This window comes from Fundulus heteroclitus, chromosome 5 (assembly GCF_011125445.2).
Source record: "Fundulus heteroclitus isolate FHET01 chromosome 5, MU-UCD_Fhet_4.1, whole genome shotgun sequence".
Classification (NCBI taxonomy): domain Eukaryota; kingdom Metazoa; phylum Chordata; class Actinopteri; order Cyprinodontiformes; family Fundulidae; genus Fundulus; species Fundulus heteroclitus.
The window spans coordinates 32,453,869-32,697,661 of record NC_046365.1 but is presented as its reverse complement, the minus strand read 5'-3'; the positions used below and the strand labels follow the sequence as shown (position 1 = coordinate 32,697,661).

Sequence of the window (243,793 nt, the reverse complement as noted above, 5' to 3'; positions counted from 1 at the left end):
AATTTCTCTGTTTCTGCTTGTTTGTTTTAAGGGAACGAAATACACGTCTGAAATGAGGAAACTGCATCTTACAGGAAAGCATTGCAGAAATGTATTGGATTTTTAAGGTTAAAGAAATGAATAGAACTGAATTTGATATTTTGTATCCAAATTTATGATGTATTTCCGAACTGAAAAATGCAAAAGAAACGTCTGGTGAAGCAGTGACACTCTGAGATTTGTAGCTGAGGTTGCCATTTTCCCAATATGATACCTGATCATTCAAAAAGATGTTTCCTGACAAAACAGCGAGCCACCTGAAATCTTTAAGCTTTGTGTAAAAATATCTGCACAGCTCCCTTTCAGTGAGTATTCTTTCATTCTGAAATGCCAGCAAACCCTTTCTTGCAGAGTAAATGCCTACTTAGTGTTTTTTAATCGAAAAGAAACAAGACAAAAGAAACAAAAAAACAACAACGATTAACGTCAAAATGTTCTATAAACCTCAAGTTTATAATTGGTTAAGTTTTGGTCGAAAAATGAAAGATATTACCTCAGACTGATGCACCAGGAAAATCTACTCATAAAAACAGGAGTAGATTTAACCAGGCTCAGATTCGGAACCTCTCAAATGTTAACACAACATCTTTACCAGATAAGCTATGCATCTGATCACTTTATTACGCACAAATAATATGAAAGTTACAGACAATTTATGTGTACCAATTATGGGTCTGTCGTCAATTTTAAAACAATATCAGACAAACACGAGATAAACTGCACATCTGCCTTATTCTGTCAACAGGGTGTCATCTCTGTTATGAGCAGCTCAGTTTCAGAGTTGCTGCCGCAGTGTGACAGTGTACAAAATGTTGAGAGACAAAAGGTTCATGCTGAAAAACTCATGTTCAGCTTTTAAGAAGGCAAACGAAACCTCATAACTAGGGAGTTCCAGAACTGTGTTGGGAGGGTGTGGTGGCCAAGGGGTAAGGCGTTGGTCTTGTAAACCAAAGATCATGGGTTCAATTCCCATCCATACCTGTTTGTGTAGCAATTATAGGTGTAAACCCAGAATTCAGCTGGGAGTTAGTTTCTCTGTTAACTAACTCCCTCTAAAAAGCTTTCTGTTCTAGCTCACCATCTTTCAAGCATTGAGAATACCTGTTCCAAAAGTTCTAATCTACGTTTTTCCAATAAGCGGCCATACTTTAGTTGAAATTTTCCCTTTCTAAGAAGAACGTGCTTTTAAAATTATATATCGGCATTGAAAAGCACTTGAAATAGCATTTTTTTTTATAAACATTCAATGCATGTAAGTTTCGTTCCTTTTTTTCCCATAAAATATATTTGCCTGTTAGATTAAATATTCTATGGCATAAAATGGGCTGGTGTTGTAGTCTAATTGCTCATTAAAATCCCTCTGCACCTGCATAAACCTTATTTTTGCCAAAGCTTTTGTGCAAAGCATGTCTAAAGCACACCTTTCTACATACCTGTAAGAAACCTTATTAAACCTGTTTTATATGCTTCACTCTTTTAATGCTCTTTAAAGCAGTTTTTGCCTAGAAAAAGGTATTCACTTAGAGTTATTAGTGTCTTTATCTTCCGCCATCACATGTGAACCTCAGAGCTCATCACTCACCCTGCTCTCTAAGTCTTTTTCCTGACTTAATAAATGTCATTTTCTTATTGCTGACAGTTTTTTTTATTTTTTATTTTGTATAGACAAGAGACATTTTGACTCTTCCTCTTGTCATTAAAACAACATTAAAAACAACTGCAGTCCATTAGGAAGAGGCAGTTTCTCTTTTGGTGCCACAGCAGCCAGAAATATGAGCCGTGAAAGGGTCTTTTGCAGCTTCCTGCTGTCTCCTGTGACCCGTAACTCTGCTGGTTTTTGGACTTCTGGAAATTTGCCCGTTTTATTCTGGCTTTGTTTTTGAAGGCTTCTGACCTGCCTCTAACCCGTATCCTGTCTTTTGATAACCATACCTTTGGCTTTCTACTCCTACCTTTGTCAGGTTTGCACTGCAGCAACCTGAATTCTCAGAATCTGGTAAGAGGATGTGGAAAAATAAAGAAACGTAGATGTTTTTCTAACGACAGAGCTGAATCTCTTAGCATAGATGAATACTGTATAAAAAATATTTAGGCTGTGAGCCTTCCTGAAACCTTAAACATCATAACATTTGTATCTGATCATGCCATTATTGGATATACTTTAAATAAGAAACAGTCTAGACAGGCTATTTCAGCTTTTGCTTAGCACGATAACCCACTATCTCACTGTCAATCAATCCTCACACATTACTCACCCACTAAAGCAGCATCACTCCTATTAAAGTGAGAACCTGGTTTTGAGACTTGAAAAACACACACAGATAAGGAGCACTAAAACCCTTAAAGCTATGGCCAGAAGAAAGGCAATTTGATTTCCATCCATCTGTCTGTTGTGGTGACAGCAGGCAAACCATTTTAGCTTGAACATCTATCTCTCCGGTCTGCATCTCCTCCTATTCCTCCTGGGGATGGATTTTCAATCTTTATTTAACCTTTAGCTGTCATAGACTGCCAATAAGAAACAATACTGGTTGGCTAATACATTATTTAAGTCCATATGAAAATGGATGACACCATAAACATGGGAGAGTAAAAGGTTTTTGTTTGAAGTATCCACCAAATTAAATTGCACTGACACTGACAAAGAAGCATGAAGAGCATTTAGAGGATAGATTATATAACAGAAAATCAAGTGTCCAAATTATAATGGTTGCTTCAAATGGAAAGTGCAAACAGATTAGATCTAAAATATCTTTGCAGACAACATTTTATGTTTCCTTGTGTGTCTACGGGGTATATACTGCAGATCTGGTGAGGCTGTGTTAAAATGCCCTCCAAAGTGATTCATAACTCTGGATTTTTTTCACATTTTGTCACATCACAACCACAAAACTTTATCTTGTTTATCTGGAATTTTTTTGTGACACGGGAACAAAAACGATTGCACTGTTTAAAGTGGAAGGAAGGAACAGTATAGTGTGCATTTGTATTCAGTTCCAGTGAGTCAGGACATTTTCAGCCGCTATAGCGAAAGTATTTTGCACCATATCTCCTCCAGCTTTGCACGTCTGAATGAACGTCTACAATTTTGCACATTTTTTATTTTATTTTTTTGCAAAGTAGCTCAGGCTCAGTCACAAAAGCAGACAAACTGGCAATAGTTGAATCAGTTTTCAGCTGTTCATTCTGTGTTTGTTGGTTAAATTTCCTCAGCTTCCCAGATCTCCTTCTTCCCCTTCAACATTAAATTCTCCTGATCAACAGGGTTCTTTTGTGCAAATTCCTTAATTTCCTTGGTTTACTTCTTTCGCATTAAAGTCTTTAATATCCAATATGTCTTGTCTGGGCCTTGGTCCAACTCCACTGCAGAATATGACAGACTAATACTGATCCTGTCAACGAATTCTCCTTAGAAGTGATTCTCTGCAGCTCCTCCAGAGTTAACTTGGACTAATGCTCTCCTTGTCCAGCCAGTTTAGGTGGACGGCCATGTCTTGGTAGGTTTGCAGTTGTTTCACCTTCTTTCCATTTTCAGATTATGGATTAAAGAGTGCTCTGTGAGATGTTTAGAGTTCGGGGTGTTTCTCTGTAAAGTAACTATGCTTCAAATGTCACAACTTTGACCCTGATCTGTCTGCTGTTTTCCTTCATGAAACTGTTTTGTAATCTTCTCTAAAAGCCTCTGGCGAACAGAACAGTTGGATTTACGCTGAGTTTAAATCAGAAATGAAGAATTTTGTCATTTTGGGGACTAATGAAGGCAACTGGTTCCATTGGATTTAATTTAGAGGTACCACACTAAAGTGGACAACATACAAAAGGTTTTATATGTATTATTAAAAGAATAAAAAAAATCGTATCTATTTCGTTCACATTTCAGAATTGTGCATACGTTCTGTTGGTCTATCACATAAAGTCCTAGTGAAATTTATTGATATTTGTTATTTTAATGAAACAAAAATGATTAAAAAACATAGAGGGGTTTAAACAATCTTACAAACAATTGTTATGCATTGGAATTCATATGAAGAGAGTGATACAAAAAGCAAGCATATTTCCTTTACATGTGACATAACCAGAATGCTAATCTCAAATCACAGGCCAATTTTGTCAGAGCAACAAATCTGCCAAGTCTAAAGCCACAGGTGTCCTTTTTGCCACGTCTCTTTCGCTTTCTGTGGAAGTAAAGCGAAATAACGACGGGTACGGCAGCCCTCGCTGCACTAAAAAAAGATCTGAAACTGTAATTTGGCTTCATATAACACACTCATGAGATTTATGAGCTTTCATATGAATTCCATATCTGTGTTTTTTCAGTGCCAAGTCAAGTGTTATCTCTGTTCCACAGCAGAAAACATAAAAGCATGATCTGGGATCCAAGTGGTTCCTGATGATCAAATACTGAGCTGCTGTGCAGGAAGAAACGCATGATGATTTCATCTGTTGGCCTAAAGCTACAAAAGGTGGAAATTGTTTGAATGCTTTGTTTAAAAAAAGGTGGGGGGGAGTTCAAATTTGTTCAGCTGCATAATTGAAACAATCATATGTTCCCCCTTTTTAAAAAGAACAACAACTGACTGAAATCTCCTTGGTTGATTGTGTTTTCATGTCACATCTCCTCCCGTTTAAGGATGATTTAGTCCTGAAGACGTTCCAAAGAGCAGAGAAAAGGCTGATTAGAGAATTGGTGATAGATCGGTTAATCTTTTTTTTTTTTTTTTAAATGTAGATGTGTAAACTAGCTGCGGCTTGTTCTTTTCACTGTGTAAGTTAATATAAGACTTAATGTATGAGTCTACAAACCCATTTAATGCTAATTATTCAGAAATAGTGAAATGTTGGATTATAACGATGATCAGATTGTACGGCTGTGTCTTCTGTCACGTTTAACTGATTCGGCCTCACAGTAATTCCAAAGCAGGCATGTCAGTTTGTCAAATCTCTGCCACCTCGCCTGCTCTATCTTCCGTGCTCACCACAGTACAGAGACCGCCCTTATCAAGGTTTTTAATGACATCCATATAAATACAGACTGTGGAAGAACCACCGTGCTGGTACTATTGGACCTCAGTGCAGCATTTGATACTGTTGATCACTCCATTCTGTTAGAGCGCCTGGAGAACTGGGTCGGCCTCTCTGCTACAGCTCTCCACTGGTTTAAATCTTACTTAAAGGACAGGGACTTTTTTGTATCAGTAGGTAACTTTACATCGAAGATTACAAAAATCACATGTGGGGTTCCCCAAGGGTCCATCCTGGGTCCCCTCCTCTTCAATATCTACATGCTCCCTCTAGCCCAGATCATAAAAAATAACAACATCAGCTACCATAACTATGCAGACGACACACAGCTCTACATCACCATGTCACCAGGTGACTATGAACCAATTCAAGCACTGAGTAAATGCCTAGAAGAAATCAATGCATGGATGTGTCAAAATTTTCTTCAGTTGAACAAAAACAAAACAGAAGTAATAATATTTGGACCAATAGAGGAGAGATCAAAAGTTAGCACACAGCTTCAGTCGCTTCAGCTAAAAACCACTGATCAGGCCCGAAATCTGGGAGTAGTGATGGACTCAGACCTGAACCTCCAAAAGCATCTAAAGACAATTACAAGGTCAGCTTTCTACCACCTGAAGAACATTTCTAGGATTAAAGGACTGATGTCTCAGCAGGATCTGGAAAAACTAATCCATGCGTTTATTTTTAGTAGAATTGATTACTGCAACGGTGTTTTTACAGGTCTGCCTAAAAAGTGGATCAGACAGCTGCAGCTGATCCAGAACGCTGCTGCCCGCGTTCTCACTAAGACTAAGAAAGTAGAGCACATAACCCCAGTTCTAAAGTCCTTACACTGGCTCCCTGTATCTCAGAGAATAGACTTTAAAATACTTCTGTTAGTCTATAAATCTCTAAATGGCTTAGCACCTAAATACATCACAGACTTGTTATCAGCGTATAAACCCTCCAGACCACTCAGGTCTTCTGGCTCCAGCCTACTCTGCATACCTAGAACCAGAACTAAACAAGGAGAAGCAGCATTTAGTTCCTATGCTCCACTTATCTGGAACAAACTTCCAGAAAACTGTAAAAGTGCAGAAAGCCTGAGTTCCTTTAAATCAAGATTAAAAACACATTTGTTTAGAATTGCCTTTGAATGTTCAAGTTAAAATGTTTTACTGTTTTCAAATGTTCTTTTTTGTTTCTACACTATCCCTACTTGCTTTTATTCTGTTTTATTTTCCAATATTTTAATCATGTAAAGCACTTTGCATTGTCTCTGTACTGAATTGTGCTATATAAATAAATTTGCCTTGCCTTGCCTTGCCTATCTCCCTATTCGTCCTCGGCTCCTCTCTCGGGGACAGCTGGTTTATTAAAGAAACTAAAGACTCACACTGCCAAATAACTCGGAAGTCATTACAGAAAATGGAGGAGGATAAATCACTCATAAAAAACGTTTAAGAGAGGTCTCCATCTTCCCAGGAGTGGACCCTGGGGTAAGATGGTGAATACTTTGGCAGCTTTCTCCAAATTTATAAAAAAAAAAAAATACATCTGAGACTCTAAAAGCTTTGGCTATGTTGAATATAAAGCTTAATTTCAGTCAAATTAGTTTTTTTTATTTAGTTTTTTTTTTTTTAAAAAGCTGAAAAAGTGTATCTACTTTGAAAGGGTTGGCAGCAAAAAGACTGTCCGCTGAAATTAACGAAGGAAATGATAGTTCAAAACTGCATTTGAAAATAAGGGTTATGTAACAATGTTTGGGTTGTAACAATTTAACAATATGTGGGCCGTCACAATCAGCGTGAAGATGTCTAACCTTCTACTGCACTGCACTGCTTTTAGCAAAATTCACACAAATCAACTAAATTCCCCATTGGCTAATTGTTGCATGTGGGGGTGGAGGTGTAATGATGTGGGCTCCTTTTGCAGACCACAGTTAATCCAGGTAGTCACGCGTTTACCAATGTAGAGGCAAATGTAAAGCCGTCTGTCATATGTCTGAGTGTCCATAAAGTGAGATGAGAGTCAGCTCATCAAACAGGGAAGGCTTTGTGTGACCAGGCCTGAGTCTGTGCCTCAAAGAAAGGATATTTTGTTTATAAATGCATGGATGGATGGATGGATGGATGGATATTCCAAGAGCAAACCAAAATGTAAACTTTGAAAAGGCGAATTGAAAAATTAATTTTACATACCATATTTCTAACTAGACTAAACACAATCATACATTTTTAAAGCCCTTTGCTCATCCCATTACCCGGTTAAAATTTCCCTAGCAAGGGACAGCGATATATGTCTTGCTGACATTCAATTATGGGTGCATAAATATTTTAGATGTTTTTAGGGAATGTGTAGGCTCAGAAACTACAGAGGCATCTGGAGACAAATAATTAAAAAAAAGAATATGTTCTAAAGGTGCCAGACATTTATACAATACAAACATTTTACATACACATAAAAATACATTTTAGGCATTTTGAAAACATTCCTTTTCAGATTGGTGCTGCTTTTTCTCTTTTTTTTTGCCACTCTCTGTAGCTTCAGAACATTAGAAAAGAATTTTATATATCAACCAAAGATAACCTGAGTGATGATTTCCTTTACGAGGGAAAAGGCTACCCAAACATAATCCCTCTAAAACTAACACAACAAAAAGAACCTCAATCTGGCAGCCAGTCAGACACGGTGGTGGTAGTGTGATGGTCTGGGCTGCATTGCTGCTGTAGAACCTGGAGGATTTGCCGTATCTGAGGGAGACATGAGTTCAGCCCTCTAACAGACAATCCTGAAGGAGAACCATCAGTTCATAACCTCAAGCTCAGGAGCACTTGGGTTCTGCAGCCGGATGGTGAGCACATAAGCAAGTCCATTTGGGAACGGCTAAATAACCAAAGTGAAAATATGGACTGAAACTTCAGATACTGTGACGTTAAATAGTGGTGGAAATAAAACAATTCTGTAAAAAAAGGCAGCACAAAATTATTCCACAGATTGCCAATTATTGGAACAAACTTAATGGCAGTTTCCACCGCCAAGGGTTATTAGGTTTAAGGGACAATGTCTTTGAACTCTATTTTGGATTCTCTACTGTTATATTTATCTTTTTGTATGTATGAATTAGTCCAAAAATAAGTCTAATCTGTGGTAAAGATAATAAGACAAGATGAGATTCCGGTGCATCATTTTCGATATTGGTTAATAGCTTAAAAATCTGTGTGTTTTATGCAGGGAAAAAGTTTAAATATTAACTCAGTAGTGTTTCGTATTTGCATTTTAATGACCTAATTATCTTTTCAAGTTCCTTCATTAAACCGTGTTGGTATTTGGCTCTACAAATTCAGTTGCTTTTGCGATGAAGGCCTTCGTGTCTGTTTTAAAGCAATGCCTGTTTAGAATTCAAACAAATGAGACCAGGAATGTTCATCCAGCCTTCTCATGTTGCCCTCCGCTTGGCAGAGGAACGATATTCCCGAGGAATCTACAAGGCAAGTTTGCGACAATAAATCTTAACAGTAAAAAGGAAGAAGGGAGGCCATGAATTTTAAGTGGGTACAACAGACAGAATGAATAAATGTCCCGTGTTGCTTCTTTTTTTCTTTTCTTTACAGCACCTTCAGCAGCACTTTTAGATTCCTGATTAAAAAAAAGGTTCAATATGTCCCTGCTTCATTCCTTCATACCAATCATCTAACGCTTGCCCCAAACCTTCATAAAGTCAGTATGGACATTACAGAACATCCTGAAAGCTTCATTCGGATTTATTTGGAATGACCTTCACTGTAAGGTGAAAAGCTCTCTAAATTCTGCTGAGTCAGCTGCCCTGATCCACACTGGGGACTGCACTCCCACTGTTGTTGTCACTCTGTGAACCTTTGCAACATTAAGGCCCCGAATCATCAGCAACACGGACAGTTGAGGGGTGAGCCAGAGACGCACAGAAGCCTCGGTCATTTGAACTTCAGTACCCCCTTTGTGACAGTGAGTGGATACAAACTCATTTCTAAAGTGAACGCTAAAAAAGAAGCTGAGACGAGGCTGTGGGAGGAGAGGGAATAAACCATATACTGTTTCTGGGAGAAGACTACAGAGAAGGGTTCACTTTGGAGTGGTTGGGTTTAGGCATCGGAACCAGGATCCAGCGTTTTTCGAAAAAGAAAGGGCAAATATTCCGTCTGTAGATGTGTAAAGCTGGTCGAGAAAAGGTTTGCAGAGGTAAACATAACAAAAGCTCTGGAAAACGTTGACTTGCCACACTTTTCAGATTTTTTTAATTTGTAAAATACTGTAATTCAAACAATGAAAACCCATGTGTCGTTTTCCTTCCACACGACAAGTATGTGTCAGTCCCAAGTATTGAAGTTATCATTATTTACAGCTCCAATACTATCATAAGCCAGACACACAATGTAAAAAGAAAAAAAGAAGAAAAAAGGGAAAGAGGCACAAACACCTTTGAAAGGCACTGTAGGAATCTCCCTTTAAGGTTAAATCTACCTGACCTTTACATGCTCATATTCTTCTTTTCATCCGCAACAAACTGCAGACATTTTAAATCAATATTAGAGTGTTTTTCAATTCAGTTCACTCTGAGCTTTGAATAAAAGATGAAAGTCCAAAAGAAGGTGTGTGCTGGTGAGTGGCTGGAGCAAACCCACCGTGGGCTGGAGCCCAACAGCAGTCAGGTGTGTCTCTGAACAGGGAGGGGTTCCATATTTGAAAAACTGACGCTTCAGCAGCAGCAGGAATTATTTGAAACTGATGGACACACAGCGGGTCTCTCACCGCTCAGACAGCCTTGTTATCCTACACTATGCAGGTGGAGCCTCTATCACTCGGATGTGGAAGTATCTCCCCCGCTGTTTTTTTTTTCTCTCTCTCTCTCTCTCTCTCTCTCCAATCCGGTCTCTCTCCTTCTCATCTGTCTGTGGGAGAATCTTTCCTGTTTCTTGTTGCTGTCCTCCACACAAGCACACACCTGTCCCTCTCGGTCCCCGCGGAAGCTTTTCTACAGTCACCCTCTGACCTGCTGCGGAGAGCGGATGTCTCAGAGCAGCTGTTCCAGCTAAAGGCTCGGCCGACTTCTTCAGGAGAAAAACTACTGCCGGTCATTCACTCACTTCTTACTTCACTTTACTTGTGTTTTAGGTTTGCAGATACGACTTTATCTGTATTAAATATCCATTTAAAAACTAGCGAATTAGCTTTGGTCTCATGCGTTCTCCAGTTGGTCCTTTTCAGTGGCGCTCCTTGCACGATTGTTGTCGTGGGCGAGCCCCTCGTGGAATTTCTTTCTTTCTTTTTGTTGTTACCGAAGCAAAGCAGATATTGCCGCAATTATAATATTATTCAATTGGATTTTCTTTGTCTCCATGTCACCAGTCCACAACAATCTTAAGACAAACATGTTTCCGAACTACCATGTTCGGTTAAAATGTAAAAAGTTCTAATGGCTAATTTTGAAGCCTCCATAATTCTTTTTGATGCCCTAAACAAGTGCTTCTCAATAAATTTGAACGTCATCTGAAAAGTTTCAAAATGCAGTTCCAGAACAGGCAACTCAGTTTGTCTGGAAATGAAAACATAAAGCCCCTGAAATGGATGTCAATGTGCTGTAAAGTGAATGCGCTATACTTGCATACTTGTCCTTTTGCATGATTCGCTGCATTCCTGCAGTAAGACAGGCGGCACTATGGGGCAGTGGTTAGAACTGTAACCTTGCAGTAGGTTCAGATCATGACCTGAGCTCTTTCTGTGTGACGTGTGCACGTTCTCCCCGTTATACGTGGGTTCTCCCCAGGTTCTCCGTCTTCCTCCCACCGTCCTAAAACATTGGGCTTAAAAGCTGTTAGAGATGATTCGTCTCTAGTGTCTGTCTATCTCCGAGTTGCCCAGTGAAGAACTTAAGATCTGTCAGCGGTACTGTATATCCTGCCCTTCGTCCAGTGACTGCCGGAGACAGAGATCGGCACCCCTGCAAAGATATACACAATTGATGGATGGATGAAAGTTGTGAGGCGTGGATCCAACCAGTTTTGCTGAGGTGTTAAGGACGCCCAGGGTTCTGTAACGGCAGCCTTCAGTTTGTCTGCTGGATCTGGAGTCCCTCATCTTCCTCTGGATGATATTCCATAGATTCTCTCTGAGGTGTGAGGCAGGCCAGTTTGCTGGTCAGTCAAGTACACGGATGTCAGGGTTACTGGACCATGTTACTGTACCTGTGGCAGTGTGTTGGGACGCCTTTGCCTGCCTTAATATACTACATTCTGTCCCGGGGTCCCCCGCTCCCTGTCTGTTTAAACTTTGCTGCTCCTTACACTAGTGGCTGTCCTCGCTCTCCCTGTACCGGGCAGTCCAGGGATTTGGTTTTGGTTCGCTGTGGTTGTATCTTGGCTTGTTTGGGCGTGCTTGTGTTATATCATGCGACACTTGATATTCACTCTTCCATTAGCACCATCAACTAAAGCTGATTTGGATAAAATGTAACTTGTTTTTTTAAATTAGTGTGTCTCCTTTTTTCTTTTTGTCATGACCCCAGGAGCCGGGTTGTGGCAGTAGGCCGGTGCCAAGATCTACTGGAAAGGTAAATCTGCATCTCCATAAAGCTTCTCAGGAGCGGGAAACATGAAGAGCTCTAAGATTTCCTGTTGTTCTGACTTTGAGATTGACAAAACAAAGCAGATGGCAAGGCTCTTAAAATCGTCACTGAAACTTGGATTCTGTACCTTTCCTCTTGGTCTTCCAGAATCTGGAGAAAGATGAGCAACATTTCCTTTCGTCTGAAAGGCAGGCTTTAGACCACTGAGCAGGACTCTGGTCCTTTCACTCCTTAGCCCATATAAGATGCTTCTGACATCCTGCACAGTACATTTATCTGAGCAAAATTTACTCAAATCGAAAAAAATATTTTTGAGTGCGACCAATTCGTCTGTTTCTGAGTAAATTTTCTTTGATTTGAGTAAATTTTACTCTGACAAATTGACTGTGTGGATACATCTGTGTGTGGCCACTCCACAGTCTCCATCTTGAATGAGCTTTGCTTCACAATTCTCTAAAGCATGGCCTCCAACTCAAGCCCACCTTCAACTTTTAGGTGCGTCCCTTTTCTAACACACCTGAATCAAATGAGTGGCTCATTAGCAGACATGTAGAACCTGATGACCTGCTGAGGGAGTAATTGGGTTGTTTGGAAAAGGGAATGCAGGATGGTGGCTCTCAAGCACTGGCGTTAGACAGAATTACCTTTTTTACCACATGTTTTCCTTCCACTCAACCTTCTGTTGAAATTCTTGGATGCTGCCAGTTTAGCAATGACTCTTTGTGAAGGATTTTTTTTTTTTTTTTGTGCTTCTCTGCAGGATAACTGTCAACTAAGCATCGTGTTGGCTATGACATGCTACTTCTTTATTGAAACCCCCCTTTTGATAAATTGGTGACCTGCAATGGTCAAATTTTCCAAGGGACGGAAACCTTCTACCACAATACACTTTGCAATGAATGTTCAAACATATTGAGATGCTCCTGTTATATGGAGGATGTACATTCCTCTGAAACCCCATGTCTATATCCTGTGCCCTAATATGCGGTCCTATATTTAGCCAGATAAATGTATATTTTTATATATATATTTTTATGTCTGTTAAGAGGGATCTGTGTAGAAGGCAGTGCAGGATTAAACAAGCTGAGACCTGACAGCTGTCTGCTCTGACCAAGACTGTTGGGGAAGTTGTTTGTCTGCCAACTGCAGCAGGGAAGGCATACATCTCCTGTAGGCAACGTTAACCCGTACGAACGATCAGATCTATAGTGTATAACTCACTGTTGCAGCAACAGATCTAAAAATAGCCCGAACGTAGCCGAAGGCTTGTTGCTCGCTTCTTCTGTTTTTTTTTTTTTTTTCTTCCTTTCCTAAAAACCAGCCAGGTCCGAGCGTCGCGACTCGGCCCCCAGCAGGGTAGGAGGCGGAAGCCAAGAAGTGTTTGGATTGCGGCGGCCAGCTGGTGATGCCGGGAGACGGCAAGGTCGTCTGGGTTACGGGTCGGATGCGGCGGAGACGCAGCGGTTCGCGGCGCTGCCTCCGCACTTTGTTTGTTGTCAGGCGGGTCCATCTGGCGGGCAAGGGAAGGATCGCTCATGTTGGAGACGTCATGTTCTCCCCTCTTTCTCTCCCCCACCCCCCTGGTTGTAACGCTCACCTTCATCTGTTATGTACGGTGGCCCTGAGGTGCAAAGCGCTACAACTTTAAGGAAAGCACCCCAACATTAATGAAAGCGCTACAACAATAAGGAAAGCACTCCAACATTAACAAAAATATTACAACATTAACAAAAGCACTTCAACATTAACGAAAGCACTCCAACAATAACGAAAGCGCTGCAACATTTAGGAAAGCGCTGCAACATTAACAAACCGGAAGAGGTACGTCCCAGTGGGAGACCTAAGAAATCGCTGATTGGACTACAGCTCGTTTTTACTTTTGAACCGAAAGTTATTCTGACTTTACTGTGTTTTTTAAAACCCTGAATGTTCTTGGTGATCCAAACCGTAAGATGCAGTCTAAAACGCCACTTAGTCTGTTTATAAGTTTCGCTTTTATTAATTATGCTTTTTTTTTTACTACGTGCGCTGTGTTTCTGTACCTCAACGCTCTGGTCCGCTCCTCTCCCCTCCCTCCCCTCGGACCCAGGGGCTTTTATCAGCGGCAGCCTTATCACTACGTTTAATGTCTCTCTCCACTCCTACCAAAATGTCCTAATTAAAATCAATAGGAGAGTCCGTAGCTGTGTTTCATGCTATTTTCTTTTTAACGACACAGAACCAGTGGCGCTTCGGTGGGCGTGCTGCCTTGGCTTGAATTCAGGTGCGCAAAATTACGTTACATATAATTTAGGTGTGCACTTTTAAGGGTCATTTCAACAAGCTTGTAACATCAGGAGCTTCAGTTCAGACCCAATATTCATTCTCTTCCCTCTAAAGGAGCCCTATACAGTTTTTATTTATGCTTTTCCCCCACTGTTATCCCTCGCACGAAGCGCACCAGGGTAAAATAGAGCAGCTGCGGATCATGCGTAAAGACGCAGCGTGAACGACGCAGCCCTGTATGCTTTAAGGGTTAGAGCTGAGGGGAAAATGTTGGACCTTTTAGGCTTGATCAAACTCCGCCTCATTCACAAATGAGACCAACATGGATAGATTAATGATAAGCTGTAGTTTCATTATCAACTACGATAACATACAATCTGCTTCTGGGGAGGGGGGGGGGCGTCTTTACGCATGATCCGCAGCTGCTCTATTTTACCCTGCTGCGCTGCGTGCGAGGGGTAACAGTGGGGGGAAAAGCATAAATAAAGACTGTATAGGGCTCATTTAGAGGGAAAAGAATGAATATTCGGTCTGAACTGAAGCTCCGATGTTACAAGCTTGTTGAAATGACCCTTAAAAGTGCACACCTAAATTATATGTAACGTAATTTTGCGCACCTGAATTCAAGCCAAGGCAGCACGCCCACCGAAGCGCCACTGGTTCTGTGTCGTTAAAAAGAAAATAGCATGAAACACAGCTACGGACTCTCCTATTGATTTTAATTAGGACATTTTGGTAGGAGTGGAGAGACATTAAACGTAGTGATAAGGCTGCCGCTGATAAAAGCCCCTGGGTCCGAGGGGAGGGAGGGGAGAGGAGCGGACCAGAGCGTTAAGGTACAGAAACACAGCACACGTAGTTAAAAAAAAGCATAATTAATAAAAGCGAAACTTATAAACAGACTAAGTGGCGTTTTAGACTGCATCTTACGGTTTGGATCACCGAGAACATTCATGGTTTTAAAAAACACAGTAAAGTCAGAATAACTTTCGGTTCAAAAGTAAAAACGAGCTGTAGTCCAATCAGCGATTTCTTAGGTCTCCCACTGGGACGTACCTCTTCCGGTTTGTTAATGTTGCAGCGCTTTCCTAAATGTTGCAGCGCTTTCCTAAATGTTGTAGCGCTTTCGTTATTGTTGGAGTTCTTTCGTTAATGTTGAAGTGATTTTGTTAATGTTGTAATATTTTTGTTAATGTTGGAGTGCTTTCCTTAAAGTTGGAGTGCTTTCCTTATTGTTGTAGCGCTTTCATTAATGTTGGAGTGCTTTCCTTAAAGTTGTAGCGCTTTGCACCTCAGGGCCACCGTAGTTATGCTACATCCCCCCCCCCCGGGTCATCTCATGACACACTTTCCCACCTTGTTCAGTCCGGATGAGAGGAAATGTTTGCAGGAACGCTGCAACGCAAGCAGGTTGCTGCGAGATGAACAAACTTTCCCCCTCTCTCTTTCTTTCCCCCGTTATGTTTCGCTGTGTTTTAAATGATGTTGTTACATAATCATTTTTTTCTTGCGCTCTTCCTTTTAGTACCTACTCCGCGTAAATGTGTGTTGCTTATGAGCGACACTGCCCACCCACGGAGCTCATCAGCTCTCACCGGAGTGCGTGGAACTCAAGCCCCCGGCCCGGCCGCCGAAGAATAGCCGTCGTTAAATATTCATCCTCAGTTCCCGGTGGCACATTTCTCCCTGCAGACCGACCCCTGCTGCTTTGAGCTCATGCCAGACGAGCAGAAAAGGCGTGGAGCGGCGTGGGCAATTAGGATTAGGAAAATGTAAAAAAAAGGGGATTTTTTTTTTTGTCTTCCCTCTTCTTTTTTTTTACCTCTAGGCTTAGAGGATGGGGAAACGTGACTACGGAGCACCGGTGACGTGAAAGTCTTCCTGAGGTAGGTGTTGGGTGGGAGCATGGATCTCTGCGTGTGGAGCACATTTACGCGCTGGCTAAAGTTGGTCTGCGCGCTGCAACCTTCTTTCCTGCAAGATCAATGTTTACAATCGTCGGGAAAGACCTGAACGCGGCCATTTTTTGTTGTTGTAAATATCTTCTTAAACGGTATATTCACGTGAATTCCACACCAGATGCCTTCAAGCACCAAAGTGATCTATAAATACAAAGAAATCATCTCCAAAAAGTTAGTTAATATAGACAGACCCTGTGTGTAAGAGTAAACAAAATGCTGAATAAAAGTGCAAAAAGCCATAAAAACAACAAATCCACTGAAATATGTTACTATTTAAGCAGCAATACTGTTTCCTATCAGTGACAGCTTACATCTGCCGGTTTAGTCCTAATTGATGGTCTGTTGATGGTTTCTCATTAAATAGGTGAGACACAAGAAGCATCCCATCATGGGTATAAGCAAGGATGTGTTTTTGATACCATATCTTTGCAAAGCATACTGATGGCATTGGTTGCAGATGTAAATCTAAACTTTTGAACCTTCCAGAGTGCACCGTTTGGGCCATAATCTGGAAGTAGAAAGAACATTGCCTTACCATAAACCAGCCACGACCAGGTGCTCCTCACAGATATTTGATGGAGTCAAAAAATAATCCGAGGAGCTGTCCAAACACTCACAGAGCGCTTTAGAAAGAAGTGGCATTAGCAGGCAGGCTAAAGTTTTTCCATGAAAAAATAAATAAGTCACTCAAACACAGCGGCCTCTCGGCCCACTTGCCACACAAGATTCCAACGGCAAAGAAAAAGACCTTAAGGGTTGTTTATACATGGCCGCAGACCATTTTAACAATCTAATGAAATACTGTCAGAATTCAGTCTAGTCAGATGAGATCAGTCTTACTCATGGATTGCCATTGCAGCCTTCATGTTTTAAGGCAAAACAGCATTGCACAGTTCCCTGAAAATGAGGCTTTTTTTCCTTCAGCAAATGGTCCTGGCTGACTCCGCCTAGTTAAAGTAAGGATAAATGAAGAGATGCACTAGTTGATTCTGAGTAAGAATTAGAAAATTAAATCTAAAGTAGATTTTTTTTGGCACAGTGATGACAAACAAGAAAACTCAATTTTGGAGAATAATTCATTGAAGATTAAATAACTGAAGGTTAAAGTACATAGAAGAGTTGAATCCAATTTGTGGAAGAATGGGTCGTATACACGCCGGATTAAAGCATGTAACTAGTTTCTCCATATACCAAATGTCTTGTCATTACCAACCAAAATCTGTTTTCCAGTATTATATAAACTTCATTGAGTGTATTTCATACCTTCTGCCATTTCACTTTATTACACTTCAGTTATGTACTCATTTCTTTTGATTTATTTGTTCCTATCTGTGGATTACTTGCAGGGTTATTGTGACCTGTTGTCAATATTGTTGTGATAGTGAATAAAGACCCAAGTGTAGGACATGATGGAGATAAGACTTAATGAAAAAATGAAAAAAAAAGCATACAAATAGTTCACACACAAGGAATCAGGCAAGGCACATGAGAACTGAAATACATCGGGCACACAGAGTAATAGGGTAGGAGATGAGTCCATGGAAGATAGCAGGAACGAACAGAGTAGAATAACGGAGGAACCGGCAAATGAGAAGAGGAGACCAGAAAGCTTACATACAGAGGGAATGAGGAGAGAAGGCATGGAGAGCAGGTGTAAGTTATCAGTTGAGTAATGGACAGCAGCTGAAAGCAATGAGGGCTGAGGAAGAAGGAGAGTAATTAACAGGGGCAGAACAGGGAGGAAACACAGAATGAAATCTAATGATTGCAGAATGAACTAACAGAAACCACAAAAGTAAAAATCTACCAACGCTAAAGGATAATAAACTAAATAATGCATAATCCTTAAAGAACCAATCCAAAACAAACACTTGTACATTATGACAAACATATTGTTAACAGCCTAATTAGAAATGTATTTACTGAGAATATGTTAGCATGTACAACTTCTTTCCCCAATGTGCCTATATTACCTAAATATTGTTGTAGTTTACCTACGACCATGGTCCTCATGCCGTGGTGTAAGTGCCATTTTGCCTCAAAAAAGATTTGGCACACTTACTTGCAGGAAAAATGTCTGAAATAAAGGAAAGGTAAAGCCAATAAACACATTGATTCTTGCTTGATCTAAATAAATCTGTTAACCTCACAAGTTGGAACATGGATCTGGGAATGACACCAAATGCAACCTAAATGTGCTCCAGTTCCAAGATTTAAAACCAGTGGGATTTGTTAGTTGATATGCTGAGTGACCGTGCTAGATACCTTTGGCAAGACACATGCTTTGTGCATTTTGATTGTCAAACACCAACTAACATCTCCACAAAAAATATTGTTCATTACTATGTGTTAAAAATTTAATGAGATAAAATTATTATTATAAACACAACTGAACAGTTTTTTTTTTTTTTTTGGGGGGGGGGGGGGGGGGGGGGGCTATCTTCAACTTTAACGTACAAGGCAGCCAAATTGGATTTTTAGGTCTGGGTTGGTAACAAACATCTGACTTTCTCACTTGTACTTCTGACTTCAATGGACATTTCTGTTGATTATTCAAACTTGAAACTTTGACTAAAAACTGAACACATACTTCAATTGTGTCCTGCAACCAGTGACAGCGAATAAGATATTTTGTTTTGTTTGTTTTAATGACGTAACCCAAGAGACTGACAAAGTCCCAGTCTTTTTGTAAGCGCCATCATATTGGCACTTGTTAGAAAAAGTTTGAGAACCTCCAACCTGATCTAATCAACTCCAAATAGTGCTGCAGGTGTTGAACTGCTCCACTAGATAGCAGCAGATTGCTGTGTGTGTGTGTGTGTGTGTGTGTGTGTGTGTGTGTGTGTGTGTGTGTGTGTGTGTGTGTGTGTGTGTGTGTGTGTGTGTGTGTGTGTGTGTGTGTGTGTGTGTGTGTGTTTTAACTGACAGAGATGATCTCTTGCTTCCCCTCAGGACCTAAATGCTTTTGATGAGCCTCATCACGTGCACCTCTGTTGTAATTCTGCTTTGTTCTCCCAGGCATGTATCCTGGTGTCTCTATGCTGTTTCCTCTTTACAAATTCTATCAAAAGATGGAGGACCACCTGCCAGCACCAATTGCTTTGGCAAGGGTGGGGGAGACTGGCTGCCTACAGTTGATAGGGGGTTTTCATTCTCCTAAAAGCCACAGGAGCCGCTAGACACAAACTGTGGGAAAAGGGATAAACATTTTTTGCATAACATTAACCCTTTTAAGGTGTGTTTGTGAAGCCTTGTGCACACATGCATAAACAAAGACTACATGTGCTCTTTGCCGGTTGGTAATAATTAGAAAGACTTTACGTTCTGAAATATCCGGATCTGGCAACCCAACACCTGTACCCTGTAGCAGGACAGATCCGGCAATCTGACCCCTTCCCTCGGGAAGAGGGATAATTTGCTTGATGGCACTAATAATCACAGCGCTGTTACCGATCCTTCACTTGCTGGAGCTCAGTGTGTTTGTGTCACTGATACCTTAGAGGTGTGACGTCATATCTTTAAGAAGTGTGTAACTCCTGCCTCTGCCCCAGTTCCTACTTTAACACATTTGAAACTAGGTTAGGAGTGGCTACATAGCTATTTCAATTTAAATGTATGTATTCAAATCCATCCTAAAACCCCTAAAGATAAGTATGTTTGATACAATAGGGGAAAAAACAGCAGACCGGACAATAGATGCAATGCAGCTTTTCACACACAACTTCTGTCAAGCTAATCAATTAAATCAATTAAATCTGAGGTTGTTAATTACTCAGTATTTGTACTTTTGACAGCAGCCTTTCTGCCAATCAGGCTTATCTTCTGCATCCCCAGAAGATAAGCCAACCATGCTTATCTTCTGTCGCTCTCCGGACGTTTTGTATTATTTATGCCCCGCCCCCTCAGCCACTCAGAGATCTCAAGTTTCACCTGTAGAGCCAGATGACAAATTAAGGCTCCTTCCATGACCTGGGACAAGGAACTGTCCACACACACATAAGTACACACAGAGAAACGCGGCTCGTCAGCTCATCTCTTGCTTGCACACATACACACACACACTTGAGAAAACACACTCTGTACTATGTACAGGATGCCATGTCGAGTAAGGGAATGTGTTGTACTTTTCAGTAAAGGACATGATACACTCAGGAGAGGAAGCACGTTTCTACCTGAAGTTCTTATTATTTTTTTATTCTTTTCTGATCAATAAAGAAGACGCTTGTGATCGGGACGCACCATACTTGAAGATCTCAGACTCTGACCACACCAAAGGCAGGTCGTCTTTAGTTCTGATTGTCACTGAAGGGGAGGAGACAAAAAGGGGGGGGGGGGAGCTGTACTGCTTAATGAAACTGTCAACTCTGTTACAAGAACTTAGCATTGGCTACGCGTCTGTAGGAAAAAGACTGATCTGCTGGAAGGGTAAAACCTTTTTTATGTGTTCTATTGTTGTTTAGTAAAATAAGAGATTAGTAGACCATTAGTAGACTGTATTGTTTTTTGTTTTTTATTTAGTCTACAGCTTTTAACTGTGCACTCTGCAATAAGCAGGCATTTGTTTAAGATCTTAGTTGTGAGGAATTAAAATGCTGTAGCTTCTGAAGAAGGTTTGGACACAGTATTGTGCAATCTTTTCTTTTTACTTGATTTCATCAGAGTCTTTGTAATATTTTGAAGTGGCTTTGATTAGTAGTTCTTCAGGCTTTCTAAAGGTTTACAATAATTGTTCTTTAAACAATTTATTGTATGTTCTGTGTTTAAAAACAAGGAAAGTGGATAAAAGAAGGAGACATGAAAAAAGGGAATTTCTGTCACAGATGAATAGTACCTGAAAATCATCTCTTTAAGAAACAATAAAAAAATCCTGTGTAATTTAGTTTATTGAGCAGATATTGAGAAAATTATGTTGCCTACCCGCTACACAATGTGAAATTGATGAAAAGTTATCGACTGTTTTCCTAAATGAAAAGTGGGGCTTAACTAGTGGGCTAACCAAGCCTTACTTTAAGTCTGTTTGTTTTGTTTTAAAAAAAAAAATTGTGATGAGAACGGTTGGCTAAACATTTTAATACAGTATTCTTGGCTTTCTGAACTGGCAAAATCTTAGACTAAAACAACAAAGAAGGACAAGAAAGGCTCATATAATCTTTCAGCTGATCATTTTCTAAATACCGCGTTTTCAGCTAAACAAAATTTCTGGAATTACCTTGATGATTTTAAATACAATCTTATTGCTGGTAAACTTTGTGATCTTTGCTATTTTTATTACAACCAACTTAATAATAGGGAATCAAGCAAGTCATTGAAAGAGTTCTGTTGCTGGACAGAAAATCCAAATTCATTCAAAAATGAAACTATTCAGATGTTCGGAAGTGGTGTCAACCCTTGAGGGGGCACTTGAGTACCACTCAAGTGCCCCCTCAACACTTGAGGACCATTCTGAAAAAAAATCAAGAGTGTTATAAGAGAAATTTTAAGAAGAGAAGGACAAATTTTGACCTTTGAACAATTCCATACTTTTCAGAGACACCTGCATAGCAATTTTACTTGTTAAGGTGAGGTGCTATCAGAATAATTTTATAATAAATATAATACAGGATTTTATAGCTAAAATATGGGGTTCTTGAATGACTTCAGGATGAAGCACTTTAGTGATTATGTAAAAATCTGATTTAAAAGACTTGAGATATGAGCATTGTTTTTAATATCTGTACAGGAGCCTTCATGGGGGCCAGATTTGAGCAGTGTGGAGCTGCGAAGAACAGGTGGATTTCTTCTCAAACTAATGGTGAACCCTCACATAGTCCCAGTGGAAAATCATACAGTCACATCTAAAGCAAGTAATATTTTAAAGGTTAGTTAAAACATTTTGTGCATTACTGACAATTTTTTTTGTAGCTTTACAAACATAATACAAAATGTTGTCTTTTTGTGTGTTTTTTTGTTTAAAGGTCAACATAATTGATTCTTGTACTGGGGGCATGGTGTAACTGATCAAAATGCCTGGCAAGAAAGATACTAAAAAGGACACCAAGAAAGGTGGGAAAGCCGAACCGGAGAAAAAAAAGGAGGATGAGAAGAAAGCAAAAGATGACAAAAAGGGTGGAAAGGATGAGAAAAAGGGAGGAAAGGATGACAAAAAGGGTGGAAAGGATGATAAGAAAGGGGTTAAGAAGGGAAAAGAGGAGCCATCCAAAGGAAAAGATAATGGGAAAAAAGGAAAAGACAAAGGGAAAGGTAAAAAAGTGGAGTCAGAAGAGGAAGAGGAGGAGCTACTGAGTGATGAAGAAGAGGATGATGAGTTCAGTGACGAAGATGATGAGGAAGATTCAGAGGATGACAAAAAGAGAAAAGGGAGAGGCGGCAAGGCAGGTAAAGACAAGAAAGGTGGGAAATCTAGACGTGGTGACGACTCTGAAGACGAAGATGAAGACTACGATGATGAAGAAGAGGAGGATGATGAAGATGAAGCAGCTCACAGCAAATCTAAAAAGAAATCTAAAGATGATCGCCACCATAAAGGAGGAAAATCTGACGTGGATGCAAAAAAGAAAAAAGGCAAAAAGGAGGAACCACCGCCTCCAGTTAAAGAAATTCCAAAGAAAGGTCTGAAGAACATGTCACAAATGTTCATGAAGTTTTCCGGCATCAAAAGGCGCAAGAACAGTGTAAAGAAACTGAAAAGCACATCACGTTTATTCCTTGGTCTGGGAAGGAGGAAGAGCCGGCTTGCTAAGAAAAAACGGCGCAAGTCTATGATGAAAAACACCTCTCGGTTTATGATGAAATTTAAAAGCAGCCAAAAGAAAAAAAAGGAGAAAGAGGCAAAAGAGAAGGCAGCAGCCAATGGTGGGAAAAAACCAACATACATGTTACTTCGTCTCGGTGGAAATTCAAACAAGAAAAAAGGGGGCTTCTTTAGAGGTCTATTTAAAAAGCAAGATGGCACCAGTGACGACTTCAAGAACAGTAGTGTGCTATTAGGTAAGGTTGCTGCGGCGACTAATTGGCTTACCAAACGATTTCTGTCAAAAAAGATGCAAGAAAACTCAAGGCATCACGGTTTAGGGGATCGTAGAGGAAATGCACGGCATTCCAGCTCCAGACGGTTTCTGCACGGTTACCACAACAATGGTTATGAGTTTGAGGAGGAAGATTACGGTTACGACCACCAACATGTAGTTGACCAGAACAGTTACATGTATGAAGATGGCTATGGTGATTATGGAGTTGAGTCAGTGCCAGGATATGGAAGACAGGGTCAGTATGGTTACTTTGAGGATGAGATGGGAGGTGCAGACTATCAAGATCTAGGCTACTATGAGGAAGATGAACTATATGATCCAAATGGCGAATATTATGATAATGGACTTTATAATTACAATGACCCTTATTCCTCCTCTCAAGGGTATTATGACACCCAGGATGCGAATTATCATGGGTACCAGCAACAACAAGCAGTGTATGGTGATGAAGCCCTGGACTACTATTCTCAAATGAATATGGGTCATATATATGGAGGGGAGATGGGAGGATTTCTCGATCCTCAGACTCATGTCTATTATGATGAAAATGGTCAGGGAGCTTACTATGCAAATGGCCAACTGGATTACTCTGACACTGGGCAAGCAGTTTATTATGGGGATCCTTATACAACAACTATGGGAATGCAGGGAGGATTTCAACCAGACTATCAGCTTGGATATAACGAGAATGGTATGCAATACCAAGACTTGAGCTCCCAGCACCCTACATACCCATTGGGAGGCCAACAGGTCTTTGGGTTTGAAGGGTCAGATATAGATAATGTAGATAGCCTGATGAATCCACCTGGGGATGGCTTTGGTGGAATTCAGCAGGGAGACGTTACATTTAGAGTTCCTAGACCTCAAGTGCGCCTGTTTGGAAAAGAGCGACTAGATGTTCCTTTGCCTCCTCCACCTACTTTGCCTCCCGATCCAGAGTTTGAAGACATGTCAGATATCCAGTATGAAGACCAGTTTCCTCTTGCACCTTATCAATTTGGAGAGATGATGTCATTTCAGCAGCAAATCCCAGTACCAGAGCAACACATGCCTATGTTTCCTGTTCAACAGCAACAAATTATGTCAACACAACAGGTAATGTCCCCACAGCAGCAGCAGATGATGTTTCAACAAGAGAGTAGCATGTTGCCTCAAATGATGCCTACACAGATGTCACCACAACAGCAGATGATGTTTCAACAAGAGAGTAGCATGTTGCCTCAAATGATGCCTACACAGATGTCACCACAACAGCAGTTGATGCCCCAGCAAATTATGTCACCACAGCAGCAGATGATGCCAGAGCAGTTGTTCCAACAGCAACCAATGTCTCCACGACCAATTTCGCCACAGGTAATAGTAGTTCTAGTCTTGTCATTGCTTTTGTCCAAGAGGGAGTGACAGAATATATCTAACAGAACAGTACTTAAAGATGTTAAGGTGTTGTGACAATGAGCAGTTCCAGGGTGTTAAAATTATATATTTTGTGATAAGTTGAGCTCAGCTTGTTGCACAATATATGTTGCAGCACTCTTGCTGAACTTTCTCTGAATAAAGACTGAGAGTGTACTGAAGAGAAATTCAAATGTAGCATTTAGAAAGAGGTTGGGGTAAAAAGTAGTGGCCCTCAAATATTGAAATTGCCCATATTTGTTCCTTAACTCTTGAATGGCTGCATTGCCCTAATGGAAGAAATAAAGTATATCCTTTATCATTTCTGGGACTTTTAAGATGAAAATTATCTAGCCTTTATCAGGTTCTATATTACTTAGATCTAAGTTCAGATGTACAGAATTAAACACCACATATTCTACCATAGTATCAATTACAAAATAAACATGTATCCCAAATGTTAGTTGTTTGTGACACATTAAAATAGACAAAATCTATTGAATCTATAGAAACTATTGTATATGTTGTTACATTGTTTTAGTATAAGTATATGTTGTTGAATACAATATGCATTGTATATAATACATAACAATTAGTAATGCTATGGCAACGTTGAATGTGCATCTTTATTCCCCACTACAGATGATGACAGACCCAATGATGATACCACAGCCCCAGGGTTACAACCTCCCTACAATCCCAACACCAACAGCCATGATCATTAAACAAGCAAGCATGTCTCCTCTTCCTGCACGGCGCATGCAACCATCTCCAACTCCATCTCGCCACTCTGTCATCATGCCATCTCCACAAATGCAACGACATCCTGCTGCCATGGGTTTGCCATCACCCACCCCTGTGGTTGCACAAAGACAGATCCCCTCCCCACAACCTTCTATGAGGGGTGGGTTCATTAATGCTCAAAGACCTCAATCTGTTTTGTCTAGGCAGATTTCCCCTCCTGCTTCTCCTATGGTGTCTCCAGTTCTCCATCGGAGAGTGCAGCCTCGAAGGTCACCTTCTCCTCTGGCTCGAGCACCTTCACGCCCCCATTCTCCCCATGCCTCCATAATTCGTCGTAGTCCTCCACCTTTGGAGATAGGACCAATGAGGCAGCATTCTCCCCCAACGTCACCCCGTGTTTCCATGAGGATGCGAACTCCCCAGCCATCACCCACTCCTGCTCGTAGTCCATTCGGAGGGAGAAAGATGCAGGAAGCATCTTCACCTCCCCTCTCCCCTGGTCTTGCAACCGGTCCTCGCTCTCCTCAGCTAAGTCGAAGGCCTTCACCATCTCCTTCTCACCGAAGTTTATCTCCTGCTGGGGCTCAACCAGCCCCATCCTCTCCTACGCTTTCTCGTCGCTCAACTCGGCTGCTCAGGGACCCCACACCATTAGCCAGGCCTAGGGCATTAGGAAATGTTCCTTTAGGTACTGTCAGGCCCTCCCCCATGGGTCTTAGAGGGCGTCCAGTGCCCCCACCCACGCAGAATGTGCGTCCATTTCGTGCCTCTTCTGTAAGAAGTAATAGATCTTCTGTTCTTACCATAGACTCCTCTCTTCACTCTTCTCCTTTCCATTCACCTCTTATGGGCCACCGCGTTCCCCTGGCGAGGAGAGAATCTGGCCGTCCCCGTTTTCGTCCCATTGCTCGAGGGCGTCCCCTTAGGGCCCAGCAGTCATTAAGAAGCATGCCTCCTCCCTCCCCGCAGCCCTCCCTTAAGCACATGTCACGCAGTCCATCCCCACGCTTCTCTCCTCGACTGAATCGGCACTCCTATGTGTCAGGTCCCTATGCTGATCCTTACACTGAGTCGTCTCAACAATTTGTTGCCCCCTCTACTCCCAGGTTATCTCGTGCTTTGCAAAACCAGTCAGTGAGAGAAGCATCCTACATTTCTCCACTTCAGAGACCTCAGTCTCCATATGCCTCATCTGTACCGTCATCTCCATTGCTCTCTGGAGCCATGAGAAATAGTCAGGCAATCAGAGGTGTGGCTTCTTATCAAACGCCACAGTTACAATCCCAGTATGGACCAACTGTTGTTATGCCATATGATTACATCTCTGAGCCTGGCCCAGCACCATTGCTTCAAGATGCACTGCAAAACCAAACTGGTTTAACACTACACCCTTACGCTGATCTGTCACAACAATTTGGTGGCCCTTCTTCTCCCATGTTATCCCGTTCTTTGCGTAGCAAAGGTATTCGACCAGATGCTTATACAGCCCTTAGACCAGAGGCAATCCAAATGGAAGGCATGGGTCAGATGGCTCCAGAATTAGTAGAACCTCATGATCCTACACTGCAGAGACCAATGTCACCTTATGAGCAGCCTTTGCTACCTCCTTCACAAATGCTGTCTGGAGCTCTGCAAAATCAAGCAGTGAGGGAAGCATCCTATATTTCTCCGCTTCAGAGACCTCAGTCTCCATATGCCACATCTGTACCGTCATCTCCTTTGCTTTCTGGAGCCATGAGACACAGTCAGGCAATGAAAGGTGTGGCTTCTTATCAAACCACACAGTTTCAATCCATGTATGGACCAACTCCTGGTACACAATACGATTACATTTCTGAGCCTGGCCAAGCACCATTGCTTCAAGATGCACTGCAAAACCAAACTGGTTTGCGTAATATGTCTGCTTTAAAATCTCCTATGATGCAACGTCGGAATCCTTATGCCCCAGCTGGGCCTCAGCTCCACAGTGCTCTTCAGCAGAACCCAAATCTCCGCCAGGCATCCTTTCAGACACCTATGCAACTCAGAAGGTCCTCAGTTGTACCTCAGTCACCCTCTTCTCCAATGTTGGGTAGAGCTCTTCAGAACCCACAGGTGATGCAGGCATCATACCGGCTTCCAGAGAGAACCTTGATGAGTCCTTATCCAAATCCTCGATCTTCACCATTGCTTGGTCATGCACTGCAAAACCAACAAGTCCGGAGTGCCTCATACCTAATGCCTGATGGATCAGTTATCAGAGTAAGTAGTATGTTCAAATAACTTTCTTATTGTGTTTTGTCTATTCAAAGGTAAATGTTATAACTATAACTCTCATTCTGTTTTTTGACTCGCCATTGTTATTTCAAACAGGATCCTCGTTTACTTCAGATGCCAATGTCACCTAACCTTTCTGGAGCTCTCCAAAACCAGCATCTCAGGACAGCTTCATATACTCTTCGCGATGGCACCATTGTAGATCCTAGACAAAAAGTAACCAATGACTCATAGTTTCTCACTTTGCATTGAATTTACCAATAATTTATGCACACATCTCCTTTCAATAACATAGAACCTTGTTGTAGATAATTAATATAATTTTTTTTTCTGTTCAGCCTCCTATTTCCCCAAACCTTAGTAGGGCCTTGAACAACTCAGCCATACGTGAAGCTTCATATTCCCTTCCTGATGGTACCATTGTGATAGATTCCAAAACGGAAAAGACACCCAACCTTACAGCAGCACTTCAGAACCCTTACCTGAAGAGTGCTTCATACACCCTCCCAGATGGCACTATCATCATTGATCCACGGAAACCTACCTCACCAAACCTGTCTAATGCTCTTCAACAATCGGCATTGCGGAATGCCTCATTCACACTACCACAAGGAGTTCGGGACCCAAATATTCCAGTGTCACCAAATCTGGCAAAGGTAAACTATAGATTCAGATTTCTTATGTATTTTCCTTTTGTTTCTCCATGTTTTCAAACCACGTGTTATTTTAGCTAGTACTTAAAGTTTCTAAACATCAATGTTTATGTTGTTTTTCTAGTATCGCTTTGTAATATAATCTGCTGCTTCATTTTTGTTATTTCAGACACTTTAACATATGCCATTTATTCTCATAGGCCCTAGGTAACCAAGCCTTGAGAGCTGCTTCGTACACCCTTCCAGATGGAACTATTATTGTGGACCCGAGGAAGCCAAAGAGTCCAAATCTAACAGCAGCCTTGCAGAATCCATATCTAAAAGGCATATCTTATGCTCTGCCTGATGGAACCATCATCATTGACCCAAGAAAACCAGCTGGCCCTAATCTATCCAAAGTATGTGTCTTCTCTTCTTAAGCTTTCATACAAGCTGTTCCGATGTTTGACTAAAGTTAATCATATTGTAGAAGCTTCAGTCTGTGGAATTATACAATAATGAGTTACATGTAGTGCCTTGCAAATTATTATCCGGGGAAATATTCCTAAAAGAAAGCCCACAGAAGTCCCTGCTACAGTTTTCCACAAGAGTTTGTGGAAAGATGGAGCTAAAAACAGGCCAATAATCCTGCTAGACCGCCTGTTAAATCTATATATGAAATTATTTGAATGTTTTAATAAATTCAGTTTTGAAATCAGCAAATGTAGTAGAAGCAACCCCAAAGACTGGGCCTTTTCATTTTAGGTAAAAGTGGTTTTGCAAAGTATTGACTAGAGGGGGCTGAATACAAATGCTTACCAGAGAATTTCCTAAACTCTGAAAATTATTCATGCATTTCCTTTTACTTCACGTTTATGCAGTACTTTTTTTGGTTTATTGTGTAAAATCCTAATAGAATATTAAGCAGTTTGTGGCTTTAACATGAAGAAATGTCAGTTTGTTTGCAAGGCACTATAGGTTAGGGATTTAATATTGAATTAAGTAGTTTTCTTTTATCCATCACCTTTAGGCTCTTCTGAACCAGAACGTTCGCACTGCAACGTACCAGCTCCCTGATGGTTCTTTAGTTTTGCCTGGCCAGAAACCGTCCTCTCCAAACCTGGCTGCTGCTCTTAGGCAGAATCGGGGACTCCGTTCTACTGATCTGTACCATCTCTCTGACACCTCCGTCTTGTCAGGTGTACCCAAACCTACCAGCCCCAATGTTGCCTCTGCACTGCAGAATGATGAACTGCGTGGTGTCACTTACAGGTGTGGAACTACACTTTTAATAGAAAACTAGAAATTATTAAAATAACAAAACTTTTCACAGTGTTACAAAGATACATTTTCACTAGCTAAGAATCTATTGAGGAATTTGGGTCTTTACCCAGGAGATTATCCCCTAAGGCTTGTTGTTGATCTGCCTATTTGTGATAAATATAATTTGCTTCATAACATCTGCCCTTAACAAGATTTTGTTGAACAGACACAAAAAAGGCTATGTTACATGTAAACAATATGAAAAGGTAGTTTAAAGTGAAAACTATATAAAGGCTTCTTTAGATGTCTAAATGTGGGTCAAGGGATTGTTGAGGTTGGTCAAATTGGTAAATGAACCCATACTTTCAACATCTTTGTTTAAATTAAATTTGAAAGCAAACAGGGCTATAAATTTCACATTTTTAATACAAATGTTTCCTGTCAAAACAAAGAAAAGGAGTGGTCTACCTTTAATACCCATACAAAAGGTGCCCATAGACATCAAAGCTTTGGAGAGATAGCAACATTTTAATTATTCAGTCATATGCAAGAAGCAAAAACCTTTTATACGTAGTATTTAGAGGGTAAGTAAATTAATAAAATGCAAGTTTGGTTCCTGGACTCCTTATTCTCATTTTTAACCAGTGTAATACAGGTCTTTGCAACATTATCTTTTAAAAAAAGAACTATTCTTTGTTTCCCAGGCTTCCAGATGGCTCTCTTCTCACACGTCGGTTCCACAATCCAAAACTGTCCGATGCCATCCAAAACCAGCAGCTTCGTTATGCTTCGTACACTGTGCCAACAGAACTTCAGGGGGAGGACCATCGCTATGCCGTGATACCTCCGTACGGGCCGCGATCGGGCCACTGGGCCAGGAACGTCAGAGGTGGAGATGAAGGTGGGGACGATGTTTGGGCAGCCGAGAGGGTTTTGCCGCATGGGACGCTTCAGAATTTGTCAAAATGGTCCATGTACAAAGAAGATGGGGTAATGGATGGATATTCGCCAAGCCCTCGGGTTGCGGACAAACAGCCTCAGAACCTAGAGTGGACTCCTGGCAGAGCTAGAGTACCAGGCCAAAGCTGGTATGACAAGGTATTGTCTTTTTCCTGTCATCAATGTTCAAAATAAATGCTTCTGACTTTTTGCTGAATTTTGGTATTTTTAGTCATGTATGCATAGTTCAAGTAGTACCTAAAATATTCACAAGCTGAAAAGTCATAAACTTTTACTCCAGATTTACCATCTAGATTATCCACATTGCATTGCACTGTTTTTATGTCAGCTCTGCAACCAGCATTGATTAAATGTCTCAAGCTTAAAAAGAGCTATATCATTTTATTGCTCTAATTGTGTATTAATTGTGTGCAGATCTATTCCATAATAAGCATGCCCACAACAGGCCACAGAGTTGTACGCTGGGCAGAGGGAATGGAAGACATGACTCAGCTCCCGTAAGCACAATTCAAACCCAATATAAATGTTGCGCATTTACTCCTGTTACACTCTTTTAACCATTATGTAATTTGAAAAAGCCATAGCCTTTAAGTTTCATCAAGCATTAATTTACTGTGTGTGACCCACTTCAGTAGGAGCTTATTTGTCGCAGCACGTAAGTAAATTTGTGTGGAACTAATATTGTGTCAAGTGCTAAGAAAAGCAGAATTTATGCCAATGCAACAGCAGTTTAGAAAAGAAGAAAGCCCTTTATTGTCTTTAGATAATAATGGAGGGATTTCAAAGGGAATGCTGGACTGGTTATGTTGTGTGACATGTGCTCACTGGATTTGTTTGAATTTCTCCTGTTTAATTTCAGTGAGCTGAATGAGAATGCAGTTCTAATGAACCTGAAGAAACGCTTTGACCACGAACTTGTATATGTACGCTCAATGTCTAACATGACAGTAAACTAACACAATAAAATATCACAAACATCGAGATATGTTTTTTTAATTACTCTCTGTTTCCTTCCCTCAGACTTACATAGGGAGCATCCTTGTGTCTGTGAACCCTTACAAGTTGCTCAACATCTACGGCACAGACATGGTGCACCAGTATGAAGGCCACGGTCTGAGTGACAACCCCCCGTAAGACCGAGAGTGTCTGTGTGTTTCGATCCTTCCTGAACTTTCTAATCTCCTTCCTTTTAAACAGTGTCACTTTTTATTCACTTCCTTAGTCATTAGTGATCTAAATTCAACCACTTTGTGTACAGAGGGTCAGATTAAGTGAGCATTAGAGCACAGTATCTTGCAAAAGTATTTATATCACTAAAATATTCACAATGTTTTTGCATGAATCCTCACTGAATCAATACTTCACACGACATAGAACAACCTTTCAGTATAATTACAAGTCGTTTGTGTTATGTCTTTAGGAGCTTTGCACGCTAAGAGACAGAAACGGTGATATTAATGTCTTGCCGCATACTTTCATTTGGATTTTGCTCTGATCATTTTAGGATTGCACTCCTGCTGGAAAATTAAGCCCCATTCTGGATTGTTTTGCAGCCTCTACCTGCTTTTCTTCCAGCAATGCTCCATATTTTGGTTCACACAACTCCCAATCAACTTTGACCAGCTCCTTGCTGCCCCTGTTAAAGAACAGCATCTCCACAGCATAATGCCGCCACCTCCGTGTTTGACTGTGGGGATGGTGTAATTCAGGACAATGTAGAGTTTTGTCTCTGCCTCTGTCACACTAAACGTCGTCCATGTGGGCCAAAAAGCTTAGTTTTTGTCTTAGCTGATCCGATCACCTTCTATGTTTGCTGTTCCCTATTTGTCTTGCGTCAGAGGTGAAATTTGACTTTTTTTCAGAAAACACCTAATGGGTATCATTTGTGCTGATACCCCCACTTGAGTTCCTCTCTGCAGCTTCTCCAGGGTTACCATTGACCTCTTGTCTGTTTCTTTGGTTAATGGTCTGTTTGTTCTTCCTTTTAGTTTAGCCCTTGGTAGGTTTGCTTTCCATTTTCAGATGGTGGAAACTGAAATGTCCAAAGCTTGGCATATTGCTTTATGACCTAACCCTATTTGAAGTATAAAATACTAATAAAATACAACAATGTTTGTGATTGTGACAAACTAAGAAAAGGTAGCTGGCTTATAAACACTTTTGCAAGACTACCTTCACAGTATCATGTTACTGTATCCCATGTTCTTTGTGAACTTGTGGGTTTGGCCACAGTTGTACTCTTGCTCTGAGTATGTCCACACGTCTGGTAAGCTGTGCTCAGAGATGCAGTATTGTGGTAAGCAGGGGTGTAAATGCCAGCGCTCTAATGTGTTAGTGACAGGCTACTGTTACACTGTAGCTGGTTGGTTGCCAAGGCAGCGTTTCAGTCGTTTATTTTGCTGCCATGTCTTCACAAAACAGACACACACAAGACACAGAAGTACAGTAATGGCCATTCATTAAAAATGTTTTGTTGTGTTGCAGTCATCTCTTTGCCATTGCTAATCTCTCATATACAACCATGATGGATGCCAAAAAGGACCAGTGTATTGTGATCAGGTAGGAAACGCTGTCTACTGTTTCTGCTGATAATTTTGTCTCTCCTAAATACTCATTTCAGTGAGCAAAATGTAAGATAAAAAAAAAGCATTGCCATTTTAAAACCGCACCATGCCTTACAATGGGAAAAAAAAATTATAATTTCCCCTTGCACACACACATTTTGTTTTGTAGGGCTGTATTAAGGCATTGTGGAATTTCTTTCAGTTTTATTTATTTTTTGTTGCTTTTTTCTCAGTGGAGAAAGTGGGTCAGGGAAGACTGAGGCCACTAAGCTGATCTTGCGTTACCTGACAGCCATACATCACAAACGCAACGTCACACAACAGGTATTTACTGATTATTCTGTGCAGCTTCATACTAATTTAGCTTTATATTTTTACATTTTAATTGATTTGTTTTTGTTGCCCACATGCATCGTATCTTTCAGATAGAGGTGAGGTGTTTTTTTATGTATTACAACCAACATTTATTTATCACATGGCCATAGTCATGTGTTTGTTTGTGATGTTTTATTAGATCCTTGAGGCTACACCCCTGCTGGAGTCTTTTGGGAATGCCAAAACTGTCCGCAATGACAATTCTTCACGCTTTGGCAAATACACACAAATCTACATGGATGAGTGAGTAAGAATATTTGCTCTTGCTTTCGTTGAACAAGTCGAGAGAAGCAACCGTTTCTGTTTTTGTTGGTGTTTAAGAGCCATTCAGTTACTGATATCTGCAAAGTATTGGTGAATAGTAGTGAGCTTTGTAAGATCATTATGTTTCAAGGATGTATAGATCTTTATATCAGCAGCACAGCATGGATAAGACAGTGAAACTTTTGTATGAGGTAGCACAAGGCTAAATGAAAGGAAAAGGCTCAAGCATTAATCCCTGTGGCACACCACTGATCAGGGGTACTTTGGAAAAGTCAGTCTCACCATTTGCTGTATAAAAGTTTTTGTTTTTTAGTGGAGGTGAACCACTGAAGAGAAACACCGGCTCATTTTTCTAAGCCAATTGTGAGAAGGACATGATCAATAGCATTAAAAGCTGTCTGCAAATCCCACATTTTTATCTAAAGAATAATATGAAGGATAATATTGTTGGTAAGCTTGGAAGGCACTGCCTCAGTGTTGTGTTTTTAAATAAAATCTGATTTAATTGAATCAAATATTTCCTTTTTGTCTGTTGCACTCAAATCCTGATTACAGATATGGATCTAGACATAGATCTGTAGTTGACTAGCAAATTTAAGCTAACAATCTATTTTTAAAAGCCATCACCAACATTTATACCCTAATGCTGATTCAACAAACCTCTTCCCATTGTGTCTGCCATGTGCTAATGTCTTTTCTCAAGTAGCAGTATTTTATTTAGGACTTTGGTGTTTGCCCTACATAGAGCCACAAGAACCTATTTAATGGCATCTAATTTTGTGTAAGTTTACCCCCGAAAGGACACGTAACCTACTGAAACAGATACACAGGGGGCTACCTGGAAAATATGCAAACGTGTCCCAGAAGCACAGTTACACCAGGACCAGATCTTTTGTTAAAGCTGTGACGGAGCAGATCCGGGCACATTACACATGTATGACCTGTTACCTAACTCAGTGAGTATGTGTGTGTGCGCGTGTTTGTGTATGTGTCGTTCACTAGGGGTGTAATCAGCGGTGCCATAACGTCTCAGTACCTGTTGGAGAAGTCCCGCATTGTCTTTCAGGTGAAACAAAAACAGGAGCACACACCTATATACACACACGCCTGTACCACACTGCACAGGTGGAGTTGTCTTACAATTAAGTCATAGTGAGAAAGAGGACACTGTAGAGCTAACCTTGCCTGCAAGATGAAGTCCAACAGTATTTGTGCATTCACAAACGTATGAGAATCCATCTTGTACCGCTCCCTGCTTCAACCGTTTGTGTCCGACCCAAAAACGGTTCGGGCCAATCATGTTGCGGTATTGTGGTTTAAGGCGGGACTCACCGGTGCAATGAAAGCAAGAGCAGCCGAGCCCACAGCTGAACCAACATAAACATGGTAGCGCAGGAGGATGCATGCATAGCTGCTGCTATCACATCTTTACTAGCTTAGCTTTGTGTGTTTTCTCGTCATGTTTGCTGCTTACCTTCTGATTTGATACCGCGATTGGCTAAAACCAACCCTTGGTAGGCGAGCACTAGGTGTCGCTTCACCCAATCATCTCTGAGAGTTTTCCTGAATGTCCCGTCGTTCCCCAAACAGATTGAAATGGCGCAGTTCCAGGTTGATAATGTGCAGAACGTAGAGTGCTACACATTATCAATCTGGCTGGCAGATGCTCTCCTGCAGAGCAGGAGCGCATAGGTATAGTCCTCAAGATCTACTATCCTGCTTTACCAACAAATGGCTCATTACCAGCTGTCAGCAGGGTTGAATGACATGCCGACGAAATGTGTGAATGGTTGAATTCAGCTCATTCGTGGGTTTCGTTTCTATCCACAGGCCAAATCAGAGAGAAACTACCATATCTTCTATGAGATGCTGGCAGGTCTTCCCCCTCATGAGAAGCGCTCACTCTACCTGCAGGAGCCTGAGACGTACTACTATCTGAATCAGGTGCACTCACACAGCACATTCATTTATTTTAGTAATTCAATTCAACAACAAACTCAAGTATAGTTCCCTTGACTTTCTCAGTAGCCAGGGTTTTTTAATTCTTTTTAAGTTCATATCCTCAAGATTAAAAGTAGCAAATGCTTGCAAGGTGTCACTCTGTGTGTAATAAATCTATAATACGTGAGTTTCATATTTGAGGTTTAATTACTGGAATAAAAGAGCATTTTATGTGTATCCAATTTATTGAAATGCAGCTGATCACAATGACTTCAAATACTTTTTCTGAAGTCAAAACCATGCTTAGCTTGCACCCTTGAATGCCCTCTGTTTAAGATTTAAATATCTACTTTGCTAATTTGTGCTGCGGATGCTTCAGAGAAGGTTTCTCCTCAAAATAACTTTCGTAAAAAGGTTTATTCCCATTGTTTGCGCTCCATGGACTTTAAAGTTCCAAATTACTCTTTGCAAAAGTTTCCAGATGATAACAGCTACTTTCAAAATGAGCTTTAAAGTCTCACATGTTATTTATCAAATGTCAGTTTTGATTTAAGGGGTATAATTATGCTTTGTGGTGTCTCGTTGTTTGTCTTAAAAATGTCGTCGTTATCACTTAACCCTGAATTGAATTGGCAACAGTCATTGTTTCGTTATGCCCATTAAGGCCTGGTTGAGAGCATGCCAAACAAAAGAGATGAATTATGCCAATTTATAACAGATTGATGCTATTCTTGAAACCCTAGTATGTGTGAGATGTTTTGTCACCAGAGCTTCTCTTTTCACAATGTTGCTACAGCCACTTTCAGAGCAGCTAGCTTTAAACCTTTCATTTCACTTTCTCTTCCTCTTTTTACCTCTTTTAGAGCACAGCTGAAGGCAGAGGCCAAATGCTAGTTGGATGAACAGAGAGACTCAATAGTTGCTCTATAATATAAAATGTCACTGAATGTGATAATTACATCCCAAGACGGTCATGGACAATCAACTCTTGTGTTATTGTGGAGTTTTGAACAGCTCGTAATAAACCTGTACAATGAGCTGTATTCAGATCCCATCGCAATCGCAAAATGCAAAATTGCAACTGCAAAGGACTGTAGTTGACGGTACTTTAAGTGCATGCATTAGTATGCTGCGTCCCAATGATAATTTCACCATTAGATAGGTTCATAGATAAAAAGATTACACAGAATTTAGTGACCAAGACCATAGAGCTCACAGAGAGGGGTGTAATTTGCTTTATATGTATGTGCACTCTTAAGGATGTAGCATCACAAGAGTTTATCATAATTCTAATTTTACGACCTACAATGGAGGTCCCAACACCAACCCAAGAAACCCCTGCCTTACACAGACAGTTGCAAAAGTATAGATGCATTATATAAATATTTCCTTCGTGAGGCCACTGCAATGCTTCAGGCCAGAATGAATGGTTGTCAAACTTCATTGGTTTTTATATTGAGTGTTACTTCTGCAATTGTAGCCAAGGTAAAAAAGAAAACACACCCTCCGTCACTTCACCAGCCAATTATTTTAGGCAAGGCAAGGCAAGGCAAATTTACTTGTATAGCACAATTTAGTACAAAGACAATGCAAAGTGCTTTACATGAATAAAATATAAGAAAATAAAACAGAATACAAGCAAGTAGGAATAAAATGTAGAAACAAAAATAGAACATTAAAAACAGTTGGACTAAAAAAGGTTGAACTAGTGATGTTTCGGTAGACCTGTTTAAGTAGAACAGTCAAAGGCAATCCTAAACAAATGTGTTTTTAATCTTGATTTAAAGGAACTCCTTTCCGCACTTTTACAGTTTTCTGGAAGTTTGTTCCAGATAAGTGGAGCATAGAAACTAAATGCTGCTTTAGAGAAGCTGCTGTTGCTGCCTATGCAGAGCACTCAGGTTGTCTAGTTCTGTTCTAGTTCTGCACAACGAGAACCAGAACCAAACATGGAGAAGCAGCATTCAGCTTCAGTGCTCCATAAATCTGGAACAAACTCTCAGAAAACTGCAATTGAGCTAAAACACTGAGTTCCTTCAAATCAAGACTGAAAACCCACCTATTTAGAGTCGCTTTCTGCCCATTATAAAAGGAACATTGATCAACATGTACTGATGTTTTCACTTGATACAATTTAATGTTTGTTTCGATGTGTTTATGATCTTTTTATGTATTCATGATGTAAAGCACTTTGAACTGGCTTGCTGCTGAAACTGCAAACTGAAGGCTGCAAATTAGCCCATGGCTACAAGCCTTATGTACTTGGACATCAGCCACCTGTTTGGTTGCAATGTTTAATTGTACTGTCCCTGTCAAATAAATAAATAAATAAAAAACGTGCTATACACATATACATGACTTGGCTTGAATTGACATACCAATCTGGGAAGGGTCATAAAGCAATTGTCAAACAATTTAAAGTCTATAATTTTAAAATGACAAGTGGAAAACATTTAGGACCATCTTCTGCAAAACAAAAAGAACTCAAAAAACTGCATGTTAGATTTCATGACAGTTCAGTTAGAATGAAAGAGAAGAAGTACCAGAACGTGGAAGCATGGATTTAGATTTGCAGAATTGCATCGTAATAAACTACTACTAACTAAGATTTGTGAAAAATTGTTGTTTGGACAGATGAGATTGAAGTAGAGATGTTTAATGGAAACCACAACAGTACGAAAACAAACACGAATGGTGAAGCACGCTGAGGCAGAGATCATCATTTGGGATTGTTTTACAGCCACAGGACACGGGCCCCTTGTAGTTACTAAGTGGACTATAAACTACTCTCCTCTTCAAATTATTGTTGTTATTCAAATCACAGGTTATTTTAATTTATCTGGCTTTTCTATGTTGTCTTCATCTTTAGTTAATAAATAACGTGACTCTTTTTGTGTCTTTTTGTCCACTTCAGGTTACGTTTAAAAATTTTTTATAATATTATTTATTTAACAGTAATGTTGCATAGTGACAACTTGACATGGGTCTTTGTTATTCACTAGAGCAAAATTAGATTTTAAATCCCTGGAAGTTTGCAAAAAAAAAAAAGAAACTAAGAGCTGCTGAACAGTTGTTCTCAAATCAAAGCTAAATTAGATGAGGTTAATTAAAGTGTTAATCATGGTGTTGAGATAACGATTTGTGTCTCTGTGTGTGTGTGTTTATGCGTGGGCGTTTGAGCAGGGAGGAAATTGTACCATAGAGGGTAAGGATGATGGGGAGGACTTCAGGCGTTTGCTGAGTGCCATGGACATCCTGTGTTTTACCCCAGAGGAGCAGAGCGGCATCTACAGACTTCTGTCCTCTGTGCTTCATCTGGGGAATGTCTACTTTCAGCCACATCAGGTCTGTTTCTACACCGCACTGGTTGTCACTGAGATTTATGTGTTAGACTGAAGGAAAGAACATTAAGTAGTACATAATTGTGAAGGAAAACGATACATGTTTTTCACAGTTTCCTTTATAAAGATTAAAAGTCTTCTGCATTTGTGTTCAGCCCCCCTGATTTAATAGTTTGTAGAACCCCCTTTAGCTGCAATTCCTGTGGGTATGTCGCTATGAGCTTTCTATGTCTACAGGCAGAGTTGTTTTCAGTATTCTTTTTTATAGTAGCTGAGTCTCAATCATGTTGTATGGGAAGCATCTATGAAAACAAATGTTGAAAGCTTGTGATTAACGGTCAATGACATTTAAGTTTAGACTTTGACTGCCTATTTTAGTACATAAATAAACTTTATTCTAACCCTTTCCATTGTAGGTTTGGCTTCATGTTTAGGGTTGTTGTGACCCTTGACCCCAGCACGATGCTGCTACCATGGGCGTGGTGTGTTCGGGGCGTCAGTTTTCAGCATGGAGAATTTCAGTTTTAGTTCCATCTTCCTCTTCAGCACGCTCTTTTCCACATATGCTGTGGCCCTTTCATGTGTTGCAACAAGCTGCAAAGGAGACATTTGTGGGACTTTCTTTCAACATTTAGCAATCCTGCCACTCTTTCGTAAAAGTCCAACTTGTATAGGTGGAATTTCTTGCATGACTAGCACCCTGGACATGGTCCTTCTTCTGCCAATCTGACTACCATCAAAATGCTAGAAATCATCAAACTCCTAAACCAGAATAAAAGGCAATACAATCCTGTACAATGCCCATAAAATACTCCTCCTATTCTCAACACTAACTCCTCATTCAGTGCACATTCATAAAAGCAATAGAAAACTTGTTCAAAATGCAACTGACAGATAAGTCAATTTATTTATTTTTATTGGTGCTTTTTTGCCTCCCTGCCCCTCTATATTTTTATTGCCACCCTGAGCAACTGCCCATAAGGCACATATCAAAATGCCCCTCCAACAGATTCTGCTGAGCTGTGAATCTTTGCAGCATCTCTGTTGGTGTATCACATGACCTCCCAGAAAAATGTGTTGATTTCTATCATTTGTGACACAACGCGAACAAGTTTCAAGTGTTTGAAAGCCATTACAAGGAGATGTAATATATATGTACGCTATCAAGGTTCATTTAGTTTCAAAGACACAGCCAGTGATGAATATATGCCTGCATGTGTGTGTGCGCGTCTCTGCAGGCTGAGGGTCAGGAGGCCGCGTCGGTGGTGAGCACACAGGAGATCAGGGTGGTCGCTGAGCTGCTGCAGGTCTCACCGGAGGCTCTGCAGAAAGCTGTCACTTATAAAATGACTGTAAGCACACTTTCACCCTCACTCACAAAACATCAGTTGATATATTGCTTCCAAATTATTATTATCGCTATTCGAGCACTCTTCTCTGTCCCTCAGGATACAGTGAGGGAAAAGATCTACACTCCGTTGACAGTGGATAGCGCCTTAGATGCCAGGTGAGTGTCTGAAGTAAAGTCTCGGTAAAGGATCTGATTTATTACACCTTTTCCCTTTTGGACGAACTTGTGGTTCCACAATGCTTTACAGTCTCTTTTACAGTTCTAATTCTTTGTTTAAACCCTTGTATAAAAAAAAAAAAACTAGACTTTATATAGAGGGGAAGTGAAGAGTCTTTGATATTCTCCTCCAATCTTTGGTTGAGGCGTGTGAGGACAAAGGACGTCAGGGCTGGGGGGAGATTTTTCAGATGTCTACTGTTACCATAGGAACCAGGTTTTCTGTTTCCATAGAAACCTTATTGTGTGTTTCCTACAGAGATGCTGTTGCCAAGATCCTGTACTCGCTGCTGTTTAGTTGGCTGACAGAGCGCATCAATGGACGGGTCTACCCTCGCAACGAAGCCCTCTCCATCTCCATCCTTGACATATATGGTTTTGAGGTCTCGCTTTAAAGCAATCTCCTCTGCAGATGTTGCTGTGGTGACGATTTAGAGCTTGTCCTTAATTAACCTGCCCAGACGTCTCCCAATCTCTTCTCTCTTTGCCCCCTTCAGGAGCTACAGGTGAACAGTTTTGAGCAGCTGTGCATCAACTACGCGAATGAAACTTTGCAGTTCTACTTCAACAGAGTCGTCTTCCAGGAGGAGCAGGTCAGGGAAGTCACAAGTGAAGAATGGCATACATGGAAAAGACACTTCTAGGACCAGAATAGATATGTTTACAGCACTGAGAGAAATTCATCACACACTTTTCATATTTCCATGTGCAAAGAAAGACTTAGCTTTGATATGTAAGTCTTAAGTAGCAGTTCTTCAAGTTTTCTAATGGTCAGTAGGGGTTTTTCTATGGCATTTGCCTGCTTTTTCAGCTCTGTATCTGATACGTTCCTCATGGATTGTTTTTGTTTCCATCGGGTTAACTCTACCAAATCTTTCAGGTTTGAACAACTATTTTACCTTAACATCCTGATTAGTTTCTCTACCGTTAGTAACAATAGCAAAGACAACAGTTGGTTGACAGAAAATCCCATTTTAACACAAGCAAGGTGATCTGACATTGCTTTCAGATGAAAGCTTGTTAACCAATGTCAGGTCTTTGATGGATTCTTTTCTAATTACAAAAGATGCATTTAAGATGTTGTTTAACTGGTGTGGGTCATTTTGTTTGGCTTAAAATATTCTTCTTTTGCTTTCCTCATGTCCCTCTTTTCCCCTATTTTAAGGAGAAACTTTGATGGTGGAAGATTTAGTTCTGTGACCCAAATGTATGCATGCATAAAATAGGGTTGTTAAGCCCAGTTTTTTTTTTGTATAAATGAATAACGTCTCCAAGAAGCTAGAGTTTTTAATCCAGAGATAAAGACTTGAATCTCAAGCTTCTATTGGAGTCACACTTAAGTCAATAAAACAAATATCTTAGACTTAACATTGAATGGAAGTGCGAGAAAATCAGGACTGGACAGTCAAAGACTAGACACTTGTCTCGGGGCAGAGGACTTCTGCCCCTTAGAGACTTGACTATTACTCGCTACTCATAGGCTTGACATGAGATTGAACTAGCCCCTCAAAGACTTGGGTTTTTGAACCATGTTCCATCTGACACATTTATTGATCTCTGATGGTTGTTGTTTGCAGGGGAAAGACAGGCAGGTGAATTATGATAAGGATCCTGCAACAAAAATCTCTAGGAGCATATAGCCACTAGGAAAACTGTATTATCACTGCGAAATAGGACAATCTGGCACTGCCAAGGAGTTCCTCTGGTCCTTTACGGCACACCGGGAACAGCCCTGGCCCTGAGGGAAATGAGCAGCATTATATTTGTAATCTTCATATAAAAAGGTTGCAGTTAAAATGTATAATATTTTTGACAGACCTTCAGAAAGCATAGAGAGCAAACGATTAAGACCACTTTAACATATTACAAGAACGTTTAGCCAATAGACAAGAAGACATAATTTATGAGAACAATAGTTATCATAACACATTTACACACTTTATGTACATTAGCAGTTTCACTTTAATAAAAGAAGAACCTACCCTTGTCTAGACAAAACGTGTAGGCAGATCTCTGCAGCATCATGTCAGCTTTATATACCAAACACACACTCATCCCTTCCTTCCAAAAGTTGACTTTTCTAACATGGAAATGTACGTCTCTCTACATTTGATGCATGGTATGTTGCAGCTTGTATTTTTATCCATATGTGTGTGGCATTTGTGTATCGCTTTGAAAACTCACCTTCCTGACTCCCACCTGATATGAGCCTTCCTTGACTGGACAGAGTTTGTGAAGCATGATAACACAAATATCTCTGTTTGCTGGTGGAGGATCGTTCAGGCAGAGCAGAGCTTTTTACCTTTGGTCACATATGACATGTGTGTGACGAGGCAATCTGAATTCTGAAGTAAACAAGAATCAAAAAAATCCAAAACCACAGACTGAGCCTCGGAGTCCTGTGAATCTTAGGTTGGCTGTGAATCTAGGAGCTCTTGATTGAGACTGATTGGCGCTTTCAAAAACAGAACGTTGTGCCGCAAGAGATGTTGATCGAGACTACTGTTAAAGCTAGTTAATGTTAATGTTTCTCCTGTTTAGTTGTGCTAAGGCTTGTAACTAACAAGAGGTATATTCATTTCCATAACTGAAATTACAAAAAATGTCAGAGAATGAGGAAACAGACAGCATAGAATGCGATGGCAAGTTCCTAATGAGTTATAATGTTATAGTTTGAAAGCAGAACTTGGGATTCAAAGCCAAACATAAATAGTCTATCTAAAGCAAAAGCAGCGATCCTCAAGGTTGAACTTCAGATCATCCTGATCTGGCGATTTCACTTAAATTTCACTCAGAAGGTTAAGATTTATACGGCGATTCATGCAGTAAGGAGAAGGGTGTTAGAAGAACGGTTGTATCAGAGCATACGCTGGGAGACCCAACAAAACAGCACCCTACTGAGGGATTTCAAAACTCCCTGAGGTGAGGTTTGTCTGCCTGTAATTTCAGAGTCAATTACTGTTTCTGACAGAAATTGTAATTCAAAGCACTAGAATTCTTCAAACATTCAGTTTAGATGTTAAACTTTAAGCTCCAGTTCTGACCACAGTTGTTGCTCTGATGCCCATGGGAGTCAGCCCTCCCGTTTCCCCTGATTACTGTGTCACCATCATCATACCGTACGGTATAAACTAGGGCTGGACAATATAGAAAAAAAGCATATCGATAAAATAGAAATTAAATTGATCTGTATTGATAATTATCAACAAATTCAAAGCATACATTATAAGTAGAGCCCTGGCCATTTTAAGGTGTTGCTTAGCGATCTCTTTTTAGATACAGAACACACAAATACTGAATTCAAACTCAACCCTTTATTCGACCAACTTTTTACCAAAACTGCAAGTTTTTATAAAAGAAAAAAGAATGTGCGCTCTGTGAGGGGGGCAGAGCTTCCTAGGTCTGCGTTTGGATTGGTTGGGAGGATGTAATGACTAATATTAACCTACACGGCTAGAATGCAAAAGGAAGGAAAAGTGTTATTCTATTTTTTTTTTACTTTTTATTTACCCTTTTTATTCTATCATCGATATAAGTCTATCGAATGATATGTATTGTTATTGAATTATCCTCTAGCCCTAGTATAAACTGCTACACTCTATTAGTATAAGCTACTATACTAATCAGACTCCTGCTGCAGTCAAACACCTTTATATTGCTCAAACAGAAAAAAAGTCTTAGCTGAACCAATGTGTCACGGGAAAAGATTGAGGAGGATAGTTTTGAGTGGGTTGTTAAACATTTAATTCAATTCTTACATAGGATATTGATCTATCTGATAAGCATTATGCTGACAAACAACAGGTCTTTGGTCCCAGGGGTCTGGCTGTTGACTTCCTATCTATCCTAGCATTAGAATAAACTGCACATAGTCCTCTTCCCTGAGATTCGAATTGTTCCTTTCCCTAAATCTAAGATTCTATTTGTTTCCTAATCTTGAGCCATCAGATGTTTTCATTAGAGAAAAAGTTTTTTTTTTGTGTACGTGGTGAAGTCTGGCCACTTCAGCTGTTTACTTCACAGAGCTAGCCCTCATTTCCGGCATATATTATCTTGGTAGCAAAAGTGCTCGCTACATCTTTTAGTCGTGTTGCCAATAAGTAGCCGCAGGTCCGTTCATCCGGTAACACGCGCAGCAATGGAACTCAAAACAATGGAAAATCTGACTGTAATTTGTTTGTGTTTCATACTTTAAAGGTTTTTATGCTAGCCTTTAAGGCATCGGCATTCTTTTTGCTGTAGAGATCAGAAAAGCATCTGATGGTTTATCGGGTTTATTAACCTCGTGAACCTTGTTGTTTTGTACTGAACTGTATTCTGTAGGAGGAATACATGCGGGAGCAGATCCAGTGGCAGCAACAACCCTTCAGCAACAACCAGGCATGTCTTGACCTTATTGCTGCTAAGCCTTATGGGATCCTGCGCATATTGGACGACCAGTGCGGTTTCCCCCAGGTACAAAAGCCTTTCTAGCGTTAGCACGTTTATGCAAGCAAACCGAATAAACACTTGAAGCGTGGAAGGAAAGCACTTCATAAATCACCAGCTTGTTAAAAGACTTTCGGGAAATTGAATGCGTTCCCTTTCACCGAGCCTGGTGCCTGTAGAGAGCTGATGACCCTGGAATGAAGCGAGATGTGATAACACTAAGCCATTGAGATCAATGCCCGATTGTAATAGTTCATGCCTAATTTCTCAGAAGAAATAAAAGTTTTACCTCTTGGATATTTCATGAGTCGGGGAATTGTATCATGACCCTCTCAGATCAATATAAAACTATTAAACATGCTGACTTAATTATCTACCTGCTGCTATCATCACTCCGAGGGCTCCTAATATAAGGAGCTGACTGAGCTCATATTGAGATAAATGTATTACTGCGTCTCCAGAGCTCAGTGTGAATTAAGAGCGGCATTACATCGGGGACAGACTGAATCAATTTGCCAAATATGTGTGTCTGCCGTAGACGCTCGGTTTCCTTGGCGCATCAGCCATTAACCATCCGCAATTATCGCTAGGCAACGGACCACACCTTCCTCCAGAAGTGCCACTATCACCATGGAAACAACCCACTGTACGTCAGACCCAAGATGCCACAGCCCGAGTTCACGCTGAAACACTATGCGGGGAAGGTCACCTACGAGGTGCATTTGTTGTTTATATCTTTCTCTTTCATGGTTTTACTTTCATCTCTGAGCTCCAGCGATTTGCTTTTGCAGGTCCACAAATTCCTGGATAAAAACTTTGACCTGGTCCGACAGGATGTTTTAGACCTCTTCATTCAAAGCAGGAACAGGGTAAGAAAATACCAATCCCATCTTTGCCTTATGACTGTCCTACCCAGACTCTGTTGTTAATAACACACGCATCTCTTCTCTACATTGTTTTACGAAGAAAAGGACATTCAGATTTCAACTGAAAGACATACTGGGTAGCACTTTGAGTGTCTTAGTCGAAGAATTACAAGAAAAGTTTCATAAAAGGGGTTTTATTTGTAAAGAAGTGAGTGAAAATATAGTTTTATCTCTTTAACATTTTTTCCCATTTTGACATGTCAAAATGGCAAACATCAATGTAAGTTTATCTGATAGACTAACAAAAAGTTACACGTTGTTTGTGAGTGGAAAGACAACTAAATGGGTTTTCAAAGACGTTTCCTAATAAAAAGCTTCACAAGTGTCACATTCACGTGTGCTTAGTCTTCACCACAATGATAGCCCCATAATAAATTCAGCCAATGGCTTGAGAGATTGGGGGAGCAAATGTTGTGTGTAATTTAATCTCAGTATAAATCCAGATGTTCAATGAAGACTTCAGAGATCTGTTAAACAACATTTGTGAAGAAACGGTCTCAAAGATCAAGGAACAGAGCAAACAGGTCACTGATAAAGTTATGCTGCAGTTAAAGGTATAAAGTTACATAAAAAAAACAATTTTTAACAATTTATCAATTATTCATAAAAGGAAAGAGTAAGGAAAACCTGCAAACCAACCAGGACATGGCTACTGAAACTAAAAGGCTAAGTGAAGAGAGCGATAATCAAGCTGCCAACAGGGCAATGGTAACTCAGGAGGAGCTGCAGAGATCCACAGCTCAGGTGGGAAAATATGTCGTCATGAAAACTATCAGTCATGCACTCCTCAAATCTGACTCTATGGAAGAGTGAAGGAAGCCATTATTGGAGGAAAGATTCAAATTTCAATTATAATTTTATCTTGAACTCTAAAAGGGGTCACTGCAAATGTGGAAAAAGGTGCTTTGGTCACACATCCATTGTCTTTACCCGCGTGTTCTTGCAGAAAGTTGGTGCCTATCTCCAGCTGCATGCAGACAGACCTCAGACCAGAATTCGAACCCAGAACCTTCTTGCTGCAAGGCAACAGTGCTACCAACTTTGTTACCATGAAATCCATCGTCAGTTAAGATGACTGCCAATTTAAGTTTAACAAATAAAATAAACAACATCACCACGGAGACTCCACCCTTGTCGTTAAACATGGGGGTGGCAGTATCATGCTGTGGGAATGCTTTTCTTCAGCAGGGACAAGAATGCCAGGCAGAGTTAATGAGGAAATGTGCTAAGCCAAGCCCAGGGGAATCCTGAATCCTTAGAGACCGCAGAATACCTGAGACTGGAGCATTCAACTCCCAGCAGTGCTTCAAACCTAAACAGTTTTCAAATTTTATTTATTAAAGATTTCGAAATTTTCCTTCCTGCATATCACAATTTACCCCCCCCCCCCCAAAAAAAAAAAAAGATGGGGGGGGGGGGGTCACTCATAAAAAAAGACAAAAAAACAACATTGAAGTTGGTGACAAAACATGAAAAATGTCAGAGTGGGACAATTTTTAAGGTGTGATTGGGGTGTTTTATTCAGCCAAGTTTAGAATGTAAACTGTGATATGTAACTACAGTCTGCAGACCATGATTATAATACATTCTATGCAAAAAAAAAAAAAAAAAAATCTCAGCTCCTTATTCAGATGGTAAGCTGTTAATGTTAAATGTATAGGTATCTTTCACCAGCATCATTTACCTGTTGCCTGAGAAGATCCTCTGGTCAAGCTGTGTGTTTTGGTCGAACTGTTCAACCTCCGTGTTTGTCCTCCTGTGTATGTTCAGATGGTATCGAGCCTATTCTTGAAGCATTCGGAGTCTTTGTCACAGCAGCGCTCAAATCTGCGCCGCAACAGCACAGCTCGGCGTCATCAGGCCAACACGGTCAGCGCAAAGTTCCAGAGCAGCCTGCAAGAGCTACTGGACAAGATGGAGAGGTGCGCGGAGACTTCTCGGCTTTTGTCCTTAGACGTCCATACACTGAAGTCTAACCTGGACCTCTTCTCACATTTTCTGTATGCTTTGCACCTGAAAGGACACATTAATGAGACAGAACTCTTGTCACTGGTAAAATAAAACCCATAAGTCATGCTGTCACTGAACATGTTCAGAAATACAGGAAGTAGAAGAAGAGTGATAAACTGAGCATTTCTTCCATTGTACTGGTCTCTAAAATCTCTTATAAAATGCCCTTCTTGCTTAAATTCCTAAATTTTGAGGGATTTGTTTTATTTTGGTAACACGAGTGACCAATTCCAACAGTTTGATCAAGCATGAGCCATAAATCTTGACGTCTCAGATAAGTAATGCAGATCTTAGGATCTCCTTCAGTCTAATGCTGGTTTTATGTTGCTCTATGAACTAAACTAAAGCACATCCCGTTGCTTTCTGCTGACAAACTTGATTCTCTTTAAATCCCCTTTAAAAAAGTAGATTTCCCTTGCAGAAAAGGTAAAAAATAATGCTTAAATCAAGTTAATCATCTTTGCATCAATTATCATCCATCTGTGACAGGTGTAACCCTTATTTTGTGCGATGCATCAAGCCGAACCAACATAAGGTATATTTGCAAGTTGGATGATCAGCGCCGGTTTGCAGTGTTTTTATTTATTTATTTATGTTTGCTTATTTTTGCACTTATATTAATGTGTAACACACGTTTATTTTGTGTGTGCAGAAGCCAGGAATGTTTGACATGGACCTGGTCAACACCCAGCTGCTTTACTCTGGTATTATGGAGACCATCCGTATAAGGAAGGAGGGTTATCCAGCGAGACTGCCCTTTCACAGCTTCCTATCAAGGTTTGTTGATGAAAAATCTATAAATTTGGTGAAATCAGTTGTGTTTATATATGAAAAGTGTTGAATTGGACTCTGGGGCTCTGCACATTGCCATTCAAACACTAAAAGTTAGTTCTCTGCAGAACCTTTTTTACATTTTGTCACATTAAAACCACCATCTTAGTGATATTTTTTTTTATGTGCCCAACTAGCATGAGATAGCTCACTGAAATATTTCAGTAAAATACATCAAGGTTTTGTGCTATGACGCACAAAAACGTTGAATAGTTCCAGTACACTTTTATTAGGCACTGCACCTCGGTGACAATTCATTCAAGCATCTTTTTAGGTAGTTTGAATAGATTAGCGACAATTTATACTGCATGGTGTAACTTAACAGCTGAACAGACAACAGTAAATTGAATTTTAAGGCGTTAATTTGCATTAAGCCGTCCAAACACTGCTGTGCTGTGTAAAAGTTTGACCCACAGACTTCTTCTGTTTTTTTGTTACACTTAAATGTTTCAGATAATCAAACAACTGTTATTACCAGACAAAGATGACACGATTACATAAAAAAAACTACTTTCTTATGATGATTTTATTTATTAAGGAGAAGAAAACAGACTGGTCCAAGGTGAAAAAGTAATTACACCCCTCATTTAATTCTGAATAATCTGTAATTAACTAAATTTTTTGAAAGCTGTGTTCAATCTGATCAATCAAGAAATAACGCGTACATGTCTAACAGCATGAAGTAAGCTGAAAGGTCTAAAAAGAAAAGCAACACATCATGGCCCAATCTAAAGAAATTCAAGAACAGATGAGAAACATATGTTTTTGAAGACCAATGTTTGCCATTTCTAAGGTTTTGAGATTCCTGCTATTATCCACAAAAGGAGACCCCGTGGTGGGTTTGTTTTTAAATAAAACAAACCAGAACATCATCCCTGAAAGCTTTAAATCACTTAAAATCAGAGTTATAACAAATCGAGAAAAAAAATTAAAAAATAAATCATCCTAATATCCAAGACTTTAGGCAAATATTCTGTGGATTGATGAAACTAAAGTTGAATGTTTTGGAAGGTGTGCATTTTGTTACATCTGCTGTAACAGTAATACAGCATTTTTAGAAAAGGAACATGATACAGCATGATCCGAAGCACACCAGTAAGTCCACCCTTGAAAGGCTACAGAATAATTAAGACTCTGTGACCGAATCTGAGAGGCTGAGGTTTGACCTTTAACAGGGACACCCTCTTATGGCAAAATAGTTTTTAAAGGGATTGAACTTTACATATAACACTTTTTTGTTAATACAGTTACACTCAGTTATTTTACACTAGAACGTTAGTCACCAAGAAGCACACACAGGTGATATGCAGACCGGTAAGCAAATTGGGTTTAACTGGCTTGCCCAAGGTCACATCGAAATGTAGCAGTAGGAAGCTAGAAATAACACCTTTCTAATTGCAAGAAAACATCTCAACCCATTAAGCCACAGCCTCCTCAAAATCAAAGAAGAGTAGACCATAATTCCTCTACAAATCAGCAAACATGATTTGGATAGCCCTTTTTCCAATGGAAAATATAATCATCATACTGTGTTTTTATTCCCATATGCTATCTCTTTAAATTACTTTTAAGATCTCAAACTGATGAATCTGGAAATAATAAGCAAAAACGGAATAAACCCGATAGAAGACAGAGAGATCACTGTGACAAACTGACACCAGTTTTAATTCTCATGGCGCTATTTCAGTTAAAACATAGTGCCGTCTTTGTCAGCCTCCCTTTTCACTTTCCCTGCCTGAAAGATTACGTTCCCGTTGCCCTCGCCGCTCTGTCAAAATCATTGTAATTATTGGCTTTCTCTGGAGATAATACATTTCACGCAAACTGATCTCTTCGCGTTGAAAGAGCCATCTGGCATTTGTCAGCCCCCTCGGTAGGAGAGCGGATGAAAACAATTGATCTCCCAGCACCTCTCATCGTTTGCTGGCAAAGCGACCTGACTTACAGCACCACTCACAGGAGATGGCACTGACTTAGAAAGTAGTCGAACCGAGCAAACTCCGAGCAGCCAAACGCTGAATACACAGAACACCAATTACCCTCAAACAAGAGCTTTCAGATTAGCAGCCAACCGAAGATTTGCACAATTCAGAGGCGCAGGCTGCAGCTTTTGGGTGTCCTGCTTCTTGTCTACTTGAGAGTTTGGATCTTCTCATCAAACCTGTCTTATATGTGACCCCAGGTATAAAGCTCTGCTCTGTCTGAAGGATCCTCTGCCAGCCGACGGAGAAAATTGTGTTATCATGCTTCACAAACTCTGTCCAGTCAAGGAAGGCTCATATCAGGTGGGGGTCAGCAAGGTGAGCTTTGACAGTAACACACACACACATACATACATATGCATAAAATACAAGATGAAATATGTCATGCATCACATGTAGATAGCCATAAATGTACACGTGCATGTGTGCCTGTTAGATTTTCCTGAAAGAGGAGCTGTACCAGCTGCTGGAAGGGAAGCGGGACCGTGTGCTGGACATAGCTGCCATGACGCTGCAGAGATACGCCCGGACCTGTTTTGCCCGGCAGAATTTTCTCAAATTCAGGCGAGGTATAACCCGCTTTGAAGCCCGCTGCAGAGGCTACCTGGCCAGGTAATTTGATCGTGTACAGTCCCTTGTAAAAGTCTTTATAGCCCTGAAACTTATTAAGATTTTATTTCACAGACCAACACACAGAAGTAAATGGAGAAAAAAAAAAGATTTGTTAGTGTTATTAGTGTTTTACTAATAGAATTCTAAAAAAGTGGCGAATGTGTAAGTATGTTTTTAGGGGTAATGCTCTTTGAGCTTTGAAAACGTTATTTTGTCATAGCTCAAGCAATCAAATTTCAAGTCTTGCCACAGAGTCTCAGTTGAACTTAGGTTTGGACTTTGACTAGGCCATTTTAACACATAAACTTTGACTTAACCGGTCTATTCTTGCACTGACAGTATGTTTAAGGTGATCGTCCTTCTGGAAGGTGACCACCCTCCTCATTCTCGAATCCTATGCAGCTTCTAACAGATTTGTGCTGTCAACTCTCACCTTCTTCACCGTCTCTGCTGGATAAAAGCATCCTCACAGCATGATTCTGCCACCACCATGTTTCACAGAGTGTATTCATTGTGATGTGCAGAGTTAGTTTTCCTCCACACTGCGTTGTACATGTCGGCAGCTGCTGTTTTCCTGGGTCTTCATGACGTTGATTTTTACTAATGTCTGGATGAATATATATATATATATATATATATATATATATATATATATATATATATATACTGACATTTTTTTCCTAATATTACAATCATAAAATCGTATTTTTATGAGAACTCTTATAAAAAAGTGCAGCCTTTCCCCTGTCTTGTATAGTTATACTTTGGCATCAGTTCCACAGAGAAGGAAATAGTAAATCATTTCAGCACATCGGCATAATATCATCTCGTGACGTCCACTCGTTCTATAACAGCAGCCCAATAAAATACATTGATGCTTGTATTTGTAACATGGCAGAATGAAACAAAGCTATTTGAAAAATACCTCATAAAAATAAAAGTTTCAAACAAACCTATGATTTCTTCATGTTTAGCTACCACTTTATCATTGCTTCTGCAGATTTTCTGAAGATAACAAATCCTGCCTTTTTTACACTAGAGAAATCATAACAATACCCTCCTAAAACAGTCCAAAAAAAATCCTGAAAACAAACATGACCGCCGCACTGTAGCGGCTGACTGGGTTTAATGGTATCGGCCGAGCTGAGTCTGGAGTTTCACCCAACAGCTCAGAGATGTAGGCTTTAGAGTTTGGTTTCACTGACCTGAACACTAAGAACCTTATCACCGAAAACCTCATTCATTGCCCTTGATGCGCGGAGATAAGACCGGGGAGTTCAGGTCGTGCTCATCCATCAAAGGTGATAGATTTCCCAGTTGGTGCCACTCTCGCAGAAACACGTGTGTGCCGTAAATTAGCATTTTAGTCCGGTGTGGAAGACGGCAGTGAAAAGGCAATAAAGTGAAGGTTAAACACTTTGATTCTTTGATATTTCAGAAATAGCTATTCGCTGTCAGATGAATTAGAACAAATGACACCTTATGAAAAACGTGCACTGAAACTATAACAGTACCATCAACATTCTGCACCTATCTAAGTATAGTGACTCACATTAATGTGACACGGTGCAGAATTTTTAAACCACAACAGTCTCTCTCAAAGGGAAAGTTTGTAGATTTATGATACCAATTTATCTAAATCACTTTTTTTTCATTTTATGTATTTTCATAAATCATCAATCAATGATGGCAACACTTTTCACCCAACAGAAAGAAGTTTGCTCTAAGGAGGAAATATCTCATCAGACTGCGTTCTGCCGTGCTGCTAATTGTCAACCGCCAGCGCTATATGAGGGTATGCACACAGATTCTGGGCCTTTCTGGTGCAGAGGAAGCCATTTAAAATGAGCAAGTGTGTAAAAGGTGATGCTTTTTTTTGTCTTTTTGTCAGACAGTGGTGGAGCCTGCGAGGAAGGCAGAGGAGGTGAGTAAAGATGCAAAATAATGGTGTTCAAGAGAGGAGTGCCACTATTTGCACTAAAGATGGGGCTGCATTGGTTAACTGCTTCTGTGTGTGTGTGTGTGTGTGTGTGTGTGTGTGTGTGTGTGTGTGTGTGTGTGTGTGTGTGTGTGTGTGTGTGTGTGTGTGTGTGTGTGTGTGTGCAGGATCGGATCAATCGCGAAGTGGTGAATGTGACAACATTGCCTATCCCTGCAGAGCTAGCTGGCTTGCTGCAGGTTGCTTCAGGTGTGCACACAAACAATAGAGACATTGTGTCTGAGAAATAACACCGTAAACATTGCTGAGCCAACCTGCAAACACAGAGGTTTGTTTATGGCACTGACTGATTGTATAAACATTGGTGTGTGTGTCTGTGCATGCGCCCTTGTGTGTGTGTGTTTGTCTGACAGGCGGTGAAGAGCTCCATTCTGACTGCTTGGCGTTGGTTCAGGCTCCAAAGGTTCAGGTTGACCCTCAGCTGACCCTGCCCCTCGACATCAATAACTACCTCATGACGCACTACGTCCGGACCATGTTCAGGGTGATAACACAAGCACATGTCGTTATGTCAGCGGTGCTTTGCACTATCTGAACAACAGCACAAACGGTTCTAGAGCGGTTTTCTGAGGCAGACAATTCAGTTTTTAAAAAAAAACATTTACTTGAACTGAGTGCAGCTCCTTCAGGAAACATTGTATCCCCCTCAGTTTGACAAGGAACGGTTACAAACTATTGAAACTTTATCGCTGCTCTGTGGTGCGTGCAGAAAAAATACTTTTAACCATTCTGTTTAATTTGTCTTCCAGAACTGATATGTATGAAGTATGAAAATACAAAATAGAGTACAGAAAAAAAAAATATTTTTACACTTTGTTCTCTAAAAGTTGAATCCATCTATCCATGCACCTTACTATCCATCCGTCCAACTAGTGGGGGGTGGTCATCAACTTGCACTCTGTTCATAAGATCCTTTACTGTAAGGCGCACGTGCTCATTGTTGTCACACGGTAATGTTCACCTGTAGCCTTTTAATCACAATCATCAAAACAAGCCAAAAAGTAACTTACAAAAATAATCTTTTTTGAAATGGAAATTATGTAACAAAACGCAGCGGGAGCGCTCGTGAATATGTTGCTCTTTTTTCCACAGAAATGAGTGGAAAGGTATTCCTCTGTGTTTAATGAGTTGTAAAGTGGGCTGTTAGTAAAATAAACCTCGTCTCTCTGTGTCCGTCTCTCGTCGGCGCTGTCCACACACCAGCGGTGCTGAAAATGCACCGTCACCTGTCATTGTTATTGCTATTGCTATTTATTGAGAATGATGATCATGATGATAAAAGCTACTGACATGTTAATACTGACCACGACAAAAGTAAATAATCTACACTGGCGCAAGAACACAGTTTGGTGCCAGAACAAACTCGCGGTGTGAGACGGCCTTCTTACGCGGGGGATGTGAGCACAGAAAACGGTTCAGCGGCGCCTGCAGCTGGACGGCTGTTACAGATCACGCATAGCCTAGGTGATTCTGCTTTGATGCCTCTGGGCATGATCGTGTGTGTGGCTAATCCAGCACCAGTTCACCCATCCTTCCATCCAATGAATTATACAAACTTTGAGCTATGATATTTTGGTCCCTGGGAAACTGGAACATATGCTACCTCCCGACATCTCTGGGTCATATTCTGTTTGTTTAGAGTAAACCAAAACATCCCATCTTTTCCCCAAACCTTTACCTCCTGCTAGCTACCTTTGGTTTTTAACTCTGGATGTCAGGCAGGTGCATAGATGGATGTTTCCGACAACAACCAGAAAATATCAGCAGATTTTATTGCAGGACAGACCGCATCAGTGTTAAAACAGAAAACCAGCTAGCGTGACATGGTTAAACCATGGAGATGAGGCCTCTGTTTAACCCTTAACAGCTCTGTGTGTTTGTTTCCGTTGCAGGAGCCGCTGTTTGGGATGCTCACTGCTCCGCTGGAGAACTCCCTGATTCGTCTGGACCAGGAGCTGAAGCAGGGATCTCTGAACGTTTTTATTCTGGTCTGTCTTTTATTTGCATGTTGCTGGTAAAACTCTAGGGTCGACACTCTGCTGGTAATTAGATTTAAATGCAGTCAAGCCTGAGACGCGGCTAAAATGACTAAAATACATTAATAACTCAGATGAGATGTTCCTGTCAGGATAGGAAATGTAAATTAACATATTGTTCAGAATGTTCAGCAAATGGAATTGAAAACTTAAGCATTGTGTGCTGATTTCATGTGAATGACCTAACCAATAACATCAATAACATATGTTGGCCAATCACAAAAACCTAGAAAAAAATAAGATTTTATGTGAGTTACACCATTTTCTCTAAATATTCCTCTGTGGTGTTGGCAGATACTCCGGTTCATGGGGGATCCGATCTTGAACGGAGCTCAAGAGAACATGTTTGGGAACTATATCATCCAAAGGGGACTGGCCAACCCCAGCCTTAGAGATGAGATCCTGGCTCAGATAGCCAACCAGGTTTTAAACTGCTGGGTTTTTTTATAACAATGTTCTATTTTATCTTCTTTTTCTAAGAGTTTCATGATTGCTTTCTAGGTGTGGAGGAATCCTAACATACTGAACTCCGAGCGGGGCTGGCTTCTTCTCTCCTCCTGTCTGTCTGCCTTCCTGCCCTCTCAAAGGCTGGCCAAATACCTGCTTAAGTAAGAAAATCAACTTTAGTATTCATATCCCTTGAACTTTATCACAATTTGTTACAGTCAAACCATGATTTCCGGTATTGTATGTAATTGGCATAAAGTAGTGAATAATTATACAGAGAAAAGAAAAGGAAGTGTGGTTTTCAAACTTATTTAATTTTCTTTCTGATCACTGAGACCCCTCAAAAAAAATCAGTGCAACCAACTAATTCCGGAAGTCAACAAAGTTGTAAATAGAGTCCTCCTATGTGGAATTTAATCTCAGTACAGCTGCATCTGGATTGTGAAGGCCTCAGATGTTTGTTAGAGAACCTAAGTGAACAAACAGCATCATGAAGACCAGGGAACACAGCAGACAGGTCAGAAAGAAAGCTGTAGAGAGGTTTCAATCCCAATCTTTGAACATATCAGTGAGTCTTTGTGTTAAAACGTGAAACAGTATGGGGCAAGACGTGATATCCACCTAAACTGACAGGCCAGGCGAGCAGAGCATTTATCAGAGAAGCAGCCAAGAGTTCCCCTTGGATGAGCAGCAGAAATTTTCGGCTCAGGTGGGAGAATATAGTAACAGGAAAACTAATAGTAATGCAATTCACATGTTTTTTGTGTCCTGATTAAATCCATTATAAGTCCTTTACACTTTACAGTACAAGGCATTTAGCAGAAGTTCACCTTCCGACAGGACAACGACCCTAAACATGGAGGCAGAGCTACGATTGAATGCTTTAGAAACATTCGGATGTGTTTGCATGGCCTAGTCAAAGTCTGGACCCAAGTTTAATTTGAAATTCAAGCCCTTTCAGTGTGCCAGGGCTTGAGCTATGTTGCAGAGAAGAATGGTTAAAAATGTCCGTTTCTAGATGTGCAAAGCTGGTAGAGACATACCCAAAAAACTCAAAAGTTTAATTGCAGCGACAGCTGGGGGTAAATATAAATGCATGCCACACTTTTAACATTTTTATTAAAAAAATGATAATCACAATTGTGCGCTCCTTTGTGTTATTTTATCCACAACGATCACACTGAAGTCTTAGTTGTGATGTAATATATATTGATATGATGAAGAACAACGGTCATAAATACCTCTGTAAAGTGCTGTCCATCTGATCTAAAGTTATTCTGCTGCACACGGAAGATGTTTGCAACAGTTCATTTTCAAGTTTTTACTTTTGTAGATTTGTGTCGGACTACGGCCCAGAAGGCTACGACTGTGTGTGTCAGAACCGTCTGCTTCAGGCTCTGCAGCGCCTCAGCATCGGGCCTGAGTACGCCCGGACGTACCCACCCTGTCTGCTGGAGTGGACCGCCAATCGCAAGAAAGCCAACACTGTTCTGCACGTACACTGCATAGATGGTGAGAAAAGTCACTCAAACTTACACAGCCAAGGGGTTGACAACTGGAAGTAATTTTTTTTAACATGTTTTTGAGTCCTTCATGCTGACCCAACCTTACCTCTGAACTACATCACTAACCTACTTTATATTTTTACCTGAGCCCAGTCTATGATGGTCATTCAGGCATCTTTCTCTCTCATTTCCTCCTCTTCTCCACCTAATCTGTCCTCTAATCTTTTGGCAAGTCCCCTGAGAAATAAACACCTGATTCCACCCCCGCCCCCCTCCCCCCGGTTTGCTTTCTCTGTTTGTGCCTATTTCAAGTTCTGTGATGGTTTTGAGAATGATGCCGGTGTAACCAGCTTCTGTTTTTAGGTAGTTGCCTGAAAAAAAGCTTTCCGATTTATTTGAATGAATAGACCTAAAGCTGTTGCTATTCCCCTCCAGGGACTTCTTTCCTATGCCCGCTGCATTCCTGGACAACAGGAGAGGAGATGGCCAAAAGCATCTTACAACACAGGTAATGTAAACACAGGCGAAAAGGGGGAAAAATGGTAAAAAGTCTGGGTGGAAATGCCGCATGTAATGTGTGTGTGTGTGTGTGTGTGTGTGTGACTGTGTAGAGGCGTGCAGGACGGCCGCCGGGGCTGGTCGGTAGTGCTGAAGGAGCCGGCTCAGTGGGTCGAACTCGAGGGCTCAGACTACGTTCTGGACTTGATGTCAGACCTGGAGCTTCCCGCTGACTTCCCCAAGCACAGCAGCTACTTCATCATCTCTGCTCTGGAGCCGGCCAGAGTTCGGCCCAACGCCAGCATGTGAGACAACAAAGACAGGTTTCAAAGAGAGGTTTTATGATGTCCGCCAGCTGTTCAGATGATAGCTTTGTTATGCTGGTGGGGAAAAACTGTGGGATAAAAGCTATTTTTAGGAGAGCTGCTCCTCTACCTCTACTTGTGTTCTTGGTCAAGTCCTGTAAATATTGGAATAGTTTGTTACTAAAACTAATAGGCTTCCATATATAGCATCTTAGAGTCTCTTAAACAATATATGAAAGAACATCAAAATAATGAACACCGATAATCTATTTTGTTCCTGCATATGTTTATGTTTGATTCTTTCTATACATCTTTTCCAAGTCCCTGTCATATTGATTCTTCATTTTTATTACTTTTGTAGTTCAAACAACACTTTGTACTACCAACAAGCAAATGTTGGTAGTTGTTAGAGGGGAAAGTAGCCGCTTAGTGCTGCTATTCCAAGGTGTTTTATTAATTAATCGTTAGCAGGCTGGATCACGTCTATAAAAGTAGGAGTTATGGTAGTTTACTCTTCTGGAGTGTAAAGATGTGTGTTAACACAATACCAAATGGAAAGTCTTGAGAAATATCCTTAACACAGCAATTGTTGGTGCCAATCAATCTGTACGTTATTTTGAGGCCAGTTCCAAACAGTTTGAAGTCCATCATTCTTTTCAGTTGGAAAATGATAGACTTCTCACGCTCTTATTTAAGATACCTTAAACTCGCCCTCTTCAAACTTAGGTCATCCACGGCTGGCGTGTTACAAAGGTTAAACGTTATGGCCTCACAACAACATAGAGTTCAAACAGGTCGTCAGGATAAAGACGTTTTTCTCTTGACGATCCCTAAGACAAGGAAACAAATTCTGTGGATTGACAAAAGCAAAATGAAGCATTTTAGGTGTAACGCTAAGATCAGACTGACAGGCAAACACGGTGGCAGTAGTGTGATGGTCTGTGGCAGCGTGACGGGGCACATGGAAAGTCCACCTCTGATTGGCTCAAAAGCCATAAAGGCTTTAAGGGGTCTAGTCATAGATGCAAATTAAATCTGTTTGAGGTACTGTAAAAATGACCTTAAACAGGATTCCTGTCTGAAACCTCCACCGTGTGCAAAATGTTAGCCAAATTCTCTCCATATTGGAGTAAAAGACTCCAATATGCCATTTATTAGGTTAGGCAATTTCTTGTTCACATTGTGTCAAGCTATTTTAATAGCTGATTCTTAAATGAAACCCAATCCAATCATAGTTTGAAAGCTGCATTTTATACTTGTTTAGGTTATGTAAGAGTTATAATACAATCTGCTGGATGTAAATCTCGTACATGCGGCCAAAGAGTAAAAAATTAAGAAATCTTTAAGTAGGAATTGGTGGGAGCCACATTCTGGTCACACAAGTGTTCAGGAGCTCCTAAAGAGACGACAGGTGAGGTAACCTTACTCAAAGAGTGTCACTAACTTCTTCGATGATGAATCAGCTTCTCGGCTTATAGAGGCCTGAACCTCGGCGGTCAAAGATTGATAAAAAACTGCTATCAATAATCTGGCAAGGTGCCTGTGGCTGGTGGGGGTTTATAGGCCGTGGGCCAGAATCTGTACGGTGACTTTTCGTATGAACTGTCAGGGGGCAACTTTCTTGCACCGGGATAAGTTGCTACACATAGCAGTGATCTCAAAACACCAATGTTCCCACGTTTTCACTTGCACATTAAGAAGTTATAGCCGATAAAAAATCTAAACTGTGGCGCTCCGGTCCAAGAGGTCACGTGATTCGATTTTTGCTGCTCAGCCAATCCGATCGCTGTATTGTCAGCTGAGCGAGTTCAACGGGTTCATCATGGCTGCGCCCGTAAGATGGTTGTTTCTGTTGTGTCTGTTTCCAGACGAAGAAAGCCCAATAATAGCATTTTGTGGCGCCACCTGGCAGAGATCTTGATGGCAAGAAAAAAATAAATAGCCCAGACCATCCATCCATTCATCCATCCATCCATCCATTCATCCATCCATCCATCCATTCATTTTCTAACACGCTTATCCCTGCGTTCGCGAGGTGCCGGTCCCTATCTCCAGCTGTCAATGGGCGAGAGGCGTTGTATAAACTGGACAGGTCACCAGTCCATCGCAGGGCAGAAATAGTCCAGACTTTTGCCCAATTTACTGTGATATCACCAAGACCTGCTGCGCTAGGATAGCACAGGTGTCGTTGTGCCAAACGACTTATCCCCGCCAGAATTTGTATTCCCTGCGCCAAGAGCGCATTCAGCTGGAAGAATGAATCTAGTCAACTCCGCCTCATTTCCAACCTATTAGGCGTGGAAATGAGGATGTTTTACTTTTCTTAACGAAATATAGCAATGGTGTCGTTACATTATCGTTCATCCATCCATCCAGTATAATACGTTATGAGAAAGAAAACGGTCATTTCCAGATGTGTCACGAAAATATTAGCTTTATGTTATTAGATTGTCGAATGTCTGTCTGCTGAAACCAAAATCCACCTTCCTAAGTCCATCACAGCTGTCTGCTGGTTCTCTTTTTTTCTTTTTTGGTAGCTAAACCCGCATGAATAGATTATATAAAGCGGATTTCACGTGTGATCAAATGAACACTGAATAAAGGCACAGCCAAAATTATCAGATTTAATAAGATTTTAATTCAACCAAGAACCTTATCGAGATATTAACCGTATTAAGAAAACGAGATATGTCTCTTTTAAAAATAGAACAACGTATTAGGAGTTTAAAAAAAATAAATTTCATTTTACTAGAATGTGATGTTTAAAATATTTAGACTTCACAAAGCTGGAGGTTAAAACTTTTATTGATTTCAAAAATACAATACAAAATTCTACAAATTCCGAAGGGGATAACTCGTTTGGCACAACGAGTTTATACAACGCGTCTCACCCATTGACAGCTGGAGCTCGGCACCAGCACCTCGCAAACCCAGCGGGGATAAGCCTGTTAGAAAATGGATGGATGGATGGATGGATGGATGGACAGATGGTCTGGGCTATTTATTTTTTTCTTGCCATCAAGATCTCTGCCAGCTGGCGCCAGAAAATGCTATTATTGGGCTTTCTTCATCTGGAAACAAATGCATACAAACATCTTACGAGCGCAGCCATGATGAACTGATGAACGCGCACAGCTGACAATACAGCGATCTGATTGGCTGAGCAGCAAAAATCGAATCACGTGACCTCTTGGACCGGAGCGCCACAGTTTAGATTTTTTATCGGCTATAACTTATTAATGTGCAAGCGAAAACGTGGGAACATTGGTGTTTTGAGATCACTGCTATGTGTAGCAACTTATCCTGGTGGAAGAAAGTTGCCCCCTGACAGTTCATACGAAACTTCTTAAGGAAGCGTCCTACAGATTCTGGCCCACGGCCTATTAACCAGAGCAGAACACAGGTGAGAGGCAGCAGAGCAATACGCAGGCACAGATTGGCTGAATAAACTGATCTGACATGTGAGCTGCCGTGGAAGCAAACAATCGGACGGAAACCGTACACTAACGTTACTTTAGATCAGTAGAAGAGCTTAACGAGGGTGACTTTTATCAAGTGTCAACCAAAAAGAACCAACAGACTGATAGAATCTTCATTTTAAGTGTGTATTTGCCTAAAAACCGTCCACCTGCAGGTATGCTGCATCAACTTCTTCTACCACTGCTTGATTTATGATCTTATAAAGACGTTCCCTGTTATACTGTTTGACAGAAGCCTGTTGGGTGGCGGATTTGACATGAGCGATGACGTCATTCCTTCAGCCATATCCGGCTCAGATCGCCTCAGCCAAGGTGAGTTATGGAGGCAAACACACAAGCTCCTCCGCCTGACTATGACGGGAGCGATAAACACAGACCTCCTCTTCGCTCCCCGCAGATTTAGAGCCTCAGAGAGGGATGGATCGTTATCTCGACAGCCTGTTTGACCCTGTACTGTCTGACGGAGCTGGAGTAGGTTACATAACTCAATCATTCTGACACTATTTACCACATGAGAGGAGACCTCACCATCAACTACTTACTGTCACTAACTGTAAAGCTCTTAAGAGCTCCACAACTCAGAGAAGACTTGAAAAAGAAAAGGCTACTTAATGACACAATCAAAACTGTGTGTAATTTTTCAATAGATAGCTTAATTTTTCCAGCAACATCAGATAAAAACAATTATCCAGACCAATCGTTCAGCTGGAAATTGATAAGTTATCCCTCCCAGGGAGCAGATAGGTCACCTACAATTCCCTTTTTCTAATGAGAACGCATCGAGTGGAGAAATGTATGTTAGCCAGGGCTAGGACTGCCTGTATTAGTGCAAAAGAACATATTGTAAAAGTGGGCTTGACTATATACGTATGACTTGAATCATCACTAATATCCTTATAAGATTAGCCACCTTGCGGTTTGACTATTTCTAAATCTTTTAAAGTATTCTTTATCAATATGATTTGGAATTTTCTTGAAGTTGTACCAAAGTTTTCCTTCAGATGTCGGCTTCTTTTTTTCTTTTTTTTACTCTGACTCCTTCATTTGACTCCTTTCAATGAATGTTTCTGTTGGTTTGTTTGTTTTTTTTTTTTGCTTCAGCTCTGACTTTTATGGCACAAATACAAAACCGAACACAAAAAAAAGCGGTTCAGTCAACAAACAACTTAGCAGGCATGTTTAAATTTGAACTGTAGGCATTTAGTTAATGTAATGTAGGAGAAATAACAAAGATACCACAGTTCAGCGGATATAAATGAATATTTTAAGCATATTGGCAAAAGTCTGCCCACATATTTGTTTTTCCATGTAAAACACAACAACAGCAAATATGGGAGAATTGGTCATATGGGCCGAAAATAGATGGCGAGCAACAGCTTAAAGAAAGAGGGCTAAAACAAAGATTAACGTTTTAGGAATATATTTCCGCTGTAGTAAACACTATGCTGGACGAGCATATTTAGACAAACTCTGTTTTGGATCCTGAAGCATTTACAATTTTCAACCAGTCAGACATTCGTTCTGATCGAGGAATGCAGCATTGCAAGGATACATTTTATCAAGTTTTAACTATTTAAATAAAAATTTAATAAACTATAATTACCAAAATAAACTGAAAAAAACTGACATTTTCCATGGTGGACTATGTGTTATATGAACTTCAGTTTTAGCGTGGCCAGTTTGTTTTTGTAAAATACTCATAATAAAGTCGGTTTAAGTGTTCTTATGTTGCTCTTGTAGTAATCAATGCAGGCGGACACCAGTGGTGTCAAAAGTACACACATTTGTTACTTAAGTAGAAGTATAGATACTGCAGTTTAAAAACACTCTGGTAAAAGTAGAAGTATGTACTTGACCTCTTTACTCAAGTAAAAGTGAAGAAGTATGTGCTCCAAAAACTACTTAAAGTATAAAAGTATAAAGTAACCTTTAAAAAATGCCACTAAACGAATTGAAAGCTTAATTTAAACACTGATTAGTTCTACATGTGGCCCAAGACACAACATAATCATTAACCCATTAGTCAAAGACAAAGTCACTCAAGGAGCATGTTCTCTCTCAAACTTTATTGGAATTCAATTCCAAACAGAGGTTCAAGCCTGCAGAAGTGCCAGAACATAAATGTGTGAGTGATCTGCATTGGATGGCGCACATTACATGAAATAAATATTTATAAATTTTAAACTGAAGCCAAGAGTAACGAGTAACGTTTGTTTTAAAAATGGAAGGAATAGAAAGTACAGATACTTGTGTGAAAATGTAATGAGTAGAAGTAAGAAGTAGGAAGAAAAATAAGTAATGGAGTAAAGTATAGATAGCTAAAAAGTGTACTTAAGTACAGTAACGAAGTACAAATACTTCGTTACTTGACACCTCTGGCGGACACAGAGTTATGCTTTATAAATGGTTAGCAGAACCAGATTTAACAGATGAGTAACGGCTGATGGTGAAGGCAGGCAGAGACGAGAAGGAGACCAGAAGATGCAGGTAGAGTGAATGGCAGAACCAAACTGACCAGGAGATGCAGGCAGTTACCGGCTAAACCAGTTGATGAAGGCAGGGACAGACCAGAACAGGCGATGTGGACCGAGGAAAAACCAGAACGGGCAGAACGGGCAGAGCGAGCGGCTGTAACTCACGGGGAAACAGGCAGGCTTGTGCAGCACGCAGACACGAGCAACTTTTATTGGAAGAGTCCAGCTGGCTGAGCACACAGGAACTGGTTTCAAAAAAGATACTTGAAGCTACTTGACTGGTGACTGAGGAGACTGAGCTGATTGGCTAGTGGGTGATTCAAGAAAAGTCCAAAGCTGAATAAATATAAACCTAAATCAAGACAACGCTGACCTCCTCTTCCCCTGCTGTGTTTAATGCTGGAGAGAGGACGGGCGTGACGCGATGCATTTCACTCGCATCTGCTCGCCTCGTTGGGATTATTTAGGCCTGCAATGTGCTTCTTGAATCCATTGCAGAAATAAAGCAAATAGTATGTGCAAAACGTTGCTAGAAACTGGATTTAATGCACAGCTTCTTCAATGTCCTCTTCTGTGTAATTTGCTGTCATATAGCATAGAAAAATGGGGACTGTACTGACACTTTTGCAAAGTCTGGTGTAACTTTAATCGGTAGGAAACATGTCTTGTTTAGTAGTTGCACATTTGCATTAAAAGGTGTGGATGTTTTTTTTTTTTTTTAAACTAGTGTTTTGGTTGTTACAGTAAGACATTCAGGAAAAAAAATATCAAGATACAAAAATGTAAAATAAAACCCAAGCAAATCATGCCTTTGGACAGTGATGATCTCCATCACAAACATTAAAGCTCCCCTGCTCAGCGTTGCAAAAAAACAGTTTTTCGTTATCTGATGGCTGGGACAAAAGTTTTCTGTGAAAGCCGAGCGCACCGGACCGCTCTCGGCCCGGCTGAGACGGGGATGCGGTGGATGTTAGCCCCGCTATCGGATGTGGCTGACAGGAATTAGCATGTATCAGATGTGTTCTACAGGCCTCTCCGGCCCGTCGGCCTATTACGTTACTCAGTTACTGTAACTGTCACAGCCCTCGAGTGGCCACGATGATTTCCCACCCCGGACAACGTGGAGATCTGTTTACGAGCAACTGACTCTTTGGCAAATGAAGAGCTTACTATTTAATGAGACACGGCCTACAAAGGAGCACTTACTCCACTTAGGATTTATGGGTCAGTTACTGGTTCCTGGAAGGCACAAGCCATTGGAAAATACTATGATGCATAAAAAATATTAGTTTAGTCGATAAATAAATATACAGATGGTGACAAATGTGTTGGCAACCTTCGTAAAGATGTTTAAAAAGCTTTCAAATAGATTAATATAATCTCACCCTAAGATTTTACAACTTTAAAACCCTTAATTTAACAATATTAAGTGGGCAAAAAAAAAATCCATGTTACTGAATACAGACTTCCTATGTAATATGGCATTAGATATCAGGATTACACTAAAAGTACGAGTAATAATAATTGAAGAAAAAGATTTTTAGTGTCATTAGGTTGGGCTTTTTTAACACAATTTCCCCCACAAATGTAAATATTCAGTAGAAAAAAATATATCCATCCTTTTTTTTAAAACGTTTTTTATCTTTTTGCTTAATTTTAAAACCTAAAGAAATAAATTAAATGGTGCTTCTTAATAAATGATAACACATTTCTCACAGTATTTAGAAAAAAATAAAAGTACCGTAATCTTTTTTTAACCTTTCCCTCTCTAAATGGGTCTTATTAAGTTGAAGCGAGGGCAAAAAGGCCTCTTTGGATTTTAACGGTTTCAGACCCATGCCTCTATACAATTGCCCAGATTTAGTGACCTCCCGTGCCATTCATCCTTCCTGCTTCTGTCCTACTTTCCTAATTTCTTCCTTGTGTCCTTGCTTCCCACTTCACTCCCTTATGTCCCTCTTTTCTTCCTTTCTTTCTTGTACCCTATCTTTTTTCCTTGTGGCCTCCATCTTTCCTTCCTTGTATCCAACCCTCCATTTGTACGTTCTATAATACTTTCTTTCTTTCCTTCTCTACTACCTCTTTCCTTCGTTGCTTTATTTCCTTCCTTCTTCCTTTACTTCTGTGTCATTCACTCCTTTCTCCTTTGTGTTTCCCTTCCTACCTTGCACACTAGCACCCTTCCTTTATTTTTTTATTACAAACTTCCTTTCTTTTCTGTGTCTGTTTTTCCTCTCTTTCCTTCTGTTTTACCTTTCTTCTGCCCCACCACCTTTCCTTTTTAGTGTCCTTCCTTCTTTTCTTCCATCCTTCCAGTTTCTGATTTTGCAGGTTATATTTAATGTTGAAGTATCTCACAAACATGGTTGGTAAACTTTACTATTTTATATTCTAAGAATAGAAATTAAGTCAGATATTTTATTTTTTAAAGCTGAGCCTGGAAAGAAAATTCTGGAGATCTTCCATGATCAAATGTGGGAATCCTGGAAATTACAGTTTTTAACAAAATCAGCAATGGCGCCCCCCAAGGGTGTGTTCTGTCCCCGCTCCTCTTCTCCGATAAAGCTGACTTTGATTCTAAAAGATAAACGTGGGTCCTCAACCAGCCTATGGCCAGTGGCTAATGCGAATGAAAGATGTGGACTTAAACATTTTTGCTGGATATTCTTTCATGTTTATTGCAATGATGATCAAAAGCACGTCTTTTTTGGCAGTGCATAGTATCCTTGCGTATGATCAGAGCCCCACAAACACAAATATACACATAACTCTAAAAAATAAAATATGTTGCCATGAAAGTGAGACAGTAAAAACATGACAAATTATGAAAACAGTGCATCTTTTTGCTTCGTTTTGCACATTTAAAGCTTTTTCTCTTTTCTCAGGAAGTAGAATCAGCTGCTGGACTGTCGGGCAGGATGAAGGGGGCCGGGGGAGTTGGTGGGAAGTGGCAACAGCAGGGGCAGTCCTCCGGCCACCCACCTCCGGGAGGTCTGTAATGAACAGACATCCATGCTAAATATTCCCATGTTCCCACTTTGCCAGCTTGATTATTATTTTTTTCTGAGCTCAATGAGCAAACATCAAATCTGACAGAAGTTGGCTGCTTGTGTGCGCTCATGTCCGCAGCTGTGAGAGTCCTTCCTGTGGGAGGCGTGATGTCGCCTCCTGTCGCCGCTGTGGCACCTGTAACACCTGGTTTGTATCAGACGTGACGAGGAAAGCGTCAAAACACAAACACACGAAACAGCCAAGCATGAATTTCCGTGCCTCCATCCTGTTTACTTGCTGTGCTTCTCCTCCAGGAGACCAGCAGGCTGTTTTGGCCCAGCAGCAGCAGGCGATCGTGAACCAGCAGGCCGTCATCATGGTAACTCCCCCGTTTGGATCCTCGTCTGTTTATCTGTGCCACTGCCGCTTCTGCCATTTGATTTCATGCGTCATTTTCTTGTTTCCCAGGCGCAGCAGATGACCATGCAAGCCATGGCCATGGTCGGCAGCCCTCTGTCGAGCCCCCCGACCTCCCCCATCACGAGCCCTCCCATGAGTCCCGTGCCCCATCACCACCCTAGCTCGCACGCTTTCACCAGCCCGTACGCTGTCATACCTCCAAGTCCATATGCGAACATCCCGCCGAGCCCCTACGCTAACTTCACTCCGACTCCCTACGCAGCAGCAGCGTTCCCGCCCACCCCTCATCCTCCTTCTGCTCAGCAGGATCAGAGTCTATCACAGGCAAGCACTCAGCCCCCTGCTGATCCCCCGACTGAGCCTCAGGCCCAGCGGCAGCTTCGGCCTACCCGCCGTGACCCTCAGCTGAGCTCCTCCAAAGCCGAGCACGCACCACCAGCATTTAAACCTGCTGCACAGGTCAGAGGCTCTGACACATGGGAGGCGTCGGTTTCTGCTGACATATTGCGGTGTTTATGCGCTGAAAATGAGATGCAGCTTTTTGTTGTTCGAATGGATCCTTTATCTGAGGCTGCAGGGAGGAAAATCCATGTTCCTATCTGAAGAAAGGGCTTTTGTTCATTGCAGAAACTCTGCTCTGATTGGGTATTTTTCTGGGGTTTTTTACAGCGCCTAGCGAAACTATTTACACCCTTTGAACTTTTCTTTTTTTTGTCACGTTTACAAACTTTGCACATTACTCTGTGAAATGAGTCAAGCTCAGTCAGATTTGATGAGGAGCATCTGTTTAGATAACGTATCAAGTCTTGCCACAGATTCTTGATTGGATGCAAGTCTGGACTTTGACTAGGCCAACCTGAGATACGGATATGCTTTGATATAAGCCTATCGGTTGTAGCCCTGGCTGAGTGTTTAGGATTGCCGTCCTTATGGAAGGTGAGCTTGAGTCTCCGATCTTTCGCAGCCTCTAAGAGGTTTTCTTTAGGGACTCTCCTGTATTTAGCTCCAACCATCTTCTCATCAACTGTGACCAGCTTTTCTTTTACTGGAAAAGAAAACCCTCCTCGCAGCATGATGCTATCATCATATTTTATCGTGAGGATGATGCTTGTAGCAGACTATATACTAGATTTCCTCTTGATATTTGTCCTTTAAAGCCTAATTTTGGGGCGCACGAGTAATAGTTCTGTTTCATTGAAAGATACAGTACTTTCACCTGAGTGGTGGATCTCTGCAGCTCCACCAGAGTAAGCTGGATCTCATGGCTGCTTCTCTGAATTAAGAGCGTGCTTGGTTGGCCTGTCAGTTTCATACCTGATCTCCTTAATGTTCTCAACCAAATCTCAATCTCCCTCAGCTTCATAGAACAACTGCATCTATTGTGACATGAAATTACACACAGATGGCCTCTTTTTACTGACCAGATTACTTCTGAAGGCAGTCGGTCGATATGCATTTATTTAGAGGTACACTGCAAAAATGGAACTAAAAAAATGTGAAATTTTCTTGAAATTAGTGTATTTGTCCTTGATTTGAGCAGGTAAATAAGATTGTCTGCCAATGGAATGAGTATTTTGACTCCTAAAATAAGATAATTAGGTATTCTGCCCTCTAAATAAGACGATGAAGATGAGTTGTTCTTATTTTAAGTGCAAAAATCTCATTCCATTGGCAAATCATCTTTTTTACGTGCTCAAATCAAGGACAAATACACTCATTTCAAGAAAATTTGACTTATTTTTAGTTCCATTTTTGCAGTGTATCGGGACTGATCACAAACGGACACCACACACTTTTGATTTTTTTGTTGCACGTACTTTTTGACATTCAAATCTGCTACTTTTGGTTTAATATCACATAAAATTCCAATAAAATGGGAAAAATCCAAGGGGTATGAGTACTTTTGCAAGGCGCTGTAAGTTGTTCTCATGTGCTTGTTAATCTTTTGCCCACTCCTCCAACTCAATACTCCCATCACTTGAGTAGACCCCCTCAGTGGTTTCTCTGGGTTTTTCAGACTCAGTCAGGCGTGGACAGCGTTTCTAGGAGAAAAGCTCCGGGCATCCCCATCAACAAGGAACCGGCCAGGAAATTTGGTATGAGCAGATCTTTTCAGCTAAAATTCACGTTGAAGCGATCCAAGCACAACAGAGAATCATCTGTGTTTCTTTGGCTGGTTTTTTGTCTGTTTCAGCCCCAGTGGTGACGTCTCCTCCACCCCCTGCCGGAGAAGTTGTGAAGTATTCGTCTAAGGCTACAGATCACATCGTCCCCAGCCAAGACATTCAAGGTGACTCCTTCAAACAGTCATTTTTTACAGATTGATGCTGGTAGATGATTCGTTATGTATTCTCCGCAGCTCTTGCATTTCTTAACACTTGAGTCGGTATTTGGACTTGAAAATGGGACTAAATTGCATTTCAATGACTGTTACTTTAAAGAAATCATCCGAAGATATAACTCCCCGTCGCCACCTGTAGACCCACTACCAGCTGACAAAAGGTTGGTTTTTACACACACACTCACACACTTAGTGAAGGAAAAGGCAGAGATTTTATAAGCCCAGAGTTTTCTGTTTGTGAAGATGGTTTTATTTGCAGTCCATCCCAGACAATAAGACATTTACTAATGGACAGCATGTGCATTTATTTGCACATTCTGCAACACTTACCAGCAACAATTCCTGTAAAACAAACCTAACTGAAGCATTTCTTTTTATTTATACTTCCTTTTTGAAGTTGATAATGGGGTACGAGTATGAGATGACACATCTCCAAGAAAATAGCAACTCACCTAACATTTTTATATCTACAGCCAGAGCAGAAATAACAGTCTAAAAAAAAAACTCTCTAGAAAACAAGGCTGGACAAGGTCCCAAGTTTATCTTGACACTAAACACAGTTTTCAGGATAATAAAGGAGAAAATGCTCCAGAACTTCATCCAGAGTTTTGCACTAAACTGCAAAAAAAATCGTTTACAGAGCTGTTATAGAAACAATTTCGTGTCTCAGCATAACTGTGTGGTATAGGAGCTGCACAGTACAGGCGAGGAAGGACTTAGCGGGGGTGGTGAGAACAGCACAGGGGATTGTGGGATGGCGTCTACGGGATTTGGATTCAGTTTATGCAGCTCGAGTCCAGAGAAGGGCCAGACGCGTCTCCACTGATGCCACCCACCCGGGCCATGCGCTGTTTGACCCGCTGCCATCAGGTGCATCCAATCCAGAACTAATAAACTCAGAAACAGCTACTTTCCAAGAGCTATGAAGACTATCGAACCCTGCTGAGAAGTTTGGTTACAATCGCACTAAGGTTATTGCCTGTTGGCACACTCTTATTCTCAGGAATGTCGGATTGCACATGTCTGTAAAGAAAGCCTTAAGATCACTGCACAAAAATTGCTTCATGACTTGAAATTCATTGAAGGATGGATTAAGTGATGTAACGTCTTGTCGGTTCATATCGTTCGCAAAGGGACTGATGTCAGACTTCTTGGACTCTGTTACAAACTTGCATGCTTTAATGTAAAAAACAAAAAAAGCACTCCTGTACATATTACGTCTGTGTGTCATGTTATCTGTGTGCAACCTAAGCCGGTGTCTGTCTCAAAGGAAATGTCACCATGTGTTACCGTGGTAAAAGATTCTCGATTCTAGTTTGGGACCCCCAACCATTTGGTTATCACGGAGGTTTGCTTGCAATGCTTTACCGTTAAAAGAATAAACGTGGGGAGTTTGTTAAACACTAGAGGGGGTTTGCTTTGATTAGATCAGACCTTGTCGGTAAGTTTGGTGTGAAAAAGGAGGAGCAGCTCTTGCTAAGTATGGTGGGGGATCTGTCATGCTGTGGGACACTTCTCTCCAGTGGTCCTGGGGACAATCTTAGACTTTATTGCCGCCCAGTCTGCAGAACTATATGGCATAAAAAAAAGCTGTGGGGTGAGAAGAGAAGTGCATCGGAGAGCACCTAGAACTCTGAACAACTTGGATGAAATTGTGCAAAATGGACAAAGAAACCTATGGCCAGCGGCGGTACAACTAATAGTGTGACATGATTTCACAAAATATTCATTTATTAGTTTGGGATTTTTCTTCACCGAATTAATTGGATTTCTGTAAAATGTCCATGCTGCTAGAACAATTCTTCTCACTAAAAGATTAATTCACTTAAAGGACTTTAATGCATCTTTACCGGAGCTGCTGGTGAATGCGGAGTCGCTGTGTTATATAGTTATTTTTTGGTAGACAAATCCTTGAGGTATTAAAATTGTGATCTTCCATTTTGTTAAGGAGACCAGATGGGAAGTTCAACAAGAAGCAAACGCCTCGTGATGAGGCTTTACAGATCCTCAAACCCCAGATGGATAATCCTCCTGCTCCACAGGTAAACACAAACCTGCCTGAAACAAGCAGTGACAGATTTCTACAAGCTGCTCACCATGCCACATTAACATCCACATGGTGGAAATACGGATTTTCCGTGCAGCCCAGACGTCCCGTTGGCCCGTCACCGTCTGCGTCTGCGGTGAAAGAGTCAGGCTTGAAACTCACCAAAAGCACAAAGACGAGGTCCCCGGGTCGCCCTCTGCCTAAACCTCCTCCAGGTAACCACAGCTGCTAAAACCTAGACTCATTTTACACGTTATAGAGAAGGTTGGGTCAGTTTGTACGCTTTTATTCATTTCTCTTTCTCACAAAAATAAATAGTTTTAAGCTTCAACATGACAGCAACACTTCACTTACTTAGTTTAGATGCATTTTGTAGCCTTGAATTGATTTAAAGATGACAAGAGTCAGTTTTAGAGGGTAATTTGTGAGTTTCACTCTAATGTCTCTCATTTCTCGCTCCATATTGTATTAAAGCAAATCCAAAAAAATTTCTGCTCACACCTGTTATTAAACCAAACCTGGTATAGTACCTGGGTATGTGCTTACCTTAAAAACTGATATTTTTCAGTCATTTATTAAAATTTCTGCTCACAGATTCGGAGATAAAGTAAACTGGTAAGAGTTTAAAAGTTTTATTTTTTCCAAAATCTAACATCAAAGGTCAAAAGCCAGACATTGATCTATTCTGGCTGTCAATGTGACTTTAGCCTGTAGTTCTGAAAGTGTAGAGCTGATCCTATTGGTGGTACTTGGGCTCCTTCTAGTGGCACTCAGAAGAATATTTTGAAATCTTCTCCATACAGGCCACATAATCTTCATAAGCAGGGCTGTGATGGTAATGTGGAAAGAATGACGGATTCAAGCTGATTATGATTTCAGATCCCAATGAAAACTGCTTGAAAGGCAAGAGCAGTGGAGATTTTTTTCAGCAACCCCTGTGGAAATTAAAATGGACAAAGTCATGATAATTATTATGAATAAATATATCTTTGATTTTATGTAATTTAGGATGCACCTATGTTTATTGCTCAGAGGAAATGGGACTAGGGACATGGCATGAACATCAAAGACAAATCTTTCAAATTGAACATATGCGTCCCCGTCCCTCCGTCCTTAATGCTACATGAAATATGCAGTAGTGTTTCCCAAAAAGCAAGCTTTTCTGCCTTTCCTTTTTTTAATGACTCCTGTATTTTATTGCAACACTTGTTTCCCAGAGACATGAAAGAAGGCTGACCAGCAGCATGAATCTGTGCCATTTTAATCAAGTGCAGAAGGGAGCAGAGGACATGAAAAGCTATAATAAGGCACCGTGAGAGTAAAGACCTCCCCAGCTTCCCTGGTTAAGTCACCAAGTAATATTAGTTTGTGGTCTTGTATTGAAATTTCTGTCATAAGGGCTGTGATATCTGAAAAGATTACTTTTTTAGCTGGTACCTGTTGAGGCTGTTTTGAAACATTTTGCATAAATTAAAAGTCGTAGACTTGTGTTTTGCTCACTTGGAAACATCTTGTGTATATACGATTCCATTTCATTGAAAATATTTGAGGTCTTACTAAAGCGAAGCTGCTGTACTCCAAGCTGTGCATTGTAAAAACAAATTTCTATGCCAGATATAAGCAGGGCCTCGGCTCATCGGGTATGTTTCTGCCTGGAGACGAATGGTGGTCAGGCGTTTTTTTTTCTCACTTCTTTCAATTTCTCTCTCTCTCAGTGATTTATTGTTATACTCGTTCTTTTGAAGGCTACAGTTATTTGTATGCTTGTTTTCTACCTGGTGCCTTGACCTTTTCCTGGACATTTTAGCTCTTGGAAATCCCCCCTCGCTGATATTTTCTGTACCTACATGCATATTCATGTTCATTTTGACATTTAGTGTTAATCTGGGTGAGTTAATTGGTTATAAACGGCCCCTTTCAGATAAGATCAGGAACGGAGAAAAACAGGAGGGAGCAGCTGCGAACAGCATCTGAATGAAGGCGTTTGAGTTTTAGTTCATCCTAAAGAGGTCAAAGAAATATTAAAAACAGCCACTGACTTTGTCGCCGTGTTGGTGTTTTACGTGCCGGTCATTATACGTGTTTGTTGCAGTATCCCGAGAGCTCCCCGTGGAGAAAGAGACCATCCAGACGCAGCTTCATCATCAGAGCACCAACGAGGAGCATTACACCTACACCAACGTGCCCTGGAGGCTGTATCTCAGAAAGGAGGTTAGCGCTCAGGCCGATATAAAGTGTGCACAATAGTACACAGTCATGGTAAAAAGAAAAGGTCCCAGAAGCTGTACCGAAACACACAACACATTCCACACCGTATTGTAGCCAAAAAGGAGGAAACAAACTAGATTCACCTCCTGATACAGTAGATTGTAGACCCTCCTTAGCAAAATTAACTTAAAGTGTTTTTTTGTACGACTTGATCAGTTTCTTACGTTGCTGTGGATGAATTTAAAATGTAAAAATGAACATAAAACACTCTGGTGTTCCACACAGATGCTCCAGAAGTGGTCTTTAATGAGAAGAGACTTTCTCGTATCTATTCTTCCAAGCAAGCCATACCTGTGCAGTTTTTTTCTTTCTTTTTGGATTAAACCTTCATGGACTGTAACATTTAAGTTGCCAGCCGAGACAAAACCCTTGAGATTTCTGAAATTTCTCTGAGCATTTCACGCTCTGACCTTATCCATCTCTGCCACGGGGACGACTGGCAACTTTCCTGTATGGTTTTCACTTGTGAATAATCTTTCCCTCTGGAGAATGATGGACTTCAGACTGCTTGGAAACGGTCTAATAACTTTCCAGACTGATGTGTGGCAACAAGGGCTTCTCTAAGGTCTACGCTGATGCCTTATCATCTTCTCATTGTGTTAACACACACCTGTAAGCCATAGAGCAGTAAACCGCAGAAACCTTTAAATATTATGCAAACAGTATTGGTGTACTTAGTTTTCCCAGCACCGCTGTTCTATCTTGTGTACAAATTGAAATAATTTTAATATGGCTGCATTTCCTGCAGCGTAAAAGCCTACAATTTAGAAAGGGTGTACTTTCTTGTTACCATGACTTTAAATCCCCTGCTCTGTATCTCTGCAAATTCAAATGTTGTACAGTGAAAACAGCTCTCAGATAGATAACTGTTTTGTCTCTCAGGTGTTTTATCCCAAAGACAGCTTCAACAACCCTGTGTTGCTCGATCTGATTTTCAAACAGGTACATCTTTATCTTCCTTTATTCGTTTCACGGTGTCTCTTTTCAGCCCGCACGCGCTCTCCTGATAAGTGAAAAAGAACAGGGAGATTCGAGGGAAATATTCCTCCTCTCTCCTTTATTCTTTTCCTCCAGATAGTGAATGACACCCTGTCAGAGGCGTGTGTTCGCATCACCCGGGATGAAAGGCAGAAAATGAAAGCCCTTTTCGGTAGTCCTGTCTCTTATTCCTGTGCTTATTTTTTTTACGACTCGCGTCGCTCTAATGAGCACAACTCCGTGACGTTGATGAGTCTGCGTGTCTGTTCCTGTGAATGACAGCCAAACACGGCGTTGAGCAGAACATGGATCCGGTGCAGGAGCACGTGAAGAAAACGATCGTGACAGCAGCCAGGGAGACCTGGGAAATTTACTTCTCCCGGCTCTTTCCTGCCTCGGTGAGTTAGACGGGACGTTGTTGGAGGATATTATTGCCATAGAACAGAGAATAAATGTGATGTGTGATGTTTCAATCGAATAAGCTGTTGTTTGCGGATGCGTGCGCCTGTCTGACTGCAGGGTAGTGTAGGGACAGGTGTGCAGGTGTTGTCGGTGTCCCACAGCGGTATCAAATTACTGAAGACCGTGAAAAGCAGCGCAGCAGCTCCAGACTACTTCAGAGTCCTGCGACCATACACGTACGTGAATGCTTGTTTTATATTTATTATTTGCATTTCTTTAAACCTGTTCAGTAATCCATTAAATACTTACAACACTGAGCAAAAGTTTTAAACCACCCCTCATTTCTTTCTACTTTTTTCTCAACAAGCTGTTAAAACATTGTTTGGATGGTTAAACTTCCAAACATGTCTTGATTCATAATTCTGAAGGCTTCTACAAGTTTTTCTTTACATCTTTGCTGCTTTTGCTTGTCCTTAACAATTCAAACTCATTTGAGTTATGTAGTACAAGAAAGTGTCATGCCTAAAAATATTGCAAGCAGAAGTACATTCAAATCTTTAACAAATAGTGGAAAAAGTCCTGCAAAGAACTCATGATAATAAAAACAATAATACTACTAATAATTATACCACTACTACTACTACTACTACTAACAATAATGATAACAATAATAATAACAACTTTATGTATAAAGTGCTTCCCTACCGTTTTCCTTTTAGCTTTAGGAACTTTTAGAAGATCGGTGCCCTAAGATCGGAGAGCAGGGAGGAACGTGTAGATGCAGATGGTGGGAGAGCTAGAAAGGCGGCAGACTATTTAGAACCTTGTAAGTGAGCAGCAGGACCCTAAAGTTTGCTCAAACCGGACAAGGCCACCAGTCAAGGAGTAATTTGCTCATATTTCCCAGTTTTGGTTAAAATGTGAGCAGCCGCGTTTTGAACCTGCAGGCCTCTGGAGCTTTTCCTTGGTAACCCAGACTGTCAAGAACGAGAGACTGATTCAGGACCCAGTATTCAGTCAGACAAGAGGGTGACAATAAGAAGGCTTTAATAAAGCTCAAACTGTTCAGTCAGGGAATATGCAGGCTCAGTGGTCAAATAACAGTTCCAAGTCGGTACACAGGCGGACAGGAAAAAACAGGCAGGGACAACACAAACTCAAAAAATCCAAAAACTAGCTGAGACTGGTATGTGGATAAGCAGGCAAAAATCAGGCAGGAAAAACAGGATCAGGCTGGCACAGAGGTCAAAAACGCAAATTGGGTCAGGTCAACAGGCAAACAAACAGAACGGGGAATGCTGGACTAGACTCACTAAAAAGCTCAAAAGACATTGATCTGGCCGAGTGCAGGAGACAGAGGCAGGTATAAGTAGGGGAGTGAGCAGGTGAATTGAGTAAAAACTAATTACAGGAAAACAGGTGGAACTAATCAGAGGCAGGGAAGTGACTGACAGAACCGAACTGATAGGTTGGTGACTGCTGACAGGGGAGTGACAAACTGATTGGGTGAAAACAGGGAGGTGAACAGAACTGAACTAAAAGCCTGCAGAACCCTGACTGATAATATAAAATAAAGAACAAAAGCAAACCACAGCAAAACTCAAACTATTCCATAAACCAAAACTAAAACAGAACCTAAACCTAAGACAGAATCGGTAAAATAGAAAGAAGTACAAAATAAACCAATAACAAAACCCCAAATCATGACACAGACAGGAGAGCATTCTAGTAATCAATGTGCAAAGACACAAATACATGGATAATAACCTCTGCATTTGCAAAAGATAAAACCTGTGTGTGTTTGCCACTGTTCCTGAGGGGATAAAAGGCAGTCTGTGATCTCTTTAACGTGAGAGTCAAAGGAGAGCACCGGGTCCAAACACACATTGAAGTTCTTTACCTTATCCGTGCATTATATGACATATTTGTCAGTTCTCAAGGTAAACTTTTGGGACAAGAAATGAAATGGTTGAGGTCCAGTGAACATCAAATCTGTTTTATCGGCATTAAGAAGCAGGAAATTATTAGCCAACCAGCCCCTAATTGCAGAAAAGCAGGTTTAAATCTTTGACAAGTCAGCAGAGTTATTAACGATTAAAGGCACGTAAAGCTGTGAGTCATCAGCATAACAATGAAAGGTTACATTAGAAGAAAGTGAAAAAAGGCCAAGAGGCAGCAGATAAAGAGAAAATAGCAATGAGCCAAACACAGACCCTTGAGGGACCCCAGGCCTCACAGCACAGGTCTCAGATAAATAATTTCTAAAACTAAGGTTCTGGGATATTCCACACAGATCACTTCAGATCTCAGCTATAAGAGTACATTTCAGACAAATCATTGTCTGCATTTACCAACAGATAATTAACCACTTTAACAAGCTGTCTGTGCAGCGGTTTGATCTAAAAGCAGACTGAAATTAATTGAACAGATTGTTGACAGACGGTCGGTAAGCTGCTTATAGACTACTTGGACAAAAACAATAGTTGTGAGATGGGTCTCCAGTTTGTTGCTGAGTCAACACCCAATCCAGGCAGCATGCCATCCAACTTTTAAGATCATAAGTGTTTTTTTAAAGATCATTATGTTAGAGCTAAAATACAATTTTCACTCAGCCCAACTTTGTTATCTTTGGGATTTTTATCTTATATATTCATGTGAAAAATAGGTAAACCTGTATCTGGGTGACAGACTACTTGTTAGAATGTCCTTAAGGCCGCCTTAACACCAGAGTAGAACTGCCCTACCGTCTTAATAATCTTTGGAAAGCTTAAATTAAGTGTGAGAGGGCAGTACTTGGCTTATATGTTGTCCTTGTTTCTTTCTTAGTTATCCTATTACAGTGCCACTGCCAAGGGTATGCAACATTTTCCCTAAATATAGTTTGAGGTTTCTGCTCCATTACCATCAGTCTTAGCCTGACTCTGGAGGAGGAAATACAATATTTTCTTCAGCTTATTAATAACATGATGAGATTCTGTCTGTGCAGAGCGCTTTGTACAGCCAAGCGGGTTTCTTTTCACGCTGCACCAGGTTAATTTTACCCTTGCTCAGTGTGTTGTGCACATATATCGAAAGGTGCAGCCAGAAGCAGGAATGTACATAAAATCCTGAATCTGTGTTTTTTACTGATCACCCAGAAGCGTGAAAATGTGTTCTTTGTAACTTTATATTATAAAGTTACGGCTAACAGTATTCTTCCTACTCTTTAAATATGAAATTATGGATTCTCTATTTGGCATTATCAGATGCATTTCATGTTCAAACTATCAACTGAAAAACTCCCAGCTTGCTTTTCCCTTCATGTTCTCCTTACTTCTTTCTGCATCCAGCCTGTATACTGAATTTGAAGGGCTCTGCAGCCAGAGAACATGAACTCTTTTGTTTTTCATTGGCATGGAGTGTGGATTGTTGGTTATTTGTACTTGTGGAGATCATTTTTTGCAACCAGAGGCAGAAAACCACCAGGACCCAGATATGCTGTTATTATAATAATGAACCACCATCATCTCAAGACAAGAGCTTTTAGCATACTAAAATGTGCTCCATCAGGCATTGCTTGATGCACCCCGCATGACCATCAAGCTTAAAATGTTTTACGCTCCGGTTTATGGCAGAATTATCCCCCATAATTAAAAATTGCACATGAGTAATTCTGTTTGTTATTACTGGATCTTGTTCAGTGCTGGCTTTAAAAATTCAAGCTCTTGACAGCAGTTAATGGAGTAGTTTGTTTCATGTGGTAAAATGAGTCCTTACTACAGCTCCATGAGACAGTATAAGGTCAAATATTACAAGAAAGTCTGGTCATTACACATGAGAATCAGAGTCAACTTTATTTGGCAGGCTTGTGGGTAAAACAAGGAATCTGACTTCAGATTCCAGCGCTTGCATCTTGTAAAAAAAAAACAGACAGACAAGTAATAGCAACCAGAACTTCAATCTGTAACAGAAACAAATATCGCTCAGGGAAATAGTTAAGATCAGGGGCAGTGTTTACAGGAGAATATAGTTTTTTCTCCATATATACGTATCTGTATGTGTATAAATGCTTTTAGTTTGTTAGGTTTTTTTCTGTGCAGGTTAGCTGGTTACCAGGCTGTAAGTTGTTCCTGCTTACTGGTCCTGGACCTGTATAGGTCATACATGGATTAATGGTCAGTCCTGATGGCCTGAACCCCACAGAGATGAACGAGCACAAGACAGACTGAGTGATGGCAGTATAGAAGGCGATCAGCAGCTCCTGGCGGAGGCTGTGCTTCTTGAGTTGCTGCAGGAAGTACTGTCTCTGCTGGGCCTTCTTACGGGTGGTGTCAAAGTGTGAGGACCATTTCAGGTCCCGAGACACGATGGTTCCTAGGGACCGGAAGTGATGTACAGTAAACACAGCGCTGTTATAGAGAAAGGATACACAGCACAAGACTGGCCCAGCAGGAACACACACCACACTTTGATCTTTATTTTAATGAAAGCTTGAAACCAAGGCACAGGGTTACAAAGAGTGCAGATTTAAAGGCCAGTACACTCTGCTCGTTATCTATGTGACGATGCTCTTTGTATTTCATGTGTGCAACCTCCTGATTGTCCTGCTTTCTGTCTCAGATACGCGGACATCCTGTTCGTGACCATCCCATCTGAGAACATGCTGGAGTTCAATCTGACCAACGAGAAACTGATCCTGTTCTCCGCCAAGGCATTACAAGTCAAACATCTCATCGACACCTTCATCAACGAGATCAAAAAGGCAAAGAAAAAAAAGTCACAGTATACAGATATACATGCACGCAGATACACAGATACTCCTATGCTTAAAAAACGACTTTGCTAAAAAGCAGCCTATATGTTGATAAACTGTAATTCAGACCAATCCATGTCTGAATGAAACACGGGGGTTTGGGTATGGGTTAGACTGAGGGTATTGGGTTTGGTTTTCAACCCTAAAAACCGGCTAAACTTCTGCTTTGGGTGCTTAATTGCCTGATCAAAAATTAGACTTTACAGACCTTTTTCTAGCAACTGGAGAGATTGTGTGTCTTGAGAAGCTAGTCAAACATTATCTAGTTTGAAATTAAACATTTCAAACAAGGGTTAAAAAAAGTTTTAATTTTTTCTAATTATGAACAGGGAAAAAAAATCTCTGACCATCCGATTACCGATCAGAGCTGCTCATGAAAATCAGCTAATCAACGACCAAATAAATGATATTCGGTAACACTTTATTTGAAGAGGTGTACACAAGACTGACATTACACTGTCATAAACATGACATAACACCTGTTATGAACATAAATGACTCATTATGAATGTTTAGGACTGTTGTCATTCGGTAAATTATGACACTATTAAAGCAAAGTTGACATTGTTTAACATGACTTTGTTATGACAAGCCCTTAATTTAACAAAACCCCAAGTCAAGCCCTTAACTTAACCAAATCCCAAATCAAGCCCTTAATTTAACCTATTCCCAAATCAAGCCCTAAACTTAACCCTGTCTCTGTTAATGTCAAGTTGTCATAACAAAGACATTTTAAACAATGTCAACTTTGCTTTAATAGTGTCATAATTTAACGAATGACAATTAATGACAACAGTCCTAAACATTCATAAAGAGTCATTTGTGCTCATAACAGGTGTTATGTCATGTTTATGACAGTGTAATGTCAGTCTTATGTACACCCCTTTAAATAAAGTGTAACCTGATATTCTGGTATAATCTGTGTTCCCGTTTTGTTTTTTCTGTTAGGACTCAGACTACGTCATTGCAGAGCGTAACTTTGTGACAGACGACCGCTCGATGCTCAGTTTCCATAAAGGTGACATCATCAGGTTGCAGGTCATGGATGGGCTGGAGAGAGGTGAGACTTTATGAGAGTGACTTGGCTGAAATGTGGGACGTGAGAACCTTTACAGACACAGTCTCTCGCAGGTTACAGCTACGGCTGCGTGGTGAGGAAGAAGGTTGTGTTTTTGGAAGAGCTCAAACGGGACACCGAAGACTTTGGTATGGGAAAAACTGCAATTACACAACACCTGCAGCACTTTTCAAATACAATATTTAAGCTGAAGGTCATTGTTAAATGGAGGATGGCAGAGCAATTGGAAACATATTGATTCATATGGAGTCCTTTCTTGAGAACATAACAGATTATTTTGGACCAGCAATGTCACCCTAAACTGGTGCCGTGTCAGGCAGATAGCAGAGAAAAAGTGCCAATCATGTCTTAAGCAAACTCCTCCGGCACACAAGAAAATCCCACTTAGATACTGTAGAGACCCCCTTCTCTGCGATTGGCTGAGGAACCAGGAAGTAAACACGGGCTAAACACTGAACCGAAGTAGTTCCGGACCATACCTCTAGGTTTGAAAGGATAAAAACGTAACTAAGACTTATTATTATTATTATTATTATTATTATTATTATTATTATTATTATATCATATTTGTTTTTTGTGAGTTAATATCAATCTAAATAGTAGTGTTTGATGGGCGGTTGATTTTGCATCATATTGATCGCATCAATCGGAAATTATAACAGGCTTTGTTATATTGGCAAATATCATATCTTATATAAAAACATTATTATTATTATTATTATTATTATTATTATTATTATTATTATTGATCACCTGTTTACTTTAGTCTCATGCCTTGTGAATTTCAAAATAAAGGTGCATCTTAAAATGTACAATATAAATCAATATTTTCATTTTGCATAGATGTATTTGGATCGTTAATCATTTAATTTATGTATGGATGTGGATTGATGTATAAATTAAATTAAATAAAATACATCCCTACTAGGATTGTTTATTATCCTCGAAACCTTTCTACATTTTTAAATGTTACAATCCCAGACATTAATATGTTTTATTAGATTTTATGTGATAGAGTGACAGAAAGCTGTTTATAATTGTGAAGTGTAAGGAAAAAGAAATCTGGTTTGGTAAAAATCTGAAAATGGTACACATTTGCTCTAAGACATTTCTTCTCCTTCTTTTTTTTTTTTTAGAACTAAACTAAACAAGGTGAGGCAGGATTTAGTCGCTCCTCAGCCCTGGAGCAAACTCCCTGAAATCTCGACATGTGCACAAACTGTTGCTTTCATTTAAATCAGGACTGAAAAGTTTATTTTTTAGTGCGGTTTTTGATCAAGGAATCTAGTGAACTATTTGAAACACTCATTTATTTTATATCAAGAAAATGAGGTGTCAAGCACAGCTGAGGACAGTGTTCTCCATCATGACAGCAGTATCTACATAATCCTGTGCCGGGTTATCAGCACAGCCCCAGAGGGAAGACAATTAGCAGACAATGATCTGACATGCTGTTAGCAGATAGCAGTGGGACAGACGATTTTCTTCTTTTTGGCACTCTGTATATCCGGCTGTATTTGTGCATCAGGTTGGAAGTTTGGTGCAGTGTTTGGCCGCTCCGGGGCATTCCCGACAGAGTGTGTCCACCCCGTTGCTCCTCCTGATTTCCTCTCGCTGCCACTGGATCGGAAGGCCGAGCCTCGAGGTGGAGCGGACCAGTTTGCGGTGTCGTCGGCCGTTGCTGTTGCTGTGGCGTCCACCATGGCCGCGCACGAGATAGATCAAACGATCGAGGTTCCCAGGCTCAAAACACAACCTTGGCTACTGTTTATTGCTATGTTTGCCAAACTCACTGTTAATCGCTGTCTCTTAGAGGGTTTCGCTTGACGGCTTCTCTGATGGAGAGCCCGATGAGAGGTTACTGCAGGACAGTAAATACGACATGCTGGAGTTTGCCAAGAAGTTCTTCAGACAGGCAACGAGCAGAGAGCGGTGAGACTGAGACACAAACACCCAGGAAGCCAGATGCTCGGGTCCTCTCAAGTTAACATCCTGCAACAGGGATTCATTTATCACAAACATAGAAGATCTGCACAATTTTTAGATAGCATTAACTCAGTGTGGTAATTCTTTTTATTGGCTGGGCCCCTTTTCAGAGCTATTCAGCCACACTCGTGTCTTGTAATCTTTTGAAGGTTCTTTGATCAGTCATTTTCATGGCTTTGTTTGTGTATCAATGTCTTTCTTTGTGCATTTCTTGTTTTGTTTTTTGTTTCAAATTAGAGCTGTGGTCACTTTTCTGTTACGTGTACACACAAAAGCGGTCCAGTTTTATGAGCATTTTCTGCCCAAGGTCAGAAATTAAGTAAAAAATAAGTAAAAAAAAAAAACTTTAGATCTTCAGAAAGCTTGGACAACTTATGATTAAGACCACTTCAAAATATTACAAGACAGTTTGGCTCTTTGAGAGCAAAATGTATTAAAGAGGAATAACAGATGTCAGTCAAGACTGAGAAGATCAAGTGTGAAAAGTTTTCTGTAACGGCTGCCGTTTCTGTAGAAATGCTAGAACCAAAGATGCAGACTTTTCAGTGTGAGTGCAGATATATTTGCTCAATACTCTGTGTGCCACTGCAAGTTTGTTTTAAATTGACTTCAAACAGTTAATTCATAATTCCAATAATTCCATTTTTAAAATCTAAAGGAATGAATCCCCATGTGTCTAAATCTGTCTTCAGAGATTCCCTGAAGAGTAAAAGCAAGACGAGAGATTCCAGGGAGCCCAGTGAAATGATAAAATTCTCCAAGGTACCTTCTCATTGCCGTAATTTACTGATAACACCCATGGTGGGCTGTACAAGCAACCTTTTTTTAAATGACTTTTCATTGCAGACCCCTCTGACTGAGTCTCTGATAGAGTTCACAGATGTAGCTATGAACCGAGTAGCAGCTGATCTCTTCCTGTGTAAGTTGTCGACTTCTCTCTTGTCTAAATACATCGACCCGTTACACGATTTAGGTTCAGTAGAGTCAAAATAAGAGGGTCTCGCCTTTGAAAGCTTCTTGAATGTTTGATATGTCATAGTTTTCTATCTATTTGACCGTCCATCCTTTAATTATTTCATAATTTCATTCCTTCTTTCATCACCGGTGAGCTATTGTTTATTCCTGTTTCCTATTTTTGCTCGTGTGTGTGTGTCCTGCTGTAATATCTGCAGGCATCATGCGCTTCATGGGTGATTCTCCATCGAGAGGGTCAACAGAACAAGAAGTAGTCAGCACATTCCTCAAGGTAAATTCATTCCTTATCGATATCCTGATCCATCTGACGTTACAAGGTGAAAGAAACCACCTGTCAGTTTATTAAGGTTCTGAGTATATATATCTTTATTTAAGCTGATATCACATAAAGTACGAACACCTGAGCGTAGTTTGCAGCACTGATTACTGCTTAGATTTTAGTGTCTGTTAAAACAAATCAAAAGCTGCAGTCACAGAAAATCATGGATGCAAAATCTTATATTAGTGTCTTATATTAACTTACCTGTCCAGAAGAAAGGCGGCATCCTCCACTTGGCTTCTGAGCCCCTAAGTCGACACCAAAGCTCAAAAGCTTGACCGATGTTCACCCTTGTTTACTGTAGCTTCTTTTTTGGTCCGCTTGAATCTGAGAAGCGTAACGCCGAGAAGAAGCCGTTTCTCAGCGCTAACACAGAGCTGCTACGATCTGGCAACGCCTGAGCTCCGTCTCATGTGACTTCAACCTACTGTTCCTATTGGTGCAGAATCCTTTCATGTTGACCTTGGTCTCATAAATAGAAGTAAATACTTATGTATTTTGGATCCATTTAAATGTTTAAAACAATTATTTATAGTCTAAATATTTATTTTTAAATAAAATGTATACTTTTTTACTGCACCAATCTAGACGTTGTGTGGATGCATTTATTTTTTTTATTAATCGTTTTGATTAAAAAGCTGAAGCTATGATCTTACATTTAAAAAACTTTTATATATTGCCATGTTTTGTAAATGACCTGAAAGTTTTTCAGTGGTTAGAATAAATGTCAGTTCACTGATTGTTTGGTTGATGAAAAATTCTTATTTACATTAGATTTTTATTAAAAAAACTGAATGAAAATATTTTCTTGATTCTTGAACATTCTGCTGATATAATTTTTTTTTCAAAGTTAACACTAAATTTAAATTCAAAAATTAAGGTGAAATTATTTTTCTAGAGTTTTTTTAATCTTACTCGTGTGCTTTCCTAGTTTATAGGTATTTGAAATTATGAATTGTTATGCTTTGCTGGCTTCTGTGAAGCACTTAGTAATCATATATCTTGAAGGGTGTTATATAAATAAAGTTTTACTTGCTTGCTTACTGTTTGATTTAACAAATTATACTTGTTTTCAGGTCAGTCAAACAGGTTTTGTCTAACCAAAACTTAAAACAATAATTCCTGGCCGTAATGCTAACAGGAATGAAAAACAGGATACCATTTTAAATTCTGGGTTTGTTTACTGCACATTCTCGGCTGTAATTTTTGAAAATTCAAACCTAAACGTCGAATAGCTTTTTCATTTTTATGGGGACTGGACAGCTAGTAGCGTAATACCCTTTAAAGTGACAGGAGCAAAAAGAGCAGCTGCAGACTCACTGATCATTACAGCTTCATAGTTATTTATCTAGAGTGCACTGAGAAAATTAGCTCTGCTGTGTGTGGTCATTAAAACCCTTCAGTCTTCTAACAGGACTTCTAATTTCATGTCAGCGCTTCTCTTGGGCCTTGCTTAAAAAAAGTAGACTACATGCAAACAGTAACGTGGGTGTAGGTTAGTTCGTGGGTTAGTTAGGAGGAGGTGAAACTGGTTCCCTGTGGCGCCGATTAAAGGCCAAAGCACACCGGATACGTTGGCACCGTTGGTAGATTGGTTGATCCACCTTCTTGAATCCACACCATTTCCGCATCAGAGATGTAGGCCCGGGGACGACGACTTCAAAGCGGTTATGTTCCTTCAGACAGATCTCCGCAACAGTTTGATCAATCTAGTTTGTATTTTACTGGTGTGTTTCCTGCCTTTTTGTTTCTGTTTAGATTTTTGCAAAGTGAACTGAATATTAAATAACACCGTTGTTCCATCAGTAAAATAAGAACTCTGGTATTATTGAAAACAATACATATGACATACCCGAACTTAAAAAGATCCCTGCACAGACCACCACAATCCTGGCTGGTTTTTACTATTCTGGGGCGGTCCTTAATGTGAAAGAGACAGGAGTGTTAAGATAAAAAAAAAAAAAAAAAAAAGGTAATCACTTCCCTTGGCATTATTTTATGTTTTCTTTCCTTCTGTAAGTTAAAAAACCCATTAAACTCTTCATCTATTTTTGTTACTAAAAATAAAAAAAATGCGTGAGATTTTTGTGTGGCTCTTGCTAAACTGATAACTCAAAAAGAATCAATTAATAAACTTAAATTTGTTTTGCGTTCTGCTTTTGATTTGCTTTCTCGTGCTCTGTTATATCTATAGCGTCAAGACAGGCTGTACGTAACCAAGTGAGCTTTCATTAAAAGGATTGTTCCACTCATTTTGGTAGTTCCACTTATGCTCCACAGTATTTAATCAGAATCAGAATCAGAATCAAGTTTAATCGCCAAGTAGGTTTGCACTTACAAGGAATTTGACTTGATGTTGATGGTGCAGACAAAAAAATAAGAATACAGTAAATAAAAAGTAAAAATTATATATATACAGAAGCTATATACAATATATAATAAATATATATAAGTCCACAAACTAATTGATTCACATTATGCAAAAGTTCAGCAACAGAGTTGAGCATATTTATCAACTAAAACTGTTTTTCTTTACTCAACAAGCAATTTCTGCATCAATGATTTTTTATATGTCACCATTTAACAAATTAATGACTTGAAATAGCTGCCCATTGTTTGGAGAAAACTGTCACGAGTAGTTAAAGCCAGTCAACTTCACAGAATACGGTTTCAACACTTTCAACAACCTTAAATATGTGTAAGCTACAGTATATACATTTATGTTGTATTAGACAGCCAGTGTTGATGTTATTATTTAACAGGAGTAAACTCCAGAGCTCCAGCTAAAGTCTTGTGGTCTTCTGTGATATCATGTACTCCCTTCAGCTCATTGGAGAATTCACCTTGATGAGGGATGAAGCTTACTGCCAGCTCCTCAAACAGCTTACCGCCAACACCAGCTCCAAACCGTAAGTCGGCTGGCCGCACACAAAGCCTCAGTGCGCGGCTCTTTGGTCTTTACCTCTGTGATCCCTCGTTTTCTCTGCAGTGATAGTTGCCAACGAGGCTGGAGGCTGCTGTACATCCTGACCGCTTTCCATCGCTGCTCTGAAGTCCTCAAGCCTTTCCTGCTAAAACACCTGCAGCAGGCTTCTCGCAGCGCAGGAGCACAGTATCAAGGTAAAACGCGTGCGCACTAAGACCAAGTGGGAATATGCTGTAAATGTTGCAATCACTGTGAAGTATGTCCTTTTTTAGGCATAGCTAAAGCATGTGAGCAGAATCTGAAGAAGACGTTTCTGTACGGCGGTCGGATTGTTCCACCCAACGGCATGGAGCTGAAAGCTATGATGGTTGGTGAAATCCTCTTTAGAAATGAGACGAACACAGAGTAAAATCCTTTGTGGAATTTTCAGTATGTGTCCAATGGAATAACACTTTTCTTTTGTGTAGTTTTTTTCTTTAATTAACCCTAGTTATGTGTTGTGAAATTAAGAAATAAAAAGCCAAACACAGCAAAGTTTCTAAAAGTGTACCTTAATCACACTACTTACTTGTAATAAATAACTTTCTTGAGCATTTGGATCATTTATCCTCTAAATGAGCTAGTTATGTCACATCTTTGACATCAGATTTTTAATCAAAATGTTTTAGTTATTTTAACAAGATGGTACAATGCACTCTCACCGGGTTTGCTTGTTGGAAAAAAAACAGCCCACAGTACTAAAGATTACCCACCATACCTAACGTGGGCAAAACGTGCTTTTTCCACTTTTTCTTCCTTTGATTTACACGAGACCTTCCTTGAGAGTTTGTTGCAGAACGCCCATTTTCACTAACCTGACTCATGCCAGACGTATGTTGCTCTGCCTAGCTCCACTCACATACATCTGGGACATCGCCCATAGAAAGTGATTTCTCCAACCAATTTTATGGTCTGGCCAATCAGGACGCAGGGCTGGAGTTTCATAGATGTGACGTAGTGGAGAAGCGACCGTGACGTGAGACTGTTTTGATAGCAATGGCGGCTCGTCGAGGAAGCAAGCGTTAACATTGATGCTGCTATTTCTTCCATGTTGTCCAATCTACCTAATATTGTTTCATTAAAAGAACATCAGAGAACGGCTCTGAAGGCTTTCGTTGGAGGGAACCATGTTTTCGCCCTTCTCCCGACCGGATTTGGCAAGTTTTGTTTTTCCGGGGCGCGTCCGTGTCTGCAGCGGACGCGCCCCGGAGCGGTTAGCGGTTAGCGCAAACCATGTTAAGAGGCCTTTAGTCCTCAACGCGGTCGGCCCGGGAACGACTCCGACCCGCGGCGCATTGCCGCCTGTCTTCCTCCCTCTTCCTGTCAGCTCACTGTCAATAAAACACGTGCCAATAGAGCCGCAAACACATAAAAAAAAAAAAACGTTTTTTTTTTCCTGAGTCGCTCTCATCAGCGTCACTGGTTAGCTTCGGTGTGAGTGGTTGAAATAGCTTATCCAATCATATGCAAGGATTTTTGATAAGGCCCAGCCTTCAGTAAAGGCAATTCCTATGGCGGTGTCCCAGATGGATGTGAGTGGAGCTAGGCGGAGCGACATGCGTCTGGCTTGAGTCAGGTTACATTTTCACTCCCATCCGACCAAAGTGCATGGTTCCATTTAAGACCCAGTCGTGTTTAGCAAACTCTTCATAGTTCTAAGTGTAAAGGTAGGACATAAATGGCTTTTTTTGTCTTGAATTCCAAACTCTAACAATAACTTTGAAAACTAAATAGGGAGGCCAAGTTACTGTATATCGTCTTTTGTTATTTGCTCAAAGAGAGCGAGTAATAGCCCAGGCGTGTCCAAACTTTTCAGTACATGGGCCAAAATTGTCATGTTAAAGGAATTTGAGGGCCAAAAAATAAACTCAATTTTTTTAAACCAAAAAAATGTTGCACATTTTTTACCTGCTGTACCAAATATGAAATTTTTAAATAAATCAATTAGTCAGATGTTTTGTAGGAAATGAATGTGTAAATCATTGTAGATCCAAAATAAAAATAAAATGGTTTTGCTAATTTCTCGTATTAAAAGAAGGTCATCCAGTGTGCAAATTATTTTGAATAATTTAATTAGAATCTTTAACTATAATAATCTGAACTCTTTTTAGTCAAGCAATATAAGAACAGTATTTGGGTCAGTTGTTCTTTGAAAACACTTGCTTTAATTAGCCAGTTTTAATAACTGGATACAAAGCAGATTTTAATGCACCAAAATTTGAGTAATTAAATGTCATTGGATAGATGTTACTATGAAATTAAAGAGAATGTCAAAAGTGTGTTTGTTAAATAGATTAGTTATTTGTGTTGTACTTAACATTTTCAGTTGTAGGATATTAACTTTTCTGTAATAATTTTGCCCTAATTAATAACTAAAACCTTCCTTCTGCATCAGCCAGTTATGCTGGTGGACCAGATCTTTCTTGAAATGCACTTGGGTGGGGGTGGGGGGGGGGTATGGAATGGAATGACCATGACCTGGATGACTGAGAATCTTCACCAGCTATTTACCAATTATGACGTGTGAATGTTTGGCTGGGTTTCTGCAGGCTGGACGAAGCTCGAAACGTCAGCTGTTTCTCTTCCCTGGAGGCATCGAACGGCACGTGAAAATCAAAACTTGCACTGTAAGTGGTTCAGCAGTTGACGGGACGGTCAGTGGGATGCATTTGTGTGCGGAGGCTGTGATTGGCTGATGCATCTGCGTTGGCTCTGTTGTGTTTTTCAGGTTGCCCTGGAGGTGATAGAGGAGTTGTGCTATGAGATGGGGTTACACACCCTTGAGGCCATGGAAGAATATGCCATATTTTTAGTCACAAACAGAGGTGTGTACAGTCTTGTTTTCTTTCCAGCAAAGCATAATGAAGCCCCAAATTATTCACATCCCCGGGCGGATGCAGATTTAAAAGCACTTTTATTCAACCCAGAAGTTTCAGGCAGGAAATGAGAAAGGCATCTCACAACATATAATTAAACAATGAGAAATGAGTGAAAATATATAATTAAACCATTTTTATTTTCATTTTATTTTCATATCATTTAAATGGCATATTGAAAATTATTCATACGGTTTTTAGTAATCAATTGAAGCATTGTTACTGGCAAAGCGCTGATAAAGCGCTGTACAAGTGCCAGCTATTCACCATATATTGCTATCAGCTTTTTGTATGTCTCCACTGGTATTTTGTTGTACTTTTGGGGATGAGCTCCAGGATTTTGAGGTTGGAAGGCTTTCTTACCAAGACCCTTATTTTTGACTACATCCAAAGATTCAAACCAGATTCTGGCCGGGTGTTGTGGGAGTTTTGGGTGGAATATTAAACAATAGTGACTGAGTTCCCATCTTTACTAAATGACGAGACGGTGGTATGACGTTCCAGCACTTTATTGAGAAACAGAGCAGCGATTCACATAGTTGGAAAGTAATCGCACCCCACGGTTCCGCTGCAGTCTCTGTCTGCCCTGTCTCTGTCTGTGTCGCTTTTCGGGCTTCCCCTAATACTACACCGTGGCCTTCCCATGAGACAAAACAAAGACAGTCTATCGTAAACAATCAGTATCCCTCAGCAGCTGCAGCATTTGGCCTTGCACTCAGAAAACAGTGGATCTTATACACAGACATCAGGTCTCCAGGCCTCCTCTGTCCGAGTGGTGTGAGGCCATAGTGACTTCAGAATAATAATTCTTATAACATTCCTCTCTTTTTTTTTTTTTTTTTTTTTTGATGATGGCGTCGTCAGCATCAAGTCAAAACAAGATGACCCATCACTTGAAAATGTGAACAAAGCACAGAGGAACCATTTCTGTAAACTCGTAAAGTGGGACCCAAAGGGTTCCCGTGTTGGAACCGGGTAGTGCTGGAACTTTTAATACAGATCAACATGAATGCTTCATAGAGCTTTAACACACAAGATCAAAGGTTTAGCTTTTGTCTACAATTTAGGATTCATCTAATTAGGTAAGGCCTGTTTTAGGTACCTATGCGCACATTATTTTAAAATTACATTAGACTATGGTAAGCTAAACCCTGTTCAGTAACCAAGGTCGAATCCGTCTACTCTGACCCACCCTGAATACCCTCCTACTCCTTTCTCCACTCACCCCTACGATGGACAATAATCCAGCACTCCAAACTTACAACACCAGGAGCAAAGGCAGGAGAGGTTCAGTGCGGGCAGGGGAAACGCCAGAAAAAGCTACCCCTAGGGGGCAGTAAAAACTGGCAAGCCCCCCTCCCAGGGAGATCTGCTCTCGGCCAATCTGAGCCTGAAAACCCTGTATTGAATCTATGTGTTATCATTACCAGCTAATATTAAAGGATCTTTAGAGCCAATCCGATCCTGGTTCTTCCTATATCAAATCAAAAGGTGCATAAACCATAGATCCTTGTGTGTCTGAAGCAAACAGTTTCCATTTTTTACCCCATAAAACCATATTGATCAACATGATGTAACATTAAAGTGTAGATCTCATAACACAAAAAAAATCAAACATGTGAGTCAGTGGAACAGAGCAGTTAAACAAACAGCAACACAATATGAGAAGAGTTCTAAACGTCAAGAACGCAAAGTTAAGGAAGCCTTCAGGCCATTCAGGCACAAGGCAGAAAATAATCTAATCGCGCTTAGGGTCTCTTCAGGCAACTCCTCCCGTTGAAGAATAAGGAATCAGAGTTCTGTGGCTTCTTCATCCCCAGTCCTCTTCTTGGTTCCTCCTCGCAGGCTGGACGATTGAGCTGGATGGTAATAAGTGTTCAGTTCTGGATGGGCACTGAGCATTTTATTTTGCATTTCTCTCTAATAAAACACTTTGTGAAGATGGTCTGCAGACACGAGTCCTTGTTCCCACTAGAGAACAGAAACAAGGTGTAATTAGTGTTCTTATCAAAACCCCTTTCATGTGTCATTTATTAAAACATCCTCCAAGCACTTTCACATTCAAGATATTTCTGTGCACAATTATTTAGCTCTCAGAATTCTGCAATTTAATTATTAATTAAAATAGTAATCTTTAAGTTCAAATGTATATGCAGTAAATTCATAATAATTCTTAACAGAATGCTTTTAATGTGTGTCTTAACTGTTGTTGTCTGACAGTTGAAGTTCTCTGCAACATAATTTCATCAACATATTCGTTTCATGACATTTCCCATTTATTTTGAAAACCCAACTGAGAAAAAAAGCCTTTCCATGTGAAAGCCTTTTCCCTCTTTCTCTCTCTTTTTTTTTTTTTTTTTTAAAGAAAGCGAGGTGCTGTTCTGCACCGAAAAGACAAAATATTTACACCATGCTGTTACTGTTCAAGGACGCCATGGTTCTACAAACAAAGCAATGAGAGAGAACAGGAGCTTTTGAAAACGCTCTAACATTGTAGAACAACTAAAGCTACTTAAGCAAATCAGAATTAGTTCCCAAATTAATCCTACAATAAAGTAAACCATACATGTGATTATTTATTTTCTTAAAACTGAGGATTAAGGACTTTTATTAAGAAGTTCTTGGATGAACGCGTCTCTGCGTTCCTATTTGTCTAGGCCTCTGCAATCTGATCTATGATCTATGTATTCTGAGTGCCTGGTCAGGAAGGGTTAAGGTTCTCTGAAGCTTTCTGTTTTCAGCAACCCTGAAAACCCAGAACCCTTTACAGTCAGTGTAAGGTGTCAGATGACATGTGGGACCACCTTGTCGTCCCTCTGGTTCCACCAGCTGTGTCAAGTCCACAGCAGCTCGTCCTGGGTGCCATGCCCCAGGGGTCTCCACACCCCCCTGTGTGGAACGTCTCTCATTGTAAGGATCTCACCTTATATCCCGTTCAAAACAGGAGTTCCAATGTGGGGTGTCTTTGCTGCTTTAATGTTCCTCAGAGAAAACCTTCATTCATTGATATCACCTTCAAGCTGTTACCCTTTTATCATCACAGCCCCCAACCATCCTGACCAGATCCAAAATGTCCCCATAATCTAATCTAATTAAATTAATCTTACTTATTTTCTGTATGTAGGACGATAACCATTAAATTATCCTGATCTAAAAGCCCTCAGGTTAACGGGTTAACTGGTTAAAAAGACTTTTGAGTTATTTGTGTTCTAGTTGAAAGATATTAAATCTCCATAAATATTGTAACCATTGTACACTGATGCTTTAATCCTAAATTTACCCATGTTAGTTAGTAGGATGTGTCATTATTTAATTCTATTGCAACATTACCCATTTTAGCCAGTAACCTTTTCTTTGCGTTTTAGTGAAGCCTCAGAGTAGCAGAAATCAGCTTACTCTAAGATGATCATTAAATGAAATGCTATTTAAAAGTTCAGATTACTCTACTTATATAGTGAAAACTAATTAATTCATTTATTTATTTAACTGTTGATATAATACCCACTTAATTTATTAAGTTGCTGTATGATTCCATCAAGGTGCTTCTTTAAAAATGTTCACCTTTACATAATCTTAATGTGTTTCGTAATGTGTGGTTTGTTTTAATTGTGTACAACAAAATCTGAAGTGAAATGCATGAAGTCGTGTCTGCAGAACTCATCTGTGTTTTTGTCGAAGGTTGTCCGATGCCTCAGTCATAGTCCTTCAATGGCCTTTTCCAGTCCAATGTCTAAATTCAGCAGCCCAACATTCTCCTTCTCATCAACAGTCCGTCCTCCAGTCCTCACGCCTGCAAACAGAATGAATTCTGCCAGCATTTTTTGCCAAAGAAAACGCTCCATAGGTTGAAAAGAAATTACAGCAAAACAGTCACAAACATTTTAACTACAGTGTTCCCTCTAACATGACAAACATAAAAGAAACAAAAGGATAAAAAATAAATCAAACTTTGTCTCTGACAAAATAAAACTCAAAACTGGATCAGGCTGAAGTCAATGACATCACCTTTAGTCCTTGTCCCAAGGATCAGCCCCCATGGCACTGCGGCACTGTTTCTGCATTCTCTCGCATCTGAGAATGTCTAAAATGAGACTAAATCTCTATGTTAGCACAATCCCATCATATTGACCAGGTTTCTTTGCAAAGAAAAGAAGCAGAAAGATAGAGCTGTTAATAGCAGAAAGCAACAAACATCTTTAAGACACCACCTTTCCTGCTGGAAGATCTGGCATAACTTGGTTAAAACTAAGTATAATTTAGTGTCCAAATCTGAGTATAACTCCTTTAATCTGAAAGCAATAACTCAGAGAAAAACAAGAGTGTTAATAGCATGCAGTTAAAACCCTGGTCCCCTTAGTGTCCCTTTAACGTGATGTTTTTTCCCCCCTTTTTTCTCTGATCCTGGGAAGGTTTCTATTCTTCCCCTTTCCTTTGAAACTTTGTTCAAAACACCTCCAAAAGGAAGGAAAAAAACCCGAAAGAAATTAACCAAACAAAACTAAAACAAAATTGTTTTCCCAAGGAGCACAATTATGTCTTTTCCAATATGACATAGGTTTTTGACTTATTACAAACCTTTTTGATATCCTTCTGGTCCTTTGACCACGTGTATTTGCTGTTAGTGATACTTTTATTCATATATACCTTTTCAATCTTAATTGGTCAAGGGTGAAACTTTAAAGCAATGACTGTTCCCTTTTAGTTTTTGAGCTTCTAGTGTTTCTCTATAAATGATAAGAGTTTTCCCCATAATTCAGCACATTGAGAAGGCTACCCAAAACAAACCAAGATTAGAATTAAAATTTAACCCTTCAGAAGCTGGCTTTATTTTATTTTTCCCCCTCTGACATAGTTTTCGTGCCCCAGGCCACAACACACAGACCCAGCCTCGCCATAAACATTCAGATGTTTACATCATGGTCAGATTTGTTTATCATATCTATTGTCCTTCTCAGGTTATACTGTCCCTCTGAGGTTCGCCTCAGCGCAGCATAACTAATAAAATCAGATGATTTTTTTTACTGATGACGCGTGTAACGTGGCCTTCTAATATTTTGACGCTTTTCAAAATTTCTCATTAGTTGCATTCAAATTCCAAGTAAAAAATAAATAAAATAAATGAATAGAAAACCCTTAGAAAAGCGATTCATATTTAGTTCCATACAGGTTTGTTCAAAGCACAGTTTTCCCTCATCTATTTAAATCAAAAATCTTGTATATCTAAACTTCTTTCAACTGGACTGGTTTGTGATGAATCATTATTATTATAAGCAATGAGATCTCAGTAATTTTAAATTACTTTAGGGCTAAAAAACAAGTAATAGGATCTCATCCTAAATTTGTAAAACAGTAAACTTAACAAGCTTATGTAAAGCTTATTTCCAATTTCTAACAAAGCTGAAATATTTCCGTTCAAGCCATGTTAATCTCTCCGTGTATCAATTTAATTTGGTCCTGATATTTAATGTTAAAAAACAAACTTTGTTATTTAAATCTCTCTTTTACTGTACCTCTATTGTTAACATAGTCCATGCTTAAAATGTCATTTGAATTACGGAGCTGCAGTTCTCCCAAAACAAATGAACATTCTGAAACCATGAACATTACTTTTACCCCGAATTAATTCACACAGACGAACGTTTAGTTACATAGATACATACATACGTACAGTTACATACAAACAATGACATTCAGACAGACAAACACGTGCAGGCCTGCTTTTTCACCATCTTAAATAGTTTTTCATAATTTTTAAACGTCAACGCCGAAAGATGTTTTCAACGCGTTAAGTTCCCGCTTAGTTTAAAAGGTGGAGAGCGTGCGCTGGTTACGACCCCCCGATGCTTCGTCCACACGCGGTTTTACGCTTCAGTCCCGCAAGGATACAACTCTGTGTCTCGCAGACACTTGGACGCTTACCCATTTTTGAAAGTTATACGTCGCTATTAGCAGTTTAGACCAATTTTATCCACAACGGAAGTGCCTAATCGGTCCCCACGTAAACGCTTCCCCGGTGCAACGCCTTTTTAGTTTCGTTTCCGTTTCCTTGTTTTTATCGCTTTTCTTTTTTCTCTTAATTTTATTTTTATTATTTAGTAGCAGTACTGCAATAAAATAAAATAATAGTAATAATAATAATCCCTATGTGAGAAATCTGCATGTTTAATCAAATCATTTCAAATCATTTATGCATGTCATGCTTCTGGATGGGCCCCTACGTTTTTCAGCATGAAATCGAACGTCTCACCCTGGGGCTAGGCTTGACCCTGAAAAACCTCTGCCTTTCCCCCATTACACTGACTCTTCTGCATCCAGACTTTTTTTTGTTTGTTTTTATTTATTTTATCCTTTTTTTGTGTTTTTTATTATTTTTTACTCGTCCTTAGCACGATCGACCAACTAAATGAAAGGCCTCACATCCGATGGTCGCCTTTTTGGTATAATGGTCGGGGTCCCCACTTATCAAAGCTGCAAACGTCTTTGCAACAGTCAAGGACTTAAGCATCCCTGCCGCTTTCATCCACAACAGAAGTGGACAGCCTCTTGCACAAACCCAAGACAAGAGGACTTTAATGGACCAGCTGCAAACTGCTCAGCCGGTCACCTGTTTTCCAGGTGAAAATCATTCTGCCCCTCCTTCCCCCTTGTGGGAAAGTCCGTATTTCAGCTGAAAACGTATTCTAATTAAATTTTGAATTTTAGTTTAATGTTTAAACCTTAGTCACCGTTCGGTATTGCGAACCCTGTTTTATTTGCCTTAAGGATTAAATATAATTCATTATTTCTACCGGCTTTTACTTTTACTACCTTTTAGGTTTACAGTTTTAAATTTTAAAATTTCTTGAGGTATACTTTAAAATGGGGTTTAAAATTTAAAAGCTTGCAAGCATTTTTTACCAATTGCATTTGTTTTTAAAAGAGCTGGAAAATAATCCCCTTACCGTCTCATGAAAGAAAGGTTCGGATCTTCGCGCCGACGCCCAGAGACGCTCCGAGACCAGGAGCTCCTCCACATCCCTTGAAAATCCATTCGGGGTACCAGAGGCCGGATAACCTCTCCGGGCCGGCCAAAGCAGCTCCTGTCCTCGGACTCCCTCGCTCGTCGGTCGGAGATCTTGTTCGTTTACGCCAAATTGTTGTGGGAGTTTTGGGTGGAATATTAAACAATAGTGACTGAGTTCCCATCTTTACTAAATGACGAGACGGTGGTATGACGTTCCAGCACTTTATTGAGAAACAGAGCAGCGATTCACATAGTTGGAAAGTAATCGCACCCCACGGTTCCGCTGCAGTCTCTGTCTGCCCTGTCTCTGTCTGTGTCGCTTTTCGGGCTTCCCCTAATACTACACCGTGGCCTTCCCATGAGACAAAACAAAGACAGTCTATCGTAAACAATCAGTATCCCTCAGCAGCTGCAGCATTTGGCCTTGCACTCAGAAAACAGTGGATCTTATACACAGACATCAGGTCTCCAGGCCTCCTCTGTCCGAGTGGTGTGAGGCCATAGTGACTTCAGAATAATAATTCTTATAACACCGGGCCACTTCAAAATATTATTATTTCTTCCTGTCTGAGGAAGCAGTTTTATAAAGTTGAAGGATTACTTTAAATGTAAGTCTTCTTTGTGTATAAATAAGTTTGTGTTTAACTGTTATTTGAGTAAAGAGAACAATTTCTAATCCTTATTATTGATGCCGTGGATCACTTAAAAATGTACATCGTGTTTCAGAATCAGAATCAGAAATACTTTAATGATCCCAGAGGGAAATTGCAGTTCCAGTACAACCATCCATCACAAACATTTCGGGGAAACGATTTGACTGAGGCCTTGCTGCCAAGGACCCCGTCTGATGTGGTTTCCATAGGGCGCTGCCTTTAACTCTGTGGAAAGATAGGAGCCACATTTAGGGAGGGAGAGGAAAAAAAAGGCATATTTCACACTTCATCCTTTTCCAGGATACAGTTTGAGATATAAAAAAATGACATATGACGAGACAACATTTATGCAGGTTCCAGATGTTTTATGTAACTTCTTTGGAAATAATAAAAAATATTTACATAAACAGCTAGGCCTACTTTAAAGGTTTATGCTCATACTGTATCACAGCCATGTTTTATAGTCCTCTGAGTAATCTGTTTTCCCCCTTTCAGGATACGAATGATTAAAATCTTACCTGCAGTGGATTATTCATTTTATAAAAGCACTAATTTGTTAGCTTGCATTGTGAAAGCCAATGGTTAGCCAGAGAAGGGCCAAGACCAAAACGGTCTTACATCGTCTTAAATAATCCCAAACTCAATTATTTCAAAGCAATTTATGCACGTTTCTCTCCCCAGAACCGCTTAACATGTTCCACTGTCAGCACATTTCCCCGGGAAGATCATTAGTAGCGTCCCACCTCATGCCTCTGGTCTAAGTCAGTCTAGCTACTAAAGATAAATAATTTGTTAAATCATAATACTCATTCACTATGTGCAATATTGCAATTGCAAAGGACTGCTTGGTGCAATATTTGGCTTGCTTTAATGCTTCAGCAGCCATGTATTTAAACTCTACTTGCTAATAATACAATTAGACTGTAGGACAGACCTTTATGTCTGTCCTACAATCTAATTGCTGTCTTTTATGTCCAAACATTGTCTAAAATGTGACCAAGAGGGAGCCTGAGATCCGTGGAAAGTGACGGGATCCTCCTGAGTTGTGACGATGAAAAAGAAAGACAGGAGGGAGCAAGATGTTGGTACCTGCAATGGATATTGTTTACGCAATATTTAGCTTTTTAATATTTTCCCAGTATTGTCAGCTATCTGTGCTTTTATGTCCAATGCAAATATGCTAAAGGTTGAGACATACGTGCTAAAGAAATGTCAGGCTTTTTTTTAAGACAGCACAAGTCCGCTTTAGTCTTGGTGCTTCTTACCGCGTAATTCTACATCCGCCCCTCCTGTAAGTGTCCGTTCCGTTCCAGACCGCCTCAGCGAGTACGTTAAAACAAAACCTGCTCCCTCCACGGCTACTCTGTCTACCTCCGCCCCAAAAGTTCCTTGTAGCCCGAGTAGAGCAGGTGCTATCGCTGTCATTACGAGCAGGGTGCAAATCTATTTGGAGAGTATCACCCCGTTTCGAATTAAATGTTGAAATAACAAATCTGCCTCCTTATTTGGTGCAAAAAGTAATAATAATAATAAATATTTTGTATAGCACTTTCCTAAAAACTCAAAGAGACTAGAATCAAGAATCAAGTAAAATTACAAAGAGGACAGTTAAGTACATCCAACAGTCTAAAAGAAGAAGAAAGCAACACTTACATACACAGAACTGGACAGCTTAACAGGACGGTAATCACACATTAAAAGCTATTCTAAAAAGGTGAGTTTTCAGATAAGATTTGAAAACTTCCAGAGGGTGTGAGCAGCTATGGAGGAGGCTCTATAACCCCAGGACCGGTGCTCGGTTCTGAGTGGTGGAGACAGGGGAGCATCAGAGGAGCGAAGGCTGTGGGAAGGAGTGTGATGGTGGAGCAGGTTGGAGAGGTAGTATGGGGCTCGCTTATGGAGGGCTTTGTGGGCGAGAAGAAGGACTTTGAAATGGATGCGTTGAGGGACAGGGAGCCAGTGGAGGTTCTGGAGAACTGGGGTGATGTGATCGTGGGAGCGAGTGTGGGTGAGCAGATGAGCAGAAGTATGTGCTGGGGTTTAGAGAGTATTTTGGATGATGAACCATAAAGAAAACCGTTCAAGTAATCAAGTCCAGAGGAAATGAAGGCATGGATGAGAGTCTCAGCTGCCGAGAAGGGGAGTGATGGGTGGAGACGAGCGATATCTTTTAGATGAAAAAGGGCAGTTCTTGTGATGTGGTTGATGTGGCGTTCAAAGGAGAGATTGGAGGCGAAGGTGACTCCAAGGTTGCGGATGTGATTGGAAGGGGACTAAGTGGTATTGTCAATGGTGAGACTGAAGTTGGTGGCGGTTTTGGTGAGGGATTTGTGGCATCAAATATTTAAATAATATTTTTATTTTTATTGTGAATATTTAAAAAAAAAACGTATTTAGTTTGCATGTTCTCCCTGTGCGTGCGTGGGTTCTCTCCGGGTACTCCGGCTTCCTCCCAAAAACATGACGGTTAATTGGCCTCTCTAAATTCTCCTTAGGTGTGAGTGTGTGCGTGAATGGTTGTTTGTCCTGTGCTGCCTTGCAATAGACTGGTGACCTGTCCAGGGTGTACCCCGCCTCAGCACCCCTCAGGACCCCATGAGGGATAACCGTGCATAGGGGATGGATGGATGGATGGATGGATGGATGGATGGATGGATGGATGGATGGATGGATGGATGGATGGATGGGTACTTAATTTGTGGTTAACGATCTCTATTTACACTAATTGACTAAAAAAATATGAGGTTGTTGATATTTCCTTTCCTGTTTGCTACGATTGAAATTGTGGAGCTTGACCCGGCCGGAGCCTGATGAACCGAAACGGAACCGAAGATTGGAAAATTGGAGTTGTTCCATAATTTGATATGAATGATAGAGAGGGTTCCGTCAACAGTGACATTCGGACTAGTCACAGAAAACGCGGAACCGTTCTCACCAATTAACATAACACACTTGCTCCGTCGGTCGGACATAAACAGAACAGACTGAGCACAGAGGATGTGGAATCATGGGGATTAGACTCAAAGAGAGTTATCCTCTGTATATAAACTTAGTGAAAGTTATACGTCTGGATATCGAATGTTATCAGGACATGGTAAAGGCAAACATTTTTGTATAAGGTGAAACCTCTATATAATTTGGTAATGTAAATTATTTAAAGATATACATAAAACAAAATTACTTTTCCGTCACTTTAACAGCTGTTTCACACTCACCAAATATCGATTTGTCTGCATTGTTTTTTTTTTCCTCCTCTGTTTTGTCCCAGCTTCTAGTCTTTTATTTCCAAAACAAACCATAAGCTTGTTGAATTGCTGCATATCTCTTTGTGACAACAGATGGATGATGCTGTTGTGTTTGGGACATTTAAGTGTACGCCTGTTGGCGGCTTTACTGGTTATTAGGCTGGAACTAAAGCAAGAAAACAACCCTAAAGTAAATATGCATAAATATATTCTGTGTGACTGGGTTTGCTCAGGGCAGAATGTGCGTCCTCTGAATAAGAATGAGTATATCCTGGATGTCGCCACGGAGGCCGAGTCAGTCGACTCCGGCTACAGTCTCTGGTTCCGGCGCGTTGTCTGGACCCAGCCGCTCAGGTTTGAGAATGAGCTCTGTGTCGCCATGCAGTATAACCAGGTACGACAGAGGAATGTTCTATCATAGCGCACACTTGTCATTTATTTGTTTGCGTGTATAACTCGGGTCCTGTGAATCATTTTTCAGATCCTTCCGGACTACCGTAAAGGTCTGCTCAATGTACTCTCACACGGCAAAGTGAGCGACCAACAGTTCCACCAAATCTCCAAGCTGGCTGCTTTGCAGCATAGAGCCAAGGACATCATCTACACTCCCAGCATGTGAGAAATAACATGATAGTTATTGAAGCTTATTTCCAAACACCCCAAAAGCGTTTACTTTTATTTAACTTTTCAAGCAAAACGGGAATCAAGCAACAAGAAAAAGCTCTAAGGGAATAGAAGCAGTGTCATGCAAAAGTACTCTTACTTGTTAAAATCTTTCACATTTTGTTAACTATAACCACAAACCTGAATGTATTTTATCAGGATTACATGTGACAGCCCAACATAATTCAGTGGATAATTGTAAAACCTTAAATATTTACTTCTCCGGTGATAAAATGTAATGTTAGAGTTTCTCCTTGTGTTTGCGAACAATATTAAAGTGAAAGATTCAGACTTTACTGCACTTGGTGGAGTTTGGTAACCTAAGCAGGCTCGGGTACTGTGTTTAAATAGGATGTCTGGTTTTTTTACGCCGTCTGCGTTCTCACTGCCTGACACAGAGCAAAGCGCAGAGCAGCGCAGCTTGTGTCAAGTCATTTTGGAGAAATGTCATAAATCACGCAGCGAAGCAGACCTCTGTTCCTCTGACGATGTTTTTCTCTTCCACTGTCCTAAAGACACGAGCTGTCGGAGTACATCGCCGCACCTCTCTTCCGAAAGCAGCCTCCCCAGCAGTGGGTTAACATGGCGACGCAGCACATGCAGCAAGTACAGCCTCTGAATCCGCACCAGGCCAGGGCCCAGTTTCTCGGTATGATCCCTGCTCAAAGGAAGGAGAATGTTAAAAAATAACAATAATAGATAATGTTTTCACATAGTCGGAGATTGATATTTATAGGAATTGAAAACTGAGTTCAATTTCATTAACCACAGGCAGGTCTGACTACTACCTGCAGAATCAAGAAATAACTAAAATAGAAGCTTTCTGGCAGCTTGAAGTTGGTTGTGGGACCCCAAGTAAACCATAAAAAGATTTTCTGGACTTTTCACAAATGGACAAAACTTGGAACAGTTGTTAACCCTCCTAGGTGTTGCCGCCTACCAAACCGACCCCAGGAGCACACCAACAACTTATCCTGCAGGTTACAGCATGAGAAGCACTGCAGCCTTCACATGCATCAGAAAATGTCCAAAGGCCAAAAATATCACTTCCCAAAATAAGACAAAGTCCCTCTTCACATTTAGCAAAAATCCTTGTTTTGTTCCCCAAAACTTTTGGGAAAATATTCTGTGGATAGAAGGAAAAAAACTAGTTTAGGTGCATCTTGTTGGATCGGATGCAAAACCAACAGCATGTAAAAAAAAAAGTCAAACAGGCTGGTGGTTGTGTGATGATCTACGGATGCTTCAGGACTGGATCACCTGGCGTAATTGATGGAGCCATGAATTATGCTCTGTAGCAGAAATGTCCAGTCCTCGGTTGGTGACCTTAAGCTCAAGCACCCTTCACTTATGCAGCAGGACAATGGCCATACTTAGCCCTCAGCTGCTGCTTAATTAAAACGATTCTCTTCAGATGAAGAATGTTGTTGTGTATCCTAAGCTGTTTAGTTAAGGGTTTTGAACCGTTTCTGCTTTTTGAAAAAAAAATCTTTATTGCATACATTAATTTGAGGTTTATCCTAATGACGTAAGAGATTCTCAAACTCATCTCCACTTTTTCTCCTTTGTGTTTTTGTTCTGTGTGCTGCTAAGCCACGAAATCTTTATCAACTGTAATTATAAAATATGCAAGATAGTAATATTTTTGTTTCCTTTTGTTACATTCTGTCTGCCTGCACACAGGCCTGGTCAGTGCGTTCCCCATGTTCGGCTCCTCGTTCTTCTACATCCACAGCAGCAGCTCCACCACCTTCTATGCTCCCTGCATTCTTGCCGTCAACCCACGGGGTCTCCACTTCCTGCACAAAAATACACACGTAAGAGCCACACACGCTTTAAAGCGACAGACGTGTGGAACGACATGCGTGCGGCTATCAGTGAGCGATTGTCTCGTGGCATCGTTAGCAGAAGCCTGGGAGAAAAAGCTCTACCTCTCTTGTTCGCCGTAAAGTCTGACCTCTCTGCTGCAGGAGCTGATGGCAGTGGTCCCCCTTGTGGAGGTGCAGTCCAGTCGCACCCAGAGGCCCAGTGCTGGAGCCAGTTACCCGTATGTGGACATAACTCTGGGGGACACGGACACGCAGCGCATCATCCAGCTGCAGCTGGAGCAGGTACGGTTGCAGGCAGCTGATCGGGGGGAATTGTGGGGTTTCACGTTTAGTGCTATAAGGCCGGCTGTTTTTTTTTTTTTTTCTCCACAGGGCCTGGAGCTGTGTCGAATTATTGCCATGCAAGTAGAAAACATGATGTCTGTGAGAGAAAAGAGGCTCACTCTGCCACCCAGCGAAATCACCATGCTTTGATGGACGTGTGCACACGTTTCACGTAAAATGTGTGACTTCTGCTGCTATCACCAAGTGAATATATGTCAATACATATGTATATATATATATATGTATATAACTGTGAATGTACATATGACATCATCTGCCTACTCCGATTTCTTTAGTATTTTTTATTCTTATTTTTTCTCATTTTCTTTTTGATCCACTGTATATATGAAGATACTTTGTATATAACTGATGCACCTTTTCCTACTTTTGGCACCTTCTTCTGACTATTGATTGACTGTTGAGTCGATGGGACAAGTGAATTTCTCCAACGTGAGATCAATAAAGCCTATCTTATCTTATCTTATGTAATGCCCAGGTGTTTCTGCAACATGCGAGGGAAACTGGCTTCGCTTGCCTTCGGGTGTTTCCTGTGTACTTCTCACGCAGTGAGATGGAAAATAAGATTATCAGTAGGTCCGTTTGGCTTTTGGTGGATCATTTCTATGGATTTACTGAAAATGTTGACAGATAAATTTGGATCTTCTGTCTTATTCTTTGTGAGAAGTGATGGAGTCACTCAACTGTGTTTGTTTTTTTTTATGGATGTCTGCACATAAGTATAATATCTTTGTCGTAATGTCTTTACGATGACAAAGTTTTATACCTGATCAGTTTCATGTGTTTAATATTTTTATATTTGTATGGTCGACAGGTAATTTCGATGTGTAAATAAGAATTGGTATATTTTGTAAAACAAATATTTTGTCAGAAAAATAAATAAAACCATTTAAAGAGAACTGAAAGGACCCACTGACGTATTCAATGAAATTAAAAATGATCTTTCTGTAATCTTAATTCAGAATTTTGACAACATGGTCAACATTGTGCCACTTTTCTAGTATAATTCAGAATATAAATCTCAGATTCTCAGTTAAAAGACAACATGCAATCTCATTTTTGGTATTACTTAAAATTACATTGTTAATGCCCTTCTTTAAATTTACTATTTGTGTGTTTCTTTTTTTTCCCCCATACAATAATAATATCTTATAAAAACGTTCTACATGTTACACACATGAAAGTGATGCATTTTCTCACAGATGGCATTGAGTAAGAGGAGATATTAAAATCCTCAACTGTTTTGCCCAGCTATTTGCTTCGCATATCTTCTTGTTAACATTGAAATCATAAACTCATGGAGAACATTCAGGAATGTCCAGGGAGTTGTTGAACCTCGGATCAATAAGTGAATAGTGTCCGAATGCAGTCTGGTAAGTCTGGAATTTGATTTAAGTATGTTATAGGTATGTCTGTTAATGGGAACGGGAACACCGGCCGGGCGAATGGATCAGATGTACGGTATTGATCCTGGCAGCGCAGTCTGTGAGTGTCTCTGGATCTGAGGCATCTCCCCCAACTAACAGCCGTGATAAAGACGAAGCTGGAGACAACAGACTGGTAAAAAACAAAATCTCCAACATCTTGATGCACAATTTAAAGGATCTGATCTTCCTCAAGAAGTACAGTTGAAACCAGAAGTTTACATTGACTAAACTGGTCCAACCACGGTTCCTCAGGGACAAGCTGGACCATCACCTGTCGCAGTGGATACTAGATTAGTGAAGACACGGTGTCGAACAATAAACCAGGGTTAGAGTCACAACACTGATGCTTTTTACAGGAGGGGTTAGAGCAGATTCTACCTGCTGTGGAGGCTGAGATCTTTAGGAGTAAAAGGGGCGCTCCTGAAGACCTTTGAGTGTGATCTAGTGTGGTCTGCTGGAGCAGCAGCTTATCTGTAGCTGAGAGGAAGCAGCTGGATAAGCTCATTAAGAGGACCAGCTCTGTCCTGGGATGCCCCATGGACCCAAGGCAGGTGGCAGGAGACAAAAAGACTGTAAGAAAAATCCCATCACTGATGGACACCGTCTCCCACCCCATGCATGGAGCTGTTGCAGAGCCGGAGAGCTCTTTCAGTGGCAGACTGCTGCAGCCCAGTCCCCGCAGGTCGTTCCTCCCAGCTGCTGTTAAACTTTATAATCTCTGCTGCTCACCACAGACTCAATAAACGTTTACAACGTGCTAATGGTTGCACGGGTTTTGATCTGATCATGAATCGTTTACAGTCTCTCAGATGCTAATGTAGCCTACGATTGCTCACTCCTTAGCTACTCAGAGATGCATGCTCTCTCATATTGTTCTGTAAATGGGCTGGAGTTTTTCTACTGTTAAACTTGAATACTTAATCTTTTTTCACCCGAGTATGCAAAATGTACTCTGGCATTTATTTTTACTTTTTTCTGATAAACTCATTATCTGTTGCTTTGGAACTAACTTTAGCTTGTTTTCTCACTACTATAAACTGTGCACTACTCTGTCTGTGTCTTTGCCACCGTCACGCCCAATTTTCCCCATTGTGGGACAATAAAGGAACTTCTAGGCTTAAATTATTTAAAAAAAAAAAACACATGAGCTTTTTTTTCTCACTGTCAGACATGAAATCTGAAACAACCTTTTCCTATTTTAGGTCTGTTAGAATTACCTAAATTATTTCTATTTGATAAATGCCAGAATAATGAGAGAAGGATAATGTTTGACAATAATTTATTAGTTTCTACATGTCCAGAAGTTGACATGCGCTAAGATGATAAGTAATGATGTCATGTCTTTGGAAGCTTCTGATTGTTTTATTGACAACCTCTGAGTTAATTTGAGACACAACAAGAAATCAGGATGTGTATTGTAGACTTGTCTGGTACATCCTTGGGTGTAATTTCGAAAAGCCTGAAGGTGCGACGTTCATCTGTTCAAACCATTATACGCAACAATAAACACCATGAGACTGTCCAGCCATCATACCACTCAGGAGAGAGATGGGTTTTGTGTCCCAGAAAGGAACGGGTTTTGGTCCGAAATTCGCACACCAGCCCAAGAACAAAAGCAAAACTCGTTGTGAAGATGCTGGCTGAAGCTGCTAAGACTGTGTGATTGTGAAATGAGCACTGTACCAACTAAAAGGCTACACTGCCAGGAAGAAGCCATTACTCCAAAAGAAAGACATAAAAGCCAGATTGCAATTTGTAAATGCACACAGGGACAAGGAAACTAATTTTTGGAGATATTTCCTGTGGTCTGACAAAACTAAAATTGATCTCTTTGGCCATAATGACCATTGTTATATTTGGAGGAAGAAGGGGAAAGATTTCAAGCCTTAGAACACCATCCCAACTGTGAAATACAGGGGCGGCAGCATCATTGTTGTGGGGACGTTTTGCTGCAGGAGGGACTGGTGCACTTCACAAAATAGATGGCATCGTAAAAAATGAACATTAGCCTACGTGGAAATTCTGAAGCAACATTTCAAGACATCTGCAATAAAGTTAAAACTTGGCCGCAAATGAGTGTGAAGGCCCTGAAGCATACACCTAAACTGGTTTCAAAGTGAAAACAAATCAATGTTTTAGAGTGGCTACCACAAAGCCCCGATCTAAGTCTTATTGAAAATGTATCGGCAGAGTTGAAAAGGTGTATGCGAGCAAGTGGGTCAACAAACTTGGTTCAATTACACCAGTTCTGTCAGGAGGTATGGCAAAAGTTCCTGCCAACTTTTGTGGAAGGATATCCTTCCACAACTTTTGTGGAAGGATATCCACAATGTTTGACCCAAGTCATACAGTTTAAAGCCAAAGGTAACAAATATTAACAAAACCTGACCTTCAAGAAAGTAGTAAAACAATGTCTAAAGATAATTGCTCTCATTATTCTGGCATTTAGAAAATAGGAATAATTTTTGTAATCCTAACAGACCTAAAACAGGTTTATTCAGATTTCATGTCTGACAGTGAAAAAACAGCGTATGTGTATTTTTATATGGTATATGTTAACTTCTGCTTTCAGCTGTATAGTCTGCTCATTCCTTTCATGTACACAGACTCAATGTTAGATTTCCAGACCTGTCGCTTGTTAATCATGACCCCCCGGGTATCTGTAGACCTCCACCACCACAATGGATGGATAGACAGATCCACGTTTTAGACAACAATAAATAAAGTCTAGATTCAGCCATCCATCCATCCTATGATTTCATTGGTTCATTTACACATTTTTTTTTCTCTATTATGGTTCTGCTGGTATTTTGATGATTTCTCGTAGTGCTGATCCTGAAGTCTTTGAGCTTAAAAGGACTCCTTCTTATTATCATAATATTTTGCTCATTTCCCAAATTCCCTCTCAGAGTGAAGTTGGGACTCAGACTGGGACATTCCAAAACATTACTTTAAATCCAGTCAGAGCACATATATTGGTAAATTGTAAAAAAGATTACTTCAAGGCCAGAGGTATGAATCATTTTGGGATAGTTCCACATTTCAATACGGATCAGCGTTCACTCCAGAAATATTCCTGCCATAAATGCATTGTGAACTTTTGCATTTATGCTAAAAATAATGGAATAGGACAAACACCTTTGGGAATTTAAATATTTCAAGTATTCTGACATGAAAATGTGTTTAGCCCTGAAGATGTTTTGATATCTATGTGTGTATGTTTTGTTTTTCACCATTTGTAACTTCTAAACGCCTGATTATAAACTATTTTTTTCGGAAGCGTTCGGATAATTGATAGACAAAAACAAACAAACAAAAAAAAAAAGAGACAGTGGCTCGTACTTTCTATTGAACATTATTGATTACTGACAAGTTAGAAAGTAAGCGGGACAAAATTAGCAGCATTGAATTTGGACCCCGGAGTGTCCCTCCTACAAACCGACAAATCGCCACTGAGCATGCGCAAACCCTCGGTAGGTTACACGAGTTTATTTTCAGGCTTGTGCTTGGAGACGGACTAAGGAGGTGTAACTAGCTTTGCGCTCATTTAACAACGCAGTTCCTGGCTTTTCGGGTTTAAATGGTCGCCGGAGAGGGCTCTGGAGTGTCCAGCTTGGGGATTTTGGCGGTGACATGCCGCTGCGCGGTTGGTCCGTTTTTCCAGGCGGCGACGGACTGACCAAGCCAGGCTAGCCGAGCTAACCAGCTATCAGCTAACACCGTTAGCCTCTTCTCTGCCCTAACGGAGCGCAGAGTGGCGTTGACGCAGCATTTGATCTCGTTTCCCGAACTACGGGAGACATCGGCTGCAAAACCTTTAGAAAAGTAACGCTTAGATTAAAAAAAAAGAGACTAAGCGATGAGTCCCAGCTAATGTTAGCTACTTTGGTGCGCTTGCTGTTGCTATGTGAGAGTTAGTGGAATCTTTTATTCGTTTCGTTCGGGTCTAGTTTGCCCGTAGCAGCCCAAACGGTGCTAAATCTGCGCTGAAATGCAGCATTGAGGCACCATCTTCTGTGTTATTAGGAACCCTTTTTTTTGTTTCTTTTTTTTTTTTTTTTTTTTTTTGTGCAACGCGGCGGTCATATTTTTTTTTTTTTTTTTTTTTTTTTTTTGGTCGACATGGCAGCTAGCGGATACTCCGACCTGAGGGAGAAGCTAAAGTCCATGACGCCGCACCGGGACGACTACGGGAACAAATACCGGGCGAGTAACGGCCGCGAGAAGGCTCGCAAGCGGAAGTACCGAGAGTCGGACGACGACGAGTACGAGCACAGCGACGACAGCGCTGACCTCCGGGAGCAGGAGGCCCGCCGGGTGAGGAGCAGCGTCGCGCAGCTCAGCATCTTCGCCCCGGAGGAGTGCGCCCGCATCGAGGAGAAGATCGACGAGGTGGTGGCCCAAGCGGAGGCCGGACTGTACCGGGAGCACACGGTGGACAGAGCGCCCCTCCGCAACAAGTACTTCTTCGGGGAGGGCTACACGTACGGAGCCCAGCTGGAGAGGCGCGGGCCGGGCCAGGAGCGGCTCTACCGCAAAGGAGAGGTGGACGAGATCCCGGGCTGGGTCCACGAGCTGGTGATCAAGCGGCTGGTGGCCAACGGCGTGATCCCCGAGGGCTTCGTCAACAGCGCGGTCATCAACGACTACCAGCCGGGGGGCTGCATCGTGTCCCACGTGGACCCCCTGCACATCTTCGCGCGGCCCATCGTGTCCGTGTCGTTCTTCAGCGACAGCGCGCTCTGCTTCGGCTGCCGCTTCCAGTTCAAGCCGATCCGGGTGTCTGAGCCGGTGTTTGTGCTGCCTGTGAGGAGAGGCAGCGTCACGGTGCTCAGGTGGGTCAAATATTATTATTATTATTATATATATATATATATATAAAAAAAAATCCGTTTATATCTGTAACCCAATTCACCAGGCAACATATTTATTTCTGTAAATTCTGATAATTTTCTGCTTGCAGCCAAATAAAGACACATTAAATTTCAGGAAAAAAAACAGAGTAGTGCACCAGACAAATTAACAATTTTAATAATTATTATTTGGATAAAATAAGGGCAAACTTATCTATTCAGTTTTATTTATATGACACCAATTAACAACACGTGTCATCTCAAGTCACTTTACAAAATCAAATTCAATCAAGTATTTAATAGCTGTCTAAAGGTTATTTTTAAAAGGTAGATAGATATTTTTATTTTATTTTATTTATTTTCAAGCTGTATGCAAACGAAATTTCGTTCTGTACGCACTTTGTGCATACAAAATGACAATAAAGATATCTATCTCAAAGGTAGTTTTATTCTGACAGGCCAGCCTGATTGGGACACCAAGTTATTGAATATTACTGAGGGCCTCAGACAATTATTTATTTCCCTTTTAAGCCTTTCAGGGTTTTTTTTTTGGTCTCCTTACAGCCACAGGCTTGAATGTATTTCATTGTGGTTTTCTAGGTTAGTGACCAGCGAAAAGCATTGCATATTTCTGAAGTGGAATAAAATTGATACGCGGTCTAACATCTGGTCACAAAAACCTGGCAAAGTGGGAGCTGCATATTTGTGTAGCCCCCTTTTACGCTTTGCACCGCTAAATAATACGCTGTACAAACCATTTTAATCAAAAGAAACCTATAAGACTCTGCTGTTTATTGTCAGTGTAGATATACAGCCGTTCTGTGATTACCTGACTCCGCCAGATAGATTTGCTCCGCATATCCATCTGGAAACCTTCCGTTGAAGTAATTTTGGGAAGGGGCGAAAATACTGGTCAGCTGATTGGCCTATGTTGGTGATAGACGGGCCAAATAAACCAATCAGATTCGTCGTCGCTCGTAACAGAGCGACGACGAAAACACAACCACAAGCCAAGCTACTCTTGCTGCTGCAGGTAAAGGCTCGTTAGCTCAGCAAAGAAATACTCTGTAATTCTGATAAAACTTGCTCGATAGCCACGCTAACGCTAGTTTCATCGGCTGAAGCCGCCATGTTGTTTAGACTGAACTGACGCGCTTCCCGTTGCGTCACACCTCAACCCGCCTCAAAGCCAACGCTGATTGGACGTTCGTTTGGTGAACGGCTCCAAATTTTCTTCAACGGAGAGTATCCAGACTGATCTGCGAGTGAAACCTTGAAACCTCGCGAGATCAGGATGGTCTCACGAGGCTAGTTCTGTGATGGCCTCAGAAATGTCGGGGAACGGTTCTGACCGTAAACGAGGAGCAATGTAAACACCCGGCAGGTTAGGTAGGCGATCGTGGAGAAGTTTGAAGCAATAACCTAAGCTTGAAACGTCTCAAAGCGCAATGATCAGTCCACTCCTGGAAAAAGGAAATATTTCCAGCATTGTGCGGTTAGTCTGTTTTTTTTTCTGTAGCATTGTCCTTCCAGCAGGACAGCTAAACTAAACATACAGCCTGAGCCAAAAAAAAAAAAACATGGTTTAAATCAGAGCATATTTACATCTTAGAGTGGCCCAGTCAAAGTAAAGAGCGAAAGCCAATCGAGAATCCATGGCAGTACTCAACACATTCACGTTATCTCTGACCTGACTGAGCTTGCGCCGTGCACCAAAGGAGAAAAGCCGCTGCTTTTCAGTCTTTATGCACAATCCTGGGCAGAGACGAGCCCCGAAAGACCTAAAGCTGCAACGGCAGTGAAATATGGCTGGATCAGGTAGTGAGCCTGGAGGGAGGAATATAAACGCACGGCAAACTTTTCAGGCTTCGATTAATGAAATCTTTTGTAAGCCGCGTTTTGCTTTCCGTCCTCTTCACAACCACAAGCACGTCTCGGTAAATTGGAATAACCCTTTTCTGGGAGGCTTGTGGGTTAGATTAGAAGAACCTTTTTGAATGTAACAATTTTCATCCTTTTTCTTTTGAGCCCGCATGTCTGTATCGAACATGTTTTTCATTGGCCCGACACAATATCTAGAAGGATTACCCGGCATCTAGACGTTTTTTCTTTAGCTGCAAGTGGGAAAATCCTCAAGAGTTGGAGAAAATAGAATTAAGGGCTGGAAAACACCAGTCTGTGTATAATTAAAGTATATCACGTTTTTCACTGAGTGAATTGAGTTACTGAAATAAATAAATAAACCGTAATTTAATTTTAGATGCACCTGTACGCCCTGCTTTGTGTTGGTCTGTGACTTTATACCCCACTAAGATACGCTGTGCAAATGTTTCTGGTCGTAATACGACACACCGTGGGAAAAGCCTAGCGGGTGTGAATACTTTTCACTCGATCAGAGCTGAAGTTGTGACCGTAACGATCTTTCTCTTTCGTTTGCAGCGGCTATGCTGCCGACGACATCACCCATTGCATCAGGCCTCAGGACATCAAGGAGCGGCGCGCGGTGATCATCCTCAGAAAGTGAGTCTGCGGGCGCGCCGCTTTAAAACGCAACCTTTGTACAGGTGAAACGGTGCTGCAGCTCAACGTTCTCCTATTTGTTTACTCCACCCCCGCATGTCATCAGAACTAAACCCGACGCCCCTCGAGTGGACTCTGAGAGCCCTTTAAGTCCGTCTCCTGCCCTGAGACCTGCTCCTCTAAAAGCCAAGCGCTCTCATCGAAAAGCAGATCCGGATGCTGCTCACAGGTATTTCCAGACAGTCACTATAAACAGTCGCAGGGATGAAAACAGCTCCTGGTCTGTTGGCCCCCCCCTTTTTTTTTTTTATTCTTACCCTCGTATGTAGCTTTCTATCACTTTTAAGTCCTGTACTTAATGATTATGTAATAGTTTTATTTCTTAGGTTTAGGAATCCTAAAGTCTTGTGTATGATTCAAATTAAATGCAAGTTAATTTTAAAGGTTTGTGTTTTTTCCTTCAGTTTTCAGTTGGGCTGGTTGATTCTTATGAAATCTTAGAGGTTTTGTCCACAGATCAAACAAAGATCACTAAGTGATCTGCTGGGATATGCACTATACCGCTAAAAGTATTTGCTCACCCGTTCAAATAATCCAAATCAGGCGTTTCAGTCCTTTCTATAGAAACAAGTGTGAAAGTCAAGGCGGGTTTGTTTGTTAAGCACATTTCAGCAACGAGACGATTCAAAGTGCTGAACATGAACAGAACATAAAATAAAACACATTGCAGTGGAATAGTGGCAGCAGGTCAGGATAGGTTGGACTACAAACTTAATCTAATGAAGTGTCAGTGAACTACAACAGTTTAAATTGAACATTAACATTTAAAGATGATGCTAAACAAACAGGTTTTAACCTTGATTTTAACTCAGGCTTTCAGCACTTTCAGTTTTCTGGGAGTTTGTTCCAGATAAGTGGAGCATGGGAACTAAATGCTGCTTCTCCATGTTTGGTTCTGGTTCTGCAGAGAAGGCTGGAGCCAGAAGACCTGAGTGGTCTGGATGGTTGATGCACTGATAACAAGTCTGTAACGTATTTAGGTGCTAAGCCATTCAGGGATTTATAGACTAACAGAAGTATTTTAAAGTCTATTTTCTGAGATACAGAGATTCAGTGTAAGGACTTTAGAACTGGGGTTATGTGCTCTACTTTCTTAGTCTTAGTGAGGACGCGGGCAGCAGCGTTCTGGATCAGCTGCAGCTGTCTGATCCACTTTTTAGGCAGACCTGTGAAAACACCGTTACAGTAATCAATTCTACTATAAATAAACGCATGGATTAGTTTTTCCAGATCCTGCTGAGACATCAGTCCTTTAATCCTGGAAATGTTCCTCAGGTGATAGAAAGCTGACCTTGTGTTTAGACGGAGGTTCAGGTCTGAGTCCATCACTACTCCTAGATTTCGGGCCTAATCAGTGGTTTCTAGCTGAAGCTGTGTGTTATTTTTTGATCTCTCCTCTAATGGTCCAAAATTTTTACTTCAGTTTTGTTTTTATTCAACTGAAGAAAATTTTGTGAAGTGTGTGAACGAATGGGTCACGTTCAGGAGCTCAATGAACCCCAGCGTGGTACGTCGATGGGATGCCAGTCCGTTTCTAAAGTCTCCTACATCCTAAATATTCCACAGTCACCCATCAGTAGTATTTAGGCCTGTCGTGATAATCAGCAAATCAATTAATCACGCGATAAGTTTTAATCACGTTTCATTAAAATAAGCGTGATAATTTGCGTATGCATGCTTGCTTATTTCCCCTTGTGTTTCAAAGGGTTCAGTATGTTGCATCGCTGTCTGCTCATCCCTCTCTTGTCGTTTCCTCGGTGTAGGTGGGGTTAAATCTTGTCAGAGTTTCCCACAGAAAATGTGAGAATCCTGGCGGTAGTTGTCTGGTGGGTTGCCAAAGGTGCGCAAGGAGCGTTGCGCGATATAACCGGGTACCGTAGTTTGTGTCGCGCTAATAACAGCTAGCGCATTAAGTTAGTTGATCGGGAGGTTTTCTTCCAGATGGGAACTGACCGTTTTATGTTGCTCTCAAACATGGAGGATTTTAAAATGATCAAGATGCTCAGCCTGGCGGCCAGTTAGGCTTTAATACGGCGGGGAAAACCCAGCTTGTGTCAGGCAGCCAGATGCTCAAAGTTAGCATTAGAGCCTGGTGAGTTTGAAAAGAAAAGAAATGGGTGTCAAAGCCGAACACGGCTGCTGCTGCAGCGTGGGAGTTTTTTATTTTTATTTAAACCAAATGACGCCACTCGCTTAATTTGTCTGAGCCGGTAGGTCGAGAGGTTATACTTGCGTTATTATTTCGTTATCATATTATTTGATAAAGATCTCCAGATGACAATAATATGATATATTGTCCAGCAAAATTTGTTATCAAGACGTGGTTGTGAGCCGTGTGAGCTGACGGAGCGAGGGCAGCGGATACTAAGGCGCACGGGCCGTCAACGTTCTGCAGAGTCAGAGAACAAGTCTTCAGATTAGCTCAAGAACGGCGTAGAGAGCTTCATGGACTAGGTCTCCATGGCCCAGCAGCTGCATCCAATCCTCCAGTTGCCAGGAGAACGGGGCTGGTCTGACCATATCATACCAAGGGAAAGGTTGGTGGAGGGGTTCTGGTATGGGGGGACTTTTCAGGAGCTGGGCTTGGTTCCTAAGTTCCAGTCAAAGGAACTCGGAACACTTGAGCAAAGATTTTAGACCACTCTATGCTCCCCACTTTATGGGAACAGTTTAGCGTTGGCCCGTTCCTCTTCCAACATGACTGTGCACCAGAGCACAAAGCAAGGTTTATAAAGATGTGGATGAGAGTTTGGTGTGGAAGATCTTGGCTGACCTGTACAGAGTCCTGAACTTAACCCGATAGAACACCTTTGGGATGAATTAGAGCACAGACTGAGAGCCAGGCCTTCACGTCCAACATCAGCGTCTGACCTCACAAATGCACTTCTGGAAGAACGGTCAGAAATGTCCATGAACACCCTCCAGAACCTTGTGGGCAGCTTTTCCAGAAGACTTGAAGCTGTTAGATCCACAAAGGGTGGACCGACGTCATGGGTTCAGAACCGGATGCCACTGAAGTTCATATGCGAGTCAAGGCAGGTGTTTTCTGTTGAGGTGCCTTCTGTTGAAGAGCTGAACGTGATTATTTCTCAGGGAGACTCTGGTTATACTGAAGGAGGCCTGGAATGGATTCCAGATGTTACCTGGGTGGGTAAAACCTTGGTGGATGGTTGCTGTGTGGGGTTTGAGGGATAGCCTTGGGCAAAGTAAGGTAGTAGGGAATGTGATGACCCCGCTTGTTTAATCATAAATTAACCGATGATCCGCATTTTCGGTTCAGTTTCATGAGGCACAACACTGATTGATCTCCTGTAGAACCAAGCATCACTTGAGTAGAACCTGCTTAAAATGAACTAAACTCATAATTCTAAAAAAAAAAAAAAAAAAAAAAAAAAACGGCATCAAAGCCATTAGAAAAGCTAAAAGAATGGCCATGTACACTGCAAAAAGGGAACTAAAAGTAAGTGAAATTTTCTAGAAATCATTGTATTTTTTCTTTGATTTGAACAGGTAAATAAGACTATTTGCCAATGGAATAAGATTTTTCAACTTAAAATAGGAACAATTCATCTCCATCTTATTTCAAGTGCAGGATATCTAATTATCTTATTTTAGAGATGAATTGGTCCTCAAATCAAGGAAAAATTTGCTAATTTCAAGAAATTTTTACTTACTTTTAGTTCCCTTTTTGCAGTGTATCGCCAAGAAGTCAAAGTAGGCGACACCCTGTCGATATGGGGAGTTATTTCCAAGATCTCATTTTTACAGCACATCTCTGCAGGTAGAACTGTAGCGTTTACATAATCCTCATCCGTCATCTTTGCTGTAGTTCAGATCTGAGGAGAATGACTTAAAGTGTCGTCCTGAAGCCTATTTTAACGGATGAAAATGTTTTTTTTTTTTTTTTTTTTACTACCAGGCCGAGGGTTCTGGAGATGGACAAAGAGGAGAACAGACATCCGTTGGTGTCCCGCCATCGTCGCCACAGCGTCAGCTCAGAGAACTACCGGAGGCGGGACGAAGACCCCGACAAACACCAGGAGGGCTCGGGACGCAAAGTCAAAATGAGACGTCACTGAGCGCCTCTTTGGCCCGCACGTTCACATGCTAAAATATCCCCGCTCCTTTATCTATGTCAGTATTGTAACTTTATTTGATCAATCATTATTTTAATTGTCCACTTTGTTCTGGCGAGAGAGGAAAGAAAGAAAGAAAGAAGAAGAAAAAAAACGCCGTTAGATTTCAGTTTTAATTTGAGTCTAGGAATGCTTGAGTGTACATTTGTTTTCTGGCAGACAAAAACTGGCTTTTCTGCTGCTTATAATAAACCTCAACTTACTCACTACAGTAAGAAACAGTTCAGTTAGTTTAAATTAAACATTACTTTGTTTATGTGTGAATATAGGATTGGAATAGGCATGCGTTTTTTTCTACCTTGAGAACTGAAAGGAAGATGTAAGTATGGACTTGTACAAAAGCAAAGCCAAGCTGTAATCTAACTTCCTAATGTACAGTACGTTAATGTACAGTCTTTATTTGGGGGGGGGGGGGGGCTTTATGGAGACAGATAATTTGTTTTTGTGTGTCCTCTACATCTACATTTCAAATCCATTGCCTTCGGGCCATGTCAGATCTTCACTTTTTGTTCACGTTGAGCTCCACGTGGCAGTTTGAGTTACAGCGACCGGCACAAGTTGCACCCTGGCGTTCTGTTTTCATTTGAGCCGTTTTCATGGCGGCGTTGGAGGAGCTAAGATGCTTTGTGGAGCACTGACACGCTTCACTCTCCTGTCTCAGTATAAGGTTGCTGTATACTTTATGACATGAACCATGTCATTCCTCTGACTTAATAAATCCACTTTTCCTCATTTTAGTGACATTCAGGTCTGTTGATTCATGTAAAAACGTTTGTTTTTGTGGGGTCTTTTTGTTTTTTTCTGACCGAAAACGTATCGGTGAAGAAATCTTCCGCCAGCTCCCTCGCAGTTTGCTGCGTAAACAAACGTCTCGCTTTCTCGCCGATGCCATATTTGGGGGAGGCGCGCCACAGCCAACGATTAGGTTAGTCTGGAGTTACGCGTGAATTAAAAATAACCCCAGGTCACAAGAGAGATTGCTTTCTAAAAACAGGATGAGTGAAGCTCTGCTGCGTTCAGGAACGCGCTTAAAGGTTATCTTCGCCAGCCGATCATGGGATCAGGAGTGGCGTAGAGAAGGCGCCGACTCGAAACCGTTTATTAGGAAAAGCTGAAAGTCAGAGCTGGTTAATGACAACTCACACAATATGTACACTGAAATGAATGTGAACGTTTTTACATCTGTATTTACATTTTCAAACCCATTTGTGGGCCTCTCGATGCATCCAGTTAACGTTGGTGTCTGTCAAAATGTATATAAACAATTAATCTCTGGCTGGTGCCTTAAAAGTCCAGTTCGGATTCCTGGTGTAGCAGCTTGTTCACCAGATACAAGCCTAGTTTTTGTGTGTTTTGTTAAACTTAAATTTTTAGAGTAGAGGTGCGCTAAACAAACCGGCTGACTTTTTTTTTTTTTTTTTTTTTTTTTTTTTTAAGCTAGTTTTTGCAGGTGGGTCCTTATTTAAGCTGATAGTTAAGACAAGATAAATGTAGGAAAAAAATTGAGAGAGAAATAAAAGTAAGTTAGGATTCATACATAGCGTTAATCTAGGGTAATCCTTAGCCATAAACACCACACGTGTTTGTTGGTTTCCCTATAATCTTAATTGCTTCTCAAAACATGGAGAATAAAAAAAAAAGCCTAAATGTTATGTTTTTATGAAATAATGCATCACAAATTACATTTAATAGTGGATAGATTTCTCTTTAAAAGCTCTTTTGCTTTTGGGATGGTGTGCACGGTTAGTTTTCCATCAACTGAAGCATAAAGCACAGCGGTAAAAAGCCTCACACATTCTCCCCTTTCGGCCAGATGGGACTTTTTACAGCTTGTGTTCGGCAGGCTTCCATAAGGGCCAGATATGCTGCATCTGGCTAGAAAGAGCTGAGCCAGGAAGCAAAGCTCTCAATTTACTGGTGTGTCTACATTTTGACCCTGACCTAAGGTCACAAGGTATGGCTCATGACAAAGAACCAGATCCCAGTGTTGTATAAAGTACTGAAATCTCAGAGTCAAGTAAAAGTATAGGTACCTCTCCAAAATATGACTTTGGTAAAAGTCCAAGTCACTGACTGAAATGTTACTTGAGTAAAAGTCTTAAAGTATCTAAAATGTCTTGTACTTAAGTATGAAAATTACTGTAAAAATAGATGTACTCAAGTAATGTAATAAAAAATATAAGTAAGAAGTAAAACAAAGCAAATGCAGTTTAAATGACATTTTTTAGATTTTTGTAAACTTTGAAAGTCAAATTCACTTAACATAACATAAACAACCAAGTGCAGGAGAAATTTAGACCAAGTTTAGACAGAAAATACAACCTTTTTGTAAGCTTTCAGTTTTACTTCTTCCAGTAAGGTCAGTGCTATGCACTTTAAAATTGTACACAACCAGGTGCAGGCAAAATTTAGACCAGGGGGTGTATACTAAGAACATGGTTAAGTGATAAACCAGGTCTAGTTAACCTACAAGAAACCTGCTAATAGATACACCTGCAGGTATCATTTAGTTAGGAAAATTAGGACTCTCTGCTATTAGATGCTTTACCTATACCACAAGGTTAATTTAACCTGCTTTACCACTGAACCAGCTTCTTATCCTGTTGGTGGTGATGAACAAACCCAGGAAAGTCCCGACTTTGTAGCAGTTAATTAGTAGGTGGGGTCAAAACACTTGCTTGCATGAGTCTCTCTCTCTTTTTGTAACTAGTAACTAAACCAAACATTGAAAATGTATTGGAGTGAAAGTATGCAATTAAGTTCAGAAATATAGTGAAGTAAAAGTAAAAGTTATCTAAAAATTTTATACTCGAGAAAAGTATAAAGTACTCCAGAATATACTTAAGTACAGTAGTGAAGTATTTTTACTTCATTACTATACAACACTGCCAGATCCAATCGGTCAAAAGGAGTTTCTGAAAGAATGACCAGGCTCAGCCTTAGAGATAGGATGAGAAGCTCTGTTATGCCGGGGAGCTTAAAGTAGAGCCGCTGCTTATGCGCATCGAAAGGTGCAAGTTGAGGTGGTTTGATCATCTGATCCGTTGGGCCCGTTTTGGGGGGGGTTTCTATGCAGATACAAAGTAGCTTTTTGCTTTTATAAAATCTAATCAGACAAAATGTTATGTATAAAGTCTAGTATTTAAAAGAATACCATTATCATAAAATAACAAATTCAGTCAGAAGAAAGATTTCCAAATTGCACTCTTTCACAACATACAATTTGTGGAACCAATACTGGTTTATCCATGTTAGAACAGAGCATCTTACTTCCAATGACGAGTGTTTCACTTGACCTCTCAGCAGATATAAAAATAACATCAGAACTACGATGCTCGTGTACCAACAAGAAGTCTCACTTTAGCATCAACAGTAGCCTAAGTATGTTTCTTACGGAGCACGGCCATGGCAATTTTTATTTCATTTTCTTTCGCAATAACCTAGTAGGGTTCATGCGATATATCGATAACTGAAAGTCTTTCTGCTACAATACATGATTTTTGTAAGGTTTGCGCATTATGTTAATATCTAGTTAGTGAAACATTAGAAGTTTTAGATCATTTCTTGAGGATACAAATGCACCACAACCATATGTGCAAATGCAAAAGCAAAATGGGCTTTTCATCCCTTCTAAGACAAACATAAACTTTCCTTAAGAAGGAAAAAAAAGGGGGGGGGGGGGAAATGCATTCAAGCTATTTGGACTATTTTGGAGTTATTTTCGCTGGGTAATAAAGTAATCTGACGGTTTTTATTTTTGTTGGTAGTCTGGCTTATAAAGGGCAGTTTTCCCGTCTGTCTCATCTCAACAGACGCAATTAATAGAACGATTTTCAGCCAGTTTTCCGCACCAAATAGTTAAGAATGTATAAACACGTTTTCACTGTGGCTCTTTAAAGGTTGCAATTAAAAATTAAACCTAATATTGTAGCAGAAAGACTTCTAGTATTCAAATTGCAATATGCATGGGAATGCAATAATTTTGTGAGGCAACGCAAAATACAATAAAAATAGACATAATATAAGATTATATTGTGTCTATGGGTAGACTAGCCAGAAATTGTACTCAATTAAAAGTAGAATAGAATATATATTTTACTGTGTCACAGTATGAAAATACTTCAAAAAATATTACTCCAGTAGAAGTAAAAGGTATGGCCCAGTAAAACTACAAATTGAAGTAGATTATTTTCAGTGTTACTAAACTGTAACAATACTTCTCACCTGCTTAGATTCATATTTTATAGGTAGGAAGAAAATAAATAGAATGTGTGATGTACAGCACAGAAGTATGATAATCGTTTTCCATCAGCACGGTTGGTTGATGTTGCTTATTTTAGGTTGTTTTAATCGTTGTTTTAGCGATTTAAAGTGCGCCGACCATTGCTCTACCATTGACTGGTCACCAGAGGGGGCTGGTGAGTTTCCACAAACATAGTGAGGCGTCTTGAACACGAGAAGAAGACATTGCAAACAGCTGCTAGCTAAATGGTCATGGCAGCTAACGAACAAAGTGAGGGTTTTTTCCTGATTACAAGCAGCTAACGACGTTTTTTTCATACGAAATGCTGATGGTTGATGTTTGAGGAACACACAGCTCTTCGCAACGAGGGGTCAGTATTTTTAACGCCTAAAATCACTCGGCTGTCATTGACAGCTAACGTGGCTAAACATGACCAGATATGGTAGCCGTTATTATTTAATAAGGGTTAAAGTGGAGAATATTCTTGTAACGTTAGTTCTCGTTCATTTTATCCACCTCCAGCGTTTCATGCTGTCATTGATTAAACGAAACAAAGTTTTTTTTTCGCTCGTCGTTGCCTTTTAAAGAAGATAGCGTTAACATGTGATGTTTGTTTTCAAAACATCACATCTGTCATTGTTTTTATACTTTTCTGATGCAGCTGGACTAAATACGCAGTGAAACTGAAATCTGATCTCCATTTTGAAATGTCTGTCTGTCTCAGATTATAATCTCACTAGAAAGAAAGAAAGATGGTTATACAGCTAGTTGGTGTAACCTAAGCAGATATCAAGTTTAAAAATAGAACAAGGGCCATTCTGACCCAAATAGCGGCCACGCATTTTAGCACAATCAAAACCAATATTTGGCTTTTTGTGGATGATTGGATCCGACTCGTTTTTATTCTGTTCCTGTGTACGTTTATGACATCTATATCAGATTACTCCAAATTTGTAACTTCATAAAGACAAGCTCTGAATTGACTGATCTGATTCTATATTGATCTTATTTGTAGCTTAAACTGGTAAATCAAAGGAAGAAACTGTCCTGGCATGGCTTCTGTGTGAGTAGCTGAAAGTGTGTTATGAAGCAACACTTTAATTATGATTGTATCATTTCAAACTGGCAGCTTCTTCTTTTTTTTTTTTTTTTTTTTTAAAATAAGCTTTTCTGTTAGTTGACTGATCGACAGCGAGTCAATGTGCAAATCCACTTATGGATGTCCAGATCCATAAGCCATTTCCTTATCTTTAGCCCCCTGATTTTTAGATGCTTCTAGAACTGCTTGACATCAAAACCTAACAAACTTTTCCATGAAAAGCAGAGGGAATAAACAGCCCACAAGTGGTTTCTGTTTTTATTTGGTTTAAAGAGTCTACAGTAAACCGATCTCCAAACAAGTTCATCTGATGAGTTGTCAGACTTTCTGAATTTTGCAAGATAAAAAAAGAAAAACTATGGCAGAGTTTATTCTCTTTCTGACAGTCAGTCATGTGTTTCTTTCTGTTCTATTTACTTGGATATTTTACTTTTCCAAAGGCTAACCACAGGAAGGAAGCCATGAACTTCCAGAGCAGCCGGAGGAGAGGCGAGGCTGGCGTTGCCATGGTGATTGACTTCCTGCTGTCTAACGCTCGGCTGGTTCTGGGAGTCGGAGGAGCTGCTCTGCTGGGCATTGCTACGTTGGCGGTTAAACGAGTAAGTGTTTCTGAGCTTGTTAGTGCCACATCCATACATCTTTGCCAGTCTGTCTGTCATGCGTATGGAAAGGCAGGGATTGGAAGGTGCAGAAAAGATGTGGGATTCTATTTATTTTCACTAATTAGTGCTTGTCAATCCTAATGTCTTTTTTAAAAGCACAAATGTATCCATAGGATGAGGGAGAGGTGAAAAGTCAAAGACATCAATACAAATAGCAGTAGTGACCACCGTCCAAGATGAGAGAATGTTGAAAACATTTTAACCTATTTGAATTTTAGTAAACTGCTGCATCGTTTGATAACACCAATCAACTTGGAATTGAATTGGAATCTGTCGATAGGATTGGATTGAATTAACCTTTATTTTTGCAATGTGCCTTGAGACGTGTTGCAATTGGCACTAGATAAATAACCTAAAACTGAATTAAAAAACATAATTTCTCTAACATTCTGGGCATTTGTGTTGTTGAAGAGAAGATTGGACTAACACGTTGCCTTAAATGAAACAATACTTTTGAACTTCTGGACTGCCAGAAACATAATCAGCTTCTAATTATGCACTCTGTTGTTGTGCTGTAACTTTAACTTTCTTTTGAATTTGAGTAAAGTCATCTAATGTTGGGAATGCATAATCTTTCTGTTCCAAAATGCAATGGTCAAGTCATTTTAAACATAGGAGAAAAAAAAAAGTTTCACTTTTATATATTTTACAAATAATCTGGCCAAAACACTACATGTTGGTGGTTTAAATTAGTTTATTTTTTGGTCATAATTGTTTGTGCATTTTCCGTTTTGTTTAGAGCATCTTCAACCTGTGCACTCTACATTCACATTGGCACCACAATGTCGGCACTGATACATGCTGTTGCTCGCCTGATATTATCCCTGGCCTTTAGCACAGCGAGCAACAAGCCATAAATACAGTAGCACAATGGCGCCATCTAGTGACGCTTTCATTTAACTGCCACTCCAGTCTCCTCACTGAAAACTTCTTTGTATTCACCACAGTCCTTCATGCCACATCCAGTTCCTGATTGGACAAGACACAGAAGTTCAGCTTTTTTAACTCCAACAACTGTCGTTTCACATCCATCACAGTTTTTGTTACGTTCTGGCTTCGCTTTTAATCGCCAAAATTACGCGTTTTGCATCGCTAGAAGTAGTGTCACGTCACTCTCGTGTGGCATCTGTGCGCAGGGACATCCTGTAAATCTGTCGCTCGCCCTGCCACATCCGCGGCCAATGCGAACGCACCTCAAAAACGATTGTTTGTGTTCAGCTGATAGAGCGTGCCGGCCGTGCAGCAGAAGATGAAAAGGTGGAGCAAAAGATGGCCGAGAGCTGGGAGGAGCTTAGCTTGGTGTCTTCTTCTCCGACGCTCATCAGGAAGGAAATAGAGGGTGTAGTGATGAAACATGTCTCCAAGGCGACGAAACAACAGAAAGGTAGGGATTATATTTTGAAACGCACAAATCGTCTGCTTTTCTGGTCTTAGCCCGCTAATGTCACATATTGACTGCTTTTTCTGTAACCAGCTGATCTCTGCCAAAACCTTGACGTGTCCTCTCCCGAGGTTCAGCCTAAACCGGAGGCAAAGTCCAAGAGGCTCCAGCTCTGTGTGCTCACCCTGCAGGTACATTTCACCTTCGGACTGCGCAAAACTTGCGTGACAAAATTAAGTCGTAGCAGCTGCACTGTTAAGAGCTTTTCTAATAATATATGCATGTGTACTGTAATTTATTTTCCTGTGTGCATTTTTCTGTCGTGAGGTGTCAGGGAGATGTGACTTTAGGAGTCAAAGATGTTTTCTACAGCTTGCAAAGTATCTACCTGATCACACGCTAAAGCAAATTACAGATAATTCAAACATTTTTTTGTTCGATGTCTTTAGTGGGGGCTTGTAAGTAAACCAGGAGGTTTTTGTAGCCTTTCAAAACTAAGCTGAAGTGTTAATTCTTCAAAAAAAAAAGACAAATATTTCATCAATCAACAAGAAGTTTAAAGCATTGTTTACTTTAAAGCAAATCACAATCTTTGAACATCCACAGTATGGCACAATTTCAAACTTGCCTAGACATAAACATCCACCTCGACAGGTCACCCAGACAGGAAGCTATTGGTCTTTAGAGGCTGTAGAGTTCCTCGGCTCAGGCATGAGAATCTGTGACGTGAGGCAGAGATGGCAAAGAAAACGATGTGGTTAATTGAGCAAGATTGAACTTTTTGGCTGGCATGCAAAGTCCCGTGTAGCAGAAAACTAACGCTGCATCGTATCCCAAACACACCAACCCCATCATAAAGCGTACCGGTGACCGAGGCAGAGATGTTTTTCTTCACCCGGAACAGAAAAGCTGGTTGCTGGCAAGATGGATGGAGCTAAATACAGTCCAATCCTGGGAAAACAAAATTTTGTAGGCTACGCAGGTTCTCCCTCCTGCAGGAAATCAACCCGAAACATACAGCCATGGCTACAGTAGGAGTCAGTTCAAGGCCTGTTCCTACATTAGGCGGGCCTACTGTGATTCCAGATCTATATTAAATCGAGTATCTGCTGCAAAATTGGCAAAGACCTACACCCAAAGCCTTGCAGCTGTAATTGCAGCGAGCAGTTGCTTTTGAAAGTGTTGAATCAGGGGCTATTTTTCATAAATACATTTGTCGGCAGGTGGATGTCTCATTTTGCCTCCACTTACAGCTCTGAAATAATTTGTGTTCAATTCAATTTTATTTATATAGCGCCAATTCATGAAACATGTCATCTCAAGGCACTTTACAAAGTCAAAATTAATTATATTATACAGATTGGTCAAAAAATTCCTATGTAAGGGAACCAGTTGATTGCATCAAAGTCCCGACAAGCAGCATTCACTCCTGGGGAACCGTAGAGCTACAGGGAGAGTCGTCTGCATTGTCTATGGCTTTGCTGCAATCCCTCATACTGAGCAAGCATGAAGCGACAGTGGGAAGAAAAACTCCCCATTAAGGGGAAGGAAAAACCTCCAGCAGAACCGGGCTCAGTATGAACGGTCATCTGCCTCGACCGACTGGGGGTTACAGAAGACAGAGCAGAGACACAACAAGAGACACAAAAGCACAGAATCAAACATTGATCCAGTAATCTGTTCTACATTAGATGGTAGTAGCGGGTGATCTGTCTTCCCTGGATGATTTCACAGCTAACAGAACGCCAGACCAGGTGTACCTACTATGAAGAAAAAGAGAGAGAGCAAAAAGTTAAAAGTTGAAATAACAGCTTTCCTCTATTAAATAAAATGTAGCTGTAGCTTTAATGCAACAAGACGTGAAAAAGGTTAAAGGGTCTGAAAACGTTTTCATTATCAGTGACATTAACTGGACATATAGTTTTTTTACTATAAAGCATAATAAAAGCTGAATGCACCTCAACAACACACACAGAGACGTAACCAAACAACGTGAACACAGGCAAAGCTCTTGTTTGTCGTGCTTTCCATGTTTGAGCTATTGCTTCTGAAACCTGCCGTGTCAAACCTTCCGCTTTCAAACTGTTTGTGACGACCCAGGAGCGTCTGCAGCAGTACTATTCCAGCAGGGTGGCGCTGGCTCCCGACGAGGTGAAGAGGGCCCAGTCCATGGCTCTGGACCTCTGCGCCGAGATCCAGGGCATCCTCCACAGCCGTCACCCAGACATGCCTCTGGGAGAGATGAACCTCGGAGGTTCTCTCCTGGATGGTTTGCAGGTACCGCTCCCACGACTTGCACACCTTTTGTTTCCGTAGCGGGATCTTCGCCGGAAATCTACCCCGAGTTTTTATTTTTGTTTGAGCTTTCATCAAACGTGCGTGTTTTCTGTTTAGGTGGTCCGTGCAGACCACGTATGTCTGCTGGTGCCTCTGCAGCTGGAACCCTCGTTGTGGCGTCTCATCCCGGGGGAGGAGACGCTGCTCACACACCCTTTGCACTGGATGGTGCGGCGGGTCAACCTGGAATATTTCCCCAGAGGACGCAGTTACTGGGACAGGTAATCACACACAGACCACACATGGTAAGGTGGGTCAAAAGCCTCAGTGTGTGTTTTTCTCCCAGTTTCATGTAGTTTGATTATAAACTCGGACAGTAGATGCATTTTAATTAGCCTAACTTAAAGTTGCCCTCTGTTAACTTGTTTGGTTAAGTTAGACTTAGACAAATCTTATAAAATTTCATTGCATACAGCTTATGACAATGTAATGAGATTGCAATTGAAATAAGATAACATTACAATATAAAGTGCAGCAGTGATAAGGATGTAACAGTGCAGGAGAAAAACAGTTTTTTAGAAAAGTGTGCGGAAAAATGTTCAACCATGTTTATAGTGCAAAAATAATGGTGCAAAAAAGGCATTCAATTCAATTTTATTTATATAGCGCCAATTCATGAAACATGTCATCTCAAGGCACTTTACAAAGTCAAATTCAATCGTATTATACAGATTGGGTCAGATTATACAGATTGGTAAAAAATTTTCCTATATAAGGAAACCAGTTGATTGCATCAAAGTCCCGACAAGCAGCAGTCACTCCTCCTGGAGAAGCGTAGAGCCACAGGGAGAGTCGTCTGCATTGCTGATGGCTTTGCAGCAATCCCTCATACTGAGCAAGCATGAAGCGACAGTGGGAAGAAAAACTCCCCATTAACGGGAAGGATTCATTTGAAAAGTTCAACGTTGGCAGTGCAAAATAATAATGGTGCAAAAATTGCAGTAAACGTTCAGTTGTCGTGTATGATCAGTACATTCCAGTAATGTTGGAGGAATAAACGAAGGTTACGTCCTGTGAAAAATGTTCTGTGTTGGGCTTGACATGTCTGCCTTTGGGTTTGGTAGGTACCTGGTGGGGGGTTACCTGTCAGCAGAGGCCGTCGTCAACATGTTCAACAAGAACGTCATGGAAAATGCCAACTGGCCGTCAGTCAGCGGCACGTTGGACTGCCTCATCAGACCGGTGCTGGGAGGACCGGACCTGAGGCTGGAGATCCGGTGTGTTGGCGCTCCATGCTTTCTTTTGTCGCCTGCGGTGTTTAACGCTTGTTCTGGTTCCAGTGAGCTCATCCTACAGCAAGAATTCAGATTAGGGGTTGTTGGCTTCTTACCTTCTTAGTGTGGCTCTAGCTTATTGCTATTTTCTTAGGGACTAAAAGAAAAGAAGATAGAGGAAATGTATTCAAAGATATTTTCCAACATTCTTCACCTGAGTGGTTTTTATTTGCATAAGCAGCTTGCGTGACTCATCATACAATATTTGAAAGAATAAATGGGTAAAGGACTTAAAACTGATCTCATATTGCTGATTGGCGCTGTTAGCAGTTTGCACCATCTAGGTGCTAGCATTACTACAATGGTGGGCTTTAAAAAAACCTAAAACCTGCCAAGTCTGTGTGGAAGGTGTAACCACTTGTCGTGGTGACCCCTGAGTAAGGGAGCAGCCGAGAAGACCCCCACAATCTATAATAATATGACATGAAAGACAGAGGTTGAAATGTCAAAAGAAGAAAACGGCAACTTTCTGCTGTGATTTTCACCCTTCCTGTTGTCTGCTGAACGTTCTGCTCTCTTCCAGCCTGAATGAACACACCTCTGCTTCCACTGCTGTAGTTAGATACACCTCACTGTTACTGAAAAAGCTTTTGTTAACCCTTCTTCCCTCAACAGCAGTGTTCACGCCAAAGAGTTTGATTTGAAGTGTTGAGAAATGCCATTCACTTCACTGTTTGTAGCTTAAGCTAGTTTTTTCAATGTCCCTTTCTAGGCTTTTAGTCACATAAAAGGGTAAAATCATGATACAGGATTTAAATTCCCAACACATATAGCGTCTGCACCCTGGGAGCATTAAAGGTCTTGGAGACATTCAGTTTTCACCATGGCCTGAGTGGCAGAAATCAGCGCTTGTGGCTGTAGTGGTCGGGTACATTTGTGTCTAACGAGCAAACAGTAGAGTGGTCTGGAAGTATGAATTAGGCCAAACGGAAAATGTTTTATTCGTTTTTTGAGTCGGCTGGAGGATTGGCAGTAGCAGCCGGTCAACCTGAACACCGTCAAGTTTCAGCCACCGGCTGATTGTTTGAATCCTAAGATGGTGAAAATGCTTTATCCACTCGTGTTTTTGTAATCCTTCAGGCCTGAGAGCGCAACAGAAAGCAGCGGCCAGCCGCTCTTCGTCTCCATATTACCCGTCCTCAGGGAGGGCGACGTAGTCCTGACGGCCCAGCTGGAGCTCACCTCTCCCTGGGTGAACGCCTGGCACCTCTCTCTCTACCCCTGGGAGACCCAACGCCTGGCCGAGCTGGACGCGGCCGACGACGGCTGCCGCCGGCTGACTCTGAAGATCCTGAAGGCCGTGTGCAAGCTGAGCCCGCCCCTGCGACACCTGGAGGCCGCGCCGCTGGCCAATCTGCTCCTGCACCTGAGCGACAGCGAGGACGACTGGTCCAAGAACAGCCTGGACGTGAGATTCCAGCAATGCATCACCGAGCTCATCGGCCACCTCGAGCAGGAGGCGCTACACAGTTACTTCAAACCAGCCGTCAATCTGCTGAGCGGCCTGTCCGAGGATCAGGTGGACCAGATGGGCTTCATGCTCTACTGCGCCGTGTCAGATCCTGAAATACTGCTCATTTAGCTACGCGGGTTTCCCCACAAACGTTCGGAAGCCGTTCTGTGGCGTCGTCCCTGAGACACGGCAGGCGAGGCGGCTGCAGACCCGATGGTTAAACCGGGAAAAGGCCCAACGGGAACGCAAACGTGCCAACGGAGAAATAAAAAGGAGATAATGTTAGAGTTATGGGGATGCACCTGCACTGCTGGTTTTCACATTGTTTTTGCACATTTTTGAATTAAATTAAATTAAAAGCTTGGATTTTCTGCTGTGCTCTGACGGTAAGAAGAACTTGACCTGCGTAGAGCAACAGAGAAACGGTTGAACGCTTCCAGCATCTGTATGATGGGGTTGATCAATTTGTTTGATTCTTTGATTTAGCTGCCCGTATCATAAGGTGAATTAAACCCGTTTCATGCTTTTATGTCATTTTTAAACTGTGTGAACATTGTGGGCAGATTTCACGTGTTATTTGGTTGAGTGTTATTTTGTTTGTGTGTGGATGAAAGAAGCAAATAAAATCACGTCCTAATTTATGTTACTCAGCGATTGTAGTCCGTTGTCATTTAACTTCAAGCCTGGCAGAGGAAATCAAGGTAGATTTTAACTTTGGAACTGCTGAATGTTTTTAGCATGTTTTTGGATTTTTTTTAATATATATATATATATATATATATATATAATGCTCATCATTGACATAATGCTGTAAAACCTTTTATGCCTTATTCAGACTTCTAGGTTTTCGATTGTCATTGCAAAATATTCAGTTTTTCCTCCACCTTATATTTAAATTACATTCAAATTTGTCATTAGTTGAAAATTGAGATGAGGGGAAAAAATGGCAATTTTCAAAATTATTATTATTGGTAGTCCGGCATGTAGATCAATGAGATGAAATTTACAAAATGTACCAAGTTTGTTCACTTTGCTTTGACTACACTGCAAAAACGGAACTAGAAATAGGTAAAATATTCTTTAAAATTAGTGTATTTGTCCTTGATTTGAGCAGGTAAATAAGATGCTTTGCCAATGGAATAAGATGTTTGCACTTAAAATAGGAACAATTCATCTCCATCTTATTTTCAGTGCAGGATGTCTAATTATCTTATTTTAGGGGTCAAAATACTCCATTCTGTTGGCAGATAATCTTATTTACCTGCTCAAATCAAGGATTAAAACACTAACTTTAAGAACATTTCACTTATTTTTAGATCCGTTTTTGCAGTGTATCAGCTTTATGGTCAATTAGGAAGCATTTGTTTTGTGAAAGCTTTCTACAACTATATTAGTTATTGTGTCCGCCAGCTTGCTGTGTTGTCTCAGATACTTGAAACATTTTGTTGTTGAGTTTTTCAGGTCCGGGTGAGTATTTGAGAAAGAGGAACAAAGAGGTTACCGTTTGTGTTTCCAGGCTTTTCATATTGTGCCATTTTACACCAAACCCATCTCAAGGTGTTTTAAGACATGGGCCCAGGCCATAGATATTCATACAGTGTCCATTTTGATCAAATCCCAGCCAGTCAAATTAATTCCAATACAGTTTAATTGTGAACTGTTCCATTTAAGCAAAATTATCAACACAAGGAAGCAAGTGAGTTGCTAAGAGGCACTGACTTTGCAGCAGCCGCTTAAGCAAACATGGTGACAGTGTAAAGGGTCCAGTCTGGTTGAATATTGGTGGGCCCCCTGGTTCTGAGACTTGAGAGACAGGAAATTAAACAGAAACACAGCTTCAGAATTGGTCTTTATAGGAAAAAACCCTGACAGAACATAATAAATGGTAACGTGTCCAGGAAAGAAATACAGTCAAACACAGAAGCGTTAACCCAAGAGTATTTTTAATCGGATAGAAAAAGAATAATCTCTCGATGTAGAGGTGTGTTGGGGTTTTTCCAGCACACATTCGTATATTAGAGTATATGGCTTATGGGTCGGGTCAGGACAGAAACTGCTAAACACACGAGAGCATGGAATCAGAAACTCCTAATGGAAAAAAAAAAATCAGAGCACAGTTAATGGGAGGGAAATTTCAAATCATAAATGCAGTGAAGACTGCGAGGGGGAAAGGTTTCGGCTTGTCTGTGGATATAATTGAATCCTCCGTTACTCTTAACTGGGCACACTTGGTGATTATCGATATAAAACTGGGGATCAATACTCTAATAAAATGTCTTTAATTGTGCCACATGTTTGCTCAACGCATACGTACATTGAGCCTCTTTGTGGTTTGTACATTTGCTAGCCTTGTTTAGCAAATTAAGTCGATACATGGTTTTATTCTGACTTAAATTGACATGAAAGCAGAGTTATTTAAAATAATTTTTAAAAATGGTTTGTTGTTGGTACAGTCCTTGGAAGAACAATTAAAAAAACTAATCACTCAGAAATTGGGGGGAAAAGCAAGAAAAGTAATAAAGAGTGAGAGATAAAAGAAAATTAATCTGGAAAGCAATTTTTACTTTTTTTTTTTAGTAAAGGACAGCGGGGAAGTACCCGCTTGTGAACAGTAGGTGGCGGTATAGTCTGGAGCTCTTTGCGATCCGACATGTTTCTTTTAAAGAAGAAGAGACCAACCCTTTGAGCTCAGCTGGCGCCAAAGAACAACACATTTTGAGAGCGTTAAAGTTATTTTCAGGTAAGCGTACGTGACTAAAACACAGATAAAGCAGCTAAGTAAACATAGTCAAACCATGTCGGTAAACTTCCTGTGATCCAATCTGGTCGTTTCCGGTACTTTGCGCGATGTTTTGCTTCGGATTGCGCTAACGTAGTTTAGAAAGTGCTCTAAAAGTCAGTAAAGTTGTTTATTCCGACAAAGAGAGGCAAACGGCGAGTTTTCAGACTCTTTTGTGTAAAACAAGATTGTTGATTTTTCCTTTAGCTTCCAAGACCGTCGATGGAGACGTCGGGGAACAGCCAGGAAATCATCATCCTCAGTGACGATGAAGACGAGAAAGACGCTTCCTGCCTCATCGTGGAAGTGGAAGCCGCGAAGAAGACCGGTAACAGATGAGTTTTAAACGCGTCACTGCCTCTGCGGTTCTCTTGTTTTAAAGCCACGAACAGCTCGAACCTCGTCTCTGTTCCAGATTGTGTTTTACCTGCGAGCTCTCGGGATGAGGACCTGGTGGTGACCTTCTCCCGCCGGGCTGACGTGCTGCCCCACGCCCGCTACGACTGTCCCGTCCACCCTTTTACGTGAGGAAGCCCCCCGCAGATCTACTAACGCAGCATCTGAGCTCATCGCATAGCGTAGCTGACACGACCGTCCCTGTTTTCTGTCCTGCCCAGGCCTGCAGAGTGTGAAACAAATGCCCCGGTCGCCCATAACCAGCTGATCTGTGACCAGTGCTTCTGCTACATCTGCGACAAGCTGGCGTCCTCGGTGGGTCTCTGTCCCACATCTGTGCTGTAGTTCTTTGCTAAAACACGCTGCACTCGTGTTTAGGTTTGTTTTTTTCTTAAAGTCCAGCAAAAAACAAACAAAACAAAAAAGAAATCTTTGCTGCCACACAATGAAAATATGTGTAGAAAAATGACTTCCAAATATACAAACAAACACCTTTTTAGTGGTGGAAATGAGTAATAGATCCCTGTGGATTTAGTGGGACAAGAAATTCCAGTTACAAAGAAGCAAATGATTACATTTTGATGTGGTGGTCAAATAAATATCCCAAAAAGTCATTTATTTTTGCATTTCTTTGGATTCTTTGGGATAAAAAAAAAGTATTTGTTTTCGTAAAAATTAAACCTTCATTTTCTGCTAGATAGATGCCTTGAGTCTCCCTCAGCAACTCTTTGCCATTAAAGATACATCGGCACCTTATTAGACTTTTTTTTTAAATGTATATGTCAGTTGCTCACTGGTTGCATGCAAGGTTTTTCTGAACGATTATCACGCCCTGCTGGTGTATTGGTTATTATTTTGGGGCATTATGCTTTGTTTTTGCTCAATTTCTTACTAAATAAAGCCCTTTGTTTATATTTATTTATATTTATAATAACAACAGAAGTACAACACTGCACATGTGCAGCAGGGGATAAACAAGGAAGCAGATAACGGAAGATAAGATAACGAAGATAGGTCTAAGATCCAGTGTAAAAATATCTATCGATCTATCTATTTATCTATCTATCTAATTCCAAAAAAATATCGAGATTTTTGTTTCAGAGAGATATAAGACAATACTATATAGTTTATATCGAGATGGTCTATGTTGCGCTAGAAATATACTTTTATGTATTCCAGTAGTTTATTTTTTTCCAGTCGTTTCTCATATTTATCTAAAGCTGTGTCTGTAGGACGTTTGGTGATAAAGCTTTGATTCAGAAATGCTGTTTTGTAATTACTTAATGAAAAGAAAAATGTCAAGATAAATATCTGATATAAATATTCAGCCTAACAAATATTGAGATTTTATGTCTGACCCAGCTCTAACTAATGCGGCACGTTTTAGACGTCGTTGATTCAACAGGCCTCATTCAAAAAGTTGGATTATCCTTCGTGATGCCGTCACTTTTAAACACGGGCCTAACTTTATCTCACTGATTGAAACTGGGTTGCAGCCTCCTTAGAACTTGCAGGGCTGAGTTTAAGGACTTCTCCTCGTACTGGAGCAGCCAGATATTATCAGATTTATTAGATGGCTGACATAGTGATGTATGCTGTGGCTGTTTTCCAGTGCGGTATGTGGTGCCATAGTGGAAGGTGTCACTGCAACAGCCACAATAAAAGCGACTTCTGGAAGAGCATCAGAAACGCCGCCCTGCTGGGGGACCTGCAGCGGTTCAACCTTACACTGTCGGAGGTCGACCATCATCTCCGCAACGCAGGTCAAAACTTCCTCATGTGTCAGAACGTCTCCGACTGAGGCGTTTAAACCTTTGCTTCAATTAAAGTCTCCTTTGATTTCTTTCTTTTTCTCACTGGGTTTCGTCCGTCATCTTTTCAGACACAATGTTGCAGAGCTTCCGACTGGAACTGTCGGCTTTGTTCCTGTCCATTACGCTGGATCAGTCGCGGCTGCCAGATTACAAAATGAACCAGCAAGAACTTGATGCCAGGTGAGCCCATCGCTATCTGTGTTGCTCTAACAAGAACATGGCAGTTTTATTATGCTGGAATTATATATATTTATTATTTTATTTAATTAAAAAAAAATTACCAAACAAATAGGTGTTGCCTTTACAAGTAAAAAGTGCTCAGAAGTTTTTAGGGAAAATCTGTCTGAAAAAGTGCAGAAACTGCTGACAAGAGAATTTCTAGTAAACATTTATCCCATTGCATTTACGTTTGAGGTTTACGAAAAAAAGGGAAAACCCCTAATTTTTGCAAAAATTCAGAAATCACGTAAAGGCGATACATTGTTTTCTAATACAGAATTGTTATGCCTACATAATTATGGGGGATGCCTGCTCCGGGGGGCATAGCCACAAAATGTCAGGGTGCTGGAACCAATCCTATTAACTGACAGCTGAGTGGAAGGAAGAAATGCGGTAGAGAAAGGGGCACAAACGAGTTTACATTTCTTGTTCTGAGCTACTTCTGAACCAGAGGCAACCTGTCTTACCCCGGCGAAGGAGAAAGGGGCTCTACCATTACTCAGTGGCCAAAGAGATGAAGGGAAATCTGCATTTCATTTGGATCGTAGATGGCCTGTACTTGTATGCCACTGGTTAAGTCCTGAGGACCCCAAAGCACTTCGCTCTACATTCTTTCAGCCATTCACTCACATTCCAGCGCTGATGCTGGTAAGCTACGTTACAGCCACAGCTGCTGTAGGGCCGACTGACAGAAGTGCGGCCAGAGCCTCTGACCACCGACGGCAGATGAAGAGGGTGAAGCATCTTGCCCAAGGACTCTACGAACGAGACAGTCGTCGCAGGGGTTTTAACCAACAACCCACCAGCTACAGGACTAACGTCTATCTCCTGCATCGTTTGATTTGAAACTGGAAAATCGAGGGCCTAAAGTCTGAAGGGCGAGTGGAGAAGCACTGAATTTACATTGCTTTGAAGTCCAGTGAGAAGTTTTCCACTGACTGTGACGATTTTGGGTCTGCTGGTGTGAGTCCACTAGACATGGGCCGGTTTGAAATTCTAACCTAAAGCAAAAATATAAAGTTTTCACGTTATCATGATTACAGCTCTAAATTGTGATATTTTGAAATGTTGGTATTTAAAAATAAGAAACATTTCCATTGTTGGAAACAGTTGTTTATTTTTCAACAAAATCTATAATATGGAACAGAATAAATATGTATTTGAAACAACTGAATTATTTCTAAATTAGAATAAATAAATTCAGTCCTTAAACGGATTGAACTAACTGGCAGTAGGGCTGAACAATTAATCGCATTTTCAATATAATCGTGATTTAAAAAAAACGCAATTTCCAAATCGCAGAGGTCTGCAATTTTTGGTTATGTAACAATTAGGGAATTAGACGCGTCCATTAGGTGTCCGTAAAATGTTTGCTGTGGGTTTGCCTCCACATGGAAGGGAAGACAGTTGCAGCAGTGAGATAATCTAATTTTATTACTTGTTTTAGAGTTTATATAATCATACAATGCAGAGAAAAATCAAAATTGCAATTTTGGTGGAAATATATTGTAGGCAGAACGCAATCATTTCTGCACCGAGTTTAGATGCTGTGGGTCTTTTAGCAACTAATCTGCACGGCGAGGAAATTGATTTGTTGTTTGTATAATATTTAAAAACACATGATAAATCAAACTCGAATTAAATCGCAATATTAACAAAAAATATCGCAATTATATTATTTTCCAAAATCGTTCAGCCCTAACTGGCAGCTGTCGCTCAGCTGTTACTACTGTCTGCAACGCTAACAGCTGCGCCACCAGCTCACTAAAAAGCAACTTTTTTTCCTCTGTCATGAAACGCTGAGTTCGGGGACATTTCCTGGGACAGCTAAAGAAAGGTGCCTCTGTCATTTCAAGACGGCATAATCTTTACCCTGAATTTGGCAAAGGGCGATGGGTGCATTTCCTCATCAGCTGCCCCAAAGCACATCTCGCACACTTTAATGACCACGGGGCCACATTGACCGGCTGTACAGCAGACTGACCTGAGCTAAACCCCGCAGAGTCTTTGCACTAATCTCTAGAGGAAGATCAGAGACGCTAATGTGGACCAGCTCAATGCTGCTGTTTAAACACCCAGGAATTCCTTAATATCTACAGGCTGACCATGACACGCTCTGTGTCATGCAAAATGAAGCCCAACTCAGTAATGAGTACCGATACACAGACATCCTACTCAGCTGACATTTGTATTTATGTTTATTTCTGACCAACTGAATCCTTATTTTTCCTCATCAGTTGTCAGCCATTAATTTTGTTCTGTTTTTCCTTGTCACCCCCCCCGCAGGTACGGGCCTGTGTTTGAGCATGTGACGACGTTCCTGAACAAAGCCAATAAACAGAACAGCCGGGCTGCGGCCATCATGAATCTTGGAGCTGCTGAAGAGTTTATGAGACAGTTTCAAGTGTTGGGGTGAGCAAACGGGGCTGCTTCAAACTCCAGCTCAGTGTTCTTCAACAGTCAAAACAAAATTATTTTAGAAAGAAGCTGTTCCTTAGTTTATTAGTTCTGGATTAGGTGATTCTGGAGCGTTTCCCTGATGGGAGAGAGGCAAACTAAGCATTGCCCAGGTGGGTGGGATCAGTGAAGATGAGTCTGGCCCTTCTCTGGACTTGTTCTGCATAAACTGAGTCCAAATCCTGTAGACGGCATCCCACAATTCCCTCCGCTATCCTCACTACCCGTGCTAAATCCTTCCTCTCCTTGTAGGGTGGGGTGTGTGTTTTGCAGTGTCTGCCACTAGGGATGGGTAACGTTCACATTTTGAACCAAAACCCGGTACCGTTACATAATGGTACCTATTTTCAGTAGTTTTGTGTGTTTATGTATTAATAAATGTTGGTTTATTAATAAAATCTCCAAATTATTCAGCATATTTCTAAATAAATAAACTTGTATGTATCTAAAAATTAACTTTTTAAAACAATTTATGAATTTTAATTTGTTGCCTAAATCCACTAACCTGACTCTAGCCATATGGATTTCGTTCAGCCTAGCTCCACTTACATCCATCTGGGACCTCTCCCATAGAGAGTGATTTCTTCAACCCATTTTATTGTCTAGCCAATCAGGACGCAGGTCTGGAGTTTCACAGATTTGACGTAGTGGAGACGCGACCCTGACGTGAGACTGTTTTGATAGCAATGGCAGCTCGCATCGAGGAAGCAAGCGTTAACATTGATGCTGCTATTTCTTCCGTGTTGTCCAATCTACCTAATATTGTTTCATTAAAAGAACATCAGAGAACTCTGAAGGCTTTTGTTGGTGGAAACGATGTTTTCGCCCTTCTCCCGACCGGATTTGGCAAGTTTTGTTTTCCGGAGCGGTTAGCGGTTAGCGGGAACCATATTAGGAGGCCTTTAGTCCTCGACGTGTCTTCCACCCTCTTCCTGTCAGCTCACTGTCAATAAAACGCGTGCCACTAGAGCCGCAAACACATAAAAAAAAGTTTTGTTTTTTCCTGCGTCGCTCTCACAGAGTCACCGGTTAGCTACGGTGTGAGTGGTTGAAATAGCACGTCGATAAAGATGACAGACAAATGGCTTATCCAATCATATGCAAGGATTTTTGATAAGGCCCAGCCTTCAATAAATCTCCTATGGAGATGTCCCAGATGGATTTGAGTGGAGCTAGGCGGAGCGAAATCCATATGGCTAGAGTCAGGTTATGAATCCACAGCACATAAAACTATTTTTACCAAAACAGTTATCAGAAGGAGCCGACGAGGTGAGTAAGGGATTGAAGCTGTGTGTGAATAAAATTGTCAGGGAATCGTTTCAGTGCAACAGCTTCAGAGAAGAAAACTATATTAAAAATATTAGATTTTACCCAGCTTTGTAAATCAGGGCGGGATAAATTTGCAGTGAGGGAACAGAGACGCTCTTTGCTCCGACTACAGGCGAGTTTCAGGACGAGGCAGCAGCAGCTGAAGCTCACAGCAGCACTCGCCGTACTTTGCAGCGAGGCTTTTTGTCAGCCACGCTTGCTTGAGGTGCGTTCCTTTCGCCTCGGAGGTCAGAACTAATGAGTCGCAGGTTACATCATCTCTGCCTTTTTAGGTCCCGGTTTCCCTCCGTCGGACAGTAGGAAAAACCATGTGCGCTCCCGCTGTTGTTGAAACAATAACGATGACATTAATGATGTTCTAGGCGGTATTTTGTGCGAAATCAACAGAGCTGAAACATCCCATCTGGAGAACACTGAAAGGTTGCACCTGTATGACTGACTAAATGTTACATAAATCATAAAGAGCTGCTGCAAACAGTCAAATTATGAGGTTTTACTAGGGCTGGGCGATAAATCGATTTAATCGATTAACTCGAATTTACAATTCTTTAAGATTTCATTTTTGGAAAATCTGGATTTTATTTTGCCAATACGCTCATTGGGTTTCCATGAAGAGAACAGCATGTAATGCTGAATATATGTTTAGGCAAATATATTGTCAAAATATTGTTAAGTGGAAACTTTTTTTTACCATAATACGAGGTACTTCATTTACTTATTTACTTTTTTTTTTAACTTGGTTTCAAGTTCACAAGTGCAGTGAAGCCTGTTCTTAGCTCAATGTGTAATACCACTAGCAGCAAATGTTTTGTTATATTTTCATTGTTTATAATGGCACGGCTGCCATCTTGTTTTTACAAGCATGTTTCACAACTTGTTTTTAGTTGCACTTTGAATTCAGGTCAACTCCCTGACGAAATGCTTGACATAAAAGCAAGGTTTTAAAATAATTTCTTTAATTTCTTTTTATGAAACAAAAAGGAGAAAAAAGTCTATTAGTCGGATTTGGTATGATAAAATCGGAGATTTAATTTTTAATCCATATTGCCCAGCCCTAGGTTTTACTATGTGAAGCTGAGAGTAGCAGCCGCCGTGAATGCCGAAGTCGGGCGCCATCTTGTTCCCGACTCCTTATACCGACTTTGTTGTGACACACGTCGATGGAAAGTTGCATCAAAGTCGCATCAAATCAAATCTCACTGACTGGAGTCGCATTCTAAAATGTCCGAGTCAGATTCAGGACCACATATGGAAGTGGCTTTAAAAAAATCTGATATGGACCAGATCTGATCGATCTCTCGTTCTGAAAAGCCTGACTTGGTCACTTGATCCCAAACAAAAAAACAGATTTGGGCCAAATTTGCCTTCAATAGGAACCGGACCATATTTATACTTTTAACAATGGGTTTGTAACCAACTTTATACTATTTACAGTCTAGAAAAGTACAGAACCTGGTGTAGGAACGCTGTCAGTCGTTAAACACACTTTCCGTCTTTGTCGCTCCATTTTTATCCATTCACTTTCTGTTCTTACAGGTTTATGGGATCGTCTTCGACAACCATTTTTGAGACTATACTTATGTTGCTGCACAGGTAAACTCTAGAAATGCACCATTAACACATGGGCTGTATTTTCATACACACCACAATAACATGGATTAAACCACCACTTACAACTACCTACCTGTACTTTAACCCTTTAGTTCACTACTACTGGAAATACTGTACACCTACTCTGTATCGGTAATCTACCCCTGTTCGTAAATATTCTTCATATACTTATTATTCTCTGTAGTCTGTTTATAACCATTCACATTTGTACACTTATAGCCTGTATATAGTTATACGTACAGTAATAGGACATTTATAGCCTGTATATACTTACATTATTATCACAACTGAAGCACTTCTAGATGGACACAAACTGCTTTTTGTTGCTTGTACTTGTCACATGTGCGATGACAATAAAGTTGAATTCTATTCCATTAAGTTTGGCAGCTCTGAAAAAATATTGACATCAAAAATACATCAACATTCACATTTATTACTCAAGTTTGCCAGGGGATGGACAGAGAGAGATGCCTTGTGCAAAATTAAGATAGTCCTTTAAATGTTTTTGATCTTGTATTGTATTCGATCACCCACAAATCTTAATAGCAAATATCTAAAACTGCAGGTATAATAGAGTAAATAAAGAGTACTAAAGAGTAAAGTAAATAGATCAGAAAATTAACATTTGTTATGTATATATAAGTTGAAAAAAACTTTTGAACCCACCAGAAAACAAGTGGACTCTCTAAAATCCATGATCATATATGACTGATGGTTTTTGTGTTTTTTCACTTAATTATTTAAATAATAACTTCTTGCTTTTTATGATTTTTTTTTTCCCCAGGGTCTTATCAGAAGTACAGAGACTTATGGTGATGTCTACTATTACTCCAGCATTTATGCACAAATTGCAATTTTTTTACCAGAAGAGAATATGTTTCCCTGCTGAAATGAGGTACCTAAAAAACAGGTGTGTACCAATACATTTTCTTTTTACCTTTTAAAGCCAAAGATTAAAATCACCGCTACGCGTTTGGACATAATTCTGTACCTCGTTCTCCAGTCTGTGTGTCCGACCCTGGGACGACGTTCTGCTCGTGACGGTGCTGAAGGGGCAGAACGTGACGGGCGTACGCAGGGATAAGGGCAAGAAGGACGTCCTGTCTGAGACTATTTCTGTGGTTCTGCTGCGAACTGAGCTGCTTCAGCATCAGTCCAGGTCAGCATATGGCTCCGTTCAGCACGCTTCAGTATTTCCACGTACGGTCTAGCCACGGAAGATGAAACGGGTCTTGTGTTTTACCCGCTTGTAGGTACAGAGAGCTGTGTCGATATCTGCGAGTCGTCCTGACCGATAACCCCAAACTGTGAGTTTAACGGCCTTTCTGCTTTACAAAAATGACAAGTGGGCTTTGCATGTTATTCACGTTGGTGGTGCAGCGACACACGTCCACTTCTGTGTGTTTATACACGCTACATAAAGATTTGGAGACAGCCTCAAAATCCTCTGTTATTAGAGCAGCATAAACTCTATCCAAAATGTTTTAGAAAAACCATACGGTGAATTAGATTGTTTGTTTCAGAGGAGAGAAATCCGGACACTTTGAGGAACAATTTGAACAAAATCTGCGGTGCCACTCTTCTTGGCACCACTAACAGTTACTTTAGAATAAATGTGATTAATACTTTTTCTAGTTTATTCATGTCTGTAAACTTTGAATCAGTAATTCATGACTTCCTGCTTCTTTTGGTTGTAAATATATAACCTGGCAGAGAGGCGTGTTTCTTATACTGTATTTTTCAGTCTATAAGGCACACTTAAAATCCTTAAATTTTCTCAGAAATTTAGGGTACGCCTTATATGTGATTACCGTACTTGTGCTTACTGACTGATTTTATGTGGTACAATGTCATCAGAAATCTGTTAAAATGTGTAAGTAAGTCTTTGGTAAGTAACCAAACCACTCTGTTCAATGGATATTTGGAGCATTACGGTACACTGTGTCACTACCTGATCGGACCCCTGAGCTGTCTACAAGACTGCCTGACTGTAATGTCGAAACTTAGAAGTGCATTCATGTAAGGCAGCTCGCACCCAGAGTGCACGCTAGCAATAATTAACCTAGTAAGTTAATTCAATATGAAAGTTACGTTTATTTTGGCCTTATATTAGAAGCAAGGCAGTGTCGTCCAACTACTCTGTCCTCCCGACAGGGACGGTTAGCTCTCCCTCTCAGAAGAGAGCTGTGTACGCGGAGGGGCGGAGTGATATTACACGCTTGGGAAGAATATTTAATGCGCCTTATAATCCTGTCCGCTTATGATCCGAAAAGTATGGTGACTACCGTATTTTTCAGACTATAAGTTGCACATTTTTGTTTGACACCACTGGTCTAGGCTGTATTTCTGAAGAAAAGGGTACTTTTCATAAAACATATGAGGCCATTTGTAAGTGTTTGGGGTCCCATTTATTGTTATCGAGGTGAACTGCTCAATATATCGCAATATTGATTTTAGGCCCTAGGACGAACCTTGGCTGCTCCTTCTTTTACAGAAGCAGAGGTATTATTAGCATAATTATGTAGCAAACAAAAGAAATTGTGAAATAACACAAAAAATCTGTTATATATTATATAACCGTGCTGCTGTTCAAAAGTAAAACCTCTTCCACAGTTGAAGAGATGCATCAAATTCAGACTCAAACAGCAGGATTATGTCGTTTTTCTTCCTGATTCCTGATTTTTTTTGTATGTTTTTTAGCTTTCAGCCGATCCAAGACCTCATCCCTTTCTTCTTGTGCAAGATGGGAGACTTTGCGTCGGCTATGAAAGGTCTCTTCCCCTCAACCACCTGCCCAGTCCCCGCCTCCCGCTTCAGTTCGGCCATTTTCCTCCTCTATCTGCGGATATTTTCAACGGCGACCGCTCCAAAGCTGACGGTCACCCAGCCTGAGCAGCTCTGCTTTTCCGAGGCGTCCTGGGAACCAATAAAAGGTCAGGCGAGGAATATTTGTTTTGAACAAAATGTGCGGAAGAAGAATTGTTTGAAATGGTCCCTTCTGTGTAGATGCTGTGCCACTGAAACCGCCTGAGCTGGTAAAGTTTGGTCTCAAGGCCCAGAGACGCTCTTTGCCCGTCTACTTAGACGTAAGTCTCCAACTCTCATTTCAGCTGACTTTCTTTTCTTGTTTGTTTTTTGGAAATGTTCCTTTTTCATGCAGACCTGGAAAAGCAGGGTTGTTGTAATCATATAAAGAAGGGACCCTCCTTTTAGCCCTAATGTTTTATATTGCGGGACAGAAAAATAAGCTGTTTTTTGTTGGGTAGTTGTAGGGCTGGGAGATAAATCGATTTAATCCATAAGTTTGAATTTAAAATGTTTTTTAATTACATTTTTGGAAAATCTGGGTTTTATTTTGCCAGTGAACTCACTGGGCTTCCATGAAGAGAATAGCCGCAATGCTGAATATATGTATTACAAATACATGTATTATTGCAGGCCTATGTTTCAATTTATTATAGAGCTCATTGCAGAAAATACTGATAAACAGTCAGTCATCCCGCTGTAATTACTCAGATCCCATCTCCTCTTCACTCACTCACACAAACATGATCAATGTGAGAGAAACATCGACTTGACCAAAGAAAACTTGCTAGTCTTCTGCTTGCTCTCTTGCTGCGTGGCGTTAACCAGAAAAAGGCATTCTGTTACAAGTTACAAGTGACTTTAGAGAAAAACAAGCCCAAAGTTGTTGATCATGAACAGACTAAATGCAACACTGAAGGTCACATGAACAGCCCTCATGGATTGTATGAGGTTTTAAAGCCGCTGAGAAAAAGCCAAATAAACGTCGCCTACCCGCCCAGATGCTGCAGTCGCTGCTATCAGGTCTGGACATTACGACCGAGGAAATGTAGAGACTGTATTTAGAAGTCTTTGGTTACATTCCACAGTAAAATCCTCTCTGTTACAAGCTCATATTCAACATTGAGATTTCTCTGCAATCCTCCGGGGTTTTGAAGAAACAACGGGGGGGAAAAAAGCTCCATAGGATCTTGATCACCATATCGCTAGTCAGTCCAGCAGATACCAACGAAGCGACTGTGTTTTTTTTGTTACAATAATAATAACTATCCTTTAGTACTGATACACATTATTACCCAACGACACATGCAGTAGGAGGTAGTTTTATTTTACCTAGAGTTAAAACAGAATCAATTCAATGTTCAGTTAGGTACAGGGCAATGTGTGAATGGAATTCACTCCCAAAGACCATCATACAACAAAACACTCTATGGTTTCAAAACTTCACTTAAGAAATATTACCTTCGAAAACATTTGGATAGTTAATGTTAATTTAATTAAAGAGATACTGTGTAGGGTTCTTGTAAGCTAGTTCTTTGATATAGATCTATCTGGAGTAGCAGAAATGTTATGTTATGTTTATTATTTATTTATTTATTATACTTTATGAATATGTACAGTAATCCCTCGTTTATCGCGGGGGTTACGTTCCGAAAATGACCCGCGATAAGTGAAATCCGCGAAATAGAAAACTTTTTTTTTTTTTTTTTTTTTACAATTAGCAACTATTACATGTATACAAATACAGTGACTCACGTGTTTCACTGCTCTTCAGACTGGGCCGCTGCATCCTGACTGCGCTCTGCAGTGTTCTCTTCTTTTGAAGCCCGCGGTGCAGGTGTGTTTGTTCGGGAGAAGAACATAGTGATAGGCAGCTCTTTTTTCTTCTTTGCAAAAAGATCCTTGTACACCGACATGCCACCATCGATTACGTTGGAGAACTGTAATGAACGGCTCATCAAAGGGTCCCATTCCTCAGCTACTCGCTTAAGTTCAGTGGCCATTCGCACCATGGTTGCTAAGCGACCAAGCGTTAGTCCTTCCTCCTCATCTCTCGTGTCCTCTTCTCCCTCTTCTGTTTCATCGTCGCTTTGTGGCTTTGTCATTTCTGCCAGCTCTGCATCGGTCAGCGGCTGTGCGTCTCCATCAATCAGGGCGTTTATGTCATCCGGACTCATGTCATTAAAACCGTCTCCTCCAATCTGTTTAGCCAGATTCACAGCTGTTTGTACGGCAGAGTGGTGGACCTCGTCAAGCGAGCCTCCGGTTGCGTTTTGCACTGCCTCTGGCCATAGTTTTTTCCAGCAGGCCTTCAGAGTTTCCGTTTTCATTTCATACAAGAAGCGGGAGTGAGTTTTTAGCGAATCAGAATGCAGAGCACAATGCACCAAAAAAAAAAAATGCATCATGAAAATCCGCGAAATAGCGAATCCGCGATAAGTGAACCGCGAAGTGGCGAGGGATCACTGTATTCATTTTTATGTAAATGTCTTGTATGTATAGTGTGTAATGTGATGTAATACATTGTATTGTCACATGGAAGACTGGAGGACCCCAGGAAGAATAGCTTTTAGCTGATGCTGAAGCCAATGTGGATCCAAATAAAACAAACAAACAAAACAAACTCCGACAACAAAGACGGAATCGCGGTGATAGTGAAGCTCACAGTGTTAACAGAGACACTTTTGCCTTGTCTACCAACATTAAAGCAAAAAAGACCGGGAAACTAAAGACAAATCAACATTAACGTTTAAATACCCAACTTAAGATGTATATCAGTAACTTAAAACCCTTCCTGCTGACTGTTGTAGTTGTTTTCATGCTGCTATCGAGCTATCCATGGTAAGAATTTACAGTAAAATTCTGTATTAGGATTTTACTTTCCCCACTGGCAAAGTTTACCGATATTTTTTTAAAATGTGGTTGTAATGTAGCGTCCCTGAAAGTCTGGTGGAAAGGCAAACATGTAGTAGTGAAGACAAAAATGCCCGAGGACCTAGCCTAGAGGAACGCCACATGGGATCAGATTTCTAATTAACAAATGACAAACGTTCTCAGTCACCACATCTTGCTGTTCAGTGGGCATGTTGACATTGTAGGGGGTCCAGGTTTTAAATCTGTCACTCTTGTCTGTTCAGAGAAAGGATTGGGACTCGGTTCACAGCAGTTTCTTTTAGTTTCGCTCATAATGGGCGATAACAAAAGAAGAACCAAAGACTCCTTTTAACTAGGCCACCAGAAACAATTCCTGGAGGCTTTTACTTTACGCAGGATGTTAGACACTTGTTAAGAGCTACCGCACCCAGTTGGCGGTGAAACACCCTAGGTGGACCCAGCTCTTTTTACCCTTCAGGCGACCCCCACTTCCCTATTACTTTGGATGCAAGACGCATGAAACAGAAAAGTATACTTCAAGTTACACTTTATCTACTAAAGACAGAGAAATGGTTACAGACACATCGCTCATACATTGCTCATCACACAAACATTATAAAGGAGTTTTAGGTTCACAGCCATGCAGAGGCCGTACACATCCAAGCTGTGTCATCAGTAAAGAAACTGTGTCACCTCCGGGACGCTATCTGGTAGATTTGAGTGATTTCCTTGTGTCCGGTGCTGTCTAAGTGTGGCAGGCAGTTCTGGGCTGAGCAGTTTGTTCCACTTGACCCAGTTGATATCTTAACACACTGAATGGTGTTGGGCCTAAATACGTTTCAGAGTTGTTTCCAATGTACGAGCCGTCTACATCCGGTCCTAATATAAAGCATCTTGAAAGACCTTGTGTACGAATGGTGCTGTACATAAAAAAAACTTTGGTTGCCTTAAAACCTCCGGAGGCAAAAAGGGCCAACTGTTTCACACACTTTCTAACTTCCTTTTATTTTTTTGTGTATAAAATATCACCTTTGCTGTGTTTTCTGCCTTTTTATCCTTAAAACTGCAACTTTTTGACTGTCTGATTCTCTCTTCAAGCCTCTGTGTTGGACCACTTTACTGAAAGACGTCTGCTTATCGACGGCTTTGCCTGAACCCCCCAACCAGTTTTTGAACGTATGTCTCTCTCTCACTCACTCAATGATTGAATGAATGATCTGCCATATATTTCTGCCATAATTGTTTGAAAATCTTGAGTTCTGTTCTTGCCGCTCCAGAAAATGCAGCAGTCCGTTCCGGACCTCCTCCGTCCTCACATCATACAAATTCCTGCCTCCTTTTACGCGGTAAGTTTTTCCGCCGACGCCTCTCGTAACCATCAGATTTATGCGTACTGCGGCGGTAACAGGCTGTGTTTTCCTTCACAGGTGTACCCAGAACACGCCTTGCTGCTTTTGGTGACGGGGGCTTTAGCTATCAGAATCCTTCAGTGCCCTTTTAGACCGGTGTTGCCTCTGTTCAAAGCCTATGAGGTAACTTCCTCAGACACTACAGCCAATGTGCAGTTTGTAGTTTACGCCGAGGTCACTTTTGATGCTGAGGACATGGATTTAGCCTGTGGTCAGTGTTTGTAAAAAAAAAAAAAAAAAAAAAAGTTGCGGACAGATAACCTGAGGTGAACTGTAAACATGGGTCATTATGACTTTTGGTGAGGTTCTAGAGCAGGGGCTCCCAAACCTTTCAGCCTGTGACCCCCAAAATAACAGCGCCGGAGACTGGTTACCCCCTTTTGGGACGGGGTGGAGGATTCTTTCTTTTTTTTCTTCTTTTTTTTTTTAATGTTTTTTGGAAATTGTGAGAACTTGCAGAATTCTGAGAATAAAGTCAGTTTTTTTCATAAGAACTTACAGAAAAGTGTAGGAAATACTAAATCTTTTTAGCACATTGGCATCAAATCATCTCCTGACCCCCAAGAGGTATCTCGCGACCCCCCCCAGTGTGATTTATCTAAATTCAATATCAGTCAGGTTTAAAATTTCAGTTTGACTTCACGTTTGGGCCAAATGCAGCAAAAAGCATTCAGTCCTGTGAGATGCATCAAGTTAAACTATGAGTGTGTGAATTAATATCGTGCTAAAGTTAGATGCTCATGTTCTCTCCTGTCTTGCAGGGCAACATGTGGGCCTTTCACTGGCTGTGTGAAAGCTTGTCGTCAAGTGAAGACCATTACAACGCCTTTTTTAAGGATCTCTCGCAGGAGGTGTCAAACACACCAGGTAGCCCTAAAATCTCGGGTTTTAAATAAAAAAAGAAGCTTATTACAGATACAGTCGTACGACAATTTAAATCTTTGCGTAAAAACTTACTTCAGGACCATATGTTTGTTAGTTTCCCAGCTGTGTGTGTCAGACATGAGCAGCAGGACGGAAATAAACCAACGCTATCAGCACCCTCCAGTGGCAAAATCTGGGAACTGCATCAAGAAGTGGGCAGTCCCTACATTTGTTCCAATGATCACATTGTCATTTCTTTTCCATCTGCAGGAATTACATTGGACTTTACATTCAAGCCCTCCCGACAGAATTATCCAAAGCTTCAGCCTTGAAGTGCCTCACCTGTCTGACCTGGATTATCTTGGTTCTGGTGAACCCACTTCTGAAGAAAAGGACGGATGTTTTTTCCTATTTCTTTTTTTTTTTTTTTTTTTTTTTCACAGCACCGCAGCAGTAAAGCTGACAAACAGTAAACTGGTGCCGTCCTTCGTTTTACATTTGAGCCACTATGGACGGCAGTCAGTGGAAATGTCCATCAGGTGCCACATCTACACAGCCCTCTGAAGTTGTCCACAGCACAATTAGTGGTCAAACAAAGGGGGGGGGGGGGGGGGGGGGGGGGGGAGGGGAGCACTCTTTGCTCTTTTTCACTTCTGTTACTGTTTATTTAACCAAATATTTTTGCACTAAAAACGATTTTCCAGTTTCTGTGTGTAATTTAATGAAACCTTTCTTTTTTTGTGAAAATGAACTGTACAATAACACTGGTTTTCCACCCTGAACCGAAGATGTTTTGCTTTATGAAGTTTGTAAATCCTTGTCACAAACAACCAATCTAAGCAATTTAGGCAAAAAAAAAAAAAAAAAAATCAAACTAGAAGTATTTTTTAAAGGTTAGTACAGTCTAATACTGAAATGCCTTTGGCAGATGACAATTGCAGTGCAGATTAGCAGCATTTACTGGTCACTGAACGGCCTTGACCCTTAACAGCCCTGGTTGCTGCAGTTTGTGTCTGAGCACATATTTGTGAAGGGCTGGTATTTGTTTTGCAGATGGAGCAGGTCTTTTTAACGTGAACTGCAAGCCCCGCCTCTTCAGCTTTTGATAGCAGGATCCTTGATTTAGTTCTGAGCCATCTAAATGTCTGTTTATCGTAATAAAGGTTCCTGTGCCCGGGTTGAATCACGACTTCAGGTATCTTCCAGCTCAGGGTGTGCACAGCAGAGAGAGAGTTTTTATTTCTCTACACTTTATTTCCTGTCTCATTAGTTTTGTATTTAAAACTTTGACAGAAACTTTTGTATTTGTATTTTGAAGAATGGGGGGGGGGGGGGGGGGCAAATATATGCTATGAATTCTGGTGATGCTTTTGCTTTTTATGGTCACAAGGATTTTTGTGCCTTTTAATGATCATGATTTATGAGATGACTGGCTAAAATAAAAGATGCCAGGAGGCTTTAGTTTATCAATATGACTTTATTTTCAGAGCAGTCATCCACACAATTAAATAATTTACATCTATTGGAGGAATAACAAATAAAATCATGTAACGTGACAGTAATTTTGCTCTATTAAGCATAAGTAATGTACATGTTAATAGGTCAAAGCTTTTACAGTCAAATAATATGCAAAACTTTCAGTATTTACTGTTAGAAAAGGTTTATTTTAAACATGTAATGTTAGAAAATACACTACGCTGTCAGATCCATGAATATATTCAAACCCTATGTTTTAGGGGGTAAAATACATTTTGAATTTGATCAAATCTTGAAAAGACTTCATCTGGTTTTGCATTGTTATCCACCATCGTGAGATTTATAGTCATGATTGCATAGTGTTTTGTTAGCTTAAATAAAACCAAATGTGAAAATGACAGAACTGGGGTTTTCTTCTAAAAAAATTGGGATTTTAGAATCTAAGACCTCTGGAAGTCACAGCACCATAATGGACAAACATCCTCAGATGTTCGGATTATCTTTGTATCTATGAATTACAAAGTTTTTTTTGTCTCACTTATGATCGCATTAGAATTTGATACATTTTAAAGGCATACTATGCAACATTTTTCAGTTAATTAATGTGTTCCATACCGTTTTGGATGATTAAATGAGTCATTTCAGGTCGAACAAAGGTTTTCTCGGCCGCCCTGGGCTCACGGCCCGCACCCACAGAAGTCTCTCTTTACGGCGAGAACTCCATGTGTTTTTTCCCTGCCATTCACTATATGCACGCGCGAAAGCAACAACAAAGAACCGCGTGTTAACGTCAAATAAACATGCAAGCATATTGAGTTTTATTATTATTATTTTTTTATTTATTTATTTATTTTTTTTATGTTTGCAAGACGCTACAGCCGCCGCCTCGCCGCGGCCGCCGCGGCTTGGCGAGGCGGTGGCGGTAGCGTCTTGCAAACATAAAAAAATAAATAAATAATAATAATAATAATAATAATAAAACTGGCGAGGCGGCGGCGGCATGGCGAGGCAGCCGCGGCTTGGCGCCGCCTCGCCAAGATAGCGCTGCGGGAAGCTTGATGTTCATACCATCACTGTGTTAGTCATTGTTTGTACTGCCCTTTTTTACACTTTTCGTTGTGTTCGCCTGTCTGCTAAGCTCAAAACAACCGTGCCTGGCTTGACGCCGGAGAAACCAGAACAGCTGAGCATCTTTACAACAGTGCACTTTTAGTTTCGCCCTCCGGGGGGAGCCTCGCTGGAAAATAAACCCCGGTTGCATAATATACCTTTAAATGTATTAATTTAAGGCTGGGTGCAAGTCTTTGGTGACAGCAGCTTGGGAATAAATCGAATCTTAAATAAAAGCATAAATTACAGTTACATCTCAAAAAAGTTTAATGTTGCAGAATGCAGAATTTACTTTAATCTGAAAACGGGACTTTGGGCCATTGAGCCCTGGTAAGACGCTTGTAGCCCATGTGTAGGAGTCGTCTGTGTGTGGTGGCTCTTCCACTTCGTGTGAAGCTCCCACAAATTCTTGAATAGATTTGACGATTCCCAAGGCTGTGGTTCTCCCAGTTACTGGTGCAGCTTTTTCCTTCCACTCAATTTTCTATCAACATGCTTGGATACAGAACTCTGAACAACCAGCTTTCAGCAATGACCTTTGGGCGCTTCCCCTCCTTGTGAAGGGTGCAGATGGCCGTCTTCTGGAAATCTGTCCAGTCAGCAGTATTCCCAGTGATTGTGTCGCCTACTGACCCAGAATGAGAGCCTTTAAAGGCTCAGGAAACATTTGCAGGTGTTTTTAAGCTGTGGTGTGACATAAGTTTCCAATAATTAACTTTTTTCCCACAGCATTCAATTTTTTTGAGACACTGAATTTTGGGTTTTAACTATCTTGTAAGCCAGAATCTTGGAAATTACGAGAAAAAAGGCTTGAAACATCACTTTGTGAAACTATTTGAGTTTCACTTTGAGATGATGGGCAAAAAATAAACTTTTTAGGCTATATTCACATTTTTTTTACATTCTATTAACTGCAGCAGTCCTGTGTGAAACATGTCTAGCAGCTGGTTAGTTGAAATTGAGGCACTTCGTTCAGCAACTCCTCGAGTCTACGTCGCGTGTGTATTTCTGTGAAGCTGCGCTGATTTGTACCAAAACCTGAGCACCGCTGGCCGTCCGGTGTAGCGCCGCGTGATGACGTCAGACAGGTGATGCATGACTCTAAAGTCACTCTCACTGCTGCAGAGTCCCAGCAGACGCTGGCCATCCTTTTCCGCGGCCGCGGGTCCCGCAGCGGCTGTCGGACGCTGGGAGGCAGGTGTGAAGGCGCGCAGCAGCGCCTGATTGGCCAGCGCCGTCAGGCAGCTCTCCAGGTGCAGCAGGTAGGTGGTGCCCCGGCCGAAGCCGGCGTGGGGATCGGCCAGGACGTTGATGAGGGATCCCGAATACGGAGGACAGCGAAGCGTCTTCTGGTCGAGGTCCAGCAGAGCGACGTAGCGGCTGAGTGGAGTCAGAGACTGAATAATGGCGGAGGATGCGCTGGAGGAGGATCTGAAGAAGGAAGACAAGGATCCCGTCATTTAACTTCTGAGGCATTACTTAGTCTTATAAATAGATGGATCTTTTCACTGCAAAAGGGGAACTAAAACGAAGTGAAATTTTCTTGAAATCAGTGTATTTTTCCTTGATTAGAGCAGGTAAATAAGAGTATTTGCCAATGGAATAAGATTTTTGCACTTAGGAACAATTGATCTCCATCATCTTGAGGGCGGATATCTAATTATCTTATTTTAGGGGTAATAATACTCATTCCATTGGCAAATAGTCTTATTTAGCTCCTCAAATCAAGGAAAAATACATTTCAAGAAATTTTTACTTACTTTTTGTTCCCTTTTCGCTGTGTTAAAAGGAAGTAATTTCCTCTTGGAACTAAATTTTGAGTCAGCATTCTCACTTATTGTTTTCCCGTTTGTCTTTATTATTATTCCGTAACTACGTCTGCATACTTCAACCAATTTTAACAATTTTGGTATGAAAGTGTTCAGCTAGTTCACGACATTACTGCGAAAGTAATTCTAACTTTTATATATTTTTTTAAATATTTAACTTTTTCTGACTTTCTCTCATTGAAATAAATGGAGAATCCTTCAAATTCTTCAAAAACTTTGTGCTTTTTCACAACTTACTGCTTCAGCGTATACTTTCAGCTAGAAACTTCATCCAAACTTTAATATGTCCACACATCCTGCTGCTGTCTTCAGCTAGTTCAATAAACCTTTAGGGCTTTTCCCTCATGTTGTTCTGCTTCTAATCCTGCAGCTGTTGTCCTTTTATGTTCACATTGGTTCTTCTTTGATTTTAATGTGTATTTTTATTAGCTAGTTTTTCTCTTCTTCAGGGATCTCCAGCTCAACCATTCTGCAGAACAGCATTCTCGCTGCTTTTTCAGAGGAACAGCAATTTCTAGTTGAACACTTCCAGGCAGAGCAGAATTGGCTTCGTTTTCTCAGAGCCAACTTTTTGTATCCACACAAAGTTGAACGACACATACAGTCTGGTTCCAGTTGCTAATAAAAAAACTAATTTTCATGTTTTCTTATAGTTAACAATCCATCTTGTAAGTGGGGCAGTGGATTTATTTGATTAAAATCACAATAAAAAATTATCAGGTTTTAAGTTAGATGTAATTTGAAAGTTAATTTCTAATCTCAGTGCTGTTTTTCATGTTATTATCATCTTGTCTTCAGTAATTGTAAATCAGTCTAGGACCACTTTTCTGTACTGGAAGCATCGTATTAACTGAGACTTTATAAAGAAATATGCATTAAAACGAAGACACTATTTCAGGAAGCCGCAACGTTACACATCCTGGCAGTAAACTAAACAATTTAAGTTTTTCATGCAGGGTTCACGGGATAGCGGTTGTTAATATAAAGAAAAACGTTGGTTCACTACGACACTTCTAAACCCTAGAAGCATTTATTAAGTCACCTGCAGATAAACCGCAGAAACGTATCCCGTTCTGAATGCAGGAGCCGTGTTCTTTGTGAGCCACTGTACTGGTACCAGCGCGGTGGTTAGCTCTACAGTAAATATGTTCAGCTTGTTCCTTTACTTAATGACATCCCCGTGGGAAGATGTTTGCACAATGCTGTCTTCAATCTAGTTTTTCAAGCCAAGATGCTTATCTGGTGTTTGTAGAGGAAGAGTCCTTTATTTGTCTCTGAGTGGAGAAATTCCAAGTATATTAACAATAGTCTAGAGACCATCAATGACGAAACATTCTTACACTATATCATAATGCTTTGTAGGTAAAAATTCTACAAAAAGAAAAAAGAAGCTTAAAAAAAAAGTTTATATTTCTTAACCTGGCAAACCAGATTGAATGTCTAACTCTATGTCGTGCACATTATCAATCTGGGACTGCTCCATTTGGGTAAAGGGGGGACATTCAGCTGAGTTCTCTGAGCTGATTGGGCGAAGCGACACCTAGTGCCTGCCTATCAAAGGTTGATTTTAGCCAATCACGGTATCAAATGAAAACGTAAGCAGCAGGCTTTATGAGAAACCCCAAGAAAGTAGTCAAGGTCAATCAAGGTCACGGCTCTTCTTGCTGTTCTTTCAAAACAGATGTGATGGCAGCAGCCACGCCTGTGTCCTCCTGCGCTGCCATGTTTATTCTGGTTCGGCTGTGGGCCCCCCGCAGCTCTGTGCACCGGTAGGTCCCGCCCTAAACCACAATATTGCAACGCGATTGGCCCGAACCGTTTTCCCATTGGGGAGCAGTGGGCTGCCACTGTGCGGCGCCCGGGGAGCAATCTGGGGTTTAGGGTCTTGCTCAGGAACCCAGAGACCCACAAATGCAGCAAGAATTCATCTTGCAGGCAAGGTTAGACGGTTCTATCTGTTGGTTACATGTTCTAAAGCATTCAAAAACCTAAGTTAGACTTTAATTCATATTTCAGTTTTCTGAATCACAAACACGGGTCACGTTTTCTCATAAACCACTCCAAAGTCATATCCATCCAAACACAAGCTGGTTCAAAACTCCACAGCTGGGCTATTAACCTAAACTAAATGGTTTGATCTCATTTGAAGTCTCCCAACTTGCTTTCAGTGACACAATACGTATTTTTTTCCTATACCTTAAATGGTCTGGCTTCGTACGAGGGGTTTGAGTTGTCTGCAGGACAATACTAAGTTTCCACTGTAATTTAAGATATGCAACTAAACTGTTTATGGTTTAGCCAAAAAATCTATTTAAAGTTGGTGAATAGTGCTTTTGCTTTCAGTCATTTTGGTCCTTTTTTTGTGGAAACCTTTGCTGCAACATATCAGATCTTCTCCTACAAAATGACCAACTTATTGACGTGTCGATTGCACCAGGCTCCAACAGCCAATGCTGTACACTGCAAAAACAGAACTAAAAATAAGTAAAAACCTTTTGAAATGAGTGCATTTATCCTTGATTTGAGCAGGTAAATAAGATGATTTGCCAATGGAACAAGATTTTTGACCCCTAAAATAAGATGATTAGATATACTGCACTTCAAATAAGATGATAGAGATGAGTCGTTCCTATTTAAAGTGCCAAAATCTTATTCCATTGGCAAATCATCTTATTTACCTGCTCAAATCAAGGATAAATGCACTAATTTCAAGAAGATTTTTATTATTTTTGTTCTGTTTTTGCAGCGTAGCTAGGTCTTATGTCTATAAGGTGTCACTCGACAAGTTTTTTTTTTGTATAAAATGAAGTAGAATTGACGCAAATCCGCTGTCACACTGTCTCCTGACTTACGCTGTACGGTATTTTCAAAAACGTGTGAACTGGGTAGAAACAGAAGCAAACTGCGGACACATCTTGCGGAAGTACGAGGCCCACTTTTGACGCGCTGACGTCCTAAAGAGTGCGAGTAGTCTGACAGCCTTGGTGGGAAATTCCCAGTGTTCTGCTCCGTCCCAAACAGGTACATTAATTCCTCACAGGCTTGTTTCGTATCATATTTTAGAATCATTTGACCATCTGGGAGTTAAATTTCGATACCCTCTGAGTCCCAAGGAGGTCAAACGGTTATCAACCCGAAAGATCAGACAGCAAGTGATGCCATCAGATTTACTTTCAGTTTCAGGCATTCTTTCTTCCGAAATTAATGAAATATCTGGATAGATGCTGTTATTTAATTACTGGATCACTCTTGGGACATATAAGTCCTAGTTGCATGGATTTTGCTTCACATGGAAAGTACATATAACTGGAGTTTTTTCTGTCAGATGTGTGCCACAGTGTTGAATCATTTTTCAAGGTGAAGGTAAAGCGTTGTTTTCCTACGCCATCATGTCTTCCAACAGCACTGAGACAAAAGGGCGATAAGTACTAAGTCACATAATGGTCACCTGTGTACTCCTATCAGCCTCCAGGTGAGCAGGTCGGTCAGCTGAAGGGGCGCGTTCAAACACGGCATCACGGCGCTCCCATCAGGACCAGGGGCCGGCAGGAAGAGCCTCAAACCGTCCACCAGCTTCCTCACAAACCTTTCGTCTCCTCCCGCGACGACCAGCGGCCGGCCGCTCAGCAGACAGAAGATGGCATGCTGGGAGAACGAGAGCTGCTTGATGAACCTGAGGGCCCGGAGTCCGGCCCTCCTCCTCCTCCTCCTCTTGTCCACGCGTGTTTTGGTGAGATCGGCAGTGGTGGGAGACGGCGGCTCCGAGTTGCTGGTGAAGCTGGTGCAGTCGGACACGTCGTCCGCACTGAGCAGCCTCTGAGGAGCGCGGGGTGGGGGGCGGAGACCAACCTCCACCAGGGCGAGGGGAGCGGCCATTTTGAAATGGAGGTCAAGCACGGGCCTCGTCTTCTTCGGCCTCACCGCCACGGCTTCTTCAGCTGTGTAGAAACAAATATGTCACAGGTAATTATTACAAAGGAAACCGGCAACCTTTCAGAATATTATATGAACTACAGGAGATTATTGTAAGAACATGAAGGAGGTGAGAAGATGAGGGTTGTTAAAAACAGGTTTAAAAAGTTCAAGATTTTCCAAATCATTTGATATTTAGAAGAAAAAAACTTCCTCATAGCACTGAAAATAAAAAAAGGAACAAATTAAACCATAAATGAAGAGCGGCTGTAAGCAGAGTGTTTTATGTGAGAGTTTTCTTCTTTTGTCCTTCCAACGGCAAATTTAACGTTTATTTTTTACAAATGTTATGTCAGGCGCAAGGACTGGGAGAAAAGCTGGCAAACGTCAAGGAAAACCTTTTGAAAAATCTTTTAGAAAATCCAAAAAACTTTTCATGAAGACAATTTTAAAAGATCACAGTAATAGCTGTCTGCCTCAAATAGAACAGTTAGTGATTTTTCCCCACTACCCTCCCTAGAGGAGAACGAGCGCATCGTTTTAGGAATGTTCTCATCTTTACCGTAAACGTTACCTTGGGGGAGTTTATACGTCTTCTCTGAGGTAGCATCTTGGACGTCGTTTATCTTCTTCTCTGCAAGTGAATCATCTTTAACTGGCACACCAACACTGACCACTATCTCTTCTAAAGCATCTCCTCCTCCACCCGGTTCTTCACTTTCCTTCTCTGAAGTAGCACAGTTCGTCATCTTTTCTTCCTTCAGAGCTTCGTCGGATCTACCCCCAGCCTGCAGTTCGTCGTCCTCCTCAAGCCCGTTGGGAAGACAGCGATCCTCGGCTTCTTCCTCCGTGATGGCGGTGAGGTCCTCAGGGACGATGGACTCAGTGGTGCTGAGCACTTCGATGCTGTCCTCGCTGTTGGCACGCCTGGCGTAGGCCCGCACGCGCCGCACTTCCACCGCCGCCCGCCGGAGGCAAACGTCGGCCGCTGGTGCTTCTGTGCAGGAGAAGAAGAGAAAGAGCTGATCTGAAGGCATGTTTTGCTTTGGCTCAACCGCTGTATTAGAAATGCAATAATAATAATTTGTCTTGTTGTTGCTTGAATGTCTAAGATTGATTTTGTGTTGTTTAATTATTTATTAATTATTTGATATTTTTTCTGTTGTTATTGGGGTCAATATCGATCACATTTTATCCTAGGACATTTTTCTAAAATTAAAAAGGAAGCGTATTTCTCTATCCGTCCATCTGATTATTCCGATTTTTGCCGACCCAGAGACACGTTTTCTCAGAGATCGGACCCTGAGGAAGTCATCCAACTTCAGCAGCGTTTATTTGGGGCGTCAGTCGCTGAAATGATTTGCAAAACCTTCTTCAGAACAAGACGAGAAGACCCTTTATGTCAAATTGTCTAAGGCGGGTAAAGGGAGCTCCAGAGGAACTGCTTTTTGCTCAACCTCCTCTCTTTACTTGGGGTCATTAACAAAGGCGTAAACTTCCTTAGCCCACCACAGCGAGGACGTACCTCTGCTGTCCGACACAGCCACCTCATGCTGAGCCTGATACGACTTCTCGGTCCCGAGAACTTCGATGCTGTCGCTGCTGCTCGTGCTGCCCATCATCTCCGTGGCCGCGTCGGGTTCGGGGGTCGCCCGCCCGCCGTCTCCCGCCTCCATCTTTATCTGGATCTCTTCCACGCAGGAGAACGACTCTCCGTCGTGCTTTTCTGCGTCACCATCCACAGCACCCATCATTCTCCCCGACACCCTCTGCTCTTCCTCCTCCTCCCCCTCATCCTCCTCCTCAGCATCCACCGGGCAGCACAGTTCAAACAGGAAGTTTGTAAGTTTCAGCCTCCTGGACAGCGTCTGCGCTACGCGAGAAGTCCGCAGGACGCTCCGGTCGCCACGCAGACGGTGCTCCGTGTCCGCGAGCTGGTTTCTCATCAGGGACAGGAAGTAGAAGTTGCAGAGCTCCTCCAACGGCTTCAGAAGCTGGTCAGACCGGCAGGAGGAAGAGAGGATGGGAGAGGATGGCTCGGAGGTCAGGTCTGTGAGGGAGTCGGCCGGGTCGTAGGGCAGGAAGTCAGGCTGCTTGAGCTTCCTGTTTGGGTAAGATGTGACCTGGCGAAGGAGCTCTCGGTGGTTTCTGATTGAATGCTCTAAAGCTTCGAGCTCATCCGATCTCCCTTCCGCTTCTGTGGCTCCGTCTGCTGTCTTCTGGAGATCTGTTTCCTGCAGCAGGGTCCACCGTCTGTACCTGCAGAGATTAGAGGCGACGGTCAGTCCAGGTCAACCGACTCCACGGCCACACCGGGAGGGGAAACGTGTTTCATTGGGATTTTTGTCAAGAGTTGCCGAGACACTCGTTTAAATGAGGCGGAAATGAGCTGCAGATGCCAGCGTCAAAAAATATCACCTTTTCTGGGCACAACACGAGACATTTCCAGCTTTTCGGGGTTTCACCACAGCCTTTGTTCTGGGAAATCGGACAAGCGGGTTGTCTGCACATTTTCTGCGCTTCAAACTCCCCTACTTCTTATATTTTTATCTTCCAGACAGAACAGGACAGAGAAAAATGTCTGAAAATCAAAATATTGTTTCCAGATCCAGAAAATACCAAAATAAGAATTCTGACCTTTTTAGGATTGACTTTGACCCTGAATGCCTTTTTCGTTTCCCATTTGTTTACTGGACTGAAATAGATTTACCAAATATGATCATAAATATTTAATTATCAAGATCTACTAAACAGACAGAGGCAAAGCTTTATAGCTGTGCTCTTTATGTATAATTTATATAATCTGCTGCCATCTCAACCAAAACCAAACATCTTCCTCTGTCCTTCACTGCGCTTGTTCACTCTTTCTTGTGGTCTTCTTCTTTTCCAGTATGTTTTCTATCTCTCCTTTGCTTGTGCCCTCAATATCTCAGTCTGGTCTCGTTTTTACACCAAACATGTCGACCTGAGCTCACCGAAGCATTTCTAACGCCGCTCTAGTCGACCTTCTATCCTTTTGTTGGTGTCCCTTCTGCATTATTATTATTATTATTATTATTATTATTATTATTATTACAGCATTATTGCGTTATTGTATAAGTAAGTACATTGTGAGCACTGTGCAACCCAGAGTCAAATTATTCTTGTTTACACATACCAGTCAAATTAAAATGGTTGTGATACTCATCCACTTTTGGAAAATGAACAGATCTTCTTCAAGACCTCAGTTTTCTGTGGTAAAAAAAAAAACACACTTCTGCCGTACTCTAACCGTTACTGATGATTTTAAGCTGCACAATATTTTAACTGATATGATATACTGTCATATTTATCAACACGATGACAGCTGATGCTGTTCCTGCCAAATAAAAGGATTATAGTTGCAGGAATATTCCTTGTTTAACTGTAAACCACTGAATTAATCATGTAAAACATTTAATAATAATAATAATCCATTTTATTTTGTAGTCAATTTCAAGTCACCGAACAATAAAAAAAAAAAATAATAAAAGCGATAAATAGTAAAGTTTCCTCTTTGCATCGTCCAGACAGATATGAAGTTTGATCCCACCGGTCCACTGAACCGTGCTTTACTGCTTGCTTTTGTTTTTAAAGGTTTTTACGATCGGCAGGCAAACTTCTTTGTTGTTTCCGACCCTAAACCTCATTTTAAAGTTCAGGAGAACAAGTGACATCTTAATAGCTGACATATTTCTATCGGCCAGCTTTGAAAGGCCTTCTTCAGTCAGTCTTTCAACTTCTTTCAGATTTTATTACCACCATTCAAGATAATTCACAAGAACAAGTTGCTTATCTCTCTGCTGGATACAGTGTCTCGTAAAAGCATTCACAGCCTTGGAACCTTTCTCGTTTCGTCGCGTTAGAGCCACAAACCTAAACCAAACAGAGTTGACTGTAACTGAGAAGCCGGACATTAATACGTGGGTTTCAAATTTTTTTTACAAATAGAAATATAAAAAAGGTTGGCACAGATTCATATCACTCCGATGTCCCTAAATGAAGTCTACCCCAACCAATGCGTTTATGAAGTTGCCAAATTATTAACTTCCTAATTACTTTGCCTGACTTTGACTAAGATTCTATGCCAAGATTAGAAAATAATGTGGGCAGACATTCTCCTTTCAGCGGAGCTGTGCTTGAGCAATTTGGAAAAGAAAAATGGGAAAAAATGCCTTTAGTTGTGCATATCTGACAGAGACATGTCCCAAAAGACGTCTCTGTGTTCAAGAAAACTGTAATTGCAGAAAAAAGATGGTTTACCATTGAATCAATTAAAGAAAAAATAAATAAATAATACATACCATTTTTCTCCTCAACATGTTCATATATCACATAAATTCCCTTTTGTTTGTGGTTTTAAACTGACAAAATGTGAAAAAGTTCAAAGGGTGTGAACTGTTCTGGATTATAATACTCAATTCTTGTAAACATTCCTTAATTATGCATCATTAATATTTGCTTCAGTCAGTCTCCAAGCTACTTGTTTAAAGCAGAAACCCTTATCTAACTAAAGAAGCTGCAGCAGATACGCTTCTTCCTTTAACCGCTGGACGCAGAAATAAAACATCTTACTCGAGCTCCTGCAGTTTTCTTTGCAGCTCTGCGGAGAAGGCTTGCCTGTTTCCCGTCTTCAGGCTGTCAGAGGCCTGGGAAAAACCCTCGGACAGCTCGGCAAAGTTCTCCATCAGCTTGGTCTGGTCCGAACAGACGTAGGCCATGCAGAAGGGTCGCACCATTCCCCGCGCCTCCAGGTCGTACAGGGTCAGGTGATGAACGTACGCAAAGGCGTCTTCGGCCGAATCTCCCAGGATCACCCTGGAGTCCTCGCTGAAGTTCAGCCGGGGTCCGGGCGAAGCGGGGGGGCTGTGGCCTGGCCCCGACGCCTGGTAGTCCACAGACATGATGCGCACGGAGAAATGGTTGAGGTCAAAAGAGCCGATGACCTGGGCGTCATTTGGTATCGTCAGGACGGGCTTTGGGCCAACCTGGAGAAAGGTACAGGATGTTTGCATCCAATTTGTCATTTAAAGTGACAGATATTTAGATTTTATTCACAAACATTTAAAGATATTACCCAAAATATGACTTGTTCAGCCTTTTCCGCTTAAATTTATAAAGGATTAACTTAATTGCCTGCCACTTTCTGTGAGGATGCAGAGTTTCAATCACCTTTTTTTCAATCACCTAACTAAACCCTAGGATTTTGTTTCTTTTCTGATTTTTATAGTCAATCTAAGTCTAATATTACTCAGTAACACGTCAAAATGAAATTAGCGTTTTAAATTCATGCCGATCTGAGTTGATCAGAAACAGAAACTCTGTCCTATAACGCTGGGTATTGCGTGAAGAGGCCGGCTCTTTGGTTTGTGGAGAGCCGTTTGAGGAGCAGTTCTCGTTTAAAAAGGAGAAACATTTCCTGAAAAAGCGAAGTCCAACCCACAGCAAAGTAACTGTTCGATTAAATGTTTCACAAGCTAATGAATAAACCTCTTAAAAAACAACAATGATAAAAATAAAGAAGGATGTTCTTTAAGATTTTTTCAAATTTAATTAATTTAAAAGGTTATACTATGTAATAACTGTGCAAAAATATTTCACATAAAGATAAGATAAGATAGACTTTATTGATCTCACAGTGGAGAAATTCACGTCACATCAGCTCAATAATCAAAAGAAGGTGCCAAAAGGAGGAAAAGCTGTACATAACTGTAAAATATCAATGCTTGACCACTGTTAATGCTATAGTTATACTTATTAACATCTTAAGTGTTTAAATTCATTCATCTTTTTCTCCTCCACCCTTTTTCAGCATGTCCACTAGGGCTGGACGATAAATCAATTAATTTGAATTTGAAATTCTTAAAAGATTTAATTTGCGCAAAATCGACATTTCTTTTGGCCAAAGAACTCTCTTAGGCTTCCAGGAAACTTTGCATTATATCAGTATGTTTAGGAAAATACGTTGTCAAAATGCTCTGAAAAGGAAACTGTTTTGCCCTGCAGACGAGGAACTTTAATGTATTCATTTACTTTTTTGAAGTTAAGTCGAAGCTATACAAGTGAAGGGAGGCCTGATTTGAGATGTGCAGCACCACTAGCAGCAAACATTTTGTGTCATATTTTCATCGTTTACTATGGCGGGGTCTGCCATCTGGCATGTTTCAAAGTGTATAACTAGCTGCACTTTGAATTCAGGTCAACTTCAAGGGGAGATGTTATCAAAACTTATTAAAAATAACTTCGGAAACTTGTTTTCATGCAATGAAAGATAAAAATATAAACTAATTAATCGGATTTGGTAAAATGAAATTGGATATTTTATCTTTAAGCCACATCGCCCAGACCTAATTTCCACTTTCCCATCTTTCCAAACCATTCCAGCGGAGACTCGTTTGCTTCTAAAATCACCTAAATTATCATTCTGTAAACTGACTGCAACTTTTTTTTTTTTTTTTTACTTGTCTTTTTTTCTTTTTACTTCAACACTCAAATTATACCAGAGGTCAGAGGTCGGGAAGCCAAATATTGTACTCAAGTAAAACTAAAAGGCTGTCTGCCAAGAAATTACTCAAGTAAAAGTAGAAAAGAGTATTCAGTAAGAAGGCTACTCAGGTAACTAATCATAACAGCTGATGATTTAATATTTAAGAATTATGTAATCAGACAGACAAAAGTATAACCTTATGTGCAAATTCTTTTCAACATAATCTTTTCAGCATTAAACTTCAAAACATCAGAACAGTGCAAAGTACTTTCAATAACAATATCTACTGTTTACAGATAGAAAATATTAAAATAATAAAGCTTGTGTGCAAATAAGAAGTCTCACTTCAACATAAACTCTAGGTTTTTGTCCCTCTGGTCCATTTTTAGTTAAAACAAGTATGTTCTTTATTCAGGAAGTTACTCACAGTAACTAGAGTAGCCAGAAATTGTACTCAAGTAAGAGTAGCAATATTTGGGTATTAATATTTACTCAAGTAAAAGTGAAAAGTACAATGTAGTAAAAATACTCCTAAAAGTACATTTTGCTCAAAATGTTACTGAAGTAAATGTGAGTAAATGTAATTAGTTACTACCCACCTTTGCCAGTGGCTAGTGGTTATTTACACACCTTTTAGCCTCTCAGGAAGAGTTATTTGGTGCGTTAATGTCTTTTATCCGTGTCTCTGTGTTATAATGTGAACTCTGAGCTGGCGCCTCACCAAAAGCTTCGTTATGGTTACATAATGACAATAAAGACTCTTGATTCTTCCTTTTATTGATGTTCATCCCTCACCTCTCAACACCAAACCTTATCTCGCCTTATCTCCCCTACTCTCCACAGATCACCATGCTGCTTGTTGAACGTCTGTTGTTCACAGGGACCGGCGCCTGACCTCATCTGCCAACACTTCTATCGCAGTTGATACATTTCCCACCGCTGTCGCTTCTAAGTTAATTTTACGACACAACATTCCCTGTTGGAAGGGGAAGATCGGGGCACAAATGGGGCTAATTATCCCCATTATTCATTAATCAACATATTTATTTACTTATTTGTTTACTTCGTTCATTTACTTAATATTATATATTCTACATAATTACTCGGTTTTTAATTACTTATTAATTCACTTGTTTTGTTTTTATGTGATCTTATGTACTCATTCGTTTGCAGAGATGGGTAGTAACTAGTTACATTTACTCAGTTACATTTACTTGAGTAACTTTTTGAACAAAATGTACTTTAAGGAGTAGTTTTACTGCACTGTAATGTTGAGTAATATTATTACTCAAGTATCGCTACTCTTACTTGAGTGAAATCTCTGGCTACTCTACCCTCTGCGAGTAACTTCATGAATAAAGAACATTCTTGTTTTAACTAAAAATGGACCAGAGACAAAAAAACTAGAATTTAGGTTAAAGTGAGACTTCTTGTACACCAGCTTTGTTATTTTAATGGTATTTTCTATCTGCTGAGCTCACTGATTCATATGGAGGTCGAATGAACGTACAGTAAACAGTGGATATTGTCATTGAAAGTACTTTGCACTGTTCTAACACTGAATTAATTGCTTGCTCTATTGTTTTTAAGTTTAATGGTGAAAAAATATTTAGAAGTGTTTCTTCTGCCTGAATTTGTTATTTTGCAATTCTGATATTATTTGTTTATTTTTTTCTTTCACTTTTGTCTTTAAAATACCAGAATTTGGACATAACTTTGTATTTTTGTATGTCCTATAACATCGTTTTTAAATCTTAAATCCTCAGCCGTTGATGATTAGTTACTCAGTACTTGAGTAGCCTTCTTACTGACTACTGTTTACTCTTACTTGAGTAATTTCTTGGCTGATCACTTTTCACTTTTACCTGAGTCAAAACATGAGTGTGCTACTCTTACTTGAGTACAATATTTGGCCACTCTACCCACCTCTGTTCATTTGCGTACTTCTTCAATTAATCACTCATTTACTTACTCCTTCCTACGTTCATTCCTGTTTCCATTCATCCGTCGGGCTTTCACAGACCAGTTTACCCACAGTCACGCTTTTGGTCTGTGGGAGGAGTACCCGCCCTACAACTGCTTCATGTTGCATGTAATTTTTTATTCATTTCTATATGTTCTTATTTATTTGTTTGTATTTATTAACTAAAAAGGTGAATTAAATGTAAAAAAAAAAAAAAAAAAGTACCCACCTGTTCTGAGAATTCAGCCACCAGTATGAAGTCCCGGTGAAACTGTGCCGCGGTGCTCCAGGGGTTAGAAGGAGGTAAAAGAGGCACGGAGAACTCCTCCGGCAGGTTCTGAGCCTGCGGTTCCTCTCCCTCCTCCTCGAACCCACCGCTGCCGGTGAAGGGCAGCAGGTCCGGGGACCCGATCATCTTCCGGGCGACGGCTCAGCCCATGGGGGGGCCCGGCGCAGACTGTCTCCGAGGAGAGGCGGCAGCGAGCGAAGCCGACAAGGTGATCCGGTCGTGGGGGTCAGAGCGCGCCATGTCCCGGCGCGGCTCCAGTGAGTCAGCTGTTCGTGCTGGAGCGACTCCACAACAGCCGGGCAGAGTCACAAGCTGCTGCTGCTGCTGCTGCTGCTCCTGCGGTTATTTTCGGCCGCGGAGCGACATGGATACGGCAGGAGCTGAAGCAAGCGGAAACTCCGAGTAGGGTCCGGCTCGCCTCTTCAAATCGGCAGCCGCCTGGTAAACAAGCGGCGCGCACAGGAACAGACGTGGAGAAGAAAAAAAAAAAAACTTTACGCAGAGAACCTGCTTGAAGTTAGCGTCCGAGTGGCAGCTTCAGAAAAAGGACTTACAGCCACTCAGATGGAGAGTTGCGTAACCTTTGTTCTAGTTTACATATCACAGATAGAGAAACTTTTGGATATAATATAATATAATATAATATAATATAATATAATATAATATAATATAATATAATATAATATAATCAGTGGCGGTTCTACACAAAAGACAAAAGAAAATATTTTAATATATTATGTGAGCCAAAGAGCCAATTGTGGCACTGGCCCCTTTTAGTCCCTGTCAAGAACTGCCCCTGAATATAATATAATATAATATAATATAATATAATATAATATAATATAATATAATATAATATAATATAATATAATAATATAATATAATATAATATAATAATATAATATATTATCATATAATAATATAATATAATGACTTGTAGTAAGCAAACCTTTATATATATATATATATATATATATATATATATATATATATATATATATATATATATATATATATATATATATATATATTGTTTTTCCAGGGAAAGGGGAAGTGGGGAACAACACACATTTAGAACAGAACTATATACATACAGGGAGTTTGTCACATACATATTCATACAATAGGATGCATTTACACTATAAAGTCATATTAATAAGGTCGGGCTGTTAGGCCACTTGGCTGGAGCAAAGAGATCCCATTTCAACCATTGCTCTAAAAAGAGTTTCATTTTTTGGTTAACATAGGCTGTCATTTCTTCCAAGCAAACCTTTTTTAAAGGTTGGGTTCTCTCTGGGGCCTGAACACAGGTGTCATCATCGTTAGGTTGGCAGAACCCAAATGCAGACAAATTAGAGAGTGTAGGTTTTTAATAGCATAATTAAAAAAAATACTTAAAGGAGGAGGAGTCAGGAAGTCAATGGAGAAGACCAGGCCTTTAGGCTCAGACAGAGGAGTAATAGTAGTGTTTGTGGAATCCTTGGTGTAGTTTAGTGCAAAATCAACCACAATGCTTGACGTTAAAGTGGCACGGAAAATATTTTGTGGCGTCTGCCTTGGAAAAAAAAAAAGACATTATGGCGTCATACCGGCTGAAATGGCCAGCCTTTCATACGAAGAGCATCCGTGTGTCCCACATTGCCTGCGTGTTTTATATTTGTGAAAAAAAAGCTTAAAAAATACCTTTATTGCCCCACAATGCAGAAATGATTTTACTAGAGACTTTGATTTTAAAGCCTTGAATCCAAGTCCAGGTCATTTGTAAAGTTTAATGAATAGAAAGGGGGAGAGATACAGAGAGCTACAGCACAAAGACAGACAAATTAGACAATTTCACTTCTTTGATTTCCTTTATTTGGCGTGAAAGCCTAAAGTTTTTTGGCAAAGTATTGCCACAAACATTTTGCAGGGGATGTTGAGTGGTTCTAACAATAATGTGATTGAAATAGAAACCAACAAACAATATTTCATAATTACAGCGTCCTGGCCAAAACTGTAGGAAGCGTCACCTTGAGTCAAGCATTCATACTTTAGCAGTTAAGGAATACTTTTTGTCTGGTAATTTACATTGCACACTACTATATTTCTCTAATTTTATGAATAAATTTGGATATGCCTTCATTTTTGTGCATGTGCCTCACTATGCATGTTCGGTTATTCAACCGCTCTAAATTGCTTTTAGGTGTGAATGCATGGTGCATGTGGTCACTGTGCACACTGCTGTCTGTCAGGTGTGTCTCACTGTTGCCCTGTGATATAATGACAAACCGTACAAGTTATACCGTGGACATCTGCTACCTGGTACCCTGTAAAGATCAGGCAGAAAATGGATGCATGGATTGATCTAGTCCTAATTTCCAAGCTCTAATACAGAGCTTTAGTTGCACATTTATACTCTTAAGAAAATCTTAAGACTGGAGAAAATATTGCTAGAGGCTACTCTATTAATTTTGTCTTGCTTCTTTTTCTTATTATTGCCGTTTGAAGTTCAATTTATAACCTTACAATCCAGTAGCATGAATTGCCTGCTCCTTTAATCAGATTTTGATCAGGACTGTATCAGCAACATATATATATATATATATATATATATATATATATATATATATATATATATATATATATATATATATATATATATATATATATTCTAGTTAAGTGCCTGTTTGCATTTAAGACCTTAGATGGAACAACACAGTTCTCAGACATAGTGAAGTTGGACTTGTTGATTTTTTTAAAAAACAGAAGTCATAAACAGAACAACAGTTGTATTCTTTCTAGGTTTGATACATTTCAGTGTTGCAATTTTCAAGGAAGTCTACAATTAAGGTGGCCTAAATGCCAAAATGTGCCATTCAACATCAGCAGACTTAAAGCGTTTCACAGAACTGGGAGACAGCCCTTCACTGAAGATCAGAGGTTTTGAATCAGACACAAACTTCAGTGTGGCACATTACAAAGTTCCCTGTGGGCTGCAGTCATGAGGCTTCCTAACCCAACCTTCGTCCCAGGATTTCTGTTCCTCTTTCACTTCTGCTTCGAGGTAAATCACACTTTAGCAAAAAAAAAAAGAAAAAAAAAAAAAAAAAAACATCAACAGTGTGACAGGCAGAACACGCCTTCTGAGAAAGCTGAATGGACCGGTCCTGAGTCAAGTCACATGAAGTGAAAGGAAAAAAAGTTTCCGCTTTTCACTTTTAAAGCAAACAAGCCTCCTTTTTTTAAGAAAAAAAAAAGGAATCAGTCTGGAAACGCACACCTTATCGGTTATATGGGCTCTGTTTGAGGGACATTATGGCAAAAAGGTGCTGTAACATGCAGAGGCTTTCATTCCACGTTTTCAGCTTCTTCGCGCCTCAGTCCAAGTTAATTATTATCCAGTTTAGTTTAATCCACAACATTCAGAGTAATATTTACCCCGAAGGAACAAGCTGAGGGGCAAAATAGGATTCCAGCTAAGAAAATTCAAGTGTAAAGAAATATGCAGATTAATCTAAACATATAACTCTACGTTAGACCGGATTCAGATCCTGAAGAGAGATTACATCTACACTTCAGTGCAGTCATAGTTAAATATATTTTTTCATTGTCACCCAGTGTTCAGGTCATTCGTGAATCTGAACATTTTGCACTGGAAATAACAACCCGTCTGAGTTCCCATTCATCTTTATTAACATTTTCATTATTTGCAACAGCAGTAAAAGCACAAAGAACAAAGAAGAGCCTTGAAACTGATGACAGTCATATGACAGATTGTATGCTGCTGCTACCACTGTTTTCTTTATGGCGTATGTGATTCCTGCTATGTGTGGTGCTTGCCTCTGATCCAACCATTTGGTGACCTCCATTCCTTCAGCTCTGCAGCTTTTATGGCGCTCATGACACACCTCTTTCCTCTTCTCTACTATCATGCTAATTAACTGAGGCAGTCATAAAGCGACAACTTAGTTATTGCCCATTTTTCTACGACTCTGAGGCTACAAGCACACGTTAATGTTCAACTATCTTCATTGGCCCATCTGTTTATAAAATGGTTTGTAAAAAAAAAAGAAAAAGAAAAAAAAAGGCCTTTAAAGTCTTTCTGTCTCCCCTGAAGTGTAAATATGAGAGAACTGAGAGAAGCTTGGGTTAATTGGTTAATTGCGACAATTGGTAACACTTTTTACAGCAGAAATTCAGCCCTAGCTTGAAGCAGGGGTGTGTAAAGTTTTAGTCACGGAGGCAAAAATACTCGAGGGCCAAACAATAACAAAACAAAACAAAAAATACCTAAAGAATATTGTGATATTTTTATGTCTTCCTCAAAATATATGTATGCAAAATTTTGATTAAAAAAGTTGGATATTCTGTAGCAAAGGGACGTGTAATTCTTCATATTGCCAAAACCTAAAAAGGATTTTGCACATTTAAACATCATTCAGTTTGCAAACTCTTTTGGCTTCGATAAATAAATAAAAAGTCTACTTTTAGCAATAACAAGATTTGAGTTGGCCTTTCTTAAAAAAAAAAAAAAACACTGCATCTAGCCAGTTCTAATAAATGACCTAAAAGCGGATTGTGGTGAACCAAGGTCTGCAGTAGATATTATTGGATAGATGCAATTCTATCTACTATAAGACTAAAGATAATGTAAAAAGTGTGGTTTTTAAGACAAATACCTTGTATTGAGCTTAACAATTTTAATTGTAAGATGGTTTTAACTTGTCCAAGTAAAAAAAAAAGTCTCTACCTGTATTAACCTTCTGTGCTGGTGGACCAAATCATTGTTGATTTGCAGTTGGCTATCTCCAGCAAGAGGTGGGGTAGAAGATTATTAGGGTGTAAGAATATGAACTTAAACAGATATTTTATGATAAGATCAAATGCATGAACCTGGGGAGAAATAAGCTACCCAGCATTGCTTAATGTCATCAGCGGTTAATGCTGTTGTAGTTACAATTCCTTCAGCAATCTTCACTTTGAATTGTCATCTAATCAGTCGTGATTTACTAAAATAACAGGAAGAAAACATGAAAAGCTGCTGAGAGGCATTTGAACTTGGGTTTGACGGCTTTATTTAAGTCATAAAACCCATTTCAACCCCAATTGCAATAGACCCGATGGTTTTAAACTTTTCATGGCCAGCGACCCCTTAGCAGCAGTAACATTTTTCCAAGGACCCGTTTAGATTCCTCTTTTTGAACAGCCTTTTGTACTGTTAAATACATTAAGAATTATATATGTTTTTAAAAATCTATATAAATACACCTAATATTAGAGATTTGGTGGAGATTAGATCCTCATTCTCGATTTAACTATTGTCATACTTCTTCTGCAATAGACCAACTGTCTTGTGCTGAGGGTTTGACTCACAAGCAGCGGTACTAGTGGATTCCACAAACTGGGTGAATAAGAGAAATAAGGCGGTATTCATAGATAGATGGCTGAAGCTCGCTCTTAACTGGGAAATCCCAACAAGTAAAAGGATCACAAACACACAACAGACCACAAGACAGAAAACTGTAGGGTTGAATGTTTTATAACTATAATTGCATCAACATTTCTACATACAGAACCACATTTCCTGACTTCAGCCACTGTTTATCCTGAGTCCATCCATATTAAACATATTAATAAAGCGGGGAGCCTGGCAGAGAGACGTTCTCCTTATAGCGGTTCCTGAGTAGACCCGATGTTGCTCGCCTTGTCTCTGTGGCGAGAATATCTTCTGACAGCTGCTCTCTGGTTCCTCTGAGCCTCAGTCAGTCCATCTGCAGCTTCTTTTCGCTGCACTGCGACGTCGGTGGCAGACTGCAGCGCAGACTGCTCCTCCTCGGCGCTCTGAGCAGGTAAATCTCTCAGCCACTCCTGGTAGTAACCACGAAAACCATCTATTTGCACCAGGTAGTTGTTTCTGGATTTGTACTGGGATTGAGAGAAGAAAAAGAAAAAAAGGGGGTCAAAGAGGGGAATTATCTGAAACAAGCGACATTTGGACATGAGATGAAAAATGATACCGGAAGATGAAAAAAATAAATAAAACTATTCAGAATGAATTTTTTCTGTGTGCGCTCTGACCTGGTTGTAGTTGGGAGGATACTGCGCAGCAAACTCTAGCTGCCGGATTATGACCTCGTTAGGCCACACGCTCAGGTTTCTCATGCTCTTCAGGAGCGCCTTCAGGTAGATGTAATCCAATCTCCGAGCTGCCCGACCAATCAGAGCGGAGAACACGTGGACATTGGGTCGGAGTCCTGCATCCTGCAGGAACAGGCAAGGAGACCATGTTTAGAGATAAGCAACCGAACCGGTTTCATTACCCGGCAGGTGATCCGAACGGGTTTTCTAGATGTGCAGGATGCAAAGTATTTGTCAGATTTTTAAACGAAAAATCCAATTTGTGATGCGTCACCTGTATGTCTCTCAGTAGCTGCAGACCTTCCTCCTGCCGATCACAGCCTAATGCGAGACACCCATACGTCTGTAGATTCAAGCTGACGTTGCGCTGCCGCATCACACGCAGAACACCCTGGGAAGAGGGAAAACACACACATATATATATATATATATATATAAAAAAAAATAAAATAAAAAGGGTGAGGCTTTCAGAACCTGAGAATACAAGATCAACTGTCAAGGATGGCAGTGGAGGCATCATGCTGAGGGATCATTTGACAATTCTAGAGTTTCCTTTGAATGTCTTCCTTTTTAATGTCTTTAAAAGCTGGGCCCAAGCCAGCAAACCAAAAAAATGTCACAAACCATTAATTCTTCCAAAAAGACAATCAACTATTCAATCAGAGTCACTTTCTTTGGTGGCAAAAAGAAAAGGCATATGTTTTAGCCTGTATTTTTTTGCTTTGACAGTTTTGTTAAAAGAAAACTAGTAAATTTAAAGTTGTGTATCATTTCTGTTTTTAAAACTTAACACCGAAAGCCTTTAAATGAACACATATAAACTTCAGATTTCTTCAGTATTTGATGTGCTGAAAAATATTGTCCAATAAAACGTGTTATATGGGTGAATTTTGGCAGACAGAGTAAGAAAAAATCTTGGAGTTTAACATAAGCTGTGCTCCCTGGTCTTCCTACACATTTTTTCTGGTCCAGAGCAGAAAAAGTTTCCAGAACACTTTAACCATATTGTGCCTCAGCGAAATGTAAATCATTGTCAAGGCTCTGAGAACCTAAAGTTACTCTAGATATCTTAGGTTAGACGGAGTGTCCAATTCCACCTTCTAGTACAGATCCTGGCTTTTTTAAAGGCACAAAGCAGATCATTTAAGACCAATATAACACGTACAGGGGGGGATACCAGTGCAGTCCAGAGCAGCTTGTTCTGAGTGCGGTTCTGATGGTTTTTGTGTGGCCGGTTACCTTTGCATCCTCGAGGGCGCCTGCTCGGACGGCTCTGCGGATGGCAGAGTTAAAAAACGCCACATCGAGCTTCACCTGATGCCGCTTGGCGGCCTTTAACAGCGCCTGCAGCGCCTGCTGGCCCGGCTCCATCGTGTCAGCCAGCAGTGTCAGGGTTTTCAGGTCTGGACTCAGTCCGTTCGCTTCCATCTTGTCTAGAAAGCCTTGGGCCCCGCCGATGAGGGCCACCCTGTCAGACGCTGTGTCTACGGCGCTGAGAGCGAGCACGGCCCCTCCTTTGCCTTCAAAAAGGTCCAGCAAATTAGGAGCTGTAGAGACAGCCGCCACATCAGAGGGCAAAGAGATGTTTTCTGTTCGTCTGACCGGCACGAGGTGGCTGGATTCCTCCTCTCCGTTGTGTTTGCCGTCCGTCTGACTGCTGCTGAGGACATCTTGGGGAAGAAACAGCTGCCTCTCCAGAAGGTCCACGTCTATCCCACCCCTGCATCTGGCTTCTGCCGCATCTTCCGTCTCCTTCCAATTCCTGCAGTCAGGCTGCAGCAAAACACTCGATGCTAAGGCCGGATCACCGATCCCACAATCCCTGGCCGTCCTCAGCAGCAGGTTATAGTTCTTCGAATCAGGGACAATCCCCGACCGCAGCATCTGACGCCACACCTGCAAGTTCACAGAAACACTTAAAGCCCCGCGATGAAGACAACAGAAAGACAAGTTCAATTTCAGATTAACAGAAGCAAAACATATTTTCTTTCATTATGGTTTGTTTGCCCGGGAGTTGATTGTGCAGCATTTCAAAGATACGCTCATCACTCTGCTTTCCAATTCAATTCAATTTTATTTATATAGCGCCAATTCATGATACATGTCATCTCAAGGCACTTTCCAAAGCTAAATTCAATCAGATTATACAGATTGGTCAAAGCAGATTGCATCAAGTCTTGACAAGCAGCATTCACTCCTCCTGAAAGAGAGTAGAGCTACAGGGAGAGTCGTCTGCATTGTCCATGCTTTTGCAGCAATCCCTCATACTGAGCAAGCATGAAGCGACAGTGGAGAGGAAAACTCCTCTTTAGCGGGAAGGAAAAACCTCCAGCAGAACCAGACTCAGTGTGAACAGTAATCTGCCTCGACCGACTGGGGGTTAGAGAAGACAGAGCAGAGACACAACAAGAGAGACAAGAAAAGAACTGTTAAATCATGCGATCACCTGCAAAGCCAGTCTGAATCCCGTTTCTTTGTCCTTCAGACAGCCCATCAGCAGGTAATGAAACGTCTCCTGAGTTACGGCGTGGCCGTTCTGCAGCATCTCCTACGAACAGAAGCAAACTCTCGATTAGGCTCGACTCGGTGCCTAAAACCTCCTGATGGGACGGCGGCGGGCGTACCCGCAGCGTGTGGATGCAGGCCTGCAGGTGGTTGGTGAAGGCGTGGGCCTTGAGCAGAGCGTGGTACGTGATGGTGCTCAGGGCGTAGTTTTTACGGCGCAGCTCTTGCTCCAGCTTCAGGGCGTGCTGGAGCCCGGCCTCCCTCGACGGCGACTCTGCGCAGGCGTTGAACAGCGCGGTGTAGGTCGCGTCTGTGGCGGCCAGACCTCGTTTCTTCATCTGAAGGAAACGAGAGGAGTTACGCGGAGCCATCCAGGCGTTAGCGAGCGGATGATCAGGACGGTCTGGGTAAAGGTAAGGGTTGAGGAACAGCCTCAGTTAAACTGTATATGAAGGATGGTTAGCGTTACTTTGCATCAGCTAATTTGTGACGTTAAAGCATACAGGAACTTTAAAGGCCTGTAGTCTAAAACCACTAACATTCTTGTCTTTGCTACGGCTTAAAGTTCTTTAAACGAGATGCCAGAGAAAGTGCTGGAGGTACTGGAGTTCATCAAAAGCCCAGCCTCTCTCCTACATGTCTTTGTGAACAAATACACATGCACGTTTTGCACATTATTAAACGCCCCCTACTCAGTTACACATTCCTCTAATTTGTCCTCACTGTTCTAATTTTTTTTTGTTTTGTTTTTATAGTTTTTACCCTTGCGTGTATCTGCATGCTTCCATTTGCCTTTCACGTTGCTGCTGGTACACCTGAATTTCTCCACTGTGGTGCAATAAAGAATATTACTGTACGTCTACGCTGCCCACTGCCACGCGACTGGATGAAAGAAAGCCTCCACGCATTTTCCTTTCTTGGCTGTTTGAAAATAGTTTCTGTCACAATCCCCCCCACAAAGACAGAGTAAGCACCACCTGTCACCTGGACACAGAGAAAGATAACTAAAGGGAAGAGGGCAGGGCCCAAAGTAGGATGGACACGAGGGAGGAAGGAAGGACAGAAGGAAGTACATGAAAACAGAAACAAGGACATGAGAACATATACGAGGATATGAGGACAGAAACAAGTATATGAGGAAAGAAAGAAGGACATGAGGTCATACATGAGATTACAAGGACAGAGGCAAGGATCTGAGGGCAGAAGGATGTATATCAGGGCAGAAGAAATTATATGAGGGAAGAAGGAACAATATCAGGACAGATGAGGATGTGCAAAAAGACGGAATTCAGGACATGAAGTAAGAGCACAACATGTAGAAAACAGAATAAAGAATCGAGTGATTAAGAATAAAATGTTCTCGGCTGCCAGAGTACTTGCTGCTTTTCTGTTTTTTTTAAAGAGCAACTACACCATATTATACACTTTTCTTTTAAAACATTGTCTAAATGTGTTATTTTACTCAATGTTACCATGAGAAACTCATACGAGCCCATGCCTTCTAAAATTAAGTACAATGCAACAGGCTGGAGTCACCCTTCACTGTTGTTTATAGACACCATGGATATCTTTATATATATATATATATATATATATATATATATATATATATATATATATATATATTATTTTTTTTTTAAAGTGATATTGAGCAATATATAAACAACATACATTTATTCTAGCCATTGGAAACAGTGGGACATTCACTGAACGGGACCTGGATGGATGAATAGTTTACATTGATTTCTGTTAGGGGTCAAAACCTTTTGTATTTCAATATAAAATGAGGGACATAATTTACCAGAGAATTTAGAATTGTTCGAATGCTGCAGCTTTCTTACCTACATATAAGCTCTTATCATCCAACTCTGGAAGAGTGTGCCGACATACCTACCAGCATGTTCATGTACGAGGACGAGTACACAGCACGGGTAAAAAAAAAAAAAAAAAAAACCTACAGAAATAAAAGCTTTAGGCTGACAGCATCTTAAAAATGAATGTCTATCTCATTGGAAGCACAACTGAAACAAACCAGTGCTACTTTGAAATGTCTGCACAGTACTGCAGACCATGTTAAGAAACAGAAAGGATGCATCTGTCTCCAGCGGTGATGAACTGCACCAAATTATTCTGAGAAGAGTTCCCGATACAGCTGAAAGCAAATATTTACATACATCTTACAGAACATTTTAAATCAGGTTAAACTGTTCCTAATTTAGGACAGTTAAGAAGATCGCAGTTATTTCTGTTTGCCGACGGCCAGAATAATAACAGATATACCTTCTTGGAAATTTCTTTTTTAAAGCCATGTTCAACTCCAATTCCTGAATGGGATTTATAACCTAACCTGCCCTTTAAAGCTTTAACATAGCAGGATGTTGCTTCAATATTTCCATGTTCATTACTCTTCGTGCCATTTTTTTTAGAAAGCGCACCAGTCCTTCCTGCAGCAAAACACCCGACACAGCATGATGCTGCCACCATCACATGTATATTTGGATGGTTGTAGGGTTTGGAAGTTACGGCCTAATATTTTAATTTCGATTTTATCAGGGCTTTCTCCCTGAGAGTACATTTGCACACTGTAATTTGGCTTTCCTGTAAAATTGCCTTCTTCTAAGTGACCTTTCAGCCCATGTTTGCGACACTGCAGCCAGCTTGAATCAGCATCTTTGTGAGGTCTGTTGCTTTTTAAATGTGAAACAAAAAATTGCATCTCAAAAAAAAATAAAAATAATAATAAACAGAATTCTTCTCCTTCCTAAACAGTATGATGGTGTTTGTAATTGCATATAACTGTTAAACCAGACAACTGTAGCCAAGACTTGTGGAGGTTTACGTTTCTTTACGACCCGATTTCTTTCTGGATTTCTTTTGATATTTCCATTACGTGACACAAAGTTGCATGAATGTATTCGGAGTTCAGCCTTCAAATACATCCGCAGGTGGGTTTCGATCCAACTCAAATGTAGCAAATTAACCCCAACTGTTAAAAGACGTAGTCATCTAAGTGTACGTAAACCTCTGACTTTAAGAAGTATTACGAATTGCTTTAAAAAAGTAATTAATTTTATTCATCCTAGCTGACCTAAAACAGGAAGTTTAGTCGGATTCAACGTCTGACGGTGAGAAATAAATGGCTGCATGTAAATATCTGCTTTCAGCTGCGCCTAACATGCTTTTGAGGACATTAACGCCTCTGGGTGCGACACATCGAACCTTCGGGGGGATACACATTACGGGGGTGGTTGGTTTTTAAACTGCGACATTCTCTCCTACATCGTTGTAGAGTTTGAAGGCCTTTTTGAGTTGTCCGGCTCGCCCACATCCTCCAATGAGCACAGAGTAGTTGAACTCCTCGGGCTGCAGCCTCTCCTCCTGCAACATGCTTCTGCTGAACACGTCCAGAGCCTCCTGCAGCTGTCGAACACAAGGAAACGTCTTCATACATCTGATGACGGTGAGCATAGACCAGGGGTCTGCAACCTGTGGCTCTCTGGACCTTCCACAGTGGTTCTTAATAACTTACCATTACTTAAATGTAGTAATGATAATAAATACAGGTTTTCACAACAGAATGATGCTAAAAGTGCCAGTAATATATAATTTTAAATCAATACTTTTTCGTTATGTTGGAAACTATCTTTTTTTTTTTACATCATCATCCACAAATATCAACATCCCATCCATCCTAATTTTTCAAACCTCAAAATAGACATAAAATGGCGTTTCTTTAACGATGACAACATATTTCCTACAGTAGATCTTTATCACAAATTATAACTTGTCTTTTTTTCTAAACCCACGCAACATTCGCGGCTCTGAACGAGTTTAATTCAAGTGGACTGTGGGCAAAACGGCTCTTTAGACCAGGGGTCTGCAACGTTTACAATTATATAAAAATATAATTTTTATTATGGTAAGTTATTAAGAGCCACTGTGGAAGGTCCAGAGAGCCACTTGCGGCTCCAGAGCCACAGGTTGCAGACCCCTGCTTTAGACTGTAAAAGTTGCAGACCCCTGGCATAGACACATTCACAGTTCATGAAGTCTGACCTTGTTCTCCTTGATCAGCTTCTTGCACTGCAAGAAGTACCAGTAGGGAGTATTTCTCCTTCCCGCGGGCCTTCTGGAAAGTTTCCTCAGCTCCTCCACCTCCTCAGCAGAATCATCTCGGTGTCGCAGGTCCCGGAGGTCCGGGCTGCTCTTCCTGAAACTCCTCCTGGAGGACATGTCCTCGGACAGGGAGCCGAAGGTTTCAGGGTCAGGAGAGGGTCCGACATCCGCTCTGAGGGAGGCTGACAGGGACAGGAACCTGGTGGAGGGACCCGGAGAGAGCCGACAGGGGGCCGCCGAGAGGACCGCGAACCTGACGTTTGATACCCGCAGACCTGCTATCAGTTTGGGGGGAGTCCTGCTCTCCGGAGAAAAGAGAGAAAACCTGGACACGGATGTCTGACTCCAGTGTCGTAAACAGCGCCTCACGGCCAACATCTTGAAGCTTTAAGATCTTAAACCATGTCGGGTCTGCTCTTCTGGAATAAAGTCAAATGTCTGTTTGGAGGAAACCATGTTGTGTCTGAGAGCCACCATGCTTCAATGACGCGGAAGTGGTCCAGACCTGATTAATAGATACGGAGCCAACAGTCAAAGAAAACATTTACAAGCTTTCAGCGAACAAATCAATGATTTATACAATATGTTACATTTAAAATTGCTTATTTTTTGGTTGCTATCTATTTTTTATTTTAAAAAGATTCATGCAATCCGGCTTCGAATCGATTTTATCATCAATGTATTAATCCGCCTGTTGCCACACTAGTCTGTATTATTTACACACACTGCCCCCTACTGGTCATAACCATAACTGCGTGTTTCTCAGGTTTCTGATATTCTGCAAAACTTTTCAAATGTACATGCAAGTTACAAAATGAAGGTCCAACTGCAGCAATTAGCTGAAAGTTTGTTAACGCATATAATGTAAAAATCTATCACCTTAGAGAACATATAGTCATTTGGAAAATAAAGTACACCCTCTTTCAAGTCTAACATTAAGTTCTTGCACAGCCCCAACACAAACTATTTCAATATTTCGACTCTGAATCTTTCAAGGAGAAAAATACCATTTACAACAAATTGTTAAATATTGATACTATCATAAAGCATTCCCAGGCCGGTCTCGACAATTTCCTATCCATCTGATTTCCTTTATTTTGAAAAATAAAAAACCCCAGTAAAAAAAAAAAAAAAAAAAAAAACAGCAAATGATGTACATTCTCTAGGATAATCACCTTTTTGGTGTGTGTGTGTGCGCGCGTCTTTTCAGCAACAAGAAGAGGATTCGGCTCACTCTTGCTTTATTTTGCCACCCAAAAACGTTCAGAGGATCACAAAACATATAACAAATTCTACACAGTTGTTTATTATATATAAACTAAATTAAAATTAAGGGGGGAAAAAGCTACTCGGGGAAAATGTGGACTCCCTGACTCACTGGAAAACAGCAGGTAGGTGCTGCTAATTAATGCACTTGATTAAACTCTTTAATGCAGGAGTTTTGGCAGTTTGCTGCTCTGGAACATTCAGGCGTGTATTAATTTTTAACTCAGTGCCAGGACAGAAAGTCACGAGCAATGGTAAGAAAAGCAGTTGCTGCTTCCCGGCATTCTGGGGTTATAAGGCTTTTCAGAAACGATTTGAAATCTGTTCACTATGAGAACAGAAGGGCACGTTCTAGCAGTTTCCCTCTAAGGCCAGACAATGTAATGCCACAAGAAGAATGCGACACGTTGCAGTCGTTCAGTTGACAATAATAGTAGTAATCCATGTCAGTGATACTTTATTCAACTCTAGTCTAGTTATCCTCTATTAGGCGGCATTTGGTGTCCTTGGAAGCATCTGTAGAACACGTCTGGAACGTTTATACTTAACATACTCAGATTTTACATTTTTTTGCAGACATTCAAATGTGCTCACACATAACCAACACATCACATATGGATGAAAATACTTAAACGTGTAACCTTAGTGCAGTTGGTTTAAAAGCCAGCTGGTGTGCCGCTTGTTTTGTTGGACTAATGCCTTGCAGTTCAACCCAAGCAGCCGATTAGACAATTCCTCGACCATGGTCTGTGTCTCCCGGTGTTTCTTGAAAGTCTTCTAGAGTCAAATGTGAGAAATTGTGACCCAACAGTTAAAGGTTGGCCTGAACAAGGAAATAATCCCCGAAAAAAGGCAGGCAAGTAAAATACAAGAAGACTGACTGAAAAGGAAAATAATTAAGAGTTTTCTATGATGCTGCAGAGCTGCATTGTTTTTTTTTACCAGAACTGAATGATTAGTTTGGTTACCTCACAGAGGAGCAGTCTGGCACGCTGGTCACTAACACGTTTTGTTGTTTAAACGATCACTTTGCAGAAAAAAAACAGAAAAACACACACACAGGAATAATTTAAAAACTACTCAAAGAAGTTTATTAGACCATTTGATAAGTCACAGCATCATTTACAAAGTTTCATTAACTATAAATATTGTTGGCACTTCTTTTAAAAAGCAAGAGTGGCTTAACAGCTGAAATGATTGATGACTGGGTAGCCTAAGTAGCCCCATGTGTACATGAACGAGCATTTGTCCCTTTGACAAACCATAATTACCCTGCAAATGTAAACAGTTACGCTGATGTATCGTTTTATTTTCCAGGAGCAGCGATTACATTGAAGAGGATCACCGGCCACGTCACATGGGTGATAAATGTGGAGGTTGTGCCACGTGGCTCTGGAATAACGTTATGCGATCCAGCAGGGTCAGCGGGATGCCCCTGATGACGGATGGCAGGTCCTCGTGTTGTAGCGGATAGATCACCACGCTGAGCGCCGAACGTTCAGCGGAAAATCTGACAAAAAAAAAAAAACAACAGAAAACACAGAGCTGATTTGTGGGTTTGATGAATGAGAAAACATGTTGGATATCATATTCTTTATTTCGGCCTTACAGGGCTGTGAAGGAGTGTTTACGCCCTGCAGTTGTATTCGGCTTTTGCCTCTTTGTTACACCCAAATGTTCCAGATCATTGAATAAATGAGAATATCAGACAAAGAACATAAGTAAATACAAAAAAGCAGTTTTCATATGATGATTTCATTGGGAGAAAAAAAAAAAGATCCAAACCAACCTGGTACCATGTGAGAAAGTAATTATTTTAGTTAGGTTTCATGGGAGGATTTTCCAGCATGAATGATCTGTTTTCGGTCATGCCTCTGTGTTTTTTGGAAATGTTTTTGTTGTTATTGGTCAGCAGTTATTTTGGTCGTGGAGCTCTTCTTTGGAGGCCATTTTTGCCTCTTTCTTATCTCTTTCTTATTATTGAATCATGAACACTGACTTTAACCGAGGCAAATGAGGCCGGCAGAGCTTTAGATGTTCTGGGTTCTTCTATGACCTGCTGGACGGGTCGTCGATCAGCTCTTGGGAGTAATTTTGGAAGAAAGGCTACACTTGGAAAAGTTCACCACAGTTCCACACCTTCTCCATTTGTGGATAAGGTCTCTCAGTGTTTCTCTGGGGTCCCAACGCCTTAGAAATGGCTTTGTAACCCATTCCAGACTGACGGATTTCAGTGGCTTCATTTTTCATCTTTAGATTGGGGCATGACGTTGTGCTTTTACTGGAACCCTTTCAGCCCACTCTCTGTTGTCAGACAGGTTCTGTTTAAGATATTTCTTTGTCCTACAGGTCTGATCTAATCAGGTGTGGGTCTGGCTAGACAGCATCTTTCCAGAAACATGTGTTTTGTCACAGTTAGCTCATGATTTGTCAAAGGAGGTGATCTGTTTTTCACACAAGGCCAGGTTGATTAGGGTGTTTTCCCCCCATTGCAAACATATGGAAACTACTTTCTGTATTTATTGCAATTATATTTGTCAAAAAATAACATTTCTTTTATGATCTGAAACATTTTAGTGGCAAGAAAGCAGAAGACATCTGTAAAGGGGGTAAATACTTTCTCCACAGCAGCACCGTCCTCGCCGACCTGTCCAGCAGGGATTTCTGCAGCGTCCGACAGGCCACCAGGGTGCCGCCCATGAACATGTGGCACACGATGACCTGGCAGCATCGCTCCATGAAGGTCTCCGTGGCGACGGGGTCGAAGGCGCCGCTGCGCGAGATGAGGCAGAGCCGCTGCAGGCGGGAGCAGCTGGACAGGGCCTCAAAGAAAGACGCGTTGGCGTTCAGGTGCGGCTGCTCCAACCTGACACAGACACACGAACAATCGGCGAGAGGAGCAAAGAAAAAAAACACTTCAGAACACAAACACGCTACACCACACACAGTGAGGCTAGACGGATGAGTGAACAGATGAATAGGTGCATAGATGGGTCCAGATTGGATGACTGAATGGACAGATGGACGTTCCAAAAAAAGTAAAAAACAAAGCAACTGGACTTGTTTTCTGTAGTTGAAGACGTTTCGCTTCCTCTCCAGGAAGCTTTCTCAATTCAAAAAGTCTGGAGTAATGTGGAGTAACAAGCTTTATACTACAGCCTAACAAAGGCCTTGCAAAACAAGTCCAGTTATGTTTTTCTTTTTTTCTTTTTTTTGAATGACCATAACCTGGATGACTGAGAATCTTCACCAGCAGACAGATGGACCGCATGGAGATGACTGAATTAGAAAAAAAAAGGAAAACTGGTGATTAAAGGGATGTCCGCTTAAGGTTATGATGCCACCATCCACCCAGAGCCAAATGTTTCTGTGTAAGAAAAAGGAAACCAGAGGGCGTCTTCTGACCTGAGCTCCTGCAGCTGCGTGCACTGTTTGAGTGTCTCCAACAGGGCGGCCGTGTAGTTCACGGTTTTCAGCGATCCCAGGTTGGCTAAGGACAGCACCCGCAGGTCTCTGCACTGCCTGGCCAGCTGCACCAGTCCCGTTCCCCTCAGAACGCCGGGGAGCCCGGCCAGGGTCAAGCGACGCAGCCGGGGTAGGGCCTCGAGCGCCGCCAGGTGCGCGTCGCCGACCCCCCGCGCCCAAGCGCACATCCCGCGAGGCTCCACGCCGGCGCGGGTGCACGGCTCGAGCCGAGGCAGCGCCGAGGCGAAGCCTGGGCCGATGAGCTCCAAGGTTTCTAAAAAGCGACAGCCTGCGATGAGCGACGCCAGTCCGGAGGTGCTGTCCCCGGCCAGGGAAGGCTCCGAGTCAGGTTTGTAGTTCGGGAGCCCCACGCGCGGAGCCTTCTTTAGTCCCTGGAACAGCAGGGAGGGAGCCGAGTGACGTGCCGAGATGTGGTTTGTTTTCACGCCGTCTGACAGAGCGCACGCGGGCAGGGTGAGGGAGCGCAGGTGTTTGAACCCCCCCAAGCTGGCACACAGGTGCGTTTCCCCCTCCAGCCCAGGTGAGCATTCGTGGTGATAATGCGTGTGCATCAGGTTGAGATGTTTAACGTTTGCGCAGGCCGCAGCCACTTGGCTCATCGTCCCCGCCGCCAGCTGATCCTCCACGCTCCTGCACTCCGAGTACGGGACGTGGTTGATGCCGCTGAGGTTGAGGCTGACGAGCTGCGCGGCGTCTCTGACTCCCCCGTTCAGCAGCGACTGAAAGACCTGCGGCCACAAGGCGGGGCAGCGGCTGAAGCTCAGGTGCTTGGGGCTGTTTCCCTCCAGAGCTTCTTTCAGGGACAGCGGGTCCAGCCAGGTGCGCGGGAGCTGCAGCGCCACAAGGTCTCCACGGCGACCGAGGCTCTTGGCCAGCGACGGCGCGGCGGGCCAGTGGGCCGGGCTCGGACCAGGAATTGAAACGAGGAAGACCCTGAGATGCTTCGGAATGTGAACGCTAAACACGGCCAGGTAGAGAAGGAGCAGCGTCTGGTTTACCTGTGGCAGAAAGGACACAGATCCGTCACTCAAAGAGCACAGCACAGACGGTTTGTTTTACGGGGATCCCGGCAAACGGACCTCTCCTGGGGCCAGCCTGGCCGTGAACTCCTCCAGCTGTTCGTAATGTGGCACGCTGCTCTGGCCGACCATCAGCTGACAGCACACACCGACGCCTTCCCTGGTCACATCAGGGATGTCAAACTGCAGCATCAGCCTGAAACGCAAAAGGGAAAGAAGTCAATCCAAAAATATTAGAATAGAATAAAATAGAATTGAATTTTATTGTCATTACACTGACACAAGTACAAGCAACGAAATTTGACCCAGAGTGCAGGCACTGGGGATCGAACCGGGTACTTGCATCCTTCTCTGAGTGCAAGCGCACTGCTCTAACCACTAGGCCAACACTCCCCCCTATTAACATTCTCCTCAGGAACAAAAAGGTGGAAATCTTCATAAAACACTCCACCAAAGGACCAATGATGGCGGCATTATTAATAAATCAAATACTCACAACCCAGCATTACCTTAGATACCTTAGAAATGATTTTTTTAAACTAAAGTCTTTGAAACAGATATTAAAAGACAGATTTTACATGAACTCCAGCTGTGTGTGTGTGTGTGTGTGTGTATATATATATATATATATATATATATATATATATATATATATATATATATATATATATATATATATATATATATATATATATATATATATATATATATATATATATATATACACACACACACATTTCACATGCATTAATGTTCTCTTTTAACATAGGTATATACTGAAAACCTCCATGACTATTCTTTTACATACACATATAAAGTGTGGAAAATTAACTATAACAATATTTTCTATTTATAATGCGTTCCAAATGCCTTTTAAGGTGTCCAGCATATTGTTATGCGACAATTTTTAGATAAAAAAAAATAAAAAAATAAGACCCATTTGAAAACCATGTATACTTCTCCTTCCACTTCACAATTATCTTAGTTTATAAAACCACAACAAAAAAGAGTGGCCATATCTATCTCTATGAGTGATGTGTAACACACAGAAACATTATTTCTACAGTATGTCACCAAGCGTTGATCTGCAAACTGCAACCTTATTTTTAAATCCGTACCTTAAGGCAGAAGATGAGTCTGAGATTACTTTGACTTACCTTGACTGACTTTGACTGACGTACTTTGACTAAAATGACTCCTTTACAGTGTAGCTTCTTTTCAATAATACATCAGTTCTAATTTAGTCATTACAGAACTAGAGATACAGATAAGTCCATGTAGCTGCATTTTAAGACCTAACCGTACTGCTTTCTTACAATCACGTCTTACTTGCGGAGTTGGGCACAGCAAGGCACTACGCCGTAGCTCGGCGTGCACAGCGTCTGCCTCAGCTCCTTAAGGCGGCTCAGGGAATCCACGGCCTCTGAGCTGAGCTGAGCGGAGTTGAAACAGGGCCTGACGTCGAAAGCCAGAGACCTGAGCGACGACAACGAGGACAGGAGACGCGACAGGCAGAGGGAAGTGAGGCGGCAGCCGGTGACATCCAGATGTGTGACTCCTCTGCAGCGACCGAGCTGCTCCAGCGTGGAGCCCGACAGCCAGTAGCAGCTGTTGAGGCTGAGAGACTGCACGTGATTGGCTAGCAGCTTCAGCGTGAGACGGACCAACTGATCATCAGCCTGGAGGCGGAGGAAAATAAAGTTTGTTGAATGTTTTGGTCACGTGAACCAGGCAGGGTACACATGGACACCTGCATGGACGTTCCATTAAAGCATTTATATTTTAAATCGCTTTACCAGATATTCTTCAGACAATCTGACGTTTGTGAGCAGGGTCTTGTCGTAGCAAAGCGTGTGCAACTTCTGGCAGACATTTGCCACGTTGGTCAGGAGGTCGCACACCGGAACGTGACGGAGGATGCACAACACGATCTCGTCCGATAAATCCGACATCCCAACCGAGGCGGACGACATGGTGTCCTTGTCGCACACAGCCTGAGACACAGAGAGAAAAAAAACGACCGGTCAATCAGAGTTCATTTGAAGCCTCGCAAGAAGATGGTCTCAGGTTCAAATCTCAGGAGGTCAGGCCTTTATTTGTTTAGTTTCCATGTTTTCCATGTTCAGAACAGAAACAGGCATGCAACGATAACGACTGATTAGAAATTGCCTGTAGGATGATCCTCATCTCTTCATTTATCGGAGCAGATACAGTAAAAGGATAAATGGTCTTTTTTATATATATATTTTACGTTTGTAAATGTGATTAAAATATGTTGTTCTGCCCAACCAAGGACCAGTAAAAATCAGGTGATATGACCGTTTCCAGCAATAAGACTGTTGGTATAATTTTAAAGAAACTACAAATTTCCAGGCATTCAGTGAATAATTGCTGTTCTTTGCGACCTGAGCCATGAAGTGTAGGAACCAAGTAAAATAGGACAGAGAAAACACATGAGAAAAATGCACTTCTAAGAAGCTTCTTAGATTAAAGTATCTTTTGACAAGAACAACCTTTAATCCGGTATTAAACATACTTTTCATTAAGCCCCAATTTCTGCATGAAAAAAGTAAATATATATATATATATAAAATATTATATTCTCTACAAAATATGATCATTTTAAATAAAGTCAGAGTTTATTTAAAATGATTCCTACAGAGTTGTAGGAATGTGTGAAATTAAAAAAATTGGTTTTGCTCCTTTGTTGTATTCACCCAGTTTGCAAATTATTTAGAATAATTTAATTTGACTCTTTAACAATAATAAACTTTACTCTTTTTGGTCTAGCAATATAAAGCGCAGTATTTGGGTCGGTTGTTCTTTGTCATTAGCCAATTTTAATAATTTAATTCAAAGTAGATTTTAATGCACCAAAGTCTGCATTTGAGCAATTAAATGCCCTTGGATAGATGTTATACATTGTGTTGTACTAAACATTTTAAATTGAAAGATTTTAACTTTACTGTAATAATTTTACCCTAATTAAAAACTAAAATCTTCCATCTGCATCAGCCACCTGTGCTGGTGGACCAAATCTTTCTTGAAATGCAGTTGAAATGCAGCATAGGGAATCTGGGTGCCCCAGGACTTTGGGGCACTTCATAGCACTTTGGGCACACCTGGTCTAATGTAATGTTCTAATCTTAAATGTTGTCTTTTATTAGCTGGTGGTGAAAAAAAAAGTATAATTAACAGAAATAAAGGCTCAAAACATCAGTCTGTGTTCATCTATATGTGTTTTGGTCGGTGAACCATTTTCTGAAATATATATATATATATATATATATATATATATATAGATATAGATATAGATATAGATAGATAGATAGATAGATAGATAGATTTGGAAAGTGTGTGTACCATTGCATTAAGAATTAAAACTAATACATGGTTTCAGGAAAAAAAAATACATACTTTGTTGTTTCAGGACTAGGACGATTTCCAGAGAGTGATAAAACAATCACTAATTTTGCCTTCTAGAAGAAAATCCTGCAGGAGAAAGTCATCAATTTGTGAACACAAATTTAAGCACACTTGGGTTATGCAGCAGGACAACTGTCTGAAGCACACCAGCAAATTTATTAGATGAAGGTTCATGAGTGTGGCCTAGTCAAAGACCAGATTTCTAATTAAGATGACGTGGCGTAGCCTTGAAAACATCGGTCATGCTTTAAAGCTACACTTTTAAAAATGTTCGGCAAAGAAGAGTGGGCCTAAATTCCACCAAAGCTCTGAAAAGGACTCCTTAGCAGAAACACTGTGTGGCAGCTGTCGCAATTGGAGTAACAAACACTGCTCGGGTTGTCGTTGTCTGACGTTAAAATGTATTTGAATGCCTGAACAATTTTAGCAAATAGCAAAAACAGAAGAGTGTGTCTGTTCTTTAGCCTGGAAGCAATGAAACGAGCGAACGTTAGTCAGGAGATTTAACTCGTCCTGATATAACGCTGCCTTGCCTACCTGCTCGATTTGTCGATCCATTCCCTCTACAATCCCGGAGACTGCCTCACTCATGATCGGCGTCTTTTTCTAAATGTCAGTTAGAAATTAAACCAGCCGGCCTTCCATGTTGCTATCCATCTGCTTCAACGCCGAACCACAGGCTTTTATTTGGCCGTTAGCTGCTACACGGAAGATAATTGAAGTTGCACCAGTGGGAACAGTTTCATGGATGGATCAACTTCCTGCAGAACGACGAATAGAAAATATATTTATTTTTAAATAGACTTAATATAAATTTAGAATATTTACTACACGTTTTTGTTTTATTTTTAGCGAATTTGAACACGTCTACCTTGTAAATTAAATTTTATTTTATTCATATAGCGCCAATTTACAACACGTCAAAGGTATAATAAAAACAATATATATAGATAATATAGATGAAAGAGAAAGGTAATTTTTGGACAGCGGACTTAAGTAATCAATGTCATGTTTAAATAATTTGAGATTTTTATAATAATAATAATAATAATAATAAAAATAATAATAATAATAACAACAATAATAATAATAATAATGCTTTAGTTGTTTTGATTTACACACATTTAAATAGCTTAGCTTATGAAACTCCAACATTATGTTTCACAGAAAACTGGAATGTTGCATAAAAATGTTTAATATTTTTCGTACGGAAATTCTACGGTCATGGTATAGCCTACACAATAATGGCGAATACTGCTGATTTGTTAGTTGTTCACCAAAGTCATGGACATCTTCCACAAGACAGGATGCCACAAAAGATCATTGTTGAGGAAGCTGGTTGTTTAGAGTTCTGTATCCAAGCATATTGATGGAAAGTTGAGTGTAAGAAAAAAAAAAAAGTGTGATATACAAAACTAAACAAGCAGATACCCAAAGCTTTGAGAGGATTGTGAAGCAAACCCTGTTCAAGAGTTTAGTGGAGACTCAAGCTGCACCGCGACTGGAGCGTGTTCTTCAAAGAGCCAGCAAACACTGACATATCCATGTGAATGGAATAAAACTGAATCATCCTTTGTGTTAAGCCACTCCTGAACCAGCATGACAATGCCAGAAGTGTCTTACCTGGGCTTAAGAAAAAAGGGACTACACTGTTGCTCAGTTATCCAACTTCATATTTTCAGAAGTGACTTTTGAATTTGGAAATCTTGTACCAAAGTCAGATGGGAGAATGGTCTGGTGAGAAAATCCTTCACAGTCAGTGATAAATTGGGGAGACATGTCATGTTCTGGTGGTAGTCCACTTTGTATTCTAAGTTATAAAGTTTGTGTAGCCATCTATCAGGATATTTAAGAGCACTTCATGCTTCCATGATCTGCTAACAAGCTTTATGGAGATGATGATTTCATTTTCGAGCTGAGCTTGGCAACTGCCAATTCTGTCATAAGCACCATTACCTGCATTACAGTATCACAGTCCCTGATTGGCAAAGAAGTATTCCACAGAGAGAATATATAAAGCATTGGCAAAAGGAGGACAAAATACATTTAATAAATGCAGGCAAGCTGAAGGCCATCATTAAAGCAAGAACAAACTTTTACTTTTCAGGTTTAAATTGTTTTCTTTTGAAAAAACATTATGGCCCCCATTTAGCTCTGTAGAGTTTTCTTAACCCTAAAGTGCCCAGACTGATCACCTCCATGCCATATCACATCAATAAAGTAATTCATGCAGAGCCTAGACCAGGTATCAAGTGTGTAATATTCTTGCCTCAGAAACTGAATTTTGGGTGTCCTTGGCTATAAGCCATAGTTATCAAAACCAACTCAATTCAATTCAATTTTATTTGAATAGCACCTATTCATGATACATGTCATTTCAAGGCACTTTCTAAAGTCAAATTCAATCAGATTATACAGATTGGTCAAAAAAAATTCCTCTCTAAGGGGAACCCAGTTTTTTGCATCAAGTCTTGCCAAGCCGCATTCACTCCTCCTGAAAGAGCGTAGAGCCACAGGAAGAGTCATGTGTATTGTCCATGGCTTTGCAGCAATCCCTCATACTCAGCAAGCATGCAGCGACAGTGTAGAAGAAACAGTCATCTGCCTCGACTGACTGGGGGTTAGAGAAGACAGAGCAGAGACACAATGAGAGAGATTAAAAAAAAGCACAGAAGCACACATTGATCCAGGAATCTGTTCTACGTTATATGTCACAGCTAACAGAGCGCTAGACCAGGTGTACCTGCTCTACAAACTTAACATGTAATATATAATTCAATGTAGAATGACGTTGGATAGTAAAGGAGTTTGTATTTTCCATTTAATTTAAATATATGTTTTCTAATGATAATTTATGGTGATGCACCAGTAGATCAAACTTACTTTACCGTGCCCAGTGAGTCAATGCAAATACTGTCACCCACTGGCCAATATGTGTAACTGCACCACACATTTCTCTAAACTGAGTGACTGATGAAAGTCACCCAGCTCAGAGGAACTTTGCTCGTATCTGTATATTCTAAAGAGGAAAAAAATAATGTAACGGTTCTAATGTAGTTCAGTTTGTTTTATTCTGGGCAGAACTGGTGCATTACTTTTTGTATTTAGTCAGAAGTATGCTTTACCTGGACATCAAGTTTATGGTTCTAGATTTCAGTTTAGCTAAATTTTTCAGAGAAGTTTGATTAAAGAAAAGTCAGCCAGTGTCTCTTTATTTGTAGCTGAACTATCCTCTAAATCTGGTAATGCTGGTGTAAGCGCCAACAAATATGACAGGCAACTAGTACAACAAAAGTCATAAAAAATGGCAATGGTGCATGTGGAAATGCAAATGATAAAACTGAAGATTCAGGAATACCTAATCTTGAATGAGAAGATGCACCACCTGGCATTGCTGTGGTGCTAAACTAAAGACACTATTGTAGCAATCTCTCTTTTTGGAGACTTCACATTGAAAGATTAAGGCAGCAACTTTACAACTTCATTTTTACTGGAGCATATATGGCTGAGTGTACAAAACCAATTATTGCCTAATGACTGAGTGCCATGTCATCTTATGACAAATTCTAAGATAAACATGAAATGAGAACAGCATTTTTCCCATCCAGGTGATTTACTTCCATGGGGTAGATATTTTAGTATTGTGGTACACAACCATGTTTCAAAGATCCTGAACTAGACATTTTACTTTGGACACAAGGGATGCAGAATTTTCTTTTGGTCAAGACCACAGCTGCACCAACTTTTTACTGTTGGTTAACGGGTTTACTCCTGGCTGCAACTAAAGTTTAACTTTGAAAATGTATGGAAGTTTGTGTACAGCATGCAGAAAGCCAAGTCTGCCTCTCACTAATGTTTAGCTGGAGGTGCACACTTTTCAAAGTGGTTTAACTTTACCAGCTTGTCAGCTCTCTGGGTGATGTTCCAGAGGGTCTCCTTACAAATTTGGGTTCACCCAGATGTAGTGCACCCAACAGGCACAGCTTTACACATTTAGTCTGAAGGACAGTTTTGCATGCCAATCCTCACCAGCCCAGAGGCAGTTTGAAACCCATTTACATACAAGACACAGCAGACAGGAATCTCAGACATGTGCGTTTTATTGGGCTGTTGTGTTCACTGGAGGCTTAACACCCCATGCACAAACCTTCATACACCTCAACACAAGGTAGAAGCCTTGATTTTTTTTCTGAATTATGACAAACTTGACCAAATATTAAGGCTGAGAATACAAAAACAAAACAGTTCAGATTACATAACTTATACATATTAAGCAATAACTACAGATCTGTCAGGCAACACCGCCTGACAGAATAAACCTTCATAGAGGCAAATAAGGTGGTGAACATAGACATCTGGAATGACCTACACAACTGACATGTTTTTTCACACATTCACACTGCCAGGGATGCTCTTTACTTCCTGTAGAGGGGGGCTATAGTGGCATAGCCAAGAGTGATGACAGAATGGAAGAGGTGTCGGCTCAGCACAGTGTTTCGGTGCAGGTATGCAGAGCCTGTTTGGGCTGGAGCAGTGTTTTTTGGAAGGGGTGGGCATGGAACCAAAAGTCTCTTTAGAAGCACTTCCTGTGGACGATGCTTGGGCCGGACTCGTCGTACTCCTGCTTGCTGATCCACATCTGCTGGAAGGTAGACAGGGAAGCTAGGATGGAGCCTCCGATCCATACAGAGTACTTCCTCTCTGGGGGAGCAATGATCTGTGAAGACAAGCATGACGTTCAAAATGCAGAACTTGCAATCATACTGAACGTTCAAGTCCACGTCTGCAGAAGTAAGATTTTTCTTAAAGTTGCCACGTTCCAAATCTGACCTTAATCTTCATGGTGGTGGGAGCCAGGGCGGTGATCTCCTTCTGCATGCGGTCTGCAATGCCGGGGTACATGGTGGTACCTCCAGACAGGACGGTGTTGGCGTACAGATCCTTACGGATGTCGACGTCGCACTTCATGATGCTGTTGAAGGTCGTCTCATGGATGCCGCATGACTCCATACCTGTGAACCGAGAGCGACAGTTGGTTAGAAGCTCTTCCAAGCTTAGCCAGGCGACCCTAGACTTTGGTCTGCACGCGCAACTCACCAAGGAAGGAAGGCTGGAAGAGGGCCTCCGGGCAACGGAACCTCTCATTCCCGATGGTGATGACCTGTCCGTCGGGCAGCTCGTAGCTCTTCTCCAATGAAGAGGAGGAGGCAGCAGTTCCCATCTCTTGCTCAAAGTCCAGCGCGACATAGCACAGCTTCTCCTTGATGTCGCGCACAATCTCACGCTCGGCTGGGGAACAAGACATTTCGCCATGAGCATTCAGTGCGCTAGTTACGCCTTCAAGACAGCTTCTCCTTCAAAGAGGAGCGCTCATGCTCACCTGTGGTTGTGAAGCTGTAACCCCTCTCGGTCAGGATCTTCATGAGGTAGTCGGTGAGGTCCCTGCCAGCCAGGTCCAACCTCAGGATGGCGTGAGGCAGAGCGTATCCTTCGTAGATGGGCACGGTGTGGGTCACGCCATCTCCGGAGTCCATGACGATACCGGTGGTACGGCCGGAGGCGTACAGGGACAGCACGGCCTGGATGGCTACGTACATGGCAGGCGTGTTGAAGGTCTCAAACATGATCTGGGAGGAGAGAGCCGTTTGTCACTTGAGTGTACCCCCCCAAAGTAAATGGTTAAAAACCCTCAGACAGCGCTTTAGTCGTTTTAAATGCACAGAGTGATCAGTAAGATCACAATCATGCAGGAAACCGGATTAGTACAACTGCCATCTTTAGCAGATGTGCAGTTTGAAAACTGCAGTGCCCATGCTGCACCTAGTCATTGCCAGTTCAGTGCAGGAAAATAGAAACCTGAAGGATCTGAAGAGATGAAAGATTCAGCTCAGGGAAGAGGAAGCCTAAAAATGTTAAAGGAACAGGAGGAATTTGAAGTGGAGAAACCCTTTTTTAAAAAGAAAAAAAAAAACTGATCTAAAGAGCTTGTTAGTGCTAGTTACCTGGGTCATCTTTTCCCTGTTGGCTTTGGGGTTCAGGGGGGCTTCGGTGAGCAGGACGGGGTGCTCCTCAGGGGCAACGCGCAGCTCGTTGTAGAAGGTGTGATGCCAGATCTTCTCCATGTCGTCCCAGTTGGTCACGATGCCATGCTCGATGGGGTACTTGAGGGTCAGAATTCCCCTCTTGCTCTGCGCCTCGTCACCGACGTAGCTGTCCTTCTGGCCCATTCCGACCATCACGCCCTGGAAAGGCAAGAGAGTTTGTTAGGGTGGCCATTAGTTTTAAGGCGTGTCAGCACACAGCTGCTATGGAGGGTGCCGTGATGGAGTCAGTACCTGATGCCTGGGGCGGCCAACAATGGAGGGGAAGACGGCACGTGGAGCGTCGTCTCCTGCAAAGCCAGCTTTGCACATTCCAGAGCCATTGTCAACAACGAGGGCTGCAATTTCATCTTCCATTTTCTAGGAGGGAAAGGATAAAATGCATTAGACCGGGTAAAACAATGAGGGGGGGGGGGGGGCTTGTTGGTGTGGCGTCTGTACGCTGGATGTCGCAGTTGAGCAGGTCCAGATTCAAATCCCGAGCTGTGAAACAAAAGGCAGCTTGTCGGCCGGTCTGGACATGGCCATATAAGGAAAAAGTGAGGGCAGCCTGGAGGCACCAGGGGCCGACCGGCCCGGGTGTCGCCCCTACCCGCGGATGACTCCAGTCACCGGAGTTACAGGGACTGAATAAGCCATCCAAATGACGCATATGTGCATCTCCTAAAAATACAGTGGTCCAGACTGAAAGCCACCGGCAAAAAAAGTGGTGCAGACATGTGGCCATTTAAGATCATAGAGGACAAAGATACAATATAAAATAAAAGTCTCTCTCCCGCTTTTAAAATGTAATTTTCAAACCAGTGACCAGTCAGCTTTAGACCATTTGAGAGAGACTTAAAAAGCCTGAATCGCATGCTTTGCAGAGCAATGAGCCCTCCGTCCAAGACGCCAGAAGCGTCGCTACCGCAGATGCGCAACTGGAAGCCAGAGGCTCAGCTTTAACGCAGCCTGGTCCAAGGCAGTGACAGCGGTAACATGACGCTTAGCAAGTTATTTGACACCATTTAACACTAGCCTGGACAAAAACTGCTCACAGACAGCATCACATTATACAAGCGCAACACTTTAACTTAATGAATATCAGAGAGAATCTTGAAGTTTCACGGAACAACTGAATGAAAAGCCGCCTGAAAATGCAAAACAAGCGTAGGCACAGAAAAACGAACCAAAATGCGTGGCTCCTACCTCTGCAAAGGTGGGTTGTCAGCTTAGCGCGACCTGAGCGTGGTGTGTATTCCTCGAGTGTCTGAGCTCGACTGCAATGAAGGCCAACTACTCGCAGGAGTTTATGTGCGCCCGAGCTGCAGCCCCCTTTCCATATAAGGCAAACTTTCCGCACGGCGCCCTCTGATTGGCTGCGCCGCATCCACTGGGTGTGGCGCATGCAGATACCAGCTCTGCTGCTCCCTGACTTGGGAGTGCATGGAAAAGCACCACAAAATGCTTAAACCATATATATATATATATATATATATATATATATATATATATATATATATATATATATATATATATATATATATATTAGGTCGGCCAGAGGTCAAGGATATTTCTCAACCTGTCTATTTCTTCATCACCATTCTGATTTATATGGCCATAATGCAAGGGTGGTACATGGGTGAGGCGTAAACTCATTAAGAGAACCACCAAACAATATGATTGATCTTAAGTTTCAAATCTGAGCTATGCTTTTTTTATGCGTTTGCTATTATTGCATTAAATCAAAAGCATGTTTTCATGTAATTTAACCTATGAACACGCTCGTTTCTGTAGATTTCCAAAACAAGGCACTTTTGGAAAGTACCTTGAGATGTCTGATTTGCGTGAATTAGATGTGTTTGTAAGCCTTAGACTTGGCTGGCAATATACCCTCATTAGTAGTACAAGACAGCTCTCTGTAGACATCACAATCTCAGGGCCGAGCTCTGAGAACAGTGTTGACAAGCTGTCTGACACGGTGCCCTGGCATACCAGTGTCAAACACACACACACACACATTCACAGCCACTCTGAGAGATCTGAGTGACAGATACACGTGGGCGGCTTGAGGTGTGTCCACATCAAAACTCAGCAGGCTGTAAATCTCCTTATCTGTCATCGCTTGTGTAATAGGGGGGCAGGGAACATCCCCACCAGCTTCATGACACATAATTAAACAGGTGAGTTGGAATTAAAACCATTTGAAGCCTTTTTATGACTCACTCCGCTCTGGATGTGCACAGCTCGCAATGATGTCAAAAACTCCAGCTTCTTGTTCTTGCACGATCCATCATTTAATTAACAATCAGGTGTTAATCACATTAAATGCGATTTTACAACACAGCATGCATTGCACTGTTCCTCTTTTGAATAAGAGGCAGGGCTAGGCTGCTGTTTTAACTTAATTAGGGCACTGGGGGAAGACTTCGAAACTGACACTGGGAATTCTTTCAAGCTCTAAGGGTTCCTAATAAGGATATATGGAAGCCAACTCACCAGTAGGGACGGGAAGCATGGTTTTATAGGGACTTTTTTTTCCCTTTTCTTCCTGTTGTTAGATAGGAAGTGACCACAGCTGAGGACAGCATGCAAGGCTGGCTGAATGAGCTGATCAGGGAATTGGCTTTTCAGAACGGCATTATCCTACTTTAGACAAACACACACCAAGTATAGACGCAGGGCAGGACAACCATCCCTTTAAGAGGGCTTTTGGATGACATCCATATAAGGAGATATTGAAGGTGTCACATGGGGGGGTGCACAGCTCAAATCATGTGACCAGTCTGAGGAAATGAATGAACCTCTCTTTTTAAGGCAGTTAAATGTGTTTTTTGGTGTGTGTGTGTGTTTTTTTTTAACAAATAAAGGTTGTTTGCAGCCATTCTCCCCGTTTAGATTATTTTGTATTCTGGCATACACTGTTACATTTGACCTAATTGAGATTTCACACTGTTTTCTGTGAACTCTGTTTCTGAGCCATTTCAAAACTCAGCAGCATGCATGACTAATGAATGTATTACAACACACGCACACACACACATACATACAGTAGGCACTCCCTCCCTGCATTTCTAACTCACACAGTCAGAGAAAGCCACAGGCCTGGCTCTCAGCTCTGACTAAGACCGTATATGGAAGAAGCCAGCAGGTAGCCTCTGTCCACTTTCACCCTTTCCTGGCCCTCCAGTGCCGTGTCTCTCCTTTAAACAAAGATTACCTTTTTTTTTTAAATCTTTCTTTATTTTTGAAACATTTTCACCCCTTCAGTACTGGAATAAACTACACTTTTTCTACTTTACGTCATAACCATGGGAGTGTAAGGCAAGGTCAGACAGCATTGTTGCCTTTTTGACTCAGCACTGGTTTCTCCCGGGCGGCTGGTACGTCACGTTCCAGCAGAGTCCATTCATTCTGAGAGGTGTGGCCATGTTCATGCAAGCTGAAGTAAAGAGAAACCGGAAAAGAGGTTAAGAATGGATCAAACAAACTGATGGGATTTAATGACAATGCAGTGATGAAACTGGTGCAAAAAGTTGCATTCATTTCATCTAAAATCAAATTCTGTAAGTTAATGCGCTAAGGAGCACTTAAATTAGATATATTCCAACATTTTTTTAAATGTAACATAAAATAATGTAAATTCTAACAAGTTATTTTGACAATTTTTAAGTCAATTAATTAAACTACTACAATAAATAAGACATTTTCTAATAATATTGTTCTTATTGACTTAAGCTTTAGACACAACCAACTAGATTTGTCAGTGTGTATTTGTAAGCATTTGTAGAAAACAGTAATTCAATAACATTCATCCGTCTTCCGCTGGTCGAGAATCCGAGATTGGGTTGCAGGGGCAACAGTTTCTAGGAGGGAAACCCAGACATCCGTCTCCCCAGCGACATCCTTCAACTCATTCTGGGGATCCCAACATTCAGAAAATGAGAATATCACATTAGACCAATCAATAAAGGATGTTTTAAGCACAAATGTCAGGCTTCTGAACAGTATGTCCATTTCTGTGCACTCATTACTTGGTGGGGGCTCCTCTTGCATGAATCAGCGCATTAATGCACCGTAGCATAGAGGCGATCAGCCTGTGGCTCTGCGTAGGTTTCACAGAAGCCCAGATTGCTTTTACAGCTGCCTTCAGGTCATCTGCCTTTTGTTTCTGGTGTCTCATCTTCCGCTTGACAACAGCCCAGAGATTTTTTGTTATGGGGCTCAGGTCAGGGGAGTTTGCTGGCCAATCAGAAGCAGGAACACCATGGTCATTGAACCTACTTTTGGTACTTTTGGCAGTGTGGGCAGGTACCAAGTCCTGCTGGAAGATCAAATCAGCATCTCCATACCGCCTGTCTGCAGAGGGAGGCATGAAGTGCTCTAGAATTTCCTGGTAGACGCTGCATTGACTGTGGGCTTCAGAAAACACGGTGGACCAACGCCAGCAGACGACATGCCCCCCCCCAAACCATCAGCGACTGTGGAAACGTCACACTGGATTTTAAGCAACATGGATTCTGTGCCTCTTCACTCTTCCTCCAGACTCTGGCACTTTGATTTCCAGAATAATTGCAGAATTTACTTTAATCTGAAAGCATGACTTTAGACTATTGAGCAACAGTTCAGTTCATTTTCTCCTTAGCTCTGCTGAGACGCTTCTGATGTCTCTGGTTCAGGAGTGGCTTGACAAGAGGAATGCAACATTTGTTGCCCATGTCTAGTATCAAGAACAGGAACGTGGCTCTTGATGCACCGACTCCAGCATCAGTCCTCTCCATGTGAAGTTGTTAGCCCTGTTGCTGGGACACCTTTTCCTTCCACTTAATGTTCTGTTAATATGCTAGGATACAAAAGTCTGTGAGCAAGCAGCTTCTTCAGCAATGATCTTTGGGGGCTTCCACTCCTTATAAAGGATGAAGGCGACTGTCTTCTGGAAATCTTTCCAGTCAGCATTATTCCTCATGACTGTGTCGCCTACTGACCCAAAGTGAGAGACCCTTAAGGTTCAGGAAACGTTTGCAGGTGTTTGAGTTAATTAGCGGATTAGGGTGTGACACCAGGAATTTCAAATAATTAACTTTTTCATAATTTTTTGGGCTTTAATTATAAGCCATAATCATCAAAATTATGACTTGGGATATATCACTCTATGAGTGATGATTCTTTATATTGAGTTTCACTTTCTGAGACGACTGGCAAAACATATTGCACTTGGACGCAATATAAATTTTTTTTTAGATGTACTAATATTCCAAGCATTTATTTATGATTATTTTTATTATAAGGCCTTCACCTCATGAAAACTTCAAATTGAGTTTCTGAAATAATTACAATAATACATAAAACTAATTAAAAAAAAATCCATGAATTGTCGTGTACATTCTGCACTGGAAGTGGGAACAGCAAAAGGCTATTTCCGACATTTTATTTATTTATGACTGACTAAAATGGAAGAATTTTTTTAAAGACCAAAGTTCAATGTCCTCCAAAATGTCTCTGCCTCCACTGCAGTTCTGTTTTAAGCCGTTTGCTGATCAAGGTCCACGTAAAAAGGAAGCATTGTAAGCAAATCGCCACAAACCTCAGCTTGAACAGTGGCTGTCTCTGAATTCTTGAAATCTTGGAAGCAGACATTTTTTTCTCCTCTGTCGTAAAGGTCAGAATATAGGAACATGTCTCTATCTGGCAAGATTACTCCTTTCAGTACTTATTTAGATTTCTTTTATATCTACAGACAGTCCAATTAGAAGCAGAAGGCTTAAAGTATACTTGCTTACTTTGTGTAGGTGGTAAAGCAACTATAATTCATGAAGAACACAATACCTTAAAAGAATAATGCTACTGTTAATGCACCAAAGGGGCAGGAAGTGTTTAGGGACATTGCGTAATCATTGTCCTTGTTGTGATGATTGTAAAATGTGGAAAAAAACAAGGTTGCCTCCAGGTGTTCCTGAAACACTGACTCATTCTCTGATGCCTGCTTTGTTTTCTGATGAAAGAAAAACCCACAAGGCATGAAGTTTGCTACATCTGAGATTTTGCTGTGTTGCTCATGAGCGATGGTAGGATGAAACAGGAAGGAACAGACTGGGCAGTGGCTCATATTAACAGGGGAGTTGCTCCGCATCATCATAAAAAGCTAAACTGGAGTTTATCGGTCCATCTGCATTAAAAACCTCACCTATGGACATAATATATGAATCATGACTGAAAAAACAAAAAAAACAAAGTAGATGGAATAACCTTCTGCCACAGGGTGGCTTGGCTCAGCTTTAGATGTAGGAGTGAGGAGCTCCGTCATATTCAAAATACGTGATCCTGCTCCCTCCTGGAAGCCTTCAAACTGAAATATTTAAGCTCATTAAATTAATTTAGGCAGAAAAATACAACCCAAGTAAATACAAAAAATTGTTTTTAAATACTTGTTTAATTTATTAAGGGTACAAAGCAATGGAAAGCTTCAAAACATTCAAACAACAGATGAGGAAAAAAAAAAAAAAAATCACCGGAAAGAGTAAATCTGGATTTACTGTATCTATGGAGGAGATTACGAAAGCACCCAGAACAACATTCAGAGCTGTGTAGGCCTAACTTCTCTCAGTCAAGGTCAGGATTCCTGATTCAGCAATAAGAAACTGGGCAAAAAAAGCAGATCCCAAAGAAATATTCTGCAGACTGATGAGATAAAACTTTTTGGAAGGTTTGGATCCTGTTACATTTGTCTTAAAACCATAAGCATTTTAGAAAAAAAAAAAGCATTTAAACATGAGGGTGGGCGTGATACATGGGAGCTGCTTTGCAGGTTTGACCTGGTTCTGGGTGTGCAAACCAGAGGAGTGGTCCAGGTGGTTGAAACACTATCAAGTCTGAGGTGTTCAGGTGCTAAGCTATTCAGTGATTGATAGACTAACAGAAGTATTTTAAAGTCTATTCTCTAAGATACAGGGAGGCAGTGTAAGGACTTCAGAACTCTACTTTCTTAGCTTTAATCAGGACACGGGCAGCGAGGTTCTGGATCAACTGCAGCTGCCTGATCGACATTATTGACAGATCTGTGAAGACACTGTTGCAGTAATTCATTCGACTAAAGATAAATGCATGGATGAGTTTTTATCCCCAAGATCCTGCTGGGACAATCATTTAATCTAACAAATATTCTTTAGGTGATATGCCGACTTTGTAATTGTCCTTATATGCCTCTAAAGGTTCAGGAATGAGACCATCACTACACTCAGATTTTGGGCCTGATCAGTGGTTTTTAGTCATAACTGGAGCTGTGTGCTGACTCCTAAAAAAAAAAAAAAAAAAAAGGGAGGAGTCTTAGCTTAAGAGTGATTCATACAGTTGGTGTGAGCGACTGATTAAGGAGATGGGCAGCTGGTAGGTGTGACTGTCTTTTAAGAGCTGTGATTGGTTGATTGTGACAGAAAAAAACAACAACACACACTCCCAGTGATCAAAGGAGAGAAATGAGTGTCTCATTATGATAAAAAGTAAAAATTTATTGACAACATAAAGATGTTTTGAATCATCTTATTGAGCTCCTCATTTTGATTTGCTTATTTTTATGTTTACTCGCCAGTCAATTTACTACCTTTGTCTATATGATATCAATGTGCACTCACCTGTCAGCGTTTTATTGGAACCGATTGGGGGTCTTCTCTAGCCCCCACTCAGTTGAGGCAGATGACCGTTCATACTGAGCCTGGTTCTGGTGGAGGTTTTTCCTTCCCGTTAAAGGGGAGTTTTTCTTTTCACTGTCGCTTCATGCTTGCTCAGTATGAGGGATTGCTGCAAAGCCATGTACAATGCAGACCACTCTCCCTGTGGCTCTACGCTTCTCCAGGAGTGAATGCTGCTTGTCTACTGGGTTCCCTTATATAGGAAATTTTTTGACCAATCTGTATAATCTGATTGAATTTGACTTTGGAAAGTGCCTTGAGATGACATGTTTAATGAATTGGCGCTATATAAATAAAATTGAATTGCCTGCTTGTAAAAAGCGGTCATATTTGGCAAAATGACAGACATGAAACAAAGAGAAAAAGATAAACGAAAAAAAAAACCCCAAAAAAACAGCAGTGCATCTGTCCGGTCATCTCTGGGAGGAGGAGTGTTGAAAGGTAAATTGATCCCTGGATCACAACCATCTTTTGTCTTAGCTGGTGCTACATTTTCTTTTCTGCTCTTTAAGCCCCCCCCCCCCTCCATTCCAACATTCAGATAAACCTTTAACAGCCCCACTATTAGACTGATGATCTAAGTTGAGATGATACACAGAATATTTGTTGTTCTCTTTAGAAAAACAGAAACACTTTCATTCATTTCCTTACTTTTTTTTATTAGCAAAACATTTAAGCGTAACATAAAAATAATGCAACAGGTTTCCTTGTTCTTCATGGTGGTCAAGCAGTCCAACTCTTTCCCAGGTCTACCAGCTCCATGCCTTCACAGTAGGACCGGGGTCGTGACACCCTGACCTGTTATAACAGGAGAAAAGGCATCATAAAACCAGACCTTCCCCTACACCAAACTCTTTCCCACAGCCTTCATCCACAGTCAAACACTCACTGCAGGAGTCCTGTGGGATGCCAGCTGCTGCAGAAGTGGGAACGGAGTCCAGTGAATGGGTTCCACAGGCCAGCTGCACACAGACAGGTCACTGGCCTTCCCCGAGTCCAACACACCGTCCCCCACACTTATCCCACTGCCCCTCCAGCCGTACTGGGAGCTGCGGGGCGAACACAGAGCCATTGGATTATTTACACACACCAAACTATGGGGACCTGAGCAGTGCGACCTAAGGTCAAGGTACAAGTGAGTGGAAAGACTACAACTGCAGTTTATCACCTGGGATTTCAAGGCAGGTTAATGATAATTCCTAAATACATTTTTCTGTCAACAACCTTTATGCTTAGAGACTTTTTTTAATCGCGCTAATAACGAGGTATTCATTTGTTTGGCAAAACCTTCCAGTCAATATTTCTGTAACTAATGAAACAGCTGATTTAAAATAAACATGAATGCAGAATTAATGGCTGAAAATGCATCATCTTGACCAGTAGCGTCCCTAGCATGAAAAGTTAAGTGGGACACCAAAACCCAACACCTATCAGCAGCAACACATTTGTGGTGATGCATACAACCTGACTTTGATCTATTGTAAATTAAACAGATACATTAAACAGAAACCAACATACTAGAAAATCCCTTTTATTTAATCTAAATGTCATTTGATTTTTAGACAAAATTATAAATAAAGGCTCTCGCATATTGTTCATTTCTTGAAGAGAAAAGATTCACATCAATTATTCAACAAGCTAGCAAGGAAACCGACACTAGTTTAATATTTGCTTTCAGTTTCCATTTTCCAATTTTCTTAAAATTTTCCTACATTTAGTTTCAACTGTGTTTTTTCCTTGCTTTTATTCTGTTTTTATTTTCCAATGATGTAATCATACAAAGCACTTTGCATTGTCCTTGTACTGAAATGTGCTATGCAAATAAATTTGCCTTGCTTGGATGGTTGCACACTGCCCGGCAGAACATAAACGTCACTTGCAATTCAGTATTTTGATTGGATGATCTGAGCACGGGGCCAGAGGATTTGTGTCCCACGCTGTCTACTGAGAGCGTGTCGGGCATGCGCATTGCGATTTCAGACGTTTGTTATTTAAACAAACGTTGGTGGACCAGCGCCAGTTTAAAGGTGCCTCAAGAAGATTTAGCCTACTGAGCTTGTCAGCTTTCTGGCAGACTTAGAGAGACACAAATGTTTCTAAGATAATTTAATTGGTAAGGGAATCTGTCTTTTTTTTACAATATAACTTTTTTACAATAATCCTGTCCCACTGATTATTGCCAACACAGAGCTCCACAGCGACATCTGGTGGGGCCTGGCCCCACATGCAGAGACGCCACTGATCTTGCCCCTTTAGGAGATTTCTGGTTATCGTTACTTTTTTTGTGACATGAGTTTCTTCTAGCTTTGTATTTTTAATCTGGTGTCATCTGCACTAGCTTCCCCTTAAGTAGGAAGGCATGTGATTAGATTGCCATGATATTTATGCTCCAGATGGCATATAAAGTTTCCAGGCAGCTGATGAGCACTGTTATTTTCACAGACTTTCTACAAGATGTTAAAATTACTCGACGCACTGCCATTCAAATAAATAGTCTGTTCTTATCATTCTATGTTTTAGAACAGTGAGCACATTGTCTACATACTGAATGTGTAACTGGTCTGCACATAGAGGAACATGAGCGCAAGCTAAAGAGGATTTTGTCTTCTTGTACTTTTCTACAGCAGGTAGGGAAAAGTATTATTTGTCATTAGGTTTGCAGAATGTAAAACTGGTTGAAATTTAAAAACGTATAAAATGTGAAGAGAGGCATCCAATATTTGGGTTAATGTCCCCTAAGTTCTAGCATAGGAGGTACATTTAAAATGCTAACATAACCAATAGCCTAACTGCTTTATAAAGTCAGCAATATCCAACTAATGTTTTCCATTTTGTTAAATTTCTCTTAGTCTTTCATAAACAGATAAAATCTAAAGAATTTTGTTTCAAAACATGCTGCACTACCCCAACAAAAGTATAAATATACATTGCTGACTTGTATTGATTCAAAGTTTCTTAAAATATACTTTGCATCTCCCTTTAAACTGATTCTGAGCTCAAATCTACACCTGTGTTTCCTCATTAAGATGGAATCATGTTGCTCTTGCTTGCTTTGCTCTGTTGAATCAGAACTGTTAATTCTTCAAAAATCAAGCCATTAGTCATGCGTTCAACTTTGGCACTGATTGGAGAGCACAGATTTGGCACAGATTAGTGTTTTTACAGTGCAATGACCCAACGCGCATCAAACTGCTTGTGAAACAGGTGAAACGTTTGTGGGAGGATAAATTATACAACTATATTTCTGCCTACTGTTCTTCCAAAAAAAAAAGTTTTTAAACCAACAGCCACACTTTCAAAAGAAATCCCAATAATTAAAACGTATGTTAACTGAATATGCTTTAAACTCATTCTATCTACTCCTACAGTAAAACCCACTTTTGTCCATGTTCTGTATGTCTTTCATTTGCTTGTTTTGTTGATCTACTAATTTGCTTAACTACAGTATGACTCACTATTGAAAATGAAGCCATCGTGAGTGCATAATACCCACATTATCCGTTTAGTGTGTCTTTGAAGTGTTAAATAATGTACACTGTATGCTAAAAGCCATCTGTTGGTTGGAATACTTCCTCTCTAAACTAGATGCAGGTTCTGAGGATGGTGGAACATAAAGAAATGGTTAATGAGGAAAACCTGCATGACACGTTTCTCCTAAGCATAACCCATCCACAGTTCCATATTCTGTCAAACACAGATGTTGTCTAGCGGATATAATTGATGCATGCACCTCTATTAAAATGACAGATTTTTGTGGTGTAAAGGCATTTGTCCTCTACAGTACAACTGAAAAACTAATCTTTTTAGGGGAAGCATTATAATACATTAAAAGAGCTGCAAAAACCTTCAGCTACAAAGTCGGCTACAGCATTCAGTCCATTTGCCAAGTCTTCTCAGTTAACAGCCCCTTACAGGCCATGATTTTCAATCATATTTTGACATCATTTGGTTGACCTGTGAGTTTGAATTTAGAGAGATGCTGAAAACTTCAATCCCTCCTCATTTTCATCTTTCTACCAGACACCTGATGGTTTAGAGTAAACAGGCTGCTATCTAGAACAATTTAGATTATCATCCACCTTGAAAAAAACAAAACAAAAATCAGTTCTAAATTAAGAAAGTTAACCCCATAACTTTCTGCCAATGCCATGTTTAACTGCTATGGTGTTCTTTTAGTTATACATGTTTTTTTGTTTTGTACTTTTGTCTTGTTTTTCTTTTAGCCAAACATATCAAAACATACATACCTTTGAGAACTGTGACTTAAAAGTTTAACTCTAGTTTTGAGTAGACTATAACACTTTGTAGCACAAGATTTAGGGAGATTTTAGTCAGGCTGGATGCTTTTAATGGCAAAAAAAAAAAACTTTTACATGAAACTAAATTAAAGTACATCAAAGTAAATCAAGTAAAATCAAAAGGTGGATTAAAGGAGCGTAGTGCAAGTTTCAGAGTTTTTGCAGAAGTGTGCCCCTGTTGGCGACAAATTGAAATGACACCAGTGCTGTGCACGCACATGGAAAAGGTAAAGCATCTGCGGCTGCAACTGCACAGGCCTTTTGTTTAGAGACGTGATGTATTCTGATGTAACAAAGATATAAATATTAAAGTTAGACATGCATTCCCAGAGAATACGACCCAAATCACTCCCTCATGAACTGACTAATAAAGCTTCTAAAGGGCAACGGCAGTAAATGGAGGGCAACTCATTTTACACACTGGGCATGTATGGGAAGAAATAATACATTTTTATTTATTTATATACACACACGATTTTAACTTGTGCAATACTCCTTTAAAGTATTAGTTTGATATTTGCACACTTATGCTACAAGGGTGTTGCATCTTTTAACAGATGCAATACCCTGGTCCTAGTTGCTAACAGATTTGTTTTTTAAGGTGAAATTGACCAGTTGTGTTACATTTAATATGGAAAAATTGAAAATGATTTATTACAATCTCATTTTTCCCAATATCACAGAAACTTGACATTTCACTGGTGTGTGAACAATTTAGATTCATTCTGGAGGATTTTGCATGTGTATGCATTCACCTGTGGGGGTAAATCGTGTTGATGCGTGTTCCATGACTCGGGCAGGTGGAAGGCAGCGACAGGGTGTCGTCGTGGTAACAGCAAGGGCGGTCAAGCGCCCGCAGATGCAGCAGCTCGTCAGAGCGCATGAAGGCAGGGTTGTCCAGAGAATCCGCAGAACCCGCCCAGGAACGCAGCCAGAAGCGACCCGACAGTTCATCAAAATGGTTGAACCTGCGATAGCTGCACACACAAACCATGAAAGCTCAGACATCACAGGATGCAACGTTACTCTTATGAGTACAATGGTCGCAGGAGCAAAGACATTTTTTTTCCATTGTATTTTTTTCTATTTTAATTGTTTTAATTTCACCATTTTGAATGTCTCATTTTAACTCAGCCAGAACCAGGTCTTCAAAAAGTCAGCTTTTCAAAGTTAGTGCAGTACAGACACTAATCTAAATACTAAATAGCAAAGTAATTAGATTTGGTGATTAGCACTGTTGTTTCACAGCATCATGATCCTAGTGCCACATCACAACTGGGGCCCTTCTATTTACAGTTTGCATGCTCTCCGAAGGCCATGTGTGGCTTTTCTCTAGGCGGTTCAGCTTCCTCCCACGGTTAAATAACACGTTATATTAATGACTTGCTCTAAATTGGCTCTAGCCTTGTGTTCCGGGTTATATACCCCACCTCATCTTAGCCCCAAAGAGGATTAAGTGGCTATAGAATATACAGCAATGAATTTTGATATGGCTCTCTGCCCATGGTAGCAATCTCTGAGGGGGTGAGATTTTAGATGCTTCTTGAATTGCTGGAGATTAAATTAAATAAATAAAATCCAACCATACAATATTTTATGCGTATAAGGATTAAAAACATCCTTGACATCTGGTGGCTTCATCTGATAATGCAGACATGCAGTTCTCAAAATAAACTTGAGTAGTTTACTGAAAGAATATCAATATGCTTTATTATCATTATTATTATTTCAATATATTAGCTGTAATGACATACTAAGCTTGGCCAGAGCCATGCAATCAGGGTGCATGCATATGATTTCCAAACATTTCTAAGCCTCTCCGCTTCTGACCTAGAGAATGATGGATGTATTGGGTTTACACTGGTACTAGCCATGATTAAAGTAATTAAGACAAATTTAATTTCTTGTAACAATCCAAAAGTAATCATTCTTCAAATTTGGTCCTAAAACTCTAGCATTAAAAGGCCAATTACTTCAGATTTTGAGAGGGGTTATCTGGATTAACTCTCACAAGACTTTAGGGCTTTGAGAATTAAATCCCACAATAAAATCTAGCTAATCACAATAAGAGGAATTATATGCTACCCCCACCCTTGTCTAAGTAGTTAGTCTAATCTTAGCAGGTTGGAAGCTGCCTTTAGCTTTTCCTTTAAGTGTGTATGAAGACAACTACTTTTTAGATAAGTCTTGATTTGCACAGGCAACAGGTGTAAATGTACAGTTTTTTTTCTTAAAAAAACCCCAACAAAACAAAAATGAGAACTATTAATGTTTTAATAAAAAGTTAAATAGCCCATTTTACCATCTAGAAGTCAATATAATAAAGAAAGAAACTTCCAAATTTGCTGTAGATGTTCTTGTATAAATGTCAAATATTTAAGGAACTGATGAAATATATGTAACACTTCTTCTACCTGACTTCAAATAAAATATTCTATTTTTATTAATATATTAAATTCAAAATTCATCAAAGGTCACAATAAAATATTTGAAACAGACAATTTCCTTCGGATCTCCTCTGTTAGCAGTTTGATGGCGACACCTACTGGACATCTTGGTTTACAATTACTGTAAAAAATGCTCTTAAATTACTAAGTGTTTGGATAAATTATTATTTGTATCAAATCATCCTTGCAAACAAATATTAGTTTCTAATGTAGATGCATCAAATTTATAAAGACATAAAAAAAAACTACATAAATTTCCTCCCCCTTCAATTATATGCAACATTTTATTGGTCCGACACATCAAACCCACATAAAGTACAAAGCTTGTGGTTGTAGCGTAAAAGGATATGGGGGGGGGGGGGGGGGGGGGGGGGTAAATAAAGGGTATGAATAATTTTTCTGAGATATGTTTTGAACGTGTGTGTGTGTGTGAAGGTTTTTAGTGTGCCTACTAGCAGGATTCTCAAGATGCAAGAGGCCTTTTTCATTTATTTAATGACAAACATACAGCATTAAAGCCTCCTTCAAGCTCCGACATATTAGTGTAGATTATAGGATGTAAAGTGTGTTACTGGTGCCCGAGTACCTGCTGCGGGTCTGGTCCACTTTGGCCTGGATCAGAATGGTCCGATAACGTCGCACAGCCAGAAAAGCCAAAACGCCAATAACCATCGCTATGATGAGTAAGATGGCGAGGCATGCGCCTATGAGTCGAGCTCGAGTCATCCTCATGTCACATCTCTGACCCATGAACCAGAAGTCATCACCTACAAGACAACTAAAGAAAAAAGAACCTCACTCAGGCCATGGGAATATTTTCTGATGACCCAATGGAAGCTGTTTTTAATGGGGCTGTGGGTACCGGCAGAGTGGAAGTTGGCCTGGATGGTGCGTGCAGATGCCGTGGTGGTGGCAGTAGTCAAAGCGGCAGACAGAGGAGCAGCTGTAGTTGGTGGAGCTGGGCTGGGGGACACATTTGTACCCAGAGGGGCACTGCAACAGCCATTCGCACACATCACCCTGCAGCCCTGAAATGAACAGAAAAAACCTGTGGGGTTAATACATTTGTACCTCAGCATACTTCTCAAAGCCTCAAACAAAAGCATTGCTGTGTTTTCAAATTTAGCCCCCCCCGTCTGTAAGCCGATTCAATTAATACCAATAGTTAACCCAATTGAATAGTTTGAGGTGGGCCTGACACCTTTTTTTCTAATGTGCCAAAAACAGTTTGGTCTTTAGTGGCAGTGGCTCAAACGCCTGTTTGAGGTTTTTAGACTTAAGAAAAAAAAAACATTTTGAGCTTTTTTTCACCTTTATATTTGATGTATACCTCGTACAATGTAATTGAAAACCAGGTTGCATAAGTGCACACACTCTTTAACTCATAATTTGACAAAATATCTTTTGATTTAATTTCACCATTCAGTTTTCTTTGGATGGTGTCCATCAACATGCTACATCTTAGCAACATTTAGCCTCTCAACTGCAAAAGTTCTCCAAATCTATCAAATTTTTCCTAGCCCTCTTCAGTTGACTCTTCTAGTTTTCTGTTTTTAGTTTTGGACCTTGGTTCGACTATTCTAGAAGATTTTCGTCTGGTGAAGCCAGATTTTTGTTGATTTTGACTCTTGATGCTGAAAACTGAATTCCCTCCTTATCCACCACCTCTGCTTGTTAGTCAGCTGCCTGGGTCAGAGCTGGCTGGTGTTTGGGACTGCTCGCACTTTCATCCATATAGACAAAAACACAGCTCTACACCAGGAAAAGTAACCCCAGAGCACAATGCTGCCACTACTAAGTTTTACTGAGGTGTTAATCTGGTAGATCTCTAGTGAGGTTTTTCTCCTAAACTGACCTTTTGTACTTGTGGCCCAAATGTTCCAGTTCGGTTTACATCAGACACTATAGACCAAAGCACATTTTCCCTAAAATAATTTGTGTGTTTTTAGTCAGGCCTGGAATTTTTCCTTGAAAGAAAATGTCTCTTTCTTCTCACTCTACTCCACTGTGCAGGCACATGGATAATAATACAAATAATAATAATGAAAAAAAAAACTACATAACAATGAAATATGGTCCCAACAACAAATACCCAAAGATATTACTGGTGATTGTTTGATGCCATTATTGGATGACTGTATCAGCCTGCACTAAAGGATTTGCGTCCAATGGGTGTTTACCTTTTACATATAAATTGTGTTTTAGTTTTTACCTTAAAATATCAAAACATAATAAAAGCAGTCTCTCACAGTTTAGACATTTTAAACTTTTGTTTACTGTGTACATTTTGTCAACCCTCCCTGTCTTTGAAGATGTGGTTAAGTTTAATAAATCCAGTCTATTAAAAAGTACAACAATGTACATTATTCTAATATGAAGCATAAAATTAAATTAAAAAGCATTATACAGATTGAAAAGTAGCACAATAAAATATCCAAATAGAAAGTGCAAATGATGCTCAGTGAGGCGTGGCGATCGGAAATGACAGGAACACTTGAGCTTTGTTCATCATCGTGACACAATGGGACAACAATGCGCCTCAATGATACTCTAGTTGAAGTCATCTTATAAATATGTCTGACGGCATGATGGCTGAAAGTATCACAAGAAAAAAAAAAAAAAAAAGAACAGTACAGCTCATTAAGCAGGAGTGGCAGGAAATTAGGAGATGTTATGACAGGCATCTAAAAAGACAACTTATAAATAGACACCAACACACGACACCGTTTATTAGCATCCACAGCAGTAATGAACCACTAGAAAGAAAGGCCTCATGCAGACCAACTGAATTTACACAAATTGCCAGTATGTGGTGAACTCTCTCAGAAAGTTAGAAATTGAAGTTCTCCAAACTTTTGGAGAGAAAACTACGTGTGGAGGAAAACTCAGTGATTGCTCTGTTTTCAAACCGGGCCTCACCTCCAACAGTGATGTTGGTGATCCTAGATGATCTGAACATCTTCCCCTGGTGAACAGCTTGAGCGAGGCCTGTTCGTTCCAGCAGTGATGTGGGTCCACTCACACTCAGCCACTGCAGAGCATCGCTTGTTTTAAACACAACAAGGGTCTGCACTGCATTGCCGCTGGGAGAAAAGCAAAAAAACAAAACAAAAAAACAGAAGAGTCAGTCTTTGCGGTAGCATTAACTGCTTAATATGGTAGCATTAGTAATGGGGGCACAACTCCAGCAGTCATTGGATGAGAGTTGGGGAACAACCTGGACTGGTTGCTAGTCCATGAAAAGGCAACACAAAGAGTCACAGGACAGAGTTTAGGGTAGCCAGTTAAACCAACAATCATGTGGGAGAAAGTCTGAGGACCCAGAGAGAACCCACGCATTCACAGGGAAAACATGGATCCTATGCCAGGAATATGGGATTACTCAAAATAATCAATATAAAATAGGCATTAGCAAAACTAAGCAAGACGAGGCACATATAACATGATGTCTTTAAGTTATGTGAGAGGGGCATACTGTATAGCACCTTGAACTCACCTTTGTGTGAGTTAGGATACAGATTTTTGCTGGTTAGTACTGAATACAGTTATGTTATAATGAACTGTAATGGTTCATCTGTTTTAGGAGATATGTTTACATCATCCTGGTATGGAGTGAAAGCGCTGCGTCCTAGCAGGGTCTCGGAAAGTCTTTTAAAGTGTTGTTGAATTGCTTTTGTTCTAAAGAAAATAAAAATGTATTCTCTTGAAGAGATTAACTGATGCTCACCTGCTCCAGACTCCCAGTAGCTTGCTGAAGCCCGGTGCTCTTTGCAGGTATGTCTCCAACTAAAAAAGGGGAAGCAAGAATTGGTTAAACGCATAAGAACAGAAGTCAAATAGGTACTTTGTCATATAAATAATCTTATTTGTGCCTTTAACTACATTGTTCGTTGTACACTTCCTCACCCATGCCATCATGTCTTCCTCCAGACCAACAGTCGAAGCAGAGGGAGACTCTTGTAAAACTATCTGCAGTAGAAGCTCAACTGACTCCACTAAACAGAATAAGCAGATGGGTAAATAACAACACAGTATGATGGCCATTCAATAAAGAAATGAAAGAAAAAAAGAAAAGCCGGAAGTGACCTCCGACGCCACTGCTTCTCTTTTTAACATTCCAATTTGATGCCGAGATTCAGTCACTTTGTCCCTTCCTACCTTCTTTTATACTTAAACTCTGCAATTATCCACAATATATTTAGGTTTCTCTGTAGTTAAACATTTTCCATAAAAAAACACTGATTCCAGTCATGACTCTTGTTTGGGCCAGTTGACGTATCAAATAAAACAAATTATGACTCCTGATCAAGCAAAGATAACCATGCAACCTCCTGCTGATAATTTTTTACAGTGGTCATAAATCAAACAAATATATAAAAGAAATTATAAAAACTTTGTTTGTTAAAGCAGGAACAAAACATCCCCATAGCAGACACAAACAGATCCATTATAGCTAATAAAAAATGTCTGGCAAACTTGGTTACAAGAGACCAAAACAACAGCCCTCTCTCTAATCTTCCTCATCTAAAATTCTTTAAATAGGAAAATAGTTGTTACTCAAGTATGTGAACATTTACACAGTAATGACCTGTTTGAAGAGTTTCAGTCAGGCTTCAGAGCTTATCAGAGCACTGAAACAGCTCTGGTAAAAGTCACTAATGATATTCTCATGGCCTCAGGTAATGGACTTGTATTTGACAGATTCCAGTTCGTGTTAATAAATCTTCAAATTTATGTGGTCGCTTGTGGAGTACAATAGGGTTCAGTCCTTGGCCCAATTCTCTTTATCTATCTATCCTTCTGATTAGGAAAATTATCAGACAGCATGGGATAAAGGTCCACTGTTAAGCTGATGATACTTTGCTATATTTATCCACAAATCCAATCCGTTTTCCTACAGGCATGTGTTAATGACATAAAAACCTGGATTACTTAAAATTTTCTGTGTTTAAATTCATACAAGAAAAAGTTGTACCTTTGTACCAGAGTCTTTAAAAAAATAATTTTTGATGCTTAATTGGCCTCTGATCATAGAGGAAAAAACTCCTTGTATAATTTTTGACCAAGACATGTCATTTAAATTCCATATTAAACAGGTTTCATTTTTTCACCTCTGGTATATTGCCAAAATTGGAAATATTCTGTCCAGAAGTGACAATGAAAAACTAGGTCATGCATTATTAGTTTAAACCTGGACCTCTGTAGTTCTTTACTATCAGAAAGTCCACAGAATACAGTTAAAAGCCTTATTTCAAATGCTGCAGCAAAAGTTCTGATAAAAATCAGTCGTGTCAGATGACCGTTCACACTGAGCCTGGTTCTGCTGGAAGTTTCTACCTTTTAAAGGGGAGTTTTCCTTTCCACTGTCGCTACATGCATGCTGAGTACCAGGGATTGCTGCAAACTCAACACAATACAAGCGACTGTTCACTGTGGCTACCCTCATTGCTACTCATCCAGGAGGAGTGAGTGCTGCAAGTCAATGACTCGATGCAATCTGTTGGTATTCCGTAGATAGAAAACTTTAACCATCTTTCTTTATCTGTATGATTCAATTGAACTGCCTCTGTAAAATGCCTTGAGAGGACAAGGGTTGTGCCGCTATATAAATAAACTGAATTGAAACTGACAAAACTTCAAAAAAAGTTTGCAACGGTATGGATGCAAACAGACCGACACCTACCTCTGATGGTAGCAGGCTGGTTTGGCACAATGTAGTAAATGGGACTCTTTGTCTGACTCCCGTTGGGTGTAGGGGTTAATGCTGACGATGAGACACCAACATGGTTCTGTTCGGTGGGGTGGAAGGCTTGAGTAGGCCCACCTGGAGGATTATGCTTCATTGTGCCGCTCGTAGACCACTGCCAGGACGTGGTCCCTTTCAGGTCTCCACCGTCTGATTTCCCCAGGAGCAGAGGTGTATTTGCAGTACTAATGAAGCGTTTATCTGGAGAGACTGTTGCAGAGGATGGCAGAGGCAGACGAGATGTTTGTGAGGATTCAGATGTAGTTTTGGGGTCCATGCTTGCCTTGTCCACAGGGGATTCGGTTGTAGATGAAGTAAAAGTCATCTGTGTATTAACTGGAAGTCTGGCTTGTGTTAGGAACACGTACGATGGAGTTGATGAGACTGTCGGTGAATGAAAGGGGGATTTTAATGTCTGAGTAAATGCCGGTATATGCGTTTCTCTGATGGCTGGTGTGGCCAATGAGGTGTGGACTTTGATTGTCTGGGCTGCTCCGGTTGTATCAATAGATCCATCCTGGTTAAACAACGTCTGGATCATGTTTGTGGTCATGTATGAATTTGTCCCACTTCTTTGCACATCTCCCACTGACGTTTGCGTCTCTATTCTGCTCGTTTGTGTCAGGGTGGAAGAGGAATGCATGGAATGTGACCGGTCCTCCATGTTTTGATGAGAGCTTGTGTCACTCTCTAAGAAAGGTGCGGCTGTGGGAAACCCATCTGCATTTTCGAGCTTTGGCGAGCCGACATTACCAGCTCTCTGAGTGGTAATGTCAGATGCGGAGGAGTCACTCTGATCTGTGCGTTGCTGAAGCGAAGCAGCCTCCACAGTACCCACAGCAGTGGGAATCTCTGCCACGTGGGTAGTGGGTGAAGGAGCCCTGCTGGAGCCCTGTGGAGACGATGGTGCAGACAGAGTGGGCTGAGTGTTGCTTGAGTCATACTGTGGAGGTTTAATGGAGGACTTTAAATGTTTTGAAGTGGTTATGGAGGTGAGAGCTGGGTAAAATCTGCCTGAACGAGCTTGGGCTTCATCAAGAGCTTGACCAACAGCGCCGCTATGTGGATCCACTGAGGTATTGCTGTCAGACGTCAACGTCGCAGGGAAAGAAGAGTTAACACTGGAACTAGACAGACTTGGGTTTGTCTGCATAGCTGTACGTTCATCCGTCTGTGTCACAAGATCCTCTGTCTCTGTTAACGTCTGTGCAGATCTTTGTAAATCTGTGGTAATGGAAACACTGACTTTCGCGTCTGTCCAGGATGTCTCAGTTTGCCCTTGGTATAAGCCAGCATGCTTTTCTGTTTGGGATTTGGTGTCTGTACTGACTGCAGGCTGAATATATGGGCGTGTTATGGCAGCCGCGGGATCGTCAGCGAGGTGAGCAGCTCCAGATGTATCCGCTCCATTGTTCCGTTTTTCCTCAGGAAGAGGGAGAGTTTCCCTATCAGTTCTCCCAGCGACTGGGAGTCCCCACTGGGACGAGGTTGGCTGCAGCAGCTCCTCGTCCTGAGAGGAGGTGCTAGACACAGACCGAGGGCCAAAACTCCACAAGACATGACCTCTGCTCTCCTCTGTGCCCCTCACCTCCTCCTGAAGAGTTGTAGCAACGCTTTCATAGGTAGCTCCAGTCTGGGTCCAACCAGTAAGGTCTTGGGCTTGCTGGTAGGTTGACTGGCCCGCCGAGGAATATCTCTCATCTCCCTGAACTACATCCCCAGGAAGAAAACAGAAAAACACAGAGGCCAGCACAGGGTGAGGATGAAATCACAACATTTCACCAACACAACAAAGCGTGATAAGAACTTTCCAGCGGACACATTGACTAAACACATTTTCCCCTGCATGTTTTCTTACACACCCAGATTAAGCCTGAGTAAACCTGCTCCAGCTCTACTCTAAACAAGAAACACATTTCATGTAAGCAAAGCCAGTAACTAAGCAGGCCTCGAACCTCATTAGTACGAAATTAAACTCTCGGGAACTAAATAAGTAAAGGCATGAGGGTACGTTTAAACCGTAACCGAGGAATGTGTTTTCTCACCTCTATAAGCCAGCTGAATTAAATTTGAGGAAATTCCTGGTCCTGTCCAGCTGAGGACGGCCTTGTTTTCTTCACAGTCTGAGAGCAACGCCGTTTCCCCTTGGCTCAGTGAGAGCTGATATTCCTCAACACATCTCAGCGAGATCCTTGAATCACTTCCTATCCACTTTAACTGTAAGAGTACCGTCCTCCCGAGAGGAATGCCTAACACCCAAGAGCAATTTGAAAGTGGTACATTTTCCTCGTACAGCTGCCCAATAGGGCTGACGGTGTGATTAAAGAGTCCAGGTAAAGTGAGGTTGAAGTGGCCTTCAGGCTCTTGGTCCAAGGTGACGTTTCCACCGCAGGGTTGGTGCAACAAGGCCAGAGTTTTATCTGTTAAGAAATAACGAGATAGATTATAAATACGACTTTATATGTGTAAATAGGATCGTTTTTGGTCTACAATCATGGACATAAGGTCTACATAGGCAATCTGAAGCTTTCATAAAATGTTCCTCAGCCCTCAATATTTATAGTTTATAATAAAAAATACAACGCAGGAAGCAAGTATATGAGTTAAAATAAATCATACAAGTTTTTATTATTTGATGCTGGTGGCATATTAGGTTGGCTCCCCTGTGCAGCTACATTAAGAACCAGGCAACAGCTGTGGGATGTAGAAAACATATTTAAAAAGACGGTGGGATCTGTAGTTTACATCTAATAAATATTTAGAACCTGATTGGTACTGCATCACTTTTTTAAGGTCCAGATATGAAAAAAATAAATAAAAACATAGCAGGACATAAGGGTGAATGTAGCAAAAAAGCAGATTTTAAAGTCAAATTCAAACATGATAGCCAGCAACATGTGCTTGAGCAGTTAACCAAAAAGATCAGAGATTAACCAAAAACAAAGAAAAGGGCGGCTACTGCCCAACCTATTTACAAACGCAAACAGTGCGGAGAGAGTGTTTTCCCAGCTCAGACCCATGCAGAAATGATTCAATTAGCTTTATTTCCTTTATTGACTTATTGTGGTATGTGTACAACACACACATTTGCAAACATGTCCTGTGAGAATTCAATATCCCAGTTGTACGTGTACAATTTTACGTGTCTGGCAGGCCCCGCTTAAAACCCTTGAATTGAAAAAAAAGGTACCTAAAAAATAAAAATAAAAATAAAATAGAATTAAAAAAATACATGATTATTTGCATCCTTTTTTTTTTCCCCCAAACAAACTCCTACCCATGCAGACATTTAAATAACACAAAGTCAAAAAGTGGTTTAAACTGACCACATAGATATATATATTGAAGACTGTCCATTGAGCAGGCTAGTGGCTTCCAGGAACCCTGGAGGGCTAAGCCAACCCTGTCCTTTCAGTCTTAGTGAAGCCCCTGGGTACAGCGGTATTTCACAAAATATAGAAAACGGTAAAGAGAATTGTTTAAGAAATAATAAATTCGGGTTTGGATTGCCTTTATTGTGTCTTTTCCCCCTTTACGCCGAATCAGGACCAAACCATAGACGACTAGATATAAATATTCAGGCTACCAAGAAAAACAATATGTTTTACAAATGACTCTGGCTGTTCCAGCTGTTTTAGTCTAAAATGGCCATAGCGAGCGCTGCAGACACACGCGTTAGACGCGCTGAAGCAGACAGCCGCCGCTTCTCTTACCTGTCGCGAAGAAAAAAAGCAACAGACAGGCGTGGAGCTGCATTTCCAACGGTGAGACATTTCAGAGTCAGACGCGCGTTTGATCCCTGGTCCATGCAGATTATTATTATTTTTAGTATATATATATTTTTTTTACAGATCCGGTCCGTTTCTCTTCACGCTACGACGACGAGGACGAACAAGCTGCGTAAAGCCCGAGTCCTGTCCATCCAGTCTTCCTGCGGACAGAGAGGCGTCACAAACTTCCCTCCTCCAGCTTCTCCATCATCATCCTCATCATCATCATCATTTCCCCTGCAGGGTAGCCGCCTCCTGTCATCTAAATTACACACACGTGTGTCAGACCAACGCAACGTCCTGCGTGATCAGGGACTTGTGCGTTTAACGAGCGTTCCGCAGCGCCTCCAGGCAGCCTTCCGCGTCGTTAAGGTCAGAGGAGATTTCCAGAGATGAGAGGCAGGGATCCTCTGGTCTCTGCAGGAGCTGCTGGTTTATACCAGACGGTAACTTGTTGCAGGAAGCATTAAGATGTGAGAGCAGGCGGTTCATTAGTGTCTTTTGCTGTGAAACTCCCTCAGACAACCAGAATCCTGAACATCTGATTTGTGCATTTTCGTCATTTAAATTGAATTCCTTCTATCCTTCTACATTTAACCTTGGTAGGTTTCAACAACCAGAAAAAGGCACCAAGACCAACAGGATCTAAAAAAAATATATCATGTTCATATGTTATTTATAAAATATTGAGAAAATGGCTGTAGGTTCCTAATCATGATTTAGTTCTTAACCACTGCTTTATCATTATTTATTATGTTAAATATTTTGACATTGTCTGTTAATATGCACTTGTACTGTTGTTGTGTAAGTAATTTTTATGACTTTCTAAAGGCTCTAATGTTGCAACAAGTCTCTCTTGAAAAAGAGAATTTATTTTTCAGCGAGATGTATCCAAATTAAGGTCAAATAAAAATTTAATGCATGTTAGACCAGAGTTTCCCAAACTTTTCAGCCTTCAACCCCCCCCCACACACACACACACACCCCTTTTGGGGGGTGAGGGTGTCGCGACTGTCGAAGTTGTTAATCTTCAAGATTAAAAAATATATATATACTTTTCCATGATTAATGGCATAAATCTCAAAATAAATATATTAAATATGTTAAATCTAGGATATTCTCTAACATTGCAAAAAACAAAAGTCCGGAGGGTGTTCCAGTAAGTGGGTAGTCTCACAAGGCTCCACAAGGAACATTTTTCATAGTTGTTTACTGGATTCTAATGAGAAAATCCAATTAGCACAGGCTGATCTACTGCTGGTAATTTACGAGGCAACCTGGCGGAGGTAGGGTTAGGGGGGATCCAGTGGTTCCCAACAGAACCTTGTGCAAAACAAGGTTCTGCTGGGAACCACTGGGTCCTGCCATCCATGTAAATATTACTTTGACACATTCCACCTACCTAAACATGGCTGAAGATTTGTCAGCCATGTTTAGGTAGGTTGTATGTTTCATCTGGTACATGGTACTGACCCAGGTTGAGTGAAGACCAAGAACACCTGTTTGATGTAACCTCTTTCAACGGGATAATGCCCCCTGCAACAACATTGATTCTTGAATGACTTGAGGACCACAACCACGGGATTGAGATGTTGATTTAGCCTCCAAGTCAACCAAATCTCAATCTAACTGAGCATCTGCGGGATGTGGTGAACAACACAACCTATTATGCAACCTGCAGTACTTTAAGGATCTGTTGCCAACGTCTTGGTGAAGTCTATAGTCTTTAAGGATCAAGAATGTTTGTGTCACCATAATGACATTTTTGATGGCAGACACAGGCTCAGAATGCACACAAATTAAGACACAAGAGATATTCTTTCTAAGCTTTTTTATTTATTTTTTTGGGACTGAAAACATATCAAGTCAACAACTTGTAGCGTATATGACATTTTTTTGTTAAAAAAGGGTACACAATTACTGATATAACAGCAATTTGACAGTTTATGCCATTAAAAGTGCTGTTATAGCATGAGTAATGGTGGCTTCATTTCCCCTATGGTCAAAATGTGTTTGTTGAAACAATTCAGCTCCGCAGCCGCTAACGTACACTGTATGATTAACAGACATTCAACCAAACTTTTTAACAAACTTAAAAGATCGAGTTTAAATTGTGAGTTTTTACCAGATCCGGCAAGCAAATATCAAATGTGATCACCGTGGAACGTTCTTCCTCTGAACCTCATCAGGCTCCTGTGACTAGGGCGAGGGTTTATAACGGTTGCATCTGTCTCCGGTCAGATGTGAGTCACAGGTCAGCGTGTATTTGACCTCAAAGCCTCCTCTCTTCGCTGGACAGGTGAGACTGTGAGTGCCCTGCCTCAGGTACCACACACACTGTCCGAGAAGGTCGTCAAAGTTCAAGTCTTCGTCCCAAACTTCAATTCTCAGACCCAGGTGTGTGTCGACCTTCGTGAGAAGATGTGAATGGCAGATAATTCACATGCGTGATTGTATTGGCATTTAAAGTCAATATATTTTATGTGACATGGGTGCAAAAAAAATTTCTTCACTGCATCTCAAAATGTAATAAATGTACTGTAGTCTAAGATGAGCAGCACAGAACATAAAATAACATCAAGCAGACCGTGTCTGTTACGTGGTATAAGTAGCAAGCAAATACTGTTCTATTATATTTTGATTGTTTTCTGCGTTTTCACTTTTATTTGTTCTGAACTACACATACCTGAAATGTAAACTTTTTTTCTTTTTTAAGGTTGCTTCAAATGGCCTCGTGGGACCAAAGCTCTAGTAATATCAAACTCTGATCGATGAAGGCAATGACCTGGTATCCTAAAACATGGGGAATCTATGACATGGCTTGGAGGTTACTGTCCATTTGTTTGTTTGATAATCTGACATTATGACTTCTGTCTCTTTTAAATGAGAGTATAATTTAAAAAGGTTCATAATCTTGTGTATAAAATTTTGTCTGTAAATGGCGTGTTTTATTCACTGAAGGATTACATGCTGGACATTATAGGGTGATGATTGAATGTGGAAATAATGTCAGTCAGGATAATGTTATTTTGGTTATGGGGAATTATCAGTATTGTTTTACTAAGCTTAGAAGACATGCAAGCAGGGTGATCTGAGACTTTAACATTGCTTGTTAACTAGTTTGCACAGGTTCCCCAAGTCTATGGCTGCATCGGAAACGTTCTAATTATAGCTCCTAGCTTCTGTTCCTCGGCCTTTCATGAGGTCAACAGTAAGAACTCTATCTTGGGAAGGAAATGAGCTTCAGACTGCTGTACTGATTTCAGACAGCCTTTAACTCCTACATCATGACGTGACAGAAATGTGTGATTCTAGTCAAGTCTGGGCCTACAGCCTTCTGAAAATGAACTGCAAAGAACTACATTTCCGTTAATTTCCGTGAGGTGGGCTGTGCTTGTACCTTGTGTCACGCCAAGGATTGTGGGATTCCTCATAGCTCCTTACCGAAGTTAAGGAACCTTGCAAGGTTCCTATGTTAAAGGAACTATAAGGAGCAAACAGGCTCCTTTTCCTACCTTCTTCCTTGTCTTCCTTGGGTGAAAAGTCCTTAACCAAAAGATGTTTTTCGGATGCACCCTGTGACTAATTGGCCGACCAACTGCTGTCTGACTAGTCTGCCCCAGAAACGAATCCTTCCACTTTTGTGGAAGTGAAATTGTATTTACTTGGGACAGAGGGATTGAACAGATGGATCATTCCCAAAGTTTGCCTCTGAATTGGCTGTTGGCCAGCATTGTATGTTTTGTTTATTTTGATGTCAAGCTTATCTGAAATTCTTTGGTTTGAATATATTTGTTACCCTGAGTCTGTGGAGACAGACTTAGCTCATCCCAGTAAACTATTTCAAGTTGTATTCGCCTTTCTTTTAGCAATCCTGTTCCGCTGTTATTGAAAGTTGGGACAGTTCAGACATCCAATGCTTATAATAGAAGCAACAGCACCACATTCTGTCCTTGAAGAAAAATCTACTTCTATTCACTTCTGGTAACTAAATTGCACTGTAAAAATGGAACTAGAAGTAAGTATTTTTTTAAAATGAATATATTTGTCTTTGACTTGAGCAGGTAAATAAGATTATCTGCCAATGGAATGAGTATTTTGACTGCTAAAATACGATTAGATATACTGCACTTGAAATAGGATTATGGCTATGAGTTGTCCATATTTTAAGTGCAAAAATCTTATTTCATTGGCAGACCATTTAAACTTGCAGGTCAGTTCAAGGATAAATACACTTATTTCAAGAAAATTCAACTTTTAGCTCCCTTTTAGCAGTGAACATTTGTTTTTTTGATTTTCCCCTGTCTGTGAGCTTCTTTAGCTGATCTGTGATGAGAAAATTTACTGACCTTGCCCAAATTATACCGAGCATTCCACCAAGGATTGTTTGATCGGATCATACGGGTCCTGTGATATATGGAACCATACCACATCTTCGCATAGCTGTGAACAGGAGAGAGCAAAAGAAGAGCGACATATCACTGCTTATTAGTTACAATGCAGTCTTAGTTTTTGACCTTTGCATTAACCCACCTGTCAGTGTTCCCGACTAGATCTCCTTTGAGATTCCAGGCACGGACAATGGTGACTGACAGAGTTCCCCTTGAGGCCTGCAGAGGGCAGCAGTTGGAGGCCACGTTAGGCGTGTACCCTGCACAGGATGGTTCTTTGGGCGAGATCTTCACAGCATTGTCCTCCAAGTACTGCTCAATAGCTGCTTTCATCCCAGCCTTTTGAAACTCGCTTGGCATGAGCTGGTAGAGCGGGCGGAGGGAGTACGAAACAATATCTGGATGGTCTTTCAGGCTCCCCCGCCAGTTCGAGTAGCCCGTGGAATCGTTTTGGGAGATTAAAAACTCCCCCAACCAGCCGTTTCCTCCTGATACCTCTGTGTAGTGTTGGTGGAGACCTGAGCTGTATTGAGTGGAGGAGTCCTGGTTTTGTAAGACACTACTGCAAGACTTCTGGACACTGGAGAGTTTCAGCTTCCCCAGGCCGACAGCAATGCCCATTGATAAACAGGAGTGGACCTGCATGACAGAACAGCAATGAGATTTAATAATAATCACTGTTTTACCAAATATTTGCCCAGTGAGCCAGCCCCAAGCAAAGTTTAGTTGTACCTCAGGCCGGCCTGTTTGAGTACCAACATCAAAGGATCTCTTTTTTCAAGCATAAATTTGAGATTAAACTTAATCTCTATTTGGTAAATGAAGGAATTAATGTGAAATCAAAAGTTTAACTATCACTTATGAAACAAACTGTAATTAAGTTTTTGTGATGCTGAAGAAGAAAAGCTCCGCATTATCTCCTAACAGCCAGCTGGATGTTTATCTATTGACTGTGTGCATCTCAAATAAAGCGAGGATGTCATACAGCTACACTTGAATTAAATACAAAGATACAAGGACGGTAAAGACAAGCAGGAAAAAAATGATACATTCTGATCTTAAAAGACAGGTTTAAATCGATGCAAATAGAGAAAGCCAAACAGAAACTGAGTTAAAATGTATGTGTTTAAAACTAGAGCTCCACAAGCCAACTACTGACCAGCAGTGTGGCCCCTATTGTGAAAGGACATTGCTATGCAGTAAATATTTCACTCAGACGAAGGTAAGTTGTTGATGGTGGCCTCTATATTTTAGATGATTTAAAAAATCAGGATTGGTTCAGTGGTTTTACTTTTAATTGTTCCTGCTTTTTCCATCTAAACAAGGTCAAACTAGCCCAAACTCAAATTTGACAGGCGGAAAATTTGTTGGCTCACCCCCAAATTCTCAAATTATTCTCAGAACATTACCACGTACAATTCCTCTGTAAACTAAAATGTGCAAAACCAAAATAAATAACAATTTAAAACCAAAAAAACTAGCTTGTTGGAAGTGATGAACTTAATATATGTGCAGTTTTATATGTGTGTGGGTTGTAATAAAATACTTGCATACCTAAGAAGCTCCATTGTAAACAAGTATATGACTCTACAAAAGCCCTATTTACACTACCCTTTTTCAACTGATCCATGCCGAGTTCGGACCGAGCTTTGATCAGTTAACCGTGCCGAGCTTGGTTCTTACGACCGTTTACACATCACACTAGCACGGTTCCTTGCCTCCTATTGCCGATCTACGGTACTACTGCTCTCTAGGATTGAAGGAGGGAATCAAGCAAATAAAAATGGCGGCGCCCGTAACATTCAGGAAGTTATGTTTTGTTATAATTGTGATATTTCGTTGTTTGCGGAGAGTCAGGTGAAGAAGGCAACCTTTGGTAAATTTACTCGACAGAGTCGGCTTTTGGGAAGTGGATAAGACAAACAATAGTGTGATCAGGGCTTACAGACGCAGGAAACAACAAAAGACGTTGAGGTTCATTACACTGCTAAGCAGAATCATCACTGGAAATCCCGTGGCACCGTAGGGAAGCTATTATTTTTATGAATGTCTGAAACCACAAAATTAGTCAGCTGACTGTAAGGAGATGACGCGGTCTGCTCATGCGCTCTTTGTTATCAGAGAGCCGAGCCACTGAAGAACCGTGCCGAGACCTACTATCGAACTGGTCTAAATTTAGTACAGTCCGGTTGTGTGTGGCACAACCGGACTTACACTCGATAGTTATCTCAGTTACCGATCTCGGACCATTCTCGGCACGGTTAAAAAAGGGTAGTGTAAATGGGGCTATAGTCCCACCTATTGGGCAACTGGTGTAAGTCCACAAAACTATTTAAACACATATGGCCAGGCTCATGAATCTCCTATCAGTCTTCTATAAAATTATACTGTTACAGTTATAAAAAACACACTGGCAACATCAATAAGCAACTAAGGATTAATGCTACTGGTAAAAGTTTGTAGTATTGATTTTAAGTTAGGAGGAAATTACCATTACATCATGTCTGTTGTACAGCCGTTGGACAGATGAGATCTGAACCATGCTAGTCTGATTCCGGCACAGTACTTCAGCCACTGGAGCAACGTGTGGTGAACTACCTTGTCAAAACCAGCAGGAAGGTTTAAAAGCATAGGAATGGCAAATTTACCAGAATCTGTAGCAATTAAAAGATTATTTAAAAAAACAACTCTGAAAAACCTGGTTGTTCAGGCTAGTGGGTTTGGCATAACATTTCTTATTCTGTAGATTTCTTTTAATGTAAATAGAAAACCAGGTAAGACCATTTTAAGGGGATTGATGGCATATTTTGTTTTGGAAATTATTTTAGAATGAATAAAGAGGATCATTCAGGATTTAGGAGTTGTGAGTAGAAACATCTCTGTTATTGTTTGGCAGTTTCAGTATTAGAGAAACAGCATAGCTACATGCTTTGAGTTGTTTTTAGCTGTGCATTTCGTTACCTCATCTGAGGTCAGCCCGTTCAGAGACGACAGACAGCTTCGTGAAGATGTGACTCGTCTAAGTCGCCCTCCAAGATTAACCTAAAAAAAAGTTTAAAGTAATTAAAATATTTCTTCCCAGATAAATCAATGTCTCTGTGGGGACTTTTTTTACCTGTCGGATGTAGTGTGTGCCATAGGTCTGTATGACCTCTCTGTACTGAGCAGCGGTGGAGGAGTTGTAGTGACTTGGCAGGATGGCTAAATGTTTTGTGAACTCTGAGCTGAGGGAAGGTGTGGTTGATACACGGAAACTGGACAACAGGACAAAAGTGAGAACATTATATCAGTGGACATGGCCTTTGAACCCGACAAATCTAAATTCAACTCCCCAACGCACCCATAATGGCTGCAGGTGACCCTGTGCGTGCTGAAAGTGTAGCGGTCCTCTTTGGTCCTTGCAGAAGCAAAGCTGTAGGCGGAGGAGCGGGTTCCTCCCACCTCCAGGCTGGCAGACACATACTTTTCTACATCCAGGCCAACCTGATGAAATACAGACAAAGTATAGGTTTACAAGCTATCAAATGGCAACATTTTGAAAGAAAAAAATGTACAAAAATAATTCATAAAAAGAAAATCAAGCAGCAATATTTCAATTAAAGCTATAGCTGGTAATCTTGTGCAGAAACAAAGTTTGTTATACTGGGTAAAATTGTCCTTCCATCCTGAAAGTAGGCATTACGTTATTTATTCACAAAAAGGAGGTTAGAAAAGTCATTCTCTGTGGGAGCTGCATGCCTGTAAAAACTATAACCAATCACTGCCGTTCATTCCAAAGGAGATGGATTTATTCCGCTCTCATCTATAGACGTTATATTCTTGAATGTTGTTATAAACCCCTGGCATTTTTTAGTTATGGTATATTCAAGCTGTATTATGATGTTATACCTGTTGGGTTTATTTTTATTTTCATTATTATTGTTTCGGTGGGGCTTTTGTTTCAGCTTGAAGTGTGCTGGGTTTAGTTATACTTAATCTCAGTAAAGGTTGGAATATATATATATATATATATATATATATATATATATATATATTAGATGATATATATTAACCCCCCTTCGTCCCTCCAGTTCCAGGGGAATCACCTTATCTATTGATCATTCTTTGTAGCTCCGCTGCTCTCACCGTAGACTTTGAACATAGCTGAGAGTCGCAATAAATGAACCGTGTTCATGTTTATGAGAAGAAGAGGAAGGCCTCACTAATAAGAAATAAGACCACAGTGGATTTGGGAGATGTTTTTCATGCGAACTCTCTGAAGAGTGGAAATTAAAGGTAAGATGCGCAGTTATTGAAAAAGAATTGGGTAAACTTACGGAAAAATCGCTGACTCTAGCTTGAAGGCTGTTTTTCGAAAATATTCAAAAATGTTCATTCAACAGTAACTTCTTACCTTCCAGTCATTGCTATCTTGGGATGTGTAAACATTAACCAGAGAGCTGTTGGCACAGTTTAAAGAAAATAATCATCAGTAAACATCTATACATAATAATTAAAGAAAAGCTTTGATATTACAGTAAACAGAATTAGCAAGGTAATTTTTCCATAATGCACGTGATTAAAGGAGAATAGTGTAAGTTTCAGTTTTTTTTGCAGAAGTCTGCCCCCTTTGGTGACAAGTTGAAATGACACCGGTGTTGTGCATGTGCATGGCAGAAGAGGAAAAGCATCTGCTGCTGTGATTACACGTCTTTTGTTTAGAGGCATAATGTCTTCTGAGGTAAGAAAGCTATAAATATCGAAGTTGGTCCGTATTCTCTCGCTAATGCATCAATTACGGCGGAGACTCAACAAAATAGCCGGGCGAATGAGAGTGCGCACGCCCAGAGGATTCAGCGCGAATCACTCTCTCGTAAACTGAATATCCAACCTATAGAGGCAACTGCCGTAAATAGAAGAAAACTCATAATACATGTTGGGCAATTGTAAGTGCATGTATGGGAAAGAAAATAAATACTTTAGCTTCAAAACTTGCACTATGCAACTTTAAAGAAGAATGACCATTTTAAGCATGTAGGAGGTCACATCTTGGTTGGTTTGCAGATCCAAGCTCTTTTCAGTTTTAGTTAACAGACTGAGCAGTGCTCCATAACATGTCCAAAGCTTTGGATATTATGTTAGTAACTTAACCTTTCTTTAACCCTCTCCCCATCTTTATCACCCCACCTATCTGTTTTTTTTTGCCTTTGTCTTTATGATGCTGTTTGCTCACCTTCTCTATTAAACCTTTATGGCCTTCTCAGATGTATTTAACTGAGAACATAGGTGGACTTTTTTTAGGATTTATTGACTTGTGAAGGAAACTAGTTCAAAATTATGCACTGTATTGCTCTAACACATAAGATTTCAATAAAAATACATTGCAGTTTGTAACATTTAACTGCAACATGGCAAAACGTAAATGCAAAAAAAGTTACTGTAACTGATTTCTTAATAATGTGATTTATAATGCTGTTCGAATACTGCACCTAGTAGAAGTGTGAAAACTGCTGTAGATATCAGCACGGCATCGACTGAATGCTCGCCAGTCCACCACAGAATATGGCACCTTGAAATGAAGAAAAGCAACATAACTATTATTTCTACAAGCGAGATGTGCAGTTATATATGGTGAATTTTAAATTACCTTTTGGAGGCTATGGCCTTGGAGAGGGTTGGAGTACAGAGTACAGGTGCCACTGGGGCTCAGGTAAGTATTCACATCAATCACATAGGTTCCTTTTCTGCGCAGTGTGACCACATCAAAACCTTCGCCCACCAGGTTGTGGCCCGGTACAAACCGAGCAGCGTCACACTGGCTGTTGTTCCCAATCTGACAGCACAGAACAGAGGAGGGCACCAGGAGGAGGCTCAGCACAAGAGGCGCTGCACTCAAACAGGGGAGCATGGCTGTAATCAGCAGCTAAAAGATAGAGAGAAAAGGACTTTTTTTTTTGCTCTTTTACAGTGCATGACATTTCGTTTAAAGTGACAAAAGTTTACTTATTTGTGCAACATTAAACAAGACCGTCATATACTAACATTTTCACAAACACAGATTTATTTGTACTAACACTGTGGCTTGGACATAAAATGCATCTGCAGCCATGCTTTGTAAACTCCTCAGGGAAAAGCAAGTTTTCTCCCTGTTTCTATCTAGTAACTCCAACACAGCTACACTTCTCTCCTCAGACTGCATAAACTGCTGTTTTATCTAAACATACGGATAAACTTTAACAATAAAAGCTGTCATGAAATCAAGATGACTTGATTATTTTAGGATGGGCAGGAAATTGAACTTGTTAGATTTGATTAACTGCAGTAAAACTATCATGATAAAAGAAAAATAAGACACTGAACCACACAGTAAAATGCAAACAGATATGCCGTCTAAAATAGCGTTTCGGTGGGTAAATGTCAGATTTCCATAGTGCAAGTCAATACTGCGAAGGATGATCTGCAGGTTCTGTTGCTCCCCAGACTCTTCCCTTTCTAGGGCTTATGTTCTTTAGCATCAAACAGAAGCATGACGCGATGAGAGCTGCACTATTAATAATGGTGTGACATGGTGAAACAGCAAGACATAACACAACATGTTATTCCCAGCAATGATTGAGAAGAGTCTGATGTATAAAGCTGCTGGTGCTAGATCTGGATGGTTGGATATCTTAGTTTCTAATAAGTCAAGGTAGAAATTGCTGTAAATGTCAATTTACTGATATAGTCATAAATCGCAAAGTTTCTAATTAATTACACTTTTTGTTGCCTGAATAAAAAACATAAAAGAGGCAAATTGAATTTGAAATTTAATTGTGTGGTTCAAACAACCATGTCTTTGAAACTATTAAATATTCTTCTTTCTGCTCCCTTTCATTCAGGACTTTAGAAGGTTTGTTTTTGTTTAATTTGTTTATTTGAACACAATGAATTAAATAAATTTTTTTTATAAAAAATAAATAAAACAATCATTACTTGATTGAAAATGCAATTCCTGTTTTATAACAGAGGATAAAAAGAAAAATTAATTTACAGTGAACAATTTTAATGCACATGCATATTTAAGTAAATTATGTCCATTTGGTACAAACAGTTAATAATATATTTCCTGAATAAAAGACAAAAGTCGTCTATCTGAATAATTTTTTAAAAACTTGATAAAACATTCTCACTTGGCTGCAGTGAATAATTAGAAAAGCTTCAATCTTCTCTTCTTGTTAATTTTATTTTCCTTTTGCATTACTTAAAAAGAGCTTGTACTGTTACATAACCTGAAACACTTACTGTGGACGACACAATCCCGTTAGTCAAAGGAGATGCGCCAAGGACCGAGGTTTATAAGATCAATACAAGGGGGAACAGCAACTTCAAGGAGATAAAGATGCATAAAATCAACGGAACAATGGGATGTTTGATCAGTTTAAGGAAATGGCCTTGGAAGAAAAGCTAAAGTGCTGTGTTAGCCTGCTCAATAATTAAACAGAATAAGTTTATGAGGAAAGGTAATTATTATACATAGAGCTTCTGTTGTTTCCTTTCGTTAGTTTAATTCAATTCAATTCAATTTTATTTATATAGCGCTAATTCATGAAACATGCCATCTCAAGGCACTTTTCAAAGTCAATTTCAATTATATTATACAGACTGGGTCAGATTATTGGTCAAAAAAATTTCCCATCTAAGGAAACTCAGCAGGTTGCATCAAGTCTTGACAAGCAGCATTTACTTCTCCTGAAGGAGTGTAGAGCCACAGGGAGAGACGTCTGCATTGTCCATGGCTTTGCAGCAATCCCTCATACTGAGCAAGCATAAAGCGACAGTGGAAAGAAAAACTCCCCATTAACGGTAAGGAAAAACCTCCAGCAGAACCAGGCTCAGTATGAACGGTCATCTGCCTCGACCGACTGGGGGTTACAGAAGACAGAGCAGAGATACAACAAGAGAGACAAACAAGCACAGAAGCCCACATTGATCCAGTAATCTGTTCTACATTAGATGGTAGTAACGGGTGATCTGTCTTCTCTGGATGATGTCACAGCTAACAGAACGCCAGACCAGGGGCAACTACTACTATGAAGAAAAAAAAAAGACAGAGAACAAAAAGTTAAAAGGTGAAATGAGAACAAGCATTGTAAATTGGAGAACAGATGGAGAACTCAGCAGTGAGAGAAATAGACCCTGATGTCCTCCAGCAGCCTAAGCCTATTCAGGCACATAACATTCCCATATTTGATACAAGACCACACACCCAAAACAGAAGCTGCATTTAAAGATTCAATTCAATTCAATTTTATTTATATAGCGCCAAATCATGAAACATGTCATCTCAAGGCACTTTACAAAGTCAAGTTCAATCATATTATACAGATTGGGTCAGATTATACAGATTGGTCAAAAATGTCCTATATAAGGAAACCAGTTGATTGCATCAAAGTCCCGACAAGCAGCATTCACTCCTGGGGAACCGTAGAGCCACAGGGAGAGTCGTCTGCATTGTACATGGCTTTGCTGCAATCCCTCATACTGAGGAAGCATGAAGCGACAGTGGGAAGAAAAACCACCCATTAGCGGGAAGGAAAAACCTCCGGCAGAACCGGGCTCAGTATGAACGGTCATCTGCCTCGACCGATGTAAGTAACAATTAACAGCTTTATGTATATACGTAGTCTTTTTCTTGATACACAAATAGCAAAGCGCTTCTCAATGCACCAATACAACAACCCAAAGCGCCAGCAGCAGCTGGCTGTCGATGATCAGCTGAGTCCTGAGACATCGTCCTTCTCATCTGCTGTGCGCTCGGCAGCAACAGGAGCGTCTTGTCTTCTACCAACCTCACACGACGTTGTCTGACTTAGAAGAAAAAAACTGAAAACACATTTCCAGCCAGCTTGGTTGTTGTGTCATGATGTGCATTACTCTGCCACTCGATCACAATTTTCTTTTTACTGAACTATAGATGTTGAAATGAGAATCAAGACTTATTTATCAATTGTTCTTCACAGAAAGATATTCCTTCTACATCACTGCTTAGCTTCTCTGAATCTGGTCCAAACGCTCAGCTTTTTGGGTGATATTTTGCTTCTGGCAGAAAAATGGACGATGTCACTGATTATGTCAAGTATTAAGATAATAAAGATTAACCTGCAGCGGTAAGCAGCACAACAGAGAAACAACAACTCATGACCCCCTTTTTCACTTTACAACAGTTATTAACTTACTGGGGAAAGTCCCTTAAGCTGTGCGTCATTAAACATTAATTAAAACAAATGGCTTATCAGAAAAACAAACAACCCGTGACCCATTTAAGACATACTTGGATACCTACCTGCTGACCTTAGTATTGGATTTGTTAGAGTAAAAACCAAACCAGATAAGCCCTATAGTTCGGCATTTGTGATAAGGATTACTCCATTGTTTTATTCTGGATTTGTAAATCAAACATTTAGATCTCATTTTCACTGTTTTATTTAGATATTTTATTTGCATTTACCTCACATCTTACATTGCACTATTATCTTGTGCTATTTCCTTAAGCAACAAATTTTATTGGGTAACATTAACACATTCTTGCTATCCTTTCATGGTCTTGAGTCACTTTTCCTTCCATTCTCTCTTTCATCCTGTACCAGTAAACAAACCAAAATACTTGGCCACTGCATATGTGCTTATTTGTCTCTGTAGTTGCTGTGGAGATAATTTTACAAATGACTCAAGAATGCACACATTCTGTAAAACCCCCCCCGCAACATTCAAGTTATATAGGGTAAAGACAGCCGCCAACTTACAGAACTTTGTGAGACAATGTTAATTGGTTATCTGATTAATGAAATAATAAAAAATACCAACGTGATGGAACTTAAAGTAAACATTTGCAGACAAACCTTTAACTTTATTTGTTGATTTTAAAGGTTCAGTCTTTTGTTATGCAACACCTTTTAAAACAATAAAAAGAAAGAGAAGAACTCTTATTTACATAGTTTTTTTACTTTGCAAGTTTGGTTGCTTTTGTGTTCTCCACAATAGAGTAACACATTACCCAAAAGCTGTTACAACATGACCTTTTATTTCAAAGGATTAAATTGTGTGAAATATATTACATGTGGTGTTGAAAACATAACCTCCTATAAGTACAGTAGCATATACAATCCAAAAATAGTTGACAAAAATGTTAACAATCTGTAAAAGGTTAAACTTAATACTTTCTGTCACATAAATCCAACATCTTTAATATAAACAAAGCCCAAAACCAAACGCAAGTAAAGACAGTCACGTAGCCTCCTCTTTCCTGATAGGTTTGTCACTAAGGGGAGGGCTTATAATAGTTGCACCTGTCTCCAGACAGGTGAGGGTCACAGGTCAGAGTGTATCTGACCTCAAAGCCTCTGCTTTTAGCAGGACAGGTGAAACTTTTGGCTCCCTGCATTAGGTACTCCGTGCATGATCCAAGAAGGTCGTCATACTGCAGATCCTCATCCCATAGTTCAACCCTTAAGACCTGCTGTGTGTCCACCTTCATGGCAAACAAAAGTCATTAGTCTTCAACGTTAATGAGTGGATAATAATAACAATGGCTTCATTTATACCATATCCTTACGGCAAACATCAGTTTTAAGTTGTAATTTTGTGAATTCGCATAGAAGACAATAAAAATTTTACCTAACATTCTGGTCAAAAGAGCAGAATTAAAACAATATATCAGGACAGCACAACAGGGTGAAAAGACTACAGCAATACAGTCAAAAGCTGAACTCATAATCCATCTGTCATGTTAGCAATTTACATATAAATGTCTTCATAGAAAACAGTTCATTTTGTATCAGCTAAAGCAGTGATCGTCAAAGAGTATGGCTACTGAAAGTGTGCCAAAACATGCAGTTAATCACAGTTATTTAATCATTTACTAAGGTGGAAATACGTTGTCACTTAGGGTCCGGTTGGTGTGGAGAGCTCTTTGTTGCAAATTATAGTTTCAATTATGAAATTTTCACTGCTGTAATGCCAATACAGGTTTCCCATTGTTTATTCAGAATGGTTTGAACCGTGTTTGGCATACTATTATTTTTTTTCTTGATTTTTAACATAAAAAATGTGTAAAAATATTGTGGGCTGCAAGCCTGACCACAATTAAAGAAGAGAGGTTGTAAAACTTATATATATATATATATATATATATATATATATATATATATATATATATATATATATATGTGATCTACATCGTGACCACTAGACTTAAACATGTGTCAGCATGTTATATAGGACAAATGGGCGAATTTGTGATGATGAAATCAACCAACCTTTCCCAAATCATAATAAGCGTTCCAATAGGGGTTGTTTGATCTGATCATGGCAGTTGTGTAATAGAGGGAACCAAAAGACATCTTCACATAGCTGTAAGAGCAAAGGGCAGTGAGTTATTTAAAACTAATTGTGTGACTTAATTATAAATATGATTGATATCTCTTTCTGAACCAACCTGTCAGTGTTGCCAAAATAATCTCCCGCCAGACCCCAGGCTCTGACAATGGTGACTGTCAGTTTCCCCCTCCAGGCCTGCTGAGGACAGCAGTTCATGGCCAGGTTAGGGGTGTTCTTTGGACACTCTGGCTCTCTGTGTGAGCTCTTGATGGCATGGTCCTTTAAGTACTCTTGAATGGCAGCTTTTATGCCAATTTTCTGGGTTTTAGTTGGCATGAGTTGATGCATTGGTCGAAGGTAGTATACCACAACATCTGGGTGATCCTTCAGAGTGCGCTGCCAGTTTTTGAAACCCAAGGAGTCGTTATGGGTTATTGAAAACTCCCCCGACCATCCATAACCTCCAGATACATCTGTGTAGTGTTGGTGGGTGTAAGAGCTGTAGGTAGTGGAAAACCCGTGGTTCTGTAGAAATTTATTGCACGGACTTGGGACATTTGATAGTTTAAATGTCCCCAGACCAACACCAACACCCATCGATAAACACGAATGAACCTGTATGGCAAAAAGACATGTAAGGTTTAAAGGCAGTGCAGTTGAATACAATATTTTAGGCATACAATGTCAAAATGTTAGATTGAATATTAAATCTGAATAAGAGATCTGGTAAAAATGGTAAATGGCTTGTATAGCGCTTGAACTACCCCCAAGCTCTTTACACAACAGTCAGTCATTCACCCATTCAAACACACATTCCCACCCTGACAGTGGTGAGCTATGTTAGTAGACTGACAGAAGCGAGGCTGCCATACATCGGTGCCGCTGGGCCCTCTTACCACTCCCGGCAGGCAATGTGGGTGAAGTGTCTTTTCAACTGAGATGGTTTGAGCAAGGGATTGAACCAGCAACCCGCTGGACAAACTCCATAACTCCTGTACCACTGCCCCCCCCTCCCCCAATATCATTAGTGACTTTCACAAGAGCTGTTTCACTGCTATGATGAGCTCTGAAGCCATTTCTTTGTAAATGTTTGCATAGTTGATTAGCAACTATTTGTTTTAAAAGTGCTGATGTGTTAGAAACAGAGAGATGTTACAGTAAAGAGACTTAAGATAAAATCAAGAAAGTCTGGAACCCCAAACCACAATCCACATGCAGCAACAGAAAACAGCAAATGATGCAATACGCCTTACTGCAATCTCAGAAACATATTGTGATATATTGATATATTATGCAGCCCTACTGTAACTATACAGCCGACTCCAGAGGAGTCAGTGCCTAGCGAGTCACGAACCCCATCACTGGCCTGCATTTATGGACAGGTTAGGTCTCAGTGTTTGGCTTGGTCGATGTTAATTTAGTAAAAAAAGAAGACCGAACAAAACTTTAGTTCCCAATATTACTTTTTTTGATAGAGGATGTAGAGTCAACAAATGAGAAGCTTTTACATTCTCAGATCTCAGCCATGTTGTTAGATTTTGTAGAAAATGGTCTCCTGTTCCAACAACCAACACTTTGTTTATAGATAGTTAATAACATATTTTCTTATTACGGTGTAATCTTCTGTTGTGAAGCTTGTGTGATTTGCATACTTCATTTGAAGACAGTCCGTTCAGTGCGGCTAAACAAGTCCTGGCCGCTGTCACTCGTGTGACCTGACCCCCAAGACGAACCTAAAATTAAAATAATTTCTGTTTTTCCATTTCTGTTTTTTTATTTTATTTATAATGTTCATTTTAATTCATGACTAAACAAACTGCATGGTGTTTTTAACCTGCTGAATGGAGTGAGTGCCATAGGTGAGTAAGAAATCTTTGTACTCCAAAGAGGTGGCAGGGTTGAAGTGACTTGGAAGCCTGGATAGGTCCTTGGCGAACTCTGAGCTGAAGGGCGGTCGGGTTGACACACGGTAGCTTGACACAAAGAGAAGCAAACAGCTCCATGGACATACGCCTTATAAAACTTAACTGATACAGCTTAATATAATAGGATAATGCAAAGGTGTTCACAGTAAACCTGTAATGGGTAAAGGTCTTCTTTTGTGTGCTGAAGGTGTAGCGGTCCTCTCGCATCATATTTGAAGCAAAGCTGTACACGACGGAGTGAGTTCCTCCGATGTCCAGACTGGCAGAAGCATATTTACTTAAATCTAGCCCAATCTGATGTAAAAAAAAAATTAATTCAAACACTGGAACTTCTCGCTGCAAGTCAGCAGTGCTCACCACTGCTTGACCTTCTGAAACACTTATTCCTCATCAGTAAAATTGATATGTGTCTGACCTGCCAGCCACGACTCTCTTCTGAGATGTAAGAGTTGATCAGTGAGCTGTAGAAAAAAAATTAAAAATAAACACAATTATTAGGTAACTTAGGGAGTTTGTCAGAATTCAACTGATGTGTCATTGGCATTAACTTACCTACTTATTTCCAGTGCACCAAGTATATGTGTTTGTATTTCACTTTTTATTAAATAGCATATGATAAGGTCATGTGATGTTGTTCATCAATATAAATGTACACCCACATGATATTGATTGTTATTTTATATTTAAATCATTAGAAAGGGAGAAAGTGTGCTCTCAGCGTTAATAAAATCAGTGGTTATCCAGTGATAGCAACATGGCCAAATACTGTACCTCACAGAGGTGTGGAAACTGCTGAGGGAATATGCTTTTGTGTTGCTGAACGCACGCCAGTCTAGCACAGAAACTGGCAGCTGAAAATAAAAGCAAGGAAAAATGTGAAGTTAATTAAAAGCACAAACATTTATCTGTTTTATCATTTTAAATTACTTTCTGAAGCTTGTAGCCTTGAAGGGGATTGGAGCACAGAGTGCAGGTACTATTTGGAGTGAGGTACGTCTTCACGTCAATCACGTAGGCTCCTTTCCGTTGCAGTGTGACCAAATCAAAGCCCTCCCCCACCAGGTTGTGGCCTGGTACAAAGGGAGCAGAATCACACTCAGTTTGGTCTCCAATCCGACAGGAGAGAACCTGGGACTGAAAGATGAGGAGGCTCACGAGGAGAAAGGCTGGATTCGAGCAGGAAAGCATGCCTGAAATCAGAGTTTGAATTATGTAGGACAAAGGAAATAGAAAGTAGAACAAAACACACCGAATCACTAGTTTAACCTTCAGCTTTAAAAACTAACAAAAACAAAACTGCAAAAGAACAAGAAGGATTTATTGTCATAGCTTAATGTGATCTATAACTGAGAACACAAGAGTTAAAGCAATCTGGAAATGTTTATCACACATGTGTGATAAACAGATAATTGTGCAGAAACTTTATTTAACATAAAAAAGAGACTCACAATTGAATTGTGAATCTTTACCAGAGGCAGAGTAAAAAAAGGATTTCATATGTTCAAAATGTTTAGGGAGAATAATTTTGTAAGCCTCTCATTGTTTTCCTTCTACTTCACAATTATGTACCACATTGTGTTTATCTATCAGTTTAAAAGTTTTAGTAAAAGTAAACAATTATTGTTGAAAAGTGTAATGTGGAAAAGTTCAGCAGGGGTGTCGCAAGACATATCATATGAAGTTCAGATTTTACTATCCTCACTGAGAAGGAAAGGAAAGGGTATGTATTCACCATTATTCTTTAGAAAGAAATATTTTTGATTTAAAATCTCCAGTACTTATCATAATTATCCACAATGCGTGTGGTGAATGTTCGCCAGTCCACTACAGAAGATGGTAATTTTTTTTTTAGAAAAGTAGTAGAGTATTATTTCCACAAACAAAATGTGCAGCAGTGTTTATTCCAGTTTTTGTATTAATTTTCATATTTCTATATTACTTATACAAATGCATTTTCAATAAATTAATGTGCAAAAACAGTTTACTGACACATGAATGTGGCTCAGAGAGGAAATGCCCGCTTAATTATGCTTTGCCGCTAAGTAAGCTCACCAGGAGTCAAAAACCAAAACTGCCACAGTAGAATAGATCTATTAGAATAGAATATTTGGGAGTTGGGGTCCCTGATACCCAAGGAGGGCTTCTTATTTTCTCTGATGGTGTTTGCAGGAAATTCTCCCTTGTGGAAATCAGGGAAAATGCATCAGCACCAGTGCTGTGCTGCTACTTTGTCCAGTTCTATGCATTAAAATAGCACAAAAATCAACAAATCAACACAATAAAACCAATTCGAACAGAGAGGCTTGCATAGGCAATCGCTTTAATGATTTTCTGAAGTGCAGAAATTGAACTAAACTCTGTACAGAAAGGGCTTCTTTAAGTCTTCAAATTTGGGTTGTCAGCAACCAACAACCTGATCTGAATATTTCTCTAAACAGACCCGTAGCAAATCAAACCGAAGAGCAACTGTGAAGACAAAGTTACTATGCCAAGTTGAATAGTATGTTTAAGCTGCCCTCTAGTGGAGGGTCAGTTTATAGGAAGTGATTCAACCTTTCCAATAACATTTGCTGAATATTCACTGCCACAGCAAGTATCTGAAGCTTAGAAGAGTCTGTCACAACACTCCTTTCTCCTTTGTGAGCAGTGTTTAATATTACTTCAACTATGTCTTAAAACTTCATGGCGGGTTTGACTGAAGCAAACACAGTTACAAAGCTTTCATTCATTTGCAGGCAGCACACCTTTCATGTACTGTCCTCCTGGTTTCTGTCCGTTTGCATGCCCACATGATCTCCATATTGCTGATGCAGTTACGCCTTAATTTCTGAAAATGGAAGAAACTACTCCACTATCCAAACGTTTCTGTAATTAGATATTGCGAATAAAAATATGAACACATTATTTAGGTATAATAAACCCAAATGGAGGCGAACGATGCTCAGATTTCTCCAAACTGGATTGGTTCCAGAAGATTTTGACTGAATGTGTTGTGTAGATTTTTGAACACAATCACAATTTGACCCAAATAACTCACTGCATTTTTCGATTAAATGTACCTATTTTATATATTCATAATCTGTATCTGTAATGACCCAACAGAATCTGGAGACCCGACAATTCAGCCGACACAGAGAATAAACATTTGAGAATGTTTATTGAAGATAAACTGGTGTTGTTTGAACTGGAACTGACTGGAGCACATACAGGAATCGTTGTGGGGAGAAGAGCTGGGTTAATGGCAGAGAACAACTCAGTGAAGGAGAACTGCACTGAATAAAAGCCACTAACTTTGTCAGATGCAAGGAGGTTGCACTGGCTCTGATGATTGATCCCAAACGGCTCTGTCTAGGTGATCTGGATCACTGACTGACTGATCCAGGTCACAGCATAGATTGTCAGGGCAAGGGCTGATGGAGAAGTCATATTCAGTTCAGGGGGTCATGCACAGTGAGACAGTCCACAGGGCAGAAGTTTCCAGAGGGGCTTGGCAAGGGGTGAGTCCAGGATACAGGCGAGGCAATCGGTAACAAGAGACACACACAGGGCAGAGGTTTCCATGCAGGGGCAGAGACAAGCAGGCTTGGTGAAGAGGCAAGGCAGGAGGTTGATGTCCATAACACACAGGCCAACAGGAGAATTAGATAGGGGCAAGGCAGACTGGAGTAAACAGGAACGAGACAGGTCTGCGATCAGGAAGTCAGACAATAAACGCCGGATGACTTACTCACACAAAGGCTTTCAAGAATCTGGCGGTTACCCACTGGTACCCATCACTAGTATCTAATGATGAGAACACGATTGTTAGGTGGAGGAAACATGGGACCAGGGAACGACTTGGGGCAAGATCTGGTCAGGTACAGCTCAAGAGAGTTAATGCTCTGACGCTTCCCATCTGTCTCCTGCTGCCTTAAGTACTCCTAATTGGCATAGAAGGAGAACGCCTGCGGCTGGCGTCCACCTGTCGCACCCTACTGGAGAAAGTTAAGTAGACACACCACACAACCACCAACAGTCCAACACAGAACTGTATACCTGACAATTACTGTCTGCAAACTTTATACCTAGGCAGTGAAGGTTTCTTCCAATATTTATTGCTATTTATTTATTTAAATACTAAATATTTAAATATTTAGCATTTTAAAAAAAATCCCCCTTTCTCTGTGCAAATGTTACATTTTCCTGATGCAAGATTTAAAACATAATTTAACCATTTTTCAAATCCTGAAAAACTTGCTCTTGGTGAACGACTTCCCGCAATCAAAACCCGATTCAGCAGCCCAAGCAATGTCTGAGCGTTAAGAGCGGAGGACTACGTTTTATGAGGAGAGCAGAGAAGCAGCACCAACATCTCCAAGGAAATAGGAAAGGCAAAGCAAAACAACAACAAACAAACACACCACACAGCAGTCTAACATTAGATCACAGTTAAATTTAGTAAGTGGACCTGCAATAAATAAAAGTGCTGCGTTAACTTGCTTAATTATTAAAGATGATAAGCCGATGAGTAAAGGTGATTGTTATACAACACAGTTTTTGTGCAACATATTAAGATAAGTTACAATGAGAAGATATGATAAAGTGTTGAAGTTCAATGTAATTATTTAAAAAAAACATGCTGTGATGAATTCAGAATGTGTAGCATTTATAACTATCGAAAAACATGAAATGTTTGTTGAAAAGAGTTAAATCAAACCATATCTCTTGCCGATGTGCCGGTGCCTGTCATGCACATATGTTAAATATTCATGTTCAGACTACACCGTTTAACTCCTTCCTAAAGGACTAATAACTTTCATATTTCTGGAAATTACATGAAACAGAGGCAAAATACAGTATGATGGACTAATATAAATAGCTGCTTGTAATTGAACAATGAAACACTCTTAGGGAATTAAATGCCATTTAATTTAAGCTTGATAATATAGATTGTTACGGCCAGTGGCCTTCGTTTGTGTTTTCTCTTTTCTGGTGTTATTTAAAATTGAGGTGATGTTGCTGCTTCCTGACAGCTGGCTCTGCAATGGGATCTTGATGCAGAGCTTCTCCTAGGTTATTTCCTGTATTTCCTCCTGCATCACTTCCTATTAAAGTTCTCCCCTTCAACCGATTGGATGCTCTTCTTGATTGCTACACCAATCCTGAAAGTGACCTCCTTATTTAAACTGGCACTTCTTTCCAGACAGGGCAGCGGTTTTGTTGTGCAGCTTGCCTCGTATACATGGTGTGTCTTCCTTTATGTAATAGCCTTTGAGCCAGGACGTTACAAAATAATAAATACATATAGCACTTGGACGATAACTGATAGGTTTTTGTGATAGTAACTATAAATTTCTGTCTTAACCTATTTTGCACTTTAGAACTTGTTCCAAATTCCCTGATTAGATTAGAACCAAATCTGTAGATAAGGGTTATATCGTGGACTGAAACCGGATAATTGTTTATTAGCTTTTTCTGGAATATTACTGGACCCTTAAGACTACACTATACCAAATAACTTCAAAATACTAAAGGTTTAAGGTGTTTTTAAAAAGGGGCAGAAATACCCGTTGTTAATTTTTCATGATTCTGCAGCCATAAAATCGAAATAAATCCTGGTAGCCTGCATATACACTGCCCGGCCAAAAAAAAAGTCGCCACCTGGATTTAACTAATCATATAGGTACAAGCCTCCCATTGAATAATTACTGCATGTGTGATTATATTTTAGCTGGCAACAATTTATTTAACTGCAATAAGTTGCTTCTCATTCTTAAACAGCCATGTGGAACGACACATCCCGTGGTTGTAGAAAAGATGTCAGTCTGTTTCAAAAGGGTCAACTCATTGGCACGCATCAAGCAGAGATACAATCTCAGATTTCAGAAACTACCAAAATTGAGTTAAGACCTGTCCAACACATTATTAAAAAAGGAAGGGGGGGGGGGGAGACCCATTGTCTTCAAAGAAAAATGTGGGTGGAAAAAAATCCTGAATGATCGTGATCGGCGATCACGTAAACATTTGGTGAAATCAAATCGGAGAAAAACAACAGTAGAACTCTGGGCTATGTTTAATACTGAAAGCAAGAACATTTCCACATGCACAATCGATTTGCTAGGGAGCATAAGGATTGGACTCTGGAGCAATGGAAGAAGGTCATATGGTCTGATGAGTCCAAATTTACCCTGTTCCAGAGTGGTGGGAACATCAGGGTAAGAAGAGAGGCAGGTGAAGGAATGCACCCATCATGCCTAGCGTCTACTGTACAATCCTATGGGGGTGGTGCTATGATCTGGGGTTGCTGCAGTTGGTCAAGTCCAGGTTCAGCAACAATATGAGCTCAAAGAATGACGTCAGCTGACAACCTGAATAAACTGAACGACCAGGTTATTCCATCAATTGATCTTTTTCTTCCCTGATGACACCGGGGCATATTCCAAGATGACAATGTCAGGATTCATAGGGCTCAAATTGTAAAAAGAATGGTTCAGCGAACATGAGACGTCATTTTTACACATTGGCCACCACAGAGTCCAGACCTTAACCCCATTGAGAATCTCTGGGATGTGCAGGAGAAGGCTTTGTGCAGTGGGCAGACTCTACCGTCGTCAATGCAAGATCTTGGTGAAAAATTGAATGCAACACTGGGTGGAAATAAATCTTGTGACATTGCAGAAGAAACAATGCCACGGCAAATGGGTGCCGTAATCAAAGCTAAAGGCTGTCCTTTGAAATATTAGAGTGTGTGACCTTTTTTTTTTTTACTTGGCAGTGCAATTTTGATCATATATGTTTCTGTGTGGGTGTGGGGGGAAGGGGGGTGGCTTCAGCCTTTAGTTGATTTTCTCACATGCTCCTGCTCTTCTTCTTCTTCTTCTTCTTCTTTCCTTTTGTTGGCGGATTGCAAACAACTTATAGGTGCATACCGCCACCTACTGTACATGAGTGTGTAGCTCTATGGTTCAACCTACTATATTCTATTTTTTAATTTTGTGTTATGTAAAAATAAAAACAATGCTTTATTAATTACCATATTTTCCTCTATATCTCCATCTCACCCTAATATTCCTTTAATACTCCATTCTCTCCCATTTTCCATAATTACTTTCCTCATCCTCTCTCTCCTGCTCCTGCTCGTATGGAGCTGCCTGTAATCAATGTCTGAGCAGTTACACCTGCACCGGCTCCAATTATGTGGAGTTGCTGCACCTGGGATGAGCACTATATATTCCAATGCCCCTATTTTTCAATGGCATTGTGTCCTCCTACAAAATACATAAATTAATTGTATGCAAGGGATCAAAGGACTGTGCCATTGTAGCAGTGCTTTTTATAATTTAAAGAATGACCATATGTTTTTGCATAGAAGGTGCTGAGAGAGCAGGATAACATAAATATGTGAATTAATATACTTGATAAGGAGTCTAGATCTGCCTCCTTTTGATTTAGTGGTTCTAGACTTTGATACAGGTTGTGTGTTTGGACTTTCTTCGTTAGCTGTGTCAAGGCGGGCCAGGTCAGTGCGCAGTGGTTATAAGGTTGAAATACCTGAAGGTCCCAATAAACAGTTTAAACTTACTGTTTTCAAACTAGTATGTCAGTTTTATGTGCTTGAAAAAAAGATTTCTTAAAAAAATAAAACAGTGCACCTCAACCTTGTCTTTCGTCAATGACCTCACAGCCATTGGTTAAGAAACCGTTGTCTCTGAGGAAAAACTGTCTATTTACTTGTGAATTTGGTAACTTAAAGCCTTGTACCCAATAAGTACAACAACGGGCATCTCGTGAGCAACAGATTTTTATAGAATTAACTTTTTTTTTAGGAGACTGATTTTTATAATTTGAAATTTCATTTTTACATTTCATTGCAATATAGAATAAACAAAGCAGTATCTGCAGTGTTAGGCGAGTCATACTTACCTAACAAACTTACACTTGCATAAGATACGTACACAAAGGTTAGGTAAGTCACACTTATCTAACAATGCAGAGATATACTAACACAAGTTCTTTGATCTTCTAGATTATAGCTAATTATGATAAACCAAGTAATAAAAATGTTTGGCACTTGGATAGCACTTGGCAGCTAGAAAACAAAACCAAGATGAATGTAGTTTGTAGCAGTATAAGAAGGATCTGAAATCAAATAAATCATGAAAAATATGAATTCCAGTTTTTACAATTGCTAATACATGTTGACCTATACTACTTTCTAGACTCTTAAGTCGATCAGTACCCCTACATCACATGATTGGTCAATTTATTAACTTTCTTCTCAGATTTTATTGTCTTTCAACTGCACATTCATAAAGTACATTTGCAATTAGAAGTACTCCAAGTAAAAAACAAAAGACAAAAGAGAAACATTACAAACAAGCATTTGTCAGGAATGTAGCAGCAAACCAAAAAAAAAAAAGAAAAAAATGTATGTGCAGAAAAGTTGAGCAAGTATATGTAGCAGCAAGATGTATTGCAACAATGAACATACGGCAATGTGAAATAGAATTTACAGTGATAATTTAAAGTGACTGGTTTTGTATGTGTTTGTGTAGTGTTTTGAGGGATTTTATTTTATTATTTTATTTTATTAATTTTATCAAAACACAGGGATTCAGACTCAAAATGAAATCATTCTCTCAAACAATAGCATGTTTTCAATTCAGAAAGTTCATACAGTTTGACGCCCACTATCATTTAAAATACTGGGCTAGATTTAAAAAAAAAATGCAATAAATGATATTTGTGTTTTGGGTTTTTACCCAGGTTCAGTTTAAAGCACTGAAGAATGGCGTTCGTGCATTAGTAACAGAAAAACACGGTCCCTGAACAAGACCCGTGATCACAGATTGCTCAGTGTTGGCAGCACACTACTCCCTAAGAGATAGGTTAAATGAAGAGACAAATTCCCCCTCTGTGGTACTATGAAGGGAAGTTTTTTTTATCATTTTAAATAATTTATCTTTAAAATAGCAGAACAAGAAACGATGTCAGGAAAATACATTTGTTTCCATACTCAGATTTCCATTTTCCACCCATACTTATCCATACTTGAAAGGTTATTTAGATAGAATTCCAGACTTTTCATGAAAACTTAGTACAATCTAAAAGTTATGTCACCCAAAGCAGCAACCTAGTGACAAAGCCGCTTGAAGTATTAGATCCACCCATGGGAGAATTTAGATGTGACATCTCCTCGCATGGTCTCCGTAGCA

The 243,793-nt window shown here is 40.6% G+C and overlaps 12 protein-coding genes and 1 non-coding gene across 15 annotated transcripts; 6 read left to right on the top strand and 7 right to left on the bottom strand.

The window, feature by feature from the left end:
* The first annotated feature begins 948 nt into the window (after window positions 1–948).
* On the top strand, window positions 949–1,020 carry trnat-ugu. The gene has a single exon. It is a non-coding gene; the product is annotated as a tRNA-Thr (tRNA).
* Window positions 1,021–15,421: 14,401 nt separating this feature from the next.
* LOC118563212 lies at window positions 15,422–30,791 on the top strand. The gene is made up of 10 exons (XM_036137440.1): window positions 15,422–15,795; window positions 21,590–21,727; window positions 21,825–24,251; window positions 24,933–27,275; window positions 27,387–27,506; window positions 27,629–27,946; window positions 28,144–28,341; window positions 28,953–29,194; window positions 29,890–30,283; window positions 30,560–30,791. The coding sequence occupies exons 3-10, from the start codon at window positions 21,873–21,875 to the stop codon at window positions 30,644–30,646; spliced, it is 6,081 nt and encodes a 2,026-aa protein (XP_035993333.1). The 5' UTR covers window positions 15,422–15,795; window positions 21,590–21,727; window positions 21,825–21,872; the 3' UTR covers window positions 30,647–30,791.
* Window positions 30,792–30,878: 87 nt separating this feature from the next.
* myo15ab (myosin XVAb) lies at window positions 30,879–104,146 on the top strand. The gene is made up of 66 exons (XM_021308562.2): window positions 30,879–31,068; window positions 31,166–31,275; window positions 32,630–32,704; window positions 32,943–33,033; window positions 33,135–33,140; window positions 33,224–33,327; window positions 34,351–34,414; window positions 35,179–35,292; window positions 38,473–38,634; window positions 39,869–39,982; window positions 40,079–40,137; window positions 40,457–40,580; window positions 40,695–40,790; window positions 44,521–44,652; window positions 45,216–45,341; window positions 45,417–45,494; window positions 47,322–47,473; window positions 48,051–48,096; window positions 48,214–48,338; window positions 50,575–50,692; window positions 50,811–50,986; window positions 52,697–52,781; window positions 52,878–52,910; window positions 53,093–53,174; window positions 53,339–53,469; window positions 54,878–54,973; window positions 55,316–55,444; window positions 55,523–55,629; window positions 56,802–56,980; window positions 57,409–57,481; window positions 57,585–57,776; window positions 61,488–61,567; window positions 61,653–61,726; window positions 66,615–66,720; window positions 66,859–66,927; window positions 67,035–67,099; window positions 67,189–67,599; window positions 69,158–69,236; window positions 69,335–69,430; window positions 69,582–69,642; window positions 71,430–71,523; window positions 71,626–71,743; window positions 73,621–73,739; window positions 74,679–74,738; window positions 74,871–74,946; window positions 75,057–75,172; window positions 75,294–75,412; window positions 79,776–79,917; window positions 80,917–81,028; window positions 81,100–81,174; window positions 82,575–82,780; window positions 82,860–82,978; window positions 83,725–83,794; window positions 83,879–83,951; window positions 84,205–84,278; window positions 87,153–87,235; window positions 87,316–87,446; window positions 87,525–87,619; window positions 89,841–89,918; window positions 90,020–90,116; window positions 101,302–101,462; window positions 101,550–101,683; window positions 102,247–102,380; window positions 103,415–103,548; window positions 103,702–103,842; window positions 103,933–104,146. The coding sequence occupies exons 1-66, from the start codon at window positions 30,949–30,951 to the stop codon at window positions 104,032–104,034; spliced, it is 7,203 nt and encodes a 2,400-aa protein (XP_021164237.2). The 5' UTR covers window positions 30,879–30,948; the 3' UTR covers window positions 104,035–104,146.
* A 5,260-nt stretch (window positions 104,147–109,406) lies between these two features.
* alkbh5 (alkB homolog 5, RNA demethylase) lies at window positions 109,407–117,635 on the top strand. Its single transcript, XM_036137439.1, has 4 exons — window positions 109,407–110,164; window positions 112,622–112,702; window positions 112,809–112,931; window positions 116,682–117,635. The coding sequence occupies exons 1-4, from the start codon at window positions 109,452–109,454 to the stop codon at window positions 116,839–116,841; spliced, it is 1,077 nt and encodes a 358-aa protein (XP_035993332.1). The 5' UTR covers window positions 109,407–109,451; the 3' UTR covers window positions 116,842–117,635.
* A 3,694-nt stretch (window positions 117,636–121,329) lies between these two features.
* Window positions 121,330–129,999, top strand: mief2 (mitochondrial elongation factor 2). The gene is made up of 8 exons (XM_012882483.3): window positions 121,330–121,511; window positions 122,681–122,839; window positions 124,121–124,286; window positions 124,377–124,474; window positions 126,384–126,560; window positions 126,678–126,841; window positions 127,685–127,837; window positions 128,975–129,999. Exons 2-8 carry the CDS (start codon window positions 122,702–122,704, stop codon window positions 129,474–129,476), a joined length of 1,398 nt encoding a protein of 465 aa, XP_012737937.2. The 5' UTR covers window positions 121,330–121,511; window positions 122,681–122,701; the 3' UTR covers window positions 129,477–129,999.
* Window positions 130,000–131,952: 1,953 nt separating this feature from the next.
* zgc:112980 (uncharacterized protein LOC503706 homolog) lies at window positions 131,953–148,773 on the top strand. The gene is made up of 18 exons (XM_012882468.3): window positions 131,953–132,087; window positions 132,334–132,454; window positions 132,542–132,650; window positions 132,744–132,837; window positions 134,135–134,285; window positions 134,405–134,516; window positions 136,842–136,967; window positions 139,878–139,934; window positions 140,737–140,862; window positions 140,956–141,111; window positions 141,206–141,259; window positions 142,653–142,885; window positions 142,959–143,038; window positions 146,730–146,807; window positions 146,909–146,977; window positions 147,059–147,163; window positions 147,802–147,907; window positions 148,175–148,773. Exons 2-18 carry the CDS (start codon window positions 132,349–132,351, stop codon window positions 148,234–148,236), a joined length of 1,824 nt encoding a protein of 607 aa, XP_012737922.2. The 5' UTR covers window positions 131,953–132,087; window positions 132,334–132,348; the 3' UTR covers window positions 148,237–148,773.
* A 1,960-nt stretch (window positions 148,774–150,733) lies between these two features.
* On the bottom strand, window positions 150,734–165,114 carry smcr8b (Smith-Magenis syndrome chromosome region, candidate 8b). The gene is made up of 6 exons (XM_012882465.3): window positions 164,929–165,114; window positions 160,825–161,237; window positions 157,757–158,490; window positions 156,806–157,228; window positions 155,768–156,257; window positions 150,734–151,921 (listed from the first exon to the last, which is right to left on the bottom strand). The coding sequence occupies exons 1-6, from the start codon at window positions 165,112–165,114 to the stop codon at window positions 151,480–151,482; spliced, it is 2,688 nt and encodes an 895-aa protein (XP_012737919.2). The 3' UTR covers window positions 150,734–151,479.
* Window positions 165,115–170,488: 5,374 nt separating this feature from the next.
* On the bottom strand, window positions 170,489–178,240 carry ptcd1 (pentatricopeptide repeat domain 1). Its single transcript, XM_036137438.1, has 8 exons — window positions 177,667–178,240; window positions 176,890–177,030; window positions 173,730–173,948; window positions 173,552–173,653; window positions 172,345–173,001; window positions 171,380–171,496; window positions 171,046–171,228; window positions 170,489–170,892 (listed from the first exon to the last, which is right to left on the bottom strand). Exons 1-8 carry the CDS (start codon window positions 178,102–178,104, stop codon window positions 170,635–170,637), a joined length of 2,115 nt encoding a protein of 704 aa, XP_035993331.1. The 5' UTR covers window positions 178,105–178,240; the 3' UTR covers window positions 170,489–170,634.
* Window positions 178,241–180,057: 1,817 nt separating this feature from the next.
* fbxl18 (F-box and leucine-rich repeat protein 18) lies at window positions 180,058–187,644 on the bottom strand. Of its 2 annotated transcripts, XM_021308563.2 has the most exons (8): window positions 187,461–187,643; window positions 186,915–186,989; window positions 185,294–185,491; window positions 184,827–185,176; window positions 183,558–183,693; window positions 182,398–183,476; window positions 181,640–181,858; window positions 180,058–180,502 (listed from the first exon to the last, which is right to left on the bottom strand). In XM_021308563.2, the coding sequence occupies exons 3-8, from the start codon at window positions 185,468–185,470 to the stop codon at window positions 180,346–180,348; spliced, it is 2,118 nt and encodes a 705-aa protein (XP_021164238.2). In that variant the 5' UTR covers window positions 185,471–185,491; window positions 186,915–186,989; window positions 187,461–187,643; the 3' UTR covers window positions 180,058–180,345. The 2 variants fall into 2 exon arrangements, with proteins under 2 accessions (XP_021164238.2, XP_012737935.2); XM_012882481.3 differs by lacking the exon at window positions 186,915–186,989 and having other exon boundaries at window positions 187,461–187,644.
* Window positions 187,645–191,005: 3,361 nt separating this feature from the next.
* On the bottom strand, window positions 191,006–194,337 carry actb1 (actin, beta 1). Its single transcript, XM_012882460.3, has 7 exons — window positions 194,213–194,337; window positions 193,259–193,384; window positions 192,926–193,165; window positions 192,304–192,550; window positions 192,021–192,212; window positions 191,754–191,935; window positions 191,006–191,640 (listed from the first exon to the last, which is right to left on the bottom strand). The coding sequence occupies exons 2-7, from the start codon at window positions 193,379–193,381 to the stop codon at window positions 191,497–191,499; spliced, it is 1,128 nt and encodes a 375-aa protein (XP_012737914.1). The 5' UTR covers window positions 193,382–193,384; window positions 194,213–194,337; the 3' UTR covers window positions 191,006–191,496.
* Window positions 194,338–201,326: 6,989 nt separating this feature from the next.
* Window positions 201,327–217,287, bottom strand: si:ch211-14k19.8 (flocculation protein FLO11). Its single transcript, XM_012882474.3, has 11 exons — window positions 216,893–217,287; window positions 215,225–215,599; window positions 213,117–214,889; window positions 211,340–211,428; window positions 211,161–211,219; window positions 210,353–210,516; window positions 208,296–208,461; window positions 208,020–208,211; window positions 205,742–205,963; window positions 201,578–201,737; window positions 201,327–201,486 (listed from the first exon to the last, which is right to left on the bottom strand). Exons 1-11 carry the CDS (start codon window positions 216,933–216,935, stop codon window positions 201,412–201,414), a joined length of 3,318 nt encoding a protein of 1,105 aa, XP_012737928.2. The 5' UTR covers window positions 216,936–217,287; the 3' UTR covers window positions 201,327–201,411.
* A 1,485-nt stretch (window positions 217,288–218,772) lies between these two features.
* On the bottom strand, window positions 218,773–228,662 carry LOC105940015 (perforin-1). 2 transcript variants are annotated; one of them, XM_036137435.1, is made up of 10 exons: window positions 228,601–228,662; window positions 226,967–227,242; window positions 226,809–226,888; window positions 225,734–225,779; window positions 224,681–224,823; window positions 224,456–224,594; window positions 224,302–224,382; window positions 221,483–221,979; window positions 221,299–221,392; window positions 218,773–219,358 (listed from the first exon to the last, which is right to left on the bottom strand). In XM_036137435.1, the coding sequence occupies exons 2-10, from the start codon at window positions 227,225–227,227 to the stop codon at window positions 219,149–219,151; spliced, it is 1,551 nt and encodes a 516-aa protein (XP_035993328.1). In that variant the 5' UTR covers window positions 227,228–227,242; window positions 228,601–228,662; the 3' UTR covers window positions 218,773–219,148. The 2 variants fall into 2 exon arrangements, with proteins under 2 accessions (XP_035993328.1, XP_035993329.1); XM_036137436.1 differs by lacking the exon at window positions 228,601–228,662 and adding an exon at window positions 228,489–228,595.
* Window positions 228,663–231,172: 2,510 nt separating this feature from the next.
* Window positions 231,173–235,787, bottom strand: LOC118563066 (perforin-1-like). Its single transcript, XM_036136674.1, has 9 exons — window positions 235,527–235,787; window positions 235,371–235,450; window positions 235,015–235,060; window positions 234,751–234,893; window positions 234,509–234,647; window positions 234,327–234,407; window positions 232,793–233,289; window positions 232,614–232,707; window positions 231,173–231,826 (listed from the first exon to the last, which is right to left on the bottom strand). Exons 1-9 carry the CDS (start codon window positions 235,785–235,787, stop codon window positions 231,617–231,619), a joined length of 1,551 nt encoding a protein of 516 aa, XP_035992567.1. The 3' UTR covers window positions 231,173–231,616.
* Window positions 235,788–243,793: the final 8,006 nt, after the last annotated feature.

Excerpts from the sequence above, each read along its gene's own strand:
- ptcd1 (XM_036137438.1), bottom strand. The coding sequence starts at position 178,104 with ATGTTGGCCGTGAGGCGCTGTTTACGACACTGGAGTCAGACATCCGTG. Across the intron at positions 173,002-173,551 it reads GATTCAGACTGGCTTTGCAG|GTGTGGCGTCAGATGCTGCG; the intron begins GTGATCGCATGA and ends GTGAACTTGCAG. Across the intron at positions 171,229-171,379 it reads AGCTACTGAGAGACATACAG|GATGCAGGACTCCGACCCAA; the intron begins GTGACGCATCAC and ends CTGTTCCTGCAG.
- smcr8b (XM_012882465.3), bottom strand. The coding sequence starts at position 165,114 with ATGATCGGGTCCCCGGACCTGCTGCCCTTCACCGGCAGCGGTGGGTTC. Across the intron at positions 161,238-164,928 it reads TGGCTGAATTCTCAGAACAG|GTTGGCCCAAAGCCCGTCCT; the intron begins GTGGGTACTTTT and ends ACCTTTCTCCAG. Across the intron at positions 151,922-155,767 it reads AGGCTGATAGGAGTACACAG|ATCCTCCTCCAGCGCATCCT; the intron begins GTGACCATTATG and ends TTCCTTCTTCAG.
- LOC118563212 (XM_036137440.1), top strand. The coding sequence starts at position 21,873 with ATGCCTGGCAAGAAAGATACTAAAAAGGACACCAAGAAAGGTGGGAAA. Across the intron at positions 28,342-28,952 it reads CTGGCCCTAATCTATCCAAA|GCTCTTCTGAACCAGAACGT; the intron begins GTATGTGTCTTC and ends CATCACCTTTAG. Across the intron at positions 29,195-29,889 it reads CTGCGTGGTGTCACTTACAG|GCTTCCAGATGGCTCTCTTC; the intron begins GTGTGGAACTAC and ends TTTGTTTCCCAG.
- mief2 (XM_012882483.3), top strand. The coding sequence starts at position 122,702 with ATGAACTTCCAGAGCAGCCGGAGGAGAGGCGAGGCTGGCGTTGCCATG. Across the intron at positions 126,561-126,677 it reads CTCTCCTGGATGGTTTGCAG|GTGGTCCGTGCAGACCACGT; the intron begins GTACCGCTCCCA and ends TTTTCTGTTTAG. Across the intron at positions 127,838-128,974 it reads GACCTGAGGCTGGAGATCCG|GCCTGAGAGCGCAACAGAAA; the intron begins GTGTGTTGGCGC and ends GTAATCCTTCAG.
- LOC118563066 (XM_036136674.1), bottom strand. The coding sequence starts at position 235,787 with ATGCTTTCCTGCTCGAATCCAGCCTTTCTCCTCGTGAGCCTCCTCATC. Across the intron at positions 234,894-235,014 it reads AAGAGAGTCGTGGCTGGCAG|ATTGGGCTAGATTTAAGTAA; the intron begins GTCAGACACATA and ends TTTTTACATCAG. Across the intron at positions 233,290-234,326 it reads ACGGACTGTCTTCAAATGAA|GTTCATTCGTGTTTATCGAT; the intron begins GTATGCAAATCA and ends TTTGCCATACAG.
- si:ch211-14k19.8 (XM_012882474.3), bottom strand. The coding sequence starts at position 216,935 with ATGCAGCTCCACGCCTGTCTGTTGCTTTTTTTCTTCGCGACAG. Across the intron at positions 205,964-208,019 it reads GTGGACCAGACCCGCAGCAG|CTATCGCAGGTTCAACCATT; the intron begins GTACTCGGGCAC and ends TTGTGTGTGCAG. Across the intron at positions 201,738-205,741 it reads AACACGATTTACCCCCACAG|CTCCCAGTACGGCTGGAGGG; the intron begins GTGAATGCATAC and ends TTCGCCCCGCAG.
- alkbh5 (XM_036137439.1), top strand. The coding sequence starts at position 109,452 with ATGGCAGCTAGCGGATACTCCGACCTGAGGGAGAAGCTAAAGTCCATG. Across the intron at positions 112,703-112,808 it reads GCGGTGATCATCCTCAGAAA|AACTAAACCCGACGCCCCTC; the intron begins GTGAGTCTGCGG and ends GCATGTCATCAG. Across the intron at positions 112,932-116,681 it reads GATCCGGATGCTGCTCACAG|GCCGAGGGTTCTGGAGATGG; the intron begins GTATTTCCAGAC and ends TTTTACTACCAG.
- zgc:112980 (XM_012882468.3), top strand. The coding sequence starts at position 132,349 with ATGGAGACGTCGGGGAACAGCCAGGAAATCATCATCCTCAGTGACGAT. Across the intron at positions 132,455-132,541 it reads GGAAGCCGCGAAGAAGACCG|ATTGTGTTTTACCTGCGAGC; the intron begins GTAACAGATGAG and ends TCTCTGTTCCAG. Across the intron at positions 146,978-147,058 it reads TTCCTGCCTCCTTTTACGCG|GTGTACCCAGAACACGCCTT; the intron begins GTAAGTTTTTCC and ends TTTCCTTCACAG.
- LOC105940015 (XM_036137435.1), bottom strand. The coding sequence starts at position 227,227 with ATGCTCCCCTGTTTGAGTGCAGCGCCTCTTGTGCTGAGCCTCCTCCTG. Across the intron at positions 224,824-225,733 it reads AAGATAGCAATGACTGGAAG|GTTGGCCTGGATGTAGAAAA; the intron begins GTAAGAAGTTAC and ends GTATTTCATCAG. Across the intron at positions 219,359-221,298 it reads CTCGGTATAATTTGGGCAAG|GTCGACACACACCTGGGTCT; the intron begins GTCAGTAAATTT and ends CTTCTCACGAAG.
- actb1 (XM_012882460.3), bottom strand. The coding sequence starts at position 193,381 with ATGGAAGATGAAATTGCAGCCCTCGTTGTTGACAATGGCTCTGGAATG. Across the intron at positions 191,936-192,020 it reads CTTCCAGCCTTCCTTCCTTG|GTATGGAGTCATGCGGCATC; the intron begins GTGAGTTGCGCG and ends CTCGGTTCACAG. Across the intron at positions 191,641-191,753 it reads CCACCACCATGAAGATTAAG|ATCATTGCTCCCCCAGAGAG; the intron begins GTCAGATTTGGA and ends TTGTCTTCACAG.
- myo15ab (XM_021308562.2), top strand. The coding sequence starts at position 30,949 with ATGTTGTGTGACATGTGCTCACTGGATTTGTTTGAATTTCTCCTGTTT. Across the intron at positions 83,795-83,878 it reads AAATGATAAAATTCTCCAAG|ACCCCTCTGACTGAGTCTCT; the intron begins GTACCTTCTCAT and ends TTTTCATTGCAG. Across the intron at positions 83,952-84,204 it reads AGCAGCTGATCTCTTCCTGT|GCATCATGCGCTTCATGGGT; the intron begins GTAAGTTGTCGA and ends TAATATCTGCAG.
- fbxl18 (XM_012882481.3), bottom strand. The coding sequence starts at position 187,514 with ATGAGTGAGGCAGTCTCCGGGATTGTAGAGGGAATGGATCGACAAATC. Across the intron at positions 185,177-185,293 it reads GATTGTCTGAAGAATATCTG|GCTGATGATCAGTTGGTCCG; the intron begins GTAAAGCGATTT and ends CTCCGCCTCCAG. Across the intron at positions 183,694-184,826 it reads TGCTGTGCCCAACTCCGCAA|GCTGATGCTGCAGTTTGACA; the intron begins GTAAGACGTGAT and ends TTTGCGTTTCAG.